This window comes from Leuresthes tenuis, unplaced genomic scaffold (assembly GCF_036924035.1).
Source record: "Leuresthes tenuis unplaced genomic scaffold, fLeuTen1.0.hap1 SCAF_5, whole genome shotgun sequence".
Taxonomy (NCBI): domain Eukaryota; kingdom Metazoa; phylum Chordata; class Actinopteri; order Atheriniformes; family Atherinopsidae; genus Leuresthes; species Leuresthes tenuis.
Genome location: NW_027325359.1, coordinates 2,329,354 through 2,600,359, shown reverse-complemented (window position 1 = coordinate 2,600,359; position 271,006 = coordinate 2,329,354). Strand labels below are relative to the sequence as shown.

The following is a 271,006-nucleotide window of genomic DNA, read 5'->3' as shown; positions in this document are numbered from 1 at the left end:
AAAAATGTGTCAATACAGCTGTCTAATCTATTTCCTGAAATGGATTTGGAACGTTAATGGAACGAGACGGTCTTAGTTATTGTAATTCATAGCATCGTGGAGAGTTTTGTGTCAGTTTTATTCAAACAAAGAAAACAAAGAAACAAACTGGCTGATGTCAGCATAGTGATTGGCAAACCACAAATAGTTTATTTTATCTAAGAACATTTTGGCCACTCTAATGGTGTCCAGCTTGATGCATTTCATGTTAGCCTGAGAGGTGGAGAAAGGATTTTTAATGAAAAGCAAAGTCATCAAGCTGTGTGGCTCATGCAGAAACAATTTGCTGATGTGCAGTGTGGCTGTTCTTATGGGGCTGCCTCTCCACAAACGACAGATATGACCGTTTCAGTTGGAGGACTTGTTGGCCTCTCAGGAAATGTGCCAGATCCAAGTGGGCCATTTGAATTCAAATGATATAGTGTCCCACTTACACAGACTCAAAGCGGTTACTTATCTTGATCATTTGAGGCGTTAAACAAAGCTGACTTTCCAAGTTCAAAGTGCTCATGTGTGTGTTCATGTACATGTGTAATAATCAGTCAGCATCTTTCTGCTCACAAGCCTGTTGCAGGGCACAGAAAGTGCAATCAAATCTGTTTCCAGTATGTTCAACGTCTTTAACTAATAAATCAATCTAAACTGCTACTTATTTTAAGATGCTCCGAAAGACTTTACATCTCGAGGAATCAGTTAAAACTGTTCAGCATTGCTAGCCAAAGAGGAATGTGAGTGAAATGTTTACCTGCGGTCTATCTGGTCAAGCTCTTATAAAAAATTGATAGAGAAAAGGTCAAAGATATGACTGATGATAAGGCTACAGAACACAAGTGGCTGGTATGTGGAGTCAGACGAGGCATTCTTTCAGTGTTCTCTCTAACAAAGCGCAGATGCACAATATTTCTGGTCTGGTAAACATGTGACATCCTTAGCGGAGTATGCAGCCAGGCAGGAATAACAAGGGGAGCTGGAGCGGCACTAAGCTATTAATGGCAAGACTAGCTTAAGAAGAAAGAAGGAGTTGGTTGAGTATTGCCAGCTCTGAGGACCGCCAGAGGGCTATGGCAGTCTGAAATTAAATATGATGGAGACCTTTCTCTCCCTCCTCTGCCAGTCTACTACCTCTCAAACTGCCTAAAGCCACACAGTGTCAAAGTTTTGTGTATGGCTGAATGCAATGTGAAAGAAATACTGAGGAGATGATGATGCATATAAGTATACCTGGGCAAGTTGAAGCCCTTTCTTTTTCAGTTCGGGTCGGCTTGAGACTCAAGTACCAATTATCCCTATAGCTGTGTTTACAACTCACTCTTGAAAATGTGCACCTTTTTACCCTCAGACCATTTTAAATCATTCACAATCTTTGCAGACTCCATCAGGGCACAGTCTGGAGGACAGTCTTTTAAAGGGTAAAACACCTGCAGGAGGGTTTCCATCATACACTGAATCACAGCCTGTTGTTGCACTCTGCTCTTTTATTTTCAGTATCTGTCTTTGTTGAAAATAATGACATGGAAAAAACTGTTAGAAATGAAATAGCATCATTAATTTGCAATTCAGATGACGCACGTCAAGCTTCTTCACAAGAAGAAATAATCTGTAGTCCAGATGGAGTTGTTCATTTTACAGAAAACATCAGAAAATATATTTACACCCGAGCACCGCAGCCAAAATTAAACATCTTGAGTGCTGAAATTTATGATCCATGAGAAATGAGTAGCCCTGGAGCTATTTATGAGTTTTTTAACATATTCACCTGACCGGTCATCTTTATAAACACTCCAATATCTTCAAGAGCACAAATCTGAATTATTTCAAGGTGACATAACACTGCAGGCAAAATGGAGAAGGAAAACAGACTTAAGGCAGTTAACCCTGAACCCCCCATGCCTTTAATACAAAGCTAAATAATAGCAATAACAATAGTAGTAGGGTAGCATTTATGTGCTTGAGACTTCACTACACCCCACTGCAAGAAGTTAAGAAAGCCTTGTGCCTTTTCCTCTACTAACTTCTAAGTTTGAAGACAAATTTGAGCCACCTAAAGAGGAAGAGTATTTTTTTCAGGCAGAAGAAAAAATAAGCTCTCAGCTTTGGCAGGTTTTTCTGAAAGGGCAAATCTTGGCGTAGTAACAGTGTGAACGCTGGCAGAACAGTCTCTCTGATGTGTCATGTCCCATGCTCCATGAGTGCAAGCAAAATGCTTGCTGGGAGACAAGGAACAGGAAATCCCTACCACCCTATCTTTTGTAACAGTTAACAAAAAAAAAAAAAATCTACCTTAAACACTTGCATTTCAACACATTGCATTAAGAATTCACAGAAATTTCTAGAGCATATCTATATACAATTTGGTCACCTCTAAAGGCTCAAGGGATACTCCAGCATCACCAGGTCAGAATGTTAAATAGCCTGTTAATGCTTAGAGTTACCTCTTCTCTTTAAAATGAGCTTGATTAATAAGGGCATACAAATAGAACTCTTTCAATGGTTTGCTTATTTAATTATTGCTGTTTTGTCTTCAATCTGTTCTTTAAAAGCTTTAATTCGATGGAGACAAAAACAACCAATTACTCTGCAAATAATGTCAGCTATAGTGGCTCTCCTTTTTACGCCTGATTTGTCTTTTTTGTGTCTGGCCTCCTTGTTCCTTTGTGTCCTACTTCCAGTTCCAGTCATTGCTTGCCTGGCTTCCTGGCCTTGACTGCTGGGGCTGATGCCCCATCCGGGCTTATTTACATTACATTACTTCTGATTTGAATGAGGCCTGCTAAGAGATGAAACAGGCAGACAATAGACGCATAGGGTGCAGAGTAAAGCAGGGCTCTGGAACTCTGCATTACATGTCTCTTTAATTTCTTCATCTAAAGAGCTCTATGGGGTCACTATAAATTGTTACTTATAGAGACGTGCATTAAAACTAACAACAAGAGTTTTCATGATAAACTGAAATACAAATGAAATGTTTCTGTTATCCTTTGAGAGACAGAAACAGACAGAATGCTCATGAATAAAACTTGTCACTGCAATAAAAGGGCCAAATGTAGGAGCCAACACAATGAGACACAAACACAATAGCATTTTTTTTCTTCTCATGTGAAAAAAGATCAATATTTTACAGGCCTCCATGGTGGTGTGGTGTTTAGCACAGTCGTCTCACAGAAAAAGGCTTGAATCCCAGCTGGGGTCTTTCTGTGTGGAGTTTGCATGTTCACACAGTGTGTGTGTGTGTGTGTGTGGGTTCTCCAGGTAGTCCAGCTTCCTTCTGCTGTCCAAAAACATGCATGTTAGGTTAATTGGTGTCTCTAAATTGACCCTCCGTGTGAGTGTGCATGGCTGTTTGTCTTGTTTGTGTCTGTGTAGTCCTGTGATGGATGGTGCAATGAATAGATGGAAAAAATACAAAATAAAACAGGAAGCAGTTTATAAAGTGCAAAAGGAAACAAAAAAATATCTTTTTCTATATAAAACTTGTGTGTAAGTTCAGTAGCGAAGGCCTGTTTCCTCATATATGCCCCCTCCCACTGTTTGGGGTTTTCCTCTGCTATTCTTTGTTGCTTTTGTTTTCCCACGCTGTCAGTCTCCCCTCATTCTTGATTCTGATGTCATTACTCTGGTTCAATGGTCTTCTTGTTAGCTGCTTTTGAGCCAATAGTCTGATCCCAGTTCTGTTTAAACTAATTTCTGTCCTGTCACTCTCCCTCCAGAATGACTTTAAAGCAGCCCACCTCCTCTCCATCTCAACCCCTTCCTGATGGTCTCATCCGAAGTCTCTGCCCCTTCCAACCTTGCTCATCCAACATCGTTATTTATCTTTTGTTAACTGTCAAATGTTGAAATGTTATATTTACAACAGTCTTAGCAACGCAAAGACCAATACTTAAAATTCAGTTATGGTTAAAGCCATTTGAGTTACTCTAATGAGGAATAAAACACAATGCATCATTTTTCAAGCAGATCTCCAGAAGCATCTTTTCATTAAAAAAAAACAAAGAAAACAAAAACATTCAAGTGCTTTGTGGTTAAAATGTACCCATGAACCTGATTAGAATTGAGATATTAAACATGCAAAGCTCTTATAATTTCTTTTGCTCCTGCTGTACATGAAAAGATTGATGAAGTCGCAGCTCTGGTTGTTTTGAGGTTTAACTGATAATCAAACACTAAATAAAAAATGGGAGCCAGCCAGACCCAATTACCAAACAAAAACCGGGACAAGGAAAAGCCAATGATCAAATTGATAATTAGTTTGAGTAATTGCTAGAGGTATGTTCGAATGTGTGTATGCATATGTATGCACATGTGTGCTTGTGTGTGTTGTCTGGCATAAGAGCAGACTGAGGAAAAGAGCCGGTCACTGTGAAATGCTTGTTCAAGTTCAGAAGCTAGTCAGCCTAAAGCCATCAAAGAAATGCAAAGCAATTAAGATAATAATATGAAAAACAAAAACACAAAGCTACCTGTCTGGTACTGTACAAGTAGAACCACATTTGCCTATCAGGCCAAATGCCACAAAGAGGGAGGGGGAAACAAAGAACAGGAGAGATGGAGACAATGTGATTTGCTCCAGGAAAAATAAATGAATTTAAAAAGCCCCAGAAAGGATAGACTGGCTTCCAATGAAACTCATTTATGCAAATGCATAGACATTCAGTGCTTCACATGTGCACCTGCACTGGCCCTGATACATTGTTCATGAAAGCAAAATAGTGAAGCACTATTGAAAGAATACATACTGAATCTATGGAAACATTTTTTCCTCTATTAGCATAACAGAACCAAGTCTTTCCTGACTTGAAATGGAAAAGAAGGCAAAGGGAGAGGAAAGGAAAAGGAGTATGCAAAATCAAATCATGCACACACTTGACGAAGTCTTTGTATACACAACATTTTTTCCAAAAACATAATTGTGAGTGTGTTTGAGTTGTTATGGTGGTTGTTATCGATTCTTCCCCTGTTCATGAACCAATAAAGTATTTCTTGCTTAGCGCAGGTAATTATCCCGTATTGTAGAAATGATGATGCAAGTGCAAGTAGCCGATGGCTGTAGTATTGATCACTTTACTGTCTTTCTTATTATACTCACATGTAAACATTGAAGGTGTTTGTGGGATGATGAATAACTGTTACTCAAAGGGTCGTTTGTTTGGAACTGAACAGAAACTGTTGCATAAGCAACAGAAAACAAATATATTTATTCAAAGGAATCTGACATCACTATCAGTCAGTGGGTCTACATGATGAGATTAATTCTATTATAGCTATAGTTGGATTATGCTCCTTATTTGAGCAAGGGTAATTATCCTTGGATATATGGTGGTGAATAAATCGAATCATTGGCACAAAGCATGTCATACCCCGGTACGATAGGTGGCGCTGTACCCATTTCCACTAGTGGTAAAAGAGTCATTTCCGGTTGACCTCTTCACCACCAGCAACCACAACAAACTCGGCAAACGAAGAGCAAGATGAAGCTACGTCCATCTACATTTAGTTGGTGATGAGCATGCTTATTGCACAAATGTGAAGTACAACGGCGCATTCTCCATCGCGTTGTTTATTTCTTTCCGATGGCGGCGACAACAACCGTAATATCGTCTCCTTTGACTTCCGGGTGACGACCCCGGGAAAAACTCTCGAGCATGTGCAGAATGCAAAGTCCAATTCAAGCAGGTTTATTGTGACTATCAACCTTATCTTGGGGTCTTAATCCGACCGCGACTAACCTGATCCGGTCCAATTGTTTGTCAAACTGTGGCGCATACATTCATTTAATAACTCAGTCTTATTGTAATTTAGCCGTTAATCCGATTTTTACAGTGCCATGTAACCCCTCTGAGTATGTGCACTGGTGATACATCAGTGAAGGTGCTGATGTAATGGTATGTTCTTTTAGTTTTACATTTGTTCTGGATTCCATTGTGATCATTATATCAACAAAAACACAAATGAACACAATCATTGAGCTTGCCGACAAATAGCTATCAGAGCCTCCTGCAGTGAGAAACATCAAAGTGTGTGGGAGCCCCTAGACATAGTTTTGCCTGCCAGAGTAGCAGGGGGTCTTGTTATGAGCAGCGAACAAGCATACAGTTGGACAGTCATTAAAGCACAAAACAAGAATGTGGTTTATGATATACATGAAAGAAAAATAATGCAGAGCAACAAGCCTAAAAAAGGGCGTTAAAAAGCAGCAATGAGCATAAAGTTAGAAGTTTTACAGCTTGTGTGTTAATGAGTGATAGATTAGACCACAACTGGGTCACATATCACCTTCAGGTGTAGTTGTTGATTTTAGAGAGCATCACTGTATTCACCCAGGCAGGTATGGCGACATGCACTGTACTATGAATGACCAAATAATGCATTTGTTAACATTTAAAGAGTTAAGTGTGGCAAGCTGCATGTTTTTCACCCTCAGTGGTTGCCATTTTGGTTATATAGCAGAAGCAAAGGAACCACCAACCAGTTTTTAGCCAGAATGTGTTGTAGTGTTATTTGGTGTGCCTGTTAAACTGAGTCTTCACTATTGTGTTAGATGTGTGGTCAGCGTTGGATCATGCAGCAGATAGCTCAACATTTACTGTCAAATGTTGCCCAACTTGTTGTGTTTGATTACAGAAAACACCTTTCTGCTGAAAAGTATGCACGTAGCAGTAAATTGTGTTCACAGTGTACTAAATGTGTAGCATCATATGTAACAGTAATACCTCAAGTGAGGCGATTTCACAGTGAAATGCAGCTGACCTCAGCACGACAGAGTTGCTTTACAGCATCTTAGCCTATTTGGTTTCACAGCCCCAAACTGCACTGTGGCTGCAACACACATCCTCATTAAGTGAAACAAGGAGCTTTTATTAAGGGATACAACTCAGAAATAAATGCTTCCGTTGTTCTTTGACTAGTGGATTTGTTTTTGACGCTATTAGCTAATAAGACCAAATTCATTTGTACTAGAAGTTCTGTTCCCTAATGCCTGTATTCATTCTCCGTTGCTTAAACTTCTCATGCCGTTTCACTTCATCACTTCCATTGTCCTGTGCAATTAAACACTCCTCATTCATAATTCTGTCTTTCCTACTCTGATCTGATGGACATCTTGCCTGCTACTTTTAGAACCAATTAATCTGATCCCCAGAAAACTCTTCTTGTTTGTCCTTCTCCTACCAAGCTGACTTTCCCGCAACCCCTCTCCTGCCCATCTTCACTTTCTCCTAATACCTGAGGAGTCTCATAAGCAGTCTCTACCACTGCCTAACTCTGCTCATCAGCCACCAGCACAGGGGGGAGGTCTTATCCTATTCTCCTTCCTTCGTTTGTGTTACTTCTCCCTGATACATGGGAGTGTAATTACCGAACAAAATACTTTGAAATGAAATTCTTTTACACAAATACGATTTGTTCTATCCTTTCAATTGATCTCTCCTTATCGAAACGCTATCAAGCGATTTTACAGTCATAAAACTGTTCAGATGGTTGTGTTGCTATGAAGAGATATGAAGGTTAGACTGCAGATTGAAGAAAAAAACATTTCTCAGGACATGTAAAGAGCTTAAGGCTGACCTGGAGCAGTATGAAGTAGTGATTATAGACAGATCCACACACAGCACACTGATCCAAGTAGGGGGAAGGCCATCGAGAACACTACTTTAAACTTTAAACCACTGTGAGAAAGGTACAAAAGACAAGACTAATATTTGCACAAGCTTTCATAGATATGCCATAGTCTCTCTTTATGAAGACATTAGAAAGAAGAGTTCATTTAGAAAGCAGCATCATCTACTAAACAAAGGGGGGGGGGCTAATAATAACAAGACTAATAATAATATTACTTATATTATTATTGTGTGTGAGTGTGAGAACTTTTTGAAATGTGTGTGTCTGAGAGCCCTGGATACACACCTTTTGTGTTTAACTGCCTTCTTGTGCTGATATCAGTATATTTCGGAAATCATGGGCTATTATATTGCACAGATCCACGTGATGCAAAACGCTGTCAGAGTCGTCAGAGTCGAGTTTACCGTCAGAGTCGAGTCACACCCCCTGTTTATTAGCTGATTTTTAGTCGAAATTTTAGGGTTTCAGTCTAACAAGAATTTCTTTGGTTGATGACAGCCCTACAAAGCACAAAAAGAAAATAGCAACCTACTTACAATAACACTTGGTGGAGCTCCTGTTATGCTATGGGAATACTTTTCTGCATCTGGTACAGGAAACTTTAAATGTATTGACGAAACGATACGCACAATCATTTACCTTATTCAGAAAACAAGGTTTTAGACAAGGATCAAAAATAACTCCTTACTTAGAAGAGCTTCACCACATTGCAGTGAAAGAGAAGTAAACAACATTAGTCAGGTGCTCGAACCTTCATGGTGTCTACAAATACCATTTATCTGCCTTCATTGTTGCTTAAAGTTCTGCAACTAAATAGCAGTGAAGGATACCATTGATTGTTGCACTTTTTCTTATTTTACAGAGGAGGTTGATTTGCATTTATTTCTGATGTTCAGAGTGTTCATAAAGTGCCAATAATTCTGAGCTGTTAAAGATCTGTCCTGAGTCGACATACAGTATGAGTTTTGGTGTAATTACAACACCAAGAGTATCAGTGTCCACACAATGCACTTCGATTTCCATTTTTATGAAGCACACAACAATATATTCTTGAGTTTGTGCCAAGACAGCGACTTTTACTATTCCAAGTAAGCTTTTGTCTGCAAATTTTCTTCCCACAGGGAAAAAGCTGTTGCTCATAATGATGCATTTCTGTTCTTGAGAGATTAATTGGATACCCTCATTACCAGATCAGTTCGTCTGAGAGAAACATAATAGAGACGCATCTGGAGTCTGCCTTTGGACAAGCTGTGAGAAATCTGAGAAATTGTTTTCTGATCAGTCTAAATAATTTCAGTAAGGGAACAAAACAATACGAACTGACATAAAGTAAAAAAAATTGAGATGGATTAAACTGCTATTATCAACGTGAAATCCCCCATATGTGAGAAATCTTCATCATTTGGAGATCAAAATATGAGTTATGCCATGCAGGCGTTTAAAACGTCTTACAGCGGGGTTTAGAGCAGTGCTGACAGAGATAACATAGAAACAGCCTCCAAATCTGAGCTTTTATGGGTCTTGTGCTGACTTTGCAAGGATGAATATTTGTTTGTCAGTAAATCAGGAACAAACAAAAAAGCATCTCTATAAAAGAACCATTATCTATACCTAACTTGTGTGTTATGACACGTCAAAAGTCTTAACCTGACAGGGCTTAAATGCACGGAAATATTCTCACTTTAATCTTCCTACTGCCGATAGATCCAGTAAGTGTAATATATTACAGAACTCAAAATCATGATGTCATTGTGGATCAATAAATCAAACTCTTTCGATCGATGTGTTTTAGTGCTTATTCTATTATTTTGTTTCTGTTCACACCAGAGAGATGGAACAACCACAAAAATGCTGAATTTGTATTCCAAACATCTGGATCTGACAGAGAAGTGGAGAGCAGTCTTGCCTGTCTCTATCTCTCAGAGCATGGCTAAAAACCAAAAAATGTTGGACTTAAAATCAAATAAATATTCATCTAGATTCTTTTTATCTGTAGATTATGTGCTTAGCGAAACAGTACCTGTTCTCTGAATGTTCCTCTTCATGTCAGTGTTCAGGGAATATTTCCCTTTTTGCTCTGCATGATAGATCTCTGTAATTTTTTTCTCAGTGCACTGATGAATCCAAAAGTTTCACAGCAGTTCATGAAAAAGTCTAAATGCAAAGTATAGACTTGGAACCAAAAACAATTACATAAAGAAACACTGTCTCACAGCATTTTGTGAAAATGTTTAATTAGTTTAAACAGCCAAAAAAAGTCTCTACTTGGCCCACATTTACAGGCATGAGAGAAATCAAATCAAAGCCATTATGAAAGTGCATTTCACGTCCATCCACATGAATACGGGGATTTGTGTTTTGTGTCTGTTTCACGAATTACTAGACCTGGCTGTTGACCAGCAAAATGTTCTAAGTGCTCAAACAGATCAAGGTCAACAAAGCTTTATGAGAGTGGTTCTTTTTCTACCCCAGGCTGTGGTGATAAGAATTGCTAACCTGATATTACTACTGTCAGTGAGGGGAGACAGTCAAAAGTAAAACACAATTAACCATGCACCGTTCTCAAAAACATGAGAGATGAGGGGCCATGTTTCTGTATTACCCTGTTAATTGCATTTAATGATAGGAAGTATATTCATGTCTTTATTCTGTATTCAATAAGTGTGTTCATGTGTGTGCTTGTTTGTGGTTCACCTTCCCCTGGGTTCAAGGGAGAAAAGAAAGCTTATCTAACAATGTGAGCCGCAAGACAGCTGTTGACATTCAAAACATCAGTCAGAAATCGACTGCTGTATAACTCGACATTATGTGTGGATACTTTTAACCGAGGCGCAGTAAAAACATTTTTTATTTCCCACAAGAGCATGCTTTTCTCTCAGAATTCCCATTGAAAGTATTAATGCAAAAGGGTGAAGCTGAAGCTATTCCATGCTCTCTGTATTTATTCAGCCAATGAGCCAGGGGTGAATGTTGCTTTGCCCCGTTGAGATAAGATCCGTCTAGGTTGATGCTGCTTGTTTGAATAATGCATTAGAGCTGATGACCCCTCCCTGACCAAGAGATGGACAGAAATAACACTGAAGTCAGCCTGGAACCTCATGGTACCAGACGGCACAAAAAAAGAGGATATTAAGCCTGCAGTGCTTCTCAGGGATCAGCTACACCTTTCAGTCTGCCTGCCTCTCCATCAGTGGGGATGCATCTGTGTCACACTCTTTCTTTCTCTTGTCTTTTCATGGTGACGTGACAAGCATCTCTGAACACCAGGGAGCAGAAGAGGAAAGGCTACTCGTGGAGATGAAATAGAAATGCTGAAAGGTATATTCTTTTTAATCTAAGTATATTCAGTGTTATCTGTTTATATCAATACAGTAGGCTTTCATAGCTCTGCCATCTGCAAGGATGATACGCACGACTTCAGCAAGTATGAAATTAATTCATTTTTCTTGTTTGTTAATGTAAATCTGGACTTTTGGTTGCCTCTTTATTGAACTTTCTCCTGGCATCTTTTTTAGAGTGGTCAGCTGAGGACTGCATTAAGATTAGCAACCCAATACAAATCTTGAAAGATTGGACAGCTTTAACTGCAAGTGGTGAAAAAATAGCTTTAATCACATGGTGGGGTCAACAAAAAAGGTTAAAATGAATATTAAAGCAGGGCTTTACAATATTTCAATGGACAGGAGGAGTATTAAGAAAAAGGTTGAATGCAGGGTTCTTAAAAAGCTTTTGTTGCTGAACATAATCAAAGTATCATCAGAGTATTTGCCTCTTATACATTGCTGCAGAGAAACTTGTATGTCTTTGCAGTTTGATTTGAAGACTACTCAGTTTACTATACACCAAACTACAGTGTCAGCATGCTTATCAGTCAGCCATCAAAACAATCTTCTAAGGAGTAACTATCTTAACAAAAGCCATTTTCACACATGTACTGGAGTCCTGAAATGTTCTAGAAATGTTCCAGATGATGGCATATGAAAACACAAATGTCTGGAACACCCACTTCAGACTTCTTGTTGAGATTTTCCACCCAGCCCCTTGGCAACATCAATGAGACAGTCAGTGGGTCTACATGGTGAGATTAACTGGATTATAGCTATAGTTGGGTTATGCTTCTTATCTGAGCAAGGGTAATTATCCTTTGTTACATGGTGGTGAATTAATCGAATCACTGGCACAAAGCATGCAATACCACTGTAGATAAGTGGCGCTGTACCCATTTCAACTATCGCTAATAGAGCCACTTCCGGTTGACGTCTTCACCAACAACAACAAAACTAAGGCATTCGAGAAAGATGGCGAACGAAGAGCAAGATGAAGCTATGTCCCTCTACATCTGTGATGAGCATGATTATGGCCCAAACGCGATTCACAACAGCGCATTCGCCTTCGCCTTGTTTGACAACAACAGTAATATCGTCTCCTTCGACTTCCGGGTGACGATCGCGGGAAAAAATCTCGAGCATGCGCAGAACGAGTTATCCCGGGGTCTTAATTCGATCGCAAGTAACCCGATCCGATTAAATTTCTTGTCACAAGCTTGTTACATGAGCTGAATAACTCTGAATGAATCTTATTGTAATTTAGCCATTAATCCGATCCGACTGCCCGTATATAACCGCACTGAATGTGTGAATGTACCAGCAAATATTCCAGACCATTGGCTGCTACTGAGCAAAAATCATCTCAACAACAGTGATCAAGAAGCTTGAATAGCAATAACCAACCAGTTGAAAAAAAAACCCAGCAATTTCCACAGTGTCCTGTTTACATCATGTTTCACTCACCCACAGTCCCTCGCATTTTCAGCAATGAGAGTGTTTCTCCAGCAGAAAATCTCCTGCTGTGAAGTGCTTGTGGACCAATCAGCTCAATGGCATCCAACCATCTTTTACCACTTACTCAGGTAAGCTATCTTCCTTTCTTATTTCTATGGTCTATTTCTATTGTCTAAACAATCTTGTCTACATTTTAATAATAATATGGTAAATTATTAGGAAATAAATACAGTATTTCCACTTACTGTGGCTCTTCAAGAAAAAAGCCATTCCAATATTTGTCTTTGCTACCTTCACAGAGTGTCCTCAGACTCTCCTCTACTCAAACCTGTCAAGATGTGAATACTTAATTTTAGTCTGAAAAGGTAAGATGTCTCCGTTTGACTGAGAAGTCAGTTTTTTTTCTCCTTGTCGCCATTATATAATGCTTTCTTTCATTTCCCTTGACAAATTTCTCGAACTGAGTTACTTTCCCCATTTCTTTGATAGAGCAATAAAATTCTACACATCTTCTTTTAGACTGTTACTTCAGCATACATTTAAATCTCCTGTGACTATAGATCTTAAGTAGCTGTCTCAGACTGAACTTATTCATGGAAATCTGGCATGGTGAATTTCAGTTGCCTTGTTAGTAAATCTGTATGATGTAAATTATTGATATTTATCCCACATACTGATTTAAATTGGATGCTCAGACTTTCTGCAAAGCTAGTTTAGTCTATTGATCTTAATGTGTCTCTTTTTCTTTATACCATCCAGCAGGACTAACCAAACACAAGATTTCCTTTTTCTATATGGCAACACTGGACTGCAAAATACTCCAGAAGTAGAGGAAGGTAAACACTTTTTTCCTTTCACTTTCAGATCTGAAAAGCTGTGATATAGAGAACAGTGGGAGGCAAACACTCCTGTTGCAAGTAGAGGGAGACTGACCTTTAAACACATAAAGACTAATTCTTATTCAGGTGACTTCAGACGTGGTTATTATCCACAGAAGTTGTCTTTAGACAATAATCTTTCATATAAAGACGCTTAGAAAGCATTAAAATTAATCCTATATCAAAGATATATGTACATATGATGTACATGCGATATAGAACGTGTACATGTAGAATCTATATCACATGTATGTTATGTGTCATTAATGTTGAAACAAGCTAAATGATTACTGATGGGTGACATATTGAAGGAAAAAGCAACCAGAACATCTTTAGGGGACCTTGGATTTCCACAAGTCTCTGGGAGTGGAGAAATAGAACCAGATTCTTCCAAAAGATAATCTCCTCTTAGATTAACGGTGGTGCTTTCATATTTCTCAAATCATTTAGTGACCCTTCATGCCATCTATGGGCATTGCTAACCTGGAAAAGAATCTTTGAATCAGGACAGAAAAGTTAGATCATAAGATAGATGTGATCACTCAGAGAAACTTTTGTGTTGACTTGCAGAGACTCTTTCTCAAGTGGACATGACACCAAACTGGAATCAGGGTTGAATGTATATTTTTAAATCATTCAGCCCCACTGCGCAATAGTGGTCCACAAAATCTCTGAAATCTCATGAGCCGAAAAGCAGAAATAAACATATTTAGTTTCTATCACACCAGGGAAAAAAGATGCATATAAAACTGAAGTTCATAACTGGGTTTATCTTGATCTGTATGCCTCTCTGGGATGAATCATTTAAATCAGAATTGAAAATCAGAGATCAGCACATAAAGAGTTCACACAAATCTCTTTCTGAGGAGACTCTCTCCCCATGGTGAAAATAAAGCATTAGAGTGTGTGCTGGCATGGCAGAGGGGAGATGAAAGGAGCGGCTGACTCCGGTCACAGAGATCTCCTCCTCTTGTGTTTGATCCTGTCTTCGGGTGGGCTGGCTGCCTGAGAACAGTGCAGAGAGCCAAGGCCGGTCAGAGAATTAGAATGGCAGAGAGGACAGAATGACTCTCATAAGCTGCAAACATATCCCTTAAGGCGCACAGAGGAGCACAAACACTCATGTACACAAGAATACTGTTAGTAACCTTAACCAGTTCCAGTCTTTAAATCCAATGCTGTCTAAAAGCTTTGAACCTTGCTTGGCAAACTTCATAAAATCTTTTTTAATTCAACAATCAATACTTGGGCTATGAATGATCCAAAATCTTTTAATAGCATTTCAATGGTGGACGCTCAACAAACATTGAAAAAATATATGCCTACGTCATAGAGCTGAGGAGGCTAAACTACTTTTCTAGCAAAGAAAATTTAAATAATTCACTTAATGATCATTCATCTTGTTATCTAATCATCAAATGAACCGTTGCTGCTTTCCCATCTGGACTGTGCAGCGAACCCACTCACATGTTTGAACTGGACTTTTCATGAAGAAACTTCTTTCTGCTGCTGCTTTCACTTTTTTTTTAAGTAAAAATGTAGGTGAATTTATTGGATAACATCACAGAGCAACAGCTGGGGGATTAGAGGGTTCGGGTTGAAGGTTAAGAGTTTTACCCTCAAATTTTCATCCCACACAGTAACTGGTATCGAATATCATTACGCAGTCAAAGTATTTATGGACCGTACTGACCTCAAAATGTTTTTTGTCTATTGTCTGCTTTCTGACCAACACACAACTACTTGTTTGAATGTCTCTTTAAGTTTATCAGAGGTAGCTGAGCTCTAGTAAGTGGGTTCTCTGCAAAGGTTGACACCAAACAAAGGATTTCTCATCTATGGTTTTTTACTTTGAAATGTAGTTTTTAAGCAGAATGCATTTTGTTCTCTTCATTTAAACTCTGATCAAACAGCTGTGCCTTATATGAGTGTATTGAGGCAAAAGTTCTACTAACAAGTAAAAATCATATTATACCAAAGTTTAGAGCAGTTTGGTTCATTACAAATGTGAAATGTGTGCTCATGATTCAGGGTTCTTGGTTGGAGGAAAAAGCTGGGTTTCATTCACATTTTTACACTCAAAATTGTCCCCAATTTCTACTAGTATTTTTTCTCTCTGGGAAGTCTATCCAGAGCCAATGACATGAGAGTGGGTCCAACTATTGGACCACCAGCTTCCAGGAGCTGTGAAAGAGCCATCTTTCTGGCTCCTAATTTCCATGGAAATGTGTGAAACAGGTTTCAGATTCAGCGAAATGAGAGACAGATTGAAAATGTGAATCCCACAAATGAATCTCACCAAGAAATAGACTAATATTCCATTTTTGAATTGAAAAAATTAAATACACACAACGAAGGGAGTACACAGATGAACACTGACCAACTTCTCCTCTGTGGTCAGCGGGGTGATGAGAGCAGGGGAGAAGTACAGAGAGGAGGTCATTAAAGTGGATTCGCTGTGGTAGTGTGTTTTATTTATGACGGTGCTGGAACATTACCAGCTATGTGCACTCAGAGGCTTATCAGAGGAGTGAACATGAGCTAAGGACACATGGACATCTACTACAAAATGGTGACAGGCAATTACGGAGGAAAAAGTGAGAATATAATGAGGATGATAGTTTTCCAATCAAAGTGACTGGAGGTGCTTATCTGTGCTTACAGCCAGCATTAGTATTACAGATCATCAATACATTTACATGATTCTGGATTTCATAGTACAATTAGTCTGTTCTCACCGTGTATGCATGGGGTTTCCCGGGTACTCCGGCTTCCTTCCACTGTCCTAAAACATGCATGTTAGATTAATTGGTGATTCTAAATAGTCCCATGGAGTGAGTGTGGATGGTTATGTGTCTCGTTTGTTTTCTGTGTGGTCCTGTGGTGGACTGGTGACTGTCATTAAGCTCGATCACTTCCTATTTTGGGATGTGGAACCACTGGGGCCTCAGCCTTTATGTAAAGTTTTACCATTGTTCTACTGTTGTTTGCAATTAACCTGTGTATGTCTTCACTAAAGTAGTGAAGTAAAAAAGTTTATTTATCTACCGTACAACGGTTCAGTGTGCAACTAAAAGAAATCAAACTGATGTTAATGTAAATATACTTTCTTTCACAGCAGCGTCTCGCACATCCTCCTGGGGAAATTTTAGAGAAATTTAGTTTTCCGTGTTCTATTTTCAGCTGGCACAAAAATAGAGATGATGAACACTACTTCTTCTTTGATGCCTCAACACATCATAATACCCTACAAAAAAAATCATTAACCACAGCTTAGGACCATGCACCTGTTATGTGTCTCATACATAATCTATTTCTTCTCTTAAGTAATGTCAGTGAATAAAATCACAAGTGAGCCATGATTATAGAATCATGTTTCAGACTTGGCTACTAAATTACTTTTCTTTTCTTGGCTTCCAAATTACCTACTGGATTACTGCCTGAGTACATATCCGATGATGCTTCCTTTCCTGATAAACTTGGCTGTAATGAGATCTATGGAGAGGCAGGTCTAATATGTTTGGACCAGAGAACCTTAAGGGCATCTGAATCTTTGAACAGATTCAAATAAAACCTTCTGAAACAGCAGTTCAGAACAGCATTTATATAATCAATGAAATCAGAAAAACTGGGATTTTATCTAAATAACACTACATAAAAAGGTTAATTTGCTTTTGTTTGATGTGATATTTGTGATGTTTCACAATTTATGTTAGAAAAATGGGACATGACGAAGAAATATTTTGAGCATTTAAGGATCCTCTTTCCTGTTCAACTCTTTCTGAGCAGCCCAGGACACATACACACCAGAAAACCAAAGCAGCTAAATCAATTAAAATCCCATTAAAGTCAGCACCATTATTGAGGTCATTACCAAGGGGGAGAGACGCATGATGATGATAGTGGATCAAACAGGATCTAATTAATTCATTTATTCATTAACACTCTCTTCTCATGCAAGCACAGTTAGTGCAGTGTAATGAAAATGGAGAGTCAGACAGCAAGTGCAGCGTCTCATCAGCAACATCAAAACTTTACATGAGACAGAAAATATGAATATGAAACATGAAACCCAACATCAAAGCAACCTATTGCCAGTGTAGGCTACTGGATTCTTTACAAAGAACACTGAAACATGTGGACAGTTTCTGGCAACACAAGGAATGCGTTATACACGCACACACACACACACGTGCACACACACACGTGCACACACACAGCAGTAAGTGTCAGCTTGGGTGCAGCAAAACACAGAGAGAAAAAGACAGGAAACTGCAAGAGCATAGAAAAGAGGAAAAGGAGAAGCTAGCTGCACAGTGTGTTTCTCTCCCTCATCTCCCACCAGTGGACCTGTGATTAGGGAACAGCAGACAACAATGGGTATTGATCCCTTCTTAGACGGCACAAAGACCAGAGGCCACGAAAATGACAGAAGCATGCTATGTTGCTTCCGCGGCCAGGAGATGTTGGGATGGAGGAGGGGTATGAACATGTAAGAGAGCAAAGAAGGACAAGGTGAAGGAAGAGGGGACAGAAAGAGTTTGCATGTGTGCTTGTTTATGTGTGATTTTTGGTTGTTTGGTTTTGAAGTGGTAAATAAAGCTGAAAGACATTAACATATCTTCCACCAGCTCCTCTTCTTCCCTCCTTTGGCACACCACACTCCCCAGTAATCAATACATGTTGGATCAAATGAAATCTTCACACTGGTGGCTCAGATAAGATATCATTTTATTTCAGGGGTACCCTCCACTGGATGACTTTCACTGCTGTGATTTGAAACACTGCTGTTCTTTAAGATGGAGTATGATTTGTGGGAAAGTTAGGTGGAGATGCAGAGGTTTGAGTGCAGCTGGGCAGAGGATGTTTGCCAGGTCACAGGGTGAAGTAGACAGTAACCGAGGTTAGACGAAGAAGAACAGCTGAGCTGATTAAATGTGACAGGAGCAGTATCCTCCTCCACTGCAGTACAGGTCGCCCCAAATGACAATGTATAAGGCACGCTGCTGGCAGCAGACCTTCACAGACGAGAGGAGGCTTCCGGACAGTAAAACACTGGCAGACCGTGGCGAACACATTCAAAGACATATGGATGCACTCAAGCATTTGTGTGCTTATACAAGCATACTGTTAGGATAATCTGAACGAGAATTAAAAACAAACTGATTTTGATTGGACATATAATTCAACCTCAAACTGATACTTAACACATGTACATTTATGTGAACTTGATACAAATAACCAGTACTTAATATACTCACACACAGCTGTACAGATGTCAGAAACTAAGCAATAATGTGATGATATCGGCAGAAATGGGAAAAAAATAGCTTTTATGAAATACGGTCCAGTTAAACTCAGGCTTGTGGTAATTGAGCTTTTACTCAGTATTTCATCATTATTAGTGCTCATTTAGTGTCAAAAGTTCAGACCAGACAGCAGCCAAATCAGTCTCTGTTATCTCCCTTTGTCAATTAAGCATAATCCAATGCAAGTCCTATGATATACTAAACTGCAAACTTTCAGTTCTGCACTTAAGTCTTGCGAGTCCTTATTATTATATCTCTGGATTTACTTTGGCCTGCAAGGAGTTCACTCTTCAATAACATTAATTCCCATTAGATCCTTTATCTCCACTGTTCTCTTTGAGGCACCTCAGTCTAATTTTCTGCAAAAAACCCATTCCAGTCGTTGCATCTTCATTGCAACTGGTTGTCTTTCTGCACAGGGAATCCCTCTACGGCTGACATCCCATCCCTGCCATGTCACCAGAATCTGGCACCTCATGACACACTGATGACTGAGAACACTCTCATTTGTCAGTTAAAGTTTTCTACTTTTGTCTGTCTTGGCATTGTCTACAAAACTGGCTTCATCCTTCCCAACCCAGAGAGTTTATTAGGTTAAACCGGATGTATTTGGTGTCATATCTAAATGTTTTCATCATCACAAGTAAAATAAAAGATAACTCTTACACTTGTTACTGTAAGTTCAATCAAACCCCCTCTAGTAAGTAGCCATTCACAATGTTATGACATGATGAAATGTAGTAAGAAAACTCTACAAGGACTTTGGCATCTTATTCACTTTATGTGCTGCTCGTGCAAACAGAAAATATATGAATTAAGCTTTTTAAAAATATCCCATGTTTGAAAGGGGTTCTGTCAGATTAAAGTATATTTTTGTGAACTAGTTTGCAATTGTTTCACACATTTATCAAGCAATGGACAAAATAATAATAATCTGTTAAACACACAGCCAATCATCGTTTCTTTCAGAATGTCCAAAGTATTATTTAATCGTAATTTCACTAAAACTCTAATGATAACTCATCATAGACATTACTGTGGGCAGTGTTTCTTAGGAGGCTCAGTTCAGGTTTGAAAGTTCATGACCAGTATGGATGGTCATTTTAGAATCCAACCTTGGTACAGAAATCCAGTAGAAACAGTATATTTGTAGGATAAATCAGTACCCTACCCTAACCCTTTGTGTCCTAAGGTTAACAAAATGTTGGCTTATGAAGCTTGCAAGTTGTTACATTCTAATTTAAATGGTAATCTACACAGTGTGAGAGTTTTTTTTGGTTTTGGAATTCTTTGGACTGGTGTCAAAGCGGGAGAAATGGGAAACTTTTTTCTTTTTATATTAAGAATGTACTGTATTCTGGCTACCGCAATGCTTTGACCTCCATTAAATATTTTTTTGTATTTTTCACCTTATTTTACCTGCTTAATATGTACTGATATCAGGTGCAACACCAGATATAATTGTGTACATCCCCTTTTAAGTCCATAATTCAGTTCTTTAAGGTCAGACGTATGAATATTCAACTGTCTCCATCCAACATTAGCACCTCCGCCACAACTGATGCACAAAACATTTATTTCATCAGGCCTAGGAATATAAGTCCCACAAAGAAATGATTTTATTCTATAGGTCACTCTGGATATTTTTAATTCAAGCTTGACATTTGGTGTAGTTTTCGATACCATTAGTGAAGTTACTCTGTATCCTTCAACTCTGCTTGCAAGCCTTCATCGAAGAGCAAATATCATTAATGAGCTCTGGTTCTTAATGTTTACTTACTTTCCAATTTCATACGCCTGATTAACTCTGCAATTTTATGATGGAGGTATGAGATAGAATAATGCCAGAATCCTGAATAAGGTTGCTGTTCCTCTTCTAATAGCTGCCCTGGGAACTGGCCCTGCATTAACAAGCACACATTTGTTTACAGTGCCCGGTCTGTCAGGAAGGCTTTCATCTCCAAGGTCATATTAATCAGACCATGAATAGCGAATATGTTTTAACGTGAGTAATTGTCTCCTTTCTTGCAATAATTGATTTTAATCTTGTGTTTTTTTGCTTGTGGGGACCCAAGAAGATTTGCTGGCACAGAGTCACTGCAGTGAAAGCAAAGTGCAGGAGTTGGAAAGCTAAAATGTTTGTCGGTGAAAACCTCGTCCCTGACCCCTGCCTTGCAGTCTTGCACTGCAAACACAGCAAGCAGTCATAAAGCGGGAAACCAAGACTCTTCTGGGCAATGCGATAACATTTGTGTAAGCCTAATATATGTTTGTTTAGCAGGGGCTGTAAGGTCCATTTAAGATGCTTTTTATAATCACTCCAGATCATTGCCACTAAAATCAGTCTCCCATGGTAAAACTTGGACCAGTGTTGTATTTTTATGATTATGTTTAACCAGACTCGCAGTCTGTTTTAGACCGAGTTGCCATTGGTGGTCTCATTAATCTGCTGTGAAGAGTGTGAAGTGAGGAAAATATCACAATCCTGCTTGTGACATTAAATCACACACACACACTCGCTGCTGACCACTAATTTCAGCTCCTGAAAAACATGTTTATGCAAAGTAGAAATGCAATAACCCAAATGGAAACTAAAATCGGTATTTAGTGATTAACTCTTATTGAATTTACCATGGCCCTTGTTGAGAAGCGCACTCTGCAAAATTTCTTTTTTTTCTTGTCCACATGAACACCAAGAACAGTCCCTAAGCAAGAGGAGCTAAAACACACATACGCATATGCTAAAGCACATATGCAAGAAAACTGAGAAGCCTTTGGCCGATGTGCCATAAACAGAAACCGCAATAAGTGACAACACTAGTTGATAATGATTAACAATGACATGGCAAAGGGACGCAGCAGAGCAGAAAGCAAAAATATACATGAGTGAGTGACAACTAGAGGAAAAAGCAAGAGATGGATGGGTAGATGGTGCATGACTGAAAGACAAATTTAAGAGATTAAAGGTGAATGTCTACAATAGGAAGAAGCTGGATGTTGAAAATCGACTCAAAGTGGCCCAACTGTTTTCGGACAGTCTTCTGTCTTCCCAACACACACACACACACACAAACACACCCATCCCCATGGTCAGGCCAAGACCAAGAGTGGCTTAGGTTGCTATGGCAACATCCCACCAGAACAGTAATTACAATTAACATCCCATCTAAATGACCACCTCTCCCTCCTCACCCCCTCCATCTCTTGGGTAATTATAGACTTCAGCTCAGCTCACCCAAGCACTGTGGCTGGCCTCCTTATGTTTTACTGCTAAATAATCCTGTCTGGAAACAATACAGACAAAAAAAATATATATTTTCCTGCAGGCTAAAAGACTGTTTCATTACATTAATGTAGCAATGTCATCATCAACATCAAAATCAATATGCGCTGCACATTTGTGCAGTGAACTGTTGAGGAAAACAGATTTTCTATTCATGCAGCAGGAGGTAACTGCTGAGGGTATATTCCATTATGTTTTGATACTGCATTATGTTAATACAAGCTTTTCCTACATAAATATTAACTGAAAGATGCAGAATTTTGCACCTGCACATTGAAAGAGCAGTTGGAGGTCTCAATTACAGAATGCAATGCCACAACCACTCATCCCTCTATCACAGAAAAGCTAAGGAAGATAAAATAAAGTGAGAATGGAAGGTTATATGATCCACAATAAGCTCAGAAAGCAATAGACCGTTGCTGTTATGGCCTAGGCTGAAGAGTAGCTCCGTCAAACAGCCCTCTGTCATGGTGTCACAACCCTTGCAGCGGGAGATGGAGACAGAGGGAGGGAGCGTGTTACAGCGAGGAGAGAAGAGAAATGCAGCAGAGCGGTAAAAGAATTCATTGCGTTTGGTTGTACTGGAATTTTAAAAGCTTCAATTAAAATGCAAGGTATCATTTTCCTCGTGTTTACCCCAAGTGTAGCACTGCCCACTAGCTCTTTTTTGAGAGTTTTCTTTGTGGGAGAAGAATTTATTATGTTCAGTTTTTCATTCCAAGATGGCTCAAGAGAGCCTCGTTGTCATGCATGTCAGTCCCATTAGAGATATGTTAGCACAATTGCTCCGCTTGGTTAAATAGTCTGAATGAAGCAAGGCAGGCCCACCTTCAGATAAGACGTCTGAGTTGGCATCTTCTGCAAAGTTTGAATGTTTTAATTCAAATATGAGGCAAAACATCAATTAAGACACAATCAAAGCACCAACAGTGAAATGAAAAAAACTGCTGCAGATATGAATTGACATGAAAGATAAGCATATGATAAGGATTTGAACGTGGGCATATATTATTAAAAGTATGTATTATCAAAAGTATTAATATGTATGGGTGTCAGAGCTCAAATAGATAAAAGCAATGAATACAGAGGACTTTGAGCATGTCAAGATCTGACAGACAAATGATGTAAAAACTGAGGTGTTAAAGAAAGAAGAGAGGTAGATGAACAGAGGAGGTGTAAAAAAAAGGGGAACAGGGTAGAAAAAGGAAGGTGTAATGAAAAAGGCCCATTTCTAAATGAAAAATGCAGATCTCACTCTCATCTCTGTTATGTTTGATGATGGGATAAGCCCTCTGTGGGGCAGTCCATCTACTAACTGTGTCCACATTACATCAGGGAATCAGTTATGTGAGAAACAGAAAAATTGCAATCTTGTCCACACCTCCACCCACCCATCACACCCCTGCTGCCCACTCTGTCACCCCCACAGTCCAGGTTGTTATTTCATTCCACAGCCCTGGCAACTGAGATGGTCAAATCAATCCGACAACAGATGAAGGAGTCAGGGAGTCTAGTCTGGCCTGTCGTCTTATTCCTGTTCGGTCCAGTGAGTTTGATCATCTCTAAATCTTCAATTTCTCTGTCCCTGGGCATCTGGGACAGAGTAGGAGAGCTAAACTCTGGAGGAATACAAGCATAATGGCTGCTTGTTTGCACAGGGTTTTGCTAAATTGCCCAGCTGCAAGATTCTCCTTAGGCAATAGAGCAGCGCAACTCGTCCGTTTAATGCATGCAAGTCAGAGCCTCATGTAAAATTATGAGATTGTATCTCTGCTGTCATCATTTTATGTGCAGATGGAAAACAGTACAGTGATATTTGCAGCAAGAAGTTCAACAATGCAGCGGTCAGTTCCACAACAGACAGTCACTGATTCTGAAAAGTTAGTGACACAAATGCACAAAAACCTACTAAGAACCTACTACAGTGTAGCCGTCACAACCCCCAAATTATTCCAACTGGGATCAAGCTCAAAACTAAACAACTCGCGTGAATTAAAACACACACTATGAGTGCACATCCAGGTGTCTGTGCTCTGGCACTGTCTGTCTGATGCCAGATATATTGTATTATAATATATTGTGGAAACACGTAATAAATGCGCAGAAGAAGCTTTCAAAAGCACAATATCAAATAAAGTTGTTTTTCAACTAAAGTCCCGGCCTGTCTAACTCAAATTGAATTTGACAGCTGCAGAAGTGAAGCATGGACATGTTTTTTCCCCAATATAACAATATATTAACTTTCTTGGCCTAACTATGTCTAAGTCCTTCAGCTCAGATTGCTTGTGGGAAAATGTATCCTTTTGATAATTGCGCAGACTCTTCGTAAAGCATGCTGCTGACTGATTCAGACAGAGCAGCAATATGTACTTGAAAAGATTAAATGTCATGTTCATAACCTACAATTCAACATCAAGCGAAACTGGGTGGATCCTTTTAAAGATTCATATGGACATCCTCAGACTTCTCACTAAGGATGCTAACACTCATTTGATTAATCACAACAAATCAATGAAATGTGGCAGGTGTTTCTCTCAAGGCTAAATTAGCTGTTTTTTAAAACTTGAGGAAGGAGCAAAATATCTAAGGAACTCGTAAAGCAAATTTTGTAAACCTCAACTTACTTTAATGATGAATTAAATAGATTGATGAATTTAAAGTGTGGAGCTTCCACTCCTGCCTGTAGGAAATCCATCAACTGGTCTTTGGAAATCCAAAGCACTAGAATCAGAAAGCAGCTGCACATCCTCTGGGTTTCATCGGAGGATATAACACAGATTTTATTTGATGTATTGGACAACAGTCTCAAGTTTCATTTATCAGATGGGCTGCTTTCTTCGACTGTAAATAAGTATTACAAATATAAACCCTTGTAACCCCAGTCTCATCAGAGACCATTTAGACTGAGCCTTATACAGTATTTGTTAGTATGGAAATGTGTTTCCCATTTGAAATAATGTGATATAGTAGTCAGTGTAAATGTCTCCAACAATACCAACTGAAGGCACATTTCAGATCCATTTATTTCAGATAAAATGTCAAACCAGGTTTGCATGCTCTTTGGTGTGTGTGTGTGTGTGTGTGTTAGTGCTTGTGTGCGCTGAAAACAAAGCACAGGAGCCAAACACAGTTTCTAAAGTGCATTGATTTTTCCTCCAACCTGCTTCAGCCTCCTTTGACATTTCACAGACACAGTACAGCCGAGAGCCAATAATACAGGGTGATGAAAGCCAGGATTGCCTTGCGACCTCTGAACCCCGTTTGATGCATGTCTCAGCCTATTATTAGCAATGACTGCAGCATTTATTAGACACTGCTAATCACGATATCTCTATCTGAAATCTGTTTTGCATTTTCATCTGAGTCGTCATCTATTCTTCTTTCGACCTTGTTTTAACAGATTAAAATACTTTATTCTCTACTCTTTCCAGTTTTTCCTCCATCTGTTCTGTTATTCTGTGCCTTTCTGTATTCTATTTTGCTGTACTTGCTATTCTTCCATTCTGCTCTCCACAGCCCTGAACTGCCCCGCTTGGCTCCTTCACGCTCTGCTCCCTGCCCTCTTGCCTCCATACAGCGCTCCCATGTATTAGGTTCGGCTGTGGAATCCAAGGATGAGGACACCAAAGCCCCAAAGACTGTTCTGAAATCACAGAGCGTGAACTTGTACAGAAAACACACATCATCCTCTCACAATCCAAGGTCTCACACACACTCACTCACACACATTGCTGACCTGCCCGGGCTTTGATAGAAACAGTTGGAGAGAGTGTTTCATTTGGGCTTGTATAAGAAACTAAGGCAGTGATGCTTTTTTGCTTCCAGCCGTTGGGATAAAATTAGTTTCGGAGACAAACACCGTTTGAATAGCTCCATGTAGTTTAGAAGTTTGCACAATGAGAAATTTCTTTATGGATACTTTAAAAACTTTTCCTACAATATTTATTTTTTCACTTTTTCATTTTCTATTTGTTGTACATCTATCTCTATTTAAATAAATAGGCCTAATGTTGTTTTAGATGTGTGGCACCACTAAGTTAGCAAATTAGTTTCTTCTTAACATGAACTGAACTGCAACAATTTTTAGATCATCAAGTGTTAGTATTTCTCATTATACTGTAGTTAAATTCATGATTTTAAACCTATATAATTAAACGTGCTTTCCTTTGGGATGGGTTAAAGAGAAAGGAAATTCACCTACTTGTGTTCTTAGTCACAGACTTCTGAAATATCCATTTGAACTTCACTGAGCTTGTAAAGCAACTAAAGAATTTCAAATTATCTTTAGCTTTTTAAGGCAGTAAATGAAAGGATGTATTCATGATTCTACCTTCATGATATAACAGGAGGATGATGAGACAGGAGTGGAAATATATACTGTACAATCAATCCAAAAGCCATATTTCATTTGTTTACTTGTACATTTGCTCAAATGAATGAGTGTGTACTGTACATGCTCTTAAAAACCAAAATACCCTGAAGGGCAAGAATGAATCAACTTCAGTGTTGCCAGATTTATGTGGACACACCCACTAGTCGATGCTGACATTCCTGAAGGAGAGATGCAGGAGAAAGTTTAATCATCCCAGTCAACAAAACACACAACCCTTGTTCTGTAAGCAGACATCCTAAAACTGCATGATACAGTCAAAATGAGCAATACAAGAGTACATTTTTATGCAAGTTAATGTAGAGTTTATCCCAGCTAACATCATTATTACCATACTTTGCTCAGTAGTTTAGGTCTTGAGTGTATAAAGTTTAAAGATGGAGATTGAAAGGAAACTGTTACTCTCTGACGTATTTTAAATCTGAATAAATTTCACCTGAAAAATTGGGCTGAAAGAAAACTTAGTAATTCAAATCCATTTCTCATCAAAGTGAAAACCTGATGTTAAACCTTCAAGGCAAATAGGGATAACAATTAATCTACCATAGTGGTGTTAAAAATGCTCATTTTCACAGCTAAAATGCAAACCTAGATCCAGTGACCACTCTGGAGATTGTTGAAAATGTTTCGAGTTGATACTCGGAGACAAAAACATCGCAGAATGGCTAAGCCGATCATGGGCTGTCAGCACACTGTTTGCATTCACACTTTCAGAAGAGCAGCAAGGCTGTCAGTGCTGATTAGGCCACCACGCTCGTCCACAGGCCCCCTTCAGACACTGCCCTCTAACTGCTGGTGGGCCACACACACTCACACCCACACAAATTATGAATCAAACCTCAGCTTCTGCAAAGAGCTGACAGAGCACTGCGCTCATGTTCCAGTTGTGGCTTATTTTCTTTAGATTCTGTGGAGATTGTAGACATGAAGGACACACACAAAGTTCCCTCGAGTTATTACATACATACATTGCATTTCTTTCACAGGCACTTTTATCTCAGAGGACTTACAGTGGAAGTGAAGAACGCACTGGGGGCAGTGTGGCATTCAGGATCTTGCCAAAGGACACTTTGACTTGTGCATTGGGGAATTTGGGGATTGAACCAACAGCTTTCTAACCAATGGAGAGCCACACTACCACCAGAGTTGCCCTCTTCTGTGTGTGAATCATATTTTCAACACCAAAATTTTAACAAGCCATTACTGCATCGTCCAAGGACTTTATCAAATTTCATAAGGCCAATGAAACTGTGTCCCTCTTTTTATGTTCACAAGTATATTTGTATTCTAATTAAAAAAAAAAACTGCTAGCGATATTTACTGAATTGATAAATACATTTTGTTCAGTCACTTTTGACCTCTTTCTAAATTTGAATAAAAAAACATTAAACTCTTACATTTTAAAAGGGGTGAAAAATATGAGATGCAGGTCACACTTAGAAATATCAGAGATTTAACTAAGAAACTAAGAGCTTCTCTTCCTGTGAAAAGAAAAGAAAACGCACACTGAAGTAGTGGATTATGTTCACTGAGAGCTGTAGTAATTTCTTTTGGCATAAATTCTTGAATCCTGACAAAGTTCATCCAGTCTTGGCATCAAATCCAGTCATGGCAAACACAATTTGCTGCGCCTATTCCTTCCAACCTTGCTCTCTTTCTTGTTTTCTTGCTTCAGCCTCAGAAGAGGGTGGAAGTAGGGAAGAGAGGCCAGGTTGCTTTGATGATTTCTAAAGAGAGAAATATGCCTTTCATAAGCACCCCTTCTTATCAAACCAAAGACTGATCAGGCGAGACATCGTTGAATGTGGCACTTTGATACTCTCAGCACCACTGGGAAGGTGTCATGGCAGGGCGCTACCTGTATTTGAAACCATCTCATTTAACATAATGTCAAATAAAGACTCTCCCATTTCTCTTCCTACAGAGTTTACGAAATAGTGCCGATAGCAAACAGAACCTGCAAAAGTAAATCAACCATTAATATGAGGATGAGTTGTATGAGTCAGAATTTTAAATAATCTCCTGTGAGACATACAGTGATCATTAGGCAAAGCTTGTTGTCTTAATGTGAAATGCAGGGCATGAAATAAGGCAACAGCTGCATTTTTCTACATTAAAGTCCAAATTAATTTATTTGTCTGCATGATTGCTGCTTAAGAGGCAGCTGAAATTTGAAGAAGTCTAAAAAATCACACTGTTTGGCTGTGATCTTCAGGACCTCGGGTAGCCTTACATTGAAAAAGACATGACTGTGCAGTGGAAATCACTGCTAATCATACGTAAACACTTCCATGAAACACTGACCTCTTCTCTGGACCTCTGAAAATAATAGATGAAATGGAAAGAGTCGTTGTATTCAAGGAGTTGAGACCACCTGGCTTGGTGTACAGCTCAAACAGCACCTAAAACAGCAACATGTTTCCGTAGTAAAAGAGTGATAAACTGGCCTCCCTGCAGTCCAGACCTGTTACCAATTTAAAACATATGCACTATTATCTAACAACAAATACAACAAAGGAGGCCGCGCACTTCAAGTGGCTAAAGCCCATTATAGAGCAAGAGTGGGTAAACATTTTAAAACTATAACAGTTGGTCTCCTCAGTTTTCATAAGCTTATACAATGCACTTTTACTAATAGGTGATGCAACACAGAACAGTGTACCAAGAAATTAAACATATCGCACATTTTTTTAAGGAGTAAAAATGTAATTTCAGCTCTGGGACTTTTTCAAAGTCAAAGGTACAGTGTAGATCAGGGATATTGAGTCAGTGAAAGTGTGAAACATTACCTCACTTAAGTGTTGGAGCTGCCATGCTGGTCACAGCAGATCAACAGCTGTCAAACCAGGTCATGTGCTTCAGCTGAACTATTCAAAAATCTGATTTATTTGTGCATTGAAAGGTAGCTGCTGTGATCCACAGATCAGAGATTAACTTTTCATTGTACAGATTCATGGCTATATTTTTGCAATCTCTTTCACTCTGGAGCTCACTTGACCTGTGCAGTTTACAAAAAGCTGAAAGCTGTCTCTCCTCAGCTGATTGAGGCAGGATGAATGTTTTAGTTTGAGTGTTGTCTTCCCAAACAGTAACAACTATTCCTGCAGTAAAACTGGTTGACAGACTTTAGAAAGCTATGGTGGAAAACAGAACATTGGGCAGTGAATGAAATAAAACGGTGGGAAAAATATTCAGTGCTGCAAGCCCCATGAACATTACGGGTATTCTCAAAATGACTTCTTCTCTATCACAGCCAATTTCAGGAGCTCCATGTTCCTTGGGTGGATATGACTGGGTTTAAGGAAAAGAGAAAAGAGACCCTGTGGCTAAAAATGTAGCTTTTTTTAATGAACTGCTGTCATACAACTTAAGATTTAAATATAGCTACAGTTCTTTTCACTGATTACTTGATCAGGAAGCCCTGATGCTTTCTCAGTATTTTCCAACCTTCAGGTGCTATCTTTTACTTATTTAACAAAGACTTTGCAAGTGCACATATAATTTCAAAATCTACAATAAATGCTTTAAAGCAAACCATACCAGCATAGATATACTGTACGCTTTAAACAGAGTGGAAGAAAAGGGGGAAGTTCAGCGCCAAGCACCTCATGCTTTGCAGCTAGACCTACTAAAAAGGTTCAGGTGTCCATGTCTGTTGGTATTTCTAAAGTATCTCTTCATCTCAGCATGCCTTTTGAACTTTGTCGGTAACTTATGCTTTTCATGTGGCCACCAAGCATCGACCTCTTATAATCAATTTTATGATTTCTTTCCCCACTTTTTCAATGCGACTTCAAACTAATTCAGTTACTTATATTCATTTATAAATGTAAAATATAGTGGTCTTGATGAAGGACTTACTCTTGGTGGTGATCTTGAAGTTGATTTATGACTATTGATGAGACTTTTAGGGTTTTTAGGCCACCTTTTGCCATATCAGATTAAGAGACTATTTCCATTTTCACAAAACACTTGATCAGTTCAATCTGACTCCAGGTCATTGATTGATTTTGTTAATTCTTTTCATGTAACTGGTACTGTCAGACTAGATGCACTATGATTAAATATGTCATATTTAATTAAAAAGAAGAGCATTTGCAATATTTAAATCATACACCATCATTACAGTCCCATCATTCTTATTAAGTGTAAGTGATAAACTGCATACTCAAGTAATGTGCAAAGTAATGAAGTTGTGTTTGTTAAAACATATAGTGATAACACAAAAGTAATGTTTTAGAGTACAAAGCCATATCTGCAGCCAGCCAACAAGCAAGAAAGCTAGTCAGTAAACCTATAATGTCAATCAGCCCAAAGGCTGTCAGGTTCCCAGCCATTTACACATCTTGACACTAACAAACCAGTAACTTATCAACCAGTCACTTGGCTAAACTGTCACCTGGTGAACCTGCAAGATTTCCCTTCATACAGGCAGTGTTGTCAATAAGTCTGCAGACTGGCCCAGTACCAGAAACGCAGACAGTCATCACCAACGGCCAGCAGCTCAAGGTCAGCCAGCCAACCAGTCTGAAGGAGCAGGTCCAAAATTGAATAATCCCACTTGCTCTCATCAAAGATTATGGTGAGCTCTCAGCAGAATATATCAGGACTGACCTCTTACTGTGCTTCTCCTCAAGACGTGTCTGCCTTCAAGGGGTTATGAATGCATCTGTGCAGTCCTCATCACATAGTCTGACACATGGCTGACAGATGATAAAAACCCAAGTAACAGCCACAGAAAATGCAAATGTTTACGGCACGTGGAGCCAAATGTAATGCTTTGGTCACTAAAATTAAACCAATAAAAGAGAAATTGCTGTGTTATAGTCATCCTTAATGCAATGTGCCTTGAAGGTAATGGACCATGGCAATCAACACTGCTGATCTTAAATGGCAAACCCAAGTCCCCTTGCCCATCACCTTCATTTTCATTCTAATTAGAAAAGGCTTAATTAATTTGATCACTGACCAGTTCCACCTTGAGCCACTAGAGGTCAGTGGCTAGTTGAGTTGATGCTCCTGGTGAATTGAGGAGGACAGTTGCACTGTTGAGCACAGGGCTTTGTCTGAAAAGGCACTGGTTTGACCTTTGCAAATATAAGAGCAGACCACCGAAGAATTGACAATAAACTGTTTCTGCAAACAGCCCCGTTCTCGGAAAGTTTAAACTGATTATATTCAGAAATTGGACAACCAGTTCTACCTTAGATTTGATACCCACACATAAAGCTGCTTTATCATGAAAGCGGATGTATAACACAAGACTTTCTGTTAGGAGTTGTTTTTGCCAAACAGGAGGCCAGATTATGATTGTCCTGAATTTTGACAATCAGCTAAGGCCTCAGCACTCCACAAAACATGGACCAGAATCCTAATCAAATGTTTATGTGAAGAAACTAGAACATTGCCAAGCAGAGACAGGAGAGGGGCTCCTCTGGCTGCCCTGGCCCTGGCTGAATAGACTCCTCTGGTTCACAAAGGAGGGCTTTTCTGGTAAGGTGCTTAGAAAGCGTTCAAGTCGTTGATATGCAAGGCAATGGGGCAGCCCACAACTCGCCTCCTTTAGTGTTAATTAAGCTGCAGACCCAGTTGGCAAGAGCCCCAATCCTGCCTCTGAACTACTGAACACTGACACCATTCCAGACTGAGCCCCTGAGTCCATATCACCCATGTATGGGTGACATGGATCACCCACTCCTACACCCAAGACTCACAAATGTCTTCATATTGTCCAAGAAAATGGTCCTGTCCTTTCTTTTTCATTATTTTTATTTGTATTCTCTCTCTTCCTCTTTTTCTTCTTTCACTGATTTTCAAGAGGAGAGAATTCAATACCTGAAAAACTTTAGAGTAAAGCATCAAATAAAAACAATTTCTTCATTCTCTTTGTTGTTCAACTCTCTCCTTGTCTTGAATGTCATTGAGCATCTATCTCTTCTATCTTCATTTCTTCTTCTTCCTTGCTTTTCTGCTGTTGCTGCCTGGAAGAACAATCACGTGCGCACCACAGCATAGACACGAGCACTTCTAGTACTCTTCATCCTGCTTAATGTTTCATCCACATTCTATATCCGTGAAGGCAAAGAGGGCAGGCTCAATCAAACAGAGGACAGACTCCCCAGCGGCCTGCCATGGCTCTAATTGTGAATTCATCACAGACAGAGCAGATCAATACAGTACTCTTGACTCCACACAACGCAGAATGATCTGAAGTTTGTCCTATCGGAATTTTTCTACCGACTGGGATTAGATACTTCCATTTGTGTTTGAGCATGGCAAGACATCACTCTCCACCGCATTTAGTGTGAGAGAAAACATGGGAAAGCTAGAGAGAGAGGAAACCTCACCTCTTTTAGCTGTTTCCCTCCTAATGACTCAACAACTGTAAGAAAGAGGCACGCACCAACAAAGACCTTTAGAAGCGGCTGTGCCCTCGTTTTACCATGACCTTGGTGCTCCTGGGGAGAGCTGGCTATGAACTGGCAAGGTGCTGAGAGAAGTCTGCACCATTAAACCTGTGGGGGCTGACTGAGACACACTGCTTCCCCTGGCCACTCTCTGGCACTGGAACTCTGTAATAGTAACTCTCTGCCTAATGCACTGCTGGGCATTGAGGGAACAGAGGGCTGATAGTAGGTTAGATGTTGAGAGATCTAATATTAGCCCAAAAAAGTCTATCTTAACAAGTTAATGAGTTTAACAGCTGTTCTTTCTAAAGTAATCAATTTCCATCATTTTCAAGAGGGGCCAGATGGATGGGTTGTGTTTTTTCTGTAAGTGATAGACTCAGAAATTGTAGAGGAGCAGCAGCAACACCTTCTCAGTCTGTCACAGCCACAGCTTTCCTTTGCCATCACACAGAGAGAAGGCTCCATCGCTGTGTTTTGTCTTTTTTCTTCAGTCCGATCTGGACAGACCTTAGCTTCTTATTTATATAATCTTTTTGCACGTGAAGGCGTATGTTACAGAGGCAAAGGCAAACACCGTAACGTATTTATTATTATTAACGTATTTATTTTGTGATTGTACGGAAACTCATAAGCACAAAAACAATGGCGAGACAAAATGACTGGTTTGTTTTGTCAAAGTATTTGTCTTTTGTGGGCAGAGCTTTGAGTGGATGCATCATCTATGCATTCACTTAATGCTGCAAAAAAAATGATCAATGAACAAATAATTTAAGACGGTTGATCTACACTTTAGTCTTCTTTGACTTCCATTAAACAGTGATGAAAAAGGCCAGCAGAGAACAATTAAAAAGGTAACAAAAAGAAAACAGGAGCATGTGAAGAGTTGCAGATAAAAAAGGAGGGGATGTGAAAACACTGACCTTTCTGAGAACACAAACTGATGTGGAAAAACAAACAGAAGCATTTTCTGTATTTCTTCCAAAAATGCGACTAAATGACTCCCGTCTTTATCAGATCGCTTACTTTAACAACATTTCTTTCCTGATCGCATCTAAAAAAAAAAAAAAGTTCAAGAGAAAAACTATACGCTTTAAAATAATTTCACAGAAGCAGTATGGGCATTTTACCATTATTTTCTCTCAGTATTTTCCATAAATCTCCACAAAAGAGTAAAATGCTGTTGTGAATTCAACAATTTATTATAGCAAGGCTCTGGGATGAGTGGATGTTGGATCTTGAATGGGGTCACTGCATGAGATCCTGGAAACAACTAGAGGACCCTATCAGCTATCTTTCAAGTATTCACCAGACCTTATGGCACATCCTAATGATGCACATATCTCTCTATGTTGGCAGATTAAGCAAAACCCACAATAATAACATATGATTTCAACATTCAACAAAACAAGACACAGGTAAGCACAATGCATTTACTGTCATAATTTGCAAAAGAAAATCTATGTGTCACATATCAAGTGCATATATTTATATATATTTATATATATATCAAGCTTCTAGTACAACACAATTTGTTAAGTTACATTCTGCGTCTGCAGATATAGAGAGACTGTCTAATTTGTGTTACCCAATAAGCACTGATCCCTAAATCATGACATGACCAATCAGTGGGGACACACAGAAGTGATACAATTTTCAAGAATTTGGAGCTGAGGCAAAATAGAACCTTATTAATTTTACAATATTATACACACCCACTTTCATTCGCCACTTTTTACATATTCATCATCGGGCTAATGCAATTATCAATACTGTAATCTATTTGGCAGTCACATGGTGTAAAAAGTCATTACTTTTGAGCCCTCTTTAATGAACAAATCTAATGAAGTGCACTGATATGTTAGAAGCAAAATTTCTCTCACCTTAGGGGGTGATGTGTGTGTGTGTGTGTGTGCGTATATGAGTGCATATGTGGGTGAGGAGTGAGTTGGTGGGGATAACTGAAGTGCTTAAGTGGTTTTGACATGGGTGAAATGCATCTCCAAAGACAAAAAGGAAAGATCGCCAGAGGAAAAACTCAAAGTGGAAAGTTGGATGGAAATGCATTGCAGATGTTGCAGGTTAATTCAAGTTTTTCTCATCTTCTCACTAAGGCATAGACGTGTTACTAGGAAAGGGGGTGACTTTTGAGCTTTTGATTCCAACACAAGAAAAGGCTGGAAAAGAGAAAATTTAGTCCTGATTTGTGGTGCATATAAGCCAATGATGAGACGGATTGCAGCCATCATTACCACAGCTAATCTTCTGGATATAAGCGTCACATCACATAAACACATAACATTGTGACACTTGATGGATTTATTTGCTCAGGGGAATGTAACCCCTCCCACTCCGAGACTCCTCAGGCCTCCAACATGCATTATTCATATACATTGACAATGTTTTTGCTGATGTGAAAGTCCTTGGATGTGCATAGAGGACTACTGTACAGGACTTTGTTTGGGGGGCATTATAGGATATGGCAGGATGCTATTCAGTCATGTAATGCGCTTTGTCTGTCTGTTGTCTACACTGCAGTTTTCTTATGAATTCCACTGAGAGAAAGATTGAGAGAAAGAAGAAAAGGGGGGTTTGGTAGTGGAGCGCAGCAGCAGCACCAGTGGATTTTTGACCGATGAAAGGCCAATTATTGGATGGGTTTCCTCGCTGGGTGCAGGGAGGAACAGCATAATGATGGCATTTACAGACAACAAATAAAGCTGTAGAGTCAACACACTGACGCCAGTTTCTGCGCAGTAAGCTGTAAAGATTTAATATTTGATCATGTTTTTCAACAAGTGACAGTCCTCACCACACAAGTTCCAAAGAGCACAAAAAAGAGCACAGCAGCTTTGCAACAACCTGCTCCCCATTACATGACTGAACTCATCTACAACTGCATAAACCCCTACCCACCTCCTCAACTCTCACTGGTTCTAAAATCTAAAATAGCTTTTACTGTCACCACCAACCACTCTATCCCTTAATCTTTTCAAGGAGATCCATTACCATATTAATAATGAGATGTGAACCGGTCATAGATTAAACCCGGCAATAAAGAAGCCTGCCAGGCACTCACACTGAGTCATTTTAATGACAGTCTGATAATTATAACTGCATGTGTCAGAATTGACAGACAGGGATCCTGCATACATCACATGCACACACTGGCACACTCTTTCTATCTCTAACTCACCCCATGTCCTCTTCTATTTCTTCTTCCACATGCTAAATATAGGATTGGTCCATAATCAACTTGCCTGCATTATAAATAGACATGACAATGACAAATTGGCTTTTTCAACCGTTAACTGGCACCAAGACAAGGACCAGTGTGTCAGAACAAGTGTACAGTGTATCTATTCAAGACTATTGTGGATGTTGAATACAAATACCAGCATTCCTTTGTGCCCATTTTACTTGATGACAAAAACCTTTTTCCGAAATGTAAAAACATAAAACATATTATAATAGGACTGAGAGGTTCAGGAGGTCCTTTGTCCCCACAGCCATGAGACTTTTTAACAGTGACTGCTGACATGTTCTTCCATCCATCCATTCATTTTCTATACCCGCTTAATCCGTCGGTCTGGTCGGGTTGCCAGTCCATCGCAGGGCCACACAGAGACGAACAAAACAAACAACCACACACACACACGGTCACGCTCAATCCTAAGGACAATTTTAGAGACACCAATTAACCTAACATGCATGTTTTTGGATGGTGCGAGGAATCAGGTATACCCGGAGAGAACCCACGCATACTCGGGGAGAACATGCAGACTCCACACAGAAAGGCCCCAGCCGGGAGCTGACATGTTCTTCTCACATTTATTTATTTAACTAATTAATTAATTATTCAGTTTGATTGTAATTTTCCCCACGGTGGAAGAATGAAGTATTTTCTATTCTATTCTATTCTATTCTTCGTCTTCTGGCATTCTACATCTCTTGCAGGTGGGGTCAATTATAACCCCAGAATTGACAAAACACCCAGAATAATGTTAAAAAAGAAAAAAGTTAAATATTGTGCTCGTGTAAACAGCATTTGGTGTTGGATACGAACAACAAGAGCACTCATTAAGCTGAAAAAAACCCTACTATTATAGTGAACATGGTTCACCGTTGCTCTGTCTTACATTAAACTGCTGCTGCCATTGTGTTCAATACATTGTATTCTGTGGCTTTAAGAGACACAGCGGTTGGCATCTAATGTGAGTGCGAGCGCCGCAGACTGGGTGAGAAACGATGTTTGTTTCCCGTGTTGCTGTAGTAGAGAGGTCTGTGTGTGTGTGTATGTGTGTTATGTGTGGTGCAGACTAGAGTAAGAGATATGCTTTGCTTCCTTGATTTCAACAGTAAACATGCCATGCTTGACTTGAATCTGGGACAATCAACAAATAAGAGGCCATACAAATAGCTGCAGGAGAAAAACAAAGAAAAAAGAACATTTTATCCTGACATGTTGGCAACTATCAGTAGTAAAAAGGGAAAACCTAATATTCTATTCTATTTATAATGTGGCAGTTACACTACGTGTACAGTTATTGAGTAAATGGGTGGTGTGACCTTGTCATCATTTCTATGCAAGCATCAACACTTTAAAAATGTGAATAAACACTGGATTTAAGGCTCTTCGGGTTAAGTAATAAAGGAGTATGTATAAAAGTGAGCATAAATGAAGATGGCTTGAGTAAAATTGGCAAAAAAATAAAAAAAGATTTAACTGACCCTGAAAGTTAAGGATTGTAGGATTCTTTTCACACAGTTGCAACTCTTGAAATAGCTGATATATTGTTACACGATCAAGAAACCGTCACGTTTTGTTGCCAGTAGTCGGAAACACAGGAAGAACAAAAAGCATGTGCCATTTAAAATTCCTCATACTAATAGCTGCCTAAAAGCTGATAACAAATACATTCTCGTGAGAAAAGCGGAGCTCACTTTCCCCTCGTTAAACCTTCAGACTTGAGATTCAACAGCATTTTGGATTAACTCCAATAATTGTATTTGTATTTGTAAACATGTTCTGAGGAATAACTTTTCTCTATAATTACTCAAACAGTGAAGTTTGAATCTGGGTCAAAAAATCAAATTATATCACTGGTACAGGTGTCACGATATATTAACCATTCTCCAGTCTAAAATCTATTATATTCATGTGACTTAATTTTTAACTTCACTGTTGCGAAAAGAAAAATCCATTTGAAGACAAGGGATCTGGTGGATTTTGGTTCGATCCTGATGGGAAACTTTTATCTGTATCAACATAAGCAACATTTGACTTTGGCTGTTGAACTGAATCTGTTTTTAAAGACGCTGAGATAATTTGAATAGACAGTCTAACAATAAACACATTAAACTGCTGCATAATGGATGTTTTTATTTTATTTTTAGGGTTTGAGAGAACCTTCTCAAGCTTAATGATTTCTCTTAAAACATGATAGATTTTTGAAGACACATACCCATCATATGGTAGAGCTGCATGTGGTTTCTGATACATTTAGCTTATTCTAGATACGTTGTCATCTATCTATGTAAATCCCCTAATTTCTATAGTTCTGCTGGCCATAAGAAATAATTCAGTCTTTATTTTAAATTGACCAAGATTAGCTCAAACCAAATCTCAAATTTTGGGATTTAACTAGTTTATCTATTTTATGCAGGAAAGAGTCAAAAAAGTAAGTGATCATCTCATTACCACCATCATTTCTCCAGCTGCACAATTATACATTTACTGCACTGTTCTTGAGATGTTGGACTTGAACTGTCCCACAATAACCTGTAAAATTACAATTTGCTTTGGCTCTGGCCCTTATTAACCTATGTGTTCATGTGTGTGTGGGTGTGTGTATTTAAACGGGGTTCCGTACAGCCTTTATTGGTGATTTTGATGTGAGTCTGTGTCAGAGCTGTTTTCTGCTGAACAGCGGCAGGAAGGCAGGCAGGTGAGCCAATCTGTGGTGCGTTCTCATTAACCGCCTGTGGATGCACAGTGAATGAGGGGAATAGAAAAAAGAAGCGGGATACAAAGAAAATACAAAGAGAGAAGGTTTCCAAATCCTGCAAAACAGGAAAGGGAAAACAGGTTTGTCTTCCTCTCCATTTGTGAGCCTGCAAGATGAAAGCGGGCTCTGAACAACGTGCAAAAGAAGCTTCGCTTGCTGGTCAAAACTTGCATGCTTTAAATGACCCATTTGTGTGCAGACAGATGTGCTTTTCTGACTTTGTGCACTGCCAACGAGTGTTTATTGGCCTGGGTGCATGCACAGGGATCTGTATGTGTGTGTGTGTGTGTACGACATATGCATCCCATCCCATCTGTATGTCTTTATGGAGGGGAGTAATTGAGTGGTGCAGGACAGGGCTCAGCACCGCAGGGAACCAGATGGAGTTATTGAAGGATGAGCAGTCTGCCTATGGGAACAAGAACCTCAAAACAAGACAAAAGTGGTGGGGGTGGAAAGACTGAGGATAGTGGGAGGGGCAGAGACCAAGAAAGTAAAGGAGAGAAAGAGGGATAGAGGTGAGATTCAAACCTCTCTGGAAGATACATCTCCTGCATTCACACAAAGCAGGAGGAAAGGAGGTGCAGGTGGGAGGACAAGGAGAGGGATGGGGAACAAACCTCTGGGAGCTGTATCTTCTCATTTAGCACAATGTACTTTGAGTGAAATGGGGAGCTTGAAGAAGTTTTTTTTTTTAATCGTAGTAGATTATAAACTAGAGGGGTGGTCTAAAGTTAAAAGTATTATAACCCAAAGTTATGCATTAATAAAGACAGGGCTGCTCTGAGTGATGAGTGGGCACCATCACTCAGAGCTCCAGCACATCACATCATCCAAAAAAACATGATATTTGAAAGGCAAAAATTTAGTTTGTTTGTTTCACTTGCTCTAAAAATGAGGAATAAACCAGCAAGGAGGGAGATAATCTCTTTCATAATTTACTGCACGTTCACCAAATTACTGTGCGCACCTCTATTCCCCTGAACAAGTTACCATTCAAAACATTGTCCTTTCATTGAATCTAAGACTCTAAGACTGTGTTTCAATGAACTTGAGCAATCTACATTTCACCAGGTGACCAGGTCATAAAGTTAGGTGAATACAACCTCAGATAAACGCATGTCGCTTTGTCATCAACTTTAAATGCAGAAGCAGGTGTGAAAAACACCCCCGGTAGAGTCAAGAGCTTTTAAAACAATCTTTAGCAACAATAGCTTAAAGTAATTGTTCAGTTCATTGAAATTAGCTGGCATTTGTATATTATATATGCATATATATATATATATATAGCTGGCTGTGTATTATGGCCAAAAATCTCCAATTTGGTCCTGTGTGTGTCCAAAGAACATTGTTCCTGAAGTGTTGTGGTTTGTTCAGATATGACTTTGCAAGCCTAAGCTACCTTCCAGGCTGATGGATGGCAATTACTTCTCAAAGATCATTGCTTGTGTCTTTCCTCAGATTACACAGCTGTATGCTCCAGGCCAGCAAACTGGCATCATTTCTGCTCTGAAGACAAGTTGGTCAAGCTACTGATTATCAGTTCACTTCATATTCGTGAATAATCAGGTTTCAAATAATCATCATATCATAAGATTATGTACATATGTATATATATATATATATATATGGTGTATATGTATTGCTCCAGTAATGAAGGAGCTCAGATTGTGTGAAGCTGTTACAGATTTCTTTAGATTAGCTTTTAATTTACAGAAGGCTGTTTAACTTCTCAGGTTTCAAAGACCAAACATAATTTACAGTTTACTGGAGTGTTCTAAAAACTAAAAAACAAAACAAAACTGGAGCATAAACTGTCTGAACTGTGCTATACTGAGTTGGTTGCACTATGGCTCTTTAAGATCACAATTTGGTAAATAATAAAACCAAAGCTCTGTTAAAGTCTCCACTTTATGGCATCTGTAAAGCCACAACTAAGACTGTATATAATGTCTACTGGGATCTGAATGGCTAAAACTATATCTGTATATATCAATTCAGATCACTTTTGAGGTAAATCTTTAAATAATTTGACAGAATCACATGTTTCTTTGCATACAGCCGTCACACATCTGTACCACATTTTCACAGAGCCACACAGCACAGCACAACAGCATACCTGTGGAGGAAGTTCAGCTTGTTCAAGCTGCTAACTGACTCATCATCAGTATGGTTTGGTGGTGGTGGCTGTACCTGAATCATTTGTGGTCATTTCACACATCTCTGTGTGAACAGGTTTCAGAAATTAGAACCATTTTAGTTCTGAATGAAGATGCACTTGAGGTTGGGTTTGAGTTTTTCTCCTGGTAATGGAGGATCACATTTCTATTGCTAATGTCAGTTAACCCAAGAAGTAAGCACATGGCTTCATCATCATCATAAATCATGCTTCCTTCTGGGAAACTTGGATGAGCAGAGGTCTGAATTTAGTCAGTGCATTTGAACTAATAAGGAACACCAAAATGTTCAGAAAACAAGAATATTAATTGGTGTGTTTATCCTCAAAGACATTATTTGAGTTACAAATCCTGATTCACCCAGTGTTTAGATAATGGAAATAGCATTTATGAAGCAAATGCTACACTTTATATCATATTATATTATTTTGCTGTGATTCCATAATTACATATAGAGGCAATGAGTAGCAGAGCTGTGATGACCTAGTGAACATCCTGCAATCAAAAGTTGTAATCAAATGGAGTGCTATTATCGTCATGTGAGTTTTATATCTCAGTCACCCACACAAGGCCAATTTGAGGTATTGTATAATTACACTGAGTTCACAGTAATTCTCTGCCGTTTTGCTTCTTGAATAATCCTGCATTATGATCGGCGGGTGGGCAATATGTAGGCAAATCCACAAACAATATTATCTGCCCACATGTAATCATGCAGTCACTGGATTTTATGATATTAGTTGTGAACACATATTATATCTGCTCTGACAGACCAGGAAGAGTGATATGTAACAATTTAAAAACACCTACACACCCACCAGCAGAGTGAAACATACTTCAGGCTCCAGGGAGAACCAAAGTCACCCTATTCATTAATGATGTCACTTCAGCTCAGTATCAGTTAAAACCCTGGAAATTGATACAGGGTGGCGCAGAATGAGCGAGGCAAACTCTTTCATAAATCCTCTTTTCACTTTCTGGAAATGTTGCCGGTATCAGAGAGCTTTGCAAGACTGCAGGCATGTCTGTAAATCAAACAGGGAGGAGCAGAGCTGTTATAATTGCTTTGCAATGCCTGTGATGCCCCAACGGATTATCCATGTCATAGCTTATTGCTTTTTTATTGTTAAGTGCCTCGTAAAAACTGCATCGATACATGACCATTGATTTGTGCATGGCCCAGTAAGCTTCCCCAGATGGTGAACATGCTTGTGTACACAAGTGTACACATGCACATGCGGTGGGTAGATTGGAAAAAGAGTGTGCAAATGCAGTCATGTGAATAAGAGGATGGCAGCATCAGATCTGCCTGAGACACCCACACTGGCCTCCTGAGACAAAAAGATGAATAAATGGATGTGTCCAGATGGGCAAGAGTGAAGGTGGAGCGACAGACTAAAGAAGGAAGGTGGAGGGTTTCTGTGAGAATGAGCCCCTATGCTGCTGGATGCCACATGGTGCTTTAAAACCTAACTTCTTGTCACACGTGTGTGAGAGTGAATGTATGTAGAGCCTTGTCCACATTAGCTTAGCCCCAGTGCTACTGCCACTCACAAACACAATACACAGCTTTATCACAGGCAGCAGAACACTGCTTTAATTAATAAGCAATGGTACTACAGAGTCACAAGCCAAAAGAATCTGTTCAAACCAAATCTGGTTAACCCAAGGCTGCAATCAATCCTGGAAAATGAGTAAAAGCTACACAAAAATTGATCATGCTCTTCATAAATTGAAGATGACTTTATCCCTGATTTTGGGAGAGCAGATCAAACCAGCCCATCTTGGCCCACCAGCATGCACAAGTTGTATTTAAAAAATCAGCTCGCAGAGACATCCCTCCACAGCTCCCACTCTTTTATCATGAAAACCTACTGGGGCTTAAATGAAGATTTCAGCTATTATTCAATTTCCAGCCAAGTATGAATATTAATTGTTTTGTCTGTGCAAGGGCCAATCTCTAAGATGTCCTTCACTACCGTCACAGAGCTGTCTTCATTACAGACATGTTTTTACAGTATGCTTATGTGCATGAGTGTGTGTGCTTGCATGAGCACTCAATGGGGGTTTATCTCAGACTGTTGCTCATAGTGCTATGTCTGATGTTCCTCTGTGTCACATCATCGGCCTTCTAGCGCAATCAATCAATCAAAAGAACCCATTGTGGCTCACAAAAAACCAATGAGCTGCATCAATAACTGAGCCTTTACTCCCCATCCATGAATATTCCGTTAATGAAACAATCTCTTATCGCAAAATTGGCCTAGATGAAAAAATGTTTTAAAAGCCTGAGTTGCGACTGGAATTTCCATGCTTTATCACCTTATGTTGCTGAAATAGGAGGGGGGGGGTTGCTGAATAAATAAAAAGGAATATTTGAGAAAGAAAAAGAACGCAAACTCATATTGATTCATGTGCTGTGTTTGTCATTTTGCACACAACGCTGTTAACAAAAGGGCACTGGCTGACTCTAATTCCCATCCCCCAAAGATGCAACAAGAGGAAGCTATGGGAGGATAATGACCACATTTACTCCTTCAAAACATCACACATGGAAGAATCACAGTAATGTCCTCCCTCAAGCAGCCTTCATTTCCATTAAGACTACATATCACTCTCTCATCCCTATTAACCCAGGGACCCAGGCCATCCCTATCTTGAGTTAGCTGGAACACTTTGCTCCAAAAATATTGTGTTCATCACTTGGCCTCCCACTACTGCCATCAACTCTGTGCTAAGACCATTATTTAAACACTGAAAGCAATGCGAGTAATTTGGAGCAACACAGTGCCAGCTCTAAAGCCTATTCTATAGTCACAGCTGCAACGTGTAGTCTGGAATCTGTCGAGGGGCCAGTAAGTGACGCTCCACTGAGCCTCCACAAACAACAAAAGACAGAAATGAACCACTGAGGCAGGGGGAAAGGGGGAATGCTTTTCCTCTAAAAGAAAGAAGATGGATGACAAAGCACAGAAGAGGAAAGAGACAACAGAGGAGAGATGTAAATTGGGAAATGAGGGAAAAAGTTTCTGCTTATGATTTATTGAATCATATATTAAACATATGCACCCGGGAAGCAAATGCGTCATCAGCCTGGTACTCAGAGAAAACAGAAAACGTGCCTCTCTACCTTCCTGTAGCCAGACAAAAGATGCATGTGACCCTGGTATGAATCCATAGCCTCTCCACTTGCTGTGACTCACATGGATACCCCCTACCTGTGTCATCTCTGATGCTCTTTTCTCATAATACACACATACAGACACAGACGCACATAGCACTGTGCATCCTCTCCCCACATCATCCACGTCAAGAGCAACAACGATATTTACAGCCAGGCCCCCTCAGGACGCCACGTTTCGTGCCACAGAGGCAGCCCTCTCAGCACATGCAGAGCTGTGGGTGACTTCAACTATAATGCCAGTCTGAGAGAGAGGACAGCTATTCTAGACTCTGACAGGAAGCACGACGCTGGTGTGAATCCTCGCATCCAGGGCACTTCAATCCTTGAGAAACAATAACTGAAGCCTGGTCTTTGACGTCAGAGTAGTCGTAAAGCCAAGAGATTAACAGGAGCTCTCAGAGGGGGGCAGAACCTCTTCCTGTTGCTAGGAGTTTCTAAGTGTCTCATCCTTTGACAGCAGCTTGCTGTTAAAAAAAGAGAAATAGTTAGGGAGAGATTGAGAAAGACAGAAATTTAGTGAACTAATAATTGGGTGTTCTCTGGCAGGTCAACATGTTTTCTATCAATTCAATACACAAAGAACTGCTCACTCATTCAAACACATCAGAAGTGAGTGGAGGCAAACATCTATTGGTTTTGTCACAATGCAGACTATAATTCCTCCATATTCACAGTCACCTACTTTTTTTAGCTTTCAGTTTTCAGGTCCCATGAATGTGACACCAGCTGCCAGTTTGGGCTGGGGGACATGGACTCTGCTGTTTTTAATTACCATTACCATTATTCTTTTATTTCACAAAAAATGTCTTAGTTATTTACAAACTTGCTTTAATCTTTACCATTTGTTTTTATTTAATCATTGTGTTCTTTTTTTTTCTTCTATGTAAAACAGTTTGAGTTGTACTTGTTTGAGAAAGGAGTTTGAGTTTATTCTTACATGTTTGAAACGATATCCGGGAGTTAAAATTACAAACTGTAAAGAATTTAAAACCCCTGCTTTGTGGCTAATTAGCCGATGTAGAACACACTACAGTGACATCTGCCCACAAATACCAACAAATACATTTTTGCATAAAAAGTCTGTAACTATTAGCACCATTTCCCAGATGTCACATGTTGTACTCCAAAACCTGCCTGTAAGCAAAAGATGGGGACTCAAATTACTTTAATATTTTCAGCATGATTACCTTTTAAATGTTCATATAATTTCAAAGTGAAGAGAAAAGTCTTTCAGCTCTTGTTTGTGATTTTCAGCGTTTCCTTCTTAGAGTTTAGTTGAGCACATACTTCCAGGAGTGATTCAATTCAATTCAATTTCAATTCAACTTTATTTATATAGCGCCAGATTACAACAATTGTCATCTCAAGGCACTTAAATAATATAGTCCAATTCAAGCCAATTGGAATTCAATTCAAAGGCCTGCATTCAAACAGCATTATCTGGATGTGTGAGTGTGATTTGGAAAAACCTCATTTTGTACAGTTGCAGTCACACTAACATGTTTACATGCATATTAAAAGTCTTTTAAAAGGTTTCAGGTTTTTTTTTAAGCATAGGGTAAAAATGTACCACTGACACCATCAGGACATTAATCCCACATGACATGTTTATCCATCTGACACTAACCCACACCCTTCAAAATATAGTTATTGCTCTTCTCTCTTCTGGAAAAAGGAATAAAAATAAACATGGGGCAGATCTCTCAATTTAATGGTGTCCTTCATGTCGGTGTCTGAGCGAGTATTGGAGATTTAAGGGAGAATTCTCGAGTTTGTTTTTTGCTTATTTTCCCCTCAATCTAACTGAACATTGTGGGAATATTTTGGTTATGGATGCACTGGAGGAGATTTTGTGTCAATGGAAGAAAAACACTGAACTTGTTTGAACTGAACAAAGAAAAACTCTTTTTTTTTAGTTGAAAATTCTTTGTGCTGGACTGATTCTTTGAGTTTTTTTACGCTTTAGCTATAATACAAGAACATCAAACAAAGTATAAAACAAATTGTATTTCCTGCTTTTGTTGGGTTTAATCTTTTGCCCAATTCCTAAGATGATAACTTTCATTTATTTTTCTTTTTTCTTCATCTTTGTTGACTGTTGTTGGTTATTAGTATTGGGAATATAAAGAGTAAAAACAGAGTCAAAAGCATAGTCAAAAACTTAATATGTCAGGGGAAAACCCTGGCACACCTGAATAGAATAAAAAGCAAATACAGAAATCAAACTGTTGTAATTTGTTTTAATTTCTGGGAATAAATAGAGGAGCTTCAGCATTGATTCAATTACTGTAATCTTTTGTCTTGTGATCTGTTGCAATAGCCTTATGAGCACAAGCCTCAACTAAACAACATCAAACTCTCCAGTTTAACTCACGATAACGCAAGTCAACCTACTATATACAATGGAAGGTCAAAGAAATTGGCCACTCAGCAGAGCTGTCCACAGTGTGGTGATCCAGACATGTGTCTTTTGTGTTGTGAAGGGTGGAAACGGTGGGCTGCTTTATGAGGGGCAATCTTTTGACATCTAAGCAGAAGCTGCCTTCTTTCTTCTTAGGGCTTTGTTGGGAAAGACAAGGCCAGATCATCAGAGGCTGAAAGGCTAAACCTTTCACATATATCCTGAACAACAAATGTACTGTGAATCTTTTAAAGAGCTTTACAAGATGATTGTGTTTATCCAAGTCTTCAAACGAGCCTTGAAAGAATAAAAAAATAGATGCTGTTTCTTCAAACAACAATATTTTACTGTCTCCTCGAAACTGTGCTGGAGAGAAATGCAAAATAAGGAGAATAATTAGAGGAAGTATCCCGGGTTTCCCTATTGTAAAGGGATTTCTGGATTAACAGTCTATGCCTTTTTGTGGCTGTGAAACAAAGACTGCAATATTTGTCACAGCTATGATGTAGCAATCTTAGTGATTTATATCCATCTTCCATTTTTGGTGCCAGTGCAGAAATTACAATGAATCTACCTTTCCTTAACACTGACATTTTTTATGTTTAATCATGACTAAAACTGAACCTGAAATAATGGTTTTAGTGGCCTACTTCTTTTGAATATTATGTCAGATAAGTCGGCATGTCTGTCTGATACATGGTGTGTTTTTCCTAAATCTATTTATTCTGATTCATAGAAGTTAGAATGATGTGATAATGATGATTTTGCTATTACAAAACAAATTTTAAAAAAATAATGATAATAATTAATCACTCAAAACAAGGTTAGGTTGGAACCTTGATAAATGTGGAGGAAAATACAAGTAAAGGAATGTATGCTGTAAATATCAGTGTGTATAACTTTTGTCCTTTAGCTTTCAGGCAAACTGTGCAGGATAACATTGCTCCAGTTAACACAGCAGGAAAAAAAGTAAGGCAAAGCTAAGAATTCAGAATAAATAGCCTTGAAGCCTGTGGGTGATCTTTCTACTTCTATAAAGATGCATATTTACATCATCTGGACCCTCATCTCAATTTCATGCATCAGACTCACACTGAGAAACAAATATCTCCCGACAAACTGCTGTCCACAGCAACGAGATGCTCCTGCAAACTGGGCAACAAGATTGTGCAACTACACACGTCAGTAGACTCAAATTTGCAGGGAAATATCTCTGCAAAAACCTGCTGCTGATTTCAATACATAACACAGCTGTGATTTATAGACTTAATCCCCCTCAGGCATCGTGTACAGCCAGCCCTAATGAAACACACTGATCTTAAGAGTCCAGATATCTCTGCCATGTGGAAAAGAACATATGGATCACTGAGCTCCTTTCCAACATTCCTGAACAATCTGGACAGGACATTGAGCATTTTATCACCACCTAGGACTCAACAGTTAGACTGCTGATGCATCCAGCTGCTTGATCCCAACGGGATTAGCATCCCATCCATATTGGAAATACAGGAAAAGACCACTTGTACACTGCTACTGTAAGGTCATGTTGTGTAACTTTATCATAATCGTAGTTGGAGGTTATTTGTCCGATAGAGTGCAGCTTGTCATACTGCAAAATCTAAACAATGATCTTATTCCTACTTTAGTCTTGTTGTTATTTCAGTTACTTTTATGATAACCATTTCAACCCATTTCCTTGAAAAAGATAACCATCATATTTGTCTTTTTGTGAGTCACTCTGTCCATAATCAAGAGGAACCAAATGAATTAGTATAACACTTTTACATATACTTATTGTGAGCAACTTTGCGTCCTTGAATGAACTTTCTACACCACAGGAGTAGAAATTGCATTAGATGCACACAAGTCAGTCTCAACAGAAAACTTGCAATAGGTAAGTGTATCCACATCTCCAAAATGTCACAATTTCATGGTTATAAACTGGCAACGTATCCCATGTTTTGTTTTTTCTTTTCTTTTATGGTGGGTAGCATTTGATTGGAACATCTAACCATACCTTTTTCTTCATAAGAATCTGTAGCCAAATCTAAGAAGTAGTAAGATGTTGAAAGTGGGCATGATGACATACAAAGTAAAATGCAGCATGTGAACATCATCACATTGGAAGATAGAGGGCACTTTGAATGGCTAAGTGACGACATATTGAGACAGAGGCTGTGCTTCTGTAGCCAACAGAGTAAGAGGCAAAAACACAGTAAAGGCACAATTTTGCAAGCACTGTTATGAAACTGCAACATTTTGCGTAAACCATGTATTACACATTGTGAATGAAATCAGGTGGAGACTGAGAATACTGCAAAGGTTCAGTAATCAGCTTCCATTAGACAGTTTTGTAGAAGAGAAGCAGAAAAGAAGAGACAGATAACTTTGACTCATAACTAGTGCTTTGATTGTTAAAAACAAAAAGTAAATTTAACATACACAACTTCAAATGCAAAACCACTGTATGGTCTATTTCACATCTGTACATGCACACTACCTCTAATCCTGCGCTACACAGGTCTAGTGAGTTATTAGTTAGTGTAAACGGTACCCCTGAAACAGTGACCAAGTGATCAAAGTTTCCAATAATGTTGTGGTGGATAAACTAATCTAACAAACACAACCATTAGATCCTTGAACACAAGCTCAGCATTGGCTAACCTCATTTCTTTCAATGTATTTCTCCGAGTTAACCAAATACTCATTTTGGCCTGATCTAAAAGCAAGTTAATCAGACAGATGCGCTTTTGATGTGCTGCATAGCATCTGGGTCCAAAGAGGAGAAGACTTTAATCCAAAACCTGACCGTGCCAAGCTAACCACTGTCTCAGTAAAGTAAAGAGAGCAGGTAATATAACTTTCCCCATCTCCTAGGATAAGAGGAAAGAAAAGAGGAGGTCCATGGTGGTAGTCACTGCACTATAGGGCATTGTATTTCAGACAAGCTCCATCATAATATCAGCTTCCTCATTACAAGTACTCAGAATGGGAAAGAGAATAGGAAAGTATGGGCCATGCTGTCCAAGCCATATGCTGTCCAAGCCATATGCTGTCCCAAGCTGCAAGAGCTTAACTATTCTTCTATTTTCAGAGCATCAAATGCTTCTTTCTCAATAAAACAGTGGCTTGTTGTATGCAAGGGTTATCTGGGGCCACCAAGTCTCAAGAAAGTACTGTTAGAAATGCCTTGTATCAGTTTTGTTTCTTTATATCCTGGGTGTTTCTAATGAATAACAGACTCAAAAGGGGGGAAATAATTTTAAAAGGCTTTAAATCCCTTGTTCGGCATTCATTATTCAGCTCTCTTCAGATATGGTTAGACTTCAAGATGCATTAGCTGCAAAGTTCTTATTTTGTGCCACAGTTATACAATTTTTTTCTACAGACTCCAGCAGGTGTCACTCTAATCTGTGATCTCCAGCACATGGATTAGTGTTGCAGCTACCAACCAACGTACCCTGGCTCGGGACTGTTTGGAGCAGCAGGAGGAGGGGTCAGTAAATCACTCATTCAGTCATTGCTCTGCCTTCACCGCAAAAGAGTTCACCAGAGGTTCAACCCTGCACAGCAGAGGAGTGTGAAATCCAGTCTGCCTGCCACACTCTGGCCTGTCCCAGTGAGGAGAAATGTTTCTCCTCCCTGCTAAAAATAAAAGAAAAATGTTTATGTCTATATTTGTGTGTAAGCAAACGTTTTCAAGATAACAATCCTTAACGCTGTTTGACAGCTTCAGCATGGGAGACTGCAACAGCATTCATCTTAATGGAAGAGGAGAGACATTCCTACTGTGAAAACAAGGGACGCTCTTTGATTTCCACAGGGCATGCACGGTTCATGCTGTTCACAAAGTTAGACAGGAAAGAGATGGTGGTGCATTAGCCTACAGCACTTGAGAAACCACTGACACACTCTGTTCCAAGGACACAACCTTCAGTTTGTTTTGCTGAGGAGTTAATTGAAAGTGTGGACTTAATTCTCTATTTGTCTCTGGACCTCAACCTCCTTGATTTCTGCTGGTTTCAGACACAGCCGTTACATGTAGTATAACTTCATATGAACATTGTTATCCACTTAATCTCCATTTATGTTGATAGCAGGTTACATAACTTTCATAGCAGCTGCACCTTCACAAACAGACAAGAATTTACATGTTCTGAACAGTTTCTCTTTCTTTTTCTTTCCACCTGTGTGTGCGAGCGCACACACAATAACAGTGCCAAAGGAAAATAATACCACCACTTTTAGTAGCAGAGCAAGTTAGATTAAAAGCCCTTATAGCATGCACAGCTTCTAACCAAACGAAGGAAAGTGCTACATCTTAGGTGGTTAATGTTCTTGCCACAATAGAGGAGCTGAAACCTGGTGTTTCTCATTAAAGCACACGATACACAGCAGGCATTGTGCTTGCAAATAAGGTTTGTTGTAGCACTTAAAAGTGTACTTTGAGAGCTAGAAAGTGTACATGCAGTACACTACTACTTTTTCAAATTTGACATGCTTTCTAGTATGCTGGTTTAATTTGATTTCCAGGGATCAAATCACAGCATAAATGGTAAATACATGTGGCACATGAAGACAAAAACTCAACACAGATAGCCTGTTTATATGTGTTGACCACACTTCCACAACTTTTGCTTGATCGTGTTTAATGTCATGAAAAGACTCTGACAGCATATGGCAAAAACCTGTTGCCTTTTCTTTTGGGTTCCATCTCACTGCCATTCAGCAGCTGGTTAACAAACAGAAACATGTCAAACTACACATTTAACACTCTATTATACGTCACATGACCTTTGGGTTTGTTCAGGCTCAAACAGACAGTAGCTGTTTATTTCTACTGTGATGCTTTGGTTATGTCACAGCATTAGATTTCCACTCATGAGCACAACATTAGTCATGTTGTGCAATGTGTACTCACTTCAAAAAACACAACTTTAACTTTCATGCATGAGAGCTCCACGAATTCTGCCTCGGTTTATGTAACGTAAAGATTAGGACATACATTACTGATCACGCTTCCTAAATCAAATCGTGTTAAACCATCTATGTTCCCTAAGAAACAGCTCAGGTTTAAAACAGAGCAGTGACCACCCTTGGCTAGTTTAGGCCACCATTGCCAGTTATGTCAGCTATGAAAATCAGATTTACTGACAGCCAGAAAGAGCCAAAAGAAGAAAAAAGACTGATTGATATGGACAAACTCCTGACCTTGACAGAGAATACATTTACAAATTAATCTCAGGCTCCACATTATGATAGAAAATACTCCACATCGGTACACACCGAATCCAGAAGGGAAAAGATAGAAAAGATGTTCTTGTAATAAATTTGTTACACATGTGCTGATTTCATCCCGACTGATGGCATTTGGATGAAAGTGAAGAAATTTATGTGAAGCAAAAAGATCATATGACTGATAAAAAAAGAAAAAAAAACAGAACTGATTATATTTGATGAGTCAACACTTTAAAATGTGACTGTGTAATGAATATGTAATTACTCAGTTATTATACAAGAAGGGTATCAGTCACAGTGTGTGCCATGTCTAACAAGCAACATCTTGCTGCAAGACAATAAATGTAACTTTCTTCCAATACAGACCTGTGATTACATTGTTCAAGGGTAATTTGCCCCATACATGATAGTTGCTTGGTTTCCACAGCAACCTGTCAGCTATTTGTTCCAGGAGCTTTATCTGACACCTGGTAGAGCTCTCACCCATTCCCTCAACTATGACCCAGAAGGTCCAGTCTTCAAAAAGATGATGTGAATGATAAACCCGTTAGGAACATCCAAAGACTGTCAAGGGTTGAGCAGCAGCAGGAACAAGAAGCACCACAGACACACACCAAGGGCATTAGACAGGACGTTGCAACACAAAAGGAACACTTTGAGAAATATGTTGCTGAACACTCAAAAAAAAAATAAAAAAAATAAAAAAAGAGAAGCCATTCAGGGTGCTCTAGATTTTATAAGGCATGACAAATTGCTGAAAACAGAACTGCACTCATTGGTGCATGTGAAGCATATGGGATAATCATTTACTGCTCTGGGTTGTAATTTATGTAGCTTTGTTGTTGAGGAAATGCTGTAGCTTAATCAAGAAGGTAGTCAATGCCAAAATCGCAGTCAGACAGATCTAAATTCTGTTTACTCTGCTGAGATGTCTGGTAAACCACCAGCTCTCATAGGCAGGAAAACATCACACTTGCACATACCAACAAAAAAACCACAGAATGAGTTTTGTACAACAACTGGAACGACTGTCATTCATATAACAACTATGATAGGTGTCTTCAGTTCTCACTCTTTTGTATTTTTCTTGTTTTTCTCTTTAAAAACGGATACTCAAAAGTTTGGCTGATTTAATTATAGCTGGTATGCAAGAGGCTCATTTGCAGTTAATTGTGAAGTTTAAGTGTCTTTGACAGAAAATTAATCAAACCAGGTGAGCCAATCTTATGATGCTAAAGCTAAGGTATTGTGATTTTATCATTTTGAGATCTAACTACTATACAATGATCATTCACAAAATCATAAGTATCATTGCATAGCTTTGAAAATTGTGAGATGTCTATATTTTGCATTATGTGAAGGTCTTCTTATCCACAGTAACACCTTTAAGTAGAGAGGATGTGATGGCTCATGGCAAATTTGCAAATTGCCATGCAACACCCCTGAATTACAGCCCAGAGTTTACTGCTTCCACCTTCATACTTCACTGTCATTCACCATTGGTTAGGTTTAGATTCTGTAAATATACCTCAAGGGTTTAAAATTAGAGGTGAAGGTAAGAAAATATTCATAGTAACCTTTAGAAAATAACAATTTTATAGCTGTGGTTCACATTATGTGAATGCCTCCCTTTACAAGACAACAAGGAATGTAGAACATTGCCATCACCCAATTATTAAGCCTTTTAGTGACATTACTACATTTTTTGTGCTGTGGACAAACATAGTTAAAACATACTCTGGAGGGAGACCAGGCTGTAAACATGCATGCCAGATTTTTCATATTACACATGACAAAAGATTGGTTAAGAAACCAATTTAGACAATTGTTCATTTCTTTAAAAAAAACAAAAACATTAAAAAACAGCTGGGCAAGAGTGATTTTTCAAGGAAAATGTCCATTTAATGAGTAAATGATGTCATGCATGACAATGAAACAAAAAACAACCCTGATTCCAATATATGTGAAGTAAATGGACCAGAGAGTTGGAGCCTTTGAGTACAGAAGAGGTCTAATTCAGTACAACTATTTACTATTCGTGCTAAACAGAGGGTGAGGGGTCGGCTACAATTGAGTACATTTTCCAGTGACAGAGGAGAGCCAGAGGAGCTGATTGGGCCCCTTGACTTAAAATTAATTTAGTGGGCATACAGTACAAATAAGCACAATAAGAAATGACAACATGCTTTATAAACGCCGGTCTGTGTAACTCATCTAAGCAATGGAGAGTGATGTAGAAGGATTGTGCTGAATTCCATGTAATACTGTTATCTATTGACTTCACTTTGACTTTATTTATTGATTTCCTTATATTACAGCAGGCATCAAAGTTATTTTCAGTGTGAGTGTGAGGTCTCCAAATGACATACTCTTTGTACTCCTTTAAACAACCACACACTAATGACAGTTAACTTCTGTTGAACTCTGGGCATATACGTCAAATATGTGCACACATCTCCTGTGTGAACAGAAAGAAGAGGATCCACTTCTCTGTAGAACCTAATGTGTGATTCAACGCACTACATATGTCCATATAATTACAGTAGCTTTAATAATATCTGCCTTCATATTTATGGAGATTTAGGAAGTTGTGTCGGAAGACATGTATCAGGTAGGATGATGTAGAACAGAACAGGAAGGTGGTGATACCTAAAGGGAGCAGGAGAAAGAAGGAGAAAAAGAGGAGCATGTTACACCTTTTTCATTTTCAATAATAGTCTGAGGTCTTTCTTTTTCCAGAGAATGAAAAGATGAAAAAGCATCTCACAAATCGGCTGTTATTGAAACTGACCTGAGAATCAAAAACACATAATGGAAAAAGCACTGTCACAGAAAGTCAACATATGACAGGGAGTAGCTCTAAATACAGTTTTATATAGTAACTCAGTTCATTCACTAATTCTATTTATTCCAAGGATATTTTGAAGGAACTTAGCGTGATTTTTTTTTTGTCATCATTGATCTTGTTACACAAACATTTCAATCAAAGAATTTGCAGTGGTCAAAAAATCAAACCAAAGAATTCAATAATGCTGGAGTTTAATATTGTTACACAATAAAAACCAGTTTGAAAAAAGTCAGCCATCAGACAGACACCTAACAAAGACAAGATGTGATGGGTACAGGAAAGAGAAGGTTTGTTTATGAACTTGAATAGAAGTTTGACAGAAAATCTTCAGTATTCTGGTCGTTTCTGGCTGCTTTTCTGTTCTGTCTCCATCATTTTCATTAACTGTTAGGCGACCTGATTTGTTGATGAGAAAGATAGGTCAGTATGCACCACATCAATCTGTGTGTCGTCGACATTCAGGGAGATTTGCAGCTCTTGCCCAAAATTGTCGTACATGATGAACCTAAGGGAGGGGAAATGCAATAATCCAAGAAATTTCCCCAGGCCATCTGTCTGTCTGCCAGTCTCCGACACCCCTGACTGGGTTTCAATGAAACTTCTGGGCATGAGTGCTGCCGCAGAGCGTTTTATAAATCATACTGATTGGATAAAGCACTATGATATAGATATTAGCTTGATTGCCGACTGCATGCTTTGTTGTTGAAATGTAGCTTTTTTTTCTCTTTTGGTAACAGAATTATAGACTTTTTAAAAGCAAAACATAAACAACACAAACGAAGTAAGCAGTTTTACATAAAACACATGCTGGAAAGTGAAAGGTGAAATTGAACTATTAGGTTGTTTTCCAAACTGTTGGGAAATTCCACTTGCAGGGCTACATCCTGCTTCAACTTGGGCCTAGTGTGCTATTTCACAGTTTAGAGAAAACAGGATTTTGTAATGCAGTGGATGTCTAAAATTGTGTGTTCACGTTTTTTATGCCAAAGTAAGTTGTTTAAAGTTCTCCCCATTTCCTTCCTTCAGTAAGTTGTTTAAAGTTCTCCCCATTTCCTTCAGTGTGTTATTTACATTTTTGTGCATGTAAAGGGTCCACAATGCTACAGAGCCCAAAGTCCACAGAACTGTGTTTGACCATTTATGTAGTCATAATAAATCAAATGCTTCTGATAATATTTGTAAGAAACAAGCAAAGGATTTGTCGATGTTGTAAAAAGCACTTCTCTTACCATTTCCTTATTCTAACTAATCCCGTCACAGCCCTTCACAACTGATTGGCATTGTAAAAATATTTCCTTTGTTTTTCTGCCTGTTCTGATGTGTAAAGTTTAATCACTGTTTGGGGTCCGATTTGAAGTGCAAAGCCAGTTCTGGGCCCAAATTGGGCACTTCTTTTTGAAGTGCTTTTCATTAGCAGATAAAAGGCATGTCCTAAAATAAGTGGGGGTGATTCCGCCACAAAACACCAGAGAAATATAAAACAGCAACAAATTGATAGGAGGCTTTTATCCACATTATGGAGAATGTTTCCATTTGTCAGCAAACTGAACACCCAGAGTGATGGAAAGAAGCCCAACAGCACAATTAACACAAATGACTCATGAAACTTTCTAAAAACAACTATATATGCACCACACTAGAAGAACGGGAAGGCATAACTGAGAACCTAAATTTATATCATAAAACATGTTTTACACCATGTAGTCAAATTCACAAATGTCTGTAGACTAAAATGTTGTTTGAATATCTTTATTTCTACATGCTCAGTATACTCTCAGGGTTGAAGAGTTTACCTCGGGACAGTGGGTCTCTTCAAGAACATTTTAGTGTTTTGGCTGAAGTAGCATGAATAAACAATGCGCTGCTGGTGGGAGAATTGTACTGCTTGATGTTTTAATGCTTAATAAATCCAGGCTGGGCCCCGAGTGGACATCTTTTCGAGTTTTATGCCTGTTCTACAGTTACATCATCACTTAAACGTACGGTGGTCAGCTCTTTAAGATGAGTGAGCGGGCTGTATGACATACTTCAACCGAATGAGTAACTGCATAACTCCCTGCAAAGCTGTATGTGGCTTAGAACATGCTGAAAATAGCTCATGGCTGATTGTTTTTTCTCTGTGATGTAATGTCGATCTCTGATTAAACACCACGTGTTATTACCTATTTTATGATTTTCCCAACAATTGTGTGTGGACTAATGTCGCTGTTTGAATTTATTTTCAGTGGTCTGCAGCCTACTTTGTAAGGGCCACGGGGTGAAATTCCTCAACTCTGTGCATCACTGTGTTAACAACCGCCCACATGTCTAAATTGACATGTTTAATTTAGAGCTCGGTGCACATATTGCTGCGAGTGCAGGATCGCAAGTAAATGACAGATTACTCACATTTGTGTGAGCCGATGTAATCCGATTCCAGTTGATTCTGTGCAAATCTCATGTCGTCATACATTAGGAGCGCTCCAGCCTCACGCAGGCGTGACCAAACAACGACAGAATCATTCAACCCACATGCACTTTGCACGTCTGTGAGTTATGTCAGCAACTGTCTGATGATGGAGAAGCAGAGACAGTTAATGTCCGGAATAGGGCACTTACACTTGTAAGAAACACCATAGAAGAATGTCGAAATCATGAATAACTTGTCACAAGTCCTGAGTTAAATAAGGAAACAGAAGAAGAGGTATTTCAACAAAACATGATTGTTGCAGGACAAAGTAACCTCCATAATAGGCAAATTTCAGCTCCAACTAAACGTGCATTATGGTAGCCTATCTCTGGTAAACCTTTTCATAACTCCCTATAAAAATCATTATTACAATCAGTTGTGTTTTTGCAAGCTTATATCCGTTTTATTTGGTTATCAGAGTGTTATACTACAGATCATCTTACTTTGTTAAAAGCACTTTTAGCTGCAATATGTTTGAAGTAGAAGATAAGACCCATTAAACTGCATTATCTGGTAAGTGTGATTGTGATTGAAACATCATTTTTCGTCTTATCTCAGTCAGCTTTATACATAGTTCTAAAAACCATATTTGTTCAGCCCCATAAATATCACAGTGAGCTTTTTTTCGTGTTTTTTTTTTTAATGTGTCGCCCTATTTTGAGCCCGGAGATTGATGCATCTCCTCCGCTTCCATCGACTCGCTCGTCAATCGACTCATTCACTGTATACCAAACTCGCTGCGCTCTGACCACTGCTGCAACTTTTGCAGAGACTCCTCACTCCACAGACATGTCGCACAATAGCTGAAGTAAACCTGTCATCGTGGCTCATCATTTGAGCCAACACAAATACGCCGCAGGTTGGATTGGAAACGCACAGCATCTGTTCTGTAGCTTTCATCGCATCGGACCCTACGTTTGAAAACGCCCGGATATGAATTATGAGTATTTTCTTCACTAATGAGTCGGGCCAGTAATGCAGGAGACCGCGGCGACCCTCTCATCAGTGTTTCAAGATGGCAGATTTTTATTGAGTTCTGAACTAAAATCTCGCTTTATTTTTTGCCATGAATAACAGAAATCCTTGCACCGATGGCCCCTGTATACGAAGGTAAGGTGGTTTTGGAGATGTGCTGTTTTTTTTCTGTTCGGCTGTAGCCTATCAATTGTGATACAATTGAACTGCAGCTCAAATGGAGCGAAGGGATGAGTTGCAGCCCTTTTCCTTCTGTCAAAATAATACGAGAGATAGTAACATAACAATTTTTCAACCCTAAAACAAATAAGCTGTTGAAACCTCTGCCGCTCTGTGCGTTTGTGCTTTTGGAGGCAGTTAAAGAATATTGAATGCACATTTAGATTGTGGTGCCAGTCTGAGCAGTGTCCGTTAAAACAGCGCTGATAAGGCAGCAAAGCCCATCTGAATAAGGTCGAAGACATTCCTGTGTTTAATATACAGTAGTGCACACATGTCCCCATATCTGAAAACGATTTGTTTTGTCCTCTTGTTTGTTCCTGATGGGAATTATAGCTCTGCTTCAAGAGGGAGAGGGAATGAAAGAGGGTCGGAGACCGATCGGTCCCAGTCTCGCCTCTATTCATTCTCAATGTTATATCTCCGAGAATTCCCTATCAAATGAAAAACTACAGGACTTTTTGTGTTTCTGTGCCATGTTGCCTTAACTCACATATGTATTAGCCTTCCGGAAACGAAAGTAAATCTGAAATATTCGCATATTCGCGATCGCTGCTGCATTGTAGCTGTGACTAATCCAATTGAGTGAATGCTACATGCTTCTCTGAATTATTTGCTGTCATACTTTTTATAATCATTCCAAGGGATTGATTCACACATATCCACAGTGTTTGTTTTTTGCTGTGTCGTTGCAAGATGGGATATGAATGTTTAACAATGTAAGCGGCCCACACTATCCGTGCATGATCGGGGTCTGTGAACGGACCAACTGCAACATGAATATTATTACAATGTTTAATAGTGTGACAAAACAGATGTGACAGAAATTATCCGCAGTTTTATGGTTGTTGTTTTTTTTAAAGATTTGATTCAGTTGAAGTGCATAATTTAGAAGTGTTGTATTCTGTAGAGATGCTCTTCTTACATACATGGGACAGAACACCTTTAATAGTACTAATCCTAAATTGGAAACCCTGTTATACATGGTGATTAGATGCCTATGCAAAATTAATAGTAGCACATGCAAATGATAAGCCTTGATCTTTCCAGTATTTATTTTGGAGAAGCCTCGTGTTTAATATGTGTTTACTCTATAGTCCCTCTGCTGGTTTTCAAGGGAACCCCTGCTCTCCGATTAAAGAATGTCACCCAGAGTAAAGCACTAGTTAAAAGTAGTTTCTTTACCACATATTAGGGTGACCTTACGGAATAAACTCTAGCAAAACTGTGTTTTCATAGATATATTATGTGAAAGGCTACTGTATAAGGAAGATTAAGGTTCCTATACAAATGCTACTCTCAATGGTATTATGTCCCTATAGAAATAATGTAGTGATTTTTCATTAAGGGTGTTGAAGCTTAGAGGCATATCTCAAGACTGAGGTGCTTCAACATGAAAAGAAAAGTTGAAATGAGACTCCTATGTAAAAGGTAATTAGTGTAAATTACATCCCCCGACTTTTCCCTTCACCACGGAGAGGAGGAGAAGGAAAGAGAAAGAGGCAGCAGGGGGAATTAATTACCCTGCCTGTCCTCCTCAGTGTTAGAGAATGCTGTTTTGTAGAGCAGTCTTGGAAATGACCAAAGTCTCTGGTGGAAAATAGATTTGGGGCCCTTCACATATATGTGAATGAACTGGCTGTTATGGTAATTATTCACCCTTGGCTGCAGGCAACTAATAACTTAAATCTATATGATTAAGTGCTTCCATTGATTGTTTAAAGTTGAGATTGTTCAGGAACAAGTATTTGTTTTTGTTAGCTCAAGATCGTGATGTCATATCAGTAATAATTTATTAGCAATCATCTGTTAAAGTGAGTTTACTTATCAAACAGACAGGGGTCCTTGTGCTTCTGTCAGTTTTTGTTCTTTTCTTGTTGGCTCTTCTTTTTCTGTTGTGTGTTTGTCTTTGGTCCTTGTTGGCTCAGACAGAAGGCCATCAGGCAGACCTGCTGGCAGGAAGGGTAGTGGTGTGATCACCCTGGGAGCCCGGTCTCATAACCCAAACTGACACCTTGATGGATGTCTGATGAATGGAGCAGGTCCAGCAGCCCCCAGTTGTGGAAAAGCTAATATTCAGACACAGCCAAACCTTTCCTTCTCGCCCTCCTGCGTTCTTGCCTGACTAGATATGAGTGTTGTTGTGTGCTCATGCATGCATGTACATATGTCTCTATCTGTCTGTGAGTCCCTAAACAAGGCCAGTCTGCAAGAGGATTAGACAGCTGCAAAACTGGGCACCAGGCAGGAAGGCAACATTTGCAGATCTGCCTCTCATGGGTCAACCAGTTCTATTCCAGAGTGGAGTCAGTCATTCCTGCCTGGAAAAACGGACATGGAGTATGACTCAGAAACTGATGATGATGGTGGTGACAGGCTGTGCAGCATCACAGGCAGAATAATGATTTATCCATCCACACAGCCATTATGTGTTAATGTGACTTTGAATCACGTCGTGGTTTCCGAGAATGGAGATAGCACCCTGCTCTCGTTTAAGGGGAATTTACTCGTCTGAGGGCAAAGAAAAAGACAGATGAACAGAGAGAGCAACTTTCTCAGAAAAAACTCTAAACTCTCCCTCCCTTTTCCCCTCATGCTTGTTTGGAGCTGCTTGATTGATATCTTCCTCACAGACTATGGCCCAGACTGAGGCTCCAAGGTTGCAGGCCCTTTAAGCTTTGATTAGAATTGCAGGAAGGACCCTGAGGGCTTTGGGGGCCACACCAGGGCCACACCCTGAGGCAGAGCCACGGGAGCCAATGTAGGGTCTCTTTTCTTGATTGTTATGACAAGAAGGGTGGTGTGTTTAGCTCTTTAGTGTCCACAGTGACGAAATAGACAGATAAAGTGAAGGACAGCTCAACAGTTAAAAAGAAGTGGAGTGATAGTTAAATAACTATCTGCAGAGGAGGAAACTGTCATCACTGTCATCTCTTGTTTTTCCACATTCACTTCCTGGCTATTTTTACCTGATTCATCACTGTATGGGTTGTTTGTGACAAGGTTTGCTCTGGGATGGTCATGAAAATGGATAAGTTGTCGTTACTTGTGTTGTTTTATGCATTGTTTAAAGTTTCCTACCTGATAGGAAAGCGAAATCCACTGTTGAGGATTCTTCTTTGATTAGTTCTGTTGAAGATTATAGTAGAAGATGCTGAGGCTTTTCAGAGAGGTACATTTTGAGGAAAGACAGGAGGATATAGGAGTCTTCTTATGTGCTGAAATAGTTCACAGGTGTGCTCTGAGGTTTAGGGAAACAAATGGGTGGGTGAGGCAGAATTGAAATGACAGGTTAGTAGAGGCCCGTCAGACACAGCAGGCCCAGCCTTCAATATGAGCAAAATACTTCTGGCTGTTTCAGCAGGCTCAACTTTTCACACACTCTTCTGCAAATAGCCTCTAGTACTCCAGCTCATTGTGTTTTTGCATGGAAAAAGTTTTAATTGAGATGCAGTGGAATTTTACAAGTCTCATTTCCCCTCATTCCGTAAACCTCCTGTTTTGGAGCTTCTGGCATATGTTGCAAACGCAGAAACGACTTCTGAAGCTTGGCTCTGAGGTTTTAAATAGAGAGACCACATCAGTCGCTGACATTATTTTTTTTTCAAAATTTTTTATCAAAAACAAGAGAGACTAGCTGGAATGGAGCCTCAATCATGTCAACTGCTTACACAAGGCATTTCCTTGTTGGTTGTCATGCATATGTGTGAAGGGCCTTTTTTCCCCCTGTAATTTTGTTTCACATTGTGCATGGTGTCAGCTTGTTTGGAACAGCTGCATCTGGGTCTGACTGGCAGTGTAACGACTTCAGGCTCAGTTTGGGAGGAAACTGGTGTAACGGGCATCTTTACATCACAGATTATTGGCTTTGCAAACCTGAAACCTGCTCTGATGATACAAAATGCAAATACTGTCATTTGTACGTTTGAATTATCCTTTGAATAAATAGTTTGAATCCGTAATTTTTTAAAAGCACATTGTATTTAATTTTGGAGCTCACCATGGGAGGCCACATCACCTAATATCTTTGTAATTTCTGTTTTAGCACTAAATAGGGAACGATAAATGTCAAGAATCTCCTTATCCTACAAGTAATGTAGTAACTTCCCTGTATCTGTTTGAAAAGGATGATACTGAGAGTCTCTGTACTTTTTGACACATCCATTGCTTTGATCTGCTATATGAGCCACAGTTCAAACAAAGGTTCACATTTTACCACCTCTCAACACAGCCCAAGGAGAATGAGGCCCTTTGTTAACTTGGGTTTGTTAAGCAGTAATTACAAAGGGATTCCTCGAGCATAAAGGGCACTTTATATGCTGAGGATGTCAAATAATTTTTCATATATGTGAATCATGTTGCACAGTCCAGATTGAACATGATCTACATTTTGCTCACATACCATTTATTGCATGCTCACTTTTCAATCTCTCATCATCTGCCAATGACCCCCTCCAGTTCCCACCCGGCGTTTTTCTGCCCCACCCCCACACACATCTCTTATCTGTCCTTCCATCCCGCTCTGTTTGTTGATAAGCCGAGAGGCCATTGGCCAGCACACATGGTGCCCATGTGACACCTCAGCAACAGCCTGATGGCCAGATTGGAAGCCCCCATGTACGTTTGTATTTGTGTTTGGGTCAGTGTGTGCAGTTTGAGGCTGGTTTGAGCAGAGGTCTGGCTACTGTAGCTTTATTGTTCTCCCTAATCACGACCCCCACCCATAAACCTTCAGACCCCCTCATTGCCTCCCACTGTCTCAGTCCCTCCTGGCTGGTCTTATTGCCTCCCCCCATCACTAAACCAACAGCTTGTTTTTAGTGCACACTGTCCCAGCCCTTAAGCCTATTGTTTGTGATAATGTTACCTCACACCAGTCCATTTGACATTGCACGCTCTGCAAGTGCTCGCTGTTTTTATAACCAGTTCGTTTAGCCTTTCAACTTGATATGTCACAGTTCACATGCACTTGTAATGCAACATAAGAAAGTTTAACAAAGTGGTGAAACAAGAAAAACAACTGTACAAAGATGACAGATAATGTAAGATACTACATCTGGATGAAGAGAACAGCTTCCTCTCTCAAAGGCTCTTAATTTAAACAAAAGATCTTAACCATCTCATCATATTACATGAAGTGCGGAGTGAAAAATCGCTTAATTTTTAATCAAGCCTTTCATAACCTCCACATTTTTCTCCTCTGTGGAGGGTAAGAGGCATGGTTGGCGTGTTAGGATGGAGACAGAGAGAGCGGAGGTGTTTACAGACAGATATTGAAATGAGCTGAGAGCTACTGAATTACACAGTGAGCTTTGGGGGCTGAAGTTGGGTTTTTTGAGTTGTATGCTCTCATATGCTGGGACGCAGACACATCTATGGGCTTTACCATGTGTGGCCAGCCAACATGGACTAAGTGGCACTGCCAGGCCCATCTCCACTCCTGGCTCCGGCCTCTCTCAGTCATGGAAGGGAAGTGGAGCGATGGGCGGCTGCTGGCGGCCCCTTCACAGATGGCTGCAGGTACAGCGTTTCGCTTGGCTGATAACCAAAGGACTTCAAAGCTTAGACGAGTGCTCAAGCTCATTTCTGTCCAGAGCCAGAAGGCAAAAGGCACAGAACAGAAAGGAGTCAGTAATAGACGCAAACTTGAGTAGTCAAAAGAGTCAACAAGCATGAAAATGAGCAGCTTTAATCTTTTCCTCTACTTGCTTTATAATCTCATTTTCTTTCTCACATACAGAAGAATCACACTAAACTTCTCATCTTGTTATTAATTAATCACTGTCTAATAATATTTTCTCTACATAAATATGTTTCTTACTAATCCAATACTGTGAAAGGAGTTGTCAGAGAAAAAAATGGAAATGAAATGCAGTGCTCATTGTCATAGATGTCATCCTTCCCTGTGTGTGTATATGTTTCTTTTCCAGTTTTGTTCAGATTGTGGGTTACCTGTGGACATTTACTTACAATAGACAGTAAACCAACAAGTTACCCATCAAAAAAGCAGAAAATGAAATGATGAAATATGCTGATAAAAAGATTAAATTAAATTTTAGATTGATAAAATTGTATCTCTCAGATATTCACCTTTTGTAGAGAAAAAAATTACTTTGCTGCTGCTGAAGGCTTGAAGCCAAGTTTTAGTTAGCTTTTAAAGGATAATGTGGAGGGAGAGATGTTAAAAAGTCATTGATTCAATTAGACATTCTAGTGGCTCTTCTAATAACGCTCTAACTCTGACATTAAAAAGTGGAATGTCCCAACTGCAACTGTTAGAAATATTTCTCAGTGGCAGCAGCATTGCTGTAGAACAACCACTGAAGACATTTGGTAACATTCAGCTGTAAGTGAAAGGTCATGGATATTTAATGACAATTTGGAGTCTTTTTATTGAAATACTGTTATGTTTAGGACTTTTTGAAAGGTTTCTAGACACATTATATCTTTGCTTCTCTGCATTATCTTATTTCAAAAGATCTATCAAATTGTCTTCTCAGCCATCTTGTTTTATTTAACAGATTTATAGTGGAAGCAAATCCAGCAAACTAATATTTAAAGAACTTTTAAGCTCATAAAACAGAAACAATTGTGACATATTTATTTCTAGAAATGCTGCTCATATGGTTCTCATTTATATATGGCTTTTTATTAAAAAAGTTGGATTCATTATAAGCTAAACAAAATGGAATAGTGTCTGTTTAAGTTTTTGGGCCCAAGTGTGTTGTAGTATAAAAAAAAGCTACTCCCTTTTTAGATCCACTCCTCACTTCAAAGCCTCAGACACATTATGGCCAGCCAGCAGCTCTGCCTGGAAGCCTTTTGAACTGACCTCTGCATTCAGTCTGACAGACAGAGATGGAGAGGGAAAATGGCAGAGAGATGGGGAATAACAAAGCTTGGAAAAGTAAGGCAGGAATAAAGGAAGGGAGGTAGTGGAGCTTGGGTTGTGAGAGATGAATACCTTCTTCTGGGGGCCCATTAGCCTCAGCGACGCAGCCAGAGGTCAGGGGGTATAGGGTGGGTGGGGTTGTTGGTTAGTTTGGATTGGTGTGGGCTTCCCAGGCACAGTTTGGAGGAGGTTTGGGTGGTGGAGGCAGAGTTGTTGAAGGTCATAAGACCTCACGCTTTTTCTTAATCCACCTCCTCCCTACATGTGGGATCAGCGCTGTCCAGTGAGACGTCTGTCTCCTCAGCTCCCCTCGACAGCACCCAGCAGCTGCTTACACACACAAACTTGTTTGCACCCCTCCAGCACTTTTAGAGAAGCTAGCTCTGAAAAAGGCCAAAATTTGACATTTAGTTATGAGGACTTGCTCTATTTCCCTCACTGCTCCTCAACAGTCCAGGCCTGGCCTGTTGTTTTTACCTCATTAGGCCTCAATAACACAGATACACTGAGTGACTGCTGTATTCATAAGTTTTAAGCTAAAAGACTTTTAGGCACAAACACGACAGCCGTACCCCTCATTTAATTTCTTCAAATATTTTCTTAGTATACTTTAAAAGACCCCAGTTAGTGTAACAGACCACAAAAACCTCTGTCTTTATTTATCGTAAATCATGTCACAGTATGATGAACCTTTCTTTTCTCACTTTTCACAGCTTCTTGTCTTTTCTGTTTCTTAAAACCTTTCTCAGTTTCCACAAAACTGTAAGTTTAGAAACGTTTCAACCGAGACTGGCAAATTCTTCCAGTACATGGATTTTTGTTTTGTGTAACTCACTAAAAGTTGTTGTAATGTAGTATATATAATTGGAAAACACAACTCTCATTCTTTGTTGGAAGGTGTTATTTATGTAAGCCAATTCAAACATGTACTTCGCATACATGGCAACTCAGTATGTGACGGTGAGATGGTGAGAATAGCCATTCCCTGTCTGGTTTTCTGTGCTATTTGTGACTCTGAAGACACTGTAAATATAATCAGCTAAAGCCATGATTTTCACACTGAATCAGACGCATAGGGCTGAGTTGGCTAGCCATATTTATTACCTCAGCTCTGTGGCCAGAAGGACTCAACAGCCATGTTTACGACACAGTTGGATTAAGGACACATATGCCTTGTTAAATTGGTATGAGTTCACGTGTTTGTGCATGTGCTATAAACTTTTTTAAATACTGTTTAAATATGTAGCATGGTGGGCCTCACTTTACTGGGGAAGAGACAGGCAGAATAAGAGCAATCAAGCACTTTATTAAGTTACCTGCAGCATGAAAGCATGGGGACTTGTTGAGGTATCTAAGGGAGAAGATGATATGTTGCTTTAGATTAGTCTGATCTGTAGCCCTAATAGACCTCAGGTACCCCCCCCCCCCCCCCCCCCCCAGGTGTCCAGGGATACAAAATGAATGGATGTTAACTTTCTTCTTTGTTTATGTCAGTAAAAAAGTGGATTTCACACACAAGCAGAAACACTCACCATTATCAGATTTACTGACTGCATACTTTGTGTGTCACAACTTGTTACTGAGAATAGAAACTAACTGCTCTAGCTTGATAGTTTCATTTTGTGTCAAACCATAACAATAAGATTTCTTCAAAACATTCTTTAAGCTATTAGTTTGCTATTTGAATACAGCAATGTTGTGGAAATAAAGGAAGTGATGGCTCTGTTGTGCATGATTGGTCTCCAGACGCCTGGTCAGGTTTAACTGGTTCCTCTGTTGTTGGGGTTCAGCGCTGGCTTTCAAACGGGTGTGGCTTGAAATTAATCCCTCTGGGTGTGAGTTTGTGTGTTTTGGGGTGGTGGTTTGATGCTGCTTGTTAACGTATATCAAAGATGTTTTTGTCAGATAGTTCTGCAAGTCCCCAGAATAAACAGTAGACATGAGTTTACACACGTAAGGACTCATGTGGTGTCTCAGAAATGCATTGATGGCTACACACCCACTCGCACGTATATGCACACATTTCTGCATAAATGCACAGTTCTGTGTATGGTGTTGTGTGCATCCCTGGTGGAGGTTAGCCTGACGAGCAAGATTGGCATGATTCCAGCTGTCTCTGTTGGATATTAATGCAACAGCAGACTTTAACCCCTGAGTTCTGTAACACACCCAAAACCAATGCTTAGTAGTCTGTTCCATAGGACAGTGCAGGGTGGGGTGATGGTGATGTCTATTCAAAACACTGTCCAAGGCTGTGCTCTCTTCATCTGACATCTTTAACTCGCCACTATGTGACATTTTACTCAACTGAAATTCAATTACTTCAGCATACCAGTATTTGATTGTGCCTATATTACAAAGTTCAACTTGTTTCAACTTGTTTAACACATGAATGAAAATTATATCAAGTTCAATAAAATCATGAAAGTGAAGGCATGTTTGTGATACTTTTGGCTTCTTATGCATAACAAGGAATTATATATAGTGAAAACTTTATTTCTTCAGTCATTTCACGTATGAGTATAATCACGTTTGTGCAACTGGGGGCTTTCGAAAAAAAGTAAGGTCTTCATCTATCTTCTGCATTTTGCCCCAGGACATAAGTTTGAATAATGGCTAAAATGTTGACAGGTAGTGAAGAGGAACCTAGCTCCCTGTGTTTGTGCACACAGGCATTTGTGTCCCTGTGTGAAAACATCAGCATCATTTAATCTCCTTTTGTGTTTGCATATCACTGGCTTTTGTCCTGTACTTACTGAAGTGCCATCCTTTAAACCCTCAGGGCGAGGTGTGTGTGGTAAGAGCAGAAAATAAGGCCACCATTCACATTACCACTAAAATCTCACTCTGTGTAGATTACGGCACAGCACTCAGTAAAATCCATACTGCTTTGGCTCCGCTCAAATCAATTTGCCATTGTACAGAGTTTTCACCCACATTGTACTCATCTGTGTGTCCTTTCCATTGTTTTCTTTGTTGGGTTATTGTTTCTTGTAGTTCTCATATGTTGATTTCATTACCGTACATTGTGTTCAGCTGTCATTGTGAATTCTGATGACACAAGAGGAAGTGTGGTTTAGTTGGGTGTTTCTCTCTGTGTGTAAATGATAACCAGACTGATGAATGTCTGCTTATCAGGTTTGCGTGGCTCTGCATGGCCTGGTGCTGTATTTGCAACTCTAGTCAAAGCAGCACATCTTGATGCACGCAGTGGATGTAATGTAGGAAAGACTTGAGTTAACAGGTGCCATGAGTTTATGGCTGATATGCTTTCAGTGTCACACATAAGACTTCTGCACAGTTTATTTAAGTATGGTCCATATTGTGCTGAAGTAAGAACATTGTTGATACTCTTGCCTTTCGTTCTTTCTTTCTTGGAAGTGCTTGGTAAATCAACACACTCGTGATTTGATTAATTAAAAACCCCGGCTCTGACACCCCCTTCCCCCCACCATGCTCAACCACATCTCCCTCTCTTCTCCTCAACCCCGCTCCTTGGTTCAGTGCCTGGTTAGGCTGACCTGGCAGTATAAACAAGGCAAATGTTTTTCTCACTCCAGCCGTTTTATGACCACATTTACAATGTGAATAGCAGCCTCCTTATCAACTGACAGTTGTCCTGGGGTAGCAGGTTTTTCACCAATCTAATACAAATGTTAGCTCTGAAACTGTAGCACACAAAGAAGTATATGCATACCCTAATGAAAGGTAAAGTTGTGTTTCTCATCTGAATGTGTGTAGTCAGATGAGCTTATTTGTGCTCTCACACGTGGACATCCGTGGAACAGCCTGTTTGTGTGTTCTTGTTCATGTGCATATGCTTTTTAGCGAGTGCTGACTGATCACGTTATCTCACAGCTAACACAACATGTTGTATCTTTGGCTGTTTGCTTCCAGGAAGTGGAGAGTTGAGGGAGCGTCACATTTACTAAAGACATGTTGTTTAGCTAAGAAGTCCTGTGTATATCTGTGAAACACCACGCATATTTGCCTTTTAGTCTGGCTATATGCTAGATGGATGTTTATTCTCTTTTTGTGTCTGTAAAAGAATGGAATGAAGTGGTGAGATAGCTCCAAGTGGTCAAATATTTTAGCAAGAAAGAGCAAAAAGCTTGATGGAGCAGCAGTCTGCTTGACAGTATCTCCCCACTTGCTCGTCGGATGCATTATTCTATAAATAAGCAAAGATGAGAGAGCTAAAACAGCAGACAGGATGGTCAATAGTGGCCTTGAGAGAGAGAGAGAGAGGGGGAGAAAGACTATGCAGTGTCAAGCTCCAGCTCCCCAACAGAGGACAGAACTCGGACAGGAGGCAGGAACACAAGGCCAAACTGTTCCGTATGGACATGATGTTCCTGAACAGTGGTGTTTTCACTGTCATATTTAACCTCAAAGTCTATGTTACTGTCTTTACAAGGGACTGTCCAACCAGAGACTTTACAGTTGATATGGACACTACAAAATAGATCCAGTATGCTGCAGCTATTACAGATACAAATACAGAGAGAGATAGAGATGAAGCGGCTTTGTGTGTTGTTCATTTATTTAGCTCATCCTCTATCTGTAATGTGCCAGGTGTTTGGAAAAAGGTGGAGGTGTGGTATGTAAGACACAGATGCAAACAGGAGCAAAGGTTGAGATTATGCTTTGTCTAGACAGTCAGAAGTCATTTCATTAGCCGTGTTTCAGCCCACCCCCTCCAACGCCTTTCAGTCCTGCAGACGCTGGGATGTCCAGCTAAGAGACAGGGTCATCAGACAGTCTCTGTTTGTGTCAGTAGCCATTAAACCTCAAGAAGGTATCCAAATATATCTAAGCCAGGGGACATCAACAAGACAGACTACTGTCTCTGGGTAGTCTCCCAGGTGATGGCTGACGTCTATATTGGAACTCTCCACTCAGTCCCTTTGGAATAGACTGAGCATTGAACACTTGTGTGCTGGTTGATGAATATTTAAAAGGCAGCTCTGTTTTAGTACAGTTTTTCCCTTAAATCACTAAAACTTTACATTTATTTGTATTTCAACCTTAAACTGTTTTATATTATGACCATTTAATGACTAGCAGTCTATTTTCTATTACAAAGGGCTGCTTTGCATGTTTGGTTGTATCTGAAGCTGTCCTCATCAATACTCTGTCATGCTGTCTGTGGCGTGTGAACGACAGGTTTAATAAGAGACAGCAAACAGAAGCAGGTCACGGACTAGAACGTGAGGGCCACTCATGACCCTGCTCTCCAAGCTCTGTTTTCCTTCCCTCCCTTTCAGTTCATCTCTCACCCCCCCATGGCAATAAGGATGGCCCTGATCCTCCCAAAAAAGAAGATTAACAAACCCCTGACAGAGAAGTAATCTCTCTGAAAACTTTGACTATTACCATTTCAACATGATGCCTCTAAACAGTGGAAAATGTCTCTCTGGTATGCTTAATTGCAGTGTGTGGGACACACAGTGTTCTTTTAGGTATGCTAAATGGTAAGCCTTGGCTACTGAAGGCATTCCAACATTGTAAATATACAACAATGGACCTTTGCAGTTGGCATAGAGTTCAGAAAATCAAGTAAACTTGAAGATGCTTTTTTGTTTTTTTTGCACCATGTGTTTCCTGACCACACTATAGAGGATTTGGTTGTTCAGATTCTAGATCATAAATGTGTTTGAACTTAAGTTCGGGTGAGGACTGATTCATCAGGACAAGAGCCGCTTTCCAAATGAAGTATAATTGGTCATATTGTTGCCTGTGAATGTGGTCATGAGATAACATTCCAGCCATTTGACCTCTTACTTTTGGTTAATTTAATTACTTATCTGTGTTCTGCACAAGTCAAAGCTGAATTTCAAAAGTGTCTTTTCTTGTTTAAAAATGTGCATCTTTAAAGATTTTTGTCAGCATTCTTTCAGAGTCCTCCCCCAGTTTAGGATGACATGTGTGGCCTTCAGTTCATTGCACTGCACAGGCTATGTTAAGTGAACTCTTTGACCACATTGAAAAACTGACAGAGTCAATGAGTGACTAAAGTTAAGGAGGAATTTGTGTGATACAAATGCAAAAAGCCACTAGCCTCAGTCTAGCCTTGTAAAAGGAGAGCCATCCATAATACTGGCAGATATGTAATATTGGAATTTTCCATAAGGAGAAATGGTTGGCTCTGTGTCCATCCATCTTTGTGTCCGTCAGTCTGTGCCTGTGATTATCTTGTCATGCTCTCAGTCACACACAGTTGACGCTGCTCTGTGATGCAACCCATCATTCAAATTATTTTTAGCGTAAAGTCCAGGCACAGGAATTGGTAATCCAAGGAGTGACATCTGGCCTTCAGGGCTTATGTGATTAGCAGAGAGCCTTGCCCCTAATAGCCTAGCGGACGTTCTTCATTACATCTATGGAGGAGTCATAGTTGTAGCACAAGAAATTAAGTGAGCAGGAGTGCACAATTTAAATAACAACAACAAAAAAATCTACATCCTAATGATTGTTCAGAACACAGACGTGTAGATGTCATGTCTGAGGTTTGAATACCTGTTGCAGGATGCATGGAGACGCTATGCAACATCAACCACTGTACAACACTAGCCAGGCTTACAGTGAGCCCTTTATATGAAGTGTAGCTTCAATCCTGCAGCATTAGGGCTAAGACCAGATGACCAGCGAGATAACTAATGTGTCAAAGCAAGGCCAATCTCAAAAAAAAATATCTGAAAAGCAGGAAGAAGAGAGGGAGGTTCATACAGTAAAAAAACAACAACAAACAAACAAACAGCTGAGACAAAGTATAGTGGAGGGCCGCCAGATTCCCACTAAATTAATCATCATCATCACTGAAAGGGCTAATAATGACAAAATGACCATGTTGCCTTCTAGCTGCACAATGGAGCCACAATTATAATAGTTGTCCTGTTTTGGAGGGACTTTAATTATCGTTGAAAAGAGCAAGTTCCCAACTTTCAAGATGTCTATTAAACACACAAAAGCAGCAATTTTACCAGCAGTAAACAAAGTTTAAAAGCTGTTTGTATGAGTTTTGTTAGTGTTTGTGTGTGCACATACCGTGAAGTTCTTTGAATCGTGTATCAGTTGATCAGCTTCAAGGCCTAATTGTGTGTGCGGGCGTTGGGATGGCCAGGTGGAAACTCTTAGTTTGTTAGCAGTAAACTAATTTTGGGTTTACTGGAAACGGTTCAGACATAGCATTACAACTATGAGCACAACTCTCATTTAATCTTGCTTGTGCTGTAATAATCATTTCAATGTTACAAACAAGCCTGTTTGCAAAGAGAGAGATAAAGAATGGGACTATTTTGGGCAGTTGTTTGCTTGGAGAAGCTTTTGCTTATTCTGAGGCAGTTTGTTCCCAGGAGTTCAGAGCACAGCCTTGCTGCTGTTTTTGCTTTTGTTTTGTTGTCTTCAGGATCTGTGGTTGTGGGGGAGTTCAGTGCCCCTCTCTGTTTTTATAGTTACTTAAACAAAATTTCTCATTCCACCTTTGCTAAAGTGAGTTTTTGTGTGCCAATAATTGCTTGAGCTGGGTTGCGTATTGGGTCAGGAAACTGCAATCATTCTCTCAGAATCTTTTTTTGTTTATCATTTTGTCGTGCTTGTCTGTGACTGTGAAGTGCCTCACGGAGGGGTTAGTGGAGAAATGGCATTTCCTTTGCATGAACCAGTGGTTTCCATAAGCACTGCTCAAAATATACAATTTTTTTGTTTGATATTATGTAACAATATAAAAACCTTTTTTATGGAAAACTGTATTATCCCTTTCACCGGGGGCCCTTAACGACTTAGTGTCTAATGTTTCGCCACAAAATGTTATATAATAGCACTACTTAGAAACAATTGAATGTCAAAGCAACTGATGTTAAATGAAAGGTTGAAAGTTATTTCAAGTGTTGTATGATTTTAAAGAGTTCCAGTGATTAACATGGTGACGCATCAGCATATATGCTTGGTGTTTTAATGACCTGCTCTGACCTATGCTGTTTTTATTTAAAGCTTGTGGCTACCACTCATGTTTCAGTCACTCTAAAATTCCTAACCTCTCACTTTCATTCCCCTTGCTCCTCCCCTCTGTTCCCCTCTTGTCACAGGTATGGCCTCGCAAGTGCAAGTGTTCTCCCCACACACTCTCCAGTCAAGTGCCTTCTTTAGCGTAAAGAAACTGAAGGTGGAGCAGAGTTGTAACTGGGATATGACAGGGTACGGCACACACAGCAAAGTCTACAGCCACAACAGCAGTAAGAACGTGTCGGCCACCAGTGGCACCCTAGGCATCAACAGCTCCCTGCAGGTCGCCAGCTCCACCCTGCCCTACGAGCAGGCTCTCATCTTCCCAGCCAGCGCAGGCCACATAGTGGTCGCCTCAGCCAGCAGCACTTCGGGGGCTGTTGGGTCTCTGCTGGGCAGTGGTGGTGGAGGCAACAGCAGCAGCAACAGCAGTGGTGGTGGAGGTGGCGGGGGTGGAAGCGGTGTGGGCGGTGGGGTTGGTGTTCACAACCTGACCCGCCGTAGCACAGTGAGTCTCCTAGACACTTACCAGCGATGCGGGCTTAAACGCAAGAGTGAAGAGCTTGACAACAACAGCAGCGTGCAGATCATTGAGGAGCACGGCCCACCGATGATCCAAAACGGAGGAGCCAGTGGAGCCACAGTGGCTACTGTAGCCACTGCTACCTCCACAGCAACATCAAAAAACAGTGGTTCCAACAATGAGGGAGACTACCAGCTGGTGCAGCACGAGGTGCTCTGCTCCATGACCAACACCTATGAAGTCTTAGAGTTCTTGGGACGAGGAACCTTTGGGCAGGTGGTTAAGTGCTGGAAGAGGGGCACAAACGAGATTGTGGCCATCAAGATCTTGAAAAACCACCCTTCGTATGCACGGCAGGGCCAAATCGAGGTCAGCATCCTGGCACGACTCAGCACGGAGAGCGCAGATGACTACAATTTTGTGCGGGCCTATGAGTGCTTCCAGCACAAGAACCACACGTGCCTGGTATTTGAGATGTTGGAACAGAACCTGTATGACTTCCTCAAGCAGAACAAGTTCAGCCCTCTGCCACTCAAGTACATCAGACCCGTGCTTCAGCAGGTGGCCACAGCGCTCATGAAACTGAAGAGTCTGGGGCTGATCCATGCTGACCTCAAGCCAGAGAACATCATGCTTGTGGATCCATCTCGGCAGCCCTACAGGGTTAAAGTCATTGACTTTGGTTCAGCCAGCCATGTGTCGAAAGCAGTCTGCTCCACTTACCTGCAGTCCAGATATTACAGGTAAGAGCAGCAACTTTCACACGATAAGCTTGTGATGAAATAACAAAAAAAGGAAAGGACACAAAATTGTGTCCCTCCATTTGTTACAGTTTGATTTATATGGATTACTTTGCTCTTAGCATCTTGATTTAATGCTGTTTTAATGGAAATGTTTTCATGGTTGGCCTGATTATTTGTCCAAACATCCAGATTTACTGGCAACCTTAAGAGCTGCAGCTGATGTCCTCTGTGCATTACATTTTTGTCTTCCTCTTTTTCGTTTGCTTGTTTACCCCATTAGTTATACCCGTCTTTAATGTGAATTGGGGCAGTAAAACACAAAGGCTTGCAGAATAGCCAGCTGCTCATTGTGTTTAATGTGATAAAGCAAGCACATTTTGGTGCTACTTTGATGATTATGGAGGACCTTCTAATTTATTTCACAACTTGCTAAAGCACTGGTAAAGGCACGACAGACTTCAGGGGATTTTTGAAGTAATGGCTTTGTTCAATAGCATGGGGAGATTTAAGGAAAAAAAGAGTTGTTTCCTGTTTTTAATAGAAGGTTATTGAAAAGATCCCAGACAAACACCCCTGTAGGAGAAGGGCACTAATCATGTGAGATGGCAATGTGCCCACAAGCATCTTTTCACCCTTTTGCTCCCCATGCCCTCAGACCCTCAGCCCCCCATCACTGACAGGCTCCCATTTCCCTGAGGATAGAGACAAGGGGTCAGCCTGAGTTCTCCTGTAATATGTGCTCGTAATCCACACCAGTGAGACCTACATTAGAACCAGATGACTCTCTGGGAAGACCTCTCTTTCTTCTCCCAGTGATTTAAAAAAAATCTTTTCACCCATTGCAAACAGTGTGTTTAGGTTTCAGCAGAGGCAACATTTAGGGAACCGCTGAAGGAATAAAACGGTGTACATGTCTACACAGAGAGTTGCTTTGTTTGGGCTCAGGCTGGGTGCTGGGGCTGGGGTCTGATGGAAGAGCAGGTGTGTGTGAGCTGTGGTACCACAAACATAAACACACATGCCACTTGATTTCTTTGTAGGAAGTGTTGCGAATCCTGTGGAAGGGTTTGGTTTAGTTGTGTTTGCTGTTTATCCCTGACTTTTTAAAAGTCTTTAAAAAGACTTTAAAATGAACAGTAATATAGCCCCGGTACAGTTTCAACAATATCAAACAATTGGTCACATCTGACAGGAGTAAAAAATCATTTAAATTAATGTATTGATTGAACTCAATTTTTAAAAACTTGATCTTAAGTGTCTCCAAAAACTACAGCGTGTCACTAATGCTGTATTGGATTTGGACTGTACATGCCGGAAGGACAGTGCTGTTATGTCAGTTTAAGTATGTCATCCTGAAGTAAACAACACTAGTAGTCTATTGTTGCTCCTTGCTGTAGGTCAACATGCAGGTTATAAAACGTTCCTGTTTTTTCTGGGAGTGATAAGCGGAGGAGAGCAGAGAGATCATCCCTTCATTTCCTCTTGGCAGGGAAAAGGGAGGAAAGAAAGCCTTACATTGACCAGAAAATTACCCATCAGCCACCAAAACCTAGACAAGGGCCTTGGTGACCCCGGCTGGAAGCACTGGGAGTGGTGTGTGGCAGAGTTTTCTGTGCTACATAATGACTGTGTGTCAATAGTGTGTGTGCTTTGAGGGGACTCATTGTGACGAATCAGGCAAGTCTTACAATTCATTTCAAAGAATGAGCTCCTGGGAGTACCATGGGTGTTTTAACACTGTAATAAGTGGGCAACAAACAGACTTTGACTGCAGGCAGAGTTCTCAGTGAGTTCAAAAGCTTAGAGGAGAACATCAGACTATCTTTGATGATTGCAGATGAGTAGAGTGCAGGGTAGTCTCTGTTGCCAGTACCATGACAGGGTGGAGATTACATACAGGTGTGCTTACCCAGTTCTTTGGAAATGGCTCTGTGTTACTTTATATCCTCAACAACAGCAACCACATCCCTGTACTGTATTGATTCAAGTTTAATTAGATTTTCACCTTTTTCTGAACAATGCTTTTTTTGTTTAATGAGGTTAAATAACCTCAGAGCATAATAGTGATAGCTGTTTACATTTTGGATGTCATAGATGTTGTCTGTTGTTGATATTATGTGTTCTGTAACAGCCTTGCAAATGAGTTATGGATTTTCCACAAGGTTGAGTCATGCAAATGAAATACCAGTATTCAAGGTAAACAAGATCAGCTATCAGTGTGCTTTGAGTTTCAGCTTTGTTCATTTCAGAGCTTAGTGACTACGGGGATATTTAGCTGAGCTCATCTATCCTTGTCAAGAAGCCTGTCAGTAAGACTTTAACGCTCAGTGTGACTGTATTCTTTTTTAAAACACATTGTCCCTAAAACTTCAAGATATGTGCTATTTACATTCTGATTACATCATTTTATGACCTAACTGTCATCCTACTTCTTTTATCCCTGTTTCCTGTTCTTCCTCTTCTCTCTTCCCTATAGCTAATGGTGTAACAGGTAAGCTTGATAGTCAAGCTTACCCTGTGCTAGTTAAAGGGATTATTGTGTTGTCCCAGATGGGCATATTTATCTCATTGGGTTAAGGCCATGAGATCTGTGGAATGCAGCAAGACGGTACTTTATGTTTATGGGAAGTTTCCTGAGGCAGTCCAGCCGGTAGGAGCAGGGCTTGCGTTGACTGTTGGTAGGAATAGGGAGGTGTAATGTGCAGACAAGTATTGTAAGGACGTAAATGTTCTCACCCTGTCTATATAAAGGCCTTCTTATTTAAAGAGGTTGATGTCATATTTATGCTGTGTCTTCATGTCTTTTTCAACATCTATTTGAGGCCTGCCTGGGCAAGGAGCTAACTTTATTGTCTTGGCCATATTTTTGACTCACAGCTGTAATTCTTGTGTTTTTTTCCCTCCCATTATTATGTTAAGGTGTCAATTCATTCAGATAACAAAACAGGTATCGACAGTGTTTAAACCCAGGTTGTGTCTCCACTGCAGCACAACAGAGATGAGTGCAATTTGGTTAGATTTTAGCATCGCTTCAGCATGACAGGTAAACATAGTCAAATTGTGTATTCCCGCCTCGGTATCCAGATTAATATTGTACATTGTTGTGTAAATAAGCCCAAACCACAATCTTTTCCTGCACTTTGCTAAACAGTTTGCTTGAGAAAGTGCAAAACAAGTAAGTGAAAATATTGTAAACTGTAAACCAAACTGGTTGTGAACTCGGGTCTTAAAATAAGTTTATAACCAGCTTGCTTCACATATTGGTACAAGATAAGAGATCCAGAAAGAGACAGAACAAATTCCTCTTGTAATTAAGCATCTTAGAATTAACAACCAAGAAGCCTGAAGCTGTTTTACTGCACACATGTCAGCACCATCCAACTTGTGTATATAATTAGAAAAAACCCTTCAGTGATGTCATATCTTCTACATGAATGGACAGCATTTATAGTACATCACAGACTTAACAGGTGCAAGCAAAGACACAGGCTGAAAAATTAACTTATTAAGAATTATTGATAAAAGATAAATGATTCAACAGGGTCTGAGATGGAGAAATGGGCTTGTTGATATCACCAGTAATACGGAGTGTCTCTGGTGCAAAAGATCACAAGAGAAATAATAAATGTCATAAAAATCCAGAAATTATGGAATTTTTCTCATTTCAATTTTAGAGTCCATATCTTTGCCAGACTTCCAGACACATGGCGTACACAACTGATGAAATGTACTGTATGTATTGGTTTATCAAGTGGTGCAGTTTGAGCTGAGCCATTCGAGTGTAAGACGTGCCTCAGCCCCACCTGCCTATCTATCTTTCTATCTGTTGTTAGCGTCCCACAACTCGACAGACAGGACAGGCGTTCCAGCACATTTACCCTGCCTGCGTGCAAAACATCAAGGGGTGTTTTAATGAATGAGGTTGCTATTAGTTACTGTTCTCTGAAGCGTGTGTTAAAGTGGATATGTGTATGTGCCAAAAGAGGGAGAGAAAGGCAGGTAAGCGGCAGGATCAGGTTGCTACACAGGAAAGATGAATTAGAAAAGGACTAAAAGACAGATAGGCTCAGTGGCAGCAGTGTTGCTGATAGTGCAGGTGTTGTTTATTCAAAGATTCCCAAGAAAATGTTTAGAAAATGGGGGAGACAAGGGTAGAGAGGGATTTAGTTAGATGAGGGTGTGTTGATGATTCTTTGTTTTGCATTCCTCACTAGTACCTGGAACAAGGAATTCTTTCCCCAAGCAGTGGCAGATTATTACAAATGTAGATGAGTTTTCATTAACTTCAGCCTGACGGTGTGGCTGCTGAATGCTGTTACTTCTTCTGCTGACTTTCAAGTTGGTTTATTTTATAATTAACTTTATATGTGTGGCCTGTGACCACTCAGGGCTATGGCTGTCTTGTTGTTGTTGACTGAAGATGCTAAGGCCATTGATTATTATCAGGGCCTGATATATAAAAGGAAGACCCCTAAAATTCTAATTACTGCACTGTGTATTAGCTGTTGTGCTCTTTATGACAGTTATAATACCTTACTATGCTTGACAGAATCCTAATAACCTGCTTCTCATTTATGATTTGCCTCTGGGCAGCTCTTCCATGTGTCTCCAAAGAGCAGTCAGCAAGCAGGAGACATGTAGCAGCAAAGCTAATTAACTACCAGTAGTTGAGCATATGCATAAGAGCATAATGCAGTCGTCTACACCTCACCGTCGTTTTGGAAAATAATGTATGAGAATGGTTTCACTCTTCAGGAAGAATGTGAACTTTGCTGGCCAGCTGATGGATACACCTATTGTTACACTCTGACAGGCTGCCCAGATGTATGCCCGACACATATATGCATGTGTACCCCTGCTAATGTGGGACTGTGTCCTTTTCCAATAGGACTTCTGAGTTTCACCACATCACTTTATTCTGGATACTAGTCTTTGTTCTCCCTCACAGTTCAATTTCCATACATTTCCCAGGATATTAAGCTGAAGGAAATTAAGCTGCCTTGATAAAACGCAGCACGCCGCCCACTCAGCTCACTAAGGCTGCAATCTCTCTGCTCTGTATTGATTGGCTTATTTGAAACATAGGATTTTCCTCACCTAAGCTTTTGGGGGTTTTAGCAAATGATAGCAAAACTGGAGTAGGAACTTATTCAACTTCCATGTGTTTGTGGAGTTGCTGCATAATTCTGCAGGCTAAAATCATGAAGTGGTACGTCATTAAAATGTCCAGGTTTGAGGGTTTGTGACAATGGAATTTCCATCTATTTAAGTATGGAAATCATTAACAGGACAGGTGAAATTTCCCACAGCAGTAGTCGCATATTAATTTTCCTGTTTGCAACAAAATTGTCTCTTTTCTGTAGGATTCGAGCATCAGCAGGTTGTCAGGGTGATGGCTGCCATCAGCGGCTGACTGGCACAGGTGCCCCTGGGTCTAAATAAATCATGAGGCCGCCTGCTGATCCCCTCCCTCTACCATTCCTGTATGCCCGCTACCCCTCCGCAGGGAGCTCCAGAATGGGGGTAGCCCCCACCACCACATGCTGGCATGGCTTCTTCCCACTCCCCTACCCTTTCTCTGCTTTCCCGCTTCCCCTCACCTTCCTTTCAACCCCCCCACATCACCTCTTCCATCCACTCACATGAATATTTAAAAGCTAACACCGGGATGGAAAATATGCACCAAGGGCAATGAAGACTTTTATAAAGACAAAAAAAAGTGTTCATTTTTGGTCCCTGAATTTCCTAATTTAATGCAGAGCATGAGGTGAAATTCAAAGTATGATAATTGCAAAGAGGGAGAGTTATAAAGACAGATAAAAACAGAGACTGTCAACAACAGCCACAGAGAGAAAGAGAGGGCAGGAGAGACACTGTGAGAGTGTGATCTAAACATTAGCTGTCCAGCTGGGGAGAGAACTGGGGGTATTGGGGAGGCCCAGTGGGGAACTGCAATTTGCTCCATCGTGGCTGTGTGTGTGTGTGTGTGTTTGGACTGTGTGCCACTGAGACAGAGAATGCCTGGTGTGCAGAGGCCCATGCAGTCTCCCATGAAGTTTTCTACAGAACAAAACAGATGCATTTGTTTTCTCAATTGGAGGAATTTGCTAATGTGCATATATGAGGGTAAATAGTTTGGCTAATTTGCGGCAGGCAAGTGGGCAGAGCTCTCCACTCCTCAGCCAGCCAGCTGGGGCCTCGGTACAGAGAGAAAAAGAGGCTTGGGTGAGCCCTTTCCCATGCTTTTTCGTCATTTCATATCATTTCTGCTTAACAGAATAACTACATTTCCCTCTAACAGCCATTAATCTATGTGTTTGCTTTAATGCCCCTCTCTCTATTCCTTTTTTTAAGGTGTTCTGTTGACAAAAACTGTTCGACAGCTTCGATAAAAACGGCTGATATTCACGGTGGCAGTTGTTGCGTATAAAATTTTTACTATTTTTCTTTGCAGAATGCAGAATTAAATGAGCATCCGTTCTTACCACTCAGGCTATTTTCAGCACCACTCATAAAGAAGTCATAAAGCGACTTTGCTTTGTTATTCTTTGATTCAAGTTATTACACCACACTGTCATTACATTTATAGTAGAAGTTCCACAATATGAAATGTTTCATAAACTGTTCTGCAAGTTAAGGGGCTGATATTGTCAGTAATGTCTGAAATTAAACCATAAAATAAGGCATGCCAAGAACATATAGTATCATGATTTAGAGGAAGTTTTTATTTTATGAAGCTTTATCATTTAGGCAAAGTATGGGCCAATGGTAGAGTTAAAGGGCAAGAGAAGTTCATTACTTCCAGGCGGCCATCTTTTAGCATTGTGGTGTTGTTTGCTTCAGAAGTCCGACAATCTTGTTTAGATCTCAGAATAAAGTTATTTCCACATAATTTACGTCAGCAGCGTCATTCTTTTATTGACTGTGTGTCTCCTCAGATATGAACGTCTCCAGGGGTTTCTGAAAATGAGCCAGAGGAGCTTTTCATAGAAATTGCTTATTTCGAATATGAAGGCCAGCCTGTATTCTTTTGAAGCGTTGTGCTTGTCATAAAATAGGTCTGAAGAAAATCCTATTTCACCCAAACTTGATAAATAATTTAAAATGACTAATAGCGCCTTGTGACAGAGAATGTATCGCTGTGGCATATCAGATTGCGGTGGTTTCAGCCTTAGGCATAATTTGTTTGGAAAAATAATTACTCCTGTATTGGATCCTAGTTAAATATTTAAAAGGTTAGCATTAGGAATGGTGCAACATCCAAGAGCATTTTAGGCTGCTTCTTGGCAAACGCATTGTGTTAGATATCACAACTGCTTACATGTAGGCTGCCACGGAAAAAAATCTTCTATTGCAAGTTTCTATATTGTTAACTTTAATAAAGAATAACACTTCAAGATAATAAACTTTCTCTGTTTGCTTAGCCACTGAGCTTTAAAGCCTAATCCCTATATTTTATGAGCGAGGAGCGTCAGATTGTCTGTTGAGTTCAGTGGGTTTTTGAGTGAACGAGCTGGGAGGCACCGAAAGAGCATTAAGACACTATATATCAGCCCACAGTGAAAACAAAAAAGTGAGATTGTAGATAGCAAAAAAGAGGAAAAGACAGAATTAAAAATAAAAAAGGGAACAAAAACAGAGAAACAATACACTAGATAAATCAGTATGAGCAAGAACAGTTGCTGCTCAACTGTAATTTGGCCGGTGTGATGTATATATTCCTGACTGAATAAACTGACTGTCCTGCTACACTGTGCATTTACAGGTTTATTTAAACCCCTTAATTGTCACGCTTGTGACTTTTTGCATACAGAGATGCCTATGAGGTAAATGGAAGTCATCTGACACCAAGCATGTCCCCACTGGTGATCACAGATCTCTGAGCTGAGACAAGAAAACTTCTCAGAGTGCACCATCAATATGAGTTGGACATAATTCACATCACCCTTGTAAACACAGCAGGGACATCAGGGTGGCGGCTACACAATCCTGCCGTCTTTCATTACAACCAGAATCTATACATCATCTGAAAGATGGTTTCTCTTTAAACAAAAACAGTTGCCCTTGTACTCAGTAAACATGCCTTTTTTTGCATATCTGTTCTTCAGTTTATGATGGACTTTCCTAATTCACACTGGTTTCAAGCTGACTCTGCCTGCTGGGAATATACTGCGCATACTGTCCCTGAAGTAGAATGTCATAGGTCACCCACCAAAAAGTGATGCAGAACATTTTCTATGAAAGCTTGGACATCCTCAGAAGAAAGTGGTTCAGTGCATTAAAATGCATTTGATTGATTGATTTTATTGTAAAACCCTGGGTCCTGCACAAGCTACTTTTGACACACAAAGAAGGTAATGCATGGAGTAATGTTCTTGTTTGAGTGGGGAATGCATTTCAAATCATTGACTTACACTGAATTTTGTAATAGTGTAGTTTCAAACCGCATTAGTTCTCTTTTTTTGTCTTAATGAATGAAAAACATTAACATGCATCACTTCGCGAGTTCTAAAAAGAGTCTTTCTGTTGGTGCAGTCGTCATAGCAACCAAGGCTCTTGTTTCAAAAATTGTCCATTTGCCTCTGAAGGTCCAACACCTGAACTAGAGCGGGGCTGTTTTGATCTTCCTTCCTGCCTGCAACAGACAGCTGTGCACTTTAGGGACAGGGAGGGCCCTTGAGCCACACTCTCATCTCGCTGCTATTGTTTTCCCAGGTGGGCCTGGACACCCTATGAACCCCCTCCACCCGAACCTCCTCCCCCACCCTGCCAAGCTCCTCTTCACTCCTCTATCACCTTCCCTCTCTGTCTTATGCTCTCAGTCTCTTCCTCTTTCTCTCTCGCTCCTCGCTGTCTTTGTTCGATAGAGACCTGTGGTCCAACTGAAGCTCTCAGTTACACACAAAAAAAAAGATTGGCTTTCATCTGCAACCTGTTGAAAAATGTGTACATTGAGCAATTGTGCTTGTTTTCTATTCTAGAAAAAAATAAAAAATTCACAAAGGACAATGCGATTATTAACGGCTTTGAGTCATACTTACCCCTACTGAAACCCTACCTTTCTTCCCACTCCTTCTAATTTCTTGATTCTATTTAGGCTTTAATATTGTTTTATTTTGTTTATTTTTTTTTATGTTACTCTCCAATGCATCAATGTTTTTTTTGTTTTGAAGCAGGTTCAAAATGCAATAATAAAATTAAGTTGTTTCCTTTTCTTTTATCCGTTCTGTGTCACTAAGTGTGCCCAGCTCTTGACATAACACGTGTAGGTGCTAGAAGAGCATAAACCCCTGAGGGGCTTGAAGTCCCAAATCAACCCTGTTATTCGCGGTGTCACCATGGTGACAATGAGGCTCCAAGTCAGAAATAAAGATGTGGGTTTTGGTCCGCTCATGCCTCATGACCAAAATGTACGTGGAGGCGATTAAAAGACAACCCGTTCAGTTTAGGTAAATTTTCTGTCCCTCTGTGCAGCATTGCTCAGATCACAGAAAACACAACTGAGAAAACTGCAGGAAACTTTCTTTAGTGATTTCTTATGCCTTGTCTCCTTTTCTACTGTTTGCTTCTTTTTACAACTTTTCATCCATTGTCATTCTCCCTGACCCCCTCCCTATGATGTCCATCTTTGCCTTCCTCTCTCCATTTCCTTTGTCCTGACCTATGTCCCTCACGCAGACCTGCCTGGCATTTCAATCATCACATTTAGAAGCCCCAGAGGATCTCAAAGTCTCATCCCTCACAGCTGGCTTTAAGGGAACAAAGCTTCAATATATGCGACAGTACAATATTTCTGCATGCCGTAGTTGGATGTTTGAACAGAGGCTTTGCAGGAGCATGTCAGAGAACACTCAGCAGAGCGTATATTATATATAGTATATATTAATTTGAAACATAGGACTGTAAATCTTTTAGTCTATTTACGTACAGAATATGAGTATATTATATTACAAAGAATACTCACACATAATGTGCAAATATGCATGTTCTATCTTTTTAGCTCATGAACGGGTGGTTAGAGGAAAAAGAGGTCATACTCTATTGTGCCTTCCTTTGTGTGTTTGTGTATGCTAACAGGTGTATGCTACTCTGAGATATCTGTACCCACAAGCATCACAAAAACGCAGGCTGCTGACAGAGTCAACTGTGCTGCAGTTGAATAAGTCAAAAACAAACGTTACCGCAGGAGGAGAGAGTTTAACTGACTCCTCGAGCACGTGTGTATCTTTGTGCTCCCTTTTTCTCTTTGAATCATAAATGCACAGTGCAGCTCGAATCAATCATAGATACAGCACCTGTTCGACAGAAATGCCAGCATCAGTTAAAAAAAGTGCAGTCTGTTTGTTTGTCCTTTTCTCTGTCTGTTTTGTTTGCTTTTTCTTCAAGGGAGCAGAGGGAAATGTGGGAGAATAGATGACTAAGTGCAGTGAATCATAAATGATTTCAGGAGTTTATCGATGCATGGTAGAGGTTCTGTGCAGGACACCAGCAACCTGTCACGTTTCTGTTTTCAGTCCCAAAAAGCTGATCCTCTTCTCACTTCTAATTCATAATCTTTTCAAAGTTTTGATTGATGAAAAGAAGCCATTTTGTCAGGCTAATTGCAGAAGCATCGTAAGTCATAAAAGCTCTTTTAGATATACAGCAGGGCAAATTATTGATCGCAAATGTTGAGATGCTAACTGTCAAGTTTTCTCTCACATCATGAATCCATTTTGAAAAGGTTTATTTCTCAACAAAGGACAAACAATGCATTGGGAAAAAAAAATTGCACGAAACACAGGGAAAAAACTGTTAGTTTAAATAAATACAAAGTAAGAACGGCACAGTTCCTACCTTCTTTCCCATTGTTAAGAGTGCTATTTGCATTACAAAGTTCCCGTGGAGCAGGATAAAATGCAGGCAGAGCTGTGAGCAAAGCGAACACTCTCAGGGTGGCCCTGTGCTAATTGCGACCGGGGTGCATTTACTGATTATAGTTAAGTGCTCCAAAATGGTCCCCTGCTTTCTGTTACATTGACCCACTCCCTCTCCTGGTGGATTTGGTCAATAGCAGGCCTGTTGAGATGCCTTTCCACTGAGAGACGAAAACAAGGTCCAATAGTGCCCGTCTTCTTTGCTTAATCTCCTAAGGCAGACAGGGGGAGAATGAGGAAGTTCAGAGGGAGAAACACTGATTTTAAAACAGGTGTTTTAAACACAGTGAATAAAGACACGAGGATATGAAGAAGTGGATGGATGCCATTTCTCAGGACTGACAAGGCTGGTCAAAAATTTTGAATTGAGACAGAAAAACACCAAAGAAATTCCACAGTTATTTAAAAAAAATGTAACCAGTTTATATGTTTTATGTATCTTTGTATGGACACGTGCAGTTGATGAACTAAAAACATGTAAGTATGGTCAAATTGAAATTAATGGACTGCAGAGTGGAATGTAAATGTATTTGCAGAGGAGAGAAATTCAGTTCTGGCTATAGATCTGGAAAGTTGCATGCATAGATGGGACAGGGTCAGTGTTTTGTGGTCCTCCTTATCCCTGTTGCCTCTGTCGTAACAGGAGGCCCCACAGTGGGGGAGCAGGCTGGGGTTGATATAACAGCCACTGGATCACACAAGCTTTGATCTCCCCCCTGGGTTTCTTTGGCTCTATGGGATAGTCTTTAGGCCTAGTGATGAGGAGGTGGGGATCTTACACCCCCTCTAGTGTTGGCTCCACAGCGGATTTTACCGAGCAAACCATGTCCTTAACAGAAATACAGAGTGATGCAAAAGTTGAAATTCATTCTGCTTATCTTGAATGTTCTTGTTGCTGCCCATAGCTGAACTGAACATAATCAGAGACATTCTGGTTAAGCTGAAAACATCTTTTCTCTTTAATGGCCTGAATTTGTTCTCGGAAAGAGTTTTAGCCTTTGTTCAGGTCTAATTTTCTTTACAACCCCATCACAGTGATGTAATTCCTTCTCCCCCTGAATCCTGGTCGTAGAAACACTGCTTTGTCCCTTTGCAGCTCAGTATGCCCTTTTTTCATAATCTCTCTCATGTCTGGCATGATCCTGATCCAATTTATGCAATTAAGTGTCGTCACCGCTCTGAATCACTCACAAAGACTGCATCACTGCAGACCTGGTTTCCCTAAAAGTAACAAATCCGTAAGGAGCTATGGTCTATTAAGGTTGTTATTCACATAGCTTACAGTTATATGAGGGAAGATATTAAAAGTCAGAAAATAACAAGCCCCATTACATAAACATGGAGAAGTAATTGGGGAAGAGAAAAAGTTTCTTTTATGATAGAAACTAGCAAAATCACTATGTGCCAATTAATGAGTGAGTGTTTTATGAGTTTGGCTTGCTGACATGAAGGGATTTGTGTGTGCACATATGTGTGCATGTCCTAGTGTGAGATGGAGGTTAGCCTTGTGTAACTAATACAACACAAAAGCTTTGCTGTTTGAGCATAAATCCCAACAAAAGATCATAGCAACCAGAGCTTTGTCTCGAAAAAAAACTAGTCCTATCTTAGTTGAGTGGGACTCCTTTTGTTTGTGTACACGGCAGGCTGTTTGCACCTCTGTGTGCACATCTGTGTGTGCATGCACAAACAAACATCCAACGGTGCTGCATGATTACATTTTCAGGACATGGTCAGTGGTTCGAATTAGATCATGTATCCGTGCAGTTTAAAGGTATTGCTGGCTTTTGGGTTAACTTGCACACCTGTCCTGCGAAGTGTCAGAAAGGCATATAGAAAGATTCTAAACCCAAACAGAGAGGCAGGAGGATAAACAGCAAGCTAGTAACAGTAAGGAGGAGACAGACAGAGGGCAGGGTCTCGCTGCAGGGAGAGATGAGCCTTTTGAATGAACATTTAGGTTAGACAGGCTGGGTGCTTTGCCACTGCCCTCAGACATAGATCAAACCAAAAGAATAGAATAGAACCAGCCATCCAGGACACATCACATTGCTCAAGGCCCAATGTCGGCCATCCCGACTGCGGCTGGGACTCTGTCTCCTCTTCCCTAGAGGGAAGAAGATCCAAGGACGTCTTCCGAAGTTTCCATGCTTGCATATTTCAGCTAGAGTCAGCCTTGTTTGTTATTTTTGCCCACAACATGTTCTGACCCACATTAATGCTTAATGCTAAAGTGCTTTCAGACTTAACTGTTTAGGTGGCCAACTAGACAGCTTAACACATTTACACAGTCAAGACGCACCATTCGTTCTGTGTTCTCATTTCATTGCTGCTGTGACATTTAGGCATGCATGAGATTGGTTTGTATTTCCCTTGTCCTGTGCACCATGCCTGATGATAATGAAGGTGAGAAAGGCTGGAGGAGAGGGGTGGGGTCAGTATGCTAATAATGGGTGTACATTTTGATGCCTCACTTGCAGCATGGAGTAGATTGAGGATATGGGCTATCATTCTACCTCCTTTACCCCTCATTATCCCCCCGCATCTCTCTCCATCTCTGTCCTCCCCCAACCACTGCTTCTCAGCTCTCATCCCTCTCCATGCCCTTCACTACGTTATCCCATCCTCCTCCCCTCCACCCTGACTCATGATCCCTTTTGGTACTCCATGCTTTCACCCACCCCCCAAAATGCTTCTTTTACAGAATATGAGATACATTTGTTTTCGTCTGCTAGGCTGCGTGAGTGGGACACGTGGTGTGCAAAGTGCTGATGTGTTGGTTTCTGGGTAATTATAACATCCCTCGGCCTCCAAGAAAACTCTAAACTAATGTTTAATTTGCCTCTCCGCTCAAAGGAAGCCCTCCTTTGTTATTGCTGTGGCAATTAGCGAGAGCCAAGGCCCAGGCATTTCCTGTGATTGTTGTGATTTGCATAGAGAGCAAATCAGACATATCAAGACCCTAGACCCCTCTTCACTCACTTCCATACATGCACCCACCCACTCCTGGCTTCTTATCTCTTTCCCTTCCTCCCCTCCTCTCTGTCTGCCCTTCTGCTAAGCTGAATTTCCACCAGTGGCCTCTCTGACAATGCTGATGTCTGATACTTCTGCAGACTGATTGATTGACAGTGGAGGTATTGACTAACGCAAGGATTTGATTTATTTATTTATTTTTTCTGCACAATGAAAGCATCATATGTCCTCTCCCTGCATGATCCCTAACGGTCAGCCTCCATGGCTTTAGCCAAGCTCTTAATTAACTGCCTGTTTGTTACGTAGCTGTGGCATTCCACTGAGGATGGCACTAATGGAAGTTCCTAACTGAAGGTATAAACATCTCCATCTTCTGTGCTGCAGATATAGGTGTCACACTACATTCACATGCAAGCATACTGTACCCACACACACATACAACCCTGTTTTAACCAGGGAAGCCTATGTGTGGTTAATGGGATTATTAGTCAGAAAGTAAACAGCTGTGTTTGTGAACGTGCTGTTTGGGGGGAAATTGCTACATTATTGTGGAGATTTTATTTTCTGCTCTGTCCAGATAATAAATAGATCCCTCCACACTATTAAATCTCTGGGTGAATTGAGCTGCCATGTTTTATGATAGAGCAAATACATGTCTCTATACTAAATATTTAATATTTTGCAAGTATTTCTTTATCAGTAGTTATGTCATAGATGTTGCGACTGGGTATTCTTGGAATCTCTGGATTTTAATTAGTTAAACTAACCTTAATGAACTTCCTTACAACTGTTAATTTCCATAAGAGCCCACTCATTTACACTTTTGTTTAATTTTTTTTTAGATTTAGATTCATCAGAATACCTGAATGAATTTACATTCCCTTATCAGCTCCTTCCTCTGCGTCTATGCTCTACATAATAGTACCTCCGTGTGATATGATACCCACATTCCCTTCCCTGCTTCTCTTTTCTACTCTCATCAGATTATTTGAACTGGTATTTTTCCAATTTTGAGTTTAATGCCGAGAGCTGTGGCTTCAGGGAGCCTATTTAGTGAAAAGAGAGATATAAAGATGAAGCAGGAAGAAAGCCCAGAACTAATGGCGAGAAGGAGGGTAAGCTGCAGGGGCTGTTAAACCTGAGGAGTGGCTAATCCATGAGACGGCGTGCTGCACTCATCTGCTCCAGACCGGTGTGGCACGGTTGGCGAGTGGCACATCCAAGACCCAAGAAGTCAAACACAGCCTCCTGATCTATATTTCAAAGCTGAAAGTAGAGAGGAATTCAGTAATGAGCTCCCATCTTCCTTTTGGTAGCAGAAGACTCTCTTTGTGGAACTAATTGAAAGTGGCAGGTGGAGCACTGGGGAGCTCTTTAGGGGTTGCACCGTGTTTCAAGGGATGAGGAGAAATAAACCTGCATGTCACTGTGATTTTTGTGTCACAGGTCTGAAATAAACAGATCTCTTAGTAGAGCGATGCACTTTCCGGCTGCAAGTGTGCCTGTGTAGGGCAGGTGGAAGAGGTGGGGGGATGTTGTGTCCGTGTGTTTGTGATTGCTACTCTCTGCAGCAACCTGTGTCCATTTCTGAAATTTTACCCCCAAACATTCTGCCTCCCCTCCCTCCCCTTAATAAATCTGGTTTTCCGTGTCAGATCATCAGCGATGCAGTGTGTGTGTGTGTCTGTGTGCCCACATTTGTGCAGACAAGCATGTGTTATTTGGGCTCTCTGAGAGCACTGGAGGAGCAGCTCCAATGGGAGATGGGCTTTCTCCATTACAGATATGTAAATAGCCCTGGACGCATGCAGTTAGATTGATATACTGCGTGGCATTTACTGAAATGATGAAACACAGCCTGGCCTTTAGATTTACAGACACATACATCAAAGAACACAAATATGACTATAAAAGTACCCATGCATAAACACACAAAAACATTCAGAGTTGTGTAGATGCAAAGCCAGGATGTGGCAGGTGTGTGGATTAAGCTTTTCTGTCCAGTTGGCCTGCTTTTTGGGGGGCAGTGCAAATCTCATGAACAGGAAGTACACATGTATACATGTTTTTTATTTATTTTTTATTCTAAACTCCCAATGCAGCTTAGGATATTCCTTGGTGAATAAACATGTGGGAAATGTGGATTAGTCCTATTTCAGAGGTTCTGTAACAATTAAAAGTAATCAGACCTGACTCGATTAGTCCACTCATACTCACCTTTGATTGATAGTTCAGGAAGTTTGGATGATCCCATCTTACAGTCACCAGGGTCATACTGTATTTCTATGGGGTTTCCCAACTCTCATATATTTATTTATTGCATTATAAGGTTGATTTCATATATCAACTGCTGTAGCTGTTTGCCAGCAACAAGATAGCCTTACAGTAATTTATGTTGTTAGATTATGTGTCCTGTTTGCTGCACCTTCAAAGAGCCGTAAAGTACAAAATCCTAAGCGGCTACAGTAAAAATTGAAAAGAACTCATCAACATTCTGACAGTACTTTGTTATTCTGATCCACTGTTGCTGCGGCCCATGACCCTTCTGTCTAATTTCATCATGTAAGCTGTGAATGAGCTGATGATGGGAGTTAGAGCAGGACATTTTCTCCCACAGCATAATTTGAACCACTGAAGGGTTAAGGGTTAAGGAAGGATGTTCTGTTTTGTGGTATGTAACATTATGAGCAGAAGTGGTGATGATGAGAGTTTGCCAAGGAGGCAGAGAACAACCTAGCTTAGTGCCCAGCTGTGAAGCTGCCCCTAGGGCCTTGGGAAGCATGTGGAATGTGGCTGATGTGACTCGGGTTTAGGCTGGAGATAGCAAAGGCCTGGGGCATGCAGCTGTGAGCAATGATGTCTGGGAGAAGGGTGTGTGCACATCCATCTTGTTCAAATAAAGGAAAGAGAGATCATTTGTGGATGCATTTGTGTCTTCTTGCCTTTGTGTGAGTATCACCTCATGGGCATATTTATATTTATAATATGTAGTGCTGTTTATGACTCTCTATTGGCCACAGCTGAGTCCCCCTCCCAGGGAAAGGAACGACATTCAGACTCATTTCCTGTTTGACGGTGCAGGTCACACTCTTGTGCCTCGCTCACCAGGGACGCCTGGAATGTAAGACAGGACCAGATTACAACAAGCTATCTCCCTCAAGGACTGGTTGGTTTGCCAGTCAGCTGAGATCTGTTTTATTCAAAGTGAGCGTGTCAGGAGGAGATGACAGCTTGCTTTTGTTCTGGAAATTTCCTGTCCTGTCCTGGGCAAAGGGTCGGTTAAAGTGCAAAGAGGAGGCGTAGCACCGCTCCTTTGTTCACCCCGCTCCTTGCTCCCGCCCTTTTTCCCGCCACTCGAATACCCCACTGGTTAGATCTCCCACCCACCGACCAATCCAAGTGCCCTATGTGACAGAGAAAAGGGATCTGATTGGCTGTTCTGGGGTGTATGGGAGGTCAGGGTTGCCTTCATTTCACGCTTTGTCCTTTTGGACTCCTTCCAGCAGCACCCTAAGAATGGTCACACAGACAGCAGAAGAAAAGTTAAGAGAGGGGATGAAGAGGAAAGAAGGAAACATAAAGAAGAGGCAGAGAATTTCTATACACACAACCTTTGTTTGATATGATTTCTTGCCTAATAAATCATAAATCTGTCATGTTAAACATTGGTTTAAGGTGCACATTGGCTGCAGCAGGCACCTCCTGCTCCATAGTTCTGTTCTGTTCTTGTACTGTTGCCTCCAACTCCAGAACAAAAGGAAACATTGGGAGCCAGAATGCCTTTGTAGTGCGTGTTCACTGCGAGGAGGTCTTCCCTCTGGGCAAAATAAGCTTAGAGAGGAAAACACCTGGTTAAGAAGGGCAATTATCAGTTAGAGAGCTGTCACAAACCATGCATAGCTCTGTGGAATGTCTACCTCACATACAATCAACGATGAAAGCATATTTGTTGCCCTGTAGGTCTTGTCATGAATAAAGTCTCTGTCATTAGTTTCTCAAGAGCAACAGTCTCCAATCTCAGAGGGTGCTATCAGTTTTTTTTTTTCTACTCAGCAAAATCATCAAAAAGCATCAATGTTTATAGGTTTTAATGATGAGAGACTCATATAAAGTTTAAATCATTATGGGCAATCAAATTTATTAGTATTGACAAAAAACAAACAAAAGAACTACGTCTTGTGCTCATTTTTTACTGTCTGATCAAAGTTTAAATGAGGAATAGGCAAGTAGATTTATTGTATAACTGTGTATTTCTTAGAAATTAAGAAGCTTCTTTCTGTGAAGATTTGCTGCTTTGATAGTGAAACTGATAGCAAAAGTTTTATCATTTGCATTCCTTTTTATAGCTCTCAATTTTACAGTGTTGATAATCCTCATCTGAACAATTGTAAATCAACACCACCTTCTTCTAATCTGATTCCACCCTCTTGATAAAACTAACACAGTGATGAAGCAAATCTTTGATAAGATAATACGATTCCATCACTTTAACCCTTTATCGGATGCTAAAACATATCTAAGACTCTCTTACTGTGCCTACGTGTTGGACACAGAAATGTGACAGCCAGTATTGAACAGGAGTTTTGTTCAAATTACTGTTTAGATTGAATCAGCTCTGTCTGCCGTCTCCTTGAGTGAGGCCAAGGCAGGAGAAATAATGTAATTTTGTCCTCATTAATTGAATCCTCAAGTATGGCTACATGAAAAGGATAACACTGTATTGATTGTTGCTACAGGTATTGTTTTCCTTCAATAAAAATTGTATGGCATATTAAATGTTGAGCATGCCTTCATTGTTTGTCTGAGAGATGGGAGAAAATTAACACTTTATATGACAGAATGAAGGAAAAACAATACAGGGATATGTGTTGTCACTGAAAGGTGATTAACTGTGACCATACTTACAAGTAACTTCTGGGCAGCGTAGCTTGGACAAATTAATTACCTGCCACTATGACTTATTGTTTTTGAAGAAACCTGCTCTATGAGAGGAGGACACACTGCATTTCCCCATGAACACAAATACCAGTCATTACAAGCAAAATTACTGCATATGATGTGGTCTAACTTCTGATTCTTATGCTGCTTGGTTAATTTGAACAATTAATTTCACTGTTAGGGAAAAATAGCTGTATTTGTCACTTCTTAGAGAATCATTTCTTTCTGTACTGTATGTTGTATCAACAGGGGAAACATCTCTCTCTCTTTGCCCTTCATTTATGCATCCTAGCAAGGAGTCAAGTTTGTAATGAAGTTGTTTGTCTAAATTCCCTCATTAAGCAAAAAAAAATACTGCTGCTTTTTCCTTTGTGTTATGATATTTATAATTCTTGTCATGGCAGAATGCAGCCTGGCAAACCGTGTTAAGAGTGTTTTAAGCTGCAGCAGGCAGGCGGCATGCTGGGGCAGATAGAGGGACCTGACCCTGAGGCTCTGAGGAGGGACAGGTCATGATCAACAGAGGTCTCACCTCTCCCAAAGGACACTCTGGAGGATGGGTGCGAATAGGGATCTGTGTCTTTTCTAGCATGATTGCATTGTAACTCTCGTACATATTTGATGTTAAGTATGGCAGAAGGGCTAATGGGCCAGTCATTTCATCGGATTAAGACCTGACTATGTGGATCAGTTGTTGTCAGTCTGTCCCATCCACTCTCTAAATAATCAGAAACCTGCTGCAATATGTCCTGTAAAAAGTGAGTTGTGCTCTGCACAGACAGACACGTAAACACTAAGGAATGGTGAGAAGGAAGCAAATTGAAGGTGAAAGCTCAAAAAATCATACAGGGTGTCTCTCCAAGTGTTAAAGATGTGGAGATGTGGAAGCACCTATGTGAGGTTTTGTTACAGTTCTCTGAAGCCCTGTAGCTTGTCGTGAAGCAGCACAGCCTTGGGCACTGAGAATTCATGTCACACACAACAGAATTTGATTAGGCAGGAGATGGTATTACTGCCTGACCTGGTGGGAGGAAGGAAGAGGGTAGTCAAACAGGGGGTAGTGATGGAGAGAAGGGGTGAAGGGGGGATGGGTGGAGGTAGGGAAATGTAGTGCATGTACTGGATGTCAGCACACCAGAGTGGGGGTAAGGTGGAGGGGGATTTTTCAGTCAGGCTTGCAAATGTCTCCCCATGCCCTCTTTCACTTGCCCCAGAAATAAGGAACTAGTCTACCACAGCAACATTTATGATTGAAACTGTGTATGTGCATGGATGTTTAGTCTGTATGTTTGTGTGTTCCAGGGAGACATATGTCATTACAACGGCGCCCTGGTGGCTCCTAACTATATGTTTTCAGGCGCCATGTTTCAAATGGATTTTTGGCGTCTGTTGTTTTATCACATATCCAGTATGCATGGCTCCACTAGCCAACCACATTGATTGTGCCACCTCTTCCTCTCCCCCTATCACTTGATCTCTGTCTTAGTTACCCTAAATCAACCACAGGGGACGTGTCGATGCAAAGCTTTGTGATATCTTGCTCTAAAATGTACAGGACTAAAACAGCTGCTGGTAGAATGTTGACAGTAAAATGATGATAGTGCCAGTCAACTGGAGATGCAGACAAGCCAAAAGTGAAAGAAAGATGCATAAAGAGAGACAGTCATTTAAGCAAAAAGATGAGATTATGTTTGGTTTGGCCTATAGTTTTTAGAGCTGTCATACTTGTTTTCTCGATTAAACAGCTACAATATAATATTGTGATATGACAAAGAGGATATTCTGCAGTTTTTGCCCAGACTTTGGGCTACCCAGTTGTGCTTTGTACTCTGCTAATTGGATGCCACCATCATATGGAGCTGAGCAAGGGTTTATTTTGCATTGAATCCTTTTTACACTTAGCTATAGTGATGGAGTAAGAATTTAAGCATCCCTTGGACATGAGCAGATGCAATCTCGTCTGCCTGACTGACTGCCTCTACCAGTCGGCTTTATGTCTTGTCGCAAGTTTAGCTGCTTTTCTGTCTGTCTCGGTGAGAATTCTTGCAGTGACAAGCTTTCCAGGTGATTGGGTATTCTTATGTAAGAAAGTGTCATAATTGCTCTGCATCTCTGCTTTTTGTTTGGCTTTGCCCTCTCCTCTAGCTAGTCCTTCTCTGAGTTTGTGAATAGTGACTAATAGCATGAAGGACAATGGCATTATTCTGAAGGATGAGCTGCAGCAATTTAATGCTTTCTTAGAAACTTTTTTTCCACTTTTCTTATTATAACCAGAGATGTCAATGTCAATTGCTCAGTTTGGTGAATCAGACTACAGGTTGGCTTCTCGACACTGCACATGCCCTAGGGTCAGGTCAACATCTGGCCAGTGGCTGCAACACTGGCCTAATAACGTTTGACTGTCAATCTACAATCCAAATAAGATTGGGGAGACTTGAGGCTCCCTTTTGGCATCCCCTAAATATTTGCTCTGGGCTATCTGTCCTGACAGCACCACTGTATGACAAATACCCATCATTCACTGATTGCAAATCCTTCTCGACACTCCTCCCCTTTGACAAGAGAGGCAGAAGGGATGGAATATGTGTGTGTGTTTGTGTGTGTGTGGGTGGGTCAGTCTTGATGAACTGAAATGGGGATCCACCTGTCTTATTGTATCCACCCTGTTGTTTAATCGTTCCCTCCCTCATCTCCTTTCCTTAATTTTTCCTTTCTTCCTTTACCTTGGTAAGAAAGGTCTGTCCCATTGACCCCAAGCAAGCTGCCGCATGGGTCATAGAAGTTACTGTAGTCCCGGGAGCTGCAAAAAGTCAGGAGGCTGTGAGTGGAAATGAGATGTGTTACTGATAGGATCAGCTGCATATTAGAAAATAATAACCACAGGAATGAGGTAATTACCAACAGGGAATGATATAACAGTATATAGATGTCTACTTGACAAACTGAGCTTCACTTGGACTCTTTGTTTGACTTTGTTTTCATTGTTTTTACACGTTAGCTGTGCAAAGGGAAGTTTTTCCAAGAAAAGTAATAATAAGAGAGAGAAAAGCCAGGTAAAAAATAGCACTACACTGCTTCTCTGAAGGAGGGGGGTCTCCATAGCAGCAGATGTATTGCAAGGGGAAAAAGTGTGTTTGAGTTTCTGTGTTATTTAACAATAAATCTGATCATTTATCAAATGCAGTTATAAAAGCAGTCTCCTTAAAAAAAAATAGTGTTTGTACAATGACAAAAAGTCATGCTATGTGGGAGAATGTGGCATGTTAATATTGACTGTGCCATACTGTGAAAACAGGGCTCCATGTGTGCCATAGTGACAGGGGTGGCTCTCTGCCCACTGAATATTTCATTATCTGAAAAGCCTCAAAGAGGAGGGAGGTGTAAAATGTGAGATGGTGAGAATGGGAGAGACAGGGAGGACCTTTCAATGTGCAAATGCTATCTATGTTAGCTCTCAGTAAAAATTTAGTCCCTCAGGCTGCTGAGCTGAACTGGACTTCAGCTTGTGTTGAATCAGCATGAGCATACACCCAGCTGTCACCCATTATTTTGTATTAGTATGCTTTGATACAGTTTCTGTAATCACAATCTGTAGAATTCCAGGTGCTGATGTTAACTTAATTATTGCTATTGGCAATATGCTGAAAGTCTTTTGATGTTGATCCCTCCCTTTGTCTGAAACATCCTTCCATAAGATTTTCCGTGTTGTAATGTATTGCTAGGACCACGGCGAATGCTAACACTTAAACAAGTAAAACAGTGGCAACCTTGTCAGTGCTTTTTCTGTGCATTTTTCTGAGAGTGAGACAGGCAAAAAAGAGAAGGAAGCCTGTATTTAAGACCTTGAATGCCAGGAATGTCGCCCCTGTTTGGGGAGAGAGACAACATTTCTCAAGGACTCTTCAAAAAAGTTTTCCTTGTCCAGTTACACCTCTCCCCTTTCCACCCCTCAACCACCTGGAACACACAGGCTCTAAATTTAAATTCAGTCTGCAGGCCCTGCTTGCATAAATGTGCATTTACTGTCCACAATCTCTGCATCTTATGTATGACTTGAGTACTGATGCGATAGAGCCAAGTGGAGCATTTGGAGAAGGGTAATATATATATATACGTGTGTATGCCAGCTTGCAGGGAGGCCCTACGACCCACGAGTGTATGGCAGGGGGATGTAACTTTGCATACTAATTTCACAGTCAGCAACCACCGTGCAATATATCTAGAAAAGTGTTTTTCTATGATGTGTCTTCAAAGATGCTGTAGAGGAACGTTTTGTGGCATGAATATGTAGATGAAATGAAAACCTTGGGAGAGGAAGGGAGTCATTCACAGCAACAGCACAAGCCTTTTACAGTAAGCGAGGGCAAGACATTGGGCGCCAAGAGGGGAAGAGGCAACAAGAAGGGAGGAAAAGGGAAAGAAGGGAAGGGGATAGAGTGGAAATACAATAATGGGAGGCTCTCTTCTCATGAACTACTTTTTCCTGTTAGCATCAGTCAGCTTTCTCTCCCCCCAGTCATCTCTACAGTTTGTGATAATGGTGCTTTTAACTTAGGCAGTATGTGGGCTTCAATTATTTACCTGAGTGACGTTTTGTATTCTTTACTTTTTACTGTCAACCTATTGAATAAAGCATAGTTGCATAAGGGTCTGTGATGAAAGTTTAGAAAAGGTAAAGAAAAGAAGTAAACTCATTACCAGAGACTGGCTGACCTGTATATAAATGAATGTAGTGCATTTATGTCTATGTATCTATCAGTCTTTCTTCTGGAGCCAAGCTAAAGGAAGGTTAGCTTGATGGATGCATCCTGACATGCACACAGCCTGGGATGTCAGCTCTGTGCATGTATCTGTGTGAGTGTCTCCCCATGTGTGTGTGTGTGTGTGTGTGTGGGCAGGCAGGCCAGCCAAGTGCAGTTCAACAGAGCAGAGGGCGGATAGGCAAGTGGGAGGGGTGCACTAGCCTGGCCCCAGCGTCCTAGTTTGAAGGGGGTTTTGCTGGCAGAGGGGTGGTAAGGAGGGGTTTCATGGTGAGGCTGGATGAGGTGTAGGGGTTGGCTGGGCTGGCAGAGGGGATTGGTGAAAGAGCTGAGGTGTAGGGGTTGGGATGGGGTGGAAGAAGAAAGACCTCATTCATAAGTCGTGCCATCTCTGGCTCCCAAGGGGACTGAGGCTCATCAATGACCAAGCCAGCTGGGAGGATGTCAGCATGCATACTCTCTCCCACTCTCCCCATCCCACCCTCCCTCCTTCTTTTGTCAAGGACCAGTTCTGTCGGAGGCTTCAGCCAGAACACTGAGGTCTCTTATGCAGTTGGGTCTCCTTTCAAAACTAATGAAAGCCCTTGGCCAGCCAGTTGTTTGCACGCCGTTGTGCTGTATGTGACATGTATGGACTGGGGCAAGAAGTCTGTGGAAGCCATGCAAGCTGGAGATGAGCTAGGTGGTGCACAGGTCATAGGGTGATAGGTTGGCACTGTTAGCTGAATGTGGCATATTCAGCTGAAGAGTACCATAAACTAAATGTTGTATTTACCCAACCTACTATTGGGACACTGTTACCACAGAAGGAAATACAATCCCCTAATTTTCCTTTAGCACCATCATGAGGTTCACTTGTGCTTAACACTAAAATGTCTCAAAAACTGAAATGTGGTAAGATGCAATAATGTGGAAGAAGTTTGATATTAGCATGACAGCAAGTTTTTATTTTTTTAAATCAAAACCCTGTAAAATTATTAATATTCCTGGCTTGTTTTTTTATTTGAATTTTTCTTTAAAGAAAATATGACTTATGGCTAGTTTAAAGACATACAGTACGCAGCACTGAGTGCTAACTTGGCTTTTCTCAGCACAAGATATGGTTACCATTTACAGACTAAAGCATATGTTGAAATGTCAATGTTTTCTTTTGCCACCTCACAGTGAATAACATGACAGAGGCTTTACATCTTATCTTTGACTTACAAGCACACAAGCTAGATGGACTACAATTTAGAATATTTTCACCTTTTTTTTGTTTTTAAGGTCATAGTTAAGTCCAAAACTCCCAAATATTCGTTTCTAGTTCTTAAGAACCAATATTGTCACAGCTAAGCATCTAGTTGCTTGTATGTTGTTGTTATGTTATGTTGTAATCTGAAATAGAGAGGAACTATGACAGTTTTGCAATTCAGCATCTGTGACTGAAGAAATCCTACATGCATTAATTATCATCTGTTGTATGCTGCTTTTTTGGAGAGGAAAGCGGGACAGGAAAAGGAGTAAGGTTTGTGAGCTGTGCAGATGTGTGCGCTGTTTATCGCTGACAGTGAAAGGCCTGCATCAGCAGCAGCTGTAGGTCGCTTTGCATGCAATGGCAGAGGTGCATTGGTAGGGACAGATTTGCATTTGTGGTTTCATATCACGAGCAACAACATTACTCCCTCTCTCTCTTCCTTCCTCTCTTTCTCTTTCTGTGTTTCGCTGATCTGGAAGAGCTTTCTGTGAGAAGCAGAGGGGCACCGAGAACAGCCCTGAATAGAGCATTGAAGCATAACCGGAAAAGGTTTTGGCTGAAACTGATCTAAGCACAGCATCAACTCCAGCAAATCTCCAAATCAAACAGGGACAAAGCTCATGTTATCGTCACAAACAGCTACACATGCATGCATAGAGAGACATGAATGAAAGCTAAACAAACAGCACAAATTTCTGTTTAGAACAGAAAGATTTGTTGATGCCGGCTGTTACAGAAGCCTCCATGATATCACAGTTAAGTTTAGCTCTTTTTCTTTGCTTGTTTGAGTGAGTATGAAAGATATATAAAGACTGTGTAAAAACTGTAAAGTTGAAGGTCCTGCAAGTATCCACAGTACACAGAACATCTGATAGAAGGGTTTAAAGGGTTTCCGACATCTTTCATGGTCACTTTAGATGTGCAGTGCTTCCTAAAACAATCATATATTGTGAGAAAGGCCTCAAACATATTCAAACAGACTCATATTCATGCAAATCAGGGGGTATATGTTTTGTATTCTTTCCATTGGGATATGGAAATCCTATTTAGATGACAAATGCATCACAGACTCACTAGGCTACCATACTGTTTTCATTATATGGTAAAAAAAAATGCCGTGGCAGTAATAATGTCATTTTACCGCCCGCTTCTGCTGTCAAACTCTGAACCAACACTATGATAAGCAAATGGCTGAAATAACAATTGATGATACAGAAACATAAAGAAAATATAACACTCACATTTCTGTATATTGTGCTGTAGTTTTCCTGTAGATTTAGTCATTATACAGTTTTTAGATGGTTTGACTTAACTGGAGAATGTGCCTATGGATTCCCTGTCAAGTTTGCATAAGCTTATCTTTTACTGAAAGTAAAAGAAATACAGATGTGCCATGTCTGATAGTTACTGCGTTTTTGGTGTATTTTCTTCTCTGTGTGTTGGTTCTCTTATTTACATGGTTTTTTGTTTTGTTTTTTCCCCTTGGCCTGTCCAGCATTATGGCAGCAGAATTGTAATCTGAATACCTTTTATGCCAAACAGATTTGCTTTGCCAAGGGAAGCTTTATGAATGTAAAGCTCCCCTTGATGACCATCAACTGCTTATTTATTTATTTCTGTTACAATATTTCACATGTAATAGTGCCGAACCGGACCGGGGGACAGGGAAAGAGGAAGAGCAACGAAGAAGAAACAGAACAGAAATGGAAAGAAAACCAGACAACCAGCTGCTACACCTGTAAAAACAAAACAGAAGACAATCCACGGCCTCTGTGGGGAATGCAGCCTTAGCGCCACCAGGAGCACCTGAAAGCAGACAAGCAGAGAAAAAAACAAACACACAAACAAACAAAAACAAGCACAAGTAGCAGCAATCGCATACAACACAACTATATAGATTACCTGAAACCACAGGATAACACATCAACTGCTTAGCGAGCATGCTACTGGGCTAATGAATGTGTGTGCGTGTCCTACATGATAACCGTGCTTAGTTATGAGTGTATAAGTGTACAGGGCCACAATCCACAGCCCCCCCAAGCAATCAGAAGCAGGCAGAGAGGGCCACAAGACCCAGGCCACCAGCAGCTCAACGGAGCACAGGACCCGGGAAGCCCACCGCAGGGACAACCATGCATCCACCCAGAAGACTGTAGAGGAAGTCCCCGGACAGAGCCCCCATAAGCATAGGGCAGAGGCCCCCTGGGAACCAGGGGCAACAGCCCACCGACCCCACCAGGCCCCAGCCACCCAAACATGGGCCATGCACCGGACCCAGGCCCCAGGAGCCCGAGTGCCCCCAAAACCCCGGCAGAGGCCCCACCCAATACCCGAGAGGGCCAAGCGCCCCAGACAGCCAAAGTGGGCCAGCGCATGCCCCAGTGCCCCTGACCAAGAGCCCCGGGAGTCAAGACGTGCCCACAGATGGGTGAAGCCGTGAGCAGCAGGGAGAGGCAACACTCCCCCCCCCCCCCCCATCAGGAACAGCACAAGCTGCCCAGAGGACAGTGTTATTTACATTTATTTACATGTGTCTAAAGCGGATATTGCTTCTCCTCTCTCATGTCTACAATGAAACTCGCCAGCCTAACAAGCTGTTAAAGGATGATCACGCTGACTCTGGTCCTTTTATCTATCATTTTCCTTGTATAGACCTTGCTGTTCCCTCTGATATCACTTCCCTACCAGGCTGCTTCTTTGGGATTCTTTTCACAGATGTCTCAGCTCACTGCGTATGATGTTTACTTTGTATTGGTGTGTAATGGTGACCTAAGATACTGTTTCTAGAGTGTTGTCTTGGTGTCTGTTTGATTGATGCCCTTTAGACCCCCAGCAACCACCTTATGCGGCGTGTAAAGCACTGTTCTCCCCTCATTTGCTTTATTTGTGTCTCTCTTGCAAGTGTTTCACTTGCTTATAATTTCTACAGCTTCTCATTGTCCATACTTGTGATGCCCTCTGCCTTTACACATTACCCATGTCTGACTGCACAAACAATCACCCTTGCCCTGTTGTCCTTTTACCCAGCAAGCAAGAAATAGGGAGCAGGGGGCTATTGTTGCAATTTTTCTTTTGACTATTTGGATTTTTTCCATTCATATACCTCCAACTCCTGCAGGTCCATAATGTCCTGTAGCATCATCCCCCCCATGCTGTTTCCCACATTCTCTCTCTCTGGTATGTACAGTTCCAGTTAGCCTCAGGCCAGACCCCCTTTTTTCATGACCAGAACCCTGCCAGAGCCTGCCAAGGCCTGAGGGGGGTGGGTTACCATGGTCACAGCAATCAGCACTGTGAACTTGAAACTTTCCAATATCTGCCTTGAGCTCCTTTGAATTATGTCATGCTGTTTATGTATATTACAAATGGATAGATGGGGATTTCACTTTCTGCACTCAGCCTCGATTAGATATTTTGGATATAAGTGAGTGAATCTTAGCAAGATGAAAATTGTTAGACCAAAGACTTCCCCCTCCTGTGGTGATGGCAGTCAGAGAATCTCTTAGAGGTGCTTTGAGTAGTTAGCAGATTTTCTCTGTTGTTGGCTATTTTAAGCCCCATCAGAGGTGTGAAAAAATTATATTAGTATTTCTGACAGGACATAAAGTTTGTTTAAGTATTGTTTAAGACTTCAGTATTTTTTGTCAAATGATATATTAATTATTTTCTACAAATAGAATTGTCTTTAATTAGTGTTTGCGAATGTGTCTTTGTGTGCATGTAGAGATATGAACGACTTGTTTTGAAATGAAGTATTCACAGTTGTAATCTAAATGCAGCTGATCATTTGCTTTTTTAAAGTTCAGATGATTGTTTCCATGTTGCGTTTTTTGGTATTGCAAACATACCCTGCTATTTAATTTTTCCCCAAGTTTGAGTAACAAAAACAGCAATTTATTCTCCTGCATGGCTATGAGCACATTAGAAACAGCCTAAAAAGAAACATAAAAACGAAACTTCCTTCTAACTTCTGCTTTGGTGAGAATAATTGTCAAAGAGAGATTAATGTTAAGACAACATAATAGCTTTCAGCCATTGTAGATTAATTGAAATGACTCTCTTGGTGAAAAACTGTAGTTTATGAGCAAATATGTGTGCCTACTTTATGCTTCTAATTAGTATTGAATTTTGAATGTTGCCCAAATTGTTGAACAGACTGCAGCTCCCTTTTATAAGCAGCATGAATTGTTTCCACTTCTGGCCTATGTGCATCACAGTAGACTACTTTCCATGAACCCATATGAAGTATGAAGAAAAAGCTACCCAGAAAACCTTTGTAGAGATATTGACAAAGACAATATAAAGTTTAGTCACAGTTGCTATATGGCAGTTCATGCAGATTAGGCTAAAGCATGGTAAGATGAAAACATCTTATCACTAACACCACTGTGTTTTCTATATCCACAGAGCTCCAGAGATCATCCTCGGCCTGCCGTTCTGTGAGGCCATAGACATGTGGTCGCTTGGTTGTGTAATAGCTGAGCTCTTCTTGGGATGGCCCCTCTACCCTGGAGCCTCAGAGTATGATCAGGTAGCACATGATGTGTACTTTCAAACTCTTTCCAATCTATGTTGGGTATTAGAATAACCCTGAGTTAATGTATGCACAGTTTTTTTATGTGTATGAATTTGTGTGTGTCTCTTTGTGAATGTGTATATCTGAGTGTGCTGGGATGCTTCTCCCTGAAATCCCCCTGACAGCCTATGGTGATTCTTGCGGAGCCTCTCTGTTTATGTGAACAGATGCTACAGAGCCACTTGTCCAATTAGTGCAGCCCCTGTGCTCCAGAGCAAGACATTGTCGCATTGCTCTCTCTCTATCAGTCAGATGGGGCTCAGTGGGAAAACATTGAGCAAGTTGCGCTCCATCTCTCAAGAAGCTTGTCTGATTTTGCACAAGCTCAGAAACTTTGCGTGTTTCATTTGCTATTCTCAAATCAGTCTAAGACCAGTAAGCCAAGGTCCTGTTTGGGTGCAATGCTTATTTTAATCATATAAGTCTGTAGAAGTTAACATCAACCTGGATTTTTAAACTGTTAAGAGAGCATCCGCTCTAAAGCTTTGCTTTTTGTCACGAGCAGGGAAGCTTCACTGTCCTCCTCAATAAAATGCATCTTATGTGGAAAATCTCATGTGCAAGTTTCCACTTCTGTTTTGCAGATCCGGTACATCTCACAGACGCAGGGTCTGCCTGCAGAATATCTCTTAAGTGCAGGGACGAAGACCACCAGGTTCTTCAACAGAGATCCAGACTCAACCTATCCACTCTGGAGACTTAAGGTACAGTTTGAATGATACAGAGGGATGCACAGACACACATATGATTTACGCTGGTGGTATAAACTACATCCTTGCAAGAGCAGAAGATATTTCACAAGCTAAGCTTTGCCAGTAAAAGCTGTAGTTTAGGTCCCAGAGACTGCAAAAGTAATGCAAAGGGGAAATATTACAGAAATGAATATGTACATATAAAGATGGTGAAAAAAAAATAGATAAATAAATTGATGTCTATTAGGTGATAAAGAAAATCAAAATTCAATTAATAGGGGTATTGAAACAAAATGTAAAAAAAAAAACAGAAGAAAATTAAACTAGAAATTTCTGTTACACTTAAACCAATCGGTGTCTACATTTATTCTAAACACATCTTTTTATTTATTGGTATGTCAGTTCAATTACTAAGCCATTTATATCTTTCTGTTTATTTCTAATATTGGCAGTTCCAGCAACATATGTGAGACACATGGTGAGAGTGTAATGAGATCTAAATTGATCTGTGTAACCTCCTAATACCGCCCCTCTGTGTAGGCAACTAAATAAGGAGAATTTACTTTAATTGAACTTTTGTATGCCACACAGAGATTGTGCATATTTAATTATTGACTGCACTGAATAGCAAACACTGATGACTCTCTGCAGGATATGATGATGTTTTCATGTTATCTACTCCGTCTTTATCTGTTTTTATCCATCATGGCTCAATTTTCTTTTTTCACGTATACGGACACATCTGTTTCTTATTAATCCCAGTAACATACCACAGCAGCTGACAGCCAATAATTGGGAATGGGCTTTTAATAGAGACATACAGTATAGTAATATCAAGTATACTTGCTCCAAAGTCAGGCAGATTGGCTTGTTTTAGTATTTGTCAGGAATATGTTAGAGACCTTCCTGAAGCTTTTACTTACATTTTCTGTTTTGTTTTTTTTATTTCTCAGATCTCTCTGAAATATCTCTCTAAGTGCTTTTGATTCCACTATAATTAGTGTTGGCATGAGTTTTGGAGGGAACACACAGATATTGATTTGTGACTTGCTTTTGACTTGTTCTCTTTATTAGTGCTGTAACTCTTCAAGATCTTCTAATGTATACTATGTGCTAAATCAAGGTCCTGAACACTTTTTTTCCCCTTTGGAGAGTGACTGCTCAGCTTTAATTTGACCTTACCATGTGTTTCCATGTAACAGCAGCTGTGTTGTGTTGCTGACTGTAATTAAAGATACTGAGTGTTAAGTCAGGAAATTTTTATAGTCCGATCAGCACAGAAATGTTTAGTGTAAAGCTGCATCTGTTGAAACACAAGAATGACATGTTTATACCTGTCAGGTACATGTGTGTCCAGGGGCAGCAATGCAAAACTGGTGTATAGTCTGCATATTGTTGCAGTGTCTGTGTGATATAGTGTGCTCTACCATATACAGTCTCCCCCCATCTTTCTTAGTTGGATGAGTATTTGTGAGCTATCCCAGGGTTGCTCACAGGGTAAGCTGAGGTCTGCTGCATATCAACAACGAGAGGCTATAATGAGCCAAATGTAAATAGTCCATTTCCAGAGGGAATGAATGATGGGATTTTAGAGGAACATCTGCTTTTTGTCTCCCGCAGACTCCAGAGGACCACGAGGGTGAAACAGGGATCAAGTCCAAGGAAGCTCGCAAGTACATCTTCAACTGCTTGGATGATATGGCACAGGTACAATGTTACAGTATCACAAATCACAACACTTCCCTGCCCACAAATCCAACAGCAGATGCATTATTTGCTTTTGCTCTGTCTTTTGCTTCAGTCGCATCTGCCTGACTCATATTTGAAGCTTCTTTTATGGGACTGTTCAGGTTCAGGGCCAGTTTGATTCATCACATCCAGAGAATTATCTATCAAATATTTGAAATCCTTTTAAATATTTATCCCTGCCAAGGTCTGATCTCCAGCTGAAGTGTAGCTCCACTGATACATAGAATTATACAGACAGAAATTAAAGCAGCTGTTCAGTGAAATCCCTGCTAAACTCAGCTGCTACTCTTCATTTTGCTTAACCGCGATCTAATAACTTACAGACAGATGAAGTGAACATGTGGTGTGGCTGGTTGACAGGTTTGATATGTAAAGTTTGTTTTCTTATTTAAGCTGCAGTGAATATTGTGAATATCTGGAGTACATGTAAGCAAAGTAAGGGAAAAGCCACAAAATGCAATACCCCCCCTTTCACTCAGAAGCGTAATTAAACATACAGTACAGTGTGTGTACACGTTCCAAAAAGTTCCAACTTGCACAGTTTTGTGCGCACCATCTTGTGTCTTGATTACTCAGCTGCTTAGCCCTTTCCCTGCAGCCCTGGATGTCACATATCTGCTTCCTCACATAACTGCAAGAGGTGATGTTATGTTAAATGATGTATATATATAGTAAAGCATCATCCCTGAACACATCCGTATGTAATGTTTCCTTCCCCTGTGATTCAGAATGAATTCATTACTCCACGATGGGAAAGTTCTCCTGTAACCATGACATTTTCGGATGTGCCTGACAGTGAGTGATTGTCAGTGTTGTTTTTTACGCCCTCACTTGGTTCTTTGGGCAGATGCCGGTGCCGGTGATGAAGAATGACAGTTTTTTTTCCCAAGGTTCCTCAAATGTGTGACAGTCCTCCTGTCATCATGCTCCATGATCAATCTCCCAATAATGGTTTGCCAACAGATAAGATTTAGGCGAGTGAATTTCTTCCTTTGGAACATGGTCATTTTGACTGCCAACAAGCAGAAGCCTCTGGAAACTATCCAAGTGGATACACAACACGTGTAGCTACTTAAATGATGCAGACAATTATGGATGTCCATAGTGCCCAGGGCCACTGTCAGGCCAGTCTGGAATAACATGTAGTCAGTTGGGACGAGATGGTATCACTTTCTGGATTGTTGAATTTACAGTTACCGCACACACACACACACACACTCACGTAGACACACACACACATGCATGAAGCACACAGTTTAATGAAACCAACCTGCACCGGTATGATATCCCCTGGGTCATCTGTCTTCTATGCTTCAAGCTCTGTGTCCTGTCTTCCTCTATAGCAGCCAGGCTCAGTTTACAACAAAAACACAGAGGAGGTACAGCAGAGCTGCACAGGCTTAATGTGGGAGAAAACTGCCTGTTTTACCCCATCTCACTGTCCTGACCACATAAACAAGCCAGCATTGTGGACATCTGTCTCTGCGTGTATAATGGATGATATAGCTTAAGGCCCACAAGACAGAGGGGCTGGGTGCCAGGAAGAGATAATGAATCTCCTTTCAGTCTTGGGAAACGTGTGGAGGCTTTAGAGTATATCTAATTTGAGTAAATCACACACCAACTTACAGTAAATACCAGACCCTGCTACGGGCTTGATGTGGATGGAAGGAAGGCCAGAACTGTACTCGCTTTGAGTCCTTTAGTATCCAAACTGATGGGAGTGAAGCCATGGCAGGAGGTGCAGCATGGTCTTTATCCCATCTTTCTTTTATGATGTGCACTTATTTTCTTGTCTGCTACTTCACCTCCTACTGAGAAATAAAGTGTTAAAGTTGTAGGTACATTTTGTGGGATTATGTAGAAGGCAGGCCTACATACTACATGTCGTTCTCCTCATTACCTAAAGCATAGTCTGATTTGTCCCTCTGCTTGAGATCTGCCAGTCGTGCTCCTCACAGCACATGACATGACAAGCAAGACTGACCATGTGATTTAAAGTCCCTTGTTTTTATGTGTTTTCTCTGCCAGTTTCAGAGTTTTCAGAGAGAAGATAGCTTCTCTAACCGAGTCACATATCTTAATTCAATATATGGCATTTCCAAGCTTATTAATTCAGATTTTTGCGGTGTCTAGCTTTGTACATTTCTCCAAAGTCATCTCCACTAGAAGAGGACAGTGTGATTATTTTTCAACTCATTCTGCAGATTATTCATTTATCAAAACCAGCGAGCAGAGAGGAGTGGTTACAGAACCTGAATAACCTGCAAATAACTTGCATATGGAAGAGGATTGAATCAGATTTGCTGTGTTGACTGGCAGCACATCTGATAGACCCTGGGGCAGGCCTACAGATAAGCATTGCGTCTTTATGAAAAACAGGCCTGCTTCCACTGCACAACAGTCACTATAAACAAGACTGCCTGTCTGTATCCACAGTCTCAGCCCTGCTGACAATTTGCTTGTTTGCTGAAGACCGGACTTGCCATATCATGACCTTGTCCCATTTCCTCCATTTGTCACCAGACATGTCAACACTAAAAGTTGCTCTAAACACACCAGAATTAGTGCACTGCATAACAAGTCAGGCATTGCTACTGTTTGTACCTCTGCATTAAGGCAGAAATGTGCTGCTTTGCCCATTATTTATCCACGGCCTAAGCCACAATGTTTATCACAGATGAAACAACATGATGTTTCAAGGCAGCTTCCCAGAATTGCCTCAGAATATATTTAGGTTGAGTTGCCCTGTCAGCTTTTTCAGAGCTGCTTGCAAAATGATGTCCTGTGTGAAAAGGCTTTTTAGTGAATAGCCAATGGCAGTGTTTATTGGGTTTGCAGTTTTTGTTTGTTTTCACATTTCAGGAACAGGGAAAAATCTCAGTGAAGGCGTCAGGAGATATTTCAAGTGGTGCTATGGATGCAAGTGCAAATGTTTATAATAACACTAAGGTGCAAGGTTATCACTAGGCTCTGTGACACACACTCTGACACCCTAACTTATGAGGCCTTGTGTGTATTAATAGATCCCTCCATGGGAATAGGCTGTGGGAGAGATTTTTCTGAAATGAGAATGAAAGACTTTGAGTGTTTAGCGACTGAAGAAGTGTTTGAAATGCTAAAATGTGCATGTGTTTGTTTTCTGCCTTTAGGTGAACATGACGTCAGACCTGGAGGGGAGCGACATGCTGGCAGAGAAGGCTGACAGGAGGGAGTTCATTGATTTGTTAACCAAGATGCTGACCATCGATGCAGACAAGAGGATCACCCCTATCGAAACGCTCAACCACCCCTTTGTTACCATGTCACATCTCCTCGATTTCCCACACAGCACACAGTATGTGCTCAACAGTTGCTGTTTGTATATTTACAAGTGCTTTGACAGTCATCAGACACAGCATTCACTCCTTCTCTGTCTCTTTCACCTTGTGCGTTTGCAGTGTAAAGTCATGCTTCCAAAATATGGAGATCTGCAAGCGTCGTGTCAACATGTATGACACAGTCAACCAGAGCAAGACACCCTTTATCACCCATGTGGCCCCCAGCACCTCCACCAACCTTACCATGACCTTCAACAACCAGCTGAACACTGTGCACAGCCAGGTAAGAGTGAAAAAAGAAATTCATTCATCAGTGTGCTGTGGGGCAACCACTTCTGTGCGGATGGAAGTATGTAAATGGGTTAGCTGTGGTTTATTGAATTTGCATGGCAGGTTTCAATGAATTTATTACCATGAAGATGATATGCTGTATATAAAAACGTGCTGTGTTTTAACAGCTTCACCATAAACAAGTATGCACGTATGTCAGAAAGTCAAAACTATGAACAATGCAACAATTTTGTTTTGTCAGTGGTTAAACAGCTTAGCAGCCTGTTTGTGCCTTTTTGTGTTTTTTGCTATCCATTGTTTGTCTGCATGTCTCCAAGATTCCTGGCCTGCCTCTCTGCCTTAGTACATGTAGATCTGTCTGCCTTCATTTCAGTCTGTGCCCCAGGTCCTGTGGGATTGTCACAAAGTGCTGATTACACACATGACAAGCCCCACTTCCTGCTTGCCTTGCATTCTGGGGCTTTCAGGCCTTAAGAATCCCTTTACCAGGCTTCCTCTCTTTTCCCCCTCCTCTCACTCCTGTCCTCCTCTGTCTTCTCTTCTTTTTCCCTGGGTTGAGCCTGTGGCGCTTTATCGCTTCGTTCCCATACGGGCTATGAATCGAAACTGCTGACTTTTGGCTTCTGCCGGAATCACCAAGCGTCTGGTTGCAAGGTTTTCCAGATTGTGCATAGTTACAACTCCTGCTATATCCAACCACCCTTCTCTTTAGTAAACAGAGTTCTCTATCAACAAATGCATTGAGCTAACTCATACTAAGTGGTATGTGACAAAAACCTAGTCTTTGATGTGATTTAAATGGATCAACATTCCTTCAGCCTGCCCTTTCAGAGCATGTAGACAGACACGGGTTAGTGATTTACTCATCCCTATTCATTTGCAAAACTGGAAAACATCTTATGCTTGAGTTTTGCTGTTTCCATGCTAGTTTTTGATGAAATCCACATTGCCATATTGATTATGTTCTCCCCCCTGATGTTCATCAAACTCGCTAAAAAGAGCAAATGAAAGATGAAAATGTTGTCTATTTATTTCTCCTTCCCCTACATACACCTGATTAATAAGTCTAAAATTAGATAGTATCTTATGGAGCAAGTAATACTTACATGTTACAGGTTTCTGTAAAACATCTGTTTATATCTGAGATGTTCCCAAGTGGTCTTAGTGTTCCACATGTCTTATTAATGGTGAAGAAGTTACCTAACCTTATATATTCATACAATGACTGTTGACTATGAAATTACATCCTGTATGGTATAATTGATTTAGAGACTGGATAATGAAGCTGTGACATGAAATGTCACATTTTGCTGCAGCTTTAGTAAATCCACTCATTATTATTCTGTAACATTTACATTTTATCTGACTCATAAGATCATTTTTATGACTTTTTCCCTCCACATTTAAGTAAAGTAATAATGAGAATGTTTATGCCTGTGTGGTCTGTGTTCAGTGAGACATGCATGGGTCTGTTAATTTTGTGTTCATCGTCATTTCTTAACGATATATTTCCAGCAGCATATTATTCTAGTAAAGATATGTATGCCAGTAAATGCTGTAAATGACTTGTTTTGATTGAATTTGCTGACATTTTGCTCTTTGATGGTTGATTATTCTTAGAATTGTAGCACTGATTGCATCTCCACTCGCATTGTCTTTCTCCCTCTAATTAATCAAATCAAATGTCTGCATATTTTAAGACTAATTCCCTCATTCTTCCATTAGCTTTCATCAATCTTGGGTGCCCCTCTGTTCACCTTCTTTCTGTCTTGTGGTTGTTTTGTGCCTCTATGTCTGCATTATTTTGTCAGAAGTGTTATCTTTCTGTTTTTACTATGCCTACTACTCAGCCTTCCCTCCATGGAGCACCTCCACATCCCTGTCATTCCCATCTGTACCTTCACCCTCATGATTTTTATTTTGGTCCCACCATTCCTTTAGGCCACCAACCTGGCTCCCTCCTCCACCAACAATGCCACCCTTTCCTTTGCAAGTCCTGATGTCTCCATACTTAACTACCAATCTGCACTCTACCAGCCCTCCGCTGCGTCCATGGCAGCTGTGGCCCAGAGGAGCATGCCTCTGCAGCCAGGGGCTCCTCAGCTCTGCGCTGCCCGGCCTGACCCCTTCCAGCAGGCGCTCATAGTCTGCCCACCAGGTTTCCAAGGTAAGGAGGCCTTTGCAGTTAATGTGCATTTGCATATATGGCTAGAATGTGATTATGTATTTGTTCCACCAGTTGTTTAATATGTGTAAATTATCTGATCTCTTTTCGGTAATTTTACAGATGCTGTAGTGTGTTTGTGTGCAGGTGACAGTTATGGTGGGCTACTGATATACTTATATTGACATTCTTTGTATATGTGCCTTTTTATATGCACAGGGCTGCAGGCATCCCCTTCCAAGCACACTAGTTACTCTGTGCGGATGGAGAATGCTGTTCCCATAGTGACGCAGGCCCCTGGTGCCCAGCCTCTGCAGATTCAACCTGGCCTTCTTACACAGGTAGGAAGAGATTCAAGCGTCACAGAGGGTGAACTGATAGTTATTTGGATCTCAACGAGAACAGTGCCTGTCAGGAACATTTTTAAACTTTGAACTGCTCACATTCAGACTAAACTCCCTGCATTCTTTTGTATTTATGTACTTTTTAAAAAAAAAAAACCTCACTAATAATAGTCCATCGATGGAAGAAAGAAATCCCTTAGTGTTCAAGGGCCCTGCCGCTGCTGGCAGGTGTTTCTTCCTGAGTGCATTCAGGCAACCTATCCTGTGCATTATCACCATCTCACCCCCCACCGACCCAGCTCTCCTGGAGGCAGAGGCTGCCACGGTCTGATGCACTCAAAGGCAAAAGTCACTCACAAAGAGAAGGCCTTTAACCGAGCTCACTCAGTGGGGCCAGAATATAGCTGCTAACATGCAGTTGTTTCATGGAACAGAGAGCAACTGTCCATTACTCTCACTGCACACACACCGACTGCAGACTTCCATTGTCATCACATCTTTGTCCCTATGGAAATTTCCGTGAGGCCTTAAAATATCCCTGAGAATCCAGGGAGTTTGAAGCGCTCCCTTATCTCCAGTTAATCATCCAGTAGGCAGCCAGGCAAGTAGCAAAGCTCTACGTGTATGTCTGTGCAGATGCCTGTGTTTCTATGGTGGGTTAATCTGTCAGATACCAAATGGTGATTAGCTCCACGGCTGCTTCCAAGTCAGGCGCTCAAAATTACAGGCCTCAGAGGATCCTCAGAGGTCAGGGAAAGCTTGACTGAGGCACATCATAACTAGAGAGCTTACTGCATCATCAGATCTATAGACACAAAAGATCTAACAAAACATTAATAGCAAATCAAGTCAAATAATTCTGTCTTAGAGAGGCATTTCTGTTGCATTAATTAATTGTGTATCACGCATTTACACCATGCTCTGCAGGTGTCCGTTGTAACCTCTGTCTGCACACATGTTAAACACAGACACGCAATAGTTAACATAAGCAGATGGTTTATACAGGCCAGTGAACAGCTCACCTAATAACTGGCTGCGTGGTGAGTGTACTTCTCTGTGTTTATTCCTTTACTGTGGGAGGTCTCACAGGCGTGACTGAGTGGTGCTTGACTCTTGGTTCTGCAACCTTATCCGTTCACTGTTCACTGTCACCCATGCACCCATTGCGCACTTTGGACATATTCGAGTTTAACCCCTGAGCACCTGGCTGCACAGAGAGAGAGAGCAGTGAAGGAGGCTCCAAGCTGGGAGGAAGGGAAACCAGTGGGACCTTTATCTGGAGCAGGAATGCAGAAAATGTGGAAACAATTGGGGAGTGAGAGCATGGGCTTTGTAAGCCCTGAGGTGACAAAGGGTTTTCACCCAGAGAGTGTAGGTCACAGTGGGAGGTGGTGGGCCACTGATAGTGATGGTAGGCTCTGAGAAGAAAGAAAACAACCTCTTAACTGGGTTACCATTTCAGGGCAGACAGGCTGGTTACAAAACACAGACGCCTCGTGAGAAAGGCATGTAGAGTGCCGGGAATGGAGATAGAACAAGGAAGTGGAGGAGCAGGAGATGGATGGATGTATTAGAGTCTCTTAATGGCATGTTGATAAAAGGCCTTGGATGTGGTCTTAGATGCATAGACCATCTCCAGCTTCAGAATGTTCCATTAGAGATGTCAGTCATCAGCTCAGAGACAAGGCAGCCCTGTTGCAGGGTCCAGTGCATCAGATGCCCCCTGCAGCACTGGACTCTGCAACCACCCTCTGACAAAAACAAATAATTCCATAGTCATGACATCAGGCTATAAAGCAGCGCTACTTTATATCAGAGTTAATGGAAAAAGACTAGAGTTAATGGAAAAATAAAAGTGAAGCTAATGATAAAAAGGTGCCGCTGCTGTATGCACACATTAGCTGCTCAGCAGTTTTATACAGTTTTGTGCCTCTTTTTTCTCTGCCTTTGTTTTTAAATGTGTATGTGCTGCACCTCATGCTTATTCCATTGTAAATACATGTGCAAATGGCATTAAAGGAACAATTAATTAGCCCTGACATTAAAGTACTAATCAATAGAACTGCATTAAACTATTAGGGCTACACACAGTAACACACAAACGCATTTAGGCATGCATGCACACATACTCATCTCAGCACTTCTTGGGGCACATTGTGCTGACTAGTCCTCCTGTTCTGCCTCAGAAATACAATGTAACCTCACTCAGAGCAGTTTGAGTAGTGAGAATTTAATTATATATCGTAGGATAATTTGACTCAAGTCAAACACATAATCACACTAACATCAAACACAGCGACACACACATATGTGCTTATAGGCTCAAATGCAAGCACACAAAGAAATTACTTGCTGTAGCTTTATTAAGTCCAGGTCTTCCTGTATCTCTTTCGTGGTTGGATGTCTACTTTAAACTGGTTGAGTTTAAATTATTTTTGCCCAGCAGCTGGTTTTAACCTGCTATTGACACCTTTAAACTAATCAGCAAAATTAAACAAGTTTCTTTTGTTCGTGCACTTATATTTGAACAAAAAGATGGCAAAAACAAAATTCCAGGTAACTTTGCTGACTGTGTTAGATTTTGTTCTATAAAATCATTGTTTGGCTGTTTTATTAAATGGCAGCTGTCTCTTATTCTGTGTCTGCTTTTTCTGACCTTTATATCTCTGTTCTCTACGTTCTCCTTCCACAGCAGGCCTGGCCCAGCGGCACTCAGCAGATCCTGCTGCCTCCAGCATGGCAGCAGCTCACCCACACCTCAGTACAGCATGCCACTGTCATCCCCGACTCCATGAGCAGCACACAGACTCTCGCCAACTGGAGGTCATCAACACTGCACTTTTTATTTATTTATGGTTTTTTTACATTTACTTTTAAAACTTTTATCCAGGAGAGAACTGAATGTTGCTGCCCTCAATTTTTTAACTGAAATTTCTCTTAAGGATTCACCTAGAACAGATATATCTGCTTGGCGTGTTATAAGTATCAAAAGTAAATAACTTTTAAAACAGTATATCATATTTAAGTCCCGAGGTGACTTCAGATGTCATATCCTTTACTTTCTGTCATACTTTTACTTTCCAAATTAGCACCAGTGCTTTTACAGGAAGATTTACCTCATATATATATATATATATGTACATTTGGAAACACCATGCAGAGTGTAGCCTATAGCCTGTCACTGCAACAACTTGATAGCGAAAACAGGCTATCTGCTGGGAGATAAGGGGAAGGCAGGTTTATCATTTTTGTGTATGATGGGCTGCTGGGGCAATGTATGTTTAGATTCATTCTGAGATGTCCGTCTATGACCAGACATGCCCCTCCTTGTCTCTTCCTCCCTTCCTGTCCAGTGGCAGCTCTGTAGTCCTCAGAGAGAAGATTGGGAAAGTGTCGCACTTCCTCTGCAGAGCTATCGCTCCACAGCTGCTGGTGTCAGCTCCTCTGCCCTCCCTCTTTGCTCCCTTCGTATTATCTCTCTTCTGTTCAATCTGTTTAGAAAAGTTAGCTGCTGCCACCCACTGGCCTCTGTGGGAAATGCTATTACAATCTTTCTTATTCCCGATCACATTTTTTAAAATTTTATTGACTGTTATCAGTGTATTTTTTTATACACTGCCACTTTATTTGCAGTTTCTTATTGCTTTCAGTGTATGGTAACAACAAATTGTGTTATATTACAGGAATTCCCACACTCATGGGGGCCATTATAATCCCATCATGCAGCAGCCGGCCTTGTTGGCTGGCCACGTTACGCTCCCATCCAACCAGACACTCAATGTGGGCGTGGCACATGTTATGAGGCAGCCTTCAACCAACAACAATTCCTCTTCCAAAAAGAACAAACAGCATCAGATGTCTGCCAGGTACTTACACACTCAACTCAGACTGGCTGTAAAATGTCAACGTGGCAGCTAAAAATCACCACCACAAGTCATTTCTCTTAATATTTAAGTCTTAAATCTTCAGCATCAGTGTATTTGTTCTCCCTAATCACTCATGCCCATTTCTGTCTTTCTATAAGGAACGTGTCAGCCTACGAGGTGTCATCCTCTCAAGTGGTGCTGTCTCCACAGCGCTCCAAGAGGGTGAAGGAGAACACGCCCCCACGTTGCGCCGTGCTACAGAACGGCTCATCCTCCAACTGCCCGCCCATCCAGGGATGTGGGGGCGGAGGATGGGGGGCTAATGAAGCCGAGCAAGCTTCTAGCACCACGCGTGACCATCAGCACCAGCATCATGTACCCAGACAGACCATCATCATCCCTGATACGCCCAGCCCTGCAGTCAGCATCATCACAATCAGCAGTGACACAGACGAGGAAGATGACCAGAAACAAAACAATGGGTCGGTTGTGGTTTTGGGGGATTTATGTGGTTTTGGGGGATTTTCATGTTATGATTAGTTGCTAGTGATAGAAGAGAAGCTTGTTATTATTACAATATGAAGTTGCATCATGAACCACAAAGGGCAGTAATTTTAGGTCAGACAAGATAAATAAAAACAGGCTGTTTGAAATCACAGCATGCATCTACTTTAGCTGGAAAAATAAATGTTTTTTGCTATTATCTTTCTTCTTACTAGTTCTGTGTTCTTTTACATTAAATAAACATTTTCGGGGGGGACTCTTAGTGTTTCTGGGAGAAGATGACTGTGTGACTGTAGGAGGGTGATTTAATTTGAGATCATAAAATGCTATCTGAGTTCCCAGAGTAATCTGTGGGGAAAAAGAAGAAGAGAATATGTTCTGTTGACAACACCTTAATGTTGGCATATGCAATGAAGTAAGAACAGGAATGGACAGATGTGATAATAACAGCAGAAATATACCTTGTACAAACTAATCAGGTGTTTTGACCTCACAGTAATACATTTATTCAATATTGAATAGTGGTCAATATTCTACCACAGGATATATGATGACTGTTAAGGTAGATCTGGGAAAATGTATGTACCTATTTGTGTTATGTTTATTATTGCATTTTTTCCCCGCCAGTGTAATGTCAAACTAGAAATTCCTCCCTGAGGCACAAACAAAATACCTCCTACTTATCTAAAATGGTTTTAAATGATTCTCATACAAATTGATTTAGCATTCAGAACAACTAACTTCTCTCTGTTCCCCTTCTGTTTTTTTCCAGCTCGTCTTCTAAGCAGAGAAAGAATGTTATCAGTTGTGTGACAGTCCACGATTCACCAGAGTCAGACTGTTCGAGCAACAACAGCCCCTACACTTTGGAGTCAAGACCTCCCAACAACAACAGCTACGATACAAAGACCACCATCCTGGACAACTACAACAATGGGAACCCTCGCACCATCATCATTCCGCCTATGAAAACACAGAACAGTGAGGTCCCGAATGAATGTGAGCGCCTGATGCCAGGTAAAGGACGCAGCTTTTCAAAAGGTCAGCCTTCTGCAGTAACTGATTACTGATGTGTTTTTAGAAGCAGTATTAAAGGAGACATATTATTTCCTTTTTTCACAAGTTTATACAATTTCCTGAAGATTTAATGAAGTGTCTGTGACGTGCTTTTTAAAATAATAAGGACAGAGAGTACCTTTTCAGCCAATAGTTTGTACTTCTCCTTTGAGATGAATAGTGATCAGTAATCCATGCTGAAAATTATAACTTTTTGTGTGAGGAGACAGTTGAAAGTCTGAGAGGCCACTAACTCCATGTTGCTTACATTGGTACTGATCCCTCTTTCAGGCACAATTTCTCATTTGAACAGTAAAATTAAAAATCACGTCGTAACTCTTCTGTCACATACATGCTTCATGAGCTGTCAGTTCTCTTCTCTGTGTTTGGTTTACGTTTTTAGAAGCTAATGTTAAAAAACTTGGCTAACTTAAGCTGATGTTTGTGTAGCATTTATTGATAAATGGGAAGATGGATTTCCAAGCCTCTGATTTAAAAAAAAAAATTGAATGTCTGTTTAAAATGGGATTTTCAAGTGGGTATATAAACCATGAGACAAGTACTGGTAAAGCTTTGTAAGCTAACGTAAGTTAACGTGAACTATATACCTGCTGATGATAGTTGAGAGGCTGATGCAGCATGATTTGAAATTAAAATTGGGTGAAGATTTTACGTAAACTTTCCCCACTGGGATCAATAAAGTTTATCTTATCTTATCATATCTTAGATAAAAATGAGGAGGCTAAATAATTGTACTCTGTGCTGACCATGTGACACAGAAATCCCCTGTAAATCTAAACCACTTATTTAATGAGATATTTTCAAATGAAGGGAGACTTAATGAAAGTGCCAGGGCTGTGTGTTTTGGAGTTTTTAAGTTGGTGTCAACTTTAGACACTCAAATGTATTGTCTCAAGCATGTAAAAAGTATCTTTTTTTCTTATCTGGTCTTTTTTAACTCTGTTTTCCAGTTAACCAGACCTCTGTCTTCTGCACAGATGGAGTGAATCATCAGAATTCAGCTTACAAGTTTAAATCCTCCATTGGATTGGCATCTGGCAATAATCACTTACCAGGGGGTGTAACTGGAGGCGGATCCTACCGACAGCAGCGCTCAGGGCCACACCCACTTCAGCAGCAGCCTCTTAATCTTAGCCAGGTATGATTAGACATGAGTCATCACTGTGAGTGATGATGTGTACTAACTTTTTACAGCCCAGAGTTAGATGAGACAACGTGCTGTTTCTGGCAATAAATATGTAGCTAACAAAAAAATCAGTCCACCAACATTACAAAATCTCTTTGATCTCTTCCTCCTCCAGGCCCAGCAGCACATGGTAGCCGAGCGAAATGGAGGACATCGGCGCCAGCAGGCCTACATCACCCCCAACATCGCTCAAGCCCCATACTCCTTCCATCACAACAGCCCCTCTCACACAGGCAATGTTCACCCACACCTGGCAGCCACACACCTGCCCAGTCAGCCCCACCTCTACACCTACACAGCACCTGCTGCTCTGAGCTCCACCAGCACTGTGGCCCACCTGGTTGCATCACAGGGTTCAGCACGCCACGCAGTCCAGCACGGAAGCTACCCCCCAAGCATCGTCCACCAGGTTCCAGTCAGCATGGGCCACCGTGTGCTGCCCTCGCCCACCCTGCACCACAGCCAGTACCAGGCTCAGTTTGCCCACCAGGCCTACATCAGCGCCTCCCCTGCCTCCACTGTCTACACTGGATACCCGCTGAGCCCCACCAAGGTTAACCAGTATCCTTACCTCTAGAGAAGACACTGACTGACACTGGAGATCCTGACCCAGCGCTGCTGCTTCCCTCAAACCTCATCCCGCCCTGAGCCCCCATCAACATCCTGAACATCCTCTCCTCGACCTCAGACATAAACAGAGACAGAGGAACATGCAATCCTCATGAAACTGTCATGTATCACTTGAAGAAATAACAACAGAGAGAAAAAGAAAAAAATATGATTCACAGCCACTCAAGAAGGGAAAGATGGCTGCTGAATCTCAGAGGGGTACAGTTCAAGTTCTCTTTTAATTTTTTTTTCCTTTTGAAAGGGCCAGTTTTTGCTTTTATTTGCCTACACTTTGCTTTACCTTATCAGAAAAATTATGTCTCATTAATTTTACAGGGAAGTTTGGAGCCAGCGTTTTGGGACAGTGGAGGTTTTCTGATTTGTTGTCTTTTATTTCCCCTTATATATTTGGGAAGTGACTGTTGAACAGGGGTTACTGACTGGAAGTCTGGAATCCCAAGGGATTTGGGACAAGGTGAAATACGGAAACCTGCTGCTCTTCAAAGAAAAAAAAATAATGATGGCCTTGAACTGTCTTAGTATTTCCAAATCATTCATGGTGTGGGGAGAAAAGAGAGGCAACTCCACCCACTCCACTCTTCTCCAGCAGAGGAGGCTACTGGAAATATAACCAACAGAAGACAACAAACTTTTTAGTGTATTTATAGATATTTTTCCTTTATGTTTCACCTTTATGATACTTCAGTTTTAGCTAGGTGTCTTAGCTGGGCCCCGTTCTTAGAATGTAGCAGTCTGCACCTGTTTTTTTTCTTTCCCAATACCAATAGATTTATTTGTTCCTCTTTTTTCAATGTGATTGCACAAAGTGGTTATAATAACATAGGCATGTACAACGTGATTGTCTGTGTGTGCTACTGTCAGCCATGCGTGTGTAGTCCATCTCCTCAAAACCCTCTTCAGTCTTTAGGTTTTGACCATTGTTCCCTTGTAGTGCCTTACAGATTTAACGACACAGTTTACTTGGCTTGGATCCTGAAAGCCACAAGAGACTAAAGCTATACTTAGAGAGACATGTTTCCCCTGGTTTGACATCCTAATCAGGGCAGTTGTAGCTTTCTTCCAGGTGTAGGCTCAGTCCTAGCTGTTTCTTGCCCATAATGACAGCATACCATAGATGATGAAGATTGAAGTCAGAGTAGATATTACGCTGAGCTATTTTATTATGTGTGCATGAGATAACTTGCCTGGGGTACTTAACCAAAGTTCTAGATAAATTCTTGTTACATTTGTTCTGGTAATTCATGTAAATATGAAAATGTACAGTTTAGCTGTAACTGTAAACCTCTATCACAGTGGCACCTGAAATGTGACCGTAGTTAGGACTTTATTTGTTCCTTTTGATCACACAAGGGAAATGTGTGTCATGATTAGAGAGCAAAGATGTTAGCTCAGTTTTCATGTACAAGGTATGAGTTACAGTATAATGTTTGAGACACAACAGAGGTTGGTTTTTGTCAAGGTTAAGAGCTAGTCCGAGAGAAGGGCCTGACAGAAAGTGATTGTTGCCATGAGGGTTATTTCTGTGAGGCCAGAGATAGCCTGGCTGCAGCGAAAAGACAGAGTATGAAGCAGTGTTTGAGAGAGATACTGTGTAGGCAGGAGTTAAGGGGCTGGTTGAAAGCGTAGGGTCAGCTGATGGAGGGAAACTCTCTATATTCAATGGGACTAAAATGGTAGTAAGTTGGCAATGAGCAGGTTGATAGTAACACTGAGCCCAGGTGGTTGGTAGGAGCCTCATGGACACTACCTCACCTGAATGCACACTTCAAATTTTGACATTCTTTTGTTGTTGTCTTTTGTTGCTGTTCATTTTTCTCCTACAAAGATCACTGGAGGTTAATTTATTGAGGTTCGGGCAGCATTATAGAACTGCAAAAAGAGAACAGAAGGGAAATGATACAGCGTACACCTGGAAGGGCGCCTTGTGGATGGCTTGTTACCACTGTCCATTTGTCTTCGAACCAGGTACACCACAGACATTGCCACGCCAACCAGATGGGATACCTGAACACTTAGAGAACCAATAGGGCTGTTGCTTTATGTGTTTGCTGCTTGATTAAACTGATTTAATTTTCTTGTAGCCGATAATACAAATAATCCCCCCTGTTCATTTGAGCTATTGAACATGGGCACATCAGAACTGCTGATGGTTTAGTGAAAGCCTTTCCCTCCCCTGTATCTTATGCCATAGTACTTGCATTTGAAGTGATTTTCTTTTTCTTTTTAACTTAACATTATCTTGAACTTTTTGACATGGCTGTAGTACATGTTGTGTTTATTTTTAGAGATTGTTGCAATAATTCTTGTGGATGTTTTATCAAAGTGTGAGTGTGTTTTTATTATATGTCCAGCTCGTTTCTATTTTGTAACCTGGGGGTTGTTGTAAAGTAATATTTAGTATTCTGTGGAGGTGGGTGCACCTGTGTAAAGTGTTGCAACACTGCTGAGGATAGAAAGTGGTGAGTTGATGATAATCCACCGGGGCCCTTATAAATACTTATTTAGCTTGAGGGTGCAATGCCCAGGTTTTAAATCCAACAGTCCCTCGATGGGCCCCCGGAGTTGTCTTTCATCCTGGTACTCTCCTCAAAAACTCTCCACTCCCCATCAGCTCCAGCATGAAAGCCTTGGGTCAAGGCACTTGAAGATGTGATTACATAGTGCGTTGCTTGTTACATCATTTGTCTCTGTTCTATTGTTTTCTTTTTATTCTGTTTTATCTTCTTTATTTCTTCTGGGTCACTGAGGCCTAAGCACACACACATAAGGGAGATGATTTTCCATTGGATTCTTTTGGCTCCTCTGTTATGAGACAAACTACTGAAACATTCCACTGTTTGAGGGAATATAGCGTTACCCATGCTACAGTACACTGCTGTCCTGTCCCCACTCTTGTCAGCATGGGGATAGTGCTGTCACACTCAAACTTTTTTGCTCGTCCCACCAAAGAATTTTAACAGGTTGACCATGTACAGCACAGCACAGCATAGTACAGTACAGAACAAGCAATCCTCCACAGCATTGCAGAACAGACAGGCAATAACTTCTGGTCTCATCTTTAAATGCTTAACAAGTGATTTTGAGGATGTGTTGTTTTACCACCATGACATACACATATGTAAAGAACCTACAAAATGCACAGTGAGGATTTAACATACATTATGCGTACAGCACAGTAATTTCTGTATGCATGAAAGCTATAAAAAGACCTGCAATTTGTTTTAAAGCTTTTTTTCTGTGTAATCTTTTCAGTTTTGTTTCATTATTCCTCCTATCTAGCCCCCATTTAGACTGAATCAATTATGAATAATTATTTAGCCTCTCTCCAAATTTTGTTGAAAGCCAGTTAGTTTTCTGTTGTTGATCTTTTAGCTTTATTCGTGTTGTAAGTAAATTAATTTTAACAAAAAAAAGTTGTTTCACAAGAGTGTGCCATGGAATAGAATGACCTGTCAAATGAATTAATCAAAAATGTACCAACTATACCTTTAAAACCATGGTCATCTGCACAAAATGAATGTAATATGTAACCCGACTACATTTGAAATGGCTTTAGATCTTTCTCAGTGGGTGACCATTTAGTCCAATCCTTCACCATTTGTGGCCATGCATGATGCAATAAATATACATCTGATCTCCAGCAAAATCCCATATGAGAATGATAATGTAAAAATTGCCACTATCCTCATGATTAGGGGATATCCAATGATCATTATTTTCTCAAATGAAACATCCAGTTCGGAGAAACCCTGTATGTTCAACCTTGTGGAAAATAACTTGATGTGTATGATACCTTTGTCATTGTTTCTGTTTCACATAAGCAACATTTTGTGTTTTATGATAAAAAAAGGGGAATCAGAAATGTGAGCATTAATGTAGATCGAGTGACCTTACAATTACCAAAATGTGCTTAAGTAGTGTGTAAAAATGTTCAGTGTTGCTGAGGTGACTATCGCCTCCCCAGCTAGCAACTTTATTGTTAAGTACTGCCTTCCAAATAACCAACAATACCTCCAAAGCTTTAAGGGGACATTTGAATTAGAGAAAACTAAATAAGGCAGCATCTCCATCTCTTTATATGAACCCTGTCATTATCCTGTGAAATGCACTCAATCTTCCAATTTTGCTCATAGTGTTATTGTGCAAACTACTCTTCCTGGAGCTTTGGAAACACTCATAAACATTCCTGAGAGCAAGACACACAGTGCTACATTAATCATCTTCAAGTAAACTCCTGTAAGTGGACAAAGCAAGTGAACAGACAACCTGCAACATCAATCCACACACTTTTGCGGCATAAATTGATCAGCTAAGCCGCTGCTGCTTCTCAAAGTTCAAAGGAGTTACAGACAGGTGTGAGGTGGATAAGTCATGTGTTGATGAACTCTCAGTCAACAGAAAATTTGTAATCTAATTTCACAAGCATTCTTAAAGCCCTATAGGATATGACTTCTCTTTTCTTCTGTTTAACCTTTGTTAAGGGGATCTGCTCCTTTTGCTGGCTATTCTTCTGGGGAATTCAGGGTGGGGTGGTCATGGTTTGATGCCATTGGTGGTAGGGGGTGTCATCTTATTGCAACATATGAATTTAAGAACCAAAACTGATTCAAATATGATTTCCCTACTATCTTCAGCCGCCACTAAATTGTGTTAAACCAGGTTAGATCATGAATTGCTTTGTACCTGCTGATTTCTTTAGTTTGCTATGTTGTAGGTAACATAGATCCCGATTTCATAACTTAGAAATACACCATCTAGTTTCATATTTCCAATTTTAGATGTTTTGCTTGGAAGATCATTTTTTTATGGCGATATCTGGAAGTGGTAGACCAAAGCTACCTTCAAGGCCAGATTGTCTTTTTTTCACCACAAAAATATCCATCTCAAGCTAGATATCATGTCAAAGTCACCGTCCGGTTTGGGGTTTTCAATAATAGTAAAATAATAAATTAGTGATAAGTAGGTAAATAGCTAACGATAATCCAATTTAACATTTTCTAAGGACCTAAGAGTGCATCAAACCCTGGCCCCCTTTTTGTGTCCATTGCTGTATGGTTTCTCAATGTTGTAAAATCTCATTCTTTGTCAATGAAGCTAATGTGTGCTGCAGTATTTCCTAGTATACTTCTCTGTTTATCGTCTATTCTTAATTAATTTTGTTTTTCTTGGGGTGTGATGTCTCATTATTTCAATCTGTTGATGTAGCGTTCTATGTATCCCCTGTTCCTTAGCCTAATATTATCAAGTATGTTATAAGAATGGATATTTTACTGGCTTTATAGAATGTTTAAATAAATATAATAATGACAATAAGAAAAAGGATTAATTAAACCTAACAATTTGAGTACTTGCAACTAAGCGCTTGTGTTTCCATTATGATGTTGTGTGCTTCTCTTAATCATTTTCGTTGTAGAAAAATTGAGTGAATTTATATTAGGCTTCGAAAAAACTAATAATACCATTGTAAATTTTACAGGAGGGTTTTAACAGACAAACAGCTTCATCAAATAGAAGAATATAGTTATTTTATTTGTCCTCTTTACTAACTGTAGGGTGAGAAGGGGCTTGCGTTGTGGTGAACTATGTTATAGCTTGTTATTCACTGTTACTTTTGATCATTTTTTCGGTCTCCGAGGTGAATCGAGTTATTAATGAGAATTTGTATGCTCACATATGCATATTGTATATGTGTAGAAAATGTAATCACACTTTGTCTTGGATTTACATTAAACTGTTAAGTCACGGCACCGGGCTCCTGTTTTTGTGCTGGGGTGTATGTAGTGTGCATGTGTGCTTTAGACTGCTTTTGTGTGCCTATAAGAATAAAACTCTTGTAAGCCTCAGAGAGATATAAGTTTGCAATGTTACACAAAGGCAATGATGTTATATCTCTAAAATATTAAACTGGTTTGACACTCATTTAGACATATAAGAGTTGAAGCAATTTGAAGCAGAAAATCTTCTTGAAAGTGAAAGTAATCAAAGTGACACATCAGAAGAACATATCCTGATGAAGTGGCCAATTTAAATAAAAGAGCTAAAATTGTTCTTTCATCGATATAATTTAACAATATACATATGTTAAATCAATATTTAACGAGGCCACTTTCTGAGAGTGCACCAGCTCTCTCTAGTCATGAGAATTTTGTTTTTCTACTTGGCAAAGATTGTTCCAAGTGTCTTTCTAAGGACTTTACCATGTGTACCAAGACTCCCCGCTCTTCTTGTCACTGAAGAGAGTTCTTTATGACTGGCTGTATGAATGGGTTTGTTGTCAGCCTGCAGAATGAATTTGGGACCAAGTTTATGCCACTCTATGTTGAAGTTGCATGACAGCCTACATCATCTAAAAAAAAGAGAAGCATCTAAAGGCCAAACACAGTATAGTATTTTACATACTCCTGTAACATTTTACATCAGCATGCATATTCATCTATATGCATGATATAACATTGTACTGACACGAGGGGGCAGTATGTACCAACATATTTACACGCTGAAACTGGCGTGATTACAGTGTGCTGATTAACTCTTTTCTTTTCAAGCACCTTGTCATGCGCGATTTTTACAAGCTGCAAAACCAGGTCATAGCTTGGACGGTGGGATAAATGTATAATTTGGATAATCTACTTTCTCATAGAAATGCAATAAACTGCAAAATAAACGAGGCTCATTATTTGTCCCTGTCCCGCATTAAGTCTTAAGGCTGCCCTTTAACACACTTACAAATGTCGATGAAAATGTAAAATTAAACACATAGGTGTATAAAGTAGGATATAGCAATAAATAAGCAGCCTCGCCTGAAAGGTTTACTTCAGTTTCCCAATTAGGTCAAGCCTACTCAGCCAATAAAAGAGCTGACACGAATTTGTCCATCCGTAGTGCCTCACTACATGAGGCAACGTTGCCGTGGAAGCCACAGACGCCAGTCGAGTGGGACCAACCTAATATTAAAAGCCCACCCTGACGGAAAAGCGCCTCAGCCAATCAGAGTGCGTCTAGGTATATTATAAACTAATCAGATCCGTTGGGGGCGGGGCTAACCCAATCCTCAGGACAGGAGAAGGTAACAGTTACCAAAAGAGTGTCAGATCTAAAGCAGCCACCAGATCGTGGGTTGCACGTTTACAGTGAAATAACTTGAAACGCTGGCAGGTGGTTAAGTAAAGGCTAATGACAGAGCTCCAGACCCCATTTTATTCCATCTAAGGATATTTTCTCCTCACCCCCACAAAGGAATTGACTGAGTCGGAGCTCCCTTTTTGGGGTAAGTCTGTGTGCGCAGCTATGAGCTGGCGGAGAAGAATGGCAGGGGGACAGGATCTGTGCTTTATAAGCTAGCTTTGGAAGACATATAAAAAAGTGCGTTTGCTAACCAGATTTTAGCATTATGCAGGGACACTCAAATAAGGGATGTAACCTGCTTTGTGTAGCTTTATGAAGAGCCACATGACCGCTAAGCTTGCAAGTAACGGGACGGGATGTAGGACAAGGGACTGAACTGTGTCATGATGAGACCGCTGAGCAGCGCGGCTGTAAGCTAGCACTCACAGATGAGGGCTGTGCTGCTGCCTTATCGACCACGCGACAGTGCGTGATTGTCCGCTTTGTGCAAACTAAGTTTGGGAGTGCATCAGATGAAATTGTGTTTGACTGATGTTATTACATATATATATATTTTTTTTTTTTTTTTGATGAACAGATAAATAAGTAGCATATGCTTATGTGTGTCTTGTTTTTCTTCTTGATGGCTGATTTTGCTCTGAACGTCACACTTTTCTGCTCTTTTTCCTACAGCCTTTCTCCACTGGAATGACATGTTATGGAAGGAGGGGTCCTGAAGAAAAGAAGACCAAATTAAGCATCCTAAAATAACCCAAACCTATGGTCAACTCTTTGCAATGACTTATCTCTGCTTAACCGGATGAAATGCCTTGACCCTAACAGCACCACCATGGCAGGTTTAGTCTCCCCTTTGGGTTGGGTAGTGATGCTTAAGGCTCTTTTACATACCCAACATGCAGTGTTTTTTGGGTTAATGGTGTTGATAACAGTGATTGCAGCGGATTCACCTGTTGCAGGTAAGAGCACGCCTTTTTCTGGCTAACACAATGTGACTCACTAATATATTCTTATTTTCTCACACCTGATGTAGATCATTGTCTCTTACTGCATCTTGTTAGCTTTGAATGGTGGCAAACACAAGGAATAGTAGCTCCAACTAATTCAGCGGATAGTCAAAATTGCAAAAAATAATCTGTTTAATATGTGAGAATGAACATAGAATAGTGTTGAAGACGGAGAGTATGGATCATGAATATTTACTTGGATTAGTTAACCTAACATAAGGACTGCATAAATTGTGCTTAACCTTGAGTAAACCTGTTGTGTTTTTATGTGCAGCTGTTTTATTGGGATACACGATTCACCTTTTAGTGAGAACAAGGTCTTAATCTTGATGGGTTTGTTTCTAGTTTGAGTTACCGTGTCTTCTGCTGAGTTTTGGGCTGAGGTGAAATCAGAAGCCTTGAGTCACGTAACCATTCTCCATCACGTTTGTTCGGTGAAGGGTCACGATTAATTATTTAGACTCTGAAGATGCCTTTTTTTTTTTCTATACAGGTTTTCGTAATCATGAACGCACATTTTCAGCAATACGTGACTCACATATAGGAGGTTTTTAGCACAACTGCAGCCTTGTTTGTGGACGACTGAGCAGCTGCGCTGGAGAAGCTGGGGGTTATTATGGGCTTTACACAAGGCCAACTTAACCAGTGACCTTCTACTTGTAAGATCGCTTTCCAAGTCTTTAAGACACTGTTGCCAAAACTTTTTTTTAAAAAAAATCAGTCATCCCCTTAAAAAGAAGTAAAGATGTGACAAATCTTTCAGAAGGGACATTTTCTGTTTGTTTTTGCCTGTGGAAACAAAAACTTCTTTGTTGGTTTACTTCCGCTTGTGTTGATTTTCATGTGAACTGTGTCAGGGCCTCTGCATGACCTGGGACAGTTGTGGTAGTCATAATGAGGTCTTCCACGTGTTTGATTCAGGACTTTCACATGAGCTGAAGCCACTTGGTCCCTGCACACAAGAGTTAAACCAAAATCTCCTAATTGCAGAAAGGGAAAGGGCCTAAATCCAGCCAGTTGATGGGTGTTTCCCTGGGATTAGATTCACTGATGCTGAAACGATCCCATCAACACCCCTCCCCCCTACACAAGTTTTAAGGGTAGCCTAAAACTCATGATATTGCATTTTAATAGGATTAAGTAGTAGAAGGCCTGAGTGAAAACCTTGGACAGGAAATCAGGAATTAGTAAATCAGAAAGCTGTGCTGATGTGGTATTTTGATGACTGTTAATGTGGGAAAACTAGTTCCCTCAGATTACAGCAGTCAATACCGCTTCTTCCAAGCTGCTTTTTAACTGATTGCATACACTATTGATATTGAGACTGAATTATTTATATTTGTGCAAAAGATATTTCCCTCATGGTTTATGGAAGTTTGCGAGCTCATAAAGCCCTTCGTACTTTCTGAGCTTTGTGTTTGATAAATGGTTTAAATATTCTGCCAAACTTGGCCCAATATGTCCAAATGATTTTACAGTGGTGCTATTAGAGACCACAGATTAGTTTCTGTATTTGCTGCGTGTTTAAATATAACTTGTTGAAGATGTTTTTATTTTTCTGGCAGTGCAGCAAAGCTTGGAGAAGGTCTCTGACAGTTTGTCATTGCAGATTCTGTTAGATGTAGGCTGACCTATATCCTCTGGTTGTCTTGCTCATTTTGCTGCTAAACAAGTATTCTGCTTGAATATTAAATGTCGTTGAAGATATTCTTTAATTCTTCAACGATTGATTTTTGATTGTCTGCTATTGTAGTTTCTATCCGTCATCTGGCTTTTGACACTTAAGTCCTCTTGCCCAGATAAAGAGCTTCTTAGGGCTGTTTCATCTCATAGATAACTTTCACACCGCCGCCTCACAGCAAGAGGGTTCCTGGTTCGATTCCCAGCTGGGGCTTTTCTGTGTGGAGTTTGCATATTTACCCCGTTTACACAAGGGTTCCCACCGGATACTCCGGCTTCATGTGTCCCTGTGTGGCCCTATGATGGGCTGGCGACCTGTCCAGGGTGTTCCCCGCCTCTCCCCCAATGACGGCTGGGATAGGATCCAGCTTTGATCACAGCTGCGTGCGCTCTGTGAGGTTTAAAGCTTTAACTGTGTATATCTTTATTGCCCTGATTGCGGCTGCATCTGTTTTTGAGGCCATTATGCTGTGGGCATGGTTACGATAGCTTCCCTGACAATAAGCCGTACAGTCAGTGCAGCACTCAGCCAGCACAACCGTGTTAAGTCATTGGCACACGGTTGGTGTTTCACCTGTTTGTCATTGCACTAATCATAATTTAAAAAAAGCCATGCATAATGAAAGCAACAGGGAATGCATTGTCACAGCTACAGTTTAGCCTGTCTCATCAGGCAGTTGGTGAAAGATTTCTCCACTGTTGTTCTGTGTTGACGAGTATCCGTGTGGCGTGACCATAAAAGGTGATGCATGAATGTGAAAACTGTTACCATGTAGTTAACAACCTGTAAACATAACCATGTATATGAATTTTAACCCTGACCATGTGTTTTAAAACTACTTGCAAGTGAGAGTGGAAAAGTGAGGCATCTTGAGGGCGACTGATGTAGAAAATGCTGCTGAAAATGTTTCCCTGCTCTCTTTTATGAGAGCCAGTGAACAAAAGCCATCGACCACCGTTCCTCCTGCTTTTCAGTGAATAAATCAAGACTTGGAAACAGTTTTTTTCCTCATGTAGCTGTAGATAAATGAAGTCATCACACAGCAACATGTGGCAGTTGAGCATCATCGCATGGCAAGAACATGGGTGGATGTGGATGTGGAACCTATATGTCTACACATAAGCTGCTTCTCCTTCTAGACAAAGGGATATATTATCAAACTGCTATTGGGGGCCAACTTGGTTATTATACATCCTGCCGTGTGATCAAAAGGGTCACATTCATCGGGGCTTTTATTTTTTACATCCACTGAAGTATACTGCTGTGGGCCAGTGTTTGCGATAAAATCCTTTAATTATTTATTTTCACATTCAAATATCAGAAAGTATAATTGAAGGCAGTTTGATTCACTGAACTTTTATCTTAGAAAATAAAATTCTGTGTAAGAATTGTGTGTCTGTGTAAGATGTATGATCTTGAATATATAATCTATAAACTATAATATACAAGATTTCCCTTTTACCACCTCATTTCTGTTACATCCAAGTGAGAAACGTTTTTGCAGTACCGTGAAATACCCTTGAAATTTTCCTCTCTCCGTGCATCACAGTGCAAGCTCAAGGCCAACAAAGTCCTTTCTAATTACCAGCGCAGTCCGTTGCCATGTGAAATCTGATCTGTGTGCGATGACAATATGGCCATTCATTATTCATTAGAGCTGGAAGGCAGTCGCAGATCAATGGGTAGAAGCTATCAAAAGCCAAACTCTGGGTATTGTTGCGCTCACCAGGCCGACCGCCTGACCAGACTGAGCTAGTGGAAAGCAGCCAGGAGCTGATCCTGCCTGTCTACTGACTGGCTTGTCCCAGCAAAATTTTGGCTCTGTTTAGAGAAGAGGAAGCTGGTCTGCTGGTCAAGGGTGGGTCACTGGCAGCAGTCTGATGTGTTAAAAAACGCTCCTCAGTGTGAGTGATGATTAAGTCCATTCATTCCAGTGTCTGGTACCGTTTTTTTTATTTTTTTAAAGCTGCAGCGTCTTCTTTTGTTTCCACTCGTACCTGCATCATAGTTGTCGGCTGTGAAGGTACCATAGTGGGGGCTTGTGAGCGGACATCTGTTTGTAATTTTCTGTACCCTTTTTTAAATGTTTTACCAGTGCAGTTTTCCGCTGGAGTTTCAGCATCCTACAAATACGACGACTGTTTTAAAACAGCGATCTTGTTTACCGGTCATCTCATTAGTATTTTTGTTGTGACATCATCAGTTATCAACTGTTTTCATCGTGCTTCTTTGCTTTTGAAATGACCCTTTTTCCCTTTACTTATGGGTGGAGTTTATTATTTATCCCACATTGTTTAGTCGTTCTGCGTCTCAGAGCAAACTCTAAATTTTCTTTGGTTTTGTCATCTTTACCCTGCTTGTAAAGTGTCCTTTTTTATGGAGAGGTGACCTGTTGCTGTAATAGCAGCTTAGAACCGAGCTGCTTCCCGACTCATCTCATCAGAAGGTTCTGCAGGCCTCCGTTTATTACAAACCGCCTGCTTCCAGTTCTTTATGCTAACAGCCTGTCGGATCTGTGAGCTTGAAAGGTGCCAATGCAAAGTTCATGATTTGACAGAAGGCAAAACCGAGGCCATATAGTACTGAGCCCAAATAACTATTTGCTCTGATGAGCAGCAGCTGATCATTTATATATTTATCCGAGCAGATGGTGCGGTTCTGCCCGGCCTGTTTTGAGCTTCTCCAGGCAAAATCATTTTGTTTTGGTCCTTTAGCATTACAGCTGTAACTAAGAACCCTAATAGTATGCACTTGGGCTTGCCCTGCACAGTCATTTCCTTTCCCATGTGATTGCTTTTAGACTGGAAAACAGCTTCCTTCCAACTGGCAGCAGAGTTTTTTACCTTACCCAGCAGGCAGTGTTTGTCAGCATAGGACCTCAAATCTGAAGAGTGGCTCGTGGGAGGATTGAGACAAAGTGGAAGAGGGTGCTGAGTGATGTAGTCCTCTGTGCCTCTCTGGTTACAAGCTTTTGCCTTCCTGTCTTTGGGAGGAAATAAAGCCTTAAGAAAGAGTAGAAGTGTGCCCAAAGTGTGCTGCATAGGCTGTGCTGGTGTTTCACTTAAACAGCACATTTGTGATCTACTATCTGGAGACTCCTCATAGTTTTTTTCAGAAAACTTTCATCCTCAAGCTCTTCAAATTATTATGGTTTTCTAATTTATTCTAGGTGACGTAAAAGTGCAGCTGGTAAGAAAAGTCAGCTGCGTCTCGCAGCTATTTGCATGTTCAGTTCAGCCTTCTCCTGTCGTTACATCGCTTCTTTTTTCTCAATCGGACTCTGTTTTACTGCTTCCCTCCCCTCCCCCTTATCCTGCTCCCCTTCTTTCTTGAACTCCCCTCTCTCTTATCTTAGAAAGTATTCCCCCGGGAAAGACAAACAAAGATCACATGAATATTTTATGAGATTTGGAGTGCAGTCACATCTTCATTCTCATGTTTGTAACTGGCCAAATCAGATTAGTTAATTAGATGAAAGCAGCCTTTCCAAGATTCTATTTATTTAAATATCTTCTTCTTATCTCTTAATGTTTGATGTTGGCTAAATCCAACAAGTGTGTAAGTGCAGTGGAAAGCAACCCTTGGATGTTTATAATAAATGCGTCCGCTCATGAGCTCAGACTTTTAGTTTTTGCTTTCATGGGGCTGCTTGAGCTTTAGCAGAGACCGTGATCCAGTTCGACTCCACTGATAAAAACAATGGAATCTTTCCCATCTTAAAAGCTTCCCTGATAAAGCAAATGTCAGCACAGTCGTATCTTGATTGTTCGACTGCTCTCAGCATGCACAGCTCCTGCCAACTGCAAAGATCCAGTCACGCAAGGGGCTCAGCTGAAAACAGAACCATGTGTGGGGTTGTACTTAGTGAGCATTAATACCCAAGAAACCATTTATTCTGTCTCGTCTTTTTCAATGTTTTCTGTTTTTGTGCAATAAGAGTGTGAGCGTGTACACATGCACGCACGTGTCTGTGTTGACTGATGTCTGGTGTTTCCCTGCTTTAGTAACTCAATTCTAATAGATAAAGTTGGGTTGTTTTAATGAACTGCCCCAAAAAATGAGTGTGGGACAGTTCAGCTGGAGCTGGATGTTTGTGGTGTCCTTTTTCACGCGCTTTTAGCATAGATGCGCTGTACCTTTCACTCAGAAAAATGAACAAAGCCATCCTCCAGATGATATCCAGACTTCACCCAGCCACTTCCATTAATTTGATGTCTTTCTCAATCTTCCAAATGCCCAAACCAATAGAATTTTGTCCTGATTTTTTTACAGGATTAAATCAAACTTTATGTCTGCAGTTCATCACCTTAAATGTATAAAAAATATATTGAATAGATTTAAAACTGTATCCAAAATTGTGCCAGTTATGTGGATGAGAATATCATTTGTTCAAAGAAAGACCTTCAAACGACAGGAATTAGCTCTGGCATGCCTTGGTCTTGTTTGCATGTGTTTTAACAAACTGGATTCACCTCCTTTGATTTTTTATTTTCCCAAAGACCAGTGAACGATTTCCTCTGCGGGATCGAGTCTGTTTCATGCACACAGTTCTTCCTGCAGGCCCTAAAAATCACAGGTTTTTTTAAACCATGTGTGCCTTGTTTACAGCAATTTTTTCTGGGATCTCTGAAACCATTTTAGAGTTTCTCTTCTCTCTCAAATCTAGATTATAGTTGTCATTAATGGAATCATTTAAGCTAGGGATGCATCGGTATCGATGCACCGATACTGTGTGTGTGTTCTCGTACTCGGTATTGATTAAAGTGTTCTGATACTACAGAACCGATACCAGTGTGACAGGAGCTTAATTTTCCTGCAATGTGTTTGTGAAAGTTGAAATGTTAACACAATATTGCACTGAACATATTTTACTAAAATGCACAAAGTGCAGTTATATTTGGGTTGAATATGCCTGAAGAAAATAAAATGTGTTTAATTGTAAGAACTGTAATGGCCTTGATTAGTACTCATATCGGTACTCGGTATCGGCAAATACTAAAAGGTAAGAACTTTAACTCGGTTTAAAAATCTGTGCTCCCTCCCTGATCATTGTTTCTCATCATAGTCACTGAAGTCATTTAAGTTTATTTTGGGATTTTTCTTCCCGCCGTATTGACACTTTTGAAACTTGTTCCTGGCTTGAAATTCCAAGTGATCCTCACTAAGGTCGGACATTTGATGCATTGTCTGTTTTTTTTTTCTAAGCAGAGCGGTTTGGTTGCATTCAGTAAGTTGCAAATCAAATAAAGGATTAAAGGATGGACTGCAGTAAATGAAACAGTTAAAGCAAGAAAGTCCCTGGCCGCTATGTTGTGAAATGTGCTGTTTGTAGACACATCCCTTATTAGCTGATATAAAAACTGAGCAGTATGACTGCCCTCTGAGGAAGGAAATCTTTACTTTCTTTAATTGTAAATAAAAATAAAAAAAAACTCAACGTAAATTTGAGCAAATACAACAGAGAAAACTGAACTTACCAGACCTGTAAACTGTAGGTTAACAGTGCTGCTGCTATTACTGTGATCCCATTAGATTCTTCCTTGTTTTATTCTTAATTCTTCAAACGTGTCAGATATTTGAAGTTTTGTCTGCCTTTACCACAGTTTCTGTGGCCTGTCCATGATTTATTTAATTGTTGGGATTTTCTAAATATACATCCGGTCAGCCACCATCAATAATAATCCTTGTCTTGTCAGAGTCCTTTTAATGTGATTGCTGGCAGAAATTCAAGCCTGGATGTGGACGTATCAACTGAGACAAAAAAAACCAGCTGAACCTGTAGAAGGGCATCTTTCTTTGCTTCTATATCAACAGAGTTAAATCTTGGTGTCTTTATTGATTTTTTTTTAGATGGCCTCGATGAGACAAAGATGATATTATCTGCAAGGTGTTGTACTTTAAAGAAAATCTAAACCCTTCACTGGCCAATCTGTCCATGTGACTGAATAATCAATGAACAGAAGCAAGATGTAGTTAAGCCAAAGATCCAGTGTAAATGACTAGATGTGCTACAACCGACAGAATGGGATCCAAGACAGAACACAGGATTGGAGTAGGAGTTTTTGCAAAGAGTTATTGAAGCACAGGAGGCGCTCTGAAGTGCAGACAGTGGCTGTGACAGAATGATTGGTTGTCAAAGACAGACACTGGAGACTGGCATGATTCATGGATACCTGGAAGGCAGCAAAAGATAACTTGTGCTGGAGTGGAGAAAAGATCACAACCAGGAAGCAACTCAACGTTAGTGTGACCAAACTGATTACAAAAAATGAGTGGAGTAAGGACCTGAGAAGATGCAGCATCTGATAAAAAGATGGAGCGCAGGACTGGAGGATCATCACCAGAGGACACCGCATGCACTCACAAGCAGGAAAAACACAGACCATAGCAAGACTGTCTCAGTTTGCAGGACTGAACTGCATTTCATGTACAATGCAGCCAAACTGGGACACCGTCATTTACAACTCATTAGCTGTGCACTTGACATTTTTGCTCTTGTGACTTGATATTTGAAGATGCACACCAGCCTTGGTGTTTAGTTTCGTGGATAGGTCTAACAATGTGCTTCCAACTAAGTGTAACACTCATGTTTCAGGGAACAGGTGGTAACGCAGCATAGTCTCTGAGACCTTTGTCAGTTTTTGTCTCTAATGTCACTGCCGGTGCAGGCTGATCTCACTCGCTCTGTGCCTGCTTATTATCTATTGCTCTGAGCCACTGCTATGCTTCTAATTGCCATTATCAACGTCACTATTGTCATCATCTCTACAATTATTTGAAATTTCACCAAGGACTTGTCAATAATAGCATTTGTCTCAATTAACTAGATACTTGTCATCCATTCATGCATGTTTATTTGTCCTAAATGTGACTACAGATTAAATAGTTTGTCACTGTTGGGGTGGGTTGAGATGAGCTGACATTTTAAGGTCATGTAAAACAGTTTGACCTCAAATATCAGCAATTTCTTTGAACAAACATGGGCTTGGCTGCCTCTGTTGGTTCTTCGTAGCATTTCTAATGATTTGAAGTGTTGACATGGTCTGTAAAATGTATATAATTGAACCTGAGGTTAGGCTGAGATTCATATTGAACCCCAAGGATTGGAAATGAGATAACCCCACAGACCAGTTTGGGCTGGGACTGAAATACCAGCCAATTCCTTTTTCTGTATTTCCTTTCTTTTCTATATGTAGTAGATCATCAGATACTGCCAGTAAAGTGAGTTTTCCTCACATTTCTGGTCAATCACTTTACTATGTGTGTCTGTTTCTTTGTGCATTTGTGTCAGTATGACCCAGCTGTGCTGCATCCCTCTGGGTTCAAAAGGTTGGCACAGAAACTAAGAAGCAGACTAGATTTTTCCCTTCCAAGTCCTTTACAGTGGGCTCTATTACAGTGACATGCTCACTTGATTAAGGTACCAGTATAGGTTATAATTAAATAGGGAGGTTTCTCCAGTGCCAAGCCAGAAGTCGTCTGCTTGTGTGACACGTTGCCCTAAATCGTACATGATGCTCCAGAAATATATTCTTTTGAGTTGATGCTTTTTATAAGTGATCTGCTCTGTCCTCTTGGTATTAAAAATAGTCTTCAGTCCCTCTCAAATGAGTCTGTGGCTGTTCTGAACGCAGCATGATTATGCAGAGGTTTTGTAAACTACAGAGAACAGCCTTTAGTCTTTAAAGCTGTTGCTGAGTCACTATAGAGAATCTCTGCAAGGCCAACGTCCAGCAGTGATGATAATGGCGTTTTCTAAAGTTTACAGTGTGCACTGACCCTTGGCAAGCAGAGTTTGTTGATGGCATATCGCCTGCTGCTTTGGTTATCTATAATCCCAAAAATAAGTGAGCACTTTAACTCCTCTCCTATAATCAGACTTTTTTTCTGGCATCAGATCCTGTGTCACTGTACTGTGGAAAGACAGCCATGTTCAAAGGTTTCTTCAAATGTCTCCCAATGAGACATTTAAACACATCAGAGATGTGATCTCATACAGCTACATGGGACTTCTACGCTGTATTTTCCATTGATTATTTATGAAATATGTCAGCCCACGAAGCCTTACTTAAACATGCCTGAGTCTGAATGTGCAATGTAAACAAGGCACTTCCGAAATTTTATCATGCATGACACTCTCTTATGCAAGAAGGAAAGAAAAGCCTTTGGCACTCAGATTAGGTTCAAATAGCATTGCATAACTTTCGTTTGCTATTTTCAATGTTTTCACTGCTCTAATGTCACCCTTGAGGATTTTAATGTTGTGTGTATGAGGTAAAGTTGCTTCCTGATGACTTGAAAATTACACCATCCATCTCTTCCAAGATCAGCCACCATCACCACACGAAGACTAGAAAATGCTCTCCCTACGGCACTTTTGTAAAATCCCAGACATATGGTCTGTGTGTGCATATTAGAATACTCCTATGGCTGAAACCTGGAAGAGAGGAAAGTGCTCATTGTCAGCATCGTGAGCGTAGCCAAGCATGGTCCTTTTTTGTTAACCTTTTATGAACTTCATGAAGCATTTTGTTCAAAATTTAACCATTTTTGTAGCCACTAATTGGACTTATTTGGACTAATTATTAGGTATAATCATTTTTCTCATTTCACATAGACAAACATGTACTAAGTGCAGTCGTAATCAGTTGGCTTAGATGGCTGTACAATGAGTCTGGATCTCAAATTCCAGCCTGGTGTAAATATTAACGGTCTGAGTAAGACTGATTTATTGTAGGTAAAGACAAGCCAGCAATTCCTGCAACAACTTGACCTAATATAGCTTGATTCTATAACTTTAAGTAAACGTGTCAGTACAATTTAGCACCGTAGACAAATGGGCTGTAACATTTAATTCAGAGGAAAAGACTGTAGGAATGACGCACTTCATGAAAATGGTCATTTAATCCGTGTTAAATCATGACAGATTTTTATTCATTGTGGTAATTTACAGGCATAGTGGACAAAACACTATAACAAGTAAACTCTCATGTGATTAAAACATTCTCAGATGAATTCTCAGTTAAAACTCATAATTTCAAGACTCACTAAGTAGTCTTTAAAGTGGGGACAATAGGTACAGTAGTTAGACGATTCAAAAAATAAAAAGTAATATTCAAGTGTTTTGTTTCCCTCAAAAGACTGGGGATTACATAGCAATAGCTCTCTCCTTATGCTTTTCTTTGCTCTACTGTTCCACTGAACTGAATCCCACTTTTTTCATCTGCAGATGAGTCTCTGTTGGACTCTACACACCACCCTATGGGATTTTTTGGAGATATTCCAAGTCCAAAGGGATCATCACCATCGGCCTTACCAGACTCACACTATACTACATTGGAAACCCCAGAGTCACCTGGTGCCCTGCCATCCATTCCTGACCCAAATGATGAAGCTAGGACTGCTGACACCATGCTTTTTCAATTGGGGCACAATGCATATGAAAACTCCAAATCCCAAATGCCAAGGGATGCCCTTAGAGAAAAACCACATATTCTGACAACTCCATTATTAAAAACTTCTAAACCTTTTCCGGGGTCTAGTCCACAATTTGAGGCATCGACTAAACATGCCGCAGACTTGAAGATGGTCGGGACAGATTCAAACTTTCAGACAAATACATCCATAACATCCTTAAACCCCTCTGCTTTTACCAGATCAACACCTCATCCAGCTCATTATTCTGAGGAGCAGGTCACTTCTGGTAAGCAGCAGGATAGCACATCAGAACAAACACGGCCCATCATGACCTTTATGCCTGGTCAGCCTCTTGAACCCCCAAAACCGTCTCTCTCTGACTCTATGGCCGATGAGTCCTATAGTAAAATAGGGAATTCAAGCCAGCTGAGCCCCAGCATTGTCCCCTTGGTGGAGAGAAAACCTGAGATTCAGTCCCCTGCATACAATGTGCCTTTCATTACGCCCCACCATACAATACTTTTTGCTGAACCCACTGAGTTGTCTCCAGAGGACTACTACCCCACCAACACCATGGAAGTGGACTGGGGGTCTGGAGATTACCTTGAGACAATGTCTTTCTACAATTCAGATGGAGATGCGTATTCTCTGGTCACCAAGGTGCCCTCTGACCCGTATGATCTGGAGGACTACACAGAAAGCTATGACACATCCTTTCCTTCCAGGGTGGGGATATCCCCCTCATCCCTAAACCCTCTTAATGTCTCACCTTCTCCCAGCCTTATGACAGCAAACAGCGCCATTGCTCCACATAAATCTATTAATCCTTCCACAATCTCTACATCAGTCCACATTACACTGGAGACCACTCCCACACCCAACACAGATATATCTGATGTATCAGATATTGATTGGGCAGATACGTTCACAATCCAACCAACAGATGTGCTCTTACCTGACATGAACAGTTTAGAGTATTACACCACTCAGCTGACCAAGGAGAACAACAGCACAGAAACTGGCGCTGAACACGGAGGGAATGTTACTGTAGTGTCCATCAATACCACAGAGATCACACCCACCATTGGCTTCACAAGTGATACTAATCTGACGGAGGACGAGTCCTCCGGTGATCTGTCAGGGTTTGAGGCTCACAATGAACCGACCACAGTAGCAACAACAGAGGAGAGTCCTCAGTCGATCAATATCTCTGAGCCTTTTCTCGATCCTTCAATAGTCCCAACTTATCTCTTTGATACCTCATCTTCCAAATGGCTTGGTCAGGTGTCCACAACAGACTGGTCCACACATACCAGCATTGTAGGCATGGACACGGCATTAGCAGAACCTAGTGCAACACCTGTGCTGCCAGCAGATCTGATATCTTCCTCCTCTCTGACAGATGTTCACTGGTTTGTTACAGATTCATTCTCAGAAAGTACTCTACACGCTACTACCGTGTTAACTGCAACTATAGGCTTCTCACCCAGTCCCACCGACCCTGCTGAAAACAGCACTGCTAGCACTACAGAACTAACTTTACCAGATTCAACATTTACAACTGAACAAACTCCCGATACGTCTTCAGTTTCAAATGATTCCACATCGCACAATGTCACTTTGGTTCCCCCGGTTATGTTGGGGGATCAGGGCGTGACCGAAGATGGAGCTGACATCCCAGCCACAACGACCTTGATCCCAACAAGCAGTGAAGTTAATACAGTCTCTGCCGCACCCACAAGTACAGCTGCCACAGCTACTACTCATCAAGCTACAACTGGAGCTAATGCCACCACTGAGGCCTCAACTAGTGTCAACATCATCTCCACGACCAGTGAAAAGACCACAGCAACAACAGCAAGGCAGTACCTCTGCAGACATGACAGGCCCGCTTATTTAACAAAGATTGGTAAGTTTAATTTAGCTCTGTCTTACCTGAAGAGGCATTCCTTAAATGTGTCATGTAAAATGAACATTTATATACATTTAAAACTCTGCTTTCTGTGCAAGGTTTTCCTTCTGGGGCCACTGTTGGATATGCCAAGTCTCAAATCAGAGACATACTGAAAGCAGAATTCAACAAATCAGTGGAGCTGCAGGTAAAATGATGTTATTTATAATTGAATATTAAAAATTCATTTCAAGATATCTGCCTTAATGGTGTCTCTTATGACAGACGGATACATTATGAGGTGAAACTAATCTTGTTGTATATTAGGGGTTTGCAGCGAATGAACTGTTGTGTAAAGGCACACTTAGCAGTTACTGTTTGCATTTACAGATTAAGAGCAGCATTCAATGCATTATGGAAATGAGACTTTATAATTCAGATTAAAGAAAAAACATGTTGTTATTTACTGTGTAAGATGCCTGTTTGGAAGACCTGACAGGAGTTACTGACTAGAAAATCAAACTGGCCGTGGTGTTTTCTTTCATTTAAAATGTTTATTTTCTAGTCAGTGTTCTGAAGTTGTCGGCCTAAATTGAGCAGTGTGCAAGAAACACTCAGAACAAAGTCAGAGAACCTGTTTCGGTTACGTTCTGAAGCACAAATACACCCAAAATATGCCGTGTGTGCTATGTGATCTAAGTATGCTGTGTTATTACAGTCCTCACATCAGAAATGGGAGAAATACCAGCTGAGTGTTGTCTGCAGAGAAATACAAAGACTATAAAACAACTGTTTTCACCTCATGTGCTCACCCATATTACTTCATATATCCACATATGGTCTCACCCAGTTGATTTTCAGATTTATTGCTCAAGGGTTGGTTGTATAAACTCTGAAATAAGGATTCAATGTTGTGGATATTTTGTTTTCTCATGTGCAGTTTATTCAGAAAACGTCAGAGCTGAAAAGCTATAAAGTAATTGTGAATGTATGACTGATGACTGACTAGTTTTCGATATTTTTCATCACAGGTGGTGGACCACCCACCAAAATTTGTGTTCCGGGCGGTGTCCGGTCCAATTGTGTACACAGCTATATCTGTCATCAATGCTCTGCGACGGTCTGGGCGCCGCTTCCTGTCGGTATCCCCCAACGTGAAGGCAGCTGACCGTAAACATCAAGTCCACACAGGTAAGTCGAGCATTCATCCAACTTTCTTTTGCTGCTGCCTACCGCAAAAAGCTTGTTGTCTGTTTGTTATGTTTTTGTAGCTTTTTTTCTTCAGCTTAGCTTAAAATTCTCCATGTCCACCCTCTGTGAAGTGCTGCAGTTTGTTCCTGGTCACATCGACGTGCGGTACTGCAACTTCAGTGAGGGCATCGAGAAAGGTTTGACCATGGCCTTTGCAGAAGTGCGCCGGCGCTCAAAGGAGTCGACCAACTTCACCGTGCATGTGAGTGGAACCACGTGAAAGAAGGAAAGCGCGGGCAGCCATTTATTTGCATTCCAGCTGAGATGTTTTCATTAGGACGCTTTCACTGTGGCTTTGCACCTAAGAGCTTACTTACACAATGACAATAATCTCTGTCCCTCTGAATACTAACTGTTGTCTGTCAGACGGCTGCATTAGTTCTGCTATTTGTGCGAGCGAGCTGAAAGCTGTTACTCTACACTACATACAGGTTTATGGCAAGCGATCAGGCACCTTCAGGCTCAGCATCTTCCTTAGATTTTTATTGTACAGCAGTTTGATCAGCTGTTATGTTGGTTTTAAAGTGATTTACAAATTAAATGCTGTGGTATGGTAAAATGTTCACCTGCACATCTGTCTGTCATTTTCTGTTTTACCATCTTTCATGAACAAGACCCCAAGATTCTTTTTTTGGATGTTCATGAAGGACTTAATGCTCTAGTTGTCAAGTATTAACGAGGACATATTGTGCTTTGGAGGTTTTTTCACTTTCTTTTATGTATAAGGTGTACACAATTACAAGAAAGCCCACACCAAAAGCTGTTTCCAAAAAAACGCAAAGTAAAGTTAATTAAGAGAAGTCCATCTCAAAGTCTAAGAGCAAAATGAAGAAACTTAAATGGCAGATAAAGAGAGACAAAGAACCAATGGAAAGCCACAGAGCATGAGACAAAAAGTATTTCCTCCAGAAATGCTGCGCTATTAACAATGAAGTAATACATTTAGAAAAAAATAAAAATAATTTGAATACGGCCGCCTTGACTGGTACTGTCTGAGTAATGATGTTGTTTTTAGGCTTTTTTCCTCGTCTGTTTCTGTCCTCACTGGTTGTGCGATTGTTTTACCAGATCCATCTATAAATGATAATGCTCAGTCACATCTGGCTATAAAAATCAGGATAAATCAGGATAAACCACATTCAACTGTGAGACTGAACATTATTTTTATATTTAGTTGTGTAATTTTTCCTGTTTCAGATTGTAAACATCACCGTGGCTTCACCTAAATATGAGGAGCAACGGCTGGTGAGTCAGCCAGTGGACATCACTTTCACCATCAGTGGTTCGAGGGGTTATCTGCTGGGCTCAGAGATCAGCAATGCTCTGATGAAACTCACTGTGGTGGAATTCAGCTACTACATGGGCTTTCCTGTGCTGCAGATTGCTGAGCGTGAGTACCGTGTGGTTTTATATTTTTAGGGATTTTGAGTCTCAGTGCTGTCAGTGAACTTCTAGGTTAAACTTCTTTGTGTTTGAACATCATTTTGTCCTTTTTCCCATAGCATTCCATTATCCAGAGCTAAACACCAGCCATCTGCTTCGCTCCTCCTGGGTTAGAACAGGTATAGTGGTTTCAGTGGCACGTTCTCGGCATATTGAAATGCTGCTTCAAAGCCTTACAGCAAATATGAAACAGTTCAAGCTTGGTGTATTATTCCTGTTTTGTGTGTTTGTAGTCGTCTTAGGTGTACTGGACCAGAAAGTGGGGGAAAGGACCTTTCAAGCAAACATGGAGCGCCGCGTGGCTCTTATACTTGGGGAGGCAATGGGAGTAGTGAGAAGGGTTAAAAGAGCCACCACGATAGGCAACAGCAGTGTTCAGGTATTGTTTTTATTGACTGATTCAATACTAAATTCAAAGAAGTGTTTGTAGCTGCAATGCTTTAGATTATTTCTAAAGTGAGATTTAGCTGTTGTGATTTTCTTTATTTTGTTCTCTATTTATTAGAAAGGAAACCAAATCAAAGCTTCTCATATTGTAGAAACTTCAGTCTATCTTGTTGAATATCTTGGTCACTGCATAACAAAGCATTTAAAACACTGAAATACAAGGTTTGCTAATGGATTAACTAAAAAACACCCTTGTTGGATTTGGGTCATCGGTCCCTTTTGCGAGTTCGCTCGAACTATCTTGCCTCAGCACAGAGGGCTCATTATGTGTGGGATGCATTGTTGGTAACCAGTGAAAGCCTAAGTGCTTTACTAATCAAGCTCTGGCTTTTGTGGCTCCTCTCTGCACCTGCTCATCTCATCTCTAAGGGGGACAGGATATGGCTCTGTCTCCATGACAACAGCATCCTAGTTACCCTGGGATGAGACACTCCAAGACCGCCACCTAAAGGGGTTCATATTCCTCTTCCTCTTCCTCATTTCTCCAGTCTTTTAACTTGATGGCTCCTGTGAGCCACAGAGCAGATGCATTATTAATTTGACCATTTTTCTCTGTCTGTATCCTGCTCTTTTTTAGGTGACAAAGAGGCATTAATGGGGTGGGGGGGGATTTAGAGATGTAGAAGATGGATAAATCTAATGACCTGGGAGTGCAACACACTTATATGAAAGATATATTTTATGAGGGACATATTTGATTTGACCTCATGAAGTCTGAGTGCATAAAGCAGACTAAACAAGGGCGCTGTCACAGTGATAAATATCAACCTTGGCTGAGTAGCAGCCTCACTGACTCTGACCTTTTTGACTCCCACGTTGTCGTCTACAATAAAGCTCGCAGAGTGATTTAAGAACGGAGAGGACCGATTTAGTGATGAACCTTTAATGTCTGTTTTTTTTTTTTGTGCTAAGATTAGATCTCTAATTTTAGTCCCAAGCATTCTTTTTATGTTTAAAATTCATTTTTTCCTCACAGCCATAATTATGTGTTTCACATACTTATTATGCGCTTTTGTTTCTTGTTGCCTGGATGAGATGCTGTTGTTTAGGAAGCCTGAGTTGGATATTCATATTCATCTTTTATTTCATTTTATTTCAAAGACCCTGACTCACACAGAGCCTTTGAACTGAGGGAAGGTTTCTTTCTCTTTTTCTCCTGCCCACCTGTTTACTTGCTGACTTTACTTTCCATGAATACTTTCCATGAATAGATGTAATGTTGTCATCTATGAGAATATAATATGAGGCTTCCTTGCCAGATAAAAAGAGGAGGCTATAGGAGGGTTGTGCAGTAGCGATTCACAGTGCACTTTTTTCACTCTAATAATCGTGCATGGACCAGATTAGACACCGAATCAGGGTGCATGCATAGCCGTTTTCTGTGTCAACCCAGGCATGACCTGCAGTTTAGTCTTTCCAGTAATGCAAACGGAAGACTGTGCCGTGCCTCAGGGCACCGAGTGGGGGAATGCACACACACACACACACACACACACACACTCGTGCACCCAAGCATCGGTGTAGTAGATGACATGCAGAATATTTAAAGAGTGACTAATGTTAACAGAATGAAGAATGTGAGATGATAGACTGCATGATGATGGGGTGCATCAATGTGTGAATGCAAAAAGTGCACAATGCACCAAGTTAAACAATTTAAAACATGTATTTGCTTGTAGACATTCAGATAATTTTGTCACTTGCTTGTATAATGTCCTTCATTACATCACAAGACAACTACAGCCAGATCACTGGCTCCTTAATTTAAGTCTTTGCATTCTTATCAACTCAAAAATGATCCGTTATCGTCCTCCACAGAAAATGACAAACGAGACTGTCCATTATAAAGTCATTTTTAGTAGTGAAAATGTGACGCTTCGCTCGTTAGGTCCTTCATCAGACATTCCATTCCTAATTTAAGAGAGCGTAGTGCGTCATCATCTATGACTCCTATGTTCATTTTTGGAAGCGCTTTTATTCACGGTTGATGAGCTCTGCCTGTTTGCCACAAATGTTTCACATTGGAATCATCTTACAGAGTAACGCAACAAACAAGAACATCAAAATGAAATCATGGATTTGGACATTGAGTTCACGTCAGTCTGCACTAAAGCTAAAAACTTTTATTTTCTAAACCCCTTTAATCCTAATTGGGTAGCAGGGGGCCTGGAGCCCATCCCAGCTGCCATCAGGAGAGAGGCAGGCTACACCCTGGACAGGTCACCAGTTCATCACAGGGCTAACGCAGACAAACGAGCGTGCTCACTCACCCCGATGGTCAGGTTAGAATCACCAGTAAACCCGAGTTTCAGGGGACCCAGGAACCTTCCTATAACCACCACATCAGTGTGCAGCCCAGCTGCAAATGTATCTCAACAAAGTAAAACAAGAATTAATAGCAATAGAGATGTTATTACCCATAAAATGATTACGGTGTCCTCAGTAAATGCCATTTGCACTTACAACCCTGAAGCCAAATGGAAACTTGTTCAGTTGTCAGGCAAATCAAAATGAAAAATGTATTTTGGGAAATCATGGATCCTGCATCTTCTGTGCTAAAAAGGAGAGAGGAAGCATCCAGCTTGTTGTCAGCACACAGTTAGCATGATAGTCTGGGGCTGCATATGGAACTAGCAACGTGCACATTTCTCTACAAGCTCGTGCACTCATGATTTGATGTTGACGACTGGACAAGTGACACAACTCCTTCCTTTTCTCAATGCCTAGATTGTAAGTGCGAGCCGGCTGACAGGTGCAGACCACCCCTTGGAAATAGTGTATTTTGTGGAGGGTCCCAGTGGTGAGAGAATGCCTGCTGTCCAAACAGCCAACCTGCTCAACAGCCTGGACGTTCAAAGGGCCGCCATTATCTTGGGATATCGTGTTCAAGGCATTTTGGCTCAGCGTGAGTATCTCCTTCACACCAGATAACTGATGTTCAACAACAGATAAATGATTCAAACCAAGTTCGAACTCCCACAGGAATGCTTTTACTTTTACAGTGTGTTTTTAATTGATATAGTCAAAAAAAATTAAATAAAACTTTTATTACCCTCGTCATTTATTTATTTATTTCTGTTGTTGCTACTTAAGACTGTTGAGATGGTTTTTGTCTTACTTTTGACTTTTTTTCTCATATGAAAGAAATATTGAAGCTTACTGTGGGCTCCAGTTGCTTCTTTGTATGTTTCTGTTAACATTCGAGCGACTCCACACGCCGTACCAAGCCTGTCTTTCTCATTAAGAATCTAAACAAGGAACGAAGGGCTAATGAGGGCCCCTCAGGGCTGTGCTTTGTTCTCTAACAGTACTTTCCCAGGGGATGAAACGGGTTTTAATTATAACTAATGAAGGTCTGCATTGGATATTATAACTGTAAGATTATGCTCAGCTTTGCATTATTAAGGAGCATGTAAACGGACCATATTTTTATTTGAAGCTTGAGGTAAACCTAAAAACCTCTTTCGATGCATTTGTCCAAAGCTGTGGAGAAGGTGGCATCCTCCCCCTCCGAAACTGAGAACACAAACATGTGGATCGTCATTGGGGTGGTGATTCCCCTCCTCGTGGTCATTGTCATCATTTCCATCCTCTACTGGAAACTGTGTCGGACAGACAAGTTGGAGTTTCAGCCTGATGCCATGACTGCCATCCAGCAGAGGCAAAAGGTATGTTCCCAGCCATGCTTTTACAGTCTCACCGATGCTTCATGGTGTCAGCATCTGAGAGCAGTTTCTTTACAATGAATGTCTTTAAAAAACTGAAAGTGTTTTTTGTGATATTGAAATATTTCATGCAGATGTTTTCAGATGCAATAGTGAGAGTTAAATTGATGACAGATTAGGACAAATTTAGTAAAATAACTTCCAGAAGGCTTTTGCAATGCATCAAAGAAATAAAGAAACTAGTGCAGTCAGATTTAACACATTTTCTGTCCTTTAATGAAATCCATTTTTACCCCCCCCCCCCCCCCCCCCTTTTAATTATTTATTTTTCTGCAGTACAAATCAGGAAAAAGATTATTCTTGGAATAAGAGAGCTTAATTTCCACCAGAGTATGTAGAGTGGGTGATACAACAAGCAAGCCGAGCATGAACCAAAAGCAACAACCCTCCTGGCAATGTTGTGGCCAGAAATGGCGCCGCTGGCAGCTGCTGCCTCTCTTTGAGCCAGCTCCTCCTGTGGCAAAGTGGGACAAACAGTGATTGGCATTGCGTGGTTTACACTTTAACTGTCATGTTCAGTGTTTATATTTCTAGAAACCACACCTCTTGACCATGGTGAGTGTTCACTGTAGCTCATGGCTGAAAACTTGTTAACGGCTTTGCAGGCCAACATCGTAACTTTGCATCAAACAGTTATTCATCTCAACCTCTGAGACACTAAACACAGTAAACTAAATTTGCATACATTTTATTCTGTAACTGTTTGGACACATAATTGATTATTATGAGAAATCTAATCCACTTCTCAGCTGTATCCATGTCCCAGGAAGATGCAATTCCACATGCACAAAGGAAAGCACAGCCGGTGGTAACTATGGGAAATAGTGCATTTTTATTGAGAATATTTGCTCAGGTAACAGATTGCAAAATTAAATGAATTTGTGACTGACCAAAACAAAGTTTTAAAATAAATCTTATCATTATGAGGCTATTAGCATAAGCACCGTTAAAGATATGTTTTATGAACAGTGATGCAGGATGTTATATTATCAGGGCTAATTGACACCTGTAATGTATTTAGTGGGAATGCAGACTTGTGTTACATAATGTCAGTGTCCAAACCAGCTGAGAAACATTAACATATTCTACAAGGAAATGTATCATTTAGCTGATGTAGAAAGTCCGAAAGAAAGATGTAACCCCTTAAAATTTAAATGACCTGCTGATTAATTAGGGGTATCTGTCATTGCCATGAGTGCAGAGCACAGAATGTGGATTTCATCATCTCCTCATAGAAGTAAAACTTTAATGACTTCAGCAGAGACCCATTAAAGGATGCATGTACGCTTACAGCTCGTGATGTTGCTGGAAAATGAGATGGCTTTTAATTCTGTTCTGAACTTTTCTGATGTTTCCTTTCATGTTTTTGCCCAAAGCCGTATCAGCCATCTAACTCCACAGTTTGTCTCGTCTTGTTTTTAGTTTTTGAAAACGCTAAATGATTTGCTGCCTTGATGTCCTCACTTGATGTAGAAATATCTGCTTTCTGCATTGATGCAGCCTCTTTCTGGGTTTAAAGTACATTTTTCCAGCTCCACACACCTCTTTATGAACATTAATGAAATGATGATACTGTATTTGCACCAAATCAACCACAGTAATATAACCACCAGCTTGATAGCTTGGCACCCATTGTGGTGCCAAAACACGGCCATGGGACCGCTGTCCCTTGGTGGAAGCAGGCTGTTGGCAGCAGTTCCTTTGAGGAAATGTGTATAATAAGGCAGGAGCTCCATGATTTGAGCTCTTTCACCTGGTGTGTTTGATCAAATTTGGATCTGGGGAGTTTAGAAGCCAGGTCGACAGTTTGGGCTCTTGGTTCTGTTTCATGTGCACTTTTTGAACTGGGTTAGGGTTAGGCCTCACATTCCTTCTTAGGGAGATCTTTGCTCTTTCGTAAAGCCATTTTCATATTTGTGGGGCAGCTTGGAAACCCCTGGTTGGTTGGTGGTACTTTTCGAAGTTACGTCCACATTAAGCATCGTGCGGTTTTTCTGTCGGGCTGCACAATAAGCTGAAAATGTATTTTTATGCAAATGTTATGCAATCAACATAGCAAAGCCTGTATTAATATTGCATTGCCATTTTTATTTGAAATAGAGCAAACAGATTTGTGTTAATGAGGGCTCCATGCCATTCAGAGGAAGTTCTAAAGTATTTGTTTTGCTTTGCTGAGGAGAAAAGTTTGTGTAAGAATTTCAACAAGAGGACAATTCTGTCAATTCTGATTCACCACGACACAATAACCCCAATACTGAACAGCCAAGCTACTTGCAGTTTCTGCTTTTTGTTATGGCATTATGCTGCAAACTTTAGCTGTATTTCCAAGTGTTTCGAATGTGATAAAGGTTCGAAGTGGCTTTTACTTTGGATATTTATTGAGGAGGCAGTGTGTACTGCCAGCTGTGTTCCAGTGAGAGCGACAGAGCTTTTTATTACCTGTACAGCAGTGTCTTAATCTGTCGAGGTGTTACACACTACAAACTGTAGCCTGTCCTTTTTGCTCAGCACAATTATCTGTAACTTAACACCACAACTCTTCTCTCAGTCCACTACGTCATTCAGTGAATCAGGAACTTCACGGCACCAAGCACTCCCACAAACTAAAGAAGATATTGAGTTTAGGGAGGATGAAGATGGGGAGTATGAGGAAGAGGAAGAAGAAGAAGAAGAAGAAGAGGAGGAGGAGGAGGAGGAGGAGAGGGAGGAGATAGAGGTTAAAAGAGGGAAGGTACAGAATAGTGTCTGTTGGATTGTAGAAAGCTTAGTCAAGCCTAGTTTGTGTGTCTGTTTTCATATTTAATTCCATAAACAAGACACGGCAGTACTGTTACAATAGCATCTGCAGCATCCCTAAAAGCATCTATTAAATCATCATTACTTCTGCTTAGAAACCAGTAGCTCCTCCAAAGAGCAAACAAAGTATGAACATCCAGGAAGAAGAAGAGGAGGAGGAAGAGGAAGAAGAGGAGGAAGAGGAAGAAGAAGAAGAGGAGGAAGAGGAAGAAGAGGATTGGGATTCTGAAGATGAAGAAGAAGAGGATGAAAAGAGGAAACTTAAAAAGAAAGAAACCACATCACAAAAGCAGAGGGGACAAGAGAGTAAAGCTGTGTTAAAGAAACCAGGGGGGCTGACGACAGAGGAGAAGATGAAAGTTTTGTCTAAAGGGAGGAGAGCCAAGGAGGAGGTACATGGTGTAGTAGACATGGAGACTAGTGCTTGTTTGTGTAAACAGAGATCCTGCATCGCAGATTTCACTGTGGATTGTGGTGTGTTTCTAGTCCATAGATCCTGTGTTGTGCAGTAGGAGATGCAGCATACATACATATCCATGTCTATCTATCTGTTTACTGTGAGTGACTCCACATTTTACCATTAGACCAGGCTAAGTAGTGATTAGTGAGCATAATGTGTGGCAGATGTCATTAGCTGTTTGTTTGCTTTCATTCGGTGTCACTTCTAAAGAGACTGGTTTTACACTTTTTAGCTTCCGCTTTTTGAATGTTTTCCCTTGTTTATGTGCTGTGAAGAGCAGCACACAGCAACACATACACACTTCCTCTCGCAGGATTAGCACTATCACACTGGATTAGCAGTTTTATACCAGCAAGCCTCTTCTAAGCTGCACAATTTATTCGGGGTAGTGAACTTGGGGAGAGTTGAGAATTGAAATGGAGATGCCTCGTCACTCCTGTCTCCTGTAGCAGCCACATCTCTGCATCACAAACTGTAGGCACACATACTGAGATCTTATATCCTCTGTTGACTCCTTTTCTGCTGGAAAGTCCTGAGGGCTTTGCACAGGAATAGTCTCCCTGCTTCCATCTCAAGCCCCCACCCCCACCAGCACCTCACAGAAAAGCAGATCAGTGTTTAACCAAGGCTCTCCCTGTCCCTGCTTTCTCATAGAGTCGTAGAATTTATTATATATTCATTATTGCCTGTCTGTCTGCCTCCTTTCCAAAGGCCCATACTTCAGTTATCCGGCTTAAGTCTCAAAATGTGTACTTCTGTGATGGCTGTGAGTTTTGAGCTGAAATTTCTGTGCAGTAATTTGGCTTGTCACTGTTCCTTTACCCGTCATCATGATCATTATTTCTATATTTTCGTCAGGTATATCATCATTTTATTCTGTATGTTTTTCATATTGTATTTGGAACACTATGTTATTAAGTTAATACTTAAGAATATTAGTCATCCATGCTTACCTCTGCAACATGCATCTTTCCTTCCACTCCCTATTTACTTTATCCGTCCTTGTTTTCTTCCACTGCGGATCCTTTCTTTAGTTGCAGGCACCCAGTGTGAAAGGATTTGACTTTGCCAAGCTTCATCTTGGCCAGCAGAGTAAAGATGATGTCATGGTGATCCAGGAGCCTGTTCCACCAGAGTCTGGCTCTGGGCCCCTCCCTGTATTGATTAAAGATGGCCTTAGTCCATCTGAAAATGGAGAGATCCCCACACCAAAATCCAAAACCTCAGCATCCTCCACAAAGGCATCCCGCAGCGGTCGAAGGAGAGAAAGGTCAGTGCTACTGGAAGTACAGAGCAGGGGGAGAATCAGTCTGAGAAGTTGGTGATAGGGAGATCAGATAAATGACAAGGTCTGTCTACATTAAAATGCATCGTGTTATGTCTACATAGATCACATTAAGGTCAGATACACTGAGGTTACAATGTATGAAGAGCACAAAGGAAAAGCACTGAAAAAAGCCTTGAATTGTTACTTTGCTTTCCCACATATGTGCTGAAATATTAAGGCAAGAAGAGAGGGATTGAGTGGCAAACACTGTTCTTAAAGGATCAGGCCATTTCAGTGACTTTGGAGTTCTCACTTTTTCATTCTCGTGTTGTGTTGAACACAATTATGGCCACTAGATTGTCTGTCTCTATCCTACACACTGCAAAGCAACCGTCAATCCAATATGGATTTTATTTTGTGTGTCTAGATTTTAACAGAGCTTGTTTTCCCCAGTGGAGTGTTACATTCACTTTGAGTGGGACAGGCAGCCATTAGGACAAAAAGCCTTTGACAGATCCTTTAATGATTACATACTGCGTGCTCCTGTCAACAGGTCTTACAGTACTTTCAGTATATTAAATTAAGGTCCATAGTTTATTGTTTTGAAGCTCTGTTACCTTATGGCTTGTCTAAATCATTCAAACTGAGGTATTTAATGTATACATACTAGATTTGCCAACTAAAAATGTTAAGTTTGTTACAACAATGATTGTTACTATACAATGTGCATCACTGACAACATTTAACAGACCACATGCAGTCATGTAATTGATTGCCAAACATCAGCAAAGCAATTATTGCTTTCTGTTGTTAGAAATCCTTTAAGGATCAGTAAGCTATCGACCATATTATTTCTCAGCTGCCTCCTCCCTGCTTTCACCCTTTTGAAAGAGCGATGTTTTTGATTATGCATGACGTTTCAGCATGTTAGTGCCTTCTCAGGCTTCTATTATTCATGTGTGTTTTCTGGGTAGGATCTCCCCGTCAGACGGTGACTCGGTGGTGAGTGATCATTCTAGTGAGCGGGAATCGACAGAGGAGAACCTGAGAGCCCAGGCCACGCCCAGCGACAGCAAGCAGACCCGTAAGGTCCCCATAAATGTTTTAAATGGCAAGTGGCCTTGGCAACACTCAACATCGCTCCTCCAAACACAGAGAGTGAATATGAAGGGGGAGGGGATGGAGAAAACTAAAGGGACTTGGCTAGGATGAAGAAATAAACAAAGAGCAACTCAAGCCGACAGGATTTGATTGACAGGAAGGCCAGATTGAGGGCAGGAAAATGCCAAAATGATGGGAAAAAATAATGAAAGCAGAGGAGAAAACTGTAGAAATGTGCATCGTTATCATTAGAAGTGACACAAAGATTGCAGAGAGGAACAATGAAAGTAAATCAAAAACCTAGCAAGAACTCTGTTTGTGGTCAAAATAAGTCCTGTGAGTGGATTTAGGAGGAAATGCGAAAGAAAAACTGGCCGAAGTTACTCTGTCTGACAGCTTGTTGATAGATTTAAGCTTGCAATGCCACTCAGAGACTGTGTGCTGGAGCCAGACACAGTCAGGCGCAGACTACAGGCTGACTCACCCCCAGAGGAATGGACTCTGTTTTGTTATTGCTTAAACTGTGCCCAGGACTGATTGTGCTCGACACAGAGTTTATGATTAGATTGTACGAAGCACTTATATATACATATATATACTTACATATTTCTTTTTGTTCATTCAGTCTTTGGCTCAGTATTTTGTATTCATAAAGAGTAGCAACCTACTTCCTTTTCGTAGCAAATGAATAAAAAAGTGCTACTTTTAGTAGGAGACTTTCCTTTTTTCACCTTTTGCTTCATAGTTATGCTTCTTTTCACTGATGCAGTTATGTTCACAGATTTCTTTTTGCTACACTTTATCTCTTTTACCTCAGTAAGACTCTCTTTTCTTTCTATTGTGGTTTGCAGGCAAGAATAGAATTGGTAAGAGTTTATCCGCTTTGTGTTTGTGTCCACATAGACTCAGGCTTGACCTCTCGCAGCTGTGTGTGTCAGTGTCAGTTGTCCGTTTGCTTCTGTGGTAGTTTTGTGCTCGGCTCGTTCTCACCATCCATCACTGTTTGCTGAGCTGTCAGTCAGTGTGGAAACACTAAACCTCACAAAGGCAAAAGTGATTGTTTGAAATTATGTTTAACTTTTCGAAATAGAAATCTGTGTTCATTTGGTTCACCACAAGAAATATTACCCCCGCACTTTTTGTTGGAAGTCATACTTCAAATATATTCTTGTCAGAGAAATAGAAGTTGGTGTTTTGTATGTTATTGCTGCACAGTAGATGTCTGTCTTCCATAGAAGTCTCTGTTCCCTGGTTTAAATGAGCATCAGCATTTTTCGGGGCCTACACTGTGAAATAGGCTGTTCTGACCCTGCTTTCTTGTTTCCTTCCTTAGGTCCTCCACCTATGAATGGTGCAGCAAATGAGCAGCAGTCCTCAGCCTCCATCTTTGAGCATGTAGATCGGATCTCCCGTGCCACAGATGCAAGCAGGAGGCTTTCCAATAAAGTCCAGCTAATTGCCATGCAGCCCATGCCTGTCCCACCACTGCGGAGTCCACCGATCAACGGCAAACTGTCCAATACAAACCAAATCAACAAAGAGGTTCTCTTCTTTGACTGTTTTGCTTTAAAAGAGGGCAGTGAAAAAGGATCTAAATATGTTTTTATGTGAAATGTTGCTCAGAGGACTCAAAAATGTTCATGAGCCAAGTACAAGATGGCTGTACTTAAGCTTTGTTTCTGCAAATAAAGGCAGTGCAGCCAAACTGGTCAGCCCTGGGTTATGCTATAAAGATATTATTACAATTTTAATTAAACATTTTGTTTGACCAGATTGAAAACACGTTCATGGTAGATTTTATATTTACTTTTTAGGTATGATGTAATCTCTGATTCCACTGTAGTTTTAGCATTTTCCAGTTTAAAGACTCCACAAGTTCCAAAAATACAGACTTCTCCTATTTTGGATTTTTTTTCATTTATTTTTTATGACATTTCATTTTATTTTTGCTCTCAGATTCAGGTAGCATTGAGGCACAAGTCAGAGATTGAACACCATCGTAACAAGATTCGTTTGCGCGCCAAAAGGAAGGGTCACTACGACTTCCCTACGATGGACGACGTGATTAGTGGCCTCGGAGATGCAAAGGACCAAGATCACATCTACCAAAAAGCCCAGACACAGATCAGTAAGATCCTGGACCCCGACACTCAGATGCCCTCCATCTTCATGGAGCCCAAGAAGAGGTTAGAAGTCGTATTTTTGCTCAGTGATTGTATTTGTAGGTGTGTGTAGAGCCGCCCAGCTAAAGCAAAGAGAAGGAAAAAAGGCAGACATCTCTCCATTTGTTTCTTAGTGGCCGTGGGAGGCGCTCTCCTAAACAAAGGCTGAAGGATCAGCTGAATGGAGGCATGATGGAAGCAGACAAAGACCACCTCATCACCGAGGACATCGATGCTTACAGAAAGTGCCCTGGTGTCAACAATGTAGCCTATGTGGTGAGTAATGCACAAGCATCATAGCATATGTTCACTCATTTGGTGCCACTCCCTCTCTGAGCTTCCATGCATGTACATGTGTTGTATTAATTCCAGTCGGACCCTGACCAAGGCCCAGGATCGCCTCACAGGAGCCCCTCCCCCACAGATGATGTCTTTCTAGGTCCTGCTTCCTCACCTCCAGGCCATGCCCCTCCCCCACCACCCTACATGCCTCCGCAGCCCTCCATTGAGGAGGCGCGTCAGCAGATGCACTCCCTGCTGGATGATGCCTTTGCTCTTGTGTCGCCCACCTCTCAGGGCAGCACAGCAGGGATCACTCTCCCCGGAGTGAACAACAACCCCCCGTGCTCCAGCCCCCCAGGCCGTGGCCCGAGAGCTTGGGATCCCTCCTACCAAGCTCTTGGCCCCCTCCCTGGTGTAAGTCGTGAGCTTTTCATGGATACTTTTGACAGAATGTTAACTATTCATTCAACATGATTTTAAACTGCTGTCAAGGTGCATTGAAAACTATTTATTTTCTATTATTTATTCTTGGGATCAAAGCTTTTTGCTGTTTTTAAGTTTATAGACTATATTATGTCAAGTAACAGAGCAACGGTAATCAAATCCCTGTTTAAATGTGCTGTCATCCAAATACTAACAGGCACACGGAAAGTTCTTTCCCTTTCTCAAGGTTTTTGTTTTCATTCACTAAACCAAGCTATAGCTTTAAGTTAAATCGTTTCCTCTTAGCAAACTAATCAGTTAAGTATTCCTCCATCTGTTGCTCCAGTGGAGCCGTGACTCTACAACCCCATCAGCTATATACAGAACAGCTTCTAAGACCCTGCAGCATTATAGCCATCATATGCTTTATCTGCATTTGTTCTTGTCAGTTTAGGCTGGTTTTAAAGAAGGTACAACCACAAAACTACTGGGAAAGATGTGCAAAGCAGTGACACAAAGACCAATTCCTGCAGGGCTGTGGTTTGTTAACGCAGTAAGCTAATTATCTCTCCTCATATGGGCAACACAGTCTGTTCACCATGTCTCACGTTATGGATGGATCTGTTTAGAGACTCAATAGAAGTTATATAGCATAAACCATGGTCTGAAATTCATAATGAGGGTCTGAGAACATAGCTAAAATTAGATGAAGGCTTTAAGAGCCAGTTAGAGTTATGCAAGCAGATGAGGTATAAGTCATTTATACAAGACAGGGCATTTTGTAAGTGGTTACGGGAACCTGAAAGTACATCCACCCACTAAATGTCTTTATTATACTATCAAACTGTTAGATACAGAGTCAGTATTCTGACTGTGGGAAGATCTCATCGTGACTTTACGGATGCAACCATGCAGTCCACATTTAAAAGAGAAAAGGGGAACTGTTTAAAGGATATACTCTCAGTTTAATTTTCGTCTGGACACGTGAACAAAACTGATGTCTGGCACATAGTTAACCCTGGTGTTCACCCCAGGTGACGGATATGGAGACTTAACAGTGGAGCCATAAAATATTCTGGTGCTGCTTTTGCAGGTTCAAACTTAGTTAAATAAAAAAGTGTAGAATATACAGCGAGCAGCAGTATGTAAAGGTCTTTATATCTTGATGCTTTATTATGCCGTTCCACATAGTTTTAAAGTGGACTTTAGAACTTTGTCATTGATATTACTTATTTACTTCTAATTAAGTATAATTTGTCTCCTCTTGTTTCCTCCAGAGGTTCACTGAGCTGGGCATGTCCTCTGCTGCAGTCCAAGGCCTGACACCAAGGTAAAAAGCTGAAAAATGAGTGTTTATATGTAAATCTGTGAATCTTGTGTGCTATATTTTACGTTCACCTCTTTCTTAGTACACCATGAAGATGTCTGAATGTGAATGCTGAATGTTTTCCTCCACAGGCTTGAGCCTCATGAATAATAAAAGCAGAGTCATCTTTATTTTATTGGTTTAATGGATCGGGTCTAAGTAGATGTCTTTTAACTGGCTCCAAAAACACACAAACACACACACAAACACATATTCATGCCTGAACACAACTTACCTGGAAAACAACTGTGTGATTGGATGATTGATTAACAACATACTGACAGGATCATAGATGCCTCCACATAAATACGAATTCAATGTAATATTGTTACCATTAATTCAATACTGAGTTAAAACGTGGATGTTTTCCACTTCAAAGGCATATTCAAAGGCATATTTAACTTGATTTGACAGTGTAAAGACCGTGTAAAAGAAGAGAATTTACACATTTGTCCCAGTACATTTTTATTACCCTACAACTAAACGAAGGAGATGATTTCTCTGTGTTTCAGACAGGGCCTTGGCTCCAGCTACCTGCCACCAGGAGAAACAGCAGGACACAGCGAGCAGCTCCAGCCAGACAGCCTGTACTCCAGCAGGGGCCTCTACGCTGATGAGCTGCCCTCTTCTGCCCGACCACGTCCGGTGGGGGGAACCACAGGTACACGAGGAAGTCTGACAGCATCACCCACGTGCGTTAAAGCAGTGATGAATTACTAATGCTGTTCACTCCAGACTGCTGGCCTGCAAGCAAAACCCCTCAATGTGCTTATGTTTGATATCTTATTTTTCATCTTTTTACAAATGAAATATTTCCAAACAAAAAAAAAGCAAGCATATTTAAGAATAACATTTAGATTAGATTTTGTTTTGGAGAAGGTTTGTCTGGAAGCACATTTCACATTAGGTCACTTCTGGACCTGGGCCACAGCGCTGCTCATTGTTCCTCTTTATAAACACAATTATGAGTCGACAGAACTGTTGACAGAACGGCTGCTAAGACACAACCGCTGATGATTTCAGCTAAACAACAACCAACAGCAACACTAAAACTTGTTTTTCATTATTTGGACTATTCCCTGCTTGCATCTGCTTTCACATTTCAGCTAAACACACTGAATAATGCCTATTTTTTCCTGCCTTCTTCCTATTTTCCTCCATAAACGTATGAACACAGCATTAATACAGATGCACAAACCCACACCGCAAATCAGTCAAAATGAAATTATTCCCAAGGATTGTGTTATTCTGCCACCGTCATGTGACTTCCACTAACAGAAATGGATTGTGGCATTTAGCATAGAGAGTGCTGTATTGTACAGGCAGAGTGCTTTTCAGACTGTTGATTGCATCAAAGTATTACAGAGGGGCGGCTTAGGATTGAGTTTCAGGTAATGTAATTCTACGATGCGTGTTTCTGTGTGTGTGTGTGTGCTCGTAGGTGCCCAACTCCATCATCTCACACAGGTGGGCTTGTCCAGCCGGATGAATGGCTACCCAGCAGGAGTCAGGGCTGCTCCAGGCCAGAACGGAGGCTTAGGCTGGAACCATTACCATGATGACAATTTATCCAAGGCAGAACCAGAAAAAGATGTAGTAAGTGAACAGATTTTTCTATCAGCAGCAACCTTTTCATTTTCCAATTCCATAAAAAGTATTTTTTTAAATGGAATTCATCCAAAGAACAAGTTTACTTTGAGTAATACCGGCTCCAAAAGAATGCAGTTACAGAGATAAAACTGTGTATTTGAACTTTTTTAGCTTAACATGTTTGTGTTCCTTTTCCCTGTCGCATTAATTATTAATCTAATCACGTTGTGTTATTAGGAAACATCTCTCCTATCTGCTATTTCTGCTATTTCTTTCCCACCTTCACTTCCTTGACTGTCATGGCCTCTTGTGCTCCTGTCTTCCAGATGCACAGGAGTGGAATTAGGGAGCCCACAGCACCCCCTACCCACTTAGATTCTCTGGGCATGGGCTATGTGACAGCTCCTCAACCCCTGGATATATCTCCTCCCATTCAGTCCTCTGCTTCCTTGATCAAGGCAATCAGAGAGGAGCTGTTGCGCCTCTCCCAGAAGCAGGCAGCTGTGCCCAGCTACCACAGCTGAAGCCCTGGCTTCTGATCTTCAGCTCGAACCAGTCATGTCACTGACCCTCTTCTGCCTGCTTTACCTGATCCGACAATGCTTCCTATGGAAGTCCTTGAAGCTGTACAGCAGTGAGATTGTCCTGCTTAACTGAAGTAAAGAAGCAGTTCACTAACATTTGGAACCGTTAAGACTGCCGGGTTAGGGTTAAAAATGAATGACAAGACAGTTGATAAAGAATTAGAACAAATCAGAGACAGTGTTATGAAGTGGTGGAGAACATGAGGAGGAGAACACCAGAGCAGAGTTGAGAGGACTCGTTGTGCCTGTGTCACTGTCCTGCACTTCATGGCGCTTCAGGGAGGGATAATGCCAAGTTCTGGCTACTGTGGATCCACATATTGGACATTTTACATTTTGCTGCACTACTTCTGACTCAGCATTACATTTTTTTATTTAATGTTGCCTTCACAGACAGAAACAGACCCTAAGACCCGTGTCATCTAAAGAAGTGTCTTAGTTTCATTGTTAAAACTACTATGTATGTCATTTTTGTTTTTGTTGCAGGCCCTTAACTTCCTTTTCACCATCGGGTGCTACATCTGTTTTCTGCCATGATGAGCCATGCTTTGCCTTGACACTGTGATATATTTCACCTGACCACATCGACTGTTCAAGCCTAGAGTAAGGTCCCAGTTCACAGCCAGCAAGCCAGTTCAGATAGCAGGCAAAATAGGGCGTCCGTACACAATAGTATTACAAAAGAATGCTACCTATTTGTTCCTCACTTACTGCAGTATAACGGTGTTAGTCTGGGTCGATATTATGTTGATCTATTAACTTACAGTGCGTTCTTGTTTTATCATAGAAAGTCCTGTGTTGTGCTTTGTTTTTTATTTATGTTCGTAGCTAATTCACAGGTAGTCAAACAGGACAAAATGGCCTTGAAACAAATCTTCGAACATCATTTCCGAGGCAGGTTTTACACATAAGAGATTAAAGGTACTTGACACTTATGAGCAAATAGTACTGTATGTTTTCAGTATTTGGTTGTAACTTGATGCACTGTATGCAGACTACTTGGTACAGCTTAGGCCTTTCCTTGCAGACAAATAAGTAAAAAGGTATATTTAAGGGTCATGTGGAAGAACGTCACAGACACCAGTGTTCTCTCTTAACAAAAAAGGACCATCTCTTTTTTTTAATGCAGTATTTAAAGTTTGCTCTGGCTTTTTTTGGGAGGGAAATGGAGTGCACTAAATTTATTCTCATTTATGCTTCAATTACAGCCAGTTCTTTTTTATGCTTTCTTATCGCTTGGTTGTGTTTCCATTGCTTCATGTAATTATGCTCACCTAAATGTCTCTTCAGTTGTGTTCTAGTTAGAAGTCACACAGGCTTACGTTTTCTTGTTTTACTTGACAATCCATTGACATGATTCTATGTGAAGTTTTAGGGCCTGGAGTTATCATTTAAGTGAAATAAAAGAAAACAAATCATGCCTTTTCAAAGCAGATTTGGAATTGTGTTTTTGGATTGTGTGCTAGTATCATGTGGCAGATCATGAATCTTCTCTATGCAAGCCTCGGTTTTTGGCCTTGAGTTCAAACAGTCTAAAGATGTGGCCAGCACTTGCTTCCCATGCTGTGTTCTGTTCCCATGCCATGTGCCTTTTGGACTCACCTGAGCCAATTCGCTACAGGAGAAAGACATTCTCACTCAGCCTTGTATTACTGTCGATTGTAAGACCCAAATTCAAACAAAAAAACCAGTCCGAATAAGAGTAATTGTGACATGGTTGTTGGTGTGTGGATTCTGTTGAAAATGAGTCGTAAAGGAGGGAATGAAGTGTAGCAGCATCTGGTTGTCTAATAGACCTCCCTGTTCACTGGTCTTGTTATCGATCTCATACTGTATGCCTCCATCTCCTGGATCTGTACTGTAACTACATCTCATTGTGTCCATCATCGTTTCCTTTTTCTTGTATTTTTGCAGTTTCCTTTTGATCCTTTTCTACATTGTAAAAAATGATCTGTTGGCTGGCCCAACTTCACATTTGATTCTTGTTGCATGTTTTAATCTGGGTGTGTTTTCAGCATGCTGTTTAAAAAAATCTTGAAATACAAAAGAGGATGTCACCTGACGTGTCTTTGGATTATACGTATATCACCAAAATCAGAGTTGTTTTATTTCATTTTATTTTTATCAGGTTCATTTGACGATAAAACAAACATCATCTCATCTCATGTCACTCATTCATTATAAAATGTGTGCAGGTGTTGTAGTTATCACAAACAACCAGAGGGTGGCAGCACATCTCAAGGAAAAAGTTCTCTTACTTCAAGTGATGTAACCACCTCCCAAAGATAATGCTGGGATACAGGAGCCTTTTAACAGGAAGTCTGTTCAACAGCATTGATTCTGTATTGGTGTTACTGGGTGAGATTTTGTGCTTTTCAAACAACCGGTATTAACAAAATAACATGCAGACACAGAGTTGTAAATAGCATACATTTAAAACAAACCTGTGTACATTGTTAAATCTTCATTACCTCTGATAACGAGCAGCATTTCCCACAAAGTCATCAGCGAATTAGCTGTGTCAGCAACCAACTAATATGACTGGCTATGGGTTTATATGATTCATTGTGATAATGGAAGGAGCGCTTACTGCTCATTTACTGCGTTTTATCTCATCCCATCACAGGATCTAAAGCCACTGGGTGATGAAGCTAAATGCTCAGCAAATCTCTTGAACTGACTCTACAGGGGGTGGACCTTGTCAACCAGTATTAGACAACACACGTGAACAGTAGATGTCCCCTCGTTCATGTTATGACATTTATTTCCAGGCAACAAAAGAACGGCACCAAAAAATAAATAAATCTGATACCAACTGAAAACACAGGGTTTTTTGTGTGTGTGTGTGTTAAAATCCATCTACAGATGATCACCTCTCGTGCTGCAGTTGTTTCCTTGATCTTTTTTTTTTTTTTTAATGTTTTTCTACCAGGCTCAGAAGATTAAGTCACAACAAGAGATAAAGTCTTTCTCACATAACAATCTGTGCCAAGAACCAAAATTATGACTCATCACAATACAGCACTCTGTATGCCTTATATTCCTCTGATGTAATTTCAGCTTATTTAACCAAAGTGACGGTGATTTATCACATTCCAGAGAGTTTTCCTCAGATTTTCATCCCTTTGTATTGCAGTACTTAATTGTACCGTTAGCTCTGTTTCTCTGAGGCTTTTTTTCTCATAATGTACCCATCTCTCATCCCCTGCAGCATTCAAGAGTGTCCTGTACTGTCTCACTGCCTCTGTCCCTCCGTGTGGGGTCTAAACCCCCCCACCCACCTTCCCAACAAGTAATCCTGTCTGCATGCTGTCCAGTCCAGCTCATCATAGCACAACAAGAGCACACCCGGGAGTTAATCTGGATCATGATGGTAATTACTGCCGGGGTGTCCAGCCTGTAGGAAGGTATTGTCCACTAAGGGAGGAGTCAGATCAGCAGTTCTACCCACTGACCTTGGAGAAAACAGTGAGGGAGGGAGGGAGGGAGGAGAGAACCACAGGGAAAGAGGCAGATCCCAGCACATTGACAGAGTTTCAGCACTGCAGATCTCTCCCTCTGTCTTCAGCTGTTCTCGTTTTCATTCTGCCAGCAAAAGGCTGAAAGACAAGAGGATCAGGGAGGTGGACAAGTGTGACAGAAACCCTTTGACAGATGAGAGAAGAGGATTTCTTGCCTTTTCACTGACCCCAGCACAGACTTGGGAAGCTCTTGTAAGAAGGCTGCTGTCAGCTTGCCTCTCATTGTGAGTATTTGCGTGTGTTTGTGTCTGCATGTGTGGCAGTGGTTGTAATGAGAGTCACATCTCAGGAATTTATAGATGCAGTGGTGAGAGTTTCTCAACCAGAGAGAGTGTCTTTCCACACAGGGTGTTTGTTTTTGTAACCAAGGTATGTGCTCTCCTGGGGCCAACTGCACTTGATGCAGTCTGGTTGCAGACATTTGTGTGCTGCTTGTAAAACACTGAATCTCTGAATGTGTGTACGTTTGGCCCCCAAAACAGATGCTGCTCCTTTAACTGACTCTGAAAACATGTCATTCCTTTTGTTTTTGTGACAATGAATGAGTGAATGCTTCGGTGACAGCCTACAATGAAACCCAATGCAGCTGTGTGCATTTGTTGCAGTGGTGGTGCTGGAGGAGGATACGGTCCTCGCCCTCCTTGTTTACCACCGTAGCCTTTTCTCTTATGTAATTCCCTGCATGCTGCTCTGTTACGTAGCATCGGAGTTGCTGCTGCTTGCATTGTGAATCAATGGCAGCAGGATTGGCCGGTTACAACAGACACTGCAGCACTCAGGCATCTTCTGCAGTATCTATCTATGGGACAACTGGTGCTGCTATGATTAGGAATGTCGCTCTTTTCACTTTGTCAGATGTGTGTATGAATATTACAATGCTGCTGAGTGACTTTGTGTGCAACACATCAATTCCACCAATTAGTTCTGTTTTTCCAGTCCAACACTGATGAAGTCTGCAGCTTGTTTTTGTTTTCTATACACCGCCACTTCCCCTTCGTGTACCCTTTCCCATCATAAAACCTCCTGCTCCTCCTCCTCCAGCAAGTGCAGGTTATCTTTATCATGTAATTGGGTCATTTTCCCATTTCCCTGTCCCTGGCATCAGGAATCACAGCAATATGGATAGGCAAGGTTATTAGAGGTTGATTTCAGCTGGGAGTGGCAGGAACAAATGCTTTAAGGTGAAGGTTACATTCTGCAAACATGAGCAGACACATGATGTTTTAGTTTTGTCCGTTTTCACAACAGATGAACCAGAAACTGTGTGAAAGACAAATAACCTTAGAAGTAAAGAAATAAGTTTTCAGTCAGTGGCTTGTGCTGCCCTACTTAAAACTGTATGTCGTCTAAGTTTAGAGCCAAAAGTGGCTTCTTTGCACCACTACGCTGCGGTGTGTCAGGTTGAATAACTGCTGCTACTCTTTCACCTCGTCACCAGTGGACAGTCCCCGTCCTCAATGTCAGACGGCAGGTTATCTGTTTCTCCCTCCCTCCCCATCAGGCTCTACTGTATCAGAGGACACAGGGTGATATTGTGTGCTGCGCTGTGCTGAGTAGGAGGCAATGCTCATGTGATGTTCAAGGGGGAGGTGAATAGCTGTCATTCATAAGAGAGCGACCGTTTGCTCAGCAGCTGCCCTCTGCAGTGACTTCAGACACTGATCCTGCCTGTCAGCTGCTGTGGGCCATCTTCCACAGGCCAAACTGTTGTCCCCCCAGCCACAGAAATCAGTGGAATGACCAACATTACCTCCATTTCATAAAGAAAACACAGGCTCATAGATAGTTTACGCTCCAGTTATCTAACTGAATATTTCTTCTGGAATTGTGAAAGATTTTGTTAATAAGGAAATGCTGGTCATATTTTTACAAGGAGTTTCTGGGAGTGGTTTTTGAAATACTATACCAGTTTCTGTGGCTCACAGTTTTGTAGCATCATCCCAGTTCAAAGGAAGGCTTTGAAATACCCGCTTTTATGCAAATATGACAAGGCTGCCTACTTTTCAGTGTCTGTGCCATTTTGTTCAACTTTTCAAAGCCTCCAAGTATACCAAAGCTGATCCCCTGACAACATTAATCTCTGCTGGCAGACACTGGATCTCTCTGCACGGCTGTCCTGCAGATCGCAGCCTCTGGATTCTGCCAGTCAGCAGCAGCAGTCAGCAGGGCAGGACCAGCCAGGCAATTCTTAGTGTGTTGGTGAGGAAGGTGAGTGAAGCCACTAAAAATGTTCAGCCCACCTGTCAGAGGCCAGGACTGCAGTTTGAGAGGAACCACAAAACATGGAGTGAACGATACAGATACTAAAGTAGAGAAAAATGATAGCAAACAAAAAAGACAAAGGAATATTTCTTGAAAGTTGTCGAGGTGAATTATATGTTTGTGTGAGCTTTGTAATTTGGTTGTGAGTTGTCTGGATTATAATCAGCAGGTGATCCGTTCAAGTAATTATTTCTCTAATGGCTTTGTTTTGGTCAGCAGATGGACGCTGCAGGGGTGTATTTTGTCTTGTCTGGTTGCTCTTTGGTGCCTCACGGCTGACTGCAGACATATCCTGAACAGTATTTTTGTCATTATTGTAATTTCTCAAACGTATACTCCTTGTGGAAGCAGATAGAAAAGGTTTTCAGTGTTGCAACACAAAGTATTCTCTCGCAGATCCCTGCAGACTGTGTGGACAGACTTTAACTAAACATTGCTCCATGCATAAACACAAAACTTGCATCTGTATCCAGCGGTATCCATGGAACAGCCACAGAATTCAGAACATTTTGGATACACCGCCCTGAATGCAGAATAATTCTTAGCATCTCTCCAGAAAAAAAATAAAAAAATAAAATAAATCAAGCATCTGTGTCATTTGAAAAACACCATCTTGCTTCTGTGCATGAATTATGAATGATGAAAAATCCACCCTGCTGAACAGTTTGTCATTGGCGCTTCCTTCCTGCTCTCACTGAGGTGGGAGAGTTAAGCTGACCTCATCCGCAGACATCAGTGTAATGAAGTGTGCTTTGCTCAGCGTCCACTGAAGGACAATTACGTAAAGGGAAAAGATAAAAAGGAAGGAACATTTTGAAAAGTGGTTGAAAGAAATCAACAACTCATAGATTTTCTGATTGGGTACATCATAATTTGGGTGTAGTTTTAATTTTTTCCCATTTTAGAAAGCTCTTCCTATCTACAATCTGGCAGCCATGTTGAGTTTAACCACCTTCTTTGGGGCAGTGAAGTTAGCTACTACAATATGTCATCATTTTCTCCACAACCTCGGTTGTAGTAAGTAGTTCTTATTCATATATTTACATACTATGCATTAAGACTCAATTTCAGCACAAGATTTCCTAGCTCAACATTATTTCATTACTCTGTAGTATTTATTTAACTTTTCCTGAGATGTCCATATTTCAGCTGAAACAATGTCCATAAGCTCGTTACCAGATTACAGGCACTGTTATTTTTTCCCTCCTACAAGTGAGTCGTGATTTCTTTTTTTTTATAAATGAATTGTTGTTTCTGGAGGAATTGATTTAGCTTCTCTACTTTGATCCTTGAGCATAGATAAATTTAATCAGTCTAAGAGGAATTCTGAGTTCACAGTGAGGGTGAACAAACAGAGTACAGAGGCCATTTTTCATGTTAAGAAAGTGACCATTTTCTTAGGCTGAAAATCAAAAGCTCACAATCAAAAATGTGAGTCAGTGTTTAATTTTGAGCTGCGTGTTCAGCAGACATATGGACACCATATGAGCCTGTACTCTGACTGCTGTACCAGGTCTCTGTTCAACAGCACATGTAACACCTACAGATATGATAACTATTACAACACTTATACACAGGCAAAAACCATTAGCCATGACAGTGACTTTATGCAGTACCTCATGTGAGAACAATTGCACATGTCAACAAAAAAATGAACTCAATGACTGATGAAACGTTCTTCTTGGTCATAGGCTGAATAGAGAAACATACACGTGTTGTTATTCAATTCACAAATTAGAGAAGTGCTGCTGCCTGCATGTTCCTTTTCCATCACTCTGACTTGTTTCAGATGTAAGCACATTTTACATTAAAGAGATTAGAGGGAGAGTAGCCTGAGAAATAGGACTCTCTGTAATCCATCTGAGGATCCCTTGAAGATATTTTCACTTAGCGTTTTTACTCTATAAGATACACGGTGTTATCCAGAGTGATACCATCGTTAGGTAAGCATGACTAGCAGATACACATAGCTTTTGTGAAGTTTGTGTGTTGTTTTGTGTTGTTAAAAGGTTTCTGAAACAATTAATCTGGGTGAAACCTGAAAGAATCATGATGTCTGATGGATCAAGATTTTAGGCTAAATGTTAGGACATGAGGTTCTTTATGTTGTTTCATTGCTACCAAAAATCATCCCCAGCATGAAGTCTTTGAAAATGTACGATCTTAGTTGAGAACGATTTAGCCTTTGTCATAATTTCTTCTAACCCCACACCTTACCCAAGCACTGGATGGCAGCTCTACATAAAACATACTGAAGAAGAAATTGGCTGCAGTAGATCAAGATGTGGCCACACTTCGACAAAATGAAGCACACTGGCGACATTAATTGAAGTTCTGTGTTTAACTAACTTAGGATTTGCATTTGACTGCACTCACTGAAGCTGTACTTGTCAGTATTAATATATTAACAATAACTACAAAGTCAAATTTAATGCAATGTATAAGAAGTCAGTCATAGCACCAATTGCATAAAATTATCAAAGTAGTTTCCTTCAGGGAAGCAGTTTAAACTCCATCCTCTTGCTGTTTTGGCCTGATTGGGCCCCATCTTGACCGTGTTAGATGCAGTACTTGAGTGACAGCTGGCTGCAGTGAATGTAATTAATAGATTAATCATTTATATATCAATAAAGGCCTACATTTATTTAACTACTTCTTAAATAGTCATAATTATCATAACATTTACATACTGTTTGATAATATAGGCTACACAAGTTGCATATTTTTCTTAAATGAATAAAACCAGGGATCCCTAACTCCTGAGCCAAGGACTGACCAGGCTGTGAAGCTTTTTATTTTTTGTACTTTTCAGGTGGCAAATGGTTTGCAGTCCTTAAAACGCATGGCTGGGGATCCCAGCAGTTATAAGGCAAGTATAAGAACATTATTCTTAGTTAACATGTCTGAATCAGGTCAGACGACGCTTCCAGAGGGGACTGTTTTATCCATATGCTCTCTTCAAAGCCACCAGACTCCATTACTTCATTACATTTTTACCTCCCAGAACACAGAAGTTGCTGGTCTAGTGATTGGTTTGTTTACTTTCTTGTGTGATTTTAGTGTCGTGACATGTTAGTTTGGATCTGATATTTGCCCAATTCTACACAGAAGTCAAGGAAGTGGTAGACCAGCAACTCTCGTGCTTTGACAGGAGATAAATCAATCATTATCTGGCAATCCGCAAAGTTTCAACTTTTGTTCATAGCACACATTTGATCTGAACAGATGTGAGAGATCATCCCGTATCCTCTTAAAACCTTCCATTCTACGTGCACAAAACAGAACATATGATGATGTTTGAGCTTCCAACAATAAAAATGTCTGTGCTGCATTGTGGGAAGGGTGGGATGAAAGTGGAGTTAGAAGAGTTAGTGTCATGAGAAACCAAAGAACATAGTGAAAAGGTTTTGGATTTGGGACAGATGTCCAAAATGACTTGTCTACTGTACACGTTGCTGTTGTTTGCAAGCCATCATTTGCCATATCACATTTATAACATCATAATTTCTCAGTGCTTTCATTGTTTCTTGTGCCAAGTTGGCAAAACATTGTGACATCAACAATAAAAAACAACCAACTTCAACCAACCAAGTTATTTGTGTTAGCATAGGTTGCTCCAGGGGTGACAGTGTAATTTCCTGTCTGTCTGTTACATCATTAGGAGCATGATCTTTATATAAAGGCAGGTGAATAAGCCGGCTTGTGTATGAAGTGGGTCAGCAGAGAGTAAAGATGAAAGGCTCAAGAGGCAGAGGGGCAGAAAACAAGATATGGCATCTCCCAACTGGGATAGGAGCTGAAGGCTCCTTGCTTCAGGTGATGGCATGAGGTCAGACACAGGGGGCAGATGTTCATAAATAGATTTAACACACACACACACACACATGAACAGAGTCTTATGTAGGTCTTCACTGCACCTGACCCCCTGCATCTTTTTCCCAAACTCGCTGGAATCAACTTTCGGACACATGGCTTGTCAGTCACTGAAAAACCAGCTCGTAACAACAATTATCAGTGGTTCTTGTTTTGGAGATGGCAAAAACTGATTATAAGACAACTGCTACCCATTGTATAATAAATATGAAAGTTACCTTTCACATTTCCCTCAGGTGACTTAATGGAAGCATGTACAAATTGAACAATAAGGGTCCCAGGACTGACCACTGGGGAGCTCCACAGGTCATAGTCATTTGGTCTGAGACAGTTACCAATTTCAACAAAATACTTGTTTGAAATATTTGAATAAAACCTTGCTTTGGATTTGAGGACAATGAACAGTACAAATATGTGGAACCTGGCTTTTACAGTAATGTAATTGATAAAAAAAAACTCGAACGAATCGACGAACAGTGCTGGGTATGAGCGGCCCTCAGCAGGAGAACAGGAGGGATTGTGCAGAGAATAATGTTCATTCCATTTTCATAATCCTCACCTCTAGCTCGAACCACTTGAGCTCTGGCCAACCTGTTGCATTGACTGTGGGAATCTTCTTTGCCCCAGATGTATTTTTATAAAGTCCTCCTGAAAGTAGTTGGAGACTTCTGTTTTTATTCTTGCTTCCAGCCGATTCTTCCATAGCAAGAAAAGAGTGTCATGATATCTTTCTCAATAACTTACCCGACCAGTCTTGGTCCTTAAGGTATGACTGGGTGTCACATTATCTAAAGTGATACCCCCAGTGACCACATCTGTTTTTTTTAAGCACAGAGAAGATCAGACAGGGACACTAGGAGTGCGCTGTTACCATAGTAACCTGCTAAACAGACACCACAGGAAGGCTGACTACAGAATTTAGAGTTACTTACGTTGGTGTTATACACCTGAACTGGATTAGAAAATGATGGGATGTTTGCTTCGGCTAAAATGAATGTTGTGCTGTGCTTACAAGACATACACTGTAATTATATATTTCTTTGCATTCAGTTTTGCTGCACGCCAGTGTTACCTTTATGTGAAGTATCCTCACCACAGCTGCAGAGTAACTTCGTGCTGTTATGGAAGTCGAGTTGCTCCAACAGCTCATTTGCTCTAAATGTTGGAATGAGACAGTGGAATAATTCTTTAGAGGTGGAGTTTGTTTAAAAGGTGATAATGGAAACCTTCCCTTTCCGCTCGAAATGATAAGCTCAGCGGTTTACAGAAATGAGGGGGACTGATGGAGAGAAAACAAAGACATGAGGTCAGAGTGAGAGCTGCATGCCAAATATTAGTCACTCTCACACACGCACAAGAATACCTCGAAGGCCTATGACAGGCTCAGGCATCACCTGAGGGAAATTACTTGGTTTATATCAGTTTTGTTAACATTCTGAGCTCATTGGAGTTACAGTTTTCAGCTTCAGAGCGCAAGTATAGTGGAGAAAACATAACTATGGTTTTTAAATTACTCACAACTTTAATGATGACCCATTATCTGCTTCACACTCATTCCAGCAATCTTTTCAGAAGAGGGAGCTTCATATCTTTTACATTCTGTGTATGTGTTTAACATCATTTGTCTGTCATTTGGAGAACATGCTTATTTCCAACAAGCTGTTACAGATGCACGGTTTGACAATGGGATATATCTCAGAATAACAAGCTAGATGAATATCATCCAAACTATGCTCTGGTTGATGATGTCAAGTAGCATCATCTAATGTTTTTCAGACTGCACGAAGAGCTCTGGCCTGGAATCGTATTATCTATATTATCTATTTAGAGCCTCACTAAGCCATATTTTGAATGCATGTATGATGATCATCAATTTAAAAAGCCTGTATCCAGGAACCCTGCATTAACCCAAATGTTTCATGCACGCACATCTCATTAGGAGCCCCGTCAGGCTGTGCAAAAAGTAGACATGACATACACCATGAACGACATCTGCAGTGAGATCATGCCTCAGCCTTTGGGATTATCAGAATAGCCAGACTCTGAAGTGATTTTCTCATCTCTTTTACTGTAATTGAAAGGCTAAATTCTGTGCACTTCTGTTTTTCATTTAATTGTTCCCATTGTGTGTTGAACTGCATTAAGAATCATTCCAAGTTTAGTAATTTCACACTGTCCATCATTATTGATTAAAGAACTGGTTTTACATTAGATTGTGACGATTATCAAGAGATCACGAAGAATGTAATGTGTTCAGGTTAGCATTCTGATGTTAGCGTGGAGGACGTCTCATGCTGCACCTGCAGAGATCGTGTGTCTGTTGGCATCAATAATGCTATGAACTTGCTGGATCCTTTTACTAGTGAACTTTAAGTTTTTCACTGTTTGGCCTTATGGTCATTATTTAGCCTCTAATAATTCCTCAAGATCTGATATTGCAAGCAATGACAAAAAGGACTGATATAGACATGGGGACATTTTCAAAAAACAAGGCTTTATCCGATGGAAGCTGCACGGCACACAGATCACAGGTGTTTGCAGTATGATGAATAAATGGCTGTGACTGTCAAGAAGTAAAAATAGAAGGCAAACGGCAGAACAAAAAGCAGCTTTGTTCTTATACAAGAACGATAAGATATGTGATTTCTCAGTCAAAAAACACATTTTAAGGGTATATTTATTAACACATGTATGCAGATAACACTTTCTGCTTTCCTGATGTTTATACAATTGTAAGCTGTGACATTTTAATAGCAGCCATGTGTTTCTTTTCTTGTGGATATTTCAGAGTGCAGAGGAAAGTACATCAGAATGCACAGTAAATACTCTGCTGGGCGTGTATGCATGTGTTTGAGTTTAGAGATGAGCACAGGCCACAGAGATGGGATCCTTGTTCTCCCAGTTATTGTGTCCTGGTCGTTCATTACAAGCACTCTTTGTGCCAAGCGGAGCTCACGTGTCACAATATTTGAACAGCTGCAGGCGATAGATGTGTGTTTGCTCTTTTTGTCGACACTGAGGCCAAAGATCTGGTTTGATTAGATGGACTGTGAGAATTTTGGGGAGCTGAGCAGAATTAGAGGCTTCAGCATGAATGAAACATACTGCACCTCCACAGCTCATGTGATTAAAATTAACTGACAAAAGAGTGACAGCTGAGAACTTGACGTATAACTTGTGTCTAATTGGAGCAAAATCAATTTGTTGCTATTCAACACCACTAATGGACTGCATTTGGAGATTCATTGACAACTCCTTTCAATCTGTCACTTCTGACTTGCTCTTTTAGCCTAAATCTGTCAATAATAGAGCAAGCAACGTGACATCTGCGTTTGCTCTTCAGTTTGTCTCTATCATAAGAATCCTCACCTGAAAATGAATCTGTGGAATTTTGTTTTTTTTTGCTATAATAAGATTAAATACAGAGATCATTGTAGGGCATCCAGAGAAAATGCTATCATCCCTTGTATTTCCCTATATTTCCCTTATATTGTAGAGATTTTTTTTTAAAATATCAACATCACTGCACTCTACATGTCTTGCATGCTTGTCCTGTTTTGTAACTGACCCCAAACCTCAGGAGACTACTTTGTGGACAAGTTCAACAAAGAGACCCGAGAAAATCATCAATACAGGAACTGACACTACTACTAACATATCCTAGGAATTTCAAGTTTCTGCACTATATGCAAGTAGCAAGTATGTTATGTTATAAAACACTGCTGTAACACACTTCCAATCATCTGATCCTTTGAAAGGTACAAGACAGGAGCTGCTTGCTGTTACGCTCAGCCTCCAGCAACACTGATCCCTGATAACAGTGAACACAAAGTAAGGGAATGCATGTGCTTTTTTCTGGAAATGGAAAATGCTCTTTGTGCAGGAACACACTCTAGGTCCATTTGTGAAGTTCTATCGTCTCAGTGTATGCAACGAGAGGCGTTTGGTTTCTGTCCTCAGACTGTGTTGCAGAACGTGAGCATCATGGCCACTTTGTATCATGTTCAAGGCTCAGCAGAAACCATGACCTCAGCCTGTTGTGGAATTTCTGAGTTTACATCCACTCATACCATATGAGCTGCAGTTAAAATGCAAAATGAAGGCAGATAATGAAAAGCAAATGTGCACGTTTGCTAATGTGCAAGTTTTTCACATGTCATGTCATGTTCAAGTGAGACATCATTTAAAAATGAGCTTAAAACAAAGCAGGAAATGGTTTGTAATGACAGGCTAAAACAAACAAAAGAAAACATGAAGTGCAAGATGAAGCATTTTTCAAACTTTATTTCATTAAACCAGGCTGCTCTCTATCTGGGCTTTGAGGTCCATGTATAAACTTTAACTGAAATGAAAAGTTTACCAAAGATTCAGTCATTTCATGTTTGTCTGATCAGGGCAAGAATACAACGGTGTGTCTGTGAGGAAACAAAGGGAAAAAGGGACAGAAAGTCACATTACCAGTCCAGAGCAAACAAATGAAATTCTATAGTCACAAGCAGAAATTGTTTGGAGTCACAATTTGGTATTTAATAAGCAGCTTTATCACTTTACCACGCCCACTATGAAACGTGCTGGAAGAAACCCTGATGAAAGTCAGGAGAGTACTTGCAGTACAAGGAGTACCAATGTGGAAGAAGTATTACATACCTAAAACACAGGTGTGACAGGAATTATAACAAGAGCCGCAACTGTCAAGAATTTCATAGTCTCTCCTATGGGCAAAGCTCCAAAAACACAGGTGTCCTTACATGCTAAAATGTTATATTTCATGGGCTTGTTAAGTATTTAAAAGTAAAAAGTAAGTTAGCTTTATGTTTCTGAGTGATGTTTACATGCTCTCTGTTCTCTGAGGAAATGCCTTCTCTTGTGGCAGCTGGTCTATATGACTAAACAAATAAGCTATGACATGCAGAAAATACTGCTTGAATGGATATGATATCAAAAAACTCATTTCTGGCCTGAAATACAATATTGGCTGCACTGTGGTGTGGTGTTTAGCACCGTCGCCTCACAGCTAGAGGGTTCCTGTTTCAAATCCAGGCTGGAGCCTTTCTGTGTGGAGTCTGCATGTTCTGCCCGTGCGTATGTGGATTGTCTCCAGATTCTACGGCTTCCTCTCACCATCCGAAAATATGCATATCAGGTTAATTGGAGATTGTGTGGCCCTGTGATGGACTGGCAACCTTTCCAGGCCGTACCCCACCTCTTGCCCAATGGCAGCTGTGGTAGGCTCCAGTTTAAGTGTAGTTTTTGCAGTATTCTGAATTTTCTTTGAATTGGGAAAGCTGAAACTCATTCCTGAACTTACAAAAATTAAAAAGTGTCTATACATTTTGTTGGATTTATAGCTTCCATGTGCTGTGTATAAAAATGTTAAAATATATATATATTTTTTTAAATTGCCTAATTTAACTTGCAGTTACCCCTTGCATAGACACAGCTTATGGACAGTCCGATAGAGACATCAATTTCAATTACCTTATGCCCTTACACACCCAGAGTCATGACTTTCGCAGCCGTATTTAGGCCTTAAGCATCAAAGGGTACTCTAAGGATCAAGACAGAGGGTCACAGCCTTGAGTCTGACCCTTCTCAGGACTGGATTTATAACCTCCTATGTTAGCAGTTCATGGGCACTTTAAAAGGCCAGCAGTGTGAGAAATGGATTCAGCGTGGCCGCGCCCTGACCACTGCTGCAGTTTCAGTCCTCACACAGTCCTGGTCTGAGGTCTCCTAAACACATACAGTTAAATTTAGACTGGCTCAGCCTGACCACAGACACAGTCAGACCTACTGAAATATGGGTTCTGTTTGCCCTTTTTTCTCTCCTCTGCCACTCGGTTCCTCTGCTGGACCCCCTGCCACCTCACATACTCTCTTTCCACACTCCTGCTACCCATCATTCTCAGGGGCAGCTGATTTACGTGGTGTTTGCACAGGGTTAGTGCTCATAGTTCTGGAGGAAATTAAATGTTCAAGTTACAGCACTGGATGGATTCATGTTGCCCAAAATAGTTAGATGTGATTCTTAGAAAGCCTTTTGCAATATCACTTGTCTGAACTGAGAGGGTTCATCTGTGGGTTCAAACAATTACTCTCTATATAAAGCAGCAGAACAGATTCTGCTTGCCTCAGCAATTCATTTTTATTGTGTTTTAGGACAGTTTTTTGGGGACTGGCATCATTCTAATAGTTTCCTGAGCATTCACTGGGTTGCTGAGTACAAAGTGGGCACTTTGCTTCATCCACTTTGGCCTGATTTTATTTTGTTATTTTGTTTATTTTATTTTGTTACACTTATGACTATACGTTAAGAAAGTAATAAAATAAATTCTACTAGTTTCAAAGGCACCCTCCTTATAATAATCTTGTAGAACATTATCAGCTTAAACTGAAACAGTAATCAGTGACAAATTTTCTAATTATTTTATGTTTCTGGCTTTAGGTTCATCCAAAAATGTGTAGGTGCTCGCAGGGGTTTGACTCATAAATAAAAAATAATAAATCAAACAATAGGTTGCTGTGTTGAATGACCATTTTTTGTCACTTTAATACATTTGTTTCATAGCAAAGTTCTTTAAGTATCCAAGTTTAATTTTGTTTTCATTCCATCAGTAAATATGAGTGATTTATGGAATCTGGTTCTCAAACCAACTAAAAGAACAATTTCAGTCTCTGATTTCCCCACCTCTGTGCTTAACTATATCCTTGGTGCATTGTGGTTGGAATTCTTTCCCAGGCTTTATCTACGCACGTTCCCAGCCATCAGATCCATGTCTGTGGAATGTGGATTTAGTTGAATTTAGCACAAAACTCCATCAGTTTTCTGAATGCTTTTTCTTTTGCAAAACTAATTTCCAACCATTGTGTTGTCTGAGCTGGTGAATGGTTTCTGTTGTGCCACAATATGTTAATTCTGTGATGAATAGACTGTGAACTGGTGATTCTTATTGGTGTCAGGAGTTATCCTTCCTGTGTTTTTGTTGATTTCACTCACACCTATTCTTTTCAGGGTACTGTTATCTACCTTGGTCACTCTTGGTGACTCATAAAAAAACAAACAAAGCTTGACCTTTTCTCTGACCTACCTCAGTTTTCTTTGCTATTTTTGTTGGCAACGACTTCCAAAAATGTTTTACACTGGATTTATAGAGCTTAAATTCACTTATACACACACTAAAATTATTCTCTTAATTAGTTTGACATTAGAACATATATTATAATCTTCTTGGAGTGCTTGACTAACACACAAGGAATAATCACTTAAACACCATTTCTGTTTTCATGTGCTATAAATAAAACATAAAGACTCCACACTGGGAGAAGTCAGTTTTATGAGGAGTATTCACAGGGCCTCCTGCCCCTTCTCCTCCTCATCTGCAGCTCAGTGCTCGCTGGCCCGTAACTGGTTCCTGATGGCAGGCCATGAACATGATGAGATCACCTATTAGTATCACTGCTCTCATTATGTCTTTCACCTTCAATGTTCAAGCTCGCAAAGGAAGGAGGAAAGGCAGAGAGTATGTTCAGTACAGCAGAGGACAGATTTAATATGGGATGTAAGTCACAAATGCAATGTTCTCTCTATTGTGTTAGTTCTTTGGTAGAGCTAAACCAGCTTCCACCTTTTGTCTGTCGGATCTAATTTCTCTGTGCACAGAAGCATGCGCTCTATTACACACATATTATACTTACCAAGTTATTAAGTTTAATTTTTTCTTTGGGAAATTAATTTATTTTACTTTATGGTGTTTTTTTTTAAGGAATCAGAAGGTGTTTAACTCTCTTTATTGCTGGAAAAATATATGGTAAGATACAGATGGGTAGGAAGAAGCCCTTAGCACCTTACCCCTAACAGTATTGCATTGAAAACTATTGTTTTGGTTATAGTGAATAAGACTTATGTGAATTGTCTCCTGGGTATAGAGAAGCAGATGGCTTTGGAGACAGAAATGCATATTTTATTAATAAATTTCACTGCCCACTTACAGCATTAGAAGTATACCTGCATAATGCATTTGCCCGGATGCCTTCTCAGCATACGTTTCAGACTTTCTCAAATGGTACATTAAGGAGGAGTAAAAAAAAGATGCCAGAGCAAATAGCAATCTGAGAAACTATATCCTATTCTTGTTTATTGACAATGAAAACATGTATTATAGCTTATCTTGTGTTTTTTGTTGATGAAACATTTTTCATTGAAACTTCTTTAGGGTGGTTTGTTTAAGAGACTAAAGATCTTCAGTGTTTGACTGCAGGTCAGATGAATATGTCCATCTCCTTTTGTCCTGAATTAAATGAAGGATGCACACACACACACACACACACACACACTTTAACCATATGTCTCTACATGTGTGTTTAAAAAAATGGCCAAATGATAAAAATGATTAATAAAAATTAAACAATCTAGATGACCACCAAGATTAAGAACTTTACAGACTGTTGATATGTGATTCTTATTTTTGGACTGGCAATATCTGAGCCAAGACATGCCATCTCTTATTATTCCTGCTGAACAAGAACATTTCTCATCTCTGGCAGAACTGGACCGAGTCCAGGACTGTTACACAACAGTCTGGACAACAAGCCTGGACTGTGATTATTCATGTGTTCATCATTGAGAAGAAGCATGGAACTGACAGAGACCTATTTTCCCTCAAATTGGATGTAAAACACCAAAGCTTTTTCTAGAAATTTTTATTGCCTCAATGAACACGGAAAGACTCATTCTTCATTCACTCAAAAGCTCAGTGAAGTATTAATTCCTCCCGTTTTAATGCTACGTTTTTCCTCATTTATCGTGTCTCTGAAATGCCTGAAATGTTTGATGGATGTGTGCTTATTATTATCATTTTGGCACTTATAATAGTGCTCTATTGGTGTCTGTATTTATATAACTCTACTCCACTACAGATTCCTGCAGTATCAGTGTTAATTCTTGGTTCATTCAGTAGTTTTCAGCAGGATGTGGAGCAGGGATTCTTTTTAATGTGGTGAATGTCTCAATGACCGAACATGTAATCGGTTTACTGTTGAAATATTTGCTTGTACATGCATTCTGAATGTTGCCGTCTAAGAATGAACAGCAGCATTTATGCCCCTGTTTGGTTCCTCCTTTGGTTTCTATAAATAGTCCGCTGCAACCCCTGTAGGACGCTGAAGTGTGATAGACCAGCAGGTCAACCAGCTCCATACGGCTGCTCTTGTATGTCTTGTGTTATTTCTGCATCCTGGCCCTCGGGCAGTTTGGAGCATATTTTAGGGCAGCAGCAGCATTGCAGAGGGGAGGAAAGAAAGGAAACAAGCTGAGCAAGAGCCAAAACTGACATCTCAACAAGACAGAAATCCTATAAGTCAGTCAGTCTGCCTCTTAGACGCTCACTTGTAGTTCTACCTCATGTCCACCCCACCTTTAAGAAGACACCCATTGTGTCGTGTGTGCTTGCAGGCAGCCTCTCTGAGGATTCCTCCAATCTGTTAACTAGTGGGTGTGTGATATCACTCAGTGCACCCTCTCTCCCTCCTTACTTCATTGCATTTGACCAATCAGGACTCAAGGAGATGTGGTCACATGAGATTTCCCCCCTCTCGGTTACCATGACAATGAGCACTGGTCCAGGCAGCATCTTGATGTGGTGAGAAGAGGAGGGGGAGAGAGGGCAGGAGGAGAGGCAGACAGCGAGCGAAAAAAGGAGGAAAGAGAAAAGAAAAATAATAATTCCAGCCAGAGGAATAGCTTTTTGGATCTTTTGTTGTGTCTGTCTTCCCTCAGTACAGTAAGTACTTCACCATTTTCATCCTATTTTAGCTAAGAGATCTGATAGAAGTCATTGTTATCTCTTTTTAATAGCGTGATATGGCAAGTGCCTTTGAAGATTTCACGGATGACATCATGTGCGACTCCTTTTTGATGTTCAGACTGTATGCAGCCTGTCTCATCTTTGGTAGACAGCCTTTTGTATAATTCATTCAGCTCAGATCATTCTATTGATCTTTCATGACAAACCTCTATAGTGAACAGAGGCGTGGTTGGAACTAAGATACTCAAATAGAGGCAGTTTCATAATGTGGTGAAATTCTCTCAGATGCACGATGATGGACAGCAAGTCATTTAGCCTTAAACTGCTAATCTTGGTCCTTTTTGCTGTGCTACTGCTTTAAGTTTGTCTTTGTCCAAGTAGATGTGCTTGACACTCTGCATCCTCCTGTGGTTTGTTTAATTAGCAAATCCGTGCAAATCCAACTAGGGCAGCTTGTTCTGACTGGAGATCTCATGTGTGGAATGTCCTTGTGGTAGAAACAGTGAGCTTTTCCAGGTCTCACAATCAAGATGCTGCTGTTTCAAATCAGCCACACTGTAGGTTTGAGCTTCATATTGGAAATCTAAGTGATTCTTTGTTTGGAATTACAAAATAGTATGAAGCTATTATACACCTAAACAAGTATTAAGCTGTATATAATCAAATTTCACCACATGCAAGAGGAAATGTGTAGATTATATGAATGTTTTTACCACTTACACTTATAGCAAGCATCACGTTACCTCATACTGTCTAGTGTTGCACTCAAAATTATTTAACTGTCTAACAAATACAGACATTGCCTATGAACAGACTGCATTCTATTTCTTTGAGGCAAGCATTGTTTTGCTACTTTACAAGTGGTTTAAAAACGAAATGGTCAAAAATTATATTGTGGCTTCAATCTTGCCACATGGTTGCAGTCAAAGTTGGGCATTTTATGAGCCTTGTGTTTTCATTCTCTTTAAAAAAATTAAAAATTAAAAAACAACCACAAAAGCACATTGTTCCAAAGACAGGAAGTGACAGGCAGGTGTCCTTGCTGCTGGTTGCTTGAGAGCGAGAGACCGACTTTGTAATGTTTGTAGAGCAGATAGTGACAGAGGGGGTTCCTCCTTCCAGCATGACCTAAGAAAAGCTCTATATAGCACTGTTATATTATCTATACAGAAGATAAAGTTCTTATCAAAGTGGATGAAGTTTATCTCAAGTTGTCACATTTTGTCAGTGTCTTGTTTTTGGCTGCTTGTGATAGAAATGAACTGATTGATTGTTGATTGCAGGTTTTTCTCTGGGGGGCCAGCAAGTAGATGACATTTTCCTTTGACAAGACACATCGGACATTCATTAGTAAACCATAATCGGTGATCATTGCTAGTTCTTTTCTATATTTCCTTTTTTTGTATGTGCATTTGCCGTCTTGCCTGATGGGTCATTGATACGGTTAACATGTTTTTGTAGCATGAAGACAAGTTTTAGATCGAGCTGGACTGACAGAAAAATAGTGATGCATATTTCTGTCTGTGGGAAGGAACCAAATACTTACTAAACCGTTTTTCATATAATGTGTTACCATTTAAAAGCAATTGTTTAAAGGTTTTAATTTCCCAAAGATGGTCTTCCACTGAAACAAACTTCAGCCCCCCAAAAACATTGCACAGTCTACACTATACTTTGTTCGAAAACAAACAAATGGACTATGGTATTAAGTTGGAATTATAAACTTATAGACTAAAATATATTAGGTCTGTTAGACCTATACAACTCATAAATTGTAATCATTACTCTATGTCACGCAGTCTGAAGGCTTCATTGCTACCAGTTATTTTGTAAAAGAGGTCACAAATAAATACAGTGTGCCACAAATGCCGAGCTCATTGAACTACTCTGATAACTTAGTGAAACAAAATCAGAAATGTTTGCCTTATGAAGTCATACAAACATTTAAATAACAACGTTTTGCCCCGTAATTCTATAATCAACAAAAATGTATCACCTCCGTGAGGGCTTTAGTAGCTTTATTACGCGTACTTTAGGGTCCTCTGTAGCTTTCGCATCGTATTTTTTTTAACTTCTCATATAAATGCAAGTTGTTAATTGCTTATGGTCCGCAGCCACTTTTTAAAGTGTTGCACAGTCAAACGTTTATCCAGTTTCGATGTCAGTTTAATTTGGAAGTCCTCTCAATTCTCCCTGTTGTGTAAACCACTGTTAGTTATTCCGACATCATGTGAAGGCAGCATTCATGTTGCGTCACGTTGGAAGAGACCAATCGGATTAAACTGAGCTCGAACATGCAGGCATACTTGAAGGAGTAATGGGGGCCAATGAGCCATACATCGTCAAAGAAATACAGAGACATACAAGTATAACAAAATGTGCTCGTTGTACACTCTTTTACTAAGTATTAATTAAGTTTTTGTATCAACGATGGTTAAACTTATTACTCCTTATATTTCTGTTACGAGTAGAATTGTACTTTTCTCCCCTAAGTTGCCATTATGGTCTCGACCGATCCGTCTCTGTCAGTTTCAAGTTGCGCCTTCTCCCTCTGCTGTTTGGTTGCGTGGTCTGGGCTCAGCTAGCATTGATAATCATACAAATACAGTTTGGATTTAACCCTGAGAACTGGATCTACACACGGGAATGGATTCACTTTTATCACACGTGAGTGGGCTTTAACACACAGGCGGATTCAAAAGTAGGGAGATTTTTTTCTGTCCCGGTCGCTTGACCAACATGGTGCATTTTTTAACGTTACCGTGGGATCCGCGAACTGTACCTTTGCACGTTTGGGAATGACACGGTTGTTTTATTAGAGCAACTAACGGTTTAACTGCGCTGGCCTGTGAAGAATCTGACATTTATATCTGCATCGTAATTGCACGTCGCTCTGTTGTTCATCTCTGGTCATTTGCCAACCCCGGCTTTAATGGGACAGTCTGTGGAATGTAGGTGGATAGTGTGGGCATGTAATCATACGCTGAAATATCTCCAACACTGAAGCATATTAGTCTTCATACGCGTGCTGTTCGCATTATATACTGTATATTCAGTGTTTTGACTGCAGCGGCACATAACAGTACCATGCCTTGTTAAAATAGCTGGAACAGCTTGAGGCTGTGCAAGGTTTTGACGTTTGTCAACAGGTCATTTGCATGAACAGCAGCTGGGAAGAAGTTTGTTTTGCACATGTCGTTGATGTCATGACATGTAAAATATTGTTATGTGATGTTATGTTATGGGATGCATGTAATCTGCTCTAAATCTTTGCATTGTCTCACCGTTGATGTTAATGTGACCGTAACAGGTCTATTTATTAGATTATCTATAAATGTTGTATTTCCAGCAAAGAATAAGACATCTCCCCCCCTGTTGAAGGATGTTCACTCAGCTTATGTTGTAGCAGAAAAGAAATAAATAAATCACAGATCTGACAATGTATTTCACAGTTGAACAATCTGGCTTTTTAAATCGGACCAAACAAAAGAAAATGAAGAAGCTTTTTTCAGACAAAGGGAAATATTATCAGATCATAAACCGGGAAAAGAAAAAGGTCAGGACTTTGTTGTACCTCTTCTGGCTTTTATAATCTCCTCTCGGATTCTTTGAGGTGTGGACTTGGCGAGTGATTCGTCACCCATCAGGATCCCACTTTCTTGTGCAGCAGCTGACAGATGATAGACTTCTGGTTGTCATGGACAACGACCGGGACCATTGGTTCACATTTGGTTGCAGTTCAGTCACAAACACTTGACTCCTGTTTCTTCCCATTTGCTCAGCATTTTCTATTTTCAAGGCTTATTGTTCAGGCTTTTCTTTCTTGATGCTTTTAGATCTTCCTTGGCTGCATCTGTACGTTTCCCTTTTACAGCTTTCTCCTTTTGTATTTGCTTCTAGTTTTAGACTCAGCCGGATGGGAATAACTAACATCTTTTTCCTCACTCTGAGTTTTGTAATCTTTTCCATTGCTTCGGCCGACACTCTTCTAGTTTGGATCTAGTTTCCTGTCAATTGGCTAGTTATGGTCATGTTGATTTGCATATTTCGACTTGTGCAAATTACACTGATTTTATACGACTTGATTTGAGAAATGTGTGTATGATTTAAGAAGAAAACAGATCTCTTTTGAGGTATTTTTTACAATGCTGGGACGTTACATAAAATATTCTTGTGTGATTTAAATGTTCTTTTGTAAAATAAACAGCTGATTTAGCATCCTTCAGCAGCAGTGATTCCATATTTTTGCTGAGAGCTGGAGATCGTTGAACCTCCCCGAACAGACCAGGACGAGCTTTTTATAAGGCGCCTCTGTTATAAAATGACATCTGTCAAATATTCAAGTCAAGGAAGCCATCTCAGATAATGGTGCTGAACCAAAAGAGCTCAAAGAACAAACTAAAAGAGCTCAAAGAACAAACTAAAAGAGCTCAAAGAACAAACCAAAAGAGCTCAGATAACAAACCAAAAGAGCTCAAAGAACAAACTAAAAGAGGAGTTAATTTGTTTTATGCTCAGCTCCACACTGTTCACAGCCCAAAACCTGATGCTTCATTTAGTAAAGGTTTAGCATCGAATCTTAAATCATTCAGATGCTCCTTATGGCCCTGAGTGACACACACTTGTATTTTTTAGCTTTTGGTCCTGTTGATTGACTGCACACATTCAACAATTAAAACCATATTGCACCCGCTGACCCGGGTTGGTCCATCCATCAACCCGAAGCAGCAGGAGTCGCTCTGCGGTTAAATGGAGCGGGAAGGTCCTGCCCTGTCTGGTGTTTCTGCCGGACCAGGACCCTTCCTCTGCCTCAGCTGAGTGATGGTGCATCTGTTTTATTGATCAGTGTTGTTGACCTTAGTTATTTGTTAAATCTCACCAATTTCCATTCAACATTATAGCTGCAGGAAGGAAACCTCTGAAGCTACCGACTGTTTGCAGTTTTCTGATTTTGGTCTCTGATATTGACTCTTCATGATTTTAGCTTTTTATAATACAGACAGAACAGGCATCCAACCTTTACAAACCAGAAGTGCTGTTAGAGGTGAAGTATACTACAAGATACTCTGTGTAAGATATATTGTAATAAATGTAGTTCTGTAGTCATATACTGCCATATATATATATATATATATATATATATGTATATATACAAAATGAATGAGAGAATACCCTGAACTTAGACTAAGATGGAAAGAAAAGTCTTTATTATGAACAACATATATACATATAGACTTATAATAAAGACTTTTCTTTCCATCTTAGTCCAAGTTCAGGGTATTCTCTCATTCATTTAGTTTTACAGCGGCCCCTTAATGCCTTTTTCAAGCTTAGGCATGTTAACTGCATAGCATGAAATTAATCGGGCATTTTTTTGTAATTAGACCAATGCCTTCCTGTGTCGGTGTAGCTGGTGCTGTGGATATGTTCAGGGAAAAGGTGAGGCTGAGTCGCTCTGACCCTGTCCTGACGGTCTCTCAGTGGGAGAAGTGAATTCCGTCCTTCCGACCTCCTGTGACCCTGGAAAATATTGTGGATTTTGCAACGGGACTAGATGAAAGGATGATAGGAAGGATGTTCTCTGAAAGCTGCTCCTGCTGTGTCATGAGTGATTGGAAGTTTCCCAACTGTCAGGTTTTTATAATAGGTTTGTTGCTGTGGTTGACTCATCTGAAGCGTGGTGCCTTTAAGCCCTTAAAAGGAGAGATGAGCCGTTGACTGTTTGAGGGTAACGTTCCCCAGAGGGCACTTGGTGTAAGGAAATAAATGTTTTAAGGAATAATTATCATGGTGTGCCTTCAAGTGAGTATTTTTGAGACATTAAGATGCTTTTAAGGTTGCTGATGATTGTTACAGCTTAGGAGATCCTGTTTCTTAAGTTTTATTACTTTTCATTTATTCATTTTTCTTAGGAATGAATTTGACGAAGTTAATAATTGTCCACCTTTAGTCTTTATATGCACATATCTCTTAGATAAATAACTGTGTGTTATGTGTGTGTGTGTGTGTGCTACTCACTAGATGGCCTCCATGCATTCGCCTTGTTTATTTCCCACAGCGGCGGATTAAAGACTTACTACTTGGCTTTACCTTCCACCTTAGAGGTCAGAAGTGGGTCGGTATGACAAATGCATTCCTGAGGCCACACCAAAGAGACTGGTGACATGTTGGCAGTCTGCTGCCCCGTTTCAGCTGAGCAGCAGTCTTACTTTCCAGGCTGTTCCCACTCTTTTTCATTCATCTAATTTTCCTGTTGCATGTTTGAAAACGAGGTTAGTCGTGTACATTTTCTTTCCAGGATGCCATTGATGAGCTGCATTGGTTCACGTTTCTCAATTTAGTTTTTAGCTTGCTTGAGGTAGTTTTTGCCTCTTTGAAAAAAACGGTGAGATGGAAATGCTTTCTGCAAATAAGCTCTGACGTTGCCAACATATTACACACGTGACTGATCAGTTGTTTCTGCTTCAAGAGAAAAAAATAAGCCAGTAATCGCTGGTGTGAAATAATAATCTCTACATGCATACCCAGTGGGGAAAAAGTCCTGGGGAGGCAGCTGGAGTCACCTGAGCTTTATGAGATCACAAACAAAAGAGAATGCATTGGCCTGGCTCTAAGTCTGAACCGTCTGCGTTCTGTGCTGTCGGGATGTGGCTTTAACAACAACCAGCTGGAGCAGATCCAATTCATTCAATGGCTCTGCTTTGATGCTGGGTTCATCTCTTAGTTTTTTCATGATTTTCTGACAGAACTGATTGTTTTTCCAACTGATTCTATGGAGGAAAGTAGAAAAAACTCTGTCAATAGTTGCAGACTGCAGTGTAAGGTAAATGGTAGATAATGCACCAATAACATGTCCCCCCCCCCCCCCCCCCCCCCCCCCCCCCCCCCCAGGGATCCACAGTAAATAAGCTCCGTGTCTGCACTCTATGAGATGAGATGGCCGTAGTATTAGGGTGTGGGGGGGGGGGGGTACTTAGCAGCTGGTGGAGCCTGATAGATTTAAACCATGCTGATGCCATTCAGCTCTTATTCTGATGCAGCTTTATTTTCATTCACCTATAAAGTAGTTTTTTCTTCTCAGGTAAGATCTAGCAGCTGCTCAGCCCACAGCCATTAACCTTCCACTCCAGTCAGCTGTTTCTCTCCCCAGAGACCACATCATATTTCACCTTCACTCGCTGGTTGTCTTTGGAGGAGCTGAGGGCCGTTGTTATCTGCCTATGTGGACAAGACACAACTTCTTTTCTGAGAGGCCTGATGGAGAAACAAGCCCACTAAAGGGCTTTAGGCCTCAGCCACCCTTTGTAACCACCCACCCACTGTAACAACCTGTGATTGTCATCAAAGTGCATGTTTAGGAGCACGGTTCAAAGTGGTCCTCACTTCAGTTGTAACAGCCACGGCCATCGCAGGCACACAGTCTTCCTAATTCTAAGGGCTAATTCGTGTCTGTGCTGCTATCGTCCCTCACAGAGTGGAGCGGCCGACGGGATGCTGCTGTGCACGGGTTGTATGCTGAGTCCGGCTTGGGCTGAAAGGGAGACGATGACGATAACAGTTTTAATAAGATTTGTGAAAAGTGATATAGATTAAAACAAGTGTGAATGAAAAGGAAAACCAAAAACAGCAGCTAACTCCTGGTTAAAAGACTTCTTTTAACCAGGAGTTAAAGGAAGTTTTTGCACTGAATGAGTTTGCGACGAGCTTTTAGTTGCGAAGAGTTAGAATATGTTTTTGGAGGGATTGTACGCAGCTCTGTTAGTCAGTGATGATCAGTCTCTAAATTCTGCTGTTGTTTGGGCCCACAGGGGACGATCCTCTTATCAGTCAGTGCTCTGTGTCACCGTACAGTTTCGGCTCAGCTTGCGAGGAACCTCGGATGAAGTAGTACAAAAAAAAGTATCATTTACATGGTACTTTACCCATAACGGGGAGGGGAAGCGAGAAGTACCAGAACTAATCGTACCATGTAATGGAAAAAATGCCCAAAGAGCCATGCTGGACCCTTAGCTCTCTGCTCCAGGGATGCTGTTGGTTTAGAAAATAGTTGAGTACTTTGGGGAAATGCCTTTTCATTGTGGGATATTGCACAAAAATGCTCAAGATCACCTGTAGCCGTTTCTTAAGACTTGTGACTTTCCTTTTGGCAGTCTTTGGTACAAAGTGAGACGGGTTTTATTGGTTTCTATCCTCCTTTTCAGTAAATCCACCCCCCCCAACCACCTCATTCATGTTATTTATTGAAACATAATTTGCAGCCATTTGTGCTGCACCTGCCAGCATGATTGACCTCCTGCGTGCTTCTTTTAGTTGGTGACGGGGACTGAAGAGCAGTTTGGGAGGAATCTGTTTTCATGCTTTCTTCTGTTGAGCTTCAGCGCGGCTCCTGGCTCTTTGTGGCTGTTTGGTTAGCATCCCACTGCAGACCAATCTTCCCCTGGTCCTGAATTTGCTGAACTATTTAAGAGAGGGAGGGTGACTAAATGATTGAGCAATGTGAGGCTCAGAAGATGCCCACACTTGCATATTCTCACTCTACTGTGTGTTTGGTGTGTGCATTTGTGTGCAATCTAGACTTAATTTTCCAGCATATTAAGTTTTTTTTTTTTTGTATAAAATCATACAACACAAATCATAGCGTACTTATGCTGATAAATAAAAAGCTCTAATTACCGATTGCAATGCTTTAACAGTGCGAATGGGAGAACTTGTCATGGCCTGACTGAAAAACAGCTGTGAATAATGGATTTTAATATGTGCTTAATGGCAAAACCCTCCACCCATGATGGCAAGACTTGGCTCAGCTGATATTTGTATTCCTGCTCTCCACATTTCCTGAGGCTCGCTGCATTTTGACAGCCGTGGAAGAAGCTCAGTAGAATGTTGCTTGTCTAACAATCCCCACAACTTGTTTACCATCTGAACCGCTGTCAGCCGCGCCCACGCACAGAGATTAGAAAAAGCAAGTGTGGATGTCACAGGATTAGGGCTTGTGATGGTTGTAGTTTGCGTTTGTGTGTCACGTCAAAGCTTTGAAAGACAGCTGTTGGGTTCTTTGCTTTTGTTAGATGATGAGGCATCGACATTAAATCCGGAGAGAAAAACTCTTCAAGTGTTTGGCTTTAGGTGGTAGATTATACTTACTGTCTTACTATTGTAGTTTTGTGCAGTAAAATCTTGTTTTTTCTCTTTTTTAATCAGGCTATGTCGTCTCTGTCGTCTTCTCTTCATGTTGGAATAAGAAAAACTCCATCTCTGTGTGTTCTGCATCTGTAAATCAATTCATCATCATGCATTTGCTTCTAACTTCATTTTTATAGTGATATGTCTGAGCTAACTGAACTCCACCATCATAGCAGTGTTTTTTTTGTAGCACTGTAACCACATTTCCAGCCTCTTCACAGAAAAGTAACACAAAACCAGTAGTAGGAAGATTAGTTAATTTGCCGCCCTCTGTCTCCTTATTTCCAGCTGCCTATTTAGTTTGATTCAATCAGGAATTCCTTGTGTTTGCTGAGTGTCTTTGAAGTTTAAACATTAGCTTTGTAACTCATATGGGGGACTGAGAGGAGTTTAAACAGTGGTCAGAGTTCTGCTGTAGTTTTCCCATGGCCTGCCTGAGCAGAAAAACCTTTGTATGTTAAATCTGCGGCCGACTTACACGACTCTGTGGTTAGTTTTCATGTCACGGCACAGCTGTCCGTCATTCCTCATGGATTAACATGCAGAGATGTTTGCTTTGTCATGAAAAACATTGACTGACATGTTTGACACCGTCTCTAGATGCTATTTTCTTTCCTTTTTTAGGGTTCCATTTGTTATCTCCTCCATACCGTTCAGAAATAGTGAAACCTCAGTTGGACCGGTCCAGTCGCCTGTCTGAGGGATCATGTCCTCTTTGCCCCTCTGCCTTTCACCTTTTCCTCCTGCGTGCCTCCGTTCCACACCAGTCCTCACTAATCCACGCAGACTTGTCTGTGTGTTGCTTACTGATCTCAGATTACACCTTCTAGTTCTCTGTGAAGGATGGATTTAAGTGTAACCAGATCTATGTGTGGAATATACAAATGAACAGCACAGATAACCAAATGCTAAAAACCCATGAAGATATTTCTGAGTGGCAGCACACAGGTGCAGTAAAAGCTGTGAGTTTTTCTTACATATTTCAACCCTTTTTGTGGTTTATGGCTACGTAACTGTGCTGCTTCAATCTAGTTATGAAAGACAAAAAGATGAGGGAAGTTGAAGAGCTTTCTTAAATCAAACTACTGCTGCAAGTGCTGGCAGGAAGTCGTAATTGAAGGTGTTTGACTCCCATAAGGAATCAACGGGTGTTTGAGCCTGTGCCCATACTCCCCTGGAGCTGTTACTAATAGGAATTTCACAAGAAAGACTCTATTTCATCTGTATATATCCTCCTGAGTCATGTCAGAGACACACTTTGAGTTATAAATGTGTGTCGGCTCTTTCAAACTAATCCATGTAAAATTCCTTGTCATGGCTGGAAGGGCTCGATGAAGTTGATTAGATGTAGAAACGTAACGGGGCTCGTATTCAGTTAAGACCTGTTCCTTTTGGGTAGAATCAAGGTTTGATTTGGCAGCACAAATGAGCACATTGGGACCAGTATTAATCCAGAAGTTCAGCTCTGCATTTGTGTTGACCTCATAGATGAGAGATCGATAAGGGAAGGTGAATTAGAGCTGAATTAGCTTTCTGAGGCCTGTCCTAGATCAACCGTTTCACTCAGTATACGTCTACTTTCAAATTAAAATGACCACACGCACATGTTGAGGCTTTGCTGTATCCACAGATGGGCTTTTAGACGGGTAATTAGATCTATAAACATGTTGGTATTTAAATAGCTGTTTTCACAAATAAGTACTAAATATTTCTAGATACTTTTTTAAAATGAAAAGAATTCAGATTGAAATATTAAACATATCTTTCATGCATAAAACAACAGAAAAGGCAGGGATTCAGTCAATTTAAATCTTTTTTTTTTTTTTGGCTGGGTTTCTAGTTGTCAAACAGAAAATGGAGAACGTGACTCAGTACCAGCGACAGCTCAGACAGGAGGCTGCGTGCACGTGTTGGTCTCGGTTCACTGGGTCCCAGGATACCACAGAAGTGATAAACTTGAGTGACAACCCGGGGTATTAATGTTGTTTTTTAGTGTTTAGAGACAACATCATGGAAGTTATAGGGTTATGGGCTTAGAGGCTGATCTGCTGCTGGAGTCGGTGAAAAGCTGCCTCGGTCGTGGGAGCTGAAATGAAGTGCTCAGCTGCGTGTTTCGACCCGACTGTCGGAAGCAGAAGTAATTCAAAGGCCAGATGGCTTGGAGACGGGCCCTACCAGAAGCTACTTTAATTTCAGTGATCAAATGTTTGTGTCCCTTGTGAACTCCGAGGCTTTGTCTGTTTTCTGAATGCTCCTGTTGGCTGAATCTCTGTGTATGATTAGAATAGTACGACTGAGAATTGACGAACTCAGTGTCTGCATTGTTCATTTCTTTTTCATTCTACACTCTATAATAGTTCACCGGTTTACGGCTGTGACTAGAATCAGAAAGCTCGAGTAGCCATGAGCAGTGATTAGCTTGTCCGTCTTGAATAGGGATGATTCTGTGGCATGTCATATCCTCTTGGCTGGGACAGCTTGCTTCTGGTGGTTCAGATGTCAGCATCATGTCTGCACAAGAACGCAACCTTTCCTCTGGTACCTTGAATGTCACTACTTCAAAGATTCAAACTTCCTGAATCAATAACTGATAAAGAAATATTAGAGCTGAAATTATGACATAAATCCATATGTTTTAAATTAGGTGACACACATAATGAAAAAAATCAGCAGTTGGAAACTGTCTCTGTGGTTGTAACCCTCAGGTCAGTCATGTGTCACATTTACTCCACACTGACTCCAGCCAATCACCCTGTTGACTTTGGCTTTGTGAGTTTTATTACTCTGTTGACGTGCAATGTTATTCTTTGGAGTGATGTTCCATCTGAAAGGCTGTAAACGAAAGATGGTTACGCTATTCTGATAACAGAACAGTGAATACGTGGCTAAACGGGAGCACATTTATGTCTGATGACGCTGATACGTTTGCGTTAGGCAGATATGAAGCAACAGCTGACAGTTCAGAGCGATTTTTAAATACACAACAATATAAAACTCAGTGAACAGCTGCACTGGACATTTAAAATACTTTTTTTTTTTACATGAATGATTGTAATGATGACCAAAATCTATATGAATACATTTTATAAGCATTTTTTAAAAACTCTTTCACTGGTGAAAAGATTTTATGAGTTTTTTTTTATTACTAGGGATCAACCCTTTGCTTGATTCTTGAGAACAGATCAGCAGATGGAGAGATAAAAAACACACACTTTACAATTGAAATCTTAAGGTACTGCCAGGAGACTGATAGAGTAGCTTTACAAAAAGGCTAAAATCTGCACATCTGGGGGTAAGTAATTGAAAACTATTGTTCTTTTCGATTCTTCAAAGAAGCGTAAGTGTGATGAGTTTACACCAGTGAACACTGCAGAATGTGCTGCATCGAGCAGCATCCATGAATAAAGTATTTTTCTATTCTTTTCTATTCTATTCTATTTGCAATCACAGTGTTGGGCCCTGAACCACCACTGGGAACATTTTGGTTGAAAATGGTTACTGTTGATTTCTTAAGGCCATATTCGCACCTATTAACAGCACTAAGGCTGCCACAAACGATTATTTAATAGTCGACTAATCACCGATTATTTATTTTTTCGATTAGTCGACGAATCGGATCGTGTGTACATACAGCTTATCGCACCAGGATGCAGCTGCTCTTATATAACCATCATTAGCTTTCAGCTTAGTGTTTTAGGTCTATGCTAACTACAAAAAAGACAATATTATAGTTCATTAACCCTTTAATGAAATATGCAGCTTGTTGCGAAAAACGGTTATTTAACTCTGTAGCAAACACACAAAAATACATACTTAAGGTTTAGGTTCTTTTTTTAGGTTTTTCTTTCCTTCATTTGTCTCTGGCATTAAACATAGCTGCATTTAAATCAAATGAGGTAGATACCTGAAACTAAGGAATTATTCACAAAAAGTTTTGGTCTCACTGACTCAAACATAACACCAACATGTTCAGTACGGACTCAGTCAGGACATTTTCTTGCTGAGGTGTGCATGTAGCTTTGTAACAAAGCGTCCATTGAAGATTAACTTACTTTTTTAGCACTGAAACGTTAGAAAACATTAGCGTTCCTGTTCAAACACATCACTGTTATAACGTTACAGAAAACACATGAAATATGTGTGCTAAGGCTAATTAATCCAATCGTCATCGTTAATGTTAACGTTTACAGCTATCAGTATGAGTAAGTAGCAAGTTAACTCTCTGTTTACGCTAATTTTAGCAGCTAACTAGCCAGTTAGCTTACCAAGATGACGTCCCTCTTCACAATCAGCCACAACAACATGCTTCCTTTTCAGGTGCTCGTGCATCGTCGTTGTGCTGCCATGGAAGGCAAGTTGTGCCTTGCAGATATTGCATTGCACACATTTGTCTTTAGTTTTCTTAAAACGCTCCCACACTTTTGAGTTCCGTTGCCGGGTAACCATGATACCAGAGCCCGTCTGGTTCTGTGACATCACGGCTGACCCCGGTTACCCCTACTGCGCATGTGTGTCAAGGACAGAAAGCCTGACGCAGCAGTGGAAGCAGCAGCTTTGAGAGAAAAACAAAGTTTGAAAAAGAAAAAAAACGACACGTCGACATAATCGTGACTAGTTGACGAATCGTGGCAGCCCTAAACGGCACACATAATGGAGATGTAAGGGTTAACTGTGTTAGGGTTTATTTTTTACAACTTAAAGGGAATCCGAGAATAAACCACACCTGTTGTTACATTGCTCTTTTAATTGGTGCTGTGGTGCTACTGTAACAGAGTCATTCGCAGACGCTATCATGATGTTCAAGATGATCATTAACCATTGAGAACAAAGGCAGAATCGAAGTTGTCTCATCTTGGCGAATGGAAACAAATGATCAGTCATTCACAGGTTTTAAGAACCAGTCCAGTTGCTGGTGCTCCTCCTGCTTTTATGGGCTCAGTATTCTGTGTGTAAACTTATTTTTGTGGCAGTATTCGCTGATATTTGAGCGAGATCACATAGTTTCCTGCAGCCCATCCTGCTCTCTGCCAAGTCTACTGATTGATGGCCTGATAGACTGAGGAGGAGACGGACTGAGTTATCACCTTGATGTCAGAGTTGTCCTCTAAACATCAGTCATTCAGTGAGCTGGAGACTGACAAAGGGTCCGAGGATACGCACTTGAATGCAAGCCTACCGTCAGTGCAGTCATTCCACTTATTCAGGGCATCTGTGGAGGGCCAGGAATTTACTCGCTGCTCATGGCAAATGGACAACAGCTAAATCAGACTCATGTGATACTCCTCAGTCATCTAATATCTCAAACTGCTGAAAGAAAATGTTTTGTCTGAAATACCGTTGGTCTTTTTTCTCAGTTTACTTTTTCCTCCAAATTTGATTAGTTTATTTCTTCTTAAGTCTGTGGTTTTGATCATTGATTGAATGTGAAATAAACTGCAGGCGAACTAACAGAGCAAAGCAAAGCAAAGTAAATGCACGTGATGTAAATATGTATTTAGGCTGATATTTGGGTACCATCTCAGTTTCTCAGCAGAGCTTGTTATTTGAAAGCAGTGTAGCCCTAGTGGCCTAATCTTTGGGTCTATTTTTAGAGAAGTGGATGACGTGATGTGACCAGTAAAAAGCAAAGGCATGCTGTCCGTCGATGTGTGAGCACATATGAGGGGAATGCTGTGTGTCTGCGAGGACTGCCATGCATGTGTGTAATTCCTGAGTAAATGCTGTGGATGTGTGAAGTCCTGCAGATCATCCAGATGCCACGAGAATCTGGATCTGCAGAATGAGCCAAAGCTCGATGACTTATCTTCTCTTTATCTGTCCCTCTAAATGATTTGGTTCAAAGGAGCAAACCTGTACTGTATCTAACACGCATGTGCTTTCTTTGTCCCTATTTTCTACCAAACAGGCACACGTGGTGCCCCTGTTGAGTGTGCATATGGTTTGTAGCAGGAGGCTACTATTGTTCAAATGATCTGCCAGGCTTCAAAACGCTGCGGCCAAAAATCAGCAGATGATGTGACGGTGGCTACTTCCATCTTTTAATATACAATCTGTGGGCATTATTTACATGTCTGTACATAGCTAATCGGACCAATGGAGGGAATGGTGTAGCTGGTTATCTGTGGTGAAGGGCTCTTTCTGTGTGTTTTGGCGCTGTACCCTTCAGTTCTGATCCGTACTGACTGAGGCAGAGCCAGACCCAGGGTCTGTTGTTTTCTCTGCAGTGAGGAGTTGGCAGAGTGTGAAAAGGAGGCCAGCTGACCTCTGTATCTGCCTTCCTTTCATCATGCGTTTCCACTGGGACTGGGACTGGGACTACATTAGTTTTCATGAACCAGCTCAGCATTTCTGACTTATAAAGCTCAAAACTGACAGAGAAATGGGACATTTTGGATTTTGTACTCATGCATGTTCTTTCTGATTTTTAGATTTTGCTATCCTTTACAAAAGCTTAGGTCCTAAACACAAAAACATGCATATTTAACCTCTCTTTGATCACGGTCTCTTATGAGAAGTTGGGTAAGGATGAGCTACCATTCTCTCTCTTTACATTCAGCAGACAGTTGAAGCTAAACTGAACAAACTCTGCCAGCACCTCCACTGTTAACTATTTATCTCCTTCAGATATGAGATAAGTAACATCAGTGGACTCATCAATCTGTTTGAGTAATGGCCTTCAGTCATTCACATCTTGATTGTTTTTCCTCGTGGTTTCATTCAGACATGTTATATATTTGCCATTTGTGTGAAACTGGACAGTAAATCACATGAAGTATCCCAACAAACTCCTCATTGAGCCTGTTTTTGGACGTCATGTTGTATTGTAAAGGAAGAATAGAGTATTAGAGGTTTCATACTTTTACAAATATGTATTATTTCTGTATTTAGAGGACAATAATGACCCTTTTTCCATGTGGCAAATGGCAGATCAGGTAGTTACTGAGGGAAAACTCAGTGAAATTATTATGTTCAAACAAGCACGACATGTTTCTACATCATTTCTCTCGGGAGCTAATGCAAAACAGAGCTGCTGCTTGGCTTAAAGAAGGAATTAAAATGGGCCACATCTACCAAATGTTTTACTTCTGCCTTTTCTTTGCCATTATTTGTCATTTCTACCTGCTCTAACACTGAGTGAAGATGACATTTAAAGGATGTTTTAAAGGCTGTTTCTGAGTCAGAGAGGGGACTCATCACGACATTCCAGTGACGCTATACATGCCGGATAACATGAATGATCTCGTCCCTCTGGGGGCTCGAACGCTGAAAACATAGAAATTATCTTCCACGTGTCAAAGCATGTTGAAAACGGCACGTGTTGTTGAGAAAATGGTGCACACCTCGTGGCTTATCCAAATTCTGTTGCTAGTTTTGTGTTATTCCCATGAATTTGTTGGATTAGGTGCGTTTTATTGTGTTTTTGAGTCATTTTGACACCGACATGTCCATACACTTGTGCCCTTTGTGTTTCCTGTTTGGCTTTGCGTAGTTTCGTGCCCTTCCTGTGTCCAGCAGTGTGAGGATTTCTCAGGTCATGGTGCTGCAGACACATTTCTGTGGTTTTGGCTTTGGTTGTGTGTATGAGGTCAGGTTTGGGGACCGTTTGGTTAAGATGGCATTAAAAGATGAAAGAACCTGTGGCTCCTTTCAGCTTATCTCGGTTCCTTCTAGCATGAAATTGTTGTAGTTTGTTGTAGCTTTGTGTCATACATGTTATTTTCTGTGATTCACTCTGTTCTTAATTTCTCTGACAGAATGAAGATGCTTGAGTCTGGAAGTTAAAGCCCTCCACCACAGAAGGGGTGTTCCCAGGCTGGGGCTGGACCCAAAGTCCCCTGCCTTGGAGGGGGTGAAGGGCCCCCACAGCCCTAGGTGAGTCTGGACCATGGGGGATGGAGGTGCCCGCGCAACTGGAGGAGATGGGGTGAACAACTCCCATGTCCTGTTCGACAAATTTGTTCAGGCATCCACCTTTAAAGGCACGCTTAAAGCATTCCAGGAGCTGTGTGAACACCTGGAAGTCAAGCCCAGCGAGCACAGGATCTTCTATCACAAGCTCAAGTCCAAACTTAACTACTGGAAGGCAAAGGCTCTCTGGGTGAAGTTAGACAAGAGGGCAAGCCAAAAGGAGTACAAGAAGGGACGTGCCTGTCCCACTTCAAAGGTAACCCTGCTTTATTAGAAACCCGATATTTCATCTGAAGCTTCAATATGTGTGGCTCCAGTTCCCCTATGGGAACTAACAGAATGAAAAATGTGATCCCGGGTGTCTAAGACTCATGTAATGTGATGCTCATGTTTACCAACCAGGCCGCAGAGCAAGGTCGGGACAGCACAAGGACATGTGACTGCTTTTGTTGAAAATACGCTTTGATTTAGACTCGATTCCAAAATGAGGGATAAGGCTGGAAACTGTTGAATGTGCAGCTTAAACTGTGATTTAAGTTATGGCTTGATATTAATATGAATTTAGCTTTTTTTTTCATTTTTATTGGGTGTATATATAATGTGTTAATATCTTCTCACAGTTTGCTTTGTGTTGTCAACCACAAACATCACCTTTGATATGAACTGAAAAGATCGTGTCTGTGTTATTGTAGCGTTGAATTTTGATGTGTCAAACGTTTAGGTCTTAGGTTTAGTCAGGCTGAATGATAGATTCCCTGAAATATAAAGTTTTTTGTGGCTGTGTAAAGCTTTATTTCAATCTTTTGAAAATCAGTATAGATACCTGGCTGTACTGCAGAGTGAAAGATGGGCAGGGATTCGGCTTTCTAAGTGCCTGACTGACTGACATCTTGCTTAAAGCCTGTCTGTATCATTTGCATCTATCTATTCTTAGTGTCTGATCATCGGTGCGGGGCCATGCGGCTTACGTACAGCCATCGAGCTGGCTTTTTTGGGGGCTAAAGTGGTGCTTCTGGAAAAGAGAGATGCTTTCTCCAGGAACAATGTTCTGCATCTCTGGCCCTTCACCATCCAAGACCTCAGGGGCCTTGGAGCCAAGAAGTTCTATGGGAAGTTCTGTGCTGGTGCTATTGATCATATTAGTAAGTAGACGGTATACTTTGCTGTGTTTCTTCACATATTCATTGTTTCATGCATACTGGAAGATGTATTTTCAGGTTTAACTGTCAGGATGTCATGGAAATGTTCCTTCTCTGTATATCTGAATTGCAGGTATTCGTCAACTTCAGCTAATGTTGCTCAAAATGGCTCTCCTGCTTGGCATTGAAATCCATGTCAATGTAGAGTTTAAGGGGCTTATTGAACCCCCTGAAGACCAAGAGAGTGAGCGTAAGTGAATCAAGTTTAAAAAAAGAATGTGTTTCAGAGGAGAAATCTATGACAGAGGCTGTAATCCTGGCTCTGTGACTGCATTTCTGTCTGATTACATGTGCTGTGTTTTCTTAGGGATAGGCTGGAGGGCTGAGATCCACCCCAAGACACACCCTGTCAGCGAGCTGGAGTTTGATGTCATCATTGGAGCAGATGGCAGGAGGAACACACTACCAGGCAAGTTTGCATGCACAGACCGGACGGAAAGCTTAGTGATGCAGTTTTTCACTCGACTGAATGAGGCAAAGCACAAACAGCACTATTGGTTTCTTCTAAGTGGTCAGTCAGAATGATGATGATGTCATTCTTGTACAGCTGGGGCTGGGTAGGTGATCTCACGCGGTTCTTCATGTGTGAATGAGCGCTTGTGCACATCTGTGCGTGTTTGTTTGTGTCGAGCTGCTACATTCAACTTCAGAGAGCATTTACTCCTCTGGCAGAGCAGAAAAGGAATTGTTGAATTGGCTGTCTGTTTCCTTTACGAGTGATGGGGCCTCGCACACTGCCACACTGGCAAAGGGAACCCCTGTGGAGTGTAGTACCATGACCCCTCTCTGTTGTACTGACTGCTGCATCAATGAAAGGAAACTACACGCTCCCCTGAGATAACCATGGAAGTCATTCACACAGCTTTAAAAACAAGACAGCTGTTTATGTAACCCTGATACAGAACATCTGGTTACATTTATAGATACTGTATGCATTTGGAGGGATTGAAATGTTGTCAAAACAAATTTAGTTGGTAGGTTGACCTGGTTTTGTGGTCTGAGTGTTTATTTTCTCTAAAAAGTTGCTGAATTGATGTTTCTACAGTTCTATAAGCCCTAATTGCTGTTCTTAAGGCTATCTCTGCTTCCTCAGGGTTTCGGCGCAAAGAGTTTCGGGGCAAGCTAGCCATTGCCATCACCGCTAACTTCATCAACAGGAATACAACAGCGGAGGCAAAGGTTGAGGAGATCAGTGGCGTTGCCTTTATCTTCAATCAGAAGTTTTTTCAGGATCTCAGAGAAGCAACAGGTCGGTCACGAGTCCATTCTTAGTCTTAGTCTTAAAGTGCAACTTGGCAGCTTTGAGAAGAAAGGTGGACTGTTTTTTTTTTAATAATTTGAACAAAAATAGCTTGAAACCCCATTCCTGTTCCCCTTCTTACTCCCCCTCCCTCTCTGCTGTGCTTCAGCTGTGCTTCCAAATCCCCTCCCTTGTAAATTGTATTGAACAAAATGTAGAAAAACTACTTGTTTTTTGTTTTTTGTGTCTTTGTTTTACCTTTCACAGACGTATTTGTAATGTAATGATATGACAAACTGTTATAAATTTTTTCATGTCACCTATTTGTGCTTCAGTGTAACTTCATCATACAATACTCCAGGATACAGCATCAAAGAAAATGTTTTTTTTATACTATTTTTTTATTGTAAGATCTTCAGTTAGTTCCAATAAGCAGTGCATTCAAAACGGCAAATGGGACAAACAGTTTGTCCTTTTAGTCACACACTTGAATTTGCCAGCACACCCAATTAAAATGCTTAGATTTGATGCCAAGTCTGCCACTTTTTATTGCTGACACGGCGGGCTTTGGCCATGCGGAATTGCTGCTCTTGTTCTTAGATGACGAAAAGACAAAAAAAAAAGATAAGAACTTGTTTTTTTCTTCTTTTGCATGTGACAATACATCTTTTTATTGGTCATTTTAGGTATTGACCTGGAAAACATTGTCTACTACAAGGATGACACGCATTACTTTGTGATGACTGCCAAAAAACAGAGCCTGTTGGAGAAAGGAGTCATTCTGCATGTGAGTGATCAAAGCCCAGAGCTCAGTGCGGAGTGTGTGTGCCTGTTTGAAACAATTATTGAATCCTCTTCTGTCCTTCTGAAGTAACACAAAGGCATAACATACATTCAGATTGTTTTCCTTCACTTTTTTCCTCACTTTGTTATACTTTCTGCTCTCTCGGTGAACGTTTTCCCGCACTGCCCCGCTGGTAACCAGCCTGACGGTGTTCAGGAACACATTGCCAACTCAAGCACTTTCTGAGGTCTTATGTCCTCACCATTTACAGTAGTTTCCTTTCCCTGAGCACTTTCCAAAGGAAACAGGAAAGACCTTTTTGCATGTCTCTCTTCGTGTGCAGACATAACTGAAGGTGTGCCATGGTCCACACCAAGGCCGAAAGCAGTGTTTTTCTGATGGTTCTCCCTAATTCTTTTTAGCTGTTATGTTTCCACAATTACTCGTAATGTTTTATGGGTCTAAGTTGTAATTCTGCGTGTGCAGGTCGTGTGTGGCTGATAGCTTTTGTAAGGTTTGTTATACATGACAAAAAGTTCTGAAGTCACAGAGGATTTGGATTATGTAAAGATTTTCTGGATATTCTCTTTTAATACAAACAACAAGACAGATCCTTTAGCTATGAAAATAAGTAGGGGGAAAGGAATAGAGGAAGTGTTGGCAGAACAGAGGCCTTTTAGTAAAGTTCAGTGCGATACCACAAATAAAAAAACCTATCAGCTGTTCAGATCTTCCACTGCCCTGCCTTCTCTCTCACCCACCATTGCCAGAGCCACTGGAGAACCATTGAGCTTAAGGATGGAAGAATGTTCCTTTCACCGCCCTCTTTGAAAACAAGTCTCTTTGAAAGCATGCAGTGATTTGGTGCTACATGTTAGAAAGGCTTGTGCACACTCAGTTCTGTCCAGTGCCATAGCTCGGGGCTGTCGGTGGTAAAGTGGCTTTTACCTCAGATTATACCACCAAGGTGGAGGTATGTGATTGTCGCCATTAGTCTGTCCATTTGTCCCTCTGTTAACAAGATAATGCAAGTAATACCAAGGTTGAATTCCATGAAACCCTGTGGAGAATTGCCCATGCTTCAACATTTCTGAAGAATCTGAAGTATCTTGTTAAAACTGTGAAATCCAGAATATGTTTCAGTGCTTCCTGAGTAGTCTTACTCTGCTCCATATCTCTCAGGGTTGTTGCTGTTATTTTTATATGTATCTATTTTTGCTCTATATATTTTCAATTATCAATTATCGCCAGAAGTTATAGATTTCTCACCATAAATTCCATTCATTGCCTTTCATTGCTGCTCCTCATTGTGTGCCTTAAATGGTTGGAATATCTTCTCAGATTAAAGCCGTATCTATTAGGAATACTCACTTTTTCCCCTGCTACCTTTTATAGAAGCGTACCATAAGCCGTTGGATAATGACCCCTGATCACAGAGTAGGATTTCAAACCTGACATTAATATAGATTGTAAAGCTGTAGGGCTTCTTATAAAAATGGACTGAATCAGGTCAGGGGGTAGCAGTGTTGCTGTTTTCTCTTTTTTAAAATCTCTTTTAATGGGTCATTTCTTGCTCTTAACTGATTTTCCAAACTCGACATGCTGTAAATATTCCTGGTTTACCCGTGAGTCTGCTTTTCTTATGTTTTCCATAGCTTTATGCTGCTTTGTTTGTTGTGTGTATCTTTTTTGTCAGTATCTGTCCTGGTAAGACTGTTGCTTGCTAATTCCACCACCGTTTTATTTTCACTAGAACTTTTTTTTTCTTTCGATATACCCTTCATGTTAAGTTTGGTAAGACAATAAATGACAAATACTATGAGTTTGTTCGGCTGATAGATTCTGATTTATTATATTTTACATTAATGTTGTAATCCCACCTCCCCCTGTTGTCCTGTAGGACTATGCAGACACAGAGCTTCTGCTGTCCAGAGCTAATGTAGACCAGGCTGCCTTGTTGTCTTATGCACGCGAGGCTGCAGATTTCTCCACCAACCACCAGCTGCCCACACTGGACTTTGCCATCAATCATTACGGCCAGCCTGATGTAGCCATGTTCGACTTTACCTGCATGTACGCCTCAGAGAATGCCGCCATGGTGCGTCAACGGCATGGCCACAACCTGCTCGTGGCGCTTGTGGGCGACAGCCTGTTAGAGGTGAGGTTTTTTATTTCTTTTTCCCAGACACTCTGTTTTTATGTTATAACATTCTCAAGTTTTTCTTGAACTCTTGCTTCAAAGTTCTGTTCCCTTTTTTTTCTTTTGTATCTATTGCTTCTCTGAGGCCATATTTGGTCATTGAATGTGGTGTTTGCTGTTGTCTCCAGCCCTTCTGGCCCATGGGTACTGGCATCGCCCGAGGTTTCCTGGCAGCCATGGACTCGGGCTGGATGGTGAGGAGCTGGGCCCAGGGAAAAACCCCTTTAGAGGTTCTGGCTGAGAGGTGAGGATGTGGAAACACTGATGCACACACACCGGGATTCACTCTGTTCTTAAACACACACTTATGCAACAGTCACACATACATAATCTTTCTTGTCAGGCACACCCTTTTATCTCTAAGTGCTTTCCTAGGAAACGCGCCTGTATGGGATTTAAAGCTTCAGTCCCACCTCTCCTAGACTAATGGGATAAGAGGCTGTCATACGGCCTAATGGAATGTGACTCCATAGATCTCTTGTATCTCACTGTGCCCATGATAACAGTGTTAATGATTTGTTAATGTGTTGCCAAAGTGCCCCGCTATGTTCCCTCAATTAGTTTGTACCTGTCTTATATAGGAGAACATATTTAAATCTGTTCCTCTGTGCTTTAGGGAGAGCATATACCGACTTCTGCCTCAGACCACAACAGAAAACATCAGTAAGAACTTCAGTCAGTACAGTGTGGACCCTACCACCCGTTACCCCAACATTAGCCTTAACTTCCTCAAGCCTAGTCAGGTGAGTGTGAGTGGTGACGAACAACAAGGGTTTTTATTTCCTCTTGCCATCATAACGTCTGGAATCCCGCATACGTTGTAATCGAATAAAAATGTTACAGGTGCGGCACCTCTTTGACACGGGGGAGTGCAGGGAAATTCGCATTGAAATTGAGAATGTGATCAACTCATCAACGCCCAAGTTGGCCAGGAATGGTTTGTATCTTTTCTTATTTTTATCTTTGCAGACAAAGGGAGAATATAACCCAATCTCACTCTCCACCCTTTGGCCTAATCACTAAATTCTCACAGACTTAATTAATGTCAGAAGAAAAAGAAAGCCAGATCCTCTGTATTTATTTGACACTTCCACTGATAGAACTTGCTTTGGGACTGTTATTTACTCTCTTTTTTTGTCATATCTGTTCTTTAGACATTTTATCAGCTGCTAAAAGTCAGCAAAGCCATGAAAAATCCTATTTCGACATTTGACTGAAAAAGATAATAACTCTAGTTAAGTGCAATTCATTTCCACGGTAGCTTTTTACACAAAAGCTGCCTTGCAGGTTTCATTCCCACTGCCCCTACAGTAGGTTTGTTTACATATTGGGGTGGGCTGGACTGCTGCGTTCTTACATCATCATCTCTTAACTACATTAAAGTCTCTTCAAAAGTCAGCCTCAGAGCCCGTATGCACTTTTGAGAGACAGACACTTGACAGCCTTTAGCCCTCGACCACTTAGTGGTGACATTTTTCAAAGTCTGAGCCAGTGGGATGAGGCCTCGACAGTGTTTTAGTGGTGCAAAAAGACCCTCCTTAATATGCTGATTGATCAGAATAGCATATGCCGAAATGTAACAATGCATTATTTTCACTCCAGACAATTACCCGCTTGACAAGCAGTTGCAAGGTAACACAAAGTCCCAAATGCATGGTGCTGCTCAGCTCTTCAGAGTTTGCCTAATAGTTTGATTCTTAGCCATGAATGAATAAAATATAAGAAATAGTTGAATGATGGAACGTTGTGGATGATCTGAGTGTGCCTACACTAACCCAGTCAGCGATGCCCTCATTTGAGCTTCCTGGCTATGTTTAACCTGTGAGGGGACTGTGAGTTGTTGTAAAGGTACCCTATGACTTCTGCACCTTCACCTAACCTCTCACTTGCATCCTTTCTACTTGCATTATTCCAGTTTTTCATGTCAGAGGTTGCAGTATTTCTCAAGTGGCTGATTGAGACTGGTACTAACATTGATTATGAGGCCATGAATGATAAAACTTTACAATCCTATCCTCAACCCCGCCTGACCAAAGTCATGAGATTGGCCTGAAAAAGATGTGATGCTACCCAAAAACTGATGGCATTCCGTTCCGTGTCTAATCCAGATTCCCTTCAACCTGCTGCTTTAACGTTAAGCCTTTAATTTCCTCTTTCCCGCACACCAGAATCCATAGCTCGATCCAGTAAACTGCTCAACTGGTGCCAGAGACAAACAGAGGGATACAGGAATGTTAACGTAACAGACCTTACCATGTCTTGGAAGAGCGGCCTGGCGCTGTGTGCCCTCATTCACCGATACAGGCCGGATCTCATGTGAGTATCTGACAACAGAACCTGCAGAACCAACGGTGTCCTGCAAGATGGATGAATACAGATAGCAGCTTAGCTTGCTAACAAACCTTGCCCAGTGTGTCCTACAACAGTTAGAGAGAATCTGCTACCAGGTTTGGAATGACTGGCCTTCTGTGTTTATATGCATGTTGGTTGGAAATTATTTTTAGCGTCGGGTTTAGATTTTGGTTTTGGACAGTTTATCATTATAAATGAAGTGACAGCTACTAGTCATGACAGCCCCTCAGGTCCCTTAAGGGTGCCTTCCTCATTACCCCCCCCCCCCCTCTCTGCCATACACGCATGTAAAAACACTGCTTACCAACTTGCACTCTATAAACAAGGTTACTCTCTGGAGGCAGCATGGCAATTTACATTATAAGCTATTAGTATCTATGTCCTATCTGACCTTTGCAGAGTACTGTAACGGTTGTTCTCTGCTGCCCCTGATTGGCTGGATGATGGGATGGGAGACAGAGTAATGAGTGGCGGTTCATCAGCAAAACTGCATTCTCGTGTACACATGTTCAAGACGTATGGTTAAGAGGGACTGAGAGCCGTTTTCATTCTATGACTGCTGATGTTTTAAAGCTGATGCTTTTAAATGGATTTCATGTTCAGTTTCAATGTAAAGATGAGGCATGTTAATGGTATCATCTGCTAGAGTGTAATGACTTTTGCCTGGCATACAGAAATAATGAGTGTTTAAGGTATAAGCTTACTGGCAGTTCATGTAGATGAGACCTTAGGTTTATGGACAAATGGAGCTGGAAAATATACCCCCTTCTCCTCTTTTTAAATCTTTTTTTTAATCAGAAACTAAGAAATGGTTTATAGTACCTTCTTTTTTGCTTTTATCTGTAATGTCCCACTCGCACAACATCAGCTGTGACATACGTATGGCTTGAAAATCCTGGTTTCCACTCGAGCTGCACATCAGGAGATCATCAGTCAAGATAATTAGACTGAAATAAAAGATATGAGCCTTCAAAGTCTGCTGACACTTGGCTCGGTACGTTCTCCCAGTTCCTTGGAATTTTGAGCTCTTTTCTTTTGTTTTAAAACCCACAGTATTGCTGTTTTGTTACGGTCTCACCGCTGTGTCATTTCCAGCCACAACAGCCAAGAAAAGCTGATGAAGATGTCAACTCGCTTGAGAACTTATTTTATGGAGACCAAAACAGAACTTAAAAAAAAACAAAAACTGCCAACATTCAACTTGCAGAAACTTGAACACATTTACTATATAATAAAGTTGATCTGTATTTTTTTGGGGAAAAAAAGTAATTACTAGCTTATTTCATGTGAAAAATCTGCTAAATAAAGGAACAGTTAGGCTGAGTGTGTGATATTTTCTGAAAGGACTGAAACTGAGATTATGGAAGTTAAGATTTAAAGCTCAACACTTGGCTTTGGCTGATTTGTCCTTCTCTTTTTGGCGTTGCACTCACTGCTCCCACCTCCCTCTCACTCTGTCCTCGGTGTCTCTTGCCCCTGTCTTTTGTCCCAGTGACTTTGACTCTCTGGAAGAGCGAGACCAGGAGAAGAACAATCAGTTGGCTTTTGACGTGGCAGAGAAGGAATTTGGCATCTCGCCATGCATGACTGGCAAAGAGATGTCTTCTGTGGTGGAGCCAGACAAACTCTCTATGGTCATGTACCTCAGCCAATTTTATGAGATGTTTAAGGACATAGTGCCCCCTGGAGGTGAGAAACAGTCATACAGTAGCACTGTTAGTCTTTTTTGGATGTATGTTGGTGTTCCATAGTCAGTGAAGTTGTTGTTTTTAACAATGAGAGGATTTTGATCCTTTTTCTCTGTTTATAATTTTCATTTTTACTTGTTATATGTTCAGACAAACACAACTTGAGTCCAGAGGAGAAGGCTGCACTGATAAACAGCACCAAGTCTCCCATCTCCTTCCTTAGCAAGCTTGGTCAGAGCATAGCCATTTCCAGGAAGCGAAACCCCAAGGTCAGTGACAGAAAATGTACTTAAAACACGTTTCGCTCTTCCTTGAAACATAAAGGAAGCCCTTCCTCATTTATAGCTGTGTTTGGGGTTAAAATAACTTTTAATGTGTCATCAACAGGACAAAAAAGAAAAGGACATAGACGGTTTGGGGAAAAGAAGGAAAACCAGCCAGTCTGAAGATGTGAGTAGTTCTGCCAACAAAGTGACCAGATGTTTGCTTTAGGATTATTCTTTGAGCTGTCTTGACAACCACGACAAACTAGTTAGCCCCACTAGACTGATGGCAACATGCAAAATTTGCTGTTTTTTCTCCTTTCCCGCAGGAGGAGGTATCTAGAACTGGTGTTGACGACAGGCCATCTGCCCCTGCTCTACTGTCGGAGAGGAAAATGGACTCTGCTGCGGTAGGGAACCACAACAAAGTGAAGGTCATGGCCACCCAGCTGCTCGCCAAGTTTGAAGAGAACGCTCCTGCCCAGTCCACAGGACTTAAAAGACAGGTATGGAGGCCAGATTAATTTAGCTGTGATACAGCTGGAGGTGATGGAAATTTATATTAAGCAGCAGGGAAAAGATGTGACACTTTTTAAACTGTAGGAGTTTATTTATATGGACTCCTTTTGATTTGTTTTTCCTTCCACTGAAAATTTTAAGGAGATAGATTTTTATGCTGTGGACCACTTCATTAATGAGCTCCAGAATACTAATGCTGGTCAAGCTGGGTATTGTTACTGGGTCATGTAGGCGGTCTCACAGAGCCGACGAGGCTTGGAGGGATTGGGTGGATTTGCTTCCTGCTGTGGACCAACAGTGGGAGGAAGAAGAGGGCGACTGAGACACAGGACGGTGTTTGTGATGGAGAAGGACGACTCCTAGTGTCTTGTAACTGCCTGTCTTGGCATAAATTGCTGGTTTTGATTATTAAAAATGGCTGATTCTGTCAGTTCTGACTTCTTAAATGTAAAAAATTTAAAGGATTGAGAGGGAGTTTTTGAAGATTTCTAAATGCTCACTGTGTAACTCGGTTATCTAAAGTTCATATTTGATAGAATTAATTTATTTTCCTCTGTTGTGTATGATTTATTCACCCTCTGCATGATATTTATTGTCCTCCTATAAATACACAACTTCCATCTGCACCAAGACATCTTGTCACATTATTATTAATTTTCCCTTTTTTTGTTTTATTCATTTTTTCCAATCTTTGTGACACCACACGTCTGTTATTCACTTCCTTTTTTCTGTTATTCTCTCCCTGGCTTCACCTCCTATCATGGTGCCTGCCTTGCATGACTTTTCCGCTCCTCTTGCTGGACATTTTCACTGTCGCTCATCTTTGCCCGACCACAAAGGGGGAGTCTCTGCCCAATCTGGACCGCCTTTTGCCCCTTACTTCACCACAAACCCCTGTGAGTGAGCCAGTGCGCCTGGCGCCTGTCCCAGCATGGAGAAAGGTAAACGTTATCCCCTTAGAGACTAACCACTTGCCTGATCATCTAACCATGTGGCCCTTTGCCGTGTCTTTGCGAAGAAAGCTGCTTTGGTTTGACCTGTCCTACTCTGAGCTCCTTCTCCTGTGGGCATCAGATCTGTTTTGTGAGATTCAGAGGAATTATCTGGAGCTCAGGCTCCAAACTGTGCTTCTTCAGCCTCTCAGTCGGGTCGCTGTGCACTTTTGTGTTTTTGTTTGTGTTTGAGAGAGTGACGTGAAGGTACAACGCAGTCATGGTCTCTCCTCCTTGCTTCTCCTGTCTTGGTTTAGAGACGCACACAGCAGCAGGAAAAGCTGAGCATTCGCTACAAAGAAATGATCAAGTGTCAGACATTGCCCAACAGAGGGGAACAGGTATGGTTAGTTATGGTGGCCTGGTAGTGCTCCAACTGCTCCATCCCTTTCAGATCCCATTAGATTCAGGATCACGCCCACAGTGATCTCAATCCAGAAGCAAGGGCAAATGCATGAAAAAGCCAGGAAGAACATCTGTTGAGACATCTTGGAGGAAAAAGGACAGGAACTGTCATTTCTTTAATGTAAAGACTTTGTTAAGAAGCCCATTAAATGATGTGTTCTGTGTTGTCAGATGTGGAGGGAGTTCTTGTTGATGCTTATGTAGTATGTTTAAATTTGTGCCCATATCAGAAGGCTTAACTCGTCTTTCTGTGCTACCAGTAATGTCAGCATACAAGGATGCAGTGTTAACAGCTGGCTTTGGTTTGCAGTCTTAAGCCAGTTAATATTCCCGTATTGAAGATGAATGAATGAATGATTAACTGTTAATGAAGATTCAAATGTTTCTAAGGTAGACACATTTAAGATTTCAGTGTTCCCTTGCTGTTAGATTTTTAGATCTTGTATGTTTCTATGACCTCCCACCTTCAGTTGATGACTGCTGCTGTGCTGCTATGATGGTCTTGTGGTGTAAAATATAGTAATATCAGACAAAATATGATAAGATAAAGAAAGCAGAAACAAAGGGGAAAAAAAACTCAAAACTACGTTTAAAAAAAACTAGAAAATACAGCACTCTGTTCTGTGAAAAACAACAAAAAGGAAACAGACACCTCTGATATCCCATAAACCAGCAGCAGTAAACTGGCCTTCGCGGTTTCTGCCTCCTTATCAGTTTTCTCACATCAGAAGCAACATTGCCACCATTAGCTGCTAGACAAACTATTCTCCTGCCGATGCTTTGAAAGTTATCTTTTCTTGTTGCCAGATTAGGAAAATGTATCACAAACATGGATGTAAAAGCTCAGACGCTCCTGTTTTAAAGAGATTTATTCCACTGCCGATTTCAAGTTTCTGCTCAGTTGCAGTAAGTCGCCTGCTGCTGAGTGAAGTTGACAGGAAAAAAAGCTGATAATGTCCTTTTTAGACACAGTTAAACCGTATTTTATTTGATCTCTCGTTAAAGCACCAAAAGCTAATTCTAAGCATCCCAAGTTTACCTGTGACACCAATATTGGAAATAATTCCCAATACTCTAGAATGTTTCTGCAGACTTGATTAAAAAAAATTTTCTCCTGTTTTAACGTGGCTTATTTTCTCAAATATAGTACTTAGCTTGTGGGTGGTCTGTTTTTTTGGATATGTGTGAATGGAAATGTGTGTGGCGTGGTGTAGGCGAACCTCACCAGACTAATTCTATTAACCAAATAGATGTAGCTTAGCCTGTCAGCTTTACACCATTTGGAAAGTATTGAAACGTAGTGTTGATTCACTGTTAGAGTTAGAATAGGTAGATGAATCATATTCACATTTAGCAGCATTTTTATCATCATCTGTTGCTGAGTCTGATGTTCCTGTTCCTCATCCTTCAAGGCCAGGAGTGGCGCAGACCAAGTGTCCAACTCGGGCTCTCGGAGCTGCCCAAAGAAAACCATTCTGCTCCCTTCTTCCTCCTCCACTTCCTCGCTCTCTCTCCACTCAGAGGTGACACACTGTCCGCTATCTTTATCTTTCCGTTTTTTACTGTCTACCCAGACCCATTTAGTGCATCCTTCCTTCCTTCTTTATGAGGTCCACAGTCCCTGATTATTGTTCTGTAGTCTGTAGCTGAATAAGTTGAGCTCTCCGCTGTTGTTTTCATGCTTGTGAGTGGGTAGTGAATGTCCTTATCCGAGGAGCAGCTTGTTTCCATGCTGATGCGCATGTTGTCGGGTGGGACAGCTTTTACATAGCTGCAGACTCTGGAGACATCAGGTCGCTTTGACATGTTGTCTGACACTGTTGGAGCCTGCATCACAGGCAGCTCCCTAAATGCTCTTCAGAGACACAAAGTGTATTATGAAGTGTTCGTACATTATACGCTGCTCATTTCTGCCTTTAAGAGCGTACATCCAGAGGAAGAGGAACTGGAATACTACGAAAGACCTCTCAAACATGGGGTACAGTACATGAGTGAAAACATTTTGATATAGTCGACATGTCACTGCTGTTTCTGAGCTCAGTTTGAAATAAAGCACGTTTATGTTAAAAGTGTGAGACATTAGTTACAATCAGATCATTCTTAAGTCTAAACAAAGCTGCTTTGGCAGGAGTGGAGCCCACAGGAGCTAACTGACCCAGGACCTATTCATATACCTGGTATACAGGAGAGGGCAGACCGCCTAATCTCCAAGTTTAAGGGCAAACCTGACAAGCCACCAAAGGTGAACCCCTTGCATGGGCATTCTGTGAGAGCACCTTTTATTTCCTGTTGTACCTTCATCATTCTCTGGACAAAATATGGTTTCTGTATGACAATTTGTTTAAGTCTAATTCCTCCTTTCAACCGTTCCTCTCCCTCCCGAAAGCCTAAGAAAAAGCCGTCCCGTTTCTTTTTAGAGCAGTGGTACTTGTCCCGAAGCCTGAGTCCTGGTTCGCCACTATCCTCTCCTGACGCTTCCAGAAAGGTTAAGTTTTCTGAGACTCACCCTCTGCCATGCTGAGAAATAACCTCATATTAAAGTTTTACCACTTAGAGCACAGCCTTACTTACAGTCTTGTTTCATTTTGTGTTTATTCTCTCAAATGCAGCCTGTAGTTTTCTGCAAAGTATGTGTGGAAGATTTGCTTACTAACTGAAGGGCATCACTTTCAGAGTTTACTTACTCAGGCTTATATGACAGCATGAATTATAGAGTGTACACTGGGATTTTGAAAAGAATAGCAAATAAATCATTTCTCTGCAGGAGCCAGCGGGGCCTCTGGACTCTGGCCAAATGCCTATATGTGTGCTTAGTATTCACGAGAGGGCAGAACAACTTGCCTCTCAACTGGAGGGCAAGCCAGCCAGACCACAGGTGAATTCCCCAGTTAGCTGACTGTGGAAAATCCCTCAGAATGGTTGAAGATGCAGTTTAGGATAAACTAATTAGGAGTTGAGTTCAGTCATCCCCGGACACGTCAACATGTAGAAATAATTTCAATTTAAACTGAGGCTGTAGGCTGGCATCATGTGAACAAACGCTTCTAAAAGCTGTCGGACTTATAAGTACTAGTTAAACGATTGAACTTTAACTGTGCAGCGATGCATGCTGTGACATGTTGTCCTCGAACTTTGCTACCGAGGCAGTGCTGATCTCTAAATGTTGCTTAATATTTTAATAAAACAGGAAAATCACGATGTCTTATGGTAGATGTTCATGCTGCTGTGGGTCATTTCGTTGAATAAACTTCTGATTACTCTCGTCTCCCTCTTTCGAGGAGCCTAAGAAAAAACCCTCACGTTTTTTTATGGAACAGTGGCACCTGGCCCACAGTCCCCCTGATTCCCCCCCCTCCCCCTCTGACACAGCGCGACAGGTAGTCGTTTTACAGCTGAAGGAATGGCGTGCCGTGGTGTGGCGTGCCGTGGTGTGGCGTGCCGTGGTGTGGCGTACCGCTGACACTACGCCTGCACCTGGTTGTTCAGGAAGCTTCACTTTGTTGCTTAACATGACTAAACCCTCCTGAGAGATGCTTTAATAGCGAGCAGCTTGTTGAGAAATGTGCACAAACTCACTTGTGAGTGGTTGCTTGGATTGATGCGTGGTTGAGTTGTCTGTCCTTGTGACTAAGTCAAAGTATTCTCAGCTGGAAAGTATTCAGTTAAACTCCATGGTTTTGCTTTTGGTGCAGTAGTTAATTATCTTAGCATAGTAGCTTGGCAGCAAAAACCTCCTCTTCTGTACATCCCTCGTGGACAAGCACAGATCTCACTGGCCAAGTTAGAGTTAAACAGTGCAACGGGACGGCATCAAAAGCAAATGTGTTCACATCTCATCTGCAGTAATGCTTTTCATGGCTTAAGTTTAACTCGTACTACAGCTGACCTCAATCCTTCCCCTACAGAGTAGAAAAACTGTATATCTGTGGTTTAAAGGAATGAAACCTAATGGTGTCGATTCATTCTGGATTTAAACTAAAGATGGTTTTTATCCATTATGACCACTTGTTGATTTTTAAAAAAATTAATGGGGTCAGTAAATCTGTTTAGATGATGATTGCCACTGCTTGTTGGTCTTTATTTATCCCCAAGATGTTATACTTTGTGTGTGTGTGTGTGTGTGTGTGTGTGTGTGTGTGTGTGTGTGAGGGAAAATGCATGACTTCCTTGTGTGCCTGTGGAAATAATTCTGGTGATTTTTATTACAGAAGTCACACTTTCACTCTTTAGTCTTTAATCTAAATCCTGGGATACTTGATCTCCTTTCCTGATGTCCAAAACCCAATAATGTTCCACTCTGTGGAACTTATTCATGCATTTGTTTGACTGATTGCGGAAGTTGTTAGTTTTGCGGTTGTTTTTTTATGGGCTGTGTTTGGTCTGTAACTGGTTGGGTGGGGCTGCTTGCACATCTTTAATGTTTGATGACTGAAAGCATGGAAACGCTGCTTGGTCCCCATTAGACCCTTTAGTTTCTCTCAGTTCTGAATCACTTGCTGCTGTCTCTACACACCTCTTCCTTCTGTTCTTAATATCTTTCCTTCATCTTCAGTCATTTCTAATTTTTGTCCACCTCTTCTTTCTTTTTTTTTCTTAATGCTGTTGATAGCGTTATGTAAGGATGTACACAGGGGGAGTAAGCTCATTGGCTGAGCAGATAGCCAATCAGCTTCAGTCTCAGGAAGATTCCAAGCCCACCCATGAACCTGAAAAGAGGGATTTGGTAAGCACGCCATCTCTAGAGTAGCGGGTATGCGTCTGCACAAATCACAACGTGGCTTGCCACAAAGTGCTGTTTTGTGAAGTTGTTTGTGGTTAATGAAGTTACTGATCTATCACAGTTTAACTTTAGCTGCAGAGCGTGTGCTTGCTAATCGTTTACCTGCAATCTGGACTGTTTGGACCGATGAATAACCTTTTGACTTTCTGTACTTTATTATTAATTACTTAGAAATCTAGGTCTTGGTACACATAAGCGCTTGACTTGGACTAAATGTTCCCTCTATTATCCTTACTTCGCCCCTTCTTAGTGTTTGCATCACTTTCATCATGATACTGATTCAGCTCTGTCTCTTCCTGCAGGGCTCCCTCAGAAAAGAGTTCCCCGTCAACATTGGAGGTAGCGATGTCTGCTTCTTCTGTCGAAAGCGTGTGTATGTGATGGAGAGGCTGAGTGCAGAGGGGAAGTTCTTCCATCGCAGCTGCTTCAAGTGTGACTACTGTGGCACAACACTACGACTGTCCTCTTATGCCTTTGATGTAGAGGATGGTTAGTATTTCATACCTTTTCTTGATAGTTTCTTATTTATTACAGTATGCATAAAAGTTCCAAACTTTGACTATGGGCAAAGTAAACTAAACTTTAAACAATTGCAAACAAACAAACACAAAAAAAAGCATTTTTAAACCACTGTCAACAGATTTTTTGATTAGTGTAACGTTGGTGCCCTCTGCTGGCAACATGGAGCATTGCAGTTGACAGTAACTCCCCACTCCTCCCATGAATCTGACCCGAAGCGCTCAGAAGACAAATAGCTTGAAAGCAACACATACACCAAGCACATTCTTGTCAGACTTGTTTCTGTTCATTACAAACAAAGTTAGATGCTGGGACCACACAACATTTCAAAGTCGAGAGGTTTTCTGTTTGTGATATTCAGCTGCGAGCCATTTCAATTCATTGAACTGACCCCAGGGCTGAGGGCGGTCTTATGATTCAGTGTTTGTCCTCACTGGGAGGTGTCTATTGTGCTCAAGGACAGTCGACAGATTGTTCGGTGAGACAGAGTGACTGTTTCTCTGAGTTTGCCGTGGGACTAAAACCCACTGATGGTCTGAAATGCAACACAAAGGAGTTCTCTTGTCTTTTAAATGACACACACCCAGTTTTTCTCTGCAGTACAGATACTGCCTATGAACTCTTCAGAATTTGCAAAGCCCTTTATTTGTGCATTTTAATCTATTTGCTTATGTGCTGTGTACCTTTTTGGTCCTGCAGGGAAATTTTACTGCAAGCCTCACTACTGTTACCGTCTGTCTGGCTATGCTCAGAGGAAAAGACCTGCTCCCTCCCCCGCTCCAGTGTCAGCTAAGGTACCTGTTTTTGTTCATATGATGAACGCCTCCTCAAAATGAGTAGAAATGTACCATTTTTCTGTCTTCTTCTAAAGTTTGTGCTGGGCTCTGACTTGCTAAGAGCGCTCGTGCCTCCAAACACCAGCTGTGCTTGACTGTGTTTGTATTTCTGCATTTGCAGGAGAACCAAACGCCCCAAACTCCCACCACGATTGTAGATGCCCCTGGAAGGGCGATGGCAGAGGCAGCTCCTTCGGCCGAGCTCCAACCCTCAGGTATCCGATTTTCCTCAGTAGATGTGGTGGCGGTGCCCTACCGCCTGGCCATGGGTGTGGGAGTCCCTCTGCGTACCCTCCGCCGCACATTCTCCTGGACTTGCCACCAGGTGGCACACAACCCCCTAGATTCTCCCTTCCTGTGCACCTACTGCATCTACCTCTTCTGCTGTTTTACCATCAATGTCCTGCTCAACCTCCTCTAGCATGACTCTCTCGTCCCTCCTTTTTTGTTTCTTTACTCACTTTGTTTGACTCTTTGCCAACTAATACCAGTGGGAATGTGTAGATTTAGACTGTAGTGACTCACTGAACCTGACGTGTCTACGTAAATCTTGTGATTCTGTGTCTCAGTGATTCATTTATTTCTTAAAGATGCATCATCCATCTTTCGATTTGCCATTTTATGACTTGTGATTGGAGGAGGAAGTGAAGCCATGCTCTGGCATCATAACTGTAGAAGTGGATGGTGCATCTTAAATCTATTTTATTTTTTTCTTGGCTTGAGAATTAAAGAGAGCTCATCAGAATTCCTTCTGGTCAGCTCTTTAGGCAGCGATTTTAACCCTTTCATGACTCTTCTACAGCCATTTGTTTTGGTTGTTAGCATGTGGCTAGTTTAAATGATCAACCTTAAAGCAATGCAGTTCTTAGAGCTAAAGTTGGGTGCACACGTAGATATTTTGCCTGCCTGTTTTAATGAGAAGCCAAGCTTTATTCTTTTGTGATTGTAACCTTTAGTGGCCTGTGACTGCTCTATTTTAGCTCTACCTCTTCCTGTGTGCTGTGTTGTTTTAATGCCTGCTCTGTGATGTGTTTCTTTTTCTCTCTATAAGCTGTTTTGCACCTTTTCCTCTTACTGATGGCTACCATACTGTGATGAAGTTCCCGTATCGGTGCTTTTGTGAGCTTTACCTTTCCCCCTCCTATCAGAGCATCTTAAAACTTAAAGCTTTATGCCTGTGATTGGCTCTCTTGTGATTTTTGTTATACCTCTATCCCTCTGCATCTCCCCAGGCTTTCTCCCATGACAGATTACTGTTAAGAACCACCGGTGTTTGCTCTATGTACTGCAGCTTTTCTGCATTAATTACTCTGTATATTAGAGTTGGATAGAACCATAGGTAAGACTAGACAGAGCTTAAATGGGTGAGCTTAGTAGAAATTTAATAACATGAAACCACTTTACACTACATGGCAACAAGATTGAGATGTAGATTTAGATTCTAACGTATAGTTTCACCAGTTTCCACTGGATTTAATGTAATTAAAGATGCACTTTATTTGAAATCTTTTAAAAGTCAAATATTAACTTATTGCAAAAACTAGTGCAGATTACATTTGATAGACCGTGTGCTGCTTTAGTGCTTTGACTTAAAAGTCAGCCATAAAATTCTGAGGCTTTTTTTTTTTTAGCAGAGAAAGAGTATTTTAGTTAGTTTTTTTTAAAGCCACACTAAAAGAAAACAAATACATTACACCGTATCAAATATCACACGCCACACATTTCTATGGAGGTCACAGCCTGCAACTTTGTAGGTCAGTTTTCGTCTAATTGGACATCGAGTCAGCTGAAATGACTGATGGCAGATGCTGTTAGAAATCCACAAGTTCCACCTTATTAGTAAAAAGAATGTAGGTAACTATAGTAAGATGATCCAGTTTTAAGGTTTGCTTGTCAGGATGGGCTTAAGGCAAGGCACCAGCCTGGTGTATTTACTATAAGAGAACTATTTTAGTGTGTTAAACTTATGTGTGTTTTGTTTTATGATTTGCTGTAGGAATATAATTTAAACAATAAATTCAGTAGCAGAAATTGGTGTGTCTTTGTGAGTTTGTTCTTACTCTGGTATAATTGGACTAAGTGGGAATGCATATATTATTATTTGCACAGTTAGTTGTGGTTCTGATGCAACTAGATTCACACATGGACACGAAATGAAAGTGAAATTTTAAACTCTAAACTTTTTTTTCTTTCTCGGCTTGCTTACCTGCAACTTGCCGCCCACCCACGTGTCTTCATTTCACCCGGGGTCTCCGCGTTATGATTGAAAACAATACCAGAAGTCAACGGCGTGCAGGATCCCAGCATAGTGAAACGACTACGGAGAACTCCAGAGCGCATTGAGTTGGAGAACTACCGCCTGTCCCTGCAGAAGGAGGAGGAACTGGAGGAGGTACCGGAGGAGACGCTGGCAGAGCATAACCTCAGTAGTGTGCTGGACAAGGCCACAGATGCTGACCTGGGCTCCAGGTAATACAGACATATACATTACTACAGAACATGTACAGCTGGGCTGGGTTTTCCAGCTTTAAAATCTTTTTTTGTTTTCCAACAGTAGCTCAGAGTCAGACATGGAGGAGGAGGATGAGCCGGAGGATCAGGAGGAGGTGGAGGTGGAAGAGCAGCCTTTCAGCCCTTCAGACCTCGGCGGTGTTCCCTGGAAGGAGGCAGTAGAGCTCCACGCCAAACTGAGAGGCGACCAGGATGAGGAGGCAGAGGGCAAGGTTCTGGTTGACACAGTCAGGAGGGATGGAGATGAGGAGGAGGAGGAGGAAGAGGAGGATGAGGAGGAGGACGACGATGAAGATGATGAAGAATCTAGTGATGGTAAATTAGTTTTGTGTTGGTCTTGCAGTTAAATCCTGGTGGCTGTTACAGTTTTCCTTTCCCTTTTTGTACACTTTGTCCAAACTCAGTTTGCCCCACTGTTTGTCAGAATTTGTTTCATGCGTTGTCTTGCTGTCTCAGACTTTGTTCTTCTCATTCTCTGTTTCTGCCCCCCCCCCCTTCATTTATCCTATTGTGTCCATATACACTGCATGTGTATGTTTTTTTTCTGGGTGTTTGTCTCCCCCTGCTGGTAGAGGGGAATTACTGCCCCTGGGATAGAGAGATCCAGTCAGGCCTTTGGCTGGAAAAGTACCTTACAGACGAGGAGGATGTTGGTTCATTTAAAGGTAGCAACAGAACTGCCTGTGGATGCTTTTGCAGTGCCTTTGAGGGTGATATAATTCTGGCTGATTTCAGTTTCCTTTTGAAAGATTTCTCCAACAGGAGTGCGTTTTTTGCCTGTTTTGTTGTGTTTTTTTCTTGGTTGCCTTTGTGTTTCTAAGGCTTTGACATAAGCGTGTTTCTTTTTACTGTGAGCCACGTAACCCGCTGTTTCAAACCTCAGTTTGGTATATGGCTTTGAAATACTAATCTGATAAATCCCAAAGATTTGTGTTCCCCCCCGCAGGTGCTGTCGTTATGATTTGTTAATGAGTGTCAGAATTTTTTGATTTAACACATGGATATATATATTTTTTTGTCTTTAATCCTTGAAGCTAATTTTTATTGTTTGACTCTTTGCAGTGTATGAATGCATGCAGCCTCCTGTTACCACACCTCTGATGATTGATTTTATTGCTACTGTGTAACTGTTTCTCTGCTTTCTCTCTTTCATTTTTGCCTCTTCCTCTTTTCCCCTCCGCTCTTCCTACCTCTCCTAACTTTCTTGCACTTCTGCCTTCATCTCTTTCTTTTCTTTGTGGATTCACACAACTTCATGGCATCCCAAAACCACATACACGACACATATTTAGCCAGGAACTTACACATCCAACAAGTCCTGCAGCCTGTGGATCCCCACACCATTCCAGGTTTGCTGAGAACACGTCTGGATTCTGAGGGAGACAGGGATGGCCAGCTGGCCTCAGCCCTCCAACTCTCCCAGCCCTGCGAGCTCACGCAGCCCCCCTCCACAGGTAACCCTCCCAGAGGTGCTGCACACCAGGGAAGGCCTCACTGTGTTGAGGATCGGGGTGTCTTTCTTAACCAGTGTGACTGCTGCTGTTCTGTTTGTATGTCCACGACAGGAGGATCCATCTCCCCCAACTAACCCACCTGCTGTTTTTAATTATCTTTGATTTTGTACATTTGTGTAACGTTGCTTTTTTTTTTTTTCTTTTGGAATGTCTGATTTTGTGTTCAGCCTTTTAATTTGCCATTCAGAGTCGCTGTGGTTCCTCTGAGCTGGATGTAATGCTCTTCAACCACATCCCAGTGCACCATATAACCCCCTCATCAGTTCCTTTGATTTTTGTTCTGCTTTTTCTCTTGTGTTCTGCTGTGTTCTTTCCCATGTGTCTAATTGCTTTACTGTTATTTCCCTGCCATCTATCTGTTTTTGTTCTGTGTCCTCTGGTTTGAGAGTAGCTCCTGCCCACACATCCACCCGACATGAGGCAGTGAGAGTCTGGTTGGAGTCCTTGTCTGGAGGTAGCACAGACTTAATGGGATCCTGATATCCCACCTTAGACTCATACTATCTATGGGCTGACCTTTTCCTGGAGCATGCACAAACACATGCACAAAGCAGCCAACTCACAAGCATGCATGCCGTCCAGCTTTTCACTCTCAAGAGCTCTGCTCTTTAGGGAACAAATCAACATCTTTATTTCACCTTTCACAACCAAACTTGCTATTCCACCTTTTCACCTTCCAGTAATGTGTATTTTCTCTTCACTTCCTCTGCACATCAAACTGTGTTGTACCATATTCCTCAGAATGACATTTGCCCTGATGTGTGCTATATTTCACTTTATTTGTGAACTAACTCTTCAGTGGCACAAAGCTAATGCTTTTCAGGTGCTTTATTAGCGGTTTAAAAGCCTGGATGAATGAAATGAGGGCCCTTCACATATTTAAACACAGACCTTGAGTTCTGGCCTAGAGATCAGACCAACTATAATCAGTTGTTCTTTTAATGTGTGTTTTTGCACCCAGCCTGTTTTCTGAAGGGTTTTATTTCATTTGATTTCAAAAGTGCATGAATTATTATTAAATTATTTTCTATTTCCTCTTTTTACGAGTGTTTAAGGGACAAATGTTCTGCCCAAAAAAAAGTTTCTTGCTGGCTGTGATTTAACAGATGTCATTAACATTTGGTTGCGCTTTCGCTCGGTTCGATTATTATCCATTTGAAAATGGACAGCTGCATGTATCTTTTCACTAATTCTACTCCGTGCCCATCCCTTGTTCTTTATGCCGACAGACTTGTTGATTTATGTGCCAAACCTTTGCTTTCTTGCCACATCATTTTCCTTGTGCTGTTTGAAGTTAAAGGGATTTTTGGTTTTGAAGTCATTCTTTTACATTTTTTTTCTGCTCTCCGTTTTTCAAAATTGGTCCTGATAGCTTTTGAGCCGACAGTCTGAGAAAAAACAAAATCATTCATTCTTAGACAGTAAAGACATTGAAAAAGTTCTCTCTCGTTTGTTGACTGAAGATGAAAGTGACGGGCAGATTACTGACTTCTTTCTGTTTTTATCTCATGCCAGAACCCTGCGAAGATGAAGAACCGGAGGCTGAAGCAGACAGTCCAGATATGGAACCTGGTACAGAGTTGGATCAAGGTAAGCAGTCAAAATGATACAAATATGAATTCATCAATCTTTTTCTCATTTTTAATAACAGAGGTTTTGTTTGCATAGAATACAAACATGACCAAACAGAACCTGTCTCCATCCCCAGTTCTCACTGTCCTCTTTCACAAAGAGACCAAAGCAAATAGATATGCAACAAATAATGGCACAAAATAGCTGTTTTTCCTGCAAAAACTAGTGCAGAGCCCAGCTAATTTAGTTGAAGGAAGCCCAGTAATATGGAGCACAAGCGGTCCAATATAATCTAAACAGGGAGACTTTAGAGGAGGTGTCCAGTGTGGACCGCAGCACACATGAAATGCCACAACTTTCTGATTGTAGCAGCATTCTTTATTCAGAGGAGCAGAGTATTCTTCCCAGCTGCAAAGGTCAGTTGGTTACTCAGCCTATTGTGTTTGGAGGCACACAGTTTTAATGTTTTAATGTAGTCAATAGAGATCCCCAAATCTCTCTCCAAGGCTTTCTCAGCAGCTTTGGAGCAGAAATTAGTCTAATTTTAGTGCTCCATAAAAATACACTTGGGTTTTTTGTACACTTGCAAAAACAAGACTTTTGCATATGAAATGGAACTATTGCTTATTAATGTGGTCTGTGCACCCACCCGACACAGATGAGGTGTCTCTTTTTTCTCTCTATTCTTCTGCGTTCTTAAGACCCTTTTTATCAGAAAACTACAGCTGCCGTTTTGCAAGCACTTTGACGTTTAAATCAATACATTCCCCCCCGTATTTTTGTCAAAGTACTTGGATGAAAAGAAACCCTTTTCTCACCTGACATCATTCTCATCATGAGAACCCATGTTGGTGTGTTTAATTCCAGATGATATACCTTCAGATGCAGAGGCCGAGGCTCGTTTGCACGAATCTGAGCACAAAGGAGCGCCTCATGAGGATGACAAGGAGGAAGAAAGCCTGGGAATGGCCTCCAGTTTAGGTAGATATCGCAAAGCAGTCCTTAAAATGTATCTTTAAGAGATATTTCACATGAATAATACTCTGTTTTTGTTTTTTATGTGATCAGAACCGTCCAGCTTCAGCCCAGTGCAGAAGGAGGATATTGTTTTTTCTCCCCTCAAACCATCACCAGAGCCTGAAACAGAGGTGATATAATTCCACACGTATCCAGTTTATGATGTGTTTTGAATAAATCCTAAACTTCTCTGTTTTTTTTTTTTTACAGGCAACTTCAGTGAAGCCTCCAGACACCCGTTTTTTCATAGATCCGTTCCTAACGGAGGAACCGCAGCCTGAGAAGGCAACCGTGTCTCCAGCTGTCAGAAGCCCATCGAGCCCGTCACCTGCTCCAGTTCCATTTTCTTCCTCTGTCCCATCGCCCTCTGCTGCCACTTCCCCTGTCAAGCTCCCTGCCTCCACTGCTCCTGCTTCAAACACCACCTCATCTGTTCCCTCTCCAGTGAAGCCAGACAACGAGTCACCTGTCAGCTCACCTGTCAACTCACCAACTGGCTCTCCAATCCGTTCCCAGCCCACCCCCCTACCAGAGTCTCGCAAACCTAAATCTCCAGTTTACCCTCTCCGATCAATTTGCCCTCTCACTGGAAACCCCCTCTCCCCAATCTGTGCCCAGCCTCTGCCCTGTCATGAGCCCTCATCCCCTCTCTCCTCCGATTCCCCCGTCAGAACTCAGCCTGTCCCCGGAGTCACTTCCACCCCCATGGCCAAAACAGACAAGGCCACATCTGAGCCTTCAGTGTCTTCAGATTCTTCAACAGAGGAAACTCCATCAAAAAAGGCAGATCTCATTGAGGAGTTTTGGTTGAAGAGTGCTGAGATTAGGAAGAGCCTTGGCCTGTCTCCTTTGGAACGCAGCAGTAAAATCTATGAGAAGAGTGTTGTTACGGCAACGGCACAGGACCCCAGTCCCGCTAAGTCAAAGTCATCAGATGTGTCTGAGGAACAAAAGCCTGCCTTCACTGGCCGCGCTGTCATACGCAGGCTGAACATAACTCTGGAGGGTCAGGTCATAACTCCTGTGGCCCCTGCTGAGACCAAGAATGACGGCTTTGATAAGAGGGACGTGAGCAGCAGCTCGGGTTTGGGCTTGAATGGCAGCATGGTCACGAGCCAAACGGTGAACAGCGACAGCTATAACACATCTGACTCTACTATGCTCACCCCACCCTCCAGCCCACCGCCACCTGTGCCTGCTAATCAGTCTCCAGCTGTGCTCAGGCAGCAGAGACACCAGGTGTCCTGGAGTAACGGAACAGAAAAAGCTCCGTCTGAACATGCCAAAGAGCCAGAAAAAACTAAGAGTCCTGTTCCTGCACCCAGGACTCAACTGAGCCCCGTGTCTGCGCCCAAACCTGCACCCAGGAAAGTCTCCTCGCCTCAGGCAGCTCCTGAAACTCCTCCAGTTGTTGTGATGAGGGAAAAGAAGAAGCCTCGGCAGGAGGATGTTAGGAAATCATTCGTAGAGACAGTTGAGGAAATTCCGTTTGCTGATGATGTGGAGGAGACTTACGATGAGAGGACGCCAGAAACGAGCATGAACAAATATTACACTCCTCCCACCAGCAAGCCCTGCAAACCTCCCCTACATTTGGCACTAGCAATGGGAAATGGTAAGCCCAATATCCCAATCAGTACAGTTTCTAAGACCCAGAGGGCAACTCAATTCTCTCCAGAGGCCAAGGAGATCGCAGAAGAGAGAATAAGGGCCAGAGAAAAGTCTGTGAAGAGCCAGGCTCTAAAAGATGCCATGGCTAAGCAGCTAAACAAAATGAAAGAATCTGACATAGACAAGGCTGCCTCACCCAAAGTGGCCTGGAGTGTAAACCCAGATTCAGCTGGAAAAACGAAAAAGTCAGCTGGATCTCCAAAGACATCGGCTGTAAAATCTTTGGAGTCAAAGAGGGTGGAGACTGTGCCTGAGCGCTTCTTCAGCAGCAACAAGAGCGTGGACAGCTCAGTGGCTTCCTCCGACGGCTCCTCAGCAAGTAAAAGCAAGAAGCGAAGCTCCCTCTTCTCACCTCGCAAGAATAAGAAGGAGAAGAAAGCCAAGAATGACAGCAGCAGGAACTCGGGCACAGAAGAGACGCCACCCAAACACAAGTCGTTGTGGAAGGCTGTCTTTTCAGGGTACAAGAAGGACAAGAAGAAGAAAGATAACAAGTCCTGTCCGAGCACACCGTCGTCCAGCTCCACCACTCAGGACTCTGGGAAGAAGAAAATGTCACCTCTTGAGAAATCTTCAGGTAAAAGCGTCACTGAAAAGCCTGTTATATATTTTTAAAAGTTTGAAGAGAAAAATAACAACCTGTTTATTTGCAACAGACTTGAAATCGCAGAGAAACTTGAGCTTTTCGGAGGAATCCGACCTGTCCTGTGATGATGTCCTGGAGAGGTCATCCCAGAAGTCAAAGGCAGATGTGAGTACCAGAAGACACATTAAAACGTGTCTCACCTTTATCATTGGACAGTTAAATATGCACAGCCTTACAAGGACTCCCTGAGTTGATTGAGCGGATTTTTTAAATGTTTTAGTTTGCGAAACATTTGCTCATTTGAGACCAGCTCCTCAAAGCCTGAGCAGCCAGTGAGCATGAAGGACTGGTTTAGATGAGAACAGCTCAACTCAACTCACCTTTTATAGAATCTGAACCTTTTGAACATCTGTGCTGTTTGATCTTGGTGTTGTTGATGGATTTGGAACCTGCATCACTTACCTTCACATTTGTTGGATACTTTGAGCAAAATCAGGCAAACATACCCGCTGCTCCCCGGTGACTCTTATGAAGGTGGTGAGTTCATTTAGATGTAAAGCACAACCTGTTTTGCCTCCTTTTATAAACTCTTTTCTTTATATAATTTCTTCAACTCCCAGCGGCATATGGACATCTTTGACCTAGTGTCAGGCATGCAGAAGGAAACGATAAAGGAGGAGAAACTGGAAAAGGAGAGAAGGAGGGAGTTAAAGCAAAAAAAGAGGGTGAAAGAGAGACGAAAAGAAAGGGAGCAGGAAAAGGAGGTTGACCGAGAAAAGGAGAAAAACAATGAGGAGGTATTGTGCAGCAAGGAATTGAATAATTTTGAATTTTAAATAAATATCTGCGAGGAGCATAACAAACATTATACCAATAGTCATTTCATATAGCTTGCCCCTGGCTTTTGAGACCGTAGATCAATTTTCATCTCTTCTTCATAAAGCATTAGAAGAAGAAATGTTTACATTTTTTTCTCCTCGGGAGATCTGAAAACATATCACGCAACTTAGTCAGTGTGAAAACCTCCAAGCTGTGTGGCAACGTAGTTTGTCATTTCAGATGCACGTTGTAATGTTATCTGTTAGAGAAATTATTAACAAGTGAATTCTTCAAAGAGCCGGATTCATTCCAGATGCTGGACACATCGATGGTATCAGGACTGTGCTGACATTCAGCACACAAAACCACACATTTTCTAATGCAAGCTCTTCTCTTTGAATCCATTTGCATTCATTAAGCTCTAAAATTCAGAATTATTCTCCCTGCTGCTGCTCAGTCTGTGTGTCTTTGTGTTCCTGGTGGTTTAGATAGACACAGTTGAGTTCAGGACTAGAGGCATGAATTTGTTAGCCGCTCTAAAACTCAAACATGCTCCCATTTAGTTTTCTTCATTGTGACGACGATTGTGTGTGTGATGAACAAATCGATGTTCTCGTTCTTTGTGAATATTGATCTGAATTCTGACTCCATTCAGCCACAGTAACAAGAGGTGAAAGCTGCGTCATGCCTCTGAGACCCTGTAAATTTAATGAGCTCATAGGAATCCTATTGTCTTGTCTGTTGAGATCTTTTTGTGGTTGTAGTTCTGTAATTCTGTCAGTGTGAGTTTAGGGAACGCAGACAGAGATCGTAGATGTAGTGCTGTACTTGTTTTAGTTTAGATTAACATAGATAAATATCGCAGAAGCCTGTCAGATATTTTTCTGTTAGATATTAACATTGCCTGTTTTAATTCCTACCAGCTAAATTTTGACTTATTTTGCTTCTGTTGTTTTTAATTTGACTCAATCATTAACCCATTTAATCATATCATCTGTGTGATGTGTTTTTTTTCCTTCCTTTTTATGTTTTGTCTCCCCCAAGTCTGTTTATGTCCCTCACGCACTGGCGTTCAAGAGATCGTACGCCACAAAGGTAGTATCATATATGTTCCCATTGATAACCCCCCCTCTCCAACCCACCTCGCCTTCCTGCACATGTCATAACACCTTTGGTACGCTTGGCCAGAAACTAATAAGCGGCCCCTGTGGATGCATGTGACGGTCAGACCGCACAGCTGGCTCACTCACTGCTGGATATCTGCTCTGTTAAAACGTGACTTTTCTGAACGTGCTTACTTCTCTGGTTACTATGAAACCTCTGCCTCTCTTGATACCATGGGCTGCTTCTCTCTGACTGGTATTAAATTAATCTGTCACTGTGGCACATATTTACTCCGGTGTCACCACTGGAATAGCTTGTTTTTTTCTTCAGTGCTGTTTGTCTTGCTCTTGATTCGTGCCAACTTTTCGTGTCCTCAAATGCTATCTTACCAGAGGAATATCTTTCTTTATTCTATTGTCAACTATGGGATATTTCATGATAGGAACAAAGACTTCAACAGAGTTGCAGTGAGGATGATACACAATATGTGGCATATTTTAAGTTTGTCACCATAACTTGAATTTCAGTTTAAAGGCTCCTTAAAACCCCTATAGATGTATGGTAAAGGATTAAACATTTCTATTGATAATACTAGCTGATTGTCCAGTTTCCCTTCCTCTCCTGTTGAGATTTTTTTCAGGGTCAGGACCTCTTGTAGCCAGCATCCCTTACTAGGTGCTTATGGATGAGGCTTCTGTGACACGTTTTTGTTGTTTTGCCAGAAAACCTACACAGAGGAGGAGCTGAATGCCAAGCTGACACGCAGAGTCCAGAAAGCTGCCCGACGACAAGCCAAGCAAGAAGAACTCAAGAGGCTGCATCGAGCCCAGGTAGAACACTGACAGCATCAGTTGATTTGGAAAATAAGATTTACTCTATTCTTTGTGTCATTTTGTGTAAAGTGTTGTCACCGCCACTGCTACTGAGTTGCTTTACATCATACGGTCGCTCTAATGTGACTCAAACCTCTTGGATAGAGGCCAAATGCATCCCTCAGTTAGGAAATTGATGTGATTGATGGTGTAGCTGTGCAGTTAGGCTCCCGGGCTACTTACTCAGCACTAAGCTGTCTCTTTACCTGCAGCTGTGAAGCTGGCCTGAATTTTTCCTCCTGTTTATAGGATCAAAAAACCACTTCTTTTTCAGCTTCCATTTCTGTGTTGCACAGATAAACTTCATGCTCCAAAAAAACCCACCAAACAAACAGAAAAGCTTTTCTAAAGTGCTGATGCTGTCCATTTACAGTTAGCTCACTTCAATGCTGTAACTTTCATCAGTTTACACCAATAATTCTGTTAATTAATATCACTATATGTCTGTTAATGTAATTGAGTTCCTTTAATAAACCAGTAAAAGACATGAGGATCTACTCATTTCTTCAGTAGTTTAAAAGTAGGTAGAAGTTTTAGTGGTGACACTAAAAACACTTTGGCTGCCTTACAGCCCATTCATAAAGAGCAGTTTGTGTTAAACATGTTGAATGTTGGGACATTCGTAGGTTGTTTTGTTTAAATGCCTGAGGATTATGTTTTTATGGATAAACTGGCAAACTAGCCTCTAAATTATTGTCTAAATCCATTTCTACTCAATATGACAAAAGCATGCTGCAACTTTAAGAAAGCATTTTCACCAGGGTACAAAATGTTTATACAGCAACTCTAATAAAACCCACGGCCTGTGATTCACATATTGCTGGTTGTTTTTGTAAGTTTTATAATTGGTTTACTCTAACAAATGAGATAATTAAAGGTTTGGATTCTGCAGGGGATAGAATTTTAGCAAAACACAAATTTTTTAATTAGCTTTCACTTCGCTAGTTTTTAAAATGTTCAAGAGTCTGAGCACAGATAGAGCATCAGGGCAGCAATTCCTGTCAGGCAGGCCCATTTTCTCTCTCTTTTCCTGCCCCCATCTGTCCCATTTGACATCAGATGTGATTGTTTTTACCAATGTTTCAACTAAACTGAACCATAGCTAACCAGACAGCAGAGATGGTGTAGAAACCAGGAGAGCTTTCCTTACAAGATGGACCCGGCATGGATCCCACTGTGATTAAAATTCTTTGTCGGAAATGAGAATGTGAAATTGGCCATGGGGAGAAAACTATGAAATGCCCTATATAAGAGGGTTATACTCATCAATATAAGGTATAAATATCAGCACTTCTGCTGCTGAAGGAATATGTTTAATCTTGAGAGTAAATAAACTGCTGCATCACTGGAGTTTAGGGCAAATTAGCTGTTAGTGGAAGTAATTGTTTTTCCTCAGTGCACCAATGTTGTGACTGCTCTTCTGTTCAGATAATCCAGAGACAGTTGGAGCAGGTGGAGGAGAAGCAGAGGCAGTTGGAAGAGAGAGGTGTAGCTGTGGAGAAAGCACTGAGAGGAGAAGCAGGTAACAAGTTATCACTCATACATTCATTTGGTTTTTGTCAAATCAATGCGGCCCTCCCAAGTGGCTCAGAGAATCTGTAATGCCACTGCAAATTAGATATAACATCCACATTAAGCAAGCTATCGGGTGTAGTAAGTGTTATAACTCGCTCATTATAAACATTAAAAAGTGATTTGTTCTTGTGACGCTTAAATCATGTCAGTGCCTCCTCGCTGAATCCACATTTTAATTTTAAATGTACTAAAGCTTTTCTAGAGCTACAAAGGGAATAGCAATAAAATCTATTATGTAATGCGGGAACCTTGTCCCTTTTGTGGTGATTCATACTGTGCTGAAATCACCATCTGCATTTAAAGTTTCTTCAGTTGTACCAAACTATATTTAGGCAGCAGAATTGTTTGCATGAAAGCACAACTGTGCCTCCAAGGTAATGAGCCTGAATTGTTTTTGACAAGGGACTATCACAGAGAATATACTTCACTAAATGAGAGCAGTTCTTTATTCAGAGTACTTTTAAAAGCACTGGACCATGAATAATACCCTGTAGTGATAACCAATTAATGTGGGCTTGTCTAAAAATGAGGACGTCTTTACAATGTTTACAGGTAATTCCGGTCTAATTTAACTTATATTAATGGAGTGAAATAAACTCTCACCATGCAAATGCATGCACATAGATGCCTTTAACTTTTATTTGAATTTGTCCATTTTCCCACCAGCCAGTCCGATTTTCACCATCCACTGTTTACACAGTATAATCAAATGTTTGAGAATGTTTTAACGTTTGCTACTTTACTCTCTTAAAGGATTGTATAAAGGTACTTATACATTACCCAAACAGCACAAAAGAAGATCAGGTATTAGATTTACCGCAGTTCTTTGTAATACTGTCATGTAGGCTCCATCTGTGGTGACACACTGCAACAGTTCTCCATTTCTAAACATGTCGATCTTTGTTTGTTCGTCACATGACCCCCATCGTCAGTTCGGAGCTGCATGCGATCAGGAGAATGTGTGTCCCAGCATAGATTTGTGTTTGCTCATTCTGGATGTGTTGTCTTTTGCTGCCTCTCAATGAGAGTTTCTGTACTCGATTTAAAAAATAAAAATAATAATCAGATCATCCTATAACGTGAAAATACAATTAGAATGTAAGAAATTGAATTTAAATTGATTTGCAGGCTGATAGAATCTCATCAGAAGATATTTCTGCAACTTTCTGATGTGGTTAAGTGACTTATAGCAGATTTTTTTTAAAAAATGCAGAGCTGTTTCCAACTCATGTGGCAAGTAAGTAAAAGGTCTGAACACACTTGGATGGTGTGGTACAGACATGGAAAGTTTAAATTAACGTTTAACTTTGCCAAATACATAAACAGTAGCACAAAAAGAACAATTTCCTTGACATCTGCTCTGAAAAACAGAACTAAGTCTGTCCCAGTAAGCAGCAATACAGCAAATCTATGTAACGGTCTTATTGTTTTGGAAAATGCAATGCAATGTACTGCTGTAGTGCACAAACTGACTGCATTACAATACACACTGTGGCGAGTACTGACAGAGTGTCTTTGTTCTCAGTGTTGCTACAGTGTGTCTTTATGTTTGAAAGACCATGCATGACGTGCCGTTGTTGGAGAATTTAGTGTGTGTGCGTTTGTGTGCCCAGTTTGGGGCCGTGTTAAATAACTCCTATCTCTAATATATCCCTGTCATTGTAGACTATTGGGGAGATTCTAATTACAGTGAAATCCTGGACTTGCATCTGGGCGGTATGTATTTCAAATCTGTCGCTTTGAAACTAATCTAATTGCTAACCCAATCTGTCCTTCCTCCCACTTGTTTTACTACTTGAGCTTTGTACCCTCATATCTTCCTTTATTGGTTGGCTGGCTTGCCTGCTGACAGGCTGGCTTTTAGCCCCTGCAATATTTTGTGCTCCTTCACTTCCCTTCTCCTTTCCTCTCCCATCTCCCTTACTGGTTTTGTAGTGGAGACACTCTTTACATCAAACAGGGATCAGACACTTGGCCTTACACTGTCCACTTAAGATCATCTTTGATCTCCATAAACCTATGAATGATAAATGAGTGATTTAATGAGTAACTTGTTCTTGTCACTTCTTATTGGGCAGACTACACAATAAAAGCTGCCGCAAGGACATCAGTAAGAGTGAAATCTAATCATTCTTGTGTTCAAAGAGACACTGTGATATAATTGAGGACTTATCACACAGCTACCACAAAACAAAAATAGCTCCAAAATTTCATGCTACTTGCATAACATTAGATTTAGCTTTCTTTGCATATTCTTATATTATTCACAGTCTTTGCTTGGAAAAAAAAGATTGTGACAAAAAGCAGCAAGAAAAACATGGCAAAAGCTCTTTGTGTTTTGGTTTACTTACCATGAAGAGAACTAAACCAGTCGGATTTATGCTGTATGTAGACATGTATGCAGGTTATTCATCTGTACCGCAGAGTTACAGTACGCAAATACTTTTTAACTCACACCAGTGAGACAGTTGAACTGGATAAAATTGTGTAATGGCAAGAAAAACAGGAAACCAGCCTACAAAAGGGTATTTCTGAATACGAATTAACTACCTGTTTGGAAAAAATCCAACATTTCTGACTCGTCTCCCTTCATGTCATACTATAGATTTGCACATTTAAGCAGACTCATATTGATCTTGTACTAACAGAAAATCCAGGGCTTTCCTACTCACACAAACACCCACACACACACAGCATAGGTATCATATAACTTTCCCTGGACTGACTCATACTAAACTGCTAGCCTGGCTCTTAGCTTCCCTTCAGAGCTCTGTGCTGCTGTAGTTCTGCACTGTAGTCCCAACAATTGCTTTCTCATACCTGCTCAGTTGCATAACTCCCGGAGTGCGTATGTGTGTGTATATGTGTGTTGTACATCCCAAAGGGAAATGCTATAACCCTTAAACTGTGGTGTGTAAAAGGGAACGGGCTCTATCGTGTCTGGGTGCGATGTTATGTGGTGTCTGTCGTTATCTTGTAGAGGAATGCATCTTTTTCTTCTCATGTCTGCTGTGAATTCAGCTGGGTTTTGTTTGAAGGCGTTGTTTGTCTCAGTGTCAGAGGAATTGCTTTGCAAGAGCGAGGAAAAGGTTGCATTTCCTCGTGTTTGGGAAGGGTCTGTGCTTGTTTGTGGTTGTTGTCCTGCAGGTTGTTGTCACTCATCAAACTGGAGAATTTGTAGTTTTGATATAAAGATAAAGGCTGGGTATGAAGGTTCTCTGTACTAACCAGCTCCAGGGGCATGATGTTTTCTAAGCTCAAATCCAACCTGTTTTTCTATTTCTGAGCCGATTCATCTTGTGCACTGTATGTAAATGCAAAACAGTTTAGATCCGGTAGGAAGGATCCCAATGAAGAGCTTTTGGTATGTCAAGGAGGTGGATTCTAGCCTTTTTGTTTGGGATGATGAATAGCTGGAGCACTCAAACTGAGGCTGCTAGTTTGCTTCATTGGAGCGGTTATATTTGAGCCCTGCAGAAAAAACAAGAGGTTATTTTCTCCATTAGACTTTGCATCTTTAATGCAATTTGCCATGCACCTTGAATACCCCAGGTTAATTATTCCTGTACAATTTAGGGTTTGTTGAACATTAAGAGCATGCTGTGCATTTCATAACCATATGTACATGTGTGGAAGTCATCTAAAAAAATATTAGGGCTTCGGTTTCTCCAAAATAGATGTTCTAAACTGCAGATTTTCCCCTTTTCTCTGTGATAGTCCCTCGTCGTAATTAATGAGCACTTCACCCTCCCAAGAGTCTTCACCCTCCAACCTGAGAACATTGTGTCACTCTCCTATTTATGTCGAGCACAAACCCTTTAATGTGTGTTACTTTGGAATATCTGTAATCACCATACTCCTCCTGAAGCTCTTTTCTCATTTCTTAAGTTAGCTGTGCTTCACATACTTTTCATTCTTTATTTCGGGGTTTATTAAGAGAGTCTTTGCTATTTATAATCTTTCGTTTCTTTAGAAAATCTTCTCAGTGGATGCAAATTACTAAAAAAAGAAAAATATAACTAATTTGCACTTCAAAAGTAGTGAAACTTCAAAAGTCACAACACTGGCGACAAATTAAGTTGGTGGTGTAAACACGTTCACGTGGTGTTTGCACAGCGAGGCTCTTTAAAGACAAAGCAGCTATCTGCATGTGAGTGAGTGAGTGAGATGGATGTCCAGATAATCAGTAATGGCTTTAGTAATGGGATTAAATAACTTTGATAAAAATTGGCCCTATGTGGAGGTTATTCCCATTTCATTACTGACTTAGGAAGCTGTTACCAGGTGTAAGAGACTATCTGCAGATGGAAGATGAAACAGGAGGATTACTTTCCGCTCTGTGCTCTGGGTTTGTTGTTCTCACTTGTTTCCCTTCCTGTTTTTACCCCTTTTTCATTTCTTACACCACACAGCTGAAGTCTCCCTGCTCCTCTCTTTAGGGGATTGGTCTTCTCCCTATCACAGTCCTTTTGTCCTCTGTTGACTTTTTTTCCTTGATATTTTTTCTTCCTTACCACACCCTTCTTCCTCTTCCTTCCCTCTCTTTGTGCCTATGTGATGTCTCCCCTCTTTCTCCTGCATTATTTCCTCCTATTCTTCTCTGTCCGCCACCTGCGTCACTCCTTCATTATTTCCCTGTTTCCCTGTCTTGTGGAAGTTGAGCCCTTTGTGGAGATGCCACGCCGAAGACCGCTCTCCTTCTGTCCCTGCTGTTCCCCTGAAGGTAACATAACCTCGCCGCATCTGCTGACAGTTGTGGCAGGTTACCATGGTAATCGTAGGGATCTCCGGAACCGAGCTACCTCCTTTTGCCTGTTACCCGCCTCCCTAACTCTGTCCTTACTATATTTGTGATATTAGGCTCAGTAGATTTTCCCCCAAACTCAACGTAATATTTTAGCATTTCTGCTACTCATGGGAGAAAATCCTTGGCTAAATTGGATTTAGTTAGGGTTATGCAACCCGAAACTTCACAAAATGATATATTTTTGTCATGGATTTCCTCTTCAATATTACTATATTTCCTTTACCGTATATAATTGATTGGCACTTTAAGTGCTAAGCTACTTAGCAAGCCATGCTAAAGTTTGAAGCTTATGTTACGTATGTATTATGTCTTATATGATCATTCTTTTCCACTTTGGTGGGAGTATTTATAGACTAAGAATACACCACCCTGTAAACCATTTACGCTCTAATATACAGTTGTCATTTTGACAAGAAACCCAAAGCTTGACAAGTCGTTTATGCTGGGATAGAATTGCTGTGCTCCAATCTGCCTTTTCCTGCTAGGGAGCAAAATGTACAACACATGGAGCATAATTGCAGCCTAGAGGCACAAACTAAAAATGTATGTTTAAAATAAAGGTTGGAAATAAATATCCTCTCTACATAGCTGCATTCTTACAAAGGGGAAACTACTCGGCCATGTCTTTAATCATGAGCATGTGTTTGGTTTGGCTAAAATCTGTAATAAAACAGAGTTGCCTTATTTTTTTTTATTTTTTAGGAGTTGTATTTGGAAAATGTTCTCCTTACTCCTTGAGGAAATATTCAAAGTGTCATGTAATCCTGATGGATTATGAAAACTGAGTACAACTGAGACTTTGCTAGTTTAGGGGAATCTTTGAGAAACTTGCATGGTGTGATGATTTGTTATAGATGTTCGAGTCTTACCCAAAAGAAGTCCCAAAATGAATGGATCATCTGGTTTGTTTTTGTATCTAATGCCTGTCAGTTTAAGCTGTTGCCTGCTTTTCCAATCCAAGAGAAGAAACACACCTTTGTGTGTAATTCTGTCTATTCTGTTCCCTTATTGCTGTTTTTTGCCCCTGATTTACTTTTTCTGTTCGGAGCCTTGGGCTGAGGGTTGGTGGTGGAACAGGCTGAAGTACTGTGTTATAAGCCAAAGTAAAATGCACATTGCAGAAAAGGCTTGAAATATCAGCCTTGCTTTTGTAATTGTTCCTCTTTGTTGCTTTGCTCTTCACTGTGAGCAGCTCCTCTTCAGCTTTATCTGTCTTTGTCCTTTCTCTGTCAATTAGCAAAAGCCATCCCTGGAGACCGCATCCATGCAATTTATGTGTGTACAATTTTTTTCCTTTTCATTTTGCAAGAGCCTCCTCTACCCCAGCTAAGTATGTCACGCTGCATCAAGGTTTGCCCTCTGGTGTTTCATTGAAACCGCTTGGCTCCACCTGCTGCAGTCAGATAAATGAAAGGGTTCATGGTGTCTGTGTTGGAGTGCATCACGCCAACATCAGACCTTTCTAAGCATGACGCATAGACTGGGCTTCTCTGCAGGGCAGTGAGGAACTGCAGGAGAAGTATGGAGCTGTTCTGACTGCAACGCATGATGTTAGCAGACCAGGTTTTTCCCAGAGGCAGACTTAATAGAGGAGTGTGAACTTCGCTATTGGTCTCTGTGATAAGTCATTCCACGAGCATTTGAACTTGTAATGGAATATGTACAGAGAGCAGCATAATTCATACCTTTTTTCCTGTCCTCAAACCACTCAGCATTAATGGGATCTAAAAGGATTTTATTTCTGCTGCTGGGTCAGCATGTGAGCAGGGAATGAAATTCCACAGGTTCTTGGATTTATTTCTCTGTAATATCTGTGTGTTGGTTATATTTTTAATGTATTATTTGAAATCCAAACTAACAAAATGATAGGAGAACGTAGTTGCTCCCAAAGAGTAGCTGCGTCTGACACAGGCGAAGCTGGGTAACACAAACTCTTGACTTTGCAACAACAGGTATCGTCTGTGTGTGTGTGTGTGTGTGTGTGTGTGTGTTTGTTGGTTATGTGAGTCTGTATTTGTGCACTCGTTAAAGCTGAAACCCGTAGCTCCACACCCCCTCCTGCGTGCCATCATTCAGTATGGCACGAGCGACCACCTTGGTGTAGAGTCCATTCTTCCACCCCACCATCCCTCAGCAAGGACATCCTGGCTTGGCTGTCATTGTGCCTGTGTTGGTTCTTGTCTGTGTGACATCACTGTCACATCTGGCAGCCGTATGGGTTCTCATTCGCAATCTGGGCTTCCTCCTTTCCTCCAGGTATGGGCAAGAAGGATGATCCCAAACTAATGCAAGAGTGGTTCAAGCTGGTGCAGGAGAAGAACGCCCTGGTCCGCTATGAGTCAGAACTCATGATATTGTAAGTACATGACTTGACCTCAGGTGGGATATAGTAGCTCATCGGTTGACTGACTGACCGGCGCTGCTTTTCATCCCGAAAAGGGATAGATTGATCGTGTGGCCATGGTTGTCACGGCAACTTCTTTACAAACCATTCAGACCCTGATTTTATAACTTCTGAAAATATACTAAAATAAATCAAAAGTGGTAAACAGTATGTTGACAGTTACACTAAACTTTTTCATGATTCTTAAAGAGAACATTTTATGGCTGAGGTTTTTTTGCATGCACTTTTACTCGTCAAGACTTATCTGACCCTCACTGTCCTCCCACTATACCAACCATATTATTGTCTGCCAATGTTTTTTTTTGATGGAAAGAATATGAAACTGGGTGTTGAGTTGGGTTTTCAGGAAATGAAATAAAATGTAAATGTACTTTATTTCTACAGCCCTTTACAACAATCCATTTCGGTACCAAAGTGCTTTACAGCAGATAATAAATAAAGAAAAGAATAAGTACAAAACAATAAAATAACAGTAAACGCAATAAAATACAGCAAAATTGAATAAGATAATATAAAAGTGTCACCATACTACTGGGTATTAAAAGCCATCTGAAATAAGTATGTTTTTAGCCTAGATTTAAAGAGGCCCAGGTCAGAAATAAGACGCATCTCAGGGGGGAGCTTATTAAATGATGCATAAAGCAAATTTAGGGCTTATAAAAAACATTTTTGGCTGGTAAATTTTCTTAACATACGCATCATTGGCAGATAAGTCAAGAAGTTTATTCAGTTGGTTGTTCTCTAACCAACCATGGCGCTCAGCGTGCGGTCTGCTCTTTAATGCCATCGCTCTCAATTTGACTCTTTTGTCTAACAAGTGATGTGCGGCCAGAGCGCTGACGGCTGACGCATCTGTGGAAATCTGAAAGCTTTTTGCTTTTGCTTTCTTTCTGTCTTTGCCATCCAGACTTTTCTAAATCCAATAAAAACTTGATATTCCAGTAAATGAATTGGACTAGCTGTCTGGACAAGGTCTGAGACACACTGCAGTGTTTCCTCCAGTGGGCTTGAAATCTTGGTCAAGTAAAAAGTCTGTGGTCTGGCCTGTGAAAGTGTAAATGCATTCAGAAGTGATGCAAGACGTGTGGGATTTTACTTTTCATGCCTGATGAAACACAGGTGTTGCATCAGCGTCTTCAAGAAACATGAACAGTCATTATATTGATCAAGAAAAGGGAAAAGACAATGACTTATGAATACTAATGAAGCTTAACCTCTCAAATAGCTTTTTTTTTATGTTTCTAATTTCTTCAGATGCTGAGAAGTAAAATATTTTACAGGTTGAAGTTTTCCAGAAAACCTTCAGGTTATAAAAGGGTTTTTTTTTTCTTCAAAACAAAGCCTGAGGCTATAATGCGTTATGGGCCTCATCCTGGACGTCTTGGGCCATGATTGTCTGTAATAGTAGTAAAGATATTTCACTGTCGACAAAATCTATTGTCCTCCCTTGAGCCCCTGCATTAGGTATGACCTGATAGACTGTTAGGATGATGAAATAGTACAGATTTATTCTTTTCTAATGATGTAATTATTGCCGTTTGAAATTGATTGTCCTTGTGAGGTCATAATCACTTTTCAGTTTGGTATGAATTATCCCATGTTATTTTATTCATCAGTTCCTAAAATAGTAATCAGGTTTTTTTTCAATTTTGCATCAATAAATTACGTAAAGTATTGATGAAAGCTTTAGTTGAGCAATGGAACAAACTTCTTTTCCTCTCCGTGTCAAAGTGCCAGAGAGCTGGAGCTGGAGGATCGCCAGAGCCGACTGCAGCAGGAGCTCAGGGAGCGAATGGCCGTGGAAGGTGAAAACAGGAATGCTAATGAGCTGAAAGTGCTGTTTAATTCTAAATGTCTCTTCCCTCTTTAATTCTGTTTTTCTTTGTTTTTCTCAGACCATCTGAAAACAGAGAAGGAGCTTGCTCAGGAGAAGCAGATCCTTAATGAGATGTTGGAGGTGGTGGAACAGCGCGATGCCCTGGTCGCCCTCCTGGAGGAGCAGAGACTTCGAGAGAAGGAGGAGGACAAGGACCTGGAGGGTGTCATGCTCTCCAAAGGATTCAACCTCAACTGGGCCTAATACGCGTCTCATAATTGCTCCTCAAGTTGCGGGAAAAGGCTTTGAGTTGTTGAAAGCAACCTCAGCCTTGCAGTTTTCTTTGATACGACTCGTCTTCTGAACACCGACTCGGGCTGTTGGTCTGAAACTGTCACACCTACAGCAGTGAATGTGTAAAAATGACTACAACACACATGCACCCACACAGACACATACAGTACTACGGCTGCCTCTGACATCGAAGCAGTCTGCAGCGTTTACATATCCTCTGCCTAACGGCATTCTGAGTTAATCAATTTGGAGTTTTGCTTGCTCTCCTTCTGAGTGGGAGGAGAAGAGAGCACATATTCACAATTTTATCATCCTGGCCTTGAAGTGGATTCTTTCAAGCGAGAAGGCGGGCCTTTGGGAGAATGTATAAAGACTTCACTCTCAATTATGTAAAAGGGAATAATGCAGTTTAGTCCTGCTGATGTCAAGGAATTGTAAAAAAAAAAAAAAAAGTGTTTTTGTGTATAGTTGTGTTGAATGAGTCACATTTTAAGCGGTCCTCTCTTTTCAACAAAGACTGCTGCAGAAGTCTTTTGAAATGTTGGCGCCATGTTACCGGACTTTTCAGTCTGACTGTAAGACCAACACCTTCTTCTGAAGCTGCCTTTCTTTCCTCTGATAAACTGACTTAAGCATCCCAGTGAACAACAACAGTTCCAAGAAAAGCTTTTTTGGGTTTTTATTCTCTTCCTCTCCCCACTCAGTGCTGAGTGAGTCAACATGAAGAATCCATTAATTATGGCCATGTTTCTTTTTCATGCATTTTTGTTTGCTATTGCAGACTTAACAGGTTATATTTTTCTTATCTTTTTTTTTTTTTTAAATTGCGTCCTCAGGAGAGCGCCCAGAATCTCATTGTCTTGCACTTGAGTGTAACTCTCATGCACTCCCAAGCCAATCGCATGTCGGGCATGATGGCTGCAGACACATCGAAGACTCAAAGAACTTTACATTTCTTCAGGCATTTCATGTGACCTGATAATGATGGGCCTCTCCGTGAGATGCCATTCACTATATATCACACTCATGGTTAAAGTTTACAAATGCTTGTTCAACGTAATGGTTCCTGCTGTGAGAGACGGGAACGAGCAGCAGTCAGATCTCATTATATCATCATTGTAGTTCACATCACTCACTTTGTGCCACAAGACTTTCTCTGGTGTGATATCTAAGTGTACATCACAATGTACACACTACACAACATTTGCACAGTATATAGCAGTGTTAATATTTTATCATTGAACAAGATGCCTTTTTCATTTTCACTCTCCACAATTAAGTTATATTTAATACATTTTAGTTGTTTATGAGGCCGTCATCAGTGAGTCCCACTTGGAGATTTTTACGTTTTGTATAGCATGTCCCTAAACGCATCATTAAAAATGGGGTGCTAAAGAAATGCAAACTATTTTACGGGCAATTTGCATCAAACATTAGGCGATATCTGGTGGGCAGACACATCTAATAGCCTTTTTGGCAACTGTTAAAAAAAAAAAAAAAAAAGCCACTGTTTAACAGCACAGAGGCTGTGGAAAAAAAGTTACAGAATTTTAAAGCTTGATGTCTTAGATGGTGTGTGATAAGTTTGAAATGATTGTATTGATATTTATTAACCTGTGTGCAAATTGTATTATATGTAAAGAAAATGAATCCTAATTTTTAAACCGTTCTGTTGACACATGACTCGTAATGTAAATGCTTCATGTAGCTAAGATACATAGGGGGTGTTGGATGTATGCTGAAAACGGCAATAAAGCAATGCAGTTCTTTTATATGTTTGTTCAGTGAACTCTGTTTTGTTGTGTGGGTTGTGTTTATGAGCTTAGGGTTGAGAGCTGACACTGACTTGTTTCTCACTTCTTTATTTCTCCAGCCAGTAAAAGGTCTATTATGCTACTCTGCACTGTTTTACCAGCTCTGACCTGATGATTATTTCTGTTTACTTCTGCTGTGGACATGCAGTACTTAACTTTAAAATGCATATATGGGTAGAATATGGAATGCAGTCACACTACATGGAAATGGAAAAGTAGTCGCATACATACGACTAAACTCCATAAGATCTTTGATAACACAACAAAAACGATAGATTTTAATGAATTATTTTACCAAATGTTTGCAGACACTGTGATGGAGACAGTACTACATAAAAAAGACCATCGGATTAGTGTTTCAGGAATCCCAAAGGACTAGATAAAGAAAGAATGGCTTATATTTGATGCAGAGAAAATACTGTTAAACATACAAATAAAAGTTTAAAAAAGACATATTGTGAAATATTTCCTGTAATGCAGTCAGTGAACTTTATTGAACCCTCCCTGCCTGGAAACTGTCCACATGTGCTCTATTAAAGATTCAAGCCCTAGCCAAGATCACGTTTATCCTATTCAGTCGTGTATTCTGTTATGATATAAAATATACATTTTATCTAATCCAGAGCCCAAGAAGACCATCAGTTTCTGTGGATAGACAGATGAGGTGTGCTGGTCTTTCCCAGCCTGACAGCTTTCTGTGTCGAGTTTGGATGTTTTCTCTGAACCTGTGTTAGCTGTAGGTGTATCTGCTTCCTCCAACACCTCAAAAGCATGAATGTTGGGTTAATTGATGATTCTCAGTTGACTGTGAGGTGCATGGTTATTTGTCTCTGTGATGGACTGGCAACCTTTCCAGGGTGAACATGATGAAGTGGGTGTAGAACTTGGAAGGAGTGATATTTGTAAAACAGGGAGAATGAAAAAGAAAAATCCCAGGTCAGTCACTGACATGGAGCTGGCTTCTGAGTTTGCAGCCTAAAAGCTACAGTATCGTGGCGCATATATCGTGGCGCGAGTCGATGCGCCAGGAGTTGCAATCTTCTCCGTCACAGAGGTGTCGCTGCTCCGTGAAGGTTGCCGCTACTACGCCACAACGACGAAAGTGGAGAGGAAGAAGTTGCAGAAAACCTAATTTTATTAGGCATAATAGTCTGATATAGTACTTAGAATATTGTTATCGGACTTTTAAGTGTCTTGTGTTACCTCTTCTTTGTTAGGTTGTTATGAAATAGTGAAAAAGAAAAGGAAAAAAAGGAAGAACATTTCCCTGAAATGGGCCATGTTGCACTTTCAGAAACAGAGGTTTTATCTTTGGTTTCTGTTGGTAAAACCAGATATAAAGTCTTAACTATTGAGTTGTTGCTCTCTTTTTAATTTATTGATTAATTTATTTTTATCTAGAGCTACACCCCCCTCCTAATTACTTTTCACAAGTAAAATAATGGTTTCACTGGTCATAATCTGTGTTTAAACGTCTGTAGGACTTGAATTGTGTCAGTATTGTGGTTTTTCATCTGGATCCGTCCTAAACTGGTCTAAATCCCTAAAGAGCTGTTAAGTGGCACTTTTCTTTTCTAGCTCCGAATCGGATTTGGTCATTTAACAAAATAAAGTACATTAAGTGAAACCCTGGTAAAATAGCGGATTTTTCTTTTTTGTATGCAGTCTTTGTTCCGCTTACATTTGAGTTGATAATTGATATTTCTTTAGTACTTTAATACAAATATATTTTAAACGCCTCGCCCCCACACTTACTGTGAAGTTAAAGCAACATAACAGTAACTTCCGGCCACACATCTGATAAGTTTGTCGAAAGTCAGGACAGCTGGACCATAACAATGATCGAGACAAGTTTCAGAGACTGCCAGTTAAGTAAAGGAGATCTCGGTAGCATTGATATAAAGAATTTAGTCAATAATCACGTTAGAAAAAGAGCGATATTCACTGCGTCAAATTAAATATTGACCAGGTTCGATTAAGCGTTGTTATGTTGGGATTAATAAGTGAAAATATGGCGAATGGGATTCAGCTTCGTGCACGTCAGCGCTGTGATTTTTTGCAAAAACGGAGAACTTAAACTTTGCACAGCCTGACTTTAGAGACAAGTTGCGTTATTTGCATCTAAATACAGAATTTACTCTGTTAAACTGCACTAATCTGCATTTTTACCCACAGGCATGGAGGGCTGAAGGGCTTCCGCTGTCTACCAGCAGTAATGAAGCTTGCAAACTCTATGATGCCATACTCACGCAGGTACACGACTTCACATCCGCGTATGATGCAAATCATATGTTAAAGAAATAAATATCTCAATTTTGCTTGGCTTTCAGTATGTGAAATGGAGGAATGATGAAACCTTAGGAGGCATTGAAGGATGCATGTCTGCTATCCAGACAGCTGACCCAAACTTTGGTAAATTATTATTTTATTTTATTTTATTTTTTGTGTAACTTAGTTGGTTCTCGTGAAATATGGTAACTTTTCTCATCAAGCGTGTTTGAAGTTGAAAGTGAATGATTATGGCTTTCTAGATGTACTATTACATAAGAAAAACGATTAGAGTGATTCATTATTGATCATTATGTACACATGATTTATAAGAATTCTGTCCACATTAATAGATGCTGTAGTTGCTGCAGATTTAATGAAATGTATGCCTTCGAGAGACCGTAGTGTGTGTCATCAGGGAACCACCTCAAATCATAAGGGCATGTTAATGATCACCGAGCTGAAAATCACATTAAAAGTGTAATGTACAGAAAATGGTGTAATAAAGGTCATCGTCAATATATAATATCCAGCAAAGCAAGTTCTTGGTTGGCATTTAGGAAGAGGCTTCCAGTCTTATGCAGCTGTTTTAGGAAGAGGATGTGGTAAGTTGTTTGCAAAGAGTCTTAAGTACACCAGGGGTCCGTTTCACAAAACAGGTTCAACAAGCTCTGAGTTTAATCCTGGACTTTGAGTTGATCAACTCTGAGATAGAAAACTCTGAGTTTCCGGTTCCAGAAACGCTGATTTGAGTTATTTGAGTAAACTCTGGGTAGTTTCACCTTAAGTTAAGCACGTGCATCATAGCTATACAAAGCCAGCATCAATGGAGCCCTGATTTCGACGAGTCACCATGGCAACGGGTAAGAGGACAGCTACGTTTTTCACCAACCTCAAATTGGAAATCTTAATGCGCTCATATGGCGGGTTTCAGCACGTTTTTAGCTGCAGCTGAAAAAGAGAGGGAGAACATTGCTGCTCGGGTCAGTGCGTGAGTTTAAATGTTCTCCTTTGCAATCACAATAATATTATGGGGGGAAACTGCTTGAATGGGAGCCTATTAATTTATTTCATTTAGGTGCAATCCCGCGGGGGAGATGCACACTTTGCAGCAGTTTAAGATGAAATATAAAAACATTGTTCAAACAGGTCAGACCTCGGCATGTAGGAACCTCATTTTAATCATGTTTTACACTGGAAAGTAAATATTAAGTAGCTATTTGACTGTAGTTGTTTTATCCCCAACATAATGCTGTTTTCACACATAGATATCTTCTCATCTATATCATGTTCTGTTAAATAATTAATCCTATTTAAACTAACACAGACTTCTACACACTAAATCAGAATATTGGAAGGCCGCTGGCTGAGGGAATCCCTGGAGGGAGCTCATCCTCTGAGTCCACCCCCCAAGACACAAGTGCCTTGTAAAAGGCCTTTAGATATCTTTTTTAAGCCTATTCATACAGATAGTTATGTCTTTTTTTCTTTTGTCCCAACAGATTCTGATGGTGCTGCTCAAAAAGATAATTGTCTGGAAATGCTAAAACATTTATGCACGGTCTAATAACCTTCTCCCAACGAATATTTAATTCTCTGTGCAGTAATGCTGCACCTTCATCCATGGGATCGTTGTCAAAAGGACATGAAAAAAGTCGCCTCCTACTGTCCCTAATGGACTTCTAGAACTAGAAGAACTAGGCTACACCAAAACTCGCCTGCTGACTGAACAAATGAATGAGGAAATCAAATGTCGTGTGGGGCTCTAATAGGGGGGAGACAGAGAGAAACTCGAGGTTTATTGAGGAAAAACCTGGTCCCGACCAGGTTAGGGTCATAGAGAGTTTAAGTTACCTCTCTCTGAAACAGGCTGAAGGTACCACTCTTTTTCTGGTTTGAGTTACCTCCCTTTGTGAAACTCAAGAGTTTCCTTCATTTCAGGGTTCATAAACTCAGTTTTCACTAAACCTGTTTTGTGAAACAGACCTCAGGAGTACTGTGAGCTGTCCTCAGGCTAGACACAAACATTTAGCCTTCTTGTCTCCATTTCTCTCCGTTTTTTCTGAGAGTTTCGGTTATCGTTGCCTTTCATTCACAGACCAACTGTCCTTCAGCATAATTGATAATATGTTAGAAGGAAAAACAATTTCATATTTTGGTATATTGAATCAGTTCAAGTGGAATAACACAAAGGCACAGGCAGCAGGCACGAGCTGGCTAACATACTATGTGCAGATTTAGTCTTTTAAACTTTTTGTTTAAGCCTTCTTACATATTGTGCTTTCTTCATATTAGTTTAATCTCAGGGAGGCAGAGAGGAAAAGAAGAGAGTTATCATAAGGTGCCCCTCTTCTAATGTGGTGTGGGTCTAAAAACAGTACTTTCACAAGTGCATGTGATTATTCATGTGAACTGCTTTGTTGCATTGGGAAAGTCCAAAAGGAAAAGTGTTATTTGTTTTTTGCCACAGTCATGGGTCACGTTATCAGTACGGGGTTGGAGCTGGTTGCAACAACAAGCAGCACCCGGCTGAATGAGCGTCTGGCCAGTGCTGTGAAGCGAACAGTGGAGCTCGCCAACAGCCAGAACATCTCACCTCGAGAGAAGCAGCATGTCAGAGCCATAGAACTCTTCTCACATGGGTAAGATCCACAGGGTGGCTGTTGAAACAGAGGGATATATAATGATAAAAGGCCAGTGGATTCTTAACTACCATTGAAGACTGAATTAGTGATCAGGGGACCCATTGATATAAATTATATAACAGAGGAGAATCCTTTTTTTATTCTAGTAATAGCTCCTTTTTCAAGGTGCAGGGGGCAATAGTTCCTTCCCAGACATTAGATATGAAGTAGCTTTGATAATATGGTGTCAGTACTACAAATGTGATTTAAAAAAAAAAAAGATATATTTGTCATCACTTAAAAGAAAAAAAGCCTTATTCATGTACAAGCACCCTTTGAAATAAGATATTCAGTTAACTGCCATTGATATATGGACAATTCAAATTTATATGAGAATCTTTTTCCATCACATAAAAAGCGAATCGGATCTTTACTGCACTGTGCACAGTAAATATTTCTATGGGAATATTCACAGTAACTTGTTGTGGTAGAAGTGATGATCATAAATCGCACTTTCTGAGTGAAATGCTGTTTTAGCTTCTTTCTCTTAAAGGTGTCAAAGGTTAGCCAAATGCAGCCTGAGGACAAGCTATATGCAGGTTTGTTTCGTGGTGATGTAATTAAGTTAAGGTAGAAAAACCTGGATTACAAACAAAGACTTCTGCATCCATGTGTAACATTGAAAATGTCCTTTCATCAGCTTATTTTATTTACTTAAAGTATTTGATATTGCTCCCCAAATAAACTAATGCATTTCACAAGTGAAGTCACCAGTGTGGGCAGTGAACATTAGCAAAGCGGAGTTTTATGGTACCCCAGGAATTGGGCTGCCTGCGAGAGAATTTCGCATTTTTATCTGGAACAAAACAACAGAAATGGTTGTGATTTGTTAATTACAGAATGTGCTCTTTGTCTCTTCCCTCTGGCATTCAACCACATGCCTCAGATGAACAGAATCCAGCTGTTATATTGCATTGAAGACATTGTAAATTTCAGTCACAGTCTAAGTAGTAGTATTTGTATTGTACCTTCAGTGTCTTATTTTCCCATAGTATAGTAGGAAATCCTATAAATCCTATATCCTCCTCTTGGAGGATACAGCATTTCAAGCGCTTCTAATTCCCTCACAAAGCACCGCAAAGCACCACGGCGTCTGTGATTCTCCTGGTGTGCCTAGTTTTTTGTCCATTGTCCCCCAGCTGGTGCTTTTCTCTGACAATGCCTCGTGTTTCTTGTAGAAATTTTCCAAAAGCCTCTGAAGTATGGGAGGACATTTTGGTTGATCATCCAACTGATCTGTTGGCCCTCAAATTTGCCCATGATGCCTACTTCTACATGGGGGCCCAAACCCAGATGAGAGACTCGGTGGCGAGGGTGCTTCCTCACTGGAAACCTCACACGCCTTTGTTCAGGTACAGAATGCAGCATTCATAGCAAGACAGGCTCGATCAGTCAGTGAAATAAGTTTAGTCCTCGTGGCGAGCAAGAGCAGTGCCATCACTTATGATAATTCCCTTATTGCTAATGGTAAAAGCATGAATGAATCTATGTGTAACACTGAATTAATTTATTTATTGGTTAAAGCTTGCTTTTATCCTCCTACATGCATGAGTGAATGTGCTTCCCTTCCTGTATCTTCTAATAGGTTTTCTGTGTGTTTGCTTTCAGCTATCTGAAAGGGCTTTATTCCTTTGGCCTCCTTGAGACTCGGTTTTATGACCAGGCTTTGAAAGTGGCAATGGAGGTGAGATTTTCTCCTTGCTTATAGTTTTTTTGTAGATATATTGTGGCTGTGTATTCCAGGCTATCAGTGCCTGTGCTGATTGTGCCAGTCCAGGATGTCACTTGTTTCTCATGCATATAGAGTAGTTGTGGCATGAATTGCTTGGAAAAAAGATCACGGAACATCGAAAGGAAGAGCTGGATAGTTTTAGAGCTGATTTTCACCTCTTTTTGTTTCAAACTCTCCTGCGCAGGGCCTTGCTTTGACTCCAGATGATGCTTGGTCTGTCCATGCCGTAGCCCATGTTTATGAGATGAGGGCAGAGGTGGACGAAGGATTGAAGTTCATGGAGAGTAGGGAGAAAGACTGGCAGGTACTACGTTTAAATGTGCCTTGGAAGTGTGTTTTTAGGCTGGATCACATCTAGGTTACATCATAGATATCAGAGTCACTCAGTGTAATTACAAAATAAACTATATTCTTGATAAATTTTCACGAAATACGTATTTTTTTTATTCCAGGTATCTGACGTTCTGGCCAGCCACAACTACTGGCATTGGGCTCTGTACTTCATTGAGAAGGTAAGTATTATAATAATTTTTTTCAGTCAAGCGGATAATTGGCAGTATAAGTGCTTGTGGAACTTGTATTTATCATTTCCCATGAGTAGTTGAAAGCCTGGAGTTGATTATATTATAAGAATAATTTGAGTTTGATTCTGTGCAACACAATTTATCAACCTGGTTTATCTCTTAATTCAGAAGTAATTTAACTCTGTGTTTCTCACCATCTCCTCCACAGGGGCAATATGAAGCTGCTCTGCAAATATATGACACACAGGTTGGTTTGTAGTGAGTGTTTGCATCAAACCTTTAGCTGTATGTCTCTCTGAAGTGTAAAAGCATCATGTTATGCTAGTTATGAATCAAGTGGGTCAAGTGGTTGAATTTATGTGAAAATGTGAGTAAACGCCTACATGCATTTCAACGTAAAGTGAAGCTGATTTTTTTTTTCACACTAAAACTGGGACAGTGATAATATGTGAATATATGTGAGTGTTTTTATGTTCTGAGCATTCACAGGAACATTTCATAGAGTCACTTACCACTGCCATAAGTGTCAGAAATGATCACATCAAGTTTGCTGAAAACCATAAATGTTACAGCACTCACATCTGAGAATCCACAGATTAAAATTTGATCTCTTGTAATAATATTATCCTGAGGTTGCTGCATGTTACAAACCTCAGCTTTCAAGATGAAGAGAGAAAATGTGTGCCGTTTCCCAAAGGTGTTCAAACGTTGCAAAGCCTCAGGATCCATGTTGGACACCGTGGATTCCAGCTCAATGCTGTGCAGATTAGAGATGGAAGGTAGGACTCACGATAACGCTCATATCACTGATAGGGGTTTGATTAGGATCCGGGAAAGGTTGCATGTTGCACCTTCTGTTGGAGGACAATATGCCATATTACCCGATGAAAATGTTGCAACATTTGTCATCTCATTTAGTGCCTGTGTGTTGCAGGTGTGTGTGTTAAAGACCGCTGGCGAGAGCTGCTCCAGATAACCCAGCCTCACACTGATGATCATGTGACTTTGTTTAATGACCTCCACTTCCTCGTGGCGTCTCTGGGCGCTAAAGAGACCAAGACTACTCAACGTCTAGTGGAGGGCCTCCAGGAACTGGCGAAGTAAGTTCCGCACCATTGATTCTCTTCACCTCAACACTCTGTCAGACTTACATAAGAGTAGCACAAGCCTTATGTAAAACTGACACAGAAACAAGGCTGAGTGTAGGATGTGAGGCTGAGAGAGAACACATCTTGAAAAAGAGCTCTGAGCCGCCTTGTCTTTTAGGGAAAGGGATCCTCCCTCTGTAGCTGATTGGTTGTACCAGGAACTACTGTCTTTGTGGAGTTGGTGGTTATAATGTTGTGGATTTCTTACCTTGAACAACCTTTGTTCTCCTTTTTTCTTAAGCTAATAAACCACAGAAAAACAGACATTTGAAATCAGTTCTTAAAGCCGTCATGTTTTTTCCTTTTGATTTAATACATGTTGTATAACCTTTGAATCAAGCCGCAGACTTGTTTAAGCTCTAAATTTATTTAAGTCCGTCACTCATATTCACTACAGCACTTTTACTTTGGTTTGAGAGTAAAATGTATAATATACTTTTAATGTTAAAGGCACAGATTCAGAACATCGGCTAATCCAAAAAAGCCTTCTGACAGTAACTAATGTTTGCCATAGAGTGAAGTAAATCCTTCTTAGATTTCTGCACCTTGAAAGTCTCTGGAAGTAAACCCACTTTAGCTATTTCTATAGATTTATTAGATTTTTCAGAACTTTCCTTTATCTCATTTCATTGTTTCACTGAGAATATAATTTTTTTTAAACCACTACTTTCCTTCACAGAGAACCAGGTGAAAATCAGCAACATCGGCTGGCCGAGAGTATCGGCATACCGATGTGCAAGGCTATGATGGAGTACGACCAAGGCAACTACAACCAAGCTGTGGAACTATTGCACCCCTTACGCTACTCCGTGGTAAACGTAGGTGGCAGTGATGCACAGGTGAGGTTAGCAGAAAAGTCTTTTAGCATGAGAAAACTGAAAAAAAAATCGAAATTTAGAGCAAACGGCGACTCTTTTAGAACCAAAATAAAAGGCTGAAAAGATTTCAGCCTTGAGCCTGTGTTGTGTTATTTTGAGCAACACAAAAATCGTTGTTATTGTAAAAAAAACATGGAAAAAGTAAAGAAAACTGCTGCAGAGCTGCATTCATAAGGTCTGTGAGCAAACCGCATGTTGTGGTGTCAGAAAGTGGAGTGCTGTGCATCAACATATAAATAATAAAGTTTTCTGATGGATTTCATGAATTTGATGTTCTGAAAACAATCCTCAGAGGTTCTGCAGTGTTTATATTCAGTATAGTGGAAAGACTGTCTGGTGTTTGAAGAGGTTTGTGCTTACTGATAGGCTTGTCCATTGTTTTTTACAGAGAGATCTGTTCAATCAGCTGCTTATTCATGCAGCCATGAAATCAGAGAACAAGCATCACCAGAAACTGGGAAGGTAATGTACAACTGGGATTTCAGGCCAAGTAGTATTCATCAGTTGGTTCAACTTACAGTGCTTTGCAATTTTTCCATGTTTTTACTTGTGCAAAATGTTTTTCAGACCCTTTAGAGCAGGGATCTCAAACTCCTGTCCTCGAGCGCTGCTGTCCTGCTGGTTTTATATGTTTCAATGCAGCTGATTCAGAGGAAATGGATCTCTTCAAAAGATTGTTAAATTCTGCACAAACCAGCTAATGAGGCATCGATCTGAATCAGGCGTGTTGGAGCGAGGAAACATCTAAAACCTGCAGGACAGCAGCGCTCGAGGACTGGAGTTTTCCTCACTTTATGTGTTGGACTTTCAGTACTGTGCTGAAGTGTTGAAGCGCTCCTCATTTCTTTATATTTAGCTTCCAAGGAGCCAGACTTCATTGTAATCTTGTAAAGTGGTCCCGAACAATAGTTCTCCAGGCTTGATGACATTGGCTGTTTCCTCACCCATCCTCAGTCCAGTCCTTGTAAATGACTATTTTCAGTCAAAATGTGTTTTTATTTTTTCTCCTTTTGTTAAGCCACTTATCACTGACCTATGAATCATTCGGGCTTACAAAAGACGCCTAACTCGTGGGATAAATTAGTGCTGTTTACACACAATAAACTCTTAGCAACTAACCAATTATAACTTTCACTTTTCTTACAAGCAGCCTGTAGCACTGATACAGAATTGTATTTTTGTGCCAACGAAGTTATTCCCAAAGCACACTGACTTTGACTTTATTCTCAATTAATTGTCAAAGAACAACTTGTATGTGTGTGTTTGTTTGTTTTTGTTTTTTTAAGATTAGTGACCTGAACCGATTTCCTCCCTTTTCCCTTAAGAACTAAGTGGTATAATTCAGCTTGTCACCATGGTGCACCACCATGTTTCACTGATGGGATACGCCTCTTATTCCATATTTTGGTGTCCTCCTTTCACAAAATATTTTTCCATCAGTCTTCCGGCTTGTCCACGCCGTCTTTAGGAAACTTTAGACAGGAATATTTTTCCTTTTAAAGAGCGATGGCTGTATCCTTGGAACCCTGCTTTCCACGCTGCTGCTGTTCGGCGTTCTCCTGATACATGACTCATGAACATTTACAGTAGCTGATGTGAGAAAGGCCTTTGTGATTGAAGTTCCTCGTGGCCTTGTGGATTATTCATTAACTTGTTCTTTGAGCGATCCTAGTAGCCTGAACACGCTTGTGGAGGATGACTGTGGTCTTGAACTTTGACCACTCCTTGTTCTTTACATATAGCAGATTAGCAGATATTCCATTCACAGCTGATTGTTACCTCGCTGATTTAACACACATAACTCATCATGAAGGTCCACACATAGATATTTATAATCTGTTTTTCATTGTGCTTACAGAACACACTATGTAGCTGACATTGCCTGTCTGTACACCCTGTTATACTTTCATTATTGATCGTTTAGCCTCTCTGCTTGCAGTCTCTTTGAATCTATTCATCCCTTTGCTCCGCCCTGTGCTTTGCTGAATTTCCCTAGATGTCTTCTCGTGGAGCGCGATGCCGTGAGACCCAACTCCCCTCTAACCCAGCGGCTGATGCAGAAAGCTCTGGCTCTTCACAACTAGAGTGACTGCAAGGTGTGGGCGAGGTTCCTATGTGAAAACATTTAAGCACCATTGTAATCTGAAGTTGTGTGGTTTGGTTTTGGGAGAGCTTCACACTGCTGTCGAGACAATCAAAATCATTTCTGTAGCTCTCGTTTCATTGCTTGGTGGCCTTTCAAGTAAGAAGCCCTGAAGTGTTCAATGTAAATTAAATTAAAAAATGGGTTATTGCCAGCAAAAATGTGAAAATATATAAATTAAAATACGATTTCTCAAATAGTATTCAGAAACTATTCAGTTTTCCACTGTAAAATTCCTCTTTTCAGTTGTTTGTACTCTGATGATAGCTTTTTTTCCACAATGTCGCATTTCATCCCTGCCTTTTAACTTTCCAGTATATCACATAGCCCCTATCTCTGAAGCTTTTGATAACTTTAGAAATGTTGCAGAATGAAAATGCAAATCAGGCATATTTCCATTAACTGGTTTGCGGTTTATAAACTAGGTCGCATTGCAGCCTCAGAAAGTGTCTGTATGATTGTAATGAATATAGTTGGGCGGGGGTGTAGTAGTCACTGACTTGTAATTAAATTCTGAATAAGAGAATAAAATGAGTAAATTTTTTTGCTGTTTTGCTTTTCTAGTGGGCACCATTTTATTCTGTCATGCCAGCAATTATTTCACTTCTTCTTTAGGAGTAGAAGCAGTTGATCAATTGAGAAACATATTTTCTAAGCTTGAATTAGTTCATTAATCCCTTGTCTTGGTAATAGGCTACATGCACACAGCAGTGGTGACGTACTTCCAGTAAAATATCAGTTTACGAGCATGTCCTCAAAAACAAAAGTTTAAATGTCAACAAGCTGAGAGCACTAAAGTATTGCTATGTGCCTTTGTGCCAGTAATTAAAACAAAGAATGTAGTTTTCAGACATTACCCTGAGACAGAAACCAAACAAAAATCTATTGGATATTATTACCATAGCTTTGCTTTGGGCATGCTATTTTTAATTTGGGAGTGTCCTATCAATTGAATTCTGATGCCTTTAGCTGTATAAGAGCCATTGTTATCAGTGTGATTCATGGAAAGCTAAATTAATGAACAAGAACCTATTACATGAACTTGCCGGCAACGTTCCCTTACACTCAGACTGGCACTTTTGGCTTTTTCTTTACTGATCTTCAATGAATTTTGGCATTCATACCTAACAGCTAAGTGGGTCTAAATTCTAAAAATTGATATTGACAATAATGTTAGGAAAAATGACACAGATTAACTGATCATTGTGTTACCATTCACTAACATGTGAATATATAACATAAAGTGCTTACCTTTGTTGGCCTTTCCCTTTTTTGTCACCGACTTGAGACAAAATTCTCAAATCATTTAGCTAACATCATTAAAGGTGAGTTTGGATAACTTTTTTTTAAATGGCAGGGTCAATAAATGCCAGAGACATGCATAGTTATCAGGAAGCATCGGAAGTGATGGAGCTGGCTGATCTGGAAGGTGGAGGAATGTGCATTTAGGTTAATTGTACATTAACCTCTTCTAATGCAATACTTTGTATTGCCAAATTCATTGATGTAAATAAGATTCTTGGGAAGGGACAGTTTTAATGGCAGCAGCTACCGCAGAAGGCAGGAGCAAGCAGGCACTGCTTATTCTGTTTTTTTCCCTGCCTATTTATTCACAGGAGCAGCTAACCACTGTTTTTAATTAATTTAAGTCTTTGAAAGCAATAGATGACATAGCATTTTATAATAACAAGTATTTCTTCGATAGCAGCCTTCCTATATTTTACAAAAGCAATAATGTGGTTCAAGTTCATATAAATGAGGTTTCATATTTTAGACTGTGTGCATACATTTTCACTGATATCAAGGTTATCTCATTATTATGCAGTTATAACATCAAACACAGGTTCAAGTGGAATTCTCATATTTCTGAAAGACAAACAAAACAGGCCTATCTGATCACAGTAACTAGCCAAATACAAAGATGTAGTTTAACTAACTTTTATTAGCAAATGTTATCACATTTAATATAAATCGTAGTGTTGCTGTCGGTATAAAAACCATGTTCAAAACCAGTAAATAATCATTTTGTTCATTGCACTATTTAAATAACACAATAAAGAAAATCAAACTAGTATGCCCTGAAGGCAACAGCACCTTAAGAATAATATAATGTAACATCAGAGTGCTACAGCAGCAGTCCTTGGAGGGGAGGGGGGTATCGATCGATGTCCTTGCATTTGGAAAAATTCAGACTCTTCCCACTGCTTTTCAAATCGCCGAGGTAATCTCATCTTGGATCTGAGAGATGAGGATCTGGGAAAGCACAATGCCTGCAATCTAGAGGACAGCAGCAGCCACTTCAGATTACAGAACACACTCAGTAACTACAGCCTGCCTAAGCATCTCAAGGTCCCTTAGGAGGATGCTGTAATGCTTATTTGGCCCTTGGAGGACTACTAGGGATTACTAAAGATAATTATATGCTCATATTTAAAGGATTGTGGCATTGCATCTATATATAACTTCCTATGGAGCTGATCATGGAACGTTCTTATCACACAGAGTGCACAAATGGATGGCAAAGAGTTTTTAATAGTCTTTTAATAATTAACAGTTTGATGTGGCTTGTTATGCAGACAAATTCAATAAGCATTTACTGAGGGCATGCTGGATGAAAAAGAGAACATCGCCATCAAATTTACCACACATCAAAGCAACCGGAATACTAATGCAATTGTACTGACGAGACTCATTGGCAATTCACATGCTTCCCTCATAGCACAATCTTTGGGGACTCAATCAGACAGATGCAAGTCAGTGAAAGCAGGCTGAAGATTCGGTGGCATGCTGTTTGTAAGGTTGTGTGATAGTACCTCAATCATGTTGAGTAGTGACTGGACTAATTATTTAGAGGAAGCTCATGATAAGTGCTAATAAGACTTCATGGTTAATTTAACATACTGATATGAGATATTAAAAACACTCATTGTTGTGGGATTTGAAAAGTACCACACAGTCATTCTTGGTGAGTAGAAGAGAAGCATCGGTGCTTCCCACCCCCCTGCACTTTCAATCAAAGCCAGTGTTATGAATAATGTGCACTTAAAATCTCATTGTTCCCCTCTGATTAGCTGTTCATATCTAGGTGTAACCCTCTATTTTAAAACACTTCTTCCCCGGTGGCCTCACATTAACCCTGTCCCTGATTGATTTCCTTTGATATCATTTTTTTTCTCCCACAGAAAGAGATATTTTACGTGAGAATCTGAACTTTCATTGGTAAGTTCTGAGAAGGACAGAATGAGTGCTTCATTATACAGTCTATATCTACTTAAGGATTGGTGCAGGGTCTTGATTGATGAAGTGTTACTCGTACTACTCACTGCAGCGACCAATTGCTCTTGCAAATCTGCCTTAAAGAGAGCAGGTCTAGTCAATGCTTTGATTACTGCAATCTTCCATCCACCAAGCTACCTTTGATTCCTACTCTTATGTGTAGGATCTTATTTAAGACTAGATTAAAATCTTTTATGCTCTGAACTGTCTGTTATTGATCCGCATGTGTGAAGTTACCTGAGGCAAGGCCAGACCCAGGGTGAGAGCGCCCACCAGCAACAGATGAGACTCAATCCACATCACTGCTCTGTCTGCACAGCCTACTGGGTAGATTGACTTCTTTGCATCAAGATTATTTTGGGTTTGAACCCCAAAACCACACATAGTGTTGATCACTGCCTGCAAGCCAGAGTGAAAGACAGAGAGACAGAGGGGTTTTGAACACTGCTTGTGTTACTTTGCACCAACAAAATATTACATTTGTGACACCTTAGGGAGAGTTGCAAGAGTCTAATGACTTGAAATAAAAAGGAGGAAAGCAATCATCAAGGGGGGCAATTCAGCCACAAATTTGAAGTCCCTGAAGCATGATGTTGCAGGGAACCACCAGCAGGTTGCAGCACTGCATCAGCTCTAGTGTCCTTTAATTAATTGATTTTTCACCCATGTTGGAAAAGGTTGCTGTGATTTGTAATCCTTGTAGCATGATGTTTAATCAATATAAGAGTGATGCCACAACATGATATCTTTAGTTTTTTTGTCAGTTTGCCTAATCAGCACTGTGATTAGGCAAACATTGTACACACACACAAGTATTTTATAAATCCATGTAACTGTATTTGTGTATGTATGTGTTAGTACTTGCTTACATTCACGCACATGAGAAATCATTATTACCGGCTGTGCTGTGAAGATTGGTTATGTTAATACATCCTGCATATCAGATACTGTACAATAAAAACAAAATGCAGTGGTTTGCAAGTTGTTTACCTCCAATATTTAATTGAAAATACTACAAAGACCAAACATGTCAAGCTGATATTGAGAAATTGTTTAGGAAGACTATAATTCTAATAAATATTCTAATGTTTAACTTGACTTTAAAGAACACTGGGGCAACATAAGCAATGTATCAAAATTTTAAGATGTATCCATGGTGGATCATCTCACAGCTAATTAGGTTTATTGGCAGAGGATCACTAAGATGATTTTTTTTTTAAAATATCGTACGAGGGAGATGAAGTTCAGAAGGTCAGAACAGCTGAACTTAAAGTAAAAGATTGAATTGTCTGCTTCTTTCAGCAGTTTAAGAATATAACTTATCATTAATTGTGAAGAATTTAAAAGTTTAATCATAATATGATTGAGAGATCTGAGGAATTTGTTGTGTGCAAAGGTCCAGGCTAAAATACTAGGCTAAATAACTGATATTTGGTGGTACTGGATTATAAACAGATACAACTTTGGAAATGACAAATTCACAGCTTAAGCTCATTTACAATCATTGACAGTGAACAAAGTTTGCTGCTGCAGTCACAAATGCCAGTTAGAACTCCTTTGTTCAGGGATGCAGCAACAAACTGTCTGAAGGACAGAAAGGGTGTCCAGTGAATTATTGAATTTCATCATTTATTCTACTTTTATGTACATTTTGGATGCACAAGTGATTGTTTGGAGGTGGTTAGCTAGCATATCTGAGAGGGCAGATTAAGCATTTGGCACATTATGAAATTAAATGACTGTCTGATGTCCTCAGCAATTTCTGTACCTGCTTCTATGTGGAGCTTGTCCCACACAGCATCCCACTTGCCAGAGAGATGCCACTTGTGCTGCATCTACACCAAGTGAGAGTCACCCTGAAGAAGAGCAACGTTCGCAAAGCAGTAAGCCCTGACAGAGTGGGAGGCAGGGTACTGAAATCGAGTGCAGAGCAGCTCACATAGGTGTTCACTAATTTATTTAACGTCTCGATAATGTTAATGACTACTGACCCCCACAGTCAGGAAGTGCTTTAAAAGGTGCTCTCACACATGAAATGCATCATCCCACCAGACCTGGTCAATCAGCAGTTGTCATACAGAGCAAACCTCTCCACCCAGGATGCCATTACAACAGCTCTCCACATGACCCTAACACACCCAGAGACACCGAACAGTTACGTAAGGATGCTCTTTGTGGACTTAAGCTTTGTATTTAGTATTTTAATCCCTCACAAAATGATCAACAAGCTGAACATTCTGGGCCTAGATTCTTCTCTGCGTCCTGGATTTTTAACTTTATTTCAGACAGACCACCTGTGAGAATAGGCAGCCACACTGCCTCCATGCCCATCCTGAACACAGGAACCCCACAAGTCTGCTTGTATCCCTGAACTGCTGCTGTGTGTTTTCGTATTTCATTTTTATTCAGCTTTCATTTCCACAGATACTTCTTTAAGAAAAGGGGAAAGCCACAACAAATGTTTTTATACCTGTTATAATGACAATAAAGGTGATTCTGACTATGATTCTGAAAAATTCTCCTCACACTGTTGAGCAATGAAAAATGTATCACAATAGAATGGAAAAATATTGCGCCTTCAAAACTACAGCAGCTGTTCTCAGTTGCCTAAAACATTTACTGTAAAGAGGTAATGTAGCACATTGTGAAACATGCCCCTGACTCAATTTTTAAGCCTTGTTGTTGATATCAAATTCACAGCGAGCGTATCGGGGAAAAAACCTTTCTCGATCAATTTAATATATGGTTTATATAATTATTTTTTATTCATATTTCATGCAGTGTCTCCAGCTTTTTTGTAGGTACAAGCTATTGATACAAACTGCCTCTTGTATCTTCTGACTCTCTTAAAACACTCAAAGTTGCCCACTGATCATTCAGTAGTTTCTTATCAATGAGGAAACAAGTTGGTTATTACCAGAACAGCTCTATGTTGTGTAGCAATTTATTGAACCTAGAAGCCACAGCAGCTCCTACCAGCACATTTAGACATGCTGTTGTAGAGCCACTTTTCCCTTTTTGAAAAACTTGTGTACATATGTAGTGTCAACAACAAAAAAGAAGCTGTTTGTCACAGTCCCGCAGCACTGGTAGTATTTCACTATCCGAAACATTTCACTTATGAAACTGGAGCAGGACATTTCACTTACCTGTAAGTGGTGAATGTGTAGGTCTACAACTTGTAGACACAACACTGTATGTCTTCATTAACTAATATATGTTTGGTAACTGCAAAGTGCTTCTGCAACTGCTTCTTACTTCTCATTACTCAGAAAAACACCTTTTTGTTGCTATTAGATGTTGCTGCCTCAAGTGAAATTCAACCTGATGAGCTTTCTTTGAAGCTACTTTCAAGTAATTGTGCAGTTACCAGTTTTTCTCCATCTGTGCTATTAGTGTATTTGCACTGTGGATGTTATGAGGCCACATGGAAAAGAACTCACCTCTCCGGGAACTGGCGTGCAGCAGGAGTAAGGCACAGCACAGCGCTCAGAGCTGGGGTTTTCATATGTACAATTAAAGTAGAGGTTCCAGGACCAGTCAGTGTAGTTGTTCCATCCGCAGCACTTGAACTAAGTTAAAGAGAGACAAGGGAGGGCACAGCACAGGTGTATATTTGGAAATATAGATTTGAGCTATACTGTACATCCTGCCAGTCTGGGCTTGTCTGATGGGGAAAACCCAGGCTCACAATTGTGCCAGTATGTGCAGATGGAAGAATAATATCACATGAGCTGACCCACAGAGTTGTAGGAAGCAAGTGTTTATATGAAGCCATCCATGCGTAAAATGCCCAGGAAGGAAAAATGAATAAATCCAAGGTATATAGCTCTGTGGTCACTGGCCATGGTAGTTTGGTTTAGTGATCACACATTCGATAAGCCAGTAGCTGTGATCAGTCTGAAGACTTGTGTGATTTGAATAGCTGTAAACACAACCACAACCACTCGATCAAACTGAAATTGGCCAGAATACCTCTTTCTGGATGTAATCCATCAGGTTCTGCAGATCCAGGTCATCCCTGTAGTGTACAATGGCTTTCTTCACAAACTTTCCTAAAGCGTCTCGTGTCTACAAGAGGACAAAATAGTTAATATATGAACAAGTTAAAAGCTTTAACGTAATAATTTCCAACTTTTTAAAGAGATTAGGGATTAAGAACATCATTTAGGTGGCCTGAGTTGAACAATCTACAGATGTCTTTGTAAATTAGCCTGATCGGGTGCTCAGTGGCATGGTGAAATCTCACAGGACTCCCAGCTCTGTTAATTACTCAGGATGCATTAATGGTAAATTGCAAAGAGCTTTTTTGTGTAACCACCTTTCAACGGGTGTTGAATAAATTCCAAAAGACCCTAAAATTAATTACAACTGGGATCAAATTCAAATTTAACTTAATACCATTTTTGAAAAGTTTCGAGGTAAGTATTTAATGGAACAAAGTTAACTGGATATCACATACATTTGATGGTCATTTTGGAACATATACTGCAAAATGATCTTTTAGACTATAACGGGGATTCATTGATACAGCATTAACCTATGCTCCATGTGTCCCTTTATGAAGGGGACGCGTAATCTTGTCTGCGTTGTAAAAGCATCCCCTGGGATGTGTCTTAACACAGTAGCACAGCAGGATGTATTGTTCTGCAGCTGAAGTGCAATATGCATCATGATAATCGTTAAACCTTATTCTTTGAAGTCAGTGTATATGTAATACAGGCCAAATGCAAAGCATGCAGGTTTTGCATAGTTTCATCTGTGGTAGAGAACTGCCTGAACATAGCCTTTTGTTAGCGTAATGTAAATTCCATCAGAGTTGAATATACAAAGCCTTGATGAGCTGTAAATACATTTATTTGACTGAATAAGCTGCAATGAACATTTCTAACTAAACGAAGCTGGTTAATGCCTCAGAATTATTACCCCTATTGTTTGTCAGCTTTTATTGTCCATAAAATGTTTAATATTTTAATTTTCTTAATTAGGACATGCATTGTTAGTATTCTTTTAAAATTCTGAAAACGAGAAGGGCCATGGTTAAACTCACTGAGTTTGCATGTAATGAATGCTAATAGGGGAACTGTATGCTAATAAGCAGCCAAACTTTAAAATTTCATTAAGCTCGAAATTAACCTCTGTGAGCTGTTTGCTAAGGGCTTGTGAACTATTCAAATTACAGATCGTGTTGGAACAGGTTATGTTGATAAATATTGTTATCCTGGAGTAGTTTTACTAAATTGTGTGAGGTTTTCACAGCACTCCCTTAATTCTCACAGTGTTCCTCCCTCCATTTCTACTGTATATCTCAAAGTATTGCCATTGGCTTGTGGGCTTTGGAGCCCACCATCATACTGTGTCATTAGCAGCAAGGTCTCCTTTAAGGGATCTGTTGAAATAGAACATTTGGTTCCACTTTGAAGTGCCGAAGCATTTGAATCATTTAGCGAGGAAAGATGCTGGGAGGGTTGTTAAACTGCTCTGTTTAGCAGCAGGCAGTCTGAGCCCTGACAGAGAACACAAGGGAGAGGAGAGGTATCATCAGGCACCAGGCAACTCGCCACCATGCACTGACGAGAGGGAATGTTGCCACTGCTGGCTGTTGTATTTTTATTCTCACTGGAACCCTAATGGGATGCTACTGAAGGGGATAAGTGGATGCCAGAATTGGGATCCTTTCCCTGCCAGTTAGGTATTTGGATTCAAAAACCTAAATCTGATTAAAACACAAAATTAGTCTTTTTTTCACGTATGAATTACTTATCGTAAGTCTTTTTTCATGGTGATTATTAGTAATTTCAACATATGAGGCATAAAGATTCATTTAGTTGAAACAATTGGATTGAGGAATATTGAAAGCTTTCAGTCTATGTGTGATAAATAAAATATGTGAAAATCTACCCATAATGCTGATTTATTACAAACAGCCTTTATCTTTTGTTAGAATTTATTCCACACTCAAAATGTGAATCAGATGTAAGATCAAAAGTAGCTAGATTGTCTAAAATTGTCTTGAATTAACCAACAAAAGGGATCTCAACATAATTGTCATGATTTGAGGATCATATTTTCTATTACCTTGATTAATTTAAAGTGCAATCATGTCTCCAAAGCTTATGTAATCAGCAAAAAACATGCTAATGAATGAAATTCCCAGTGCTTGTGTCGCATGTCATTCTTTATCAACTTTTTGTTTCGAGGGATGTTGCTGCATCAAATTGTTGATCTACAGTTTTGTTACTGACGATTATTATGCATCTGTCATGTCAGAATCAGGTTTTTTGTGTCTTCTGTCAGTCTACAAAACAAACCTGACACTGACATTTTCATGGTAATGGCACACGCTCTAATTCCACCTGGAAGCTGCTGTTTATATCTCTATGTTCTTTGTCTGTTTGCTTTCTGGTAGACATTGACATGACATTTCCTTGTGGGCTGAGCAGGCCTGTCTGTTGGTTCCAGATTTCTGAGATTAACTTGTGTACAATTGAAAAAAGTGTCTAAAAATTGGAAAAAGACTAGTATATCTGTGCAGCTCATGATTAACGATCCTGTTTCACTAAGGGAGAACTGGAAACCAAATGTGACCTAAAAGGTGCTTCATTTTACAGAACTACTCTGCCAGAAAACATAATTGCCTTTGAAGAGGCAGATACCTGATCAGAGTAAAAGAAGCCCAGAATTGCTATGGCCAGCTGGATGAGGAAGACCAGTGTCAGGCTGAAGGAGAACTAGAGAAAGAAGATAACTAAACATTAAAGAAATCATAACTGACAGATTTGTTGTCACATATGAAATATAAAACTTGGCTTTGGTTTCAGTGTAATTTTAGCTACTGTATCAGAAGCAAAATACAGCGCCAACAATATTAATGTGTCTGTTAGGACTATTACTGTCTTGAGGAGGCGAATGTTCTCTCTGAGGGCTCCGATACATCCACAGAAAGTGATGAAGAACATGACCACCCCCACCACAATTAGGATGACAGCTGGGTCGATCAGGAACGTGTCCCGCACCGTGTCTAGCAGAGAGACAGGAAAACTTTTAACCTTTACTTCCTGTTTCTTCATTTCTGATCATTCTTTAAGCCTCCTCTTGTTCTTACTTGCAGTAGCTGCCTTCGTTCTTTTAAACCATCAATTATCCTTTGGAAGATTATGCACGATTTGAGGCACAATCACTGGGATTAACCCAGGTTAATCTTTTTTATTTTAATTTTAAATTGAATGTGAATTAAAAACACTGGTAAACTAAGAGAAAATCTAAAATCTAAACCCATTTATTGCCGTTTGTATTGATAGCTCAAAACTTTTTAAACTAAGAGTCTAACACCACAGCAGAATATAGAGGAACATCTCTGTTATTCTCTGTGAACACAAAGCTAAGCTCCAATGGCATCACCACATAGGGAAATGTTCACTGTATATTATCATGCTCTTTGATTTTTTTATGGGAAAAGTGGCTACTTACGTACCTGTAGCTTTCTGGACTTTAGCATACACCCCGATTGCAACAATCAACAAGGAGAAAACCTGCAAAAAGATGGAAGGCATTTATTTTTCATACACATTTATCCATACAAAAGCTGGCACACTTTCACTCTGCTTGAACATTTCAACATCATGTTCTTACAAAATGGCAACTACTCAGCTGCAGCAAAACCAAGAAAATGCACCAGGTTCAAAAGAGGTCCAAATTTATACTGTGAAAACTTGCCAGAGAGTGTTCTGCCTCTGTTTTGAACAGACCTTATAGAAGTGAGATTAGCAGATGCCTTTTTCAAGGTTGGCTTATGGTTCCTGGTTTGAACCTCAGATGTTGCCTTGCTGTGTTGTGTCTTTATGTGCTTGTGTCGGTTTTCTGTTGCTGCTGGGGTATCCCCCCACAGTCCAAAAGCATGTATGTTGTGTTAATTGCAGATTTTTGATTAGCTGTAAATGTGAGTGTTCTCAGGTCTTTCTCTGTTAGCCCTGTGATGGACAGGTTAACTGTCAGTGGTACAGGGATATGCTCCAGCCCAGTCCAGGACTGTGAAAAGGATATACTGTACAGAATGAGTGGATGGATAGATGGATGGAAGGAACACTCTCCTCTAGTATTGAGTATGCAGAGCATCTGTAGCCATAGTAACTACCCGTTTTATTTGTTTGTGATAAACATATGGGTCTCGGTTTTAATCATGCAAATTAGCAGTTTGTTGATGCAGAACTACAAACTAAAGAAGTCAGACTCAGTCCACCTGTGGTATTAGAATAGAAACTTCTTCTGTCTTATTCTTATCCACAGATGTGACCTGATCGTTGTATAATTTTTGTACATTGAGCTCAGCTATCTGGTTTGATAATTGTGGTTATTACTGCAGAATCTTTATTGTCTTGTTTTAACTGTGATTGCTGTGTGTGAGTGTGTGTGTTGTATGTAATAATTTTATGGGCGTATGTGTTGTAAAAATGCAGAAGGTGTCGGTTCACCTTAACAAAATCCTTACAAAGCAGGCGGTGTTGGTGCTTCCTGCCAATAGCATTGTCATCAGTAATTTCACTCTTGTCTTTGATTCTTTGTCTTACCTTGAATAAAAGCCTGTAACTTTGCTTGTTAGCTTCTGTTCAACCCTAATATTCATGGATTTGTTTTTGTTTCTGTTTGAAAAGCCTATAATGGATGCTGGAGGTCAGGAGGTACCGTAGTCCATGGTAACAGGTGTAAAGAGGTGTACTTTTTATCGGGCTGGTCTTCATGTCCAATCCATATTTCATGAGAACTGGAGAAGCAAGTGATTGTTTTGAAATAGTGCATTTCATCACTTTTGTATCAATGATTTTGTATCAATGGTTACCAAAATATGAGACAAGGCACATGTCTTCTTACTGTTTTTCAAGTTTTTTCAAAGCAATAATTTCTAAGGGTTATTGTCTGGTGTGGAGAAGTCTGTGAATCTGCACGTCCATTTAACTTTCCCACTATCTTGTTTTGCACTACGTGTGCTCACGTGAATATGGGTGGGAGTGTGCATTTGTAAAGGAGGCACACTTTCATGACGAATGTTTTCCAGCTATGTTTTCAGGCTTTTCAAAGGGATGAATTAGGCTTCCCCCAGTGGATTGTGTTCTGAGGTAAAAGCCAGCTGAACTGAGCCACGGGGACGCAGGGACAAAGGCTTGATGGATTAGGGTAGCAGTGTTCACTTCTGAGCCCATGTCTGATAAACAAAGTCAACATAGGCTGGGGTGTGTGGCTGCTGGAGCTGCAGTTATTGTTGATTGGCTCTGAAAACAGTAACAGTGCAGTGCAGTGTTGGCCCCTTTGCTGTTTTTTGTGTAGCATTGGATGAACAGGGGTATAATGGAGGCAGGAGGACTTGGTGGAGTTACAGGTACGATCATGGTGCTCATATAGTAATGTGGTAATAAACTGAGGAAATCAGACAGTCTTGACGGTGTGTGTGTGTCTGTGCAGGCCAGACAGATGGACTGATAGTGTATTAGTGTCACCTCCACAACAATATTTCCTCAACTGTCCCAGTCAAGCCTATCCTCTCCAGAAAAGGTGTAATCGCCAGTGTCACAATGCAGGGTGCGTCTTTAGGCTAATTCATTTGGTCAGCATCCATGTACATGGCTGCAGCTCCAGAGGAAAATTAGTTGACTGCCAATCAGAAAGTTGGTCATTTGATTCCCGGCATCCAAAGACCATGTGTTGAAGTGTCCCTGAGCAAGACCCACTCCGTTGGTGTGTGAATGTGTGTGATAAGGGAAAAAAAAACACTGCATAGCCTGAAAAAAGCTGTGTAGATTAAGAAGTGCTGCGTTAGTGTGTGTGTGTGACTGTGGCTTGCAGTGTGAAAGCGCTTTGAGTGGTCAACTCGTCTAGAAAAAGCACCATATTATTTCAGCCCATTTACCGTGTATATTTTTGTTGCCCTAAAAACCTAATCATGTATTTTCATTCTAACCCTAATCATGAATTTTTCACTCCCACTCTGAGAAAAGTGGTTAATACCGAGTTAGAGGGAGGAACAGTCTAAAACACTGTGCAGGATGTTACTCAACTCCATGGTGTGTTGCATGGAGGTCCATGGAGAAACGCCTTCTGCTATCCTTTCCATCCTCATAAAAGTATCTGTGGTCAACAGTATCAAACATGTACAAGAGGTTTAAGGTGGAGACATAAGGACATAAGGAACTACCTAAGCAACATTTTTTTAGCCTTCACTGTGACTCTGCAACACTTTGTGGACCAATATGTTACACATTCTTAGATCAGGTTGTTCAATGTCATGGTCACACTAACCACCACAACACTGGAGCTTAATTTTATTGATTTAAGACTTCAAATTCTTTATTAAATAGCTAGCATTAATTGTGTTATACTAACGATGTACTTTGAAGCCTGCATTGTATGGGGAGATTAGAGAACAGTTGGTGCTTGTAATCAACATAATGAATGCAACAAAAATAAGTTGGTTAGAGACCATAGCGACTTTCACAGGGGTCAACATGTTGGGTCAGACCATTTCTTGTAGGTTGCGTCTTGTCAGAGGTGTGCACCAGCTTAGTAGGTAAAATGGTGGGAGGAAATAATGCAAAAAGAATAAAACTGACAAAGTCTGACTTTAAAGAAAGGAGGATATTCTCACAGATAAAAGAACAGCAATGCATTTAACCCAGAATCACTGTGAGCATGTAGATTATGAAGTGACACAGTCATTAAAGTGGAACTTTGAAGAAAAATATTTTTCAAAACATCTAAAAATTCATCATAGCTATCAACAGAAATGGAAAAAGCAGTACAGCGAACAAAAAAGGCATATGCACTACACAGCTGAGCTATACAACTAGAAAACTTTAGGGGAGGTCCTAATTTTACTTTAATACTATTTTGTGACACTAAATGTGACCCCAGTCATCATTGTGTCAAGGCTGCCCTAAAGCCAACAGAAAAAGAAGAGAAAGCAGCAGCTGAGACTCCCAGAAGCAAACAAATGAAATCCCAGCCAATTAAGAATAGAGACGATAAACAGTAAAAACGCTGCTATTACTACAATAGAGGAAGCTCCTGGCAAGCAAACATTACCTTTGAAACCATCCTTTCCACTAAGGATCTGTGTTGAGCAAGAAAGATACAAAATGAGAGGAAGAATCAAAACAAGAGAAAATATTGGTGTTGCCTTGCACCAGTGGCGACAGTAAAGGACTGAAGTCTGAAGCAGAACATACAACTCTGCTTCTGGATTGGTAAATAAAAAACTTTACAGCTGATTCCACAGCTGAGAAAAGTGTTAATTACCAAAGAAAGCAAGTTAATGAGGGTTTTGCCCGTAAGGTAGAGCTATGTAAATAGTGCTACAGTGTAAATATGTTCCTTATATGTATATAAGGGCTACAAACAGAGCTAATTGTATTATGTAAATTGTAAACATGTGAAGATAGCTGTATCATTGCACCCAGCAGCTATAGTATCAGTTGGTAATTGTTGAAGTATGCACGTCTTATTGTTAGTTAGCTATTTTTTCTTGATGATTTTTCATTTAAAATGAGATAAGCCGATATTATCAACAGCATTTCCCCTGTCATTGTCATCTGAGAAAAAAAAAAAGACTTAGAAATTAACATATTAATCTGAATTAGGATCAGAAAACTGCACCTTGTCTGGTAAAACAGCGTCCACATGTGGTGGTAATTTTTTAACACCGAAGTTAAAAGAATCTACCTTTAATGAGGACCATTCAGAAGAAAACAATGTTCTCATTTGGGCTGAATAAGATTGCCACTGTTCTCAGTAAACCCTGATGCAGTTATGTTCCATCTTGATGCTCTTCCACACACAAACGTGTTTGAGTGGCTAACTGGTATCATCGGTTGTGTGAAGGAATCAATCCAACCTTGCATGATAAAGTGATGAGGTTATATTAGAAAAGAAAAAATCTCATGCATTTGCAATTTAAAATGAAGATTTCTTGCAAATATCTGACTTTCAGATCTCAGAGAACATTCTAGTTTAGTGGCTTGAATTGAGTCAAACCTTGAGCTGTGTGCATAACTATCTAAACTAACATTTCAGTTAGAGAACAAAAAAATACACATATCTTACTGTTAATACTTAAGTAATACTTTAAGCCATTTAACTGTTTATCTAAACGAATGAATTTGGGGAGCCCTTGATTAGTAAAATTAGATTTTGTTCGGCAAATTAAAAGATTATATGATATTTTGATCAAGTCCCTGCCGTTGACCTTTCTTTTGCTAGAAAATGTAGAAAAAGAAGCTATATCAAGGAATTCCCAGGTCACTTAAGTTAGTCTAGCTACTCTACAGTGTCACCTGCTCATCTATATTTGCAATCGTACCACTTTACGTGTGAGTATCATGGATAGATGTCACTACTCTGAATAACACAGAGTCAAAATATGTGGTATCATTTCTGGAAAAATGCAGCCCATATTACAGTCTGTACTGTGTTTCAGATACATACTAATAGCAGGCATACACAGTTTCCAAGTGCTTTTTTTCCCTCAGAAAGAGTCAGTGATTTACTGCTTTGATAAGACTGCAGTGCTCCACGTTCGCTATGGATTATCTAAGTGCCGATGTATTACTGTATTAAATTTAAAATGGGCAGCAATGGTGAGGCTGGACTGTTTGCAACTGAATTCTCATGGTGTTATAGTTCCTTATTCATTATTGAACAGCTTTTTCTTCATGAATTTTTCTTCTCTTTTTTGTTTTGAAGTTACAACTCTGATAGCTGATGATTTGTATGCTCAAGAATAGTAAGAATATTTTGTGTCCTTGGACAGCAGATCAGCTTTCAGTGCAGGTGTGTGCTATAGGAGGAAAAATACATCAAAAAGCTAAACTGTACTCACCCAAAATAAGAAGCTGAAGAAGAATAGAAAATATCTGATCCAGGGGTTGACAAAGGAGAATGTCTCAGCTCGGTTCAGATTCAGTTCCCTGTCCATGATTTGTTGATTTTTTCCCCCAATCAGACATGTAACCACTGTAGCTTTTACTTCTAAACAGCTACCAGATCCAGCCCCACCCAACAAATGTTCAGCCGCCACGTGAGTCTGTTATGAGAGGCGCTGTTTGCAAGCTGTGGGGGTGTCAAGCTGGCTAAAAAAGGGGGTATGGGTTGGTGACGCTTCCCTGCCATGCTGGCAGTACCCAGAACTGTCTATGTAGGCTGACAGTTCAAATTACACAAAAAATATCTCTGGCTGACTGCAGCTGAATGGTTTGCGAACTTTGGACTATTGTCAACCTTCTGTTACTTAGTGCAGATCATTTTCACCTCCATGCACTCAGTGTCATCATTTTCTGTTACTTCAAAGCTATTAGATGCTGCATGAAATTCTTAGAAGCACATTGCCTACATGTTTCGGTACTAATGCTTACTGCCTCTGAAAGGCTTGCATACAAATCACTACTTCAAAAATCTATGTAACCCAGTAAAGAATAAAGCAGAATGACAGTTGACAAAGGCCTGAACAAAGACATCTTTTACAGGAGGAACTTGAAAGGTAGTACCGTGACATAAGGCACCTTGTTCTAATCTCTGTGTGACAGCACAGCTGTCTCCATTTGAGTTTGAGGGCAAATCCGATTGGTTTTCAGCACAATAGTGGTCAAAAGAATAAAGTGGCCAAGAATTGTCAGACAACCTATTTTGCAATGGGATTTACATGTAAGACACTGCTGATAACCGACTGACAATGACTGATTATCTGTCAGAGTGACAAGAGGGAATACCAGAAGATGCAACATGGAAACTTGACTGTAAATGTGTAAAAGATTCCCTGCTGGCTAGATTTCAAAATGTAGTCTGAACTGTCCTTGGCAGTTGGAATACTGTAAGTGAATACATAATCACAGGGTTGTTGATTGTTTGTTATCAGTCTCTTGTGGAGTGATAGAAGGACATAAGGTCCCTCAGGTACCTGCCTTGCCAGAGGAACATGAAGACTTAATGAGACTGATTTATGTTTTTCCATCGGATACAACCCCATGCTTAATCCCAGAGAACCAAGACTAAAGCATGCCACATTTTGCTTTACCTTTTTTATTGTTAAAGGAATGTTAGCAATAGCAATCTTCAATAAACTGATACACGTCACTACCTAGATTTATTTAGTTTTCCTGTTGTAATTTCCATCTAGTTTTGAGAGATCCACTATGACAAGTTTTACATCATCAAGCAAACATGGAAACGGCTATGATAGGAAATAATCGCAACCTCCTGCTGTATTAATAGGCTGGAATAGAAAGATAGATACATAGATAGTTAGATATGTCACTCATTAGTTTGTGAACTAGTGTTTTGAAGCTTGAGCTTCTGCATTTGACTATCGCAATCTTTGAGATTTCAGAAGTGACATGCAAGGAATAGATAGTAGCAACAATTTTTTGAGACTATTCACAAGCCACTTGTTTTCATAAGTTATGACTAGTTTTATGACCTATTTTATGGAGCCAGTCCCAAGAGGTCAATTAAGAACATGAGGTTGTCGGCTTTAAGTTTTTCCCTTCAAAATTACCACTTAGATCCATCTCATCCTAAACTATCTTAGGACCTTAATTATGAATGGGACTTGCAATATCTTTTGATCTTAAGTATGACTTTTGTAGAAAGTCATGTGTCATAAACCCTAATTTTGACAAGATAATGGTATGATCTCCACTCAGATTTTCCTGCTGACTATGTTGGGTTATTACACTTTAGAACACTAAAGTATCCTGTAGCCTGTGGTTAAGTTGGTTTGTGCATTATGAAAGGAAGGGAATAGAAAAGGAATTCAATGTGTGAGAAATACATTACCAGACACACTTTACTTTCCCTTATAGTTCAATGTCAGATCATCTATTTTTAAGAACAGCTACCCTTTTCTATATCTTTTTTTTCAGTGCTGTGGCAACACACTCTAAAGATGCATATTTTGCTTTTTCAATACACCATTTAATTTATCCAGTGTATCCGTGCTTCAATTTCTTCTGGTTTCTTAGTAAACCTTCATTTGTAGTAGTGCTATAAGGATATCTTGTAATTGAAATGCCCAGTTTATGGTGATTATTTTAATCAGCAACCGCCCCATTCCACTAAGGATCTGTGTTCAGCAAGAAAGATACAAAACAAGAGAAAATATTGGTGTTGCTTTGCATTATTATTTTACTATCTATTAAGGAAGTGTATTGGAGCCAAAGATGTTTTACAGACAATTAGGCATTTGTTATTGGGTTTGACACCAGATTACTGCATCATCTATGTTTTACAGTCAATGATTCCCTGCACTCCACCAGTTTTTTTTTTTAATACTGATATATTTTTCACTCTGTAAGGTTAGTCTTTAAACAAATTTTATGTTTTATCCATGAATGGAAGGTTTGGAGTCCTATTTGATTGTGATCTGGAAAGCCTCCGAAAAATCAAGCTGTCTCACAAGGTACTTCCCCCATTTTTCATGACTGGAACATGCAGATGCCACGCTCTTAATGCCTGTCTAGCTCACAGAGACACAGCTGCTTGGACCAAAAAGCTTACAGTCACATTCATTAGAACGAAGCCCTGGAGCCCATTAATTTATTGCATACCAAATAATTATCACCAAATATGTGTTCACAGACAGCTGTAGTTGGATTTTCTGTTACAGTCCAAAGCAGAAATGAATCTTTGTTTGGTTTCCCATCCTGGTCAGCGTTTGCAATTTACACTGGCATTCTTTATATTAAACCAGCATATGTGTAATAAAAGAGATATGAATGAGGTCCCACCCTGACTGAAGAAATTCTCTGGCATATATTTAATGCATAACTTACAAACTTGTGATAAATGTGCTCATTATATTCAAGTAGGTGTAATTTGGTGGTGTTTTTTTTCCTTTCCAGAAAAAAATGTTATAAAAATGTTAAAAAGAAGTCAAATTAGAGGAGTCCTGCACAGACTTTAAAGAAATTATTCTAATACTTGCATTGAACTGTAATGATTAACATAGCTCATTGGTTTAGAAGAATGAGGTTGTGTTGAATTAAAAAAAAAAAACAACCCTGGTCTTTAGTCTGAGCAGAATTCATATAATTTAATAAAAACTGTTGAAGAGTGGACCAAGATCCACCTTTTCAAAGGACCTCAGGTGCTTGTTTGGTGCGCAATATGGTTTGGGTGATAACACTGAATGATCTGCATGAACAGAGCAACGTTTGATTTACTAAACCTGTCAATTGTTAACATCCCCGACACTGTATATTTTTGTATTCTCAGACTGCCTGTGCGTATGAACCCTTTTTTGAACTGGTTTGATATCCAGTGTTTCTATTGCTGAGGTAGTTCTCTTCTTCTTCTTCTTATCAGTCCCCCTCAGAAGTTGTCTGTTTGAAACAGCTCAGCCATGAGTGCTTCTAAACAAATAATGCTCATATGATTCTGTTACTCTGGGAAGCTTGTGGGCTCTGTGCTGAGACTCATGATTTCCGAGGCAGAAACTCTAATGAATGTATGCCCTGCAGCAGGGGTAACTGTTGATATTTCTTTTCTAGGGTAAACCTCATGATTTTGCAAGTGCACTTGAAGAAGCTTTTAAATCTCTTGTCATTCTCTGGACTGTTTAAATCTTGATGCGTTAAAGAAATTATAAGTTTCTTTCCAATTACCTGAGCTGTTCTTGCCATGATATGGATTAAAACAGTGGTCAGACAAGACTTTCTGGAGTATACTTGCACACTAACAATTCCAGATGACAACCTCCTAAAGCTGCCTGAAATATTGGTTAAGGAGACTTGTGCAATGCATTATAAACAGGCAAAAATACCCAAGGCCATATACATGAACAATGCATACACACCAGTTTATTTATCCTTATTGTCAATTTTCATAATGGGTTATGTTTATTATAATTATTGGCGCTATAATTAACTACAGCCATGTGTTGTGCTTAAAGGCTGCGAGAGTTCCCTCTGATGAGACTTGAAAAAGTATTTAGAGATAATTTTGATTTACTGGCACAAAACTGTCTCACAGGCTTCCACGGGGCTGTTAAAGAAAACAGCAAACACACCATGATTCATCTGTACATCTGTGTCTCCTTCCTGATCATCTCCTCACAGACTATAGAGTGAACAAGCTGAGCGCTCATCCGTTGTTTATAAAATAGGAGCTGTCAGTTCTCTGCTGTAGCCCTGATGTGATGTGTGTGCTGATGCGTGTTTTGGCCACTGGTTCACAATTCAATCATTTCTTTTTCCTTTGCACTGAATTTACAAAACCGATCACCCGTTACTTTTTTTTTAATTCAGCAGCTTTTGTTCTGTTTGTGAATATAGAACTGATATCACCACATAACTCTGATTTCCTTTTTATCTGCTTCACTGACGAGTGTCTCAGTTTTCTGTTTTGTAAAACTGCTTCTTCTTTACTGTTACTTTCATTATAGTATGTGTTTAGTTGTGGTGCAAAGGATGTCTTGATACAGAAATAACAGCATAGGGGAGCATCCATTCTTGGTTGAAAATGTGATAATAAATCATGTTTGTTCGCGGGTTAGAGATTTATAACATATGCACAGCTAATGAAGCAGGCAGAAAGAATGCAGTTTTGCATGTATACACAGTTTCAGTGGGCGAGAGGAAGGGTCCTGGACAGGTCGCCAGTCTAGCACGGAGCCACACAGAAACAAACAACTTTCTAGGGACAATTTAGAGTCACCTATTAATTAACCTAACATTCATGTTTTTGGACAGTGGGAGGAAGTCGGAGTACCTGGAAAGAACCACACTTCTGCGGGGAGAACATGCAAACTCCACACAGAAAGGCCCCCGCTGGGATTCAAACCAGGACTTCTCTTGCTTTGAAGCTACGGTGCTAACCACCACACCATTGTGCAGCCCAAGTGGAAGTCCCATTAATGCTGAATCGTATATACATGTTTCTTACAGTACATTCATATATCTGTCTTCTTTCAGGGAAGGTCTTGCATATTGTAGTGAGGCAACGCCAAACCACATCCAGCATGTATCCCAGCAGCATGGCTGCATAGTAAGTGTCGAGGTGCTAAA

General features: G+C 40.6%; 5 protein-coding genes across 10 annotated transcripts; 4 read left to right on the top strand and 1 right to left on the bottom strand.

The window, feature by feature from the left end:
- Nucleotides 1-57,740: 57,740 nt before the first annotated feature.
- On the top strand, nucleotides 57,741-125,338 carry hipk2 (homeodomain interacting protein kinase 2). 3 transcript variants are annotated; one of them, XM_072385433.1, is made up of 15 exons: nucleotides 57,741-58,119; nucleotides 73,183-74,365; nucleotides 103,600-103,723; nucleotides 104,353-104,472; nucleotides 106,081-106,167; nucleotides 109,362-109,546; nucleotides 109,650-109,812; nucleotides 111,762-111,987; nucleotides 112,204-112,325; nucleotides 115,021-115,151; nucleotides 116,012-116,194; nucleotides 116,353-116,676; nucleotides 117,471-117,739; nucleotides 118,726-118,913; nucleotides 119,077-125,338. In XM_072385433.1, exons 1-15 carry the CDS (start codon nucleotides 58,101-58,103, stop codon nucleotides 119,536-119,538), a joined length of 3,786 nt encoding a protein of 1,261 aa, XP_072241534.1. In that variant the 5' UTR covers nucleotides 57,741-58,100; the 3' UTR covers nucleotides 119,539-125,338. The 3 variants fall into 3 exon arrangements, with proteins under 3 accessions (XP_072241534.1, XP_072241536.1, XP_072241535.1); XM_072385435.1 differs by having other exon boundaries at nucleotides 57,742-58,119; nucleotides 117,471-117,715; nucleotides 118,753-118,913; XM_072385434.1 differs by having other exon boundaries at nucleotides 57,742-58,119; nucleotides 118,753-118,913.
- Nucleotides 125,339-126,657: 1,319 nt separating this feature from the next.
- Nucleotides 126,658-161,059, top strand: LOC140306829 (UPF0606 protein KIAA1549). 3 transcript variants are annotated; one of them, XM_072385432.1, is made up of 23 exons: nucleotides 126,658-126,858; nucleotides 127,389-127,672; nucleotides 138,631-140,727; nucleotides 140,829-140,917; nucleotides 141,741-141,900; nucleotides 142,032-142,162; nucleotides 143,158-143,350; nucleotides 143,463-143,522; nucleotides 143,637-143,782; nucleotides 146,578-146,755; nucleotides 147,334-147,518; nucleotides 150,124-150,306; nucleotides 150,467-150,763; nucleotides 151,866-152,101; nucleotides 153,073-153,209; nucleotides 154,533-154,741; nucleotides 155,156-155,385; nucleotides 155,496-155,637; nucleotides 155,734-156,057; nucleotides 157,344-157,396; nucleotides 157,945-158,093; nucleotides 158,874-159,028; nucleotides 159,349-161,059. In XM_072385432.1, exons 2-23 carry the CDS (start codon nucleotides 127,516-127,518, stop codon nucleotides 159,544-159,546), a joined length of 5,709 nt encoding a protein of 1,902 aa, XP_072241533.1. In that variant the 5' UTR covers nucleotides 126,658-126,858; nucleotides 127,389-127,515; the 3' UTR covers nucleotides 159,547-161,059. The 3 variants fall into 3 exon arrangements, with proteins under 3 accessions (XP_072241533.1, XP_072241532.1, XP_072241531.1); XM_072385431.1 differs by lacking the exons at nucleotides 150,124-150,306; nucleotides 150,467-150,763 and having other exon boundaries at nucleotides 153,073-153,182; XM_072385430.1 differs by lacking the exons at nucleotides 150,124-150,306; nucleotides 150,467-150,763.
- Nucleotides 161,060-181,593: 20,534 nt separating this feature from the next.
- mical3a (microtubule associated monooxygenase, calponin and LIM domain containing 3a) lies at nucleotides 181,594-238,267 on the top strand. The gene is made up of 46 exons (XM_072385411.1): nucleotides 181,594-181,766; nucleotides 196,003-196,412; nucleotides 197,091-197,298; nucleotides 197,429-197,545; nucleotides 197,663-197,764; nucleotides 198,449-198,604; nucleotides 199,282-199,382; nucleotides 201,280-201,537; nucleotides 201,708-201,823; nucleotides 202,196-202,322; nucleotides 202,423-202,516; nucleotides 203,748-203,895; nucleotides 205,424-205,620; nucleotides 205,770-205,888; nucleotides 206,007-206,069; nucleotides 206,212-206,388; nucleotides 207,241-207,342; nucleotides 209,211-209,321; nucleotides 209,720-209,776; nucleotides 209,927-210,040; nucleotides 210,185-210,283; nucleotides 210,563-210,673; nucleotides 211,080-211,175; nucleotides 212,408-212,521; nucleotides 212,881-213,067; nucleotides 213,797-213,891; nucleotides 214,055-214,148; nucleotides 216,207-216,402; nucleotides 216,488-216,759; nucleotides 217,017-217,109; nucleotides 217,737-217,898; nucleotides 218,350-218,412; nucleotides 219,474-219,548; nucleotides 220,398-220,511; nucleotides 220,599-220,678; nucleotides 220,758-222,795; nucleotides 222,875-222,969; nucleotides 224,668-224,718; nucleotides 225,450-225,557; nucleotides 227,028-227,121; nucleotides 227,928-227,978; nucleotides 228,840-228,890; nucleotides 231,832-231,897; nucleotides 234,238-234,337; nucleotides 236,117-236,190; nucleotides 236,281-238,267. The coding sequence occupies exons 2-46, from the start codon at nucleotides 196,134-196,136 to the stop codon at nucleotides 236,463-236,465; spliced, it is 7,410 nt and encodes a 2,469-aa protein (XP_072241512.1). The 5' UTR covers nucleotides 181,594-181,766; nucleotides 196,003-196,133; the 3' UTR covers nucleotides 236,466-238,267.
- Nucleotides 238,268-240,107: 1,840 nt separating this feature from the next.
- ttc38 (tetratricopeptide repeat domain 38) lies at nucleotides 240,108-250,230 on the top strand. Its single transcript, XM_072385410.1, has 14 exons — nucleotides 240,108-240,177; nucleotides 240,485-240,562; nucleotides 240,640-240,721; nucleotides 243,048-243,219; nucleotides 244,440-244,613; nucleotides 244,870-244,945; nucleotides 245,178-245,297; nucleotides 245,446-245,505; nucleotides 245,726-245,764; nucleotides 246,215-246,296; nucleotides 246,452-246,617; nucleotides 247,345-247,504; nucleotides 247,932-248,005; nucleotides 249,540-250,230. The coding sequence occupies exons 1-14, from the start codon at nucleotides 240,148-240,150 to the stop codon at nucleotides 249,625-249,627; spliced, it is 1,401 nt and encodes a 466-aa protein (XP_072241511.1). The 5' UTR covers nucleotides 240,108-240,147; the 3' UTR covers nucleotides 249,628-250,230.
- A 1,395-nt stretch (nucleotides 250,231-251,625) lies between these two features.
- Nucleotides 251,626-266,109, bottom strand: tspan33b (tetraspanin 33b). 2 transcript variants are annotated; one of them, XM_072385168.1, is made up of 8 exons: nucleotides 265,828-266,109; nucleotides 260,437-260,494; nucleotides 259,856-259,983; nucleotides 259,619-259,693; nucleotides 256,938-257,033; nucleotides 256,406-256,534; nucleotides 253,200-253,361; nucleotides 251,626-251,963 (listed from the first exon to the last, which is right to left on the bottom strand). In XM_072385168.1, the coding sequence occupies exons 1-8, from the start codon at nucleotides 265,921-265,923 to the stop codon at nucleotides 251,895-251,897; spliced, it is 813 nt and encodes a 270-aa protein (XP_072241269.1). In that variant the 5' UTR covers nucleotides 265,924-266,109; the 3' UTR covers nucleotides 251,626-251,894. The 2 variants fall into 2 exon arrangements, with proteins under 2 accessions (XP_072241269.1, XP_072241270.1); XM_072385169.1 differs by lacking the exon at nucleotides 259,619-259,693.
- Between the last annotated feature and the right edge of the window lie 4,897 nt (nucleotides 266,110-271,006).

What these genes read in the sequence shown, in the direction of transcription:
- LOC140306829 (XM_072385432.1), top strand. Translation starts at nt 127,516, where the DNA reads ATGAAATGCCTTGACCCTAACAGCACCACCATGGCAGGTTTAGTCTCC. An exon ending in TAGGCAACAGCAGTGTTCAG is followed by an intron (nt 143,783 to 146,577) that starts GTATTGTTTTTA and finishes CTCAATGCCTAG; the next exon opens with ATTGTAAGTGCGAGCCGGCT. An exon ending in CAAACCAAATCAACAAAGAG is followed by an intron (nt 154,742 to 155,155) that starts GTTCTCTTCTTT and finishes TTTTGCTCTCAG; the next exon opens with ATTCAGGTAGCATTGAGGCA.
- hipk2 (XM_072385433.1), top strand. An exon ending in GAGCCTCAGAGTATGATCAG is followed by an intron (nt 103,724 to 104,352) that starts GTAGCACATGAT and finishes TCTGTTTTGCAG; the next exon opens with ATCCGGTACATCTCACAGAC. An exon ending in GCTTGGATGATATGGCACAG is followed by an intron (nt 106,168 to 109,361) that starts GTACAATGTTAC and finishes TTCTGCCTTTAG; the next exon opens with GTGAACATGACGTCAGACCT.
- tspan33b (XM_072385168.1), bottom strand. Translation starts at nt 265,923, where the DNA reads ATGGACAGGGAACTGAATCTGAACCGAGCTGAGACATTCTCCTTTGTC. An exon ending in TAAAGTCCAGAAAGCTACAG is followed by an intron (nt 259,984 to 260,436) that starts GTACGTAAGTAG and finishes TCTCTCTGCTAG; the next exon opens with ACACGGTGCGGGACACGTTC. An exon ending in TGGGTCTGGCCTTGCCTCAG is followed by an intron (nt 251,964 to 253,199) that starts GTAACTTCACAC and finishes GCTGTCCTCTAG; the next exon opens with ATTGCAGGCATTGTGCTTTC.
- ttc38 (XM_072385410.1), top strand. Translation starts at nt 240,148, where the DNA reads ATGATCGAGACAAGTTTCAGAGACTGCCAG. An exon ending in GACAGCTGACCCAAACTTTG is followed by an intron (nt 240,722 to 243,047) that starts GTAAATTATTAT and finishes TTTTTGCCACAG; the next exon opens with TCATGGGTCACGTTATCAGT. An exon ending in GGCCTCCAGGAACTGGCGAA is followed by an intron (nt 246,618 to 247,344) that starts GTAAGTTCCGCA and finishes TTTCCTTCACAG; the next exon opens with AGAACCAGGTGAAAATCAGC.
- mical3a (XM_072385411.1), top strand. Translation starts at nt 196,134, where the DNA reads ATGGGGGATGGAGGTGCCCGCGCAACTGGAGGAGATGGGGTGAACAAC. An exon ending in GTTGGAGTCCTTGTCTGGAG is followed by an intron (nt 218,413 to 219,473) that starts GTAGCACAGACT and finishes ATCTCATGCCAG; the next exon opens with AACCCTGCGAAGATGAAGAA. An exon ending in AGAGATCGTACGCCACAAAG is followed by an intron (nt 224,719 to 225,449) that starts GTAGTATCATAT and finishes TTGTTTTGCCAG; the next exon opens with AAAACCTACACAGAGGAGGA.